This window comes from Papilio machaon, chromosome 7 (assembly GCF_912999745.1).
Source record: "Papilio machaon chromosome 7, ilPapMach1.1, whole genome shotgun sequence".
Taxonomy (NCBI): domain Eukaryota; kingdom Metazoa; phylum Arthropoda; class Insecta; order Lepidoptera; family Papilionidae; genus Papilio; species Papilio machaon.
In genome coordinates, this window is record NC_059992.1 from 1,567,317 (window position 1) to 1,855,674 (window position 288,358).

Consider the following 288,358-nt stretch of genomic DNA (forward strand, 5'->3'; position numbering starts at 1 on the left):
TCTCATGTACCACACTGGAGGGACAGCTGTCTCTGAGTAGTTGAGTGACGAACGCGGTACGAAGCGGACGTGCGCCTGCGCTCCAGTGTGGTAGTGGTGAGCCAGTGTCTGTCCTTAATCATCTTTAGGGACCCTATGGTCCTACACTCAGTATTGGTCTATAAATATTTTATCGGTACAAAAATTCATCAATAACTCAAACCTTGTCCATTCTTAGAAATATTTCTCAGAAATATTGATAAGAGTAAGTGATCTTCGAATATTTATATGGTATCCAAAGGTATAAGGTGTACGCACGAACGCCTGCGTTCAGCTCGGAACACGTCCGACGAATTGAATATAAGGTAGAGTTGAACAAAATCGAACGCTTCATCGAATCTTACATGAGTCAAGTTCGCAAAAATATAAATATTACAAGGATTATGATGTTCTGGTTCTATTTTAAAATATGTTTTAATTTGCATTTATTGGCCACCACAGGATTAGTCATAGATTCATAATAATTAGATTCGTTTTCTTTTTTTAAATTACTCAGAATTTTAATTATTACTAGTGTTCATTACAATCACTTGTTACTGATGCAGAATTAAGGTCCTATTTTTTTTCGTCTTTAAGACTAAAGGGAATGCAGAGTTCATAATTGTCATGATAGTCTATTTAGGTTTGGTCTATAGCTTACGTAATAAAACCGAATTCTGGTATCCCGTAAACCAAACAAGCGTCGGTTATAGTTTTTTCTTCGTTTACAAGAGCGGCAGTTCAACGCCTGTTCTGTTATTCTTGCACCTTGATAGAGTTAGAGTCTATAAACATAGGGGGCGCTGGCATCGCGTGTTTATGCTCCAACGATTGATCCGCCGACGAATGGTTTCATGAATTTAAACAATTGCGCTACTTCCAAGATTCGGATCTGGATTCTTTAAAAATTAGATGAAACGGTGCTACAGTGACTTCTGTATTAACTTAAAGACTATGTAATTGACTGAAATATTTAAATAAATTTCAGAAATAGTATAAAGTATCGTAATTATGTATACTGAAAATATGTTATTTATTATGTGTAAATAATCAAAGGACAATTTTCAGGGGGACTTCCATTGTTACTGGAGTGAAAAAAAACTATAAAATTTCTAAAGATTAAAAAAAAAACAGAGCATAAATGCAGATAACCCCAAATTTCCAGTGACCTCTAATACATGTTGCACACATAAGGCTATGATAAACATAAAAAATAGCTTCACATTTATGAAAAGTTTAAACCAGTATATTTAATGTTAGCCCTACATATTCAGCACTATAGTTATTTAGTTCAAAACAAATAGCTATAAACAGTTTTATTTATAACTAACGTATTCGATGTAAACCCTGTTTGAAATTTCCGGCATTACAAACATTGTGCGCGTGGGGCGGCATTGAAATTTTGTCAATGGCCTGTTTGTTTGATCTTTGACTTGACTGTACTCGGTGGTCCATTAACAGGGGTTTGTTAAGGGCGCACAGTACTATATAAAGCTTTTACAAGATTATGTTTGATGTAAAAAAAATGTTATATACTTGAAAAAGAATATGTAGACAGATAACTTATGCTCGTAACCTAGAGCAGTAGATGTGACAAAGATTACGGATTTCTATTTGGCGCGATCATGTTATATACCATATCCATAAATCTATGCATGCTGTTTGTAATTCCTTTCCTTACTATATCACTGATTTGCTCAATATAAGTCCGTCTAGAATGAATCTCCTACTGATAGGTTCTATTACTTATCTTCACAAAAAAGATAATTAACAATATTTAGTTAAAAATATATTTATGAAGGAAAACGTATATGTTGTACTTTTCAAATGTGAAATGCTTTACATCATCTCGCATTCATGATGAATTCAATTGATTTCCGATAGACCTATGTTTTTTTCATAAATTGTCTTTCAGCCGAGGATATTTCATTAAGTAAAAAAAAAAACCGTAAGCCTATAGCTTGAAATAGTTTTTAATAACAGTCTCAAAACTAGATTTGCTAAGTTACCTAAAATACGATTTGATTTTCAAGACGAATAAATTCAACAATATTGAAATTGAATGCGCTTCAAGAGTTAATTTTATATATTGTAAAATTAAACTAGAAATATATACATTCCATACATTTTAATCACTATACGGCCCTACTGAGATGCTCGGAGTCTACACTAAATTAGGGGTGACAAGGTCGCGTAGCTAACCACGTTGGCTTAGTGCGGGTTGACTTCATACATGACTTTAAATTCGCAGATATGCACTGGTTTCACTACGATGTTTTCCTACATTATAAGAACGTCGGAAATAATTATTATGTAGACTTGAAAAATTATTTTGTTTTCAACAAAGTCATAGTTAAGTACATTTCGAGATGGACTTTCGATTAAGCTTTAATAGTTAATTATTAAAGCGCTCTGTTCTGTGTGTATCGGAAAGAACAAATATTGTGTTTAACGAACTATAAACAACGGATGTAATGTATACGATATTGTACTCAGTGACGCGTTGATAACAACTAATGATAAAAGACCAGACAAGAAAGAACTTACATTGTTAATTATCCGCTTTGCCTTCGTAGAAATTAATAATTAACGTCGTTATACATTTACTAGTATAATAATATGATGATGGTACCAATTCAAAGAACATATGGACGTAGAAATACATAACAGACGATATGACGAGTCCACATTTCAAAACAAACGCATCAACACTCCGCTTTGCTAAAAAAAACATCATTTAACAAATCCACTACACCATATAGGTTCACAGATAACACTCAGTCATAGACAGTCTTTTCAATTTTCCGCACTGAATGTCAATTAATTAAAAAGAGCATTCGTAACCCCAACGTATAGAGGATCGAATTGCGCGTGTCACACACGAACATGCAAATACTCTGATATTTACGTCAATAGAAACACGAATGCACGTTGCCAGTCTAATTATTTATGTCGCATTCACATTATAATCATGCTACGCTTTGAATATTTTAAACTGATGAACACAAATATGTAATTTATTCCTGAAACAGACGTTCGAAAATCGGGTACCGACATAATCTTTAAATGCCGCTCATCAAAGCGTAGCTTTGGAGTTGACACATTGACGCGTATGTTGTGGTTATCGTTAATTAATTAAATGAGATTTATTTTTTTATTTAATAAAGCTTCATTGCTAAATAAGTGGACCGTTAAAATGGAAAGCGGGGAAATCCTTTTACTAATTATGCAATCAAGTCAACTTTAGTCAATATAACACGTAAAAAGTGTAAAGCGACTAATTATTTTGCATAAACGCAGTCAAATAGAACGAATTAGTGACTTTTATAAAGCCAGTCAACAATAAATCTTTGATGATTATAATTACCCGGAGCTGTAAAGGCGCGCGTCACAGAGAAAAAAGGGTGTAACTATAAGTCAATGAGAGAGAAGTGTGAACAAACCTTTGCTTAGCGACGCATTAAAGCGTATTTGTTAAAGCGGTTCGTGCGTCAAAAATTACGCGCGTAAAACTTTACGCGTTAAAATACAAAGGTAGCACGTAGGAGATTTTTTAAGTGCCTTATAATTTTGGACCCGGTGGAACGTTGTTGCATATTTATGAACAAGCGTGTTTTTAATAAATTTTATGTTATTTTATATTAACACGTCGAAAGAATCAGTGAAGCGAATAATTAAAAAACAAATTGTAACATGAACATAGTACATAGTTACTGATTTTTAAACATATAAACAAACTAAATGTATAGATTTTCATTGGCGAAAAACATGAACGAAAATATATTGCCATCATGTTTTTTATAGTTGTAAACCATGCTTAATTCCACACTTCTGTTAGCTGGTAGTTCAAGACAATGACGTCATCAACTTTAAATCTTAATTCTAATTAGACTATAACAATAATAAGTCTAGAAATAATACATTGAATCTTATAGCAACTTTCTTTAAGCTATTTTTCTTAAAAACGTTTAATTTTTTACGTCCGCAAAAAAAGTAATTGATCTAAATGAGTGTTCAAGGTTATTGACCGAGGTTATCTATACATTTTCCATAATAAATAAGCGATTCGTGCGCACTTTCCGCAGACACCACTTAACAAGCGGCAGCACAAACATATTAATTGACACACAGTGAGGCTTCGCATGCTCTGACGTCACACATCACTGCACTCTGACGTCACTCTTTGAATGATTAATGAGCACACTTAATGAATTACGTATATCTGTTTAATTATTTGTTTATAATAAGCAAAAGCGTTTAATATTCCAAATACAAATGTATCATATTTCTGTTCAAGTCAGATCGGTAATATGTGATCAGTATCTCTCCGCTTAATTTGATGCAGTGACGTTAATCTGTCATTAAAGGTTCCTTTGTGTAGTTTTCTTAAAGTTAATCTAAACTGTGAGAGCACATTGAACGACTCTGAGACATATGCAAACGTATCTTCATTTAAATTTTTCGTAGAATTTTATAATTTCAATTAACAACTAAATACATAATTTTCCTGGGAAATATTTTTAACTTACAGATAACTAAAGTATAGTTATAAACACAATTTAACTAGTTTCTTATGAAAGACGGAAAAAAGCTCTAAAAGTTCTTGTGAAACACCGTTGTCTTACTCTTCCGCTTAAACTTTAAACAGCGGAGAAAAATGGTATTTAACAGCGAGGTATTACAATATTTAACAAAGAAAGTTTACTAACTTTCATTAAAACTTATTAGTTATTTGTGACTGGTTTTTATTACCATATTACATACCCTAAGAAGTTGTATTACCAAAGAGAGTTACTTAGTCACCATATCTTTGTTAAAAAGTTTTATATCAAACACATATCAAGTATTTTTACTTACACTTTATCTATTATACATACAATATATGTATCTTTTTTTATATCATTTAACAGAAAATCCCAGATATGTTTTTGTACTCGCGTGTCGGTTGTAGTTATTCGCGGCGAAATAGTTTACAAAATATGCACATTATAGTAACAGTCGTTACATGAATGGATTTTCTCTTGGCCTAACAAAATATCAACGTATATATCCGAGTTGCAATGCTTTTCTTTGCTTCCAGCATTGAGCGGAAAACGGCCAAGAATATTTTTGCAATATATGAAGTAACAGCAACTGAAAAGATTCAAGTCACTTTTACGAACTAAAAACATTTTTATAAATCTCTTAATATTCTAATCTAAAATTTAAACCTAAAAAATCGTATTTTTTGCTTTTTGCTTCAAATTTAAAACCATAGAGAAATGGTTAAAATATCACAGAATGGCCGATAACAAAGGCAACGCATCTGAAATTGCATATGTCTATGGACAGCGGTCGCTTCGCTGTTTCGGCGAATTCAGACCGCTTGCTCATTTGCCACCTTATAATATATATTAAAAGAAACTATCTCTCAATAATACATAAGGAATTCGTACTCATTACCTATCACTGCAAGATTCCCACATATCGTTACATAAACCCTTGCATTCCGCGAGAAAATAAATCTAGTTTTGCCCTATATAAAGCAAACCAAGTTTATGTGTACCATAATACAGGATGCTGCAAAATTAAAAACTAGGTTAGCTACCTTCAATAGACCTTTATATAAAAGAGGAATGGAATCAACTCAGTGTCATTGTTAGCTAATTGGATGTCTTTGCTGCGAGCTTGACGCTTGGAAAATCGCAACGTAGTCCTTAGGGAGATGAAAAAAAAACGTGAGAACTATTCCATACTTATTTTTCTACACTCATAGTATCACTAAGAAAGACCCAGAGAAAAGATTGAGTCAGAGAAATATACACTACTTAAGTAAAAGACGACCCTGTCACACTGACAAACGTTAAATGTTTATTAAATGCGAATATTAATGTAGTTTTAGTACTAGAAATCTTCACTAAGGGAATGTTTAAGTTAACAACATATAACTCTGAGTACGGCAATAAATATTTCCAACGTGTAAAGCTGTGTGTACAAAGAAAGGTATGAACCAATTTATTTATCAGTTATTCAAGGCAATTGAATGATCACATTTAATATCAAGTGAATGATGAACGACATTCATCACTCGGTTACTCACTGACCTAACTCTTGAGTGTCGGTACTCTTTATCATTCTTATTAGTTTATATCAGTCAAGTAAAGTGTTGCCATTTTATAATTGCTTTTAGTAAATGCTTTAAAAATAATTTAACTATTTAAGACGTGCGTTTTTATCACCTTCCAAATAATTATTTTGGCAGAATAGTGATGCAATGAAAAAAATCAAATAAAATTACAATTAAATGTAATTGAGTTATAAGTTAAAAAATGAACTAAATAACTTCAGTATTCTTTCTTCATTTTAGTTTATTCGTGTATAAAAATGTTTATTATTATATACAGCTTTTTTAATTCGAGTCGAAATAAGGACGCATTCAACAACGATATCCTTTCAGTCTGTTGACTAGACGTTTTTTGGCTTCTCTTTTAATTTATGAAGATATCAGTAGCTTCATACACTCCCCTATTTACCTGCATGTAGACAATTTAGTTTTTTTACAAATAGGTTTTGTGAAAATAAAATAAAGGGGAATTTTACATTGTTGATATGCCGGAAATGTACAAATGTAAAATTTACAAAAACAATTGGCGGGATGCCAACAGATAAATAAAAAACATAAATTATTGTGCATTGCAAAATTAATTACTATAGTTTTTTTATGAATATGTATATTACCTAAACAATATATAACTCCATTGTGCGTTCAAATCCTTTTTTCACACGTGTTTCCAATGTTAAAAAATACAACTAGTTCAAAGCAAAAGTCATACATAATAAACAGACATTCTAAAAAAAGTTGCGTAAACTAAAACTAAAACGGATAGCAATTGACAATTCAGCGTACGGACTTTTCATATAAAATTTCATTCATGTATCAGTTGAAATACTGACGTCGGTTGTGCGATTTGCATATTTACACAAAAATGAATAGAATAAAAAAACTATGGAGCGTATGGACCAATGCAGTTTCTGTTTAAACATCAAAGCGTATCAAATTCAACATTTTAAAGTTTTAGTGCGTATCGGGCGTGAAAGCGCTAACATTTGAAATCTATTTTTTTTTTTCAATTTCCAAATAGCGAGAGTGTCCAGATATAAAATATAATAGTCATCCACATACCGGATTTTTGGATAAAAATATAGCATAATTTGTACATCTCTTTGTGTCTAGAATATTTCGTACGATCTCTGTGTTTTTACTCCTCATATAAGCTACTTCCGAACCTGTTTTGAAATTGTATTTCACATTTTTTATGACTTTGTACTATAAATGTACCAATAGATCTCCGACGTTGTCCGCCTTGAAATATTTTAAACCGCTTTAACATAAGAGCACAGATTCTTTAGTCGTTAGCACCCATATGCGTGATGGGAGAGATTTCCCGCATGCGAGAACCGTTAGTCATTTGGGCCCGCAAGCGTTGGGAGATAGTCCTTACCGCGCATTATACTCGTCAACTGAGTTCCCGAACGGCCCTTGCTTTACGTCGATCGAATATTTTCATTAGTTGCTTAGCACTTATGTGGGGACTCCCCGCATGCTGTGTAACTACCGAGATATCTCCTAATGAAATTGTGCCCTAAAGTGCCTTGTACTCGCAAAAAGTTCCACCGATAGAGATTAGATCTTAACAATAGAAACATCAAACAAAAAATAATTCAGCTAACAAGGTTACAATGTAATTTATTTGAACCTTAAGAGTTTTGCGAGATCTGCAAACAGAGTTAGCAAAACAATAGCACAGTAACGAGGGTCTGGACGTGGACGAATGTAACAGCAAACATTGCACTTTTTGCACAGAGCAAGTTCAACCGACACTCCGACTGTACATTACATTACAGAGACACTATTTGCATGCGGGCGTTGGACATGTCTGGTATTTGATTCACCAGTACATTTGAAAATCGAATTATTTTTTGTTAAGTCCCAATATACGTACAATAAACTAGATCAACCAATCGTGACAAAGCTTTGGCTTTTAGCTATGGACAAAGCTATCGTGTGAGCTTTATATTTACGGAGATAGAACAATTCATAATTTTCCAAGAAGCAACAATTCGTACATCTTACATAGAGAAAAATCACGAATAACAATTTCATTTGAGAATTTATCATTTTCAAAACATATTACAATATTAAATTTACAAAACATTGACAAAAAAAATCCATTACGTAAATCTGATTATGTTATTTAACACTAAGCCTTTACAACAATTTAATTTATTTTCACAATACAAAAGAGGGATTTAAATTTGCCAATAAAAAATTCAAATATCGATTGTACAATGACGGGGATCCAATTTGGAGGTCTCTTGTTTATAGAGGGTCGTAGATTGTACCCCCAAAGCCGGTGCTTTGGGGGTCGGTGCCCTTGAATGAAGTTGTTTCGGACCCCACTCGATGATTGACGTGTTAGTGCGGTCGCGTGCGCATGTAAAGCGTAGTGCACACTGCAAGTACTTTAATGTCAACATAATATAATTTAATAGAATAAATAAAATGAAACTTACATTCCAATCTTTAAAAGTTATCTCTTTTAAAGAGGATTAGTTAGGTAATATAAATTTTGTATAATGTTTGTAGTTGTGTTAAAGTAATAGTTATTAGTTGAATTTCTGCATTGTTATATAGTAGTATAGCAAATACGAAGAATTCGTATTGTTTGTTTTAAAAATGTCATATTTTGTTCGCCATCATAATAAAAGCCGTGCTCATAAAAAACGTTGTATCCGAATGGTCTACGTACTTTACTGTTTGTAAAAGAAATGTGTAACGTAGAACAGGCCACTTACACGCTCTATTGACATGTCATCCGGGCACAAGCTGTCACACGAAAAATTTCCGCAGTGTAAACACTGCCTAACTATTGTTCACGGTTTTCAATAAAGCCATTGTCAGCGAGTGCGTTGTGAAGAACTAATGGTGCAGACTGGCAAGGGATGTGGGGACGCAGGCTGTGCAACATGAGAATCTTTTTGATTGTTCTTCGAATGTTTACAAGTCTTAAACATAGGTATGAACTATAAATATTCATCCGCTTAATTAAGTTAAACCACGGGTAGGAAATTGAAACAAATGGGATGTGATATGTAAATATACGAAAAGAGTTTAAATAAAAATAATCAAAGAAAAATTGTAGCTTAAAACTCTTAATGATTGCTACAGGAATAACGATTTATTCATAATATTTAAGTGCCTAATTAAAAGCGGCTGACTTTGTTACTCAGTACTGAACTATACGCCAAGTGAGCCATTTTTAATTAGCTTACAATTATGACCCCCCAGATTTTTAATTGTTTTGATACTCTAGTGCAGGGATCCCCAAACTATTTTGGACAAGTGATCCCTTTTCCAACTGTTACCTCAGACCCCCATGGCCAAATTACGTACTTTTAAGAACTATTATTATTATTATTATTATTTTATTCATTCTAACTTAGGTCAATAAAAGACCCCTTTGGGAATCCCTGTTAGTAGTGTGTACCTACTTACAATTGGTTTCTGAGACAAAAATCTCTGTATAAAACATATCGTCATCCCTGTCATTATCTTTGACAAAACAGACATATATTTTCAACGGAGTTATTGGTCTTAGAAACCCACAATTAGTAAGTCACGTAAGCTTATTAATTATACATCAAAAATCACAACCTTATAGTAACATATGTACACAATAATAGCTTGAAGATTTTAACTTGAAAGACAGAGACCACACATCGTGTCTCGTACTTAAAGTTACCGCGTAACAAAATTTTACTATTCTCTCGAGCAACAGAGCACAGAAAAATGATTCGTTACAGCGGCAAACAATTCGACTCGCATGGTCGCGTGTTTCGACGGCTAAGGAAAAGCTTAAAAGTTCTAGCACAGAGTAATCTAATGACAGAGAATTCAGACCGATTCTTTTCACTGCAGCAAAACCTGTAAAAAAATTTATACAGAGATATGATTTTCCACAGATGTTTTGCTAAATCACTCGGCGATGGTAATTTTATGCTAAATTTAAAAGAAACGAAAAATTATGTTTTCTACTTTTTTATATTTATTGATATTATTATCTTTGTACTTAGGTTTTGATTTTTTTAACTATGAACAAATTGATCTAATACTGTTAATTACTTTCAATAATAGTCGCGAGTTAACTTTCATAGTTTAATAATGTAAATTTTTCTAATATTATTGTCTCCGCATTAAGTGCTCTGTGATGAAAAGTAACTCGGCGTGAAGTTTTTAAACTTAGCCCTAACAGTTAACGTTCCGAGCATTTCCCAACAGTTTTAAGTCTGCCGCACAACGTGAGGGATGGTTTTAGATTAGATTGACTTCTTAACTATTTCTCAATAAGTTTTTAACAGTTAATTCCTACATACTAACTTAATGTTATAATTAATTATGGAGCATTTACTACAATAACTTTGATTTCTTTTCCATTCGTACTATTATAATGAATACAGACATTTTTGTTATCATTGTATAAATATTCGATTCCTATTTTTCTAAAAGATAATAACAACAGTGAGAGCTATATTTACTCACATAGATAAATATAAATTTTATTTTTTTGTAAAACTAAAATTTCTTAATACAAAATATTTTCAATATTTTACATTGCTGGATAAAAGCGACTTTAAACAATAAAATACGTGACCGCAAACCGCGTTTTAGTTTTACGCGCTTACTGTTACGTGAATTGGTTAAAATATAGAGAGGAGGAATTATTGTAACCGCTAGATGGCAGTAGTTTGGTATGTAAAGCTCTACTAATGACTTGACTCCTGGTCCGGTCAAACCGCAGAGATTTTCTAAAAGCATGTATTAGATTAAATCTTACTAATTTTATAAATGCGAATGTTTAGATGGATGGATGTTTGTTTGAAGGTATCTCCAGATCTTCTCAATGGTTCTTGATGAAATTTGGCACGGTTGTAGAAAATAGTCTGGAATTAAATCTGCGCGTACAGAGTCGCGGGCGACAAATAATTTTTAATAAACATATGAGAGTTAAGATAGAAAAATATATTTTCGTTTCCTATCCATACCTACATAATTCTATAAAAATATTATACTTTCCTAATAAGAAAATGCCCACACTTGTATTTAAGAGGGAAACAAAGAATATTGGAGCACTTTAGTAATTTCACTTCGGTTTACTCATATTATGACATTTATCTTTTAAGATAATGTCTAGTCGAACGTCATGTTCGCTAATTATAGTATTACCAGCTTACTTGAGCCGGTAAGAGAGGTGCTGCTACTGCTATCGCGGTTAGTTCTGTTAGAAAACTGTAAGACCTGAAAATTACAAAAAAGAAAAAAACATCATAACAGCGACAGTATGTAAAAGAATCCTGTGATACTGACATTGACATGAGGACGCTAGTGAAATGTCATAATATAGTTAGACTTAAGCCCACCGGGTCAGATAACTTTGTCGGTGTATAGCGAGCGAAATTAAAGTGGCGTGACAATTTCAATTTGTCATTTAGTCTCTATGTGTTTATTGTTGCAATTAGAAGTCCAATGCCACATGGTTAACGCCACACATCTTTGTGTAGCATTTAAGTTAGAAAAGATGAATGAGTCAAACTTCATAACGCATAAAACTATCCTCTTTTCTCTTAAAATAATCCAGGCCTCTTAAAATAATAAAAGTAAAATTACCGCTTGCTAATTGGAAATAAGCTATACAAATAGACAAAAAAATATTTATACATCAGTATTGTGTACGATAGGATGTGAATAAAACGTGTTATTGTTATTTGAAAAATCAAAATTCCGCAGCCGGTAGGATTCGAACCTACGCTCCCAGAGGGAATCTGATTTCGAGTCAGACGCCTTAACCACTCGGCCACGACTGCTCTTGATAACTACATACATTATAGGAAAATTAAAGACGCTTTTATAGCTCTAGTAATTAGGCCAGAGGAAAGATTCATGACCAAGTCCTTAAGCGCTACTTTATATTCTTTCATAAGTTTTTGCAGAAATTGTAAAAAATATTGTTTTCTTCATTATATTTGATGTAGAGAGATTAAAGAATAGACATATAAATGACATATATTCAACGTGAAAACCAGGGGCGAGTTATATACATAGTGTTTCACTTACTAAGTACATAAGGGACAATCTTGAATGAGGTATGAATAGCCGTGCTAAAAGCAATAGGAATAATTTGTGTGATTAATCGCTACATAAGTTATCTGTGCGTAACATGCAGTCGGCGAGTTGTTTAGGTTTTATATCCGCGGGGGTGAGTGCACATGACGGCCGCAAGGGTGCGCTGGGGTGTCCACAGAGTAAATTTAATATAGAGGGAACGGAATATTTAAATACTTTAATTATTAGCTCATTAATTTATTTATGACATTCAATAGTAAGGTATAATTATAATACATAGATGCAAAGACATATCTTTTAATTCCTAAATATTAATTTATAGTTTAATTTACTTCAAATATTAAGGAAATTATGTGAAACATTTTAGTACATTTTAGTTAGTTGTCTGTAAGAAATAAAACATACATTTTTGTAAATTATAAAGAAGCCTTGTGTTATACCGGCAGTGAATGAAATATCAAACATTTTTGCAAAAATATTACTTAAAGTAAAAAGTATAATTAGTTATTTTTGTATACAACTCATTCATCAAAATTGACGTAAAAATTTTAGCCTCATAATTTTGAGAACATAACCCAAATTGAAATGAAAAGTTTTACTTTCACGTCTCTCCAAAAAGTAGACCAACTAGAATTTTGTGTCGAAAAAATATAAACAAACTTTTCAAATTGAAAAATGTATTGTTTTCCAAATTTGAATAGAAAGAAAAATATTGAAAGCTGCCAGTGAGCGGTGATTTGTATTTAATAAAAAAAAAGAAACATTCCGACCCAATTTACTAGTCATTCCTGGTCATTGACCGATTTAAAAGAAACGTTTTTCACAGGTACATTTAAACGTCCACTCTACTGTAATCTAAGGGATGAAATGACATAATTTCGCGAATTAAGTTTCATTTAATTCGGATTCTTCCTGGTTGTGTTATGTCAGTCGCTTTGTACACTTCAAAATTGTTATAATAATGTCTTAAAAATATATATACTAAGATATACAAATCAAGGATAAGCTATTTCACAAATACATTAACCATTAAATGCGGATTTATGTCTTTTCCTAATGTTTCTTACTTTGGAGAGGTTAGGAGGTCAATAATCCGTCTTAAGATGCGATTGACGGAGGTCGGATTAAATCCCTGTTTTCCTGTTCCCTGTTATCTATTAAAGAACATTGAACACGAAAAACATAACAACAGGGTACTCTAAGTTGTAATAATTTATTTGAAAAAATATAATATAGCGTCTGAATAAAGTATACTTTCATAAAATCAAGCTGAAGATCCTTACTTAACCAATGAAAGTGTATACTTAGTAAGTTTGCTTTTATAAGTAATTAGGTAACACATGCAATTTCATGGTGTAATTAATTTAAATAGCAAATTACATCTGAGTGGACAAATTAAGCTTTTTGATCCGCTCTTGTATGTCAATGTCAGTTACAGATTATAATATAGGAATCTAAGAAATCTGAAATAAGAATCTAAGTAATCTATTGTTAAATTAGTTAGAGATAATCAGAATAACATGATGGTATGAAAATAAAATATACAGCGGAAGTAAAACGTTAACTTTACAGCTCTCGCGTGTCTGTCTGAACACTTGCAGGAGGAATTTAACAGGGCGTATAACTTTAAGTGCAAAGTCGTAACTTAAGCACTCTTACAAAAAGGGGTAGGTAGTTAAGATAGTGTCCTTTATAGGTTTAAATTCAATTTCTATTTGACATTCACCTTCGACTAAAAATTTTTCATTAACAGTGACCCTGAACTAGTATCAAACATAAATAATTTTCTAGTAGAATATGTATATAAAATTACACGGGACATTATTTTATATTAAGAATAAATTCTCTACTCCCTCCAAACATGACAAAATACTGGCCAGTCCGAAAACCTCTTATTATTTTCCTTAAAAAAAGAAAAAGTAAAAAAATCTGGTCAAAATAATACAGAGAACAAAACCATTCACAACATTGTTGTGTCAGTGACAGACTGTCGAGCCAAGACACCGACAGTGTCTGAGACAAGACAAAAAAAATGTTTTCTCTGCCGAATTGTGTTGTTGGTCTGTGGAGTGTAGCTTTTTATTGGTATGCACGAATCCGCACACAAAATATTCAATAAGGGTGAAAATATGTTGAACGTTAAGGAATCCTGATTTAATAAAAAACAGAATTTTTTAATCAATGTTTTCGTTTTAAAAAAGGCGCCTACTAAATTTTTTAAAGTTGAGAATCACCTTGGTGTTCCCGCTGCTCGTTTGCCCCCTTATCTTATAAAAAAAAAAAACATGGTCTAATCAAAGCAAAAGATTTTAATGATCTAGTTTTTTTAGGTAGGTATAAATATGCTGTATTATTCAGAATCACGAAAGTATTCTTAAGGTGTTCTGTCAACGCATAATAATGCTCGTCGGCACATCTTAGCCTTTCTCACAGGACGTTAGATCTAGAAGGAAACTTAAGAAAATACCATGAAATATTTATTTATGTCACAAACATAATATTTAAAAAGAATAAATTACACATAAAAATATATAGGTACTACAAAATATTATATTTACTATCTATAAAATAGACTTACCTTTTAAGATATACCTAACATTAAAACTAAACAGCACTGAACACTAAAAACACTAATAAATAAAGTCGTTGTCGATTTCGATAATGTTAGCGTTAACACGTAACATCGGTAAAGTTCGAAAGCGCGGGAAAACGCGAAACTCAGACACGCGCATTCCCGGCGGCCATCGCGCGCTCTCTGGCTAACAGGGTGCCGTGGCGGAAAGATGGAGGGAAAACGCACCAAGTATAGAATGCGCTTTTTCGTTGCATTGATAAAAAACGTTTAAATTATTATGCCACATTATTTATTAACTTTTTTTAGTAATTCAATACAAGTACAGATTAATTTTCAGATTCATTTTCAATGAAAATAAAAGCTTGATTTTCATTATATATACTTCCTTATAAACTTTAAAACTATTATGAGAGGTTGTACTACTTAGGCTAAGTAAATGATATTGTAATTAACTGTAACTGAGTAGTAAAATTTTAAAATTAGGTTAAAATATTAAAATGTTTTATTTAAAAATTTGTTTAATTGTCGTTAATAATAAACCCTGATTGTTTTTTAAGATAAATAAGCGAGCGTTTGGCCACGATCCCAAAGATGGAATTCGTTACTTTAGCAAATGCCTTCTAACTCTACTCTTGAAGGCCTTGACGTCATTTTTGAATGGAAAAACTGTTTGTAATTGTGTTCAGTTTCCTGTCAAATTTGTCCCAGTTCCTCAAAACTTAAACTAAACTTACTAATTTCCAAGTGGAATAATCGTTCCTAAACCAAAAAAAGAATCAGTTTTTCGTTATAACAATATTATTTTTTACAATATAATTTTGATTCTATTTGATTTATTAATGTTTTTTCAAAAGCTTTAAGTAACTTCAAGTTTTATTTTGCCATCTAGCGGCTAAAAGCTGAACTATTAAACAAGTACTGGTTTGCGACTGCGGAAATAATTTATTTCATAAACATTATTATAGATGGCGCTATCGGAATAGAATTGCGATGCTGGGGTATAATTATTATTTCAAGGTTTTTTTCAGTATTCGGATACGGGCAGAGATAAATCAGAGGTAACATTTAACTACTTACTAAATGTATTACTTATTTATAATAATATTATAGTTAAATTTATAGATTGAGAAAAGTAATCGTAATTACTTTAAGAATACAGTTAGACGGATTTAAGTTAAAGACGTGACCTAACCCTTTGACCGTCCGTGATTATATGTTTAACCGTGAAATAGTTTATTAAACCTTTTTACTTTGTTATTTATTTGTCAAGAGTATTTCTTAAGCCTACGCATCTTACTTCTTACTAATATTATAAATGCTAATGTTTAGATGGATGGAACTACTGAACGAATCTTAATGAAATTTGGCACAGATGTGAAACATAGTCTGGAAGAACACATAGTTACTTATTCAATTTTTTTAATGCCCCGCGGACAGAGTCGCAGTCGACAGCTAATATTTCAATAAAATGTCTGTTAATGTCTAATATCGGCGTGCGGTAAAAGTATTGACAAATATTGAAGATAAATTGTAAATTGAATTACTGCCTTTTTTACGGTTACGCCCTGAATCGTTAAAAGATATTTTCGTCATGTAGGTAAAAAACTTACTTAACCACATAAATGTAGACCCAATTCATCGTTTCGTGTTCATTTGTTTTCAACTTCTTGAAACCGGATTAATTAAAATCTTGTAGAGTTTTCAAAGACTCGAAACCGTACTCGTAATATCGGAAATCGTCTTAATTAAGGGATGACATGACAAAGACTTACCTACTTCCAAAATTAAGAAGACTGAATATTTAAGAGCTTTTATGTTTCGGTTGTTTTTGTTTATTTTTTTGGCGTTTTCTTTAAGAATTAAAACTGCCGATTAATTAATTATTATAGAAATGTTTGACCATTATTTTAATGTAAGTACTTATTCTAGATTTGTATAAAAGTGGTTTCAAATCAAAAAGACTTTAATTCAGAAGTTATGAAATACACATCTTTAAATACTCTGAGACCCACATAATTAATATTTTTACAATAACTGGCCACATAATGAAATGAAAAAAAGAGTAAACAAGAATTTTAAAAAATAAAGCATGTTCTATAATGTAAAATAACAACCGCCCGCTACATCGCGAATTCCGTAAGCGACCTCGGTCAAGAATGTTAGAACAACGTAAGGGTTTGTTACATACAACACTTTCAATATTATACCATATGGCTTAGAGAATAGAGCTTAATTTAAAATATACATAGGTAGTAATTAATCAAGCTTGCACTTGTGGGGTTTAGAGCTAGCGATACCATAATATCTTGTTATAATAATTAAGAACACGAAAACAGAATCATATATTGAGCTATGCCATATCTTTTATGAGATACTAGCTGTCGCCCGCGACTCTATCCGCCAGGAATAAAAAAAAAACATAATAAGTAGCCTATGTGTTCTTCCAGACTACGTTCTACATCTGTGCAAAATTTCATCAGGATCCGTTGAGGAGTTCCGGAGATACCTTTAAACAAACATCCATCCATCCATCCATCTAAACATTCGCATTTATAATACATATTAGTTACTAAAATTTGTCCACCGCTAGTTTCCACTGCTGGAAAGTCTGTACAACACCATATCGTTTGCTCTATTTATCATAAAGAGATTAAGAGAGATAGCAGATATTTTTGTACAAATGTTTGGCCAGTGAAAGAAGAACATTAATATCTCTAGCAATCTGCATTCGCTTCGCACTAATATCGCACTTTTATATTTACCAATTATTGTAGAAATAGATAACTGAAATCCTTATTCTTCTTTGGCGCTACAGTCTTTTCAGACTGGTCGTGGTTATCGGTGACCCAGTGTACGAGGCGCCACCACTCCTCCCTAGTCTCTGCCTTTTTTGTACATTGGTGCACAGGAACAGCTACAGCCGCTCTAATCTGGTCAGTCCATCTCATGAGCAACCTTCCCCATCTTTATGTGAGAACCTTTAACATCTCAAATCGGTTAACTTCGTCTATTAAAGTGTCGTTTGTTTTGAAATATACAGGCGATACATCCTTTGACTTAAATAGCAAGCCCACAAAAATTATAACAAGAACATGTTGATTTTATAAATTGTTAATCATTTAGAAATCAAACATAGATCCTCTGATATGAGCATTTGATTTACCAAGCTCCTCAGGACCTTCTAAAAGAACAGATTTATAAATAAACTCTAATTTGTTATGATATTTACCAGCGGAGACAATACGTCGATATCACATTAAGGCGCAGTATTCAAATTCTCTTGTTCTATTTCCATCGTAAGTTAGTGACGTGCTACTTTACGAAATATACATTTTGCAAGGTAAAATTTATTTAACAAAAAAAGAACAACACGCAATTCTGCGTAGTAATTTTTAATTTTCACTCATCATTTGCATATAAACAAATAAAAAATCTTTTCTATTATATTATAGAGATGACGCTAAACGCTTAAAAATAATTAAAATGTACCCGCATAATGAGGTGTAATTATCTAATTAACAACTTTACGCAACAATGATATAATTAAAGCATAACGGGCGCGAAAATGATGTTCGCAATCGCAACCCTAGCTCGATCACAAGGTCTAGATAGTGGACGCGCATGAGCAGTGTATACGTTCCGTATAACGCGGATAGGTTCAGTTCAGTGTGGCTCAGTCCGTACGCAGCGCGGCCGCGCGCCGCGATACTATCCGATATTTAAAAACAAACGTGTCGAAATAAAAGTGAACGTGATATTTTTGAGTGAAATAAAAAACCGTATGTTTTCAAAAATGAGGCGGAATATCAAGATATTGTTTTTGATTGCTGTGGCGTGGTTTTTCGCGCTGTTTTACTTCATGCAGACGGAATCGACGCAGAGCAAGGTGGGTGCCGACTGCCGGCGTATTGTTTATCGCGTATCAGCTGTTGGGTTATGGACCTGCAATCTCGGCTGCACTGCGCATGACCTGCGACTGCGACACCCACGCTGTATGATAGCAAGGGTTACTGCTACAGTAGTTACTCACTTGTTTTAGTGTGTAATAAATATTTAATTCTCGTAGCATTTTACTCTCGATGTTATTAAATATAATTGAGGAGTATTTCTTAAGTACGTGAATGTGGATCAAAATATTTCAATATTTATAGTTATGTATTTACAAATAATTTGACTGAAGCGAACATGCGAAGTATCAGGTTATGCATAAAGACACTTGATACACGGTTCAAGCTTAAATGATGAAAAAAAAAACAAAGCAACTTCAATTTAAAAAAAAATACTTCAAATACATAATTTTTTAGATGTTCTTTTGTTACATTTTATTTATCGCTCAATTATCAATTTTCTCATAGTTAGCATTAATAAAGTAAGCAGCAGTGGTAAATTTTAAATGCTCACGGGTTCCCACTGCCCAGTGTTACGGCAGCGAAAATCCACAGTTAAAGAATTTTAACCTATGAAAGTTATTTTTCGTTTCACGTTCACCTTGACCTGGTTGGATTAAAATTCGAGAGCAATCTAAAATCATTACACTCAGCTACCGTCGCGGTGACTTACACAAGAGTACCCGCGGCATGTCACTAAAGAAACTCCTTCTTAATCTGTTTAAATCTTCATACTGCGTGTGGAATACGTGATTTGGGTTTTATACGCGACCTACATTGTCTTGGAACTAAGCTCCACTATTTTTATTAAAGAAAAATGTACATAAAAAACGAGTTTCTGAAGTTGAAACTCGTAATTTTACTTACAGAACACTAACCACTACTTGAAGACGTGCGATAACATTTTTATACTAGGTGAAAAATATATACGAAATAAAGCAATAGCTTTTTAAATAGAAGACAATTCAATATGTAAAGCGCGTATTTCAACCTTGATAAAACTGTGGGAACTTTCGTGTCTCGGTGCATGTCAATATTAACCTAACTAATCGTTGGTTTATGATACCAAAATCCTTGTATAAAACATATCATCCCTCTCATTTTTATACAGGGATTTTGGTCTCAGAAACCAACGATAAATAAATTAAAATTATTATCCGTCTGTGTTCTTATCTATTTATATAAAATCTATATATATATAAAAGAAAGTCGTGTTAGTTACACTATTTATAACTCAAGAACGGCTGAATCGATTTGACTGAAAATTGGTGGGCAGTTAGCTTAGAACCAGGAAACGGACATAGGATAATTTTTACCCCGTTTTCTATTTTTTTATTCCGCGCGGACGGAGTCGCGGGTAAAAGCTAGTAGTAACATAAAGTGTTGATTTTCAAAAAGATGTTTGGCAATTCTACCAAACATTAGTTCGTAAACATCAACAAAAAATGTTGTTTTGTAATATTTGTCTGCATCGGTATTTCCAAACTGATAAGCCGACACACTTTATTCCTGTAACCGTTCCCGTATTCGTAGCCTATGTACTTTTAAATATCTATGCAAAAATTCCAATCTCTTGGTGCTGTATTTTCAGCCTTTTTCTCAGACCTAAACAAAGTTCTAAATTGTTATGTTAATATCGTCTTCAACAAATACACTTCCCAAAAAAAACGTAACCTAAAAATTCTATAATAATAATAATAAATTTCTTTATTTAACTATAAGCCATTTTTCACAAAATTAGTGGGGCTCTGTCTCCCGAACTACACTACTACTCTATAGAGATGTACATAAATCTTTCTTAATTCACATGAAATTAGTAACAAATTTAGAAGTTGTAAGTCGACTTTTGTTTAGAAACTTTATTACATAATATTCACAAACTCGACTAGTTAATGGGTACTCACTAACAGAAACATACAACATAACTGCACGATCATTATTATATTATCTAAGTTATTAAGTTTTACCATCAGATGTCGTTTCATCATCATCAGCTCACTATACGTTCCCAACGAGAGGCTCGGAGCCTTCCTTAAGTTAGGGGTGTTGATGTCGTTTGCACGATATTATACAAATTAAATTATTTACATACGGACAGACAGAATATGTGTCGATAACATACAAGGAAAAAATAAATGTAGGTCAGTTATAGGAAAATCTAAGTTAGATTACTTTAGTACCTAAACTTGATTTTTTATATATATACTGATTTTGATATACATAAATTTAGTTTTCATAGTTAGATAGCAGTTAGTTAGCATTGTTCATAAACTTTAAAAGAAAAGCAATTTTTAAAATTTTTAAGATTTCCTACGTATAATTTTGTATAAATACTAGCTGTCGCCCGCGACTCCGTCCGCGCGCAGTTAAAAAATGGGGGGGGGGGTTATGAAAAATAGATGTTGGCCGATTCTCAGACCTACTGAATATGCTCACAAAATTTCATGAGAATCGGTCAAGCCGTTTCGGAGGAGTACGGGAACGAAAACTGTGACACGAGAATTTTATATATTAGATATCAAAATCATCGTTCGATTGATCGGTCTATACTCACATATGTATATCTTACTGTCCATGAATGGTCTAAGTAGCCATAATTCATCCTCAACTCGCCGCATATAGTGTTCGCGTGCCGAACACATATTAATATCCTTAGTACATAGATCAATATTCACTATATGGGAATATAATAGAAGTTTTCAATTTTAAATCGGATTTTTGTAATTTGTAATAAACTAGCGACCCGCCCCGGCTTCGCACGGGTGCAATGCAAAATATACCTACTACAGAATAAATGCACAATTTATTTAAGGTACTTAAATGGATAAGGATTAATGCTGTATTGTTTAAAATCACTTCGTAAAAGAATAAAAATGGTTATGCTGGGTTATCCCTAAGAGATAGACATATACCATCGCGGACTTTTTTGTTGAACTTTTTAAGGTGAACAATACTGTAGTACATTATTTTGGTCTATCTCGTAGGGTTCAGCCAGCGTTTGCAATATAAGCGCAAAAAAACGTGCTTATTTACGACATCACATTAGAAAACTTTAAATTTATCAGTGTTTCTCTACTATATTATGCATTTATTATACATACAAACCTTCCTTAAGAATCACTCTATCTATTAAAAAAAACCGCATCAAAATCCGTTGCGTAGTTTTAAAGATCTAAGCATACATACGGACATACAGCGAAAGCGACTTTGTTTTATACTATGTATTGATGTTATGTTCTCTCTCATTATCTACGTAGCTTTTTATCTCTGATATGTTTCCTTACAACTAGCCACTAATTATGTTAAACAAACTTAAATCAAATTTAAATAATTTAAAAAATTAAATATTATAATATGACCGTTTAGTTAGTCTTATTCCAATTTTAAATTCCATTTATAAACAAAGAACTAATTATGAAGTCAGCAGAGCGCGACATTTCGTGAATTACTTTGACAAGTGTTTAAAATTATAAAGTGATTCACAATTAACACTTCCTCTGTCTTTTGTTTGCACAATAAATTAAGGAATCTCGTACGTAGTACAGTACTTCTTTGTGATAATTTGTAAGTAAAACATTGTCATATTGTTCTTTGTCACTTTCACTGACTACTAGATATAATATATGACTACATTATAAGAGCAATACAGAGCTACTATAAGCTATCTAAAAAAAAAAGTTATTTAAACAACCAAAAAATATTTCCATCTCCTTACAAATCTACTCAGATTTTATCTAAAAAGCATGAAAAACAAATAAAAAGAATGTGCATTTAGCACCTTAATTTAAGTCCCTTGTAAATTTTTATTTCCGTATAATTTCGCTAACTCAGTAAACTTCTTTATTCACTGCACAAAGCAAAGGTTCTTTTAATTGGGGTCAACAGAGGAAACCTTAAGAATATTTAGACATATCTTATGTGTTTTATTAAATGTATTATATTTTAACGAAATGTCTAACCTTTGTCTCGTTTTAATTATGACGATGAGATTTTGATTTAACTTTGTGTGTAATTATCTTTTTTTTTACTTTTAACAAAGTTGCTCATGTTTAACACAAACGTTATTAGCCAATAATTAGATCGTAGTTTTAATATTTAAGTCCAAAATTTTATGATCTTACTTTAATAGTTTTTAAATAATTATATACGATAATTCTATTATTATTCGTACGTAAGCCTCTTCCATCAGATCTAAATTCCCGCACGAAACGTCTACGAACTTGATACTTATAGGCAACGACGCATAATTAAGTTACGCGTACACAGCGCACGCGACTTTCAACTTTGTTTCTATGTAAATAGAGCTATTATTACATTCTTTATAAATGATAAATGCGATCACGTAACGCACATTCACTTTCCGTTATATTTTGTTTTCTTCTTATCGTATGCGTAAATATTGTTTAGTACCAGCGACCCCAACAGCCTCGAGTAGTAGTAGAAGAAGTACATATGTACATGAACCTATATATTTTTATATCGTACCAGTATATTGCATATACTGTAATACCTTATCAATACGCATAAAAATAAACTTTTTGACACAGTCGAAAGCAGCCTCGTTATGATTTTTTTTTTATTTCTCTACTTAGAAAAAGATTCGTGGTTTAATAAATCTGTTTTTTTTTTTTGGATGCAATTTCATCGAAATAGAACTTTTCATCTCTAGTTTTTGCTCGCAATAGATAAAAAAGAAATCACTTCAAATATGTATAACCATTTTTCCAATAAATAATTTCAATTTGAAAAATAATTTCCAGTTAAAATGAAACATATTTATAATACTACGCTTGATTTAAAACTTTATTTTACACTTGAAGTTTTTGGCCTTGGTCCTCCTCATATTTATTAAGCAAGTTTTTTTTATTTAAAATTTTAACACGTATAGCAGATACACTTATAGACTAAGATTTGGTTATTTATAAATGCAGTTGTTTTTTTCCTGGTAAATCTTATGATCCTTTATTTAAAATAAAAAAAAAAAACATAAGTCAAACATCACAACCTACAAGGGTAGGTGATTTTCCATTTGGCGCGGTCCTGACACATTTCTCTGGTCTTCCATATTCATCTATGCGTACATTCACTAACAAGTATATTATTTATTTATTTACCCGAATTGAATTTTAATTCAATTTTATACAAACATGTCGACTTCAAGCTATCGATTCGATCGTTTTCACGCTCGAAACAGATTGTTTTTTTTTCTTTCGTTGTTGAAAATTCTCACGGCACCGCCTCGGCAAAGTTACCGTTACTTTCAAATTAGACGCACTTTGAAACACTTTTTGCGATTCTGTGGAATCATTAACAATGTTCCAAGTCGCGTACTCTCGCTACTTGGAACTTTTCTTCTTTACAGTAGATCTATATCCTTTAATTTCACAATATACTTGTAACTAGCTAGCATCTGTAGATGAATTTCCACGGCTGAACCCCATAACGAAATCAATTCGTCGTCTCTCTCGTTCCTTTTAAAAAAAAGCCATACCACATGTTTTGTGAAAATGTCCTTTTCATATTTTAAGGTGTCAAATGAGTAATCGACAACCTGAATTCGCCGAAATAGCGAAGCAACCGTTACCCATAGACACCCGCAATTATAGATGCTTTGCCTATTTTTAATAAATTATTGTTTGCGATTGTTTGAGGAAAAGAAATTATCGTTTTAAAAACAATTCTATTTCTACAACACTGTCAGAAAAAATAATTGTTTGTGAAGGTAAAGTATTGAAAATAGTCCGGTAAAGTATTGAAGAAATAAGTTTTTATAATGTTTTCTTTAACAGAAAGTACAATGACAGAAATGTATGCTATATTTCTTATTATAATAGTACAATATTGGAATCTTACTAATATTATAAATGGGAAAGTTTAGATGGATGGATGGATGTTTGTTTAAAGGTATCTCCGGAACGGCTGAACGGATCTTGATGAAACTTGGCACTGATGTAGAACGTAGTCACGAAAGTACACATAAACTACTCGTAAAACTATAAGTAAAGTGAAATTATTAATTTAGTTATGAATAAAATGAAATATCTCTTCTTGTGTAATTCGGCAGTGACATTTTTTTTTTTTGCTTTTAGTTAGTGTTAATTTAGAACCTATTGGAACATTGGTGCGAGTTTCTCTAGCATTATGTAAGTACTGTACAGCCTACTGAAATCTATCAGGAAATATCTTCAGCTACTTTCACTATTTAATAGGAAGTACATTATATCAACTGTGGTAGTCTAGTTTCTGTTTTTTTTTTTATTCTTATAACTTTACTTCGATTTTTTTTTATAATTAAATCTGAAATTCTTAAACTTTCTTTATTACTTTGTAAAAAATTTACTTTACTTTTAAAACTCCACCGCTCACATTCATTAGATCTTTATCTGTATGTAATATGATGACCTCTTTTACTAGCTCGCCTTGTTTAGAAAAAAAAAACCATAAGGTCACTGTTCCGATCGCCCAGGCCTAGTAGCTAGGTACTGTATCCATTAGGAATCTCTTTGTAACCTTCTTCTAATTTATAACCGCCTGGTACATGAAATTATTTTTTGTTTCGAAAACGTTATTACAATTTATATTAATTAGATTATCAAGGAAAAGCAGATAGGGAAAAAAGTTTCGACCCTTGGACACTACTTTTAATACAGAAGCCCCTCACATAGAAAGAAGCAACTGTAAGTATCAAATACGAAAAGGGAAATACGGCATCAAATTATTTTACACTTCTTTTGATCCATCGCTAGATCGAACGGTATAATAAGTGGCGGTAACTTGTCCAATTTTTATTTCTTATTTGCTGAAATCGCTCGGAAATACGTCAGCCTAAATTAAAAAAGTACCCTATATTATGCCCGCACTCATAAGCTACCTATCAGTGAAAATCCCATCAAAATTGGTCGAGCCGTTCCGTAGATAATCCGCAACAAACGCTTGCGGACAGACAGACAAAATGTTAAAAATGGGTTATTCGTTACCGAGAAAGCAAAAACATCGTATAGATGAAATATGTTTTTTTTTTCATATTCCATACAGACCCTTCAATTTTATTAACTGTACATATAATAGCAATAGTTCAGGAGTTTATTAATAAAAACGGTCGAAAACATGCAATAGAAAGGAAATCAAATATCAGAGTTCGAATACATTTAGTAAATACTATTATAGCGTACGAGGAAAAATACAAGTCACCATTCTTATCAAAGCTCAATTACGAAAGAAAAAGAAAGCATTTGTTAGACAGAGACAAAGTCAGGTCAACCCTAAGGGTAGGGTGGATCGATATACAGGGGCTGTTTGTCTAGGGTGGGCTACTGACGCGGTGGATAACTTATTTAAGTTTATTTCTGGCCAAGGCTGAAACGGGTTACATCCATCGCTTAAAGACTTTGTTATGCAGTATTATAATCTATTAAATATACATAAAGAAATTAAAAGCATTGTTGTCTATATTTACATTATATTTATTAATGACATAATGTTGACACATTATTGATTATTATCTCACTGGCTTACCGGCCAGTAACTTAATCATGAAAGAGGTGATACACCACAGTTTCTCCCCCCTAGCTTTGGACCAAGGGAGCAGCTAGGAGCTGGTCAATGTGCCTACGCCAAACAGAACCGTCATCAGTTATTATTTTATAATGTAGTCTCCCTAAACGTTCTTGAATGGTCCCGAAACGCCAGCGCTGCGTGGAGCCGACGGTATAATCACGGGCCTGGATGCGGTCGCCTGGATTGAACTCTTTGATAAGATGTGGCTGGTGTTTAACTGATGGTCGTCGACGTTCCCATCTCATGAACATGGCATGTAGCGACGTGCGTACCTCCCTACCAAACATAAGCTCGTAGGGGGTCTGGCCGTTAGCGTCCGGCGTTCGACGAAGTCGTGTTTTAGTCGTGAGGAGCTTTTGATATATTGTGCCTCCTTCCCCCTCTAAGCTTCGTAGTATCCTTTTCACGGTTTGAACGTATCGTTCGGCTTGACCGTTCGTTGCTGGATGGTATGGAGCAGACGTCTTATGAACGATCATACTATCTTTGAGGAATGCTTCAAACTCTTCTGAGATAAATTGTCGTCCGTTGTCAGAGACTAAAATTCGTGGTATTCCAAAGGTGCAAAATAATTCTTTCAGTTTTTGGACGCACCAAGTAGTTGTTGTGGTTTTGGTAGGTATTATCTCAATCCATTTTGAAAATGCATCTACTATTATAAAAAGTTGGTGACCCTGGAAAGGTCCCGCAAAATCAATGTGCAATCTTTGCCAAGGTCCATCAGGTCGTTCCCAATGGTGAAGTGGTGCTTTTTCAGGTTCATTCTGTTGTAGTCTGCAAGTTCTGCACGATTTCACCTTCTTTTCGATGTCGTTATCAATCCCCTTCCAATACACAAAACTGCGCGCCAATAGTTTCATCTTAACTATTCCTGGATGGCCGAGATGTAGTTCATTTAGCACGCGTTCTTGAAGTGTTCTAGGGATAAGAACGCGCGCTCCTCTTAGTATACAGCCGTCATGTAATGTGAACTCATTGTCCTTGAAACCGAGTGTTCTTAGCGAGATGCCTGAATTAAGTGCCTGTAGTAGAGGTCTGTGTTCTGAATCATTTTTAGTCTCAGTTGCTATAGTATTTGGGTTGATGTCTATAGTATTAATTTGCTCTAATTGGAAATTGTAGTTCTGGTCTATTTTATTAATCCTTGTAGACTCTATTGGAAATCTTGATAGGTAGTCGGCATTGGAGTTATTCGCTGAAGTTCTATATTCAATATTGTAGTCAAATCCGGACAAGAAGTGGGCGTAATGAAATAACCTCATAGTGCTCATTGCTGGTAAGGTTTTATTTGGATGAAATATGCTTGTAAGTGGTTTGTGGTCTGTTATGAGGGTAAATTTTCGGCCGTAGATATAGTAGAAAAATTTTTTTTAATCCCCAGTGAATCGCCGTAGCTTCTTTGTCAATTTGACTATATCTTTTCTCGCTGTCTGATAATGTTCTCGAGGCAAACGCAACAGGTCTCTCTGATCCGTCAGTAAGTCTGTGTGATAGGACTGCACCAAGTCCTAGTGGTGAAGCATCAGTGGCCAATACTAGTGGTTTTGTTGGATCAAAGTGTGTTAATACTCTTTCGCTTAATATTTCTTTTTTGATTTTGATGAAGGCTTCCTCACACTGTGTAGTCCATTGAAAGCTTGATTCTTTCTTTAATAAGTTGTTCAAGGGATTCGTGATGGATGCGAGATTGGGTATGAATTTATTATAGAAATTTGCCATACCGAGAAACGTTCTCAATCCTGCAGTGTTTACTGGGCGTTCTGTTTTTATTATAGCATTTATCTTGTCCTTGTTTTTGTGCAGGCCATCTTTATCAATAGTGTGCCCTAGGTAATTTATACTTGTTTTAAAAAATTGGCACTTATCCTTGTTTACTCTGAGGTTGCTTTCTTTCAGTTTATCAAGCACAAGCTTAAGTCTTTGTAACAATTTTTCCTTTGAATCTCCTTGTATAATTATATCATCGAAAAAGCATTTGACTCCTTCCAGCCCTTGCAAGAGTCTGTCCATAAATCCTTGCCACAAGCTCGGCGCGACTTTCACACCGAACATAAGTCTGTTTACTTTGTATGTACCTTTGTGTGTACTGAGTGTTTGTAGCATTGCGCTTTCGTCGTCCATGACCATATTAAGGTATGCTTGAGTTATGTCAAGTGTACAAAATAGCTTGCCGCCGTTCATTTCTGCAAAGATATCCTCTATCATCGGTATTGGGTATTGTTCATCCAATATAACTTTATTTAGTGTAACTTTGTAGTCTGCGCAAAGTCGGATTGACCCGTTCGGCTTGACAACTGGTACCACTGGGGTTCCCCACTCAGAGTGGTCAACTTTCGTAATGACCCCTAACTTGCAAAGTCGCTCTATTTCTTCATCCACTTTCGTTTTTAAAGCGTAGGGTATTCTTCGAGGTTTGATAAAAATCGGTTGTGTGTTTTCTTTAAGGTTAAAGTGTCCCTTGTAATTAGGTATTTTACCCAGGTCGGACTTAAAGACTGAAGTTTTATAAAGTTGTAAGAGTTGGTCTAGTTCTAAGATGTTTGTATGTTGTATAGTTTTTATATCTGCTAAGTTTAAGTTTTCCAGTTCCTTCATCCAACTGCGTCCAAAAATAGGATCTACATTGCCATTGATTAAATATAGTTTACCGTGAAATTCCTTCTCTTGGTATTTGCATTTAACGTACGTGACTCCGACTGGTTTTATTACTTCTCCTGTGTAAGTACGAAGTTTAATATCTGTGTGGAACAGTCTTTTTCCAATATTCAGTTTTCTATAGTCTCGCATTGACATTGACGTTAATGTTGCTCCAGTATCAAATTCCATTTTCAGCTTTGCGTTCTCGATCTGTACTGATATCATGAATTTCTCAGTTCTTTCGCCAGATATAATATTTATATCGTTCCAGTCATCGTTATCGCTATTGTTCGGCTCTTCTAGTTGGTGCGAATTGGGTCTCGGTGCCTTGTAGTGCAGATTAGGGTTGCGTTGTAGGCAAACGCGGGTAAGATGGCCGATTTTATTGCATTTCCGGCAGGTGACATTGCTGGCGTTACATATCCTGCTTTCATGAGAAGATCCGCAGCGAAAACATTTACCTAATAAATCTCGGCGTGTGATTTGTCTAGAGTTTGAAGTTTTAGGTCGATATGTGTTTGTAGAAACTTTGTCAATACTGCCGTTACTCGTGCTGGGCAATACATTTGTAGCAATAGTGTCGTTTTCTGTTTTTCCCATTTCGATTGATGTTGCTATTTGAACTAGTTCTTTAAATGTGCATTTATTTTGGTCTTGTAAAATTTTTGTTCGTGCGTCATTATCTTTTAAGCCTCGTATGAATTGTAGGCAAAGGAAACTTTCTGATGTGTTCTTCTCACAATGTTGGCAATTAAATTCGCAGTTTGTTGTTAATTTTTTTAGTTCCGCTGTGAATTGAGCTATAGTTTCATCAGATTTTTGTATTCTTGATATGAATTTATGTTGTAGGGCCCATTTGCTAGGTTTTGGATCTACATATTCATTAAGTGTTTCGGTGATGAGATCAAATGACATATTAATTGGTTCTTCTGGGCATACTAAGTCACAGAGCTTTTCATGGAGCTCTGGTGATAATGTAGATAGTATAATGTTTGTTTTTGTTTGATCTTTGGTAATATTATTCAATCGAAAGTAAGCTTCCAGTCTTCTCTTAAAGTTGTTGAAAGTTTCTGATGCTCCTAGTGGTTGAAATTGTATTTTAGGTATGCTCTCACGTATCTGCTGCTGGTCATGCAACTGTTGTTCATTATGATGTTGCGCTTGCTGTTGTTGTTCTTGCTGTTGTTGGTTTAGTTTCTTTTTCGTTAATAGTTTAGTGATAATTGTTGTGTACAGCTCTTCGAAATCGTACCTGTACTCCTGTTCTTGCTCGTAAGCGGTCTCGTCATGCTGGTCGACGGTGTGGTCTTCGATCGTTCGCTGAAGCTCTCGCAGAGACTTTATCGCTGTATTAAGGCTCTCAGAGCGAGCATCGATGTCCTCGTCAGACATCGACGCCCTCGATGTTACATATTTTTCTATTCTAGTGAGTAACCCTCTTTGGGTACTCCGCTGTTTTTTTACTTTTTCCATATGATCGTGGGTTTAAAACTCGTCGCCAATATTAAATATACATAAAGAAATTAAAAGCATTGTTGTCTATATTTACATTATATTTATTAATGACATAATGTTGACACATTATTGATTATTATCTCACTGGCTTACCGGCCAGTAACTTAATCATGAAAGAGGTGATACACCACATAATCTTTGTTAATAGTGTCAAGTGAATGTTTAAACAGACAAAATTAAGAATCATGAGGTTGTATAGTTTCCTTCCTATGCGTCTCCTCCTCCGTCAAATCCACTCCAACTTCCCATCCTTTCCATAATAAGAAAAGGGTGGGAAGGGAAAGGGGACTAAAATTACTCACTCCTCCGGCACTCACACTCATCAGAATGCACGCGGAATTGCTTCAACTTCTTGCCTGTCTTCTACGTGGTCATGGTATTGCACCGGGCGAGCCGACCAATTCGTGCATTCGGTTTTAAAATATCTGTCTGTATGAATCATAGGTTACTTTAAATGTTTAATTAAACATGTTTATAAATGTCCATCGATGAATAGATCAAGTTTATAAACAGTTTTAATATAACTGGTAGACTACAAATTAAATTATTGTACGTCTTAAATTAAGATAAAAATAGCTGATGTTATATGTTCATATGAATTTTATGGTACTTGTTTTATCTCTGTTGATAATGGGAACATCCTGATAAATTAGACGGTAATTCCAACATGTTTCTGCGTCTAATCTTAAATCAAATTTACCTGCTCTATATAACATGATAGCGTATGCTGGTAATAAACTTTGACTGAAATTAGATTCTTATTGTAACTAGGAGAACTTTAAAGCTAATATTCGATGGCTAACATAAAATAATTTATCTTACTTCTTACTAATATTATAAATGTGAATGTTTAGATGGATGGATGAATATTTGTACGAAGGTATCTCAGGAACGGCTAAACGTATCTGGATGAAATTTGACTCAGATATAGAACATAGTCTGGAAGAACACATAGGCTCTCATTAAGTTTTTTTTTTAATACCACGCGGACGGAGTCTCGGGCTATAGCTGCTACTTAATAAAGTCAGTTCTATGTTGTAAAAAGGTCTTATACTCGTAGAACTGCAATAGATCAGGGTGCCAAGTCATAAGGATCCACTATTACAGTTACAAGAGTGTAAAAGGGAAAAGAGTCTTTGGTTTAATAAAAAAATACAGTTACTTATTCATGTCGGGGTAGGATTTTAATGGATTTCGAAATTAACGTATTAAAAAAACGATTTTATTGAAATAGTTAGTACTTGGTAGCAACTTTTTCTGTGCAATTTTATTAAGAAAATCCACGACCTCTGAATTATATAAGTATGTTTCAATCCCCCAACATTACATATACTACGTAAATTAGTTACAAAAAAAAGTAGTGCGTGTTTAAAGTTACATAAACAACACTTGAGATTAGAACTTGCGCGTGGCCGAAAACTGGTTCGTGCAACTTTTGCTTTTTATGTTCAGTTTCGACAAAAAAATGAAGATTACTAATTATAAAATAAAATATTAATGAGCTGTTATCCTTAACTATGCTACGTACTTAATGATAAGGTCATTGACCTTATACTTTTTACAAGGTAGTAGTAGAAATGGAAGGCCGTGTTCAAGCCTACTCTTCTGGGTTACGGGCGGGTTATGGTTATATTGTTGTTATTTTGAAACAATATGTCAGGGGTGGTCAACTGGTCGATTGCGACTACGAGTTTTGTCGAGTCCTGTAAAACATGACGTAGCGGAAAATACTCATATAAGTATTGACTATAAATAATTATCAGCTTTATCATTTTCCTTTCAATAAATTTAAAAGTGATGTTTCATTTAAAATTACAAGAAGTTTTTAATTGATAATTCGTACAGGGTTTCCTCAGTAAACAGGAGACCACTAGTCTAATGAAGTTGGACACCCCTGATATATAGGACCCCGTATTGTCAATGATTATTTAATAATATATGCATAAAAATAAAAATAAGACATACTTATTATATATAATAATCAGCACTACGCATAACTACAACTGTAAGGGACAATAATGAGACAAAGTAGAGGAAGTTATTTATATTATTATAACGCATGCTAGGAATTACAATAAGTTATAATATTTATCTATGACTAAGTAACAAGCTCTTCGTTTTGTTGCCGGAGTATATATGAAATGTAAACATTTATATAAACAATATAAGTATTCAAATAAATAATACAGTGAAGCAGATATTACTTGAGTATATGATCTCGTAACATACGTATGCGGTTTGGTTACATAAAATAATTTCTTTATTTAGCACTAACAATCGTCACCATAAAATAAGCATTCATAAAAGTAAATTTTTGTTGAAATCGCTTATAAAAAAGGCTCTTACTCATATAATTGTATGAGTGCATGTAGTAATTCTAGCAATAAATAGTTAAAATCTTACTTATGTTATAAATGCGAATGTTAAGATGAATGGATGGATGTTCAATTACGCGCGGACGGTGTCGTGGGCGACAACTAGTCAGGCTCGCCACTAGCAGTTTCGGCGCCCGTGTGTAATTCCGACTATCCATATAGCTAGAAAATGAATGATAAGAAAATGGGATGATGAAAATGCAAATTCCTTTCGCCTGATATAGATAAAAAAGGAGTGGTTCATTGATGCTTCAACATTTTATTTTTATTGAACATATCACTACTTAAAATCATGTTAGACTGTAGTTTTGTCAATAATATAAATCAATAAATGAAATTCCCGACTGAGCATTACATAATAGGGTAGTAATAGATCTAATGTCGCCTGAGCAAACGTTCATTGCTTCGAGAATTGAACAATAAACAGACGCTGTTAACATAATTATGAAGAAAAGAACAATCTATTCCACAACGATAGAATACTGATGAGGAAGCTCGGATTAGCGACCTAATATTCCTTTCACGGATAAGAAAGTACTTGTCCACTTAACAGGTATTATCAGGTAAGTTAAAACCAAGTCACGATGTTAAAAATTTGGTGAGTTCATGTTTTGGATGAAGACGGATATACTTTTACTGTGGAATTCCATTTGAATAAAAGGCGATATAGTATGCTACGTACTAGGTAAAATGTTTATAAATTTTGGACCACTTTCGTGATAAAAAATATTTTAAATGTAAGATGTATAGACAGTTTATAACAATTTACACACAAAATCATTTCAAAGTAGATGAATACAAAAATTATTTTAAGTCTCAAGAATCAGTGTATCTGCATTTCCAACCATTACGACTAAGGCTGATTTAATGAGCGAGGGTACCATTTCTTTAAAGGCCAGCAATGCATCTGCAATACCTATTGTGTTGCGGATGTCCATGGGTGTCGTTGATCACCTCGGTGTTCCCGCCGCTCGTTTGTTTCCTTCTCTTATTCTCTTATATGTATATTAAAAAAAAAAACTGAAAAACAAAAATGGAATACTTTTAACGTTGGATAACAATCTGGGGCATCTTTATTACAAACTTGAATATGAACATCGTGACAAGTATACGGAATATGTAAATAAGATTGCACTTTATCCTTCGAGTTTCGTTGCGCAGGCGACATGTAAAAGTGAAAACGGACAATGTGACTGCATGCTATCAATGGATGAATACTAATTCTACACGTACTCAAATCACACACCGTTAGAGAGGCTACACTAAGTTAGTTGACTAGGCCATAGTCATTAATTAGTGCTGGCAACACATCTGCGGTTCCTCTGGTGTTGCGGATGTCCACGGGCGTTGGATCAATTAATGTTAAACGTTCCGCTGCCCCTAAAATAATAAAAAAATATTTTTTTAACCATTTAAATAATGAAGAAGAAATCGAATTAGGAATGCTTATCCAAGCAATTGTTTAATAGTTTAATTGTTATAGGTTATTTCTCATTTAATTATTTTAAACTTTTATTTCAATATGAGTAATAAGCACTGAGTACAATACATAATGGGTGAATAAATCAATGAACAAAGCGATATTAACCCTAAATATTTATTTAATTTGACAGCTATATCGTCGACGAGTGTCGTCCATTCGGTCAGTACTAGCAAAGCGACTACATGTCAACTGTATAGTTTTGCTCCGCCATCTTGAAAATCGCAGCTACTTTTCTCACGACGATTTTGATAAACAGATTGGGTGCAACTCATTTTAGCGATACAACAAAATGTGGACAACGCGCTCTTGTGTACTAATCTCTATGAAGTTACATTGTTTAAGTTGCTTAGCGACAGAAATCGCTAGGTTTCGAAGATTAACGTTGCCATATGAACGAATTTATTTTTTACTTTTTTATTCACTTATTACAATAAGAAATTAACAATCATTTAAATTAAAAAATGTCATAAGGTATGACATTTTTATTGGCACATAAATTGCTTTAGAGAATTTAATTGCAAAAAAAATCATTTCCTGTAATGTTAATAAATACGTATAATTTAAAAGATGGAACCCTGAATTTATTTCCTTCTTAATACTCGGATCAACCAGTTATTTTTTTTTATATGAGAGAAAAAAAACGAAAACGGTATTTCTTTGATTACCTTTAAACTCTTCAATAAAAGATATTGTAGGTTCTCTTTCCGTTTGATGGGGTAATTGACCCAGCAAAGTTCCACAAGAAGTTTTAACGCTTGAATGAATGAGATGACGACGAACAAAATGTACAGTTGTAAAATATTAGGATGTACATTATAATGTTAAAAATTATCGTTAGAATGTTACTTAGGGTAAATATAAAAGAAGGTTCTAGAACTATTTGGAATATTACCGCAGGAATTTCGATTAGAACAGCGTTAACTTATTGACGTAATTTGTCCAATCTTTAGCAAAATGTGTACCGAATGTCTAATATATTTCTAGTCTACTTTATTCCACGTGATCCTAATTTCAAGTACATTGTTCCATATGATATAAATAATTTACATATAAAACAGCCAATTTAAAGAGGACGGTGTGCTTCTGAAGTTTTAATGAGATAACGGTTCAAATCACTTTCAAAGTAATGTTGGCGTGCGATATCATTTAATTTGTTCTAGTTTTAAAAACGTTCTAAATTCAAATATTTGTAATCCGAAACAATTCCGAATTAAAAATTAAAAGAAGAATAAATATTTTTATCTGTGCCTGAACTGAAAAAGATAATGATAGAGGCTGTTTGCATAGTCTTGATATGACACAGTTTCATCACTTTTATGGACTTTATATTTTAGCAAAAGATAATATTTACGAAGGGCTAAGAGTTGTGAGTACCATTGACAAAAAAAATCATTAAAACTAAAACAAGAAAAGAAGATAAGAAAGCAAAGTCATCAAAGATACGAATATTTTCAATTTAAAAAAAAAACTAATAATAAAAAAGGAAACTTAGCCGACAGCCAATTGAGGACGTTTTACCCTAAACTTTAATACCAATTAAATAGACACTATTATTTTGTTAGTGCTTTCAATTTTTATATTCGTTCTAGAGACAATTTAGTAAAAACGGTATTATCAAATCGAAAGATCTCATTGACACCGCAATCAGAGCGTCACTGACAAAAAGTTTTTATGTAACGTCTGAATCTAAATAAATAGATTTAACTTAACGAAAAGTTAATCTAACATTTAGTATGATGAAACAATTAATTAATTTTTTGCGGGTTAAAGTAACATCGTACTATGCAACTTTGGATTAAAAATCGGCAATATTTGAATTAAGTAAGATAAAATGCAGCAGTAAGTTACAAAGAAAGGATGGGAAGGGGAAGAGAATTTCATAGGGGACCCTTAGAAAAATATTCTCTTTCTGTGCGTCTCCTCCTGCGTTGCTTATAGGTAGGCATCTACAATTGCGGATGTCTATGGGCCACAGTCGCTTCGCCATTTTGGTGAATTCAGGTTGCCGCTTTCTCGTTTGCCACTTTGTAATATACCTAAAAAATTAAACATATTTTATATTGTTAAATGCGATATTATAAAATTCGTTCAATATTCGATTCAGATTTCTTGATATTGAAGGGATGATTTAGATCCCTTTGATAATAAATATTATTAAACAAGATATTGTAAATACAAACTACTGCAATTTTGATATTCCCATATTATATTCAGTATAATAGAAAATTCTTATACAAAAAAAAAATCTTTTTAATAACTTTATTAAGTTTATAAAGTGCCAGTAGTTGGAATAAACTCATAAATTTTTCATTGAAAGTGACAGTCATTAATAAAAAAAACTTTTTTTACAGGTAAACATCTAATTAATTGGAAATGAAATTAGCAGCAGAAAACCATTATAATAGTACAGGTAGTAAGTTGGTATCCAAATCTTTCGCCAGCAATTTCCAAAGTAATGTATGCACTGTTTATTTTTAATTATTCAATAATCCTGCTTAATATATAAATGAAAAGTCTCACAATGGATTAAAATATAAGACGTTTAATAACAACATTGTTTTCAGAAAGTATAATTTCAACCGTCCAGGTATTAACAATTAATTTTCTACTGAAACATTAACAATTTAACGGGCATTAGTTGCGCGGTAACTGGTCCATTGAGTTAATAGATTTTTGCTCAACGTTGCTAAATGTTGTACAAATATTTAAAGACAACTATTACTCTGTGTTATTGATGACTAACCTCTAATAAACAAAAGATGTTTTCAATTGAAATGTCTTAAAATTAGTGACGTCATTAGTCGTAGTCAAGTAGTAACGTCAGTCCCAAAGTTTGTGTGATCGAATAATAATTATGAATCGAAAAACAAATATAAAAATTGCGTTAAATACGATTTAATTTTTATACATGTTTATTAAGGTTCCAGTTTCGTACTCAAACACATTGTTAGCGTTGTTTTATCATATATAGGTAGAATAAGACATATGAAATCGTAAAGGCGTACAACAATGTAAGTTTAGTTAAGGTTATGTGACTGTAATAATGTAATTCTTGCTACTACTACTAGTATAATTTTTAACGTAGAGTTCAAAATATTTATATGTTAATAACTTCTTTGTCAAACAGAATGTATAAGATGAAAATACGTATTAATCCAATTGTTTTAACCCTAGCCGCGACACACTACTGTTCATTTTATGCTTGTACTGACTGTCGCCCGCGTCTCCGTCCGCTCGGAATTAAAAAACGTAATAAATAGCCTATTTCTAAACATCCATCCATCTAAACATTCGCATTTATAATATTAGTAAGATTATAAAACGTCATCAATCAACATAAAAACATTTTACGCGCGACCAATTTCTTCACGTTACATTTGATTTACGAACGCACGAGTTCACATTCACACGATTGAGAACAAAGTGAGGGACGTGATAAATGGAACATAAACAATAATAGACATAAAAGTTATTTTCAAGTATTCTACATAATTGTTTTATTACATAAATACTATTTACTTTTATGATAATGTATATTGTAATAATTTTATTATTTTTAAGCAAACGTAAATTATGAAATCAATTAATTAAGTTATTTCAGTCTTCAGAATTATTTCTTTTAATATTTAATCATTAATAATTTAACGTTATGGTAAAATCTATCTATATATATATATAAAAGAAAGTTGTGTTAGTTATACTATTTATAACTCAAGGTCGGTAGAACTGATTTAGCTGAAAATTGATGGTACCTCCCCATCAATTTTCAGCTAAATCAGTTCTACTGCTAAGAACTAGGAGACGGACATAGGAACTTTTTTATCTTGTGTGCATTTTTTTTATTCCGCGCGGACGAAGTCGCGGGTAAAAGCTAGTTAACAATAATCTCATGATAAAAACGAATAAATACTTAAATAAATGTTGAGAATTTAATCAACAGTGGGCCTAATATGAATATTTGTGATAATCGCCATCGCGTAAAGTACACCAAAAATCTCATTTTGACATAAATAACAATGATACGAAGGCAATTGTCACAAATCGATGGCTCCTACGTATAAAGGCCAATATGCAAATTGACAATTTTACAGGAAAGGCTCTCAAAGTTTTAACCATGTATGAAAAGATGCCGCATAAGCACTTTAGCAAAAAAAAAAAACAAATTAACACCTGTAAATGTGTGTTTGTGTTTAGTTCATTTTATTAACTAGACTAAGACGTAGCTTATAACATAAATAAGTAAAAATCATCAATTTGTTACTTTGTTATATAGGAACTATCGAAATATTCGTACTAGGCCCACTGTAATGAAAGTAAATTTTTTCTGTAACTGCAAATGTAATGTAACTTTAATAAAATGGAAACTAAGTTTATTTTCTAAATGAATAGAGTTGACTTTTTAAATTTAATCTTTTTTCATTGATGTCACAGCTTACGTTGTTAATAAATAAAAAAACTTCGCTTCGTACTTTGTAAAGAAAATCTAATTTAAACTTTTATTTTCACACTCTAAATTCAACTTGGAGATATTTTTCACTTCGTTTCGTCGTTTTGATTGTGACAAATTTATAGCGCAACTTGTTCCAATAAATCTTACTAATATTATAAATGCGAATGTTTGGATGGATAGACGGATGGATGGATCTTTGATTTAAAGTAGATACTTGCACGGTAGATACTCTCCGGTACGGCTCAACAGATCTTGATGAAATTTGACACAGTTGTAGAACATAGTCTGGAAGAACACATAGGCTACATATTAGTTTTTTATTTTATTAAATTCCTCGCGAACGGAGTCGCGAGCGTCAGCTAATAAAAATATATTCCCAAATATACTTACGCTATACTTTTATATTACCCACAAAAGTTGTCTCGCATTTTTTTTTTATAAATTTATTCTAGATTAAATGTGATCCTTCAAATTTGATTAAAACAAAAAAACCAGTTCTATTTTAAACATTCTAACTCAATTTTTTCCCAGGCTGTCCATTTATTAGCTTTCACTTTTATTAAAAAGTTAGAACCATAATACTCGTATACACAATAACCGTAATTATTTAATACAGAGGCGGTTAAAAGGCCACAAGAGTATCATAAATAGAACTTTCAAATATATTATCACTTAGTGTAGTATAATGTTGTCACATTGTATATCTCGGTGTCTTGATCGTTATCAATAACACGTTAGTTAAAGCAACTTTAATGGGAAAAGTGTGGAAAACTCGTATCGTAAGCGTTTCACTTGATCTACGGAAACTCTACCAGTCTCTACTTTCCTATAACTTTTTTTATTGAATCATTATTGTTGCTTGTTTTTCCTACGTACTCTTGATACCTTAGAGTATAGGTTTAATGAATTTATTTTCAAAAAGACAAAGAAAAAATCACTTAGACGAGAAAAATATCGCACACTATACATAATACAATATGGTCGACGTTTTAGTTGATAATTTACTAGCTTTGATTTAAATTGATTACATGAATTTAAATTTTTAAATATAACTTTTTTTAATCATTGTCCAGTAAGGCTGAACGGATCTAGCTGAAATTTTCCATAGATATAGAACATAGTCTGGAAGAACAAACTGAAAAAACAACTATAGTTCTATTCCTCTATTGTTAGTAGCCTTACACATTGAGACCTGAATTATACGGTCATATGGTCACATTTTACAGTGGTAGATCCCGCAACAACAGTATTTGTTGGTGCAATACCACGACTACACAGAAGACAGGCGTCAAGTGGAAGCAATTCCGCGTTTCGTCTGATGAGTGTGGTACCGGAGGCCTAATTTTAGTCCTCTTTCCCTTCTCACCCTTTTTATATTAGGAATGTATGGGAAGGGGACGCATATGAAGGAGAAATATCCTCTTTCTGTGCGTCCCCTTCTCCGTATATTAAAGGTAGGCAACGCATCTGCATTTGCGGATGTCTATGGGCAACGGTCGCCTCGAAATTGCGACGAATCCAGATGGCCGTTTCCTCGTTTGCCACCTTATGATATAAAAAAATGTATTTTATGAAATAGCCTATGCGATTTCACAAAATATAAACACTTTATATATAACAATGTTATCAATGTATATGTTATTATATACAATGCTATAACAATGGATTAATCTAGTCTCTTATCCATTGATCTGCGTTCTCGTTTCCACGACATTGCGACATTTTCATAGACCAACAATTTCATTGTCGTGAGATCGGAAGTTAACACTGAGCTAGGTAACGACTAACAAACTTCACAATAATACCAGTAATTGTTTTTTTAATGTTAATTTTTTAGTATGTATAAAATTCAAATGGCGAAGTCAGTTTTGCAATAAGTTAAAAGGTCGCAAATGCAATGGCAAAAAACGTTGCGTTACAGGTCACGCATTTTACTTATATTACTAATTTTATAAACGTTGGTTTCTGAGACCAAATCTCTGTATCGTCACCCCTGTAATTATCTTTGACAAAACAGAGATTACAATATGTTTTAAACGGAGATTTTTGTCTCAGAAACTACCTTTAATCATTATTATTGAAACCGCACTCTAAGTTTATTCTATCACCAATAATAATCTTTCATTCAATTTATCTATACTTTCTTCCATCTTCCCTTCACAATATACAATTATTACGTTATATTATCGAATAGTATAAAACAACTTTCACGTCAAATTCCTTGCTCACATTAAAATACGAAGGATGCGGCGAAAAAAGTAGATTGGTATTGGCGCCGCGCCGTGTGTTGTGTAAGAGATGCAGATTGATTTTACTTTAATCCAGGTCAAATGTTTTGGATACTTGGATATTTAAAATTATTGACTCACTGCGTGACCTTAAATGGTTTGAACTACATATATAGTCAATTTTAGGCACATAATATGTATTAATTTATTCATCATTAAATATAATTTATTAAATATACTAGTTGTCGACCGAAACTCCGTCCACGCGGAATTAAAAAAAAACTTGATTAGTAGCCTATGTGTTCTTCCAGACTATGTTCTACATCTATACCAAATTTCATAAAGATCCGTAAGCCATTCCGGAAATACCCACTAACAAACATCCATCTATCCCTCTATCTAAACTTTTGCATTTATAATATTACTAGCTGTCGCCCGCGACTCCGTCCGAGCGCAGTTAAAAAAAAATGAAAAATAGATGTTGGCCGATTCTCAGACCTACTGAATATGCTCACAAAATTTCATGAGAATCGGTCAAGCCGTTTCGGAGGAGTACGGTGACGAAAACTGTGACACGAGAATTTTATATATTAGATTAAAATTAATTTAAATACATTTTACATATCATACGTTTGTCTAAGACTAAGTTTAGATTCAAATTAAAGTGTTGTCAACTTTGTAACAGAATGTTCTTGCATTGTTTTTTTTAAACAGTCTTTACTATATCATTCCGCAATATATTCTACTCACAGAGACATTTACAAAACCGAGCAGAAAATCGTTCGATATTTACTCGTTTCCTTCAGAGAAGTCAATAACGCTTATAGAATACAAAATAACTTTACTATCTCGATGCTGCTAGCAACCCTTTGCAACGCTAAGCGCGCCTAAACTAGAAAGTAACTATTTCACTAAACGGAGAAAGCCCAAATAAGTCGCTTTCGAAAGTACAAGCGTTATACGCCTTTTAAACATTATTACCTACGTGACAGGAGTCCTTCAGATAGAGAAATGTAGAGTTATTCTGCCAAACAAGCAATTAACCGCAAGTTTGGAAGACTATACTAAACTCTACTTAAGTTTTTTTTTTTTTACTTAAAAGTTCATATATCTCTCCCTCTTTTCCAAAACCAAACTCACATACTGGAGCTTGTACAATATTCTTTATTATTTATTATCTTCCACTTAGCTCTGTCCTCAAGATCCTAGTCTGAGACTTTGCTACATCATCTCTCCACCTTGTTTTGGATCTACCTTTCGATCGTCGTAGCTATAAAACTGATTTTTTTCGACTATTTATCGAGAATAGCAACAAACTTTTGAATATATATAATATGAGCATAGCTAGAACATAATAACGTCAGATCTGAGGCGGATGTTAATTCTTACAAAGGTCACTAACAAAAGACGCATGACAAGGTGAACACGTGTAGTCAACTCTTGCATTTTTTACGTTAGTGTCGTAAATCGAATATTATCTTACTCATCGATGTATTGATTATATTTTTGCTTTTTAATTTTATTTAAACAAGTTTTAAATAAGATGATTAATTTAATTTTAAATTATTAAAATTATGATCATTTACAATTAAATTTATTGGGATGATAAATAAAAATAAATAACTTTAGTTATATTAAATCTGGAATTAGAATTCTGTTGCAATATTGACGTAATAATTTAAATCAATATCGGCACAGTAACTGACCCCATTTCCATATTGCTGGGCTTTCACTTACATCAATGTTGTCAGGGAAACTAACGCGAGAGTACACGGAGTTATTAAATTGACAATTAACCCGACGATTGGTCCCAATGATAAAATGACTAGGTTAGGTAGAATTGCTTTAACGAACTTAAGTCTATATAAAGATTTGCAGTAATGTATTAGGAACTACTAGTTGCCCGTGACTTTATAGAAATTAAAAAAATCTAGTAATAAATAAAGCCTATGTCGTTCGGGGATATAGCTCTCCTACGTTGAAAGAATTTTTCAAATCGGTTCTGTAGTTTCGAAACCTATTCAAAGCTAAATACAGTCTAATATTTTCTCTTTATAATATTTATTTATCAATGTAATTAATTGAAGAAGAAACTATATTTGTTTGTTTTTAAGAAACTACTAGAAAATTACTAGAGAATTTTTTGATCGAACACTAACTTTAAGTGATTTTTTGAACATCCATCAAATTGGAATTTTTATTGTTGTATTTTTAATATTTAGTAATTTTTATTTGTAAAACTTTCTCAAAACCATTCAGTTTTTTCTTTTTAACAAAAATTGATTATTTGCAATTTATTAGATTAAATAGATACAATAGATTTTCATCTGTTTTTACAAATGACAGTGAAATTTGTGAACTCAGCTAAATTTGGCATATAGTTAGAGCATAGTCTTCAAGAACACATAGGCTACTAATTAAGTTTTTTTAGCCGACTTCAAAAAGAAGGAGGTTATCAATTCGACTGTATTTTTTTTTTTTTTTTTTTTTTTATGTGTGTTACCGCGAAACTCGGCCCCTGGTGGTCCGATTTTGATAAAAATTATTTTAATCGAAGGGAAGTGCTTGCAGGTGGGTCCCATTTTTTTGCTTTTTTTTTTAAATAACTAGAAGACTAGTAGATTTTGAATATAGCTTCAAAATTTGTTGCGGAAATTAGGGACATTTTTGCTTTCAGCGCTTACGTAGGCTAAACTATAGGACCTATATAAAAATGATGTATGGCGAATTGTAGCTCTTTAAATGTGCTAAATAAAAGTCCGCGATAGCATATATCTATCTTTTATAGTTTTCTCACAATAACCATTTTTTTCTTTAGAAACATTAATTAAATTCATGCCCTATTTCCGACGCTATTATTCAAGTTCAGTATTAACCCTTATGTAAATAAATATGTTCATTATCAAGATAATTTAATGTAGATTATATTTGCAATTGAAACTATATCATTCTGTCTAATAGTTTAGGAGATATCGTAAGAATAAAATTACGCGGAAACGAAAAATGCTACATCGCGTTACAATGAATAGCACAAATTTGCTTTCTGGGCTTACTTAGGTCAAACTATATGACCTACATTAAAATGATGTATCGAGTAATTATAGATCCTTAAATTTGCTAAATAAAAGTCTCAGGTGGCATATATCTATCATCTATGGATGTCTCACAAAAACCATGTTATTATGAACAAACTTCGATTAAATTGCACACGAAAACCAGCGTCGTAAGCTTACGGCGCTATTATATTATATTCGATATGAATCCTTATCCAAATAAATATGTTTGATGGCTAGAGTATTAAATGCAGATTACATTAGCCTTTAAACTATGTAATTCTGATCAATAGTTTGGAAGATATTAAATTATTAAAAACTACGCGCATTCGAAAAATGCTACTGCGGCGCGCGGCTGGACAAAATTAAAGGCACGCTACGATGTATTAGTTCGTTAATTTTCAATTTGTATACCGATTTTGATAATTATTTCATTGTTTAAAGGATAAGTGGTTATCTGGTGTATTCTAAATTAGTTTTTGAATTGAAGTACACACATATTAAATAGGAAAGTCCTTTTCTTTATTTGTCTTATTTATGTTCTTATACGTATTAAGGAAATTTGTAATTAAACTTCAAATTCACTAAAAATTGAGAAATAAAACAAACATTTTAAGAAAAAAAAAATAGCCGACTTCAAAACAAAAAAAACTATCTCAAACAAAATGCGCTCAAAAGTAACTTAAAAAAAACAATTTCAAACAAAATGCACTCAAAAGTAACGTAAAAAAACAATTTCAAACAAAATTCACTCAAAAGTAACATAAAAAAACAATTTCAAACAAAATGCATTCAAAAGTACCATAAAAAACAATCTCAAACAAAATACACTAAAAAGAAACAAAATAATGTCATGAAAACTTCTTTCTTTCTTTCTTCTCTCTTTCAAAAACCCTCTAAACTCTAAAGAAAGTTCTCTTCTTTCTTGTAACATGTCTATATTGTATAATTATTGTTATTTTGGAGTCGGTTTCGGCCTAAGTAGGGACATAAACGTAAGTATGTCTCATACATCTCAAATATAAAATGTCACCTATTTACTTCGGCCGACACCGACTGCGAAATAACAATAATTATACAATATAGACATGTTACAAGAAAGAAGAGAACTTTCTTTAGAGTTTAGAGGGTTTTTGAAAGAGAGAAGAAAGAAAGAAAGAAGTTTTCATGACATTATTTTGTTTCTTTTTAGTGTATTTTGTTTGAGATTGTTTTTTATGGTACTTTTGAATGCATTTTGTTTGAAATTGTTTTTTTATGTTACTTTTGAGTGAATTTTGTTTGAAATTGTTTTTTTACGTTACTTTTGAGTGCATTTTGTTTGAAATTGTTTTTTTTAAGTTACTTTTGAGCGCATTTTGTTTGAGATAGTTTTTTTTGTTTTGAAGTCGGCTATTTTTTAATTCCAAGCGGACGGTCCGGGCGACACGACAGCTAGTCTTCTAATATATTCTTAACTTACAAAAACGCAATTCTTCACGATTATTACACGGTTTGTTTTTAGAAATTATTCAATAAGTGAGTCCGCAAATTTTAAATTGTTTACTACACAGGTTGAACTAATCCTTAATAGCCGTAAAAAAAAACTGTTAACACAATTTTCTTTGTTTTTAATTTCAATGGCAAAGACCACAACATACCCGTGTTATAAATATATGTAGGATTTTATTTTAAATTTTTTAATTGTTTGACATTAAAAAAATAGATAGACGACAGACAGGATGACGGTATGACGATGTACGAATTAACGAAAAATGGCAAATAATTACGAAGGTATGGTGATTCAAACCTGCCTCCTAATTTCTTGTCCAAGATTATGTGAGGATTTAGGGAAAAATACAACATACTCGACAACGGATGACGATGTACGATGTAGCGAAGGAATAGTTTTTCTGATTTAATCCTGCCTCCTATACAATATTTTTAATAAAACAAAAGCTGTCATAATTCCTTACAACCACTGATTTAATCTTTCTGAGCAAATTTACATTTACGCCCATTTTATTGACTTGAAATTTTATTTAATAAAGTGAGATATTATTAGAACATTTATTTAATTTAACAATCTCAAATATACACATAGAACATGACCTATTTCTTTAAAATCACAAATATAAATTCCTTTAGAACCCCTTTAGGCAAGGTTTCAAAGATACTGGCAGCGTTCCCCCTTTTAATAGACTTATTCTTTGTTTAATTATAATTATATCTTACCCCAATGTCAAATATTAATCACGTCTACACATTAAAAACAAATGAAGACTGCACAAAAACTTTACGAGTTACGTGCAAATAAGTAATATGGTAACATTCTCAATTTAACACATCATTACGATATTGTAAAGATTTTTATTAACAAATATTAGATGCTAGTGTGAAATACAAGGTCAAGATGTCAAGTACACTTGCCGCTTTCCTACGTAATAACGTGTAACCAATAATATTTACATTAACTCTATACGATAGTCATCAAGAGGAAAATTCAACTGAAATCTTAGACGATACAAGCCGTTTACAAGACCTGTTCCACAAAGAAATCTTTCTGTCCATTTTAATAAATAAAATAATCCTCCAATTCACAGGAGAAATGCTCAAAAAAATATGTAAAAAAGCCGCAATATGACAAAAAAAATAATAATTCCCCAAATGCTTATTATAAAATATGGTTAGTTAAATATTCTAAATAAAAAATAACTTTTAGAAATTAAAACAGATCGGATATAAATATCGTGCTTAAATAAATTAAGATCTAGTTATTAGTTTAAATAATGACTAGTAAATAATATTTAGTCAGACGTGCATGAGTACCTCTAGGTAACAAATATCAGTTTACACCTGGATTGTGATCCTAAAGCCGCTATTGGTAACAGTAAGGTTTCGTAATACTCGGGCAGTCACGACTAAGTTATACAACCAGTGAGAACCCGAACCCGGAACATTTTGCACTGATCTACTTTAAAATATTAAATACTAGCTGTGCCCGCGACTTCGTCCGCGTGAAATACTATTTTGGGTAGCATTTTTTTTGAGCTAATTATTTTATTTAACCAACGTGCTATGCTTTGATGTATGTAGAAGAACATAGAAAGAGGTGTGCCCGGACCGCGCCAAATGTAGGTCCTGGGTCTCTGCCTACCCCTCTGGGTTACGGGTCGAGAATTATGTTGTTGTTGTGGTTTTTACTTAAACTTATAAAAAATGCCAAAAAATATAAAACTTACAAAATATTCACATAAACATCTTCCCATACAAACATTCATCCCCTATTCCGTTTTGTTACATTGCAACCTTGAGGGTAAAACTTTTACAAATTTCAAATGTCATATTTATTTATATCAAATCAGCAGCCTAAAAAATAAGTTTAAAGCTTCTAACTGTAAAAATTACGATACTTCCATACAAATTTCCACCCTCACTTTCAGCCTCTTATAACCCTTTTTTCGCGTTAAAAAGTAGGCTTTGTCCTTCCTCAGGCTCTAGACTAAATATTGGTAAGGGTAACATCAAAACATATTAAACAAAACATTCACCAAAACCTTACATATTGCCTAACAAAATTTCATCCCCTATTGTTATTTAGCACTATTGGGGGCAAAATTTTTACAAAAATTTAATTTCCTATTTATTTATATAGAATTAGCAACCTCAAAAATAAGTTTCAAGCTTCTAACTGTAAAAATGACAATTCAATCCCTTACAAACCCTTTTTCGCGTTGTAAAGTAGTCTTTATCCTTTCTCGGGCTCTAAACTAAATATTTGTAACGGTAACAGCAAAACCTATTGAACAAAACATTCAACAAAATCTAAAATAATCCCAAACAAAATTTCATCCCTAATTGTTATTTAGCACCCTTAAGAGTAAACTTTTTTCAAATATTGAATATTAATTTCTTTATATCAACTTAGCAGCCTCAAAAATAAGTTTCAAGCTTCTAACTGTAAAAAAAGACGATATTTCCATACAATTTTCCACCCCCTCTTTCAACCCCTTACAACTCCCTTTTCGCGATACAATGTAGCCTACGTCTTTCCTCAGGCTCTAGACTAAATATTGGCAAGGATAACAGCAAAACATATTAAAAAAAACATTCACCAAAATCGAGCATATTGCCAATCAAAATTTCATCCCCTATTGTTATTTATCACCCTTGGGGGTAAATTTTTTACAAAAAATTAATTTCATATTTATTTATATAGAATTAGCAACCTCAAAAATAAGTTTCAAGCTTCCAACTGTAAAAATGACGATAATTCCACACAAACTTTCACCCCCACGTTCAACCCCTTGCAAACCTTTTTTCGCATTAAAATATGCCCTATGTCCTTCCTCAGGCTCTAGATTAAATATTGGTAAGGGTAATAGCAAAACATATTAAAGAAAACATTCAACAAAACCTCACATATTGCCAAACAAAATTTCATCCCCTATTGTTATTTAGCACCCTTGGGGGTAAAATTTTTCCAAAAATTTAATTTCATATTTATCTTTATCAAATTAGCCTTGAAAATAAGTTTCAATCTTCTACCTGTAAAAATGACGATAATTCCATACAAACTTTCACCCCCCCTTTCAACCCCTTACAACCCCTTTTTCGCGTTAAAATGTAGCCTATGTCCATCCTCAGGCTCTAGACTATCTGTGTACAAAATTTCATTTAAATCGGTTCAGTAGTTTTTGCGTGAAAGCGAGACAGACAGACAGACAGACAGACAGACAGAGTTACTTTCGCATTTATAATATTAGTAAGGATTTCCGAAGTAATTGTAACCCATACAAAAGATGTGAATGCGCCAACAGCTACCTGCAATTAATTGTTGATAGAGCGGGTTTGGACTGTCCCGTATTAGCCATGTGGACACGTCTATATGTGTTGTAATTTTATTTAATTTCTAATTTGATTTTGTATGGAACATGTGTTTGCAATAAAAGTTTTATTATTATTAAAGCTGAAAACAACACGTAAATATATTAAAATGATCAGTTGATTCGTAGAATAAAAACAAGACAAGACTTTTGTCCAATCCAATTTTTTTACGATTTTAAAACAGTATGTGCAAAGGATTAAGGAAGTTGAAAAGTATATAAAATAAGAAAAAAAAATAGCCGACTTCAAAAAAAAACAATCTCAAACAAAATGCACTGAAAAGTAACCTAAAAAAACCAATTTCAAACAAAATACACTCAAAAGTAACATAAAAAAACAATTTCAAACAAAATGCACTCAAAAGTAACCTAAAAAAAACCAATTCAAACAAAATGCATTCAAAAGTAACATAAAAAAACAATTTCAAACAAATTCACTAAAAAGAAACAAAATAATGTCATGAAAACTCTCTAAACTCTAGTAGTTGCTCTCGTTGCGCTCTCTAATAGTAGGGGCTCAGTTTTCCGCAACTCCACGACAAGCGCGTATTTTGCGTGTCTCTAAACTCTAAAGAAAGTTCTCTTCTTTCTTGTAACATGTCTATATTGTATAATTATTGTTATTTCGCAGTCGGTGTCGGCCGAAGTAAATAGATGACATTTTATATTTGAGATGTATTAGACATACTTACGTTTATGTCCCTACTTAGGCCGAAACCGACTCCAAAATAACAATATCATTTTTATGTAGGTCCTATAGTTTAGCCTACGTAAGCGCTGAAAGCAAAAATGTCCCTAATCTTCGCAACAAATTTTGAAGCTATATTCAAAATCTACTAGTCTTCTAGTTATTTAAAAAAAAAAACAAAAAAATGGGACCCACCTGCAAGCACTTCCTTTCGATTAAAATATTTTTCATCAAAATCGGACCACCAGGGGCGGAGTATCGCGGTAACACACATAAAAAAAAAAAAAATACAGACGAATTGATAACCTCCTTCTTTTTGAAGTCGGCTAATTACCAAAAATTCTGCGTTCATACAACTATATTTTCACAATTATAAAAATATACTTTTAATATAATATTATTATAGTGAATAACTTTCGCATCGTCCAATTAAATCGTCATAAGATAACTGACCTAGCCCGGCCCACGCAGTCATCGATGCTGGTCAGCCGGATATACCGGAAGTGGCTAGCGTAGGTGAAACTATTCTAATGTGTAATAAAATTGATTTATTGCCATTTAGTTCAACTATTGCTTACTTATATTCATATGTAATTGATTTTGTTCATAAGATTACCAACTAAATCTACGATAATCTACTTTAAAAACTATGAACATTTTGTGTAATTAAAAAATTTTGGTGCAACTTAAGCAATTTTTTTATATATGTTTTGTCACCGTCTTTGTAGAAATATCTGACTGTTTGTTAACTAACATATCCAGTCTGGTATCTACATAAATGTGCCAATCAAATTTTACAGATGAGTACATCTCGTGTTTAAACTCTGGGTGAGGTTAATCTATTATATTGATGGTTCTTGGTTACGTAACACTTTGGTATAAGATGGTAGAAAAAAAAAAACAGCAATAAAACAACAATAAAAATATGTAATATTCGTAAAAAACTTCTAACTTAGATAAAATAGAGAGCAATAAATATAATACATCTGCTTGTTGTTTTGCAAAACATACAAAAGATTTTATATGCATTGTTCTACATATTCTCATCTATTCCTGGGTATTTGTGCAATCGACCTTATCTATGTTACGGTTCAAAAACATCTTTTAAATTATAAAATGTCTAATTAGTTAGACAACAATGGCAGGCAAGTGGATCAAGTTAGCCCACGCTACTCTATGCTGCAAGTCTATTGTTGCGCTCAGTTCAGATCGATTTCGCCACACGCCAATGTTATTTATTATATTTGTTATCGCATCTCGTTTTATATCACCCATGTCCTTTATTAAAATGTCATGCTCTACAACTTCTAGTAAATAGATTGTAATTTTAAGATCTGATCTGATCCAGTCGCGAATGTATTTTAGTTTTTTTTTTTTTACCATTCATGACGTCAACCATAGTAAAGTTATGCAAGACACATTCCTTCACGAACACAATCTCTTTTTGACCGTTAAAACTAGATGTATCAGTTAAAGTCAGATATCTTTGACTACACAATGTTAAAATGTCAAAATGATAAAGCGAACTACTTAATGATACGTATAAATTCACTTTCAAACGATACTTTCACTTTCATTGCTTGCGCTTAATCTAAGGCAATTTATTTGTACAGGCTCAATGACTTCGACAACGAAACTTACACTTTTATTCCAACAACTGTACTCACCAGTTCTTTATATAACAGTTATTTAACGTGGGTTTCCACTGTTGAAACATTTTATCATCTCCCTCAGGCCCATTGAAGAAGTGGAGATAATAAAAAATATAACAACAATTTATATTCAATGTTCTACTAATCTTACTACTCGTAATAACATAAATGCGAATTTTTCGATGTATATGAATGGATGGATGCTTGTTAGAATGTATCTCTAGAACGGCTTCTTAGCTCTCTTTCAAGTTTAGCATACATGTACAACTAAATCACATAAAAAGAACACATAGGCTACTAAGTTTTTTCTTTTATTCCGCGCGGACGGAGTCGCGAACGACAGCTAGTGTCCTAATAAACTACTTACTTAACTTAGAAAATGTACTCGTAAAATAACCGTAAACAATAAATAAAAAATCATAACCATTTATCAGTATCAAATGTTTTCATAACATCCCGGTGATAAACTTTCGGTGTAACAGTTCTGATGCATAATAACAGTAATTAAATAAACATGTGCTCACATTGTCGTGGTAACAATGTGCTGAGTCACAGTCATAAATAACAAGCGCTAAGAGCAATACGTTTCGTGTTATATTTAGGTCACTCACATTAACTCTAGAAAGACTAGGGCATTCCATGTTGAAAATCATTAGTCTCGCAAATATGACGTCATTCGTCTATATATTACATATTTATGGAAAAAAGTAGTTATAAATAACTTTCTTTTCATATTTATTTGCGGTTTATTTGTTGCCAGTAATTTCCTTAACAAAAAACTCTTTACTAAAAGTACGTGAGAAAATTTGATAACAATAAAAAATAAATGTTTCGTGTATAACGTATAATAAACAGAAATAAAAAAATTTAATAACACGAGACTATAACCAGATAAATATGATCTCTCATGCTGACACGAACAACAATAACGTGTCAAGTATTCAAGTCGGTAACAATATTGATTCAAAGATTCGATGTAAATATCTTAGGCGGTCTGCAAAGGTCATTAACAGTTAACACCTTACGAGACGAAAGAGGAGTAAACTATTAATAATACTGTCAACTTTAATGCCACTGATAGTGACTAATTTATTTGAACAGTGTTAGTGATAACAGAATGAATCACACATATTAAATTATATCAACAAATTTCCCCTTTTTCTCACAGTTAGCATTTTTTGTCCAACACTGACACAACTGTTGTGAAATCAACTGCGACTTGCCTTTTACAAAAATGAGGGTTTCTTCAAGGAAACTATCTTGTGTTTTCTTAATAACTAGACATCGTATTTGCCATTAGTTATTCTGTTGTTTTTGAATATAATGGGCGTTAGAAAACAATTTTAACTGTTTAATTCGGTGCTTATTTGGTCCTTAATCTATAAAGAACAAAAAAGCGGTATATTTATGAAATATATAAAAGAAGGATGATCTTGTAGGCATAGTAATATGAGCTTTAAGTCACAAAGATAAGAAATCTACAACTTCCCTAACCAATACCGTTGTCAGCATTTATTAAGAAAATAGTTAAAACTTCACTTATCGTGTCGTCGTCGTATCGTCGGGTTATAAAACTGCATACTTAATTGTTCGCTCGTAACATTTAACTTTTGTTTCAGAGCGTCATGGCAGAGATTACTGACATAACATAGAGTGCTCGCTCGTCCGGTCACAAATGTGGGCCACTTCTGTATATTTTCATATCATATTTAACCGTGTTTTTGAAAGATAATATTGTTACAATATTTTTTACTTTCATGTATAATATTTGTACTAAGAATTGTTATTGAATATGAAATTTGTCGTAATTTTTTTTTAGTATTTAGTTTCAGATTACAATGCTAAGTATAAATGTCATACTAGAATTATAAATGCGAAAGTTTGTATGGATGTATGGATGTTTGTAACTACGCAACTCGACAACGGTACGACGGACGAATCTGGATGAATTTTGGAACAGAGATAGATTACAATGTTGAATAGTGCATTGGCTGCGGACGAAGTCTCGGGCGACAGCTAGTGATTTTTTTGTCACAGAATATAAGATTTAATGAATCTAGATAGTCTAGATCGTGACTAGAAATCTATACCGTGAGTCGTTCAATGCTTTCCAACCTGTTCTAGCGCTCAGCGCCATGCCTTGTGCGGAAACAAGTTCCGAATACATGTTAATGCATTAATCTGTGTTACCAACATTTGATAATATTAACGAAACGAAAAAAAAAATCAAATCAGTGACGATAGATTTTCCTAGAACTCTAATCTATATTAATATTTAATCTAAATTTATAATATGTTTATTTTTTTGTAATGTTGTCTAATAAATTGAAAACTCATTTTTCATCCAGCTTTTTTTAGGAAGGCAACATTTATAAATCCAGCTTCAACATGGACGCGAAGGAAAACTCGAAAATGAGCGAGAAAATAAATAGAAATGCAAAAATTATGAGACTTTAAAACACTGATATTTAAAAAGATAAAATTCTAAATTTATCTTTCTGTAAATAAATCTTTCTCAAAATAGCCTTAGTCGTAAAGTCTAAGAACGAGATAGATTTACGACTGTCCTCATAGTTGGCGTCGAATGACCCTTAAGTTGACCTTTCTAGATACTTAGAGTAACTCGAAACTACTAGTCAAGAATTTTGTAGCAATATTTCTAATATTAGCTAGATATTTATAAGCTCTGAAATAAATGTCTGATTTAATAATAGGATTTAACTTAGACTAGATTTGTATAAAAATTTGCAATGGCTACTAAACTATTTGAGTATAATTTTCAAAATAATTACGTACAAGTTAGTAAATATATGATAATTGGAGACAACCAAGTATGTATAAACACATACCACGGGATGATAATCATATGTAAAAAAAATTCTGACGCAAAATTTAACGCAAAGTGAATCAGCACTATTACGAAAAATAAACTAATGTAGTTTTTTTGCCTTATAACTTTAAAATTTTGACAATACTATTTTCCATTTGGCGGAAAGTCAATAAAAATACACATTGTATATTTTGTATTAAGTAATTAAATTTTGAATGTTACCAAATACCGAAGTTAAAGTATTTTGAGTAAATTATTGTCATTAACCCATGAATTTTGTAGCTCTGTCTTAATTACAACAAAAAGGAATGAATAAAGCGATTCGACAATATTGAAGAAGTATGTGTGTACATTTCTACAAAAATCACACTTCTTGTAATGTTCAGTCATAACTTTTGCAAGCATAAGATGGTTTGGGTCATTAAGTAAGTAATTATAAAAGATTTCACTAAAGATAACAACAATGCTATATAAAAATATAAAAAATAATAAAATCCAGTTTATGTATCTCAAAGATATGGTCAATGTTCAAGTTGCCAAATGACTTATAATATCGTAATCGATTTAATGAATTCATCTTTATGTCGCAGGTTGTGACCATGACATGACTATGTGTGTCAAAAATTGTCATGGATCGTGAACGTAACCTTGTCACGGGCTCCGAGTGAAATGTCAACGCGGTGACGCGTAGGTAAAGGTCAGACCACGTATGCGCGGGAGCGATGGCGGATGCGGAATTTTTTTGAGAGATTTTTTGCCCATTATTGCCACAACTTTTTATTTAAGTTTTACAATAAAATTGCTTAAAAAGTATTAAAAAAACAGGTTTGAATAAGCTACAGATCCATTGACTTTTAAGTTAAACTGGATTCAATTCGACATAATTAAATTTTAAACTTTAAACTTAGAATTATTATTATTCTTAAAGATTCAAGTTATCGGTGTTTGTCACTTTTATCAAGCTTAAACTTAACTTTTTAACATCTTTCCTTAAGTAATGTTCACATAAAAATATTTAACATATACAACATTTGGTACATCCGTATTTGTGAAAGTTAGTGTCCTTGACGTTGCGGACATGTCAGATCCGGTTCTTATTACATTAGCGAGCCGCGAGCAGCCGCAGATCTCATTGACGTAATCTTGTGACCGGCATTGCGTCACGGAAGCAGCTGATTCGGTTTTAACGAGACGTAGGGGATTACAAAAGTGGGATGTGTGGGTACAATCAATACATAATCGTGAAAGGTTTGGTTAATCTAAAGGAACTAATTTTTTTCGATTCTGTATGATTTTAATGTAAAATATTTTCAATATTCTCTATACTTCTTTTCCTTTTGTATATTGAACCAGTATAATTTTAAAAAGCATCATGGAATTCATATTAACTATTATTATGAAGTGACTTTCTTTAAATCAATAAAGTAATTTATGATACAGCACGTACACAATAGCAAAAAGTCTTGGCAACGCATTTGACTTATATTCTCAAGACTCAAGAGCTATGCAAAGTAGGCACCCTGCCGGTCGATTAAAAACTGTAGTGTTCGTAGAGAGTCCTCGTTAAGGCAAGGTGGTGCAACGACGGCGCAGAAACCCTTGATTAAAAACTGAACACTTAGCATTATATAAAACTTTGCAAACCTCGTATATACATATTAAGTTAAAAGTTAGAAATAAAAACTTTATACTTTAAGAGTTATTGGTCTGTTACCATTTTTCTTAAAGGAAATCAGATCTTGTCTAATTGCATAACAGATAACGTTTTTAACATAAAACGACAAAGTAACCCCGCACCTAAAAACTCTTTACTCTAAACACCATTGTTTGTGAAAAATAAAACAATGAAGGGAATTTCCCGCGCAAAGCAAATTAAACTGTCTCACATTCACGCTACGTCACGCGTCACGTCGCGTCACGTGTTACGCTGCCCGAGCGTGACATTAGCGCACACGTTGTCAACTGTAGTTACCACTTTCCACACTTCCTAGCTCATTTTCGATACGGAAATTGTCACAATTACATATATGTTATTAATTACCTTTTTGTATTCAGACAACACTTTATATCTGCTTGTAACATAAACTTAAAGATAAGATGAGGTTACAGATATTTGACACGAACCTTGTTAATATTTTTGATTGAAAGAAATAACACTTTATAATTTTAAAATTATAAATGTATGAATAATAAGATGTAAATCTAAAATACAACGAGCAATAAAGTAAACCACGTGCAAATAATAAATCACATTAAGCGTAAAGCGTATAGTAATAAATATTCATTAGTTAATTAATTAACAAATTAACGGGTCAGTTATATTTCCTTAGTAATTACAATTACGCGGCTCAGTGTTTACAATGCACTTACACTTTCGAAGGCTCGCCGGCGCTATCGTTGTTATGCTCGTACGCTTCTTTCATTCATACATTCTTTGAAATAGTATGTTTTCTTTTAACAAATTCATTCATAACAATTAGGGTTAGCAATTTAGAAAATTCTTTCCTCGGTAATCAAAATTTAAATAAACAATTGAATGACAGTCTATTTTTTTTTCAATAGCAAAACCTTTAACTTTTTTTTTTTTGCTTTCTTTTCAGATACACGATGTAAGTCCAAAACCTACAAACCTTGTCAACAATAGCAGCTAAGTCAACCTTTAAATTTTCAATTCAGTTTAATTATGTAAGGTTTCCTATACTTTTTATTTGTTATTATAAGATATTTTATAAATTACCGGCAGTTGTTCACAACTTCATCCGCGCGCAATAAAAAAAACCTGGTAATAAATATAGCCTATGTCAGTCGGCAATAGTATAGCTTCCTTACAGTGAAAGAATTATTGAAATTGGAGCAGTAGTTTCTGAGCCTGTTCAATGCAAATAATTAAATCTCCTCTTTATAATATTAGAATATAACTGTAAATAAATTAACTTTAATCACAAATAGAAATAAAGGCTATAATTGATTAAATTGCATTTATCTGTTAAAAGCTTCTAGAAACTTGTTTAAATTTTATGAAGGATGTTAAATAATTTAGAAACACTTAATGATGGGAATAAAGTTACAAAACGGGTTATTTGAAAGCGAATATAAATTTTATTAGACTTGCGTACGTTTCACTTAAGTTCTAGTTACATGACTTTTATAGTATTTATTAAATACTAGCTTTTGCCAGCGACTCCGTCCGTGCGAATTTAAAAAAACAACTTAATAAATAGCCTATGAGTTCTTCCAGATTAACTCCTTCAACTGTGTCAAATTTTATCAAAGTCTGTTGAGTCGTTCCGGAGATACCTTCAAACAAAAATCCATCCATCTAAACTTTCGCATTTATGATATTAATATAATTAAGATTAAGATTTAATATCACAAGTAAAACTTTATTTTCATCAGTATTAATAAACGAATATTAACCTAAATATTAATAATACTACGAGTATACGTATAAAATCATGAAATCTATATATATAAAAGAAAGTCGTGTTAGTTACACTATTTATAACAAGAACGGCTGAATCGATTTGACTGAAAATTGGTGGGCAGGTAGCTTAGAACCAGGAAAAGGACATTGGATAATTTTTACCCCGTTTTCTATTTTTTATTCCGTGCGGACGGAATCGCGGGTAAAAGCTAGTACTTAATAAAATTATTTCGGCTATGGAAAGTTACGTAATTATTCCCTCGATTTGAAATTTTGTCTTTTTTTTCTCAAATACCGTGAACAACGTGAAAATCTGTGTGACAATTACTTCTCGTTTGTGAATGATCGTTACAGAGTCAGTAATTACCTTCGCAGCGAACATTTCTCTACCGTTTTCTTTTCCCACAAAAGATTATCTTTTAAGTAACATTATTTCAATTCACAAGAAATTTCTTTGTTTTTGTATAAACATGTTTTTTTACATCGCATTAAAAATTAAGAACAAAACTCGGATAGACAAATGATAGATATAATTAATATTTTATAGCCTGAGATTTTTTCATTAATTATTACATCTACGCTGCTGAAAAAAAACGTAAAAAAATATTGTGTCTTTTCTTTAGTTCTATTTGAGATAAAAAAAAACATGTTTCAAGAAAAAAAAAGATCATTTAAATTTTTCGCTAGCTATAGAGTGCACAGTTTTCCTGGAATGAAAACAAGACTAAAGTTAGGTCTCCGGTACATAGACTTATCAGATAAACCGCGGAATTTCTTTCACTTTAAACCTTTCTGTGTCATTTTCGTAACAATGTAAATATATCTCATAAATATTGAAGCAAAGTATTATACAATAAAAATATATAATTAAAATGCATGAATTTAAAACTACATTAAGCTAAACCGCCTGTATTTTAGTTCTTTAAATTTTTTTCGTTTAATTATAATTTCTGCAACGCTTTTTAGTTTAGGTTATGTTGGAATAAATCTTGGTTCTATTTCATTTAAATTTAACCTAAATACTTTTGTGAGGCTATTAAAAGAATCATTCTTTAAACTTGTGCATAAGAAATCAGTAATCAGGTGTTAATGTATTTACTATGAGTACGTTAAGATCCAAGAGTGTTTAAAAATATTGCATTTGTTTTTAAACATAAACTAAAGTAGCTTGTAAGTTTTTAAACAATTCCAAAATCATTAATTTTTTCAAATTACCACTTAAAAATTTATAAATACAAACAATTTAACGTAACTAACTGAAGATGAACTCTTTCCTGTTTAGTTCGGGCAGACTAAAGAGCGGGTCTAAATACCAACACTTGAGAGTCGAGCTAAGGCCAACAAAGCGTAACCAACTTGTAACTAACGAGCCGTTGGCAGCGTCTCTAGTGGATATTTGCCAATTGTTTTGAGTCTATCAGGGCTGTCAAAAATACCTTTCCTCAGATTAATATTTTACAATGACAATACATTATTGTGAAAGAGGAAACTGTGCACTCAACATAAAAGCGAAATAATGTACACAACAATAAAGCAAGGAGATAAGGAAAACTATTATGAATTTTTAAATCGATTAACTTACACTACACAATTTCTTTATAATAATGTCTTCAAAAAAGAAAAAAAAAACTTTTATTCTAAATATTCAGTTAACAATATTATACAATAGCCAATTAAATGCAATTTTACATTTTTAGTATTAACTGCCCAAAGTTTTTCTACTTTAGCAGCCATGATATTATTCTGAAACAGGATTATACAAGAATAAATTACGACTGTAAGTCGCAGTGGCTTCGATTCAATGCGACACCTGCAAACTGAGTATTTTTTATCGGTTATAAATATTCACATTCCGTGTGATTTTTTTTATAGAACAGCAAGGATCTTCAATATCAAGTTTACATTATTCCATCTGTAAGGATGTAAAATAAAAAGAATTTAACCAAATTGTTTACTCGTTTGCGACCAGTTATAAAAACAAACAATTGTTAACAAGAAATTGTAAAACGATTACACATAAACATGTAACACATGTGGTAATTGACATGTTACCACTTGGTAACAAATAATTTGACACACCTGTATCTAAAGTGGCATTTGTTCTCTACTGACAATTATGATAAAACTAGCTGTCGCCCGCTCTCAGACTCTGTCCGCGCAGAATAGACAAACATTAAGTAGCATATGTGTTTTACATGAACATAATCTGGAAGAAATTTCATCATGATACGTAGAGCCGTTCTGGAGATACTTTCTAACAAACATCCATCCATCTAAACTCTCGCACTAGTAATATTAGTAACATTAATTAAAGGAAAATGTTCTTAATATCCGTTGTATTACTGATTTATTTGAACCTCTTTAAGACTACAACATGTCGCAATAACATATATATAAATAACAGATATATAGCTAGCTCCTAATTAAAGTGAAGGACTGATGGCAATACCAATTCATTTCTGGAGTCATCACGACCGCAGTAATAACAATAAAGTATAAAAATAATATCAACATATTAAATCTTTATTCCGATTCAATCTAGAATCTTTTTTACAACTTTCAAGTTTATGAACAAGCTCCAATGTCAAATGACTTTTGCTTTTAAGTCTCACATCTGACATTTTCTTTCAAAGTTGAATAATAAATAAATCTGAAGTGAATCTGTTTTAATTAAAACTTCTCGTTGTTGCCATACTGACACGATAAAGTTTTTAAATATTATAATGTTGTTATTAAGTTATTTATTAAGAAAAGAAATACAACGTAACTAGATTTACTTTCTTTGGACACGAATACAAACGATTGCAATTTGACTATTTGATATTTTATTTCGTGTATTTCCCATTGGACCGATCGACCTACCGATAAATAGGTCCAATAGTAATTTAGATCGATAGTCAATAAGACAGGAAATAGCCTGTATTTGAATCTATTATTTAAAAAAAAAAACTATTTGATAGTGTTTTGTTAATTAATTTTTATTTCCTTTAAGTGCTACAATCCAAGTCGTTGTTTCATTACCTTTTCAAAAGTCAGATTTCGTTCACTAAAAGACGATTGAAATAACATTCAAACTTGTTCATAAATATTTTCTATGCGGTGCGTAATATTAACCTTTCCAATAACACATTCTAGAACTAGTGTGGACTAGCTATTATATAAATCAGATTTTATTTTATATGTCAGGGTTTTTGGAGAAACATTAAATTTACATAATATAGATAATGAACCAGTCATATTTATGAATGGAATGTTGAACTGCAGATGTTTTTATTAAGTAGACAACTACATCTAGAAAAAAAAAGATAATATGAAAATAATACAAATAACTAGCTGTCGCCCGCGACTCCGTCCGGACGGAATTAAAAAAAACTTAATAAGTAGCCTATGTGTTCTTCCTGACCATATTTTACATCTGTACCAAATTTCATCAAGATCCGTTCAGCCGTTCCGCAGATACCTTCAAACAAACATCCATCCATTTAAACATTCGCATTTATAATACTATTTTAAGTACGATTACATTTGCAGCACAACTTTGCTCAAAGAGCTCTGTGACAAAGAGCAAAAATAAAAATAACGTATTAAAATATTTAAGTTGTTCTAAGTATAACTGTCGGCTTAATTAAAAAAAGGTTAATAATTTTCACAAAATACAAAGGTATATTTATATTAAGGTACTTATTATAAATTTACAAGGGAAATCAATTCTAAGCTAAATTACTTATCAGTCAAGCGCCCGGTTGAAAAGAGCGAGTTCTCGTTTAATCTGAGAACAGATTATTTTTCACGAAAGTAAAATATTTCAGAAAGCGGGGCTTAGTTAAATATTTTATGTGTAAAGTACGTCTCTGGATTATGAAAATATTTACGGGCTTACGTAACTTACACATTTATATTTATGTTACACTAGCTATCGCCCGCAACTCCGTCCGCGCGGAATTAACAAAAAAAACTTCATTAGTAGACTACGTTTTCTTCCAGGCTATGTTCTACATCTATACCAAATTTCATTGAAATCCATTAAGCCGTTCTGCAGATATCTTCAACAAATATCCATCCATCCATAGACCGAAATATTGGATACCTACTGTCAAAACACCTGTAAAAAACTTAACATTATAATATTGATTATGTTTACGTACATCTTACTAATATTATATATTGTGCGAATGTTTTATATGCATGGATGTTTTTTGAAGGTATCTTCATAACGGCTCAACGGATCTTGAAGGAATACCTCCAACAGATATAGAACAACTTTTAGTTCCCAACTTTAACATGACATAACTCAACAAAGTAATACAAGTAAAAACTACATACTTCATCTTATTTTAGGAAGAAAACATCGCGCTTCGTCTTATCAAACAGCACGCAGACGTTGAAGATACAGAAAGCAGTCCCGCCTCACCTGAAGACAACTACGGAACTGGAAGTACAGGCAAGACGTACTTTGATGAAGGCGGCTATGTCTCCGGAGACAAGAGAGACAAGGACCCCTATGTACGGAACCGCTTCAACCAAGCCGCATCCGATATCCTGCCTAGCAACAGAGCTATACCTGACACGAGGAACGCTATGTAAGTTGATTTTAATCCCTCGGCAACAGATCTTTTATGCCTTTCATTATCAATACATGAGAGCAACATAGCGTTAAGAAATACTCTCAATTTCTTAACCATTGCCGTGGATGTACAAATACTATAATTTTTTTAAGAGGTGAGGAATGTGTTATGCAATATAAATGAAGTTGAAAATGTAAAGGACGTGAAAAATGCAGACAACTAAATAGTTAACTAAAAACCTCTAACATATTACATATGCATAATGATGTTTGTTGTTGCATCGAGATGTATCAATTTTAATAGGCCTACAATAACCTCGACCTGAATTCGACATATGATGCACAAATTAAATTTAACTGGCTCTTAATCGTTCCGTTTTTACATGCGATTGCGTAAATTTAAAGATACGCGTATTTTTAAATAGGAAAAAAAAATCGTAGAAAATAAAATGGTGCTTATATTTTTTATTTATGTTGATCTTGGTCAGTATAATGACTATCACAAAACCAGTATTTTACGTATCATTAATTAAAATTTATTGGCTGTCCTCTGTAGGTGATATACACATATTAAGTAAGCTACTTCTCAAGGTTATTTTCCAGGTCTCTTATGTAAAAGCAATAACATTATCTTTGATCTTGTTATTAAATAAATAAAAAACCATATCTTCGATTATTACTATAATTTTATAATAATCTATGTAAGTAAAACTAAAAATTCACAACTTATTGTTATTATTAGGTTATTATACTTTTCATTATATTTTATATCACAAATTCTTGACTGCAGTAAAGAAGGTATTTTAAAATTAATTTAAACGTATCTGAACTATGAATGTATTAAAAGTAATCTAGAACTTGATTAGGACATGCGGTCAACGATTTCCAAATCTGGAAGCAACAGATCGCATTCCGAATAGCAAATGTATTTTATGGTAATTATATCTATATGAGATCTATACTATTAAAAACGTCAGTGAAGACAGAACATATGTAGACTAAGAAAATAGATTTGTATCAATAGTGCGGCAGCGATACTAAAGTACTCCTTACGCGTAAGTCGCGATTATATCTGGTCTCTTGTATCGTTTTGAATAAAGGGTAACATCGTTGGTTGACGCTGTTTTTGACACTTGTTATTTATTTAAATTATTAATCTCAGTTAAATATACAGGTGCCGTTTAAAGAAATACGACGAGGACCTTCCTGAGACCAGTGTTATAATAACGTTCCATAATGAAGCGCGGTCGACGCTACTTCGCACTGTTGTCAGGTAATATTTACACTCATCTCCTTGTCTGTAGTAGGGTCCTACTAAAGTAGGATCGAAGAACCAGGTTTCCTTCCTCCATATCAATCTTAGTCATCACTCCCTTCTTGATCATGTTACCTTTTAAGCTATCCATCCATCTCTTCCTAGGCCTACTTCTACGTGTGAACCTCTCCACACTCATACTTAAAGTTCTCCTTGTCACTTGCGATTCTTCCTTCCTAAAAACATGCCCATATCATGATAACCTTTTACTTTTTAATTTTTCTACTAGTGGTGACATTTTCACATTTCTTCTACTCCTACCATATCATTAGCAGACTCACTCAGAGTTCATTGACCTTTAACTGAATTATTATAATATTTAAAACTTGGTAATCAATGTCCACATACCGATAATTTGTATGAATTAATTTGTTTTTCAGTGTTCTCAACAGAAGTCCTGAACATCTGATAAAAGAGATCATCCTCGTAGACGACTTCAGTGATAACCGTAAGATATTTTTAACATTTTATAACCATGGCTATTGCTTTTGAAATATCTTGGCGGCCCAAAGTCACCGTGCGCTGCGAAGCGCCCTAAGTTAAAATTGTGTTTTGCACAGCGCTTTACGCTTAGTTAAGAAATGCCAGGATATCTGAATACTACTATACCAAGTTATACAGTCGACAATAAGTCTACTTCACTTCAATACGCAATTAATAACTGATACTGCGATATTTAATTAAGAACAACACACATGTTAAGAAAAAGAAAACAATACGGGCTCTTATTAAATTTCAAGCATTGTTTGATGAACAATAGCAAGAGTACATTTCGCTTCACAAAGCTAATTGTAGAATTTGAAGCGAGCCGGTATGAAAGTGAGTCGGTGTTTGAGTTCACAGCCGCTCTATTGTACCCCTTTATAGGTCTCAAAGCTATGTGATCGCACTGTTTATTCACATTACTCATTACAGATGTTGTTTTTAGCATCGAAAATTTGCATGCTCTCTTCGTCTGTGAAACAAAAATTAGATAAACAAAGGCGTGGCCTCCATACATTTTTATAGAACCTTTTGTCACTTACCAGCTGAGGACGGCGCGTCGCTCCGAGCTATCCGCAAAGTTCGTGTGATCAGGAACTCAGCTCGCGAGGGTCTAATGAGGTCTCGAGTGCGGGGCGCGGACGCCGCCACTGCGCCTGTACTTACCTTCCTAGACTCGCATGTGGAGTGCAACGTGCACTGGCTGGAACCACTGCTGCAGAGGATTAAAGAGGTACAGGAAAATAAATCTTAAATAATAAAAACTATGTGGAAAATATGCTTTTTCTATAATAAATATGCTTAATTTGTTACAACTTGTAATCACTGTTTAATTTTCATTTACATATTATTATATAGGAACATAGTATCTTAATAGTATATTTCAATATTATATCAATTCCATTTTATTTAACGCAAAAAGGAACAGTCGTTAAAAATAACTTAGTAATCTGCTCTGACCTCCGACCTCGATGTAGACAGTATCGGTACATTGATTATTTATGAGTCAAGAGACATAAAAAAACGACACAATTCATCTTTAATACATGTAAATGATGTTTCCATTACATTAATATTGTAATATCACAAATTATATTCATACGTTTATGTAAAAAGATTTATAATTTAACTGTAATAACCATTTAAATTAGGTTCACGAATAGATTTAGTAATAGTAGGATTTTCATTAAAAATAACTGTGAATTTTCTGGCAGTACTAGAAGATATCCCCTACCGTGTCTAATGTGTCATTTCTCCGTCCATAAATTCGACAAAGTAATAGCCAAATTAGTCACGACTACAGTAATATGCAAGTTGTTCAACAACACGCATTCTAATGATTGTGTGAAAGTCCATATAAACACCTAGTACGCTACAATGTACCAATCTATTTTGAAATGATTTACGTGTATACCTCGTCCTAGACGGATAGTTGCATTGTTCGATGCTTGCAACATCCGATAATTATGCATAATTCTTGAAGTATAATTTACCATCAATTTATTATATTATTGCTTAGATAATAATAAACTAAGTTGTTTATGGTAAAAGGTAATGTAGCAGATGGATGAACTAATGTTATTTGAATTAGCTACGAACGCTCTAGTGCATTTGAAGGGTTGGTAACTATATAAAGTGAAGCTGTTACTACATTTTTAGGATAGTCCAGAATTTATTAAGAAAAAAGCTTAATAATATACTCTTAATACTTAACTAATGTGCTCTGAATTAATATACTTAGATAAGAGTTAATTAATTCTAATATAATCAACGTCTATTAACATTTTCATGTTGAAACTCGCTCGAGATCTCACAATCTTAGCAAACATTTGCAGGAGATAACCTAAATATCTATTAAGTCTACCATAATCCCTATTCTCTATAATTTAGTGTTTTTGACAAAGTAGATGCTAGTTATAGACATACATAACGGAAGGTATAAACACCCTTCTTTAAGACACACTCAAATCAAATTTAACATTTATTTAATACTAGCTGACCCGACTCCGTCCGCGCGGAATTAAGTAAAAACATAATAAATAGCCTATGTGTTATTCCAGACTATGTTCTACATCTGTGCCAAATTTCATCAAGATCCGTTTAGCTATTCCGGAGATACCTTCAAACAAACATCCATCCATCTAAACATTCGCATTTATAATATTAGAAAATAGAAAAGCAACAATACGACAAAAGTGTTGCCGCATCCCTTAAATATACTGAAGTAAACGAGGCTTTTTCTTGTCGTAAAATTATTTGTAAAGATATAAGTAAACAAAATAAAATGTATTCACAGATATTTCAGTTTTTATCTCACGGCTGTCATGAATGATGACAAATGTTAGCTAATTTAATACTGCATGCATCTCAGCCACAAATCTTAGATAAAGATGAAGTGGAATATAATGGCTCTTATTATCTTGAATCATACACGCTTGATGATTTAAATTTTGTAACAATAGCCTAATGTATGCGTACCGTCTTCGTAAGTTCCCACTACTGAAAGACTCATACGAATAAATATTGCTGTCTCTGTTCTTGCAAAGGAAATGAAAGGGACTGTAATATTTTTTTGAAAACATTGTATTGAGGTCGCAACAGATACATATAGTCAATCGTTAGTTATTGCTAGAAGTTTTTCGTTTCTAATATAAAACTAGCTTTCACCCGCGACTTCGTCCGCGCGGAGTAAAAAATAGGAAACGGGGTAAAAATTATCCTATGTCCGTTTCTTGGTTCTAAGCTACCTGCCCACCAATTTTCAGTCAAATCGATTCAGCCGTTCTTGAGTTATAAATAGTGTAACTAACACGACTTTCTTTTATATATATAGATATATAAGATAGATATTGAAGTACAAGAGCTTTAATATTTTTGCGTTTGTGTACGTAACATTTATAATCTACAACAACCATTTCACAGTATTCTGGCAATTTATTTGTCTGTACATTTCGAATGCAGACCACAAACTGTTCAGTTCGCATATTAACGCTCGAATTAGTTCCCTGATTGTGAATTACATTATCATGTGACAAAACAGATGTGGCATTAGACAATAGCATTTCAATGCTTGACTACTATAATACGATTGCTTTTTGTTTATTACTAAAGTCTGACTGACTTTGACAGCTGTCAACATGACATAGTTAGGGTTATCACCAAAATGAAAAATCCTATAATTAGACGTTGTGTTCTAATATTAGTTAACAACAGTCAATATTTCATCTTCAATATTTCATTCTAAGAATACATGTACGTATTCTTCACTAATTAATAAACTAACGAATACGATTACAATTTTAATTGGAATGAAAGACATTTAATTGAGAGCGGCCGCGGCAAAGGATGCTGAGTCTAGGGCAGGCAAATTAATTCACTTTTAATTGGGAGTTCGAGTCGTTTTCCTTTTGGTGCGGTATTGGTATCGCATTGTTCTTTCGTTTATACTTGGTCGAGCTGTATGAGTTAACTTCACAACTTCTATGTCAACCCTGTTATTATTCTTAATTCAAAAGTAGAATTCGACTGAATAAGAAAAAACACTGGCATGCGGTTTTCAAATTCAAATAGAGACTTTACAATTTGTAACAAGATTCAATCTTACTTCTTACTTAAAATTATAAATGCGAAAGCTTGGACGGATGGATGGATGGATGTTTCTTATGAGGTATCTCCGGAACGGCTCCATAGATCTTGATCAAATTTGCCACGGATGTAGAACATAGTCTGGTAGAACACATAGGCTACTTATTAAGTTTTTCTCAATGCCTCGCGGTCAGAGTCGCGGGTAACAGTTAGTCACTAATCTTATAAAAGTCTGTATAAATAAGAAAATAAAATGTTGGTTATAGAGGCCAAAAGGCTACAATACCATTTGCTAAAGATCTTTTGACATTTTAATATAATTTTAGAATCCGTACACTGGCATTTGCGGTTTAAACCACAAGCATCCGATTGTTGCAACATTGTGGTTTTAAAATGTCACCGCATTATGTCTAGTAATGCTCTAATACTCTAAGGGCCAGTCTAAACTAGCGACAACATTGCCTCTACAATAATAACTTTTGTAATATTAAATTTGATCCAAGTTTCACTGCTTGCTATGTACGATTTAACCGATTAGACGCTAGACGGTCCTGACCATTAGCGAATGGCAGAAACACTTGTTTAATTTCAACGTTTTTCATGCCAATCTCAAAAGCTCTTCGGCAGTATCGTGAACATTCCGTGTGTCTCAACCCTAAGCAATGCGAGCGTGCTAGACGGTGACGGGACGTGACTATCACGCTATTGTCAGGGACTGAGCGACGTGACGCTGTAACACGTTCACTTTTTTAAAAATCCATTCTCTCCTAATGTTTCGAATATTTTAAAAAACACTATATCAAATTGTGCGTCCAAAGTAAACGCATCATGAAAAATAGGTCAAGATGTTCAACGTTGTCTATATTAATAAATTATACCATTAAAATATAGATACGATCGCATTTTTTTTATAAAATGATTAACTGCTTAGTTTTTACAGAATTGTGGGCTTAGCACGAATATTTGTGATAATAATATAAGTGACAAAAATCTCATACTAATTTTAACATACATGATACGACACGAAGGTGGTTTTGGCAAATGTTCGTGCCAGGCCCACTGAAATTAAAATCGAAATCTATATCGAATTTAATATGTATTTAATAAATACGTCATTAAACATTGTCGATTATTTTGTCGCATTTTGAGATTAGACTATCGTTACCATGTCTCATAATTATTGAAATGTGCTTATGCATAGGCTTCAAAAATCTCGACAAATAAATAACAAAATACCTAATAATGTAAAACATCCTATTTCTGAAGATGAAGTCCATAATATCACCGGCCGTCAAAGGGTTAAAACACATGTTTAATTTAACATTGTTTAACTTTATTTTTGGGGTAATATAGTTCAGTTCAGAATCTTCAGTACTATGTGTCAAAATTCTGAACATTTTCATGTTTAAAGTAAATGTTGTCAACATTAACTCATCGTTTAAACTAAATAAGAGAGGCGTGAAGAAGAAGCAGTCTTTATAGAAAATAGAATATCCTTCAAGCCGTTATTATTTGCAAATTTACTTTTACCTATGTCTAGTGATATTTCATTTCTGCGTACATTTTAGCTATTGTTCGCTAACTATTTCAAAAAGGTTACGACCTCTTTAGTTAGTTGCATACTCGACTGTAAATGCACAGTTTCATAAGAATGAATTTTGGTTATGAAATCTATGTTTTTTTTTAAATAATAGTTTTGCAGGACCGATGTAGTTGTCTATCGACCGTTGACTTTCTAATTGAACTTTATCTTACTATCGTACTATCTTATTAGTGTTATAAATACGAATGTTTAGATGGATGGATATTTGTTTGAAGGTATCTCCAGAACGGAAATTTGGCATAGATGTATATTTAGTATTATATACATTTATGCCAAAAAATTTAGTTGTATATTTAGTCTGGAAGAACACATCGGCTAAGTTATTTTTAATTGCGCGCGGACGGAGTTGCGGGCGACAGATAGTTATAAAATGATGTAGATATGTGGGCCTTGTATTAAAAAACTTAACTATGGATGTTTCCGGATATTTAGAGCATTGTTTTATGTTTTGTTGAGGACATCTTAACAAGGCTAACAGTAACAACATAGATCTGAATTACTTTAATGTTTTTAATATTTCAACAGTTATTATAAATACATAGTTTAAAGTAAATAGTTTACATTAAATTGATCGTTATTAGTTTAACTATTGTTGTTTTCTTTTTTTTCGATAAAAAATCATAATAATATTGGTCAGTTGCAAGTTCTCAACAGTATAGTCGAACGCAACGCGATGCGCCCGCGCACCTCGACCGAGGTAAATTGCAAAAGCGATTTAGTTTGAAAGTAACTTGCCTCACATAGTGGCAACAGATACCAAGATGCATTCGATAGACATGTACCAAATACAAGCGCCAAGCGATAAACTGTATACTATGTATACCATATTGTAATTTATTAATTGCAATATTATTAATGAAATTCAATCGATTTGTAACTAAAATAATGTTTTTAATGATAATTTTTAAAAGATCTATGAATATTCATATAAAAAATGTGATTATTGCTACCGCGTATTGTACCAAATTGGTATTTATTCTTCCTACTGACACTACAATATGTACTAAATTATAATTGTAATTAACCTAGTAGAATTATATTTTATTACTATTGATTCAATCAATATAATTACCTATATATATTATATATAGTAAGTAAGATATACTCAATATAATATTGAGAGACTTCGTTAAACCGCTTCTATTCGGTTTCATGTACCCGCTGAAGCTTTTGCCTTAACTCGTTACGTGGTCAAAGTGAACGGAAGATACTTTATGTTGCGCAAATCGGATCATCGATGCTGTACCCTCGGCGGCCGTGCTTTACACAACCGGCATTAACTTTATTGCAGACAAGTACGCCTATATAATAATTTATATCGGTCACTTGGTGCGATTCTCTCTTACGTAACCGTTACCTAACAGTAATCTGTTTGTCTTACCTTCTTTCTCACGTTGTTATGCTCTCTGATTATTGTGTCATAATTATTTTAAGAGTTAATTGAACATGTAACAGTAAATGGTATACTTACTGCCCTACTTAGAATAACTTTAAAGCCTAAAGCTTTTTATATAATTTTAAAATTATGTTATAACATAATGTTATACAATATATGTTCTACGTATAACATGCAACAAACATACGTGCAAAACGTTTCGCAGGGCAGTATCGAACTGTAGAATTTGTCGGATTATAGGGTAGCCTAAGATCACCTGTAGTTCGAACTATTTTACAAAATAGTACACTGTAATATAACAAATTACTGGTCGGTAATGGATAGTATTTGCTATAATCTGTTGAAAGTAAAAATAAAACTATTGATTCTTCAAAACATTAAAAAAAAATTACATTACTTAATTTTTTACTTTAGTACATTAGGAAATAATTGTGTACAAACATCGGAACACATAAAAACATAATTATGAATCAGTAAATTTGTAAAGGAAGAAAATGGACATGTCGGATTTCTTGTAATCCAGATTAGCCAGAGGCCGTTTTAACGCAGGTGTAAAACTTAAAGATTACTATTATAGTACTTTAGCAGGAAACAAAATGAAATATAGTCGTAATTATCAAGGTAGAAATTAACAATGTCATGTTCGACCTTGGTCATGGTCGCTTTGCTGTTATGTGGATTCATTGCCAGTTACGGTGGACGACTGTGTTATGTTTGTACAAAACACTGTTTTGATAATAGGTATATCTGCTTTTTTTTTGGTACATCATACTAGTACGCTGTATTTGTAAGTTTCATGTATACCTACTAGCTGTTTCTGTCTGTCACTCTGTCCGCGCGACATTAAAAAAAAAAAACTTTATACGTAGCCTATGTGTTTTACAGGACTATATTCTACAACCGTGCCAAATTAAATCAAGATCCGTTGAGCCGTTCTGAAGATACCTTCAAACAAAAATCCATCCATCCATCCATCTAAACATTCGCATTTATTATATTAGTAAGATTAATTGAGTCGTTATGTTCGACCTTGACCTGTCTTAAGGAAAATGATGTACAAACTTCAAATTAAACAAATCATTTTGAATAACGTGTCATGTTACTTTTGATGTTTTTTTTATCTTAAATAATATATATTGCTACCTTAACTACAAAATAATAAAAAATCAACCAATTATGTTTGTACCCTTTACGCACCTCAGACAATTCTTACATTGTAACGAAACTTTGGTAATATGTTTCAAGGACATCAGAGAACATTAATAGAGAAGCTTCATGTCTTAATAATATTTTAAAGCCATTAGATAGACATGAGTAAAAGATTTATTGGTACAATATACATATTATAGTAGATTAATTTTTACCAATCCTTGACTTACTAGTACATGCATCTAAATATGCCACTTTAAGATCGAAAGGTATTCTAACGTCGAAGGTCACATGGATCATATTCGACTTTGACTATTCTGTGACTGTTCGGAATCCGATACGAGTGAAGGGATGCAAATGGATATTATTAAAATTATTTTGTTAAGAAAAATAATTGAATTACATTTGTTATTAAATTCTAATTGAAGTCTCGTATGACATGTCTCAAGTATAAGGTCACAGGAACTATTGTAAAAAAAACTAATGTAATATTTTCCCTAAGGCTTGTAATCTGCAGGTCTTGGGTTCGAATCCCGCCATGTAGGTACCAATATGTTTTTCGATTTTCGTTTTTCATATGTACATTTATCCGACGTTCTTCCGGTGATGCAACCTGCACATATCTGGGAAGAAATGTGTGAAGTCAACCAACCCGCACTTTGCCAGCGTGGTTGACTAATTCCTTGTCACCTTTAACTTAGGGTAGGCTCCGAGCCTCTCAGTGGGGCCGTATAATGAGCTGATAATGTTGAATATTTTTCCACTATGTGTTAATCGAAATAAGTAAACTTTATTCTTATTATTATTAATAAGATCGATGTGTATCTCAATTAAACTTACAATCTCCTAGAATACAAGTATACTTGAGAATAATTTAGGCTATAAATTTAGGCAACTACCTCTCACATATGAATGCTAATCAAACAATTACAATTCAGTATACAATATACTGAGGCGATCAATACTTGGCGGATGTTGTTTAAGGTTGTGCAACCTACATCGCCTTAAGTTCAATTCAAATAATGACAATGAATCATTATGAACTGATTTTTGGGACCAAACATTACCAAGGGAATATATAATTAGTTACATCAGTCCTATATATAATAACGACAAGAAGTTATCATAAATCTTTGTATACGCATAGTGTTTTTATAATAAAATTATGTATATGTAAAATATAAACCATTACATGTAAAGCTTCGGGCAACAACAACTTGTCTAATAAATTGCTGAAAAGGTTGCATATTAACTTTTCAACTCACCAAATTACCACTTAAATGTGACCAATGAAGGAGACAATTTCTGGGACATTAAGAGGAGAACGGAGGAGGAGGTAATTTCCCACAAATCGCTTCCTTCTCTTTTGCCCTTTAAATCTAGTCTTTATGTACTAGTTTTTATGTACTATCTGGTTACTTAATTAACTCAGATAAATGGTATCCGTTGATGTAAATTTAGTTTGAAAATTCTATAATAAGGGTCTCCTTTAATGACATACCTATATCTCTACTCGTATATGCAGTCAGCCAAGTCGTATTTCGCTTTAATCACTTGTATTCTTCGTAAACTGGCTAGTACTATTGTTTTTTTTTCTCCAAAATTTATTACCGTGTCAATGTTTTACTTTTTTTCCTTATTGTTTTTACATCCATTAATAATTCAAGAAGACACTGACATTTAACAATTCATTTAAGATATAAAAACATTCGAGATAAATTGTAAATTCGGCGACATTATTAATTAAATGAAACATGTTTTATTTTATTATTTTATGTTTAGGTAAAACTTTAATGATATCAAAAGAATATTCTAGATATTAACTGCAACAAGATGTATTTTTTTGTTTTAAAATAGCCAAATCATTTTCAATTATATGTCTATTATCTCCTGAGCGCATTAATGCACGAGTTTTGCGCGAGATCGAATCATGGATCGTACCATGGCTCCTTCCATAAAAATGGGCTCGATCGAAGTTCACAATATTTTTTTCTTACGATTGGCTAGGGTGTTAAGAGGTTCAAGACCTCTTTACATAGAATATTGCTTGACCCGCGCCTCATTATAAATTTTACTTCTAGGATCCAACTAGGGTAGTGTGTCCAGTAATTGACGTCATCAGCATGGACACGTTCCAGTACATCGGCGCATCTGCCGACCTTCGCGGCGGCTTCGACTGGAACCTGGTCTTCAAGGTGAACCACTAACCTTTATACAACTGCCATTTTCGGTTCGTCAACAGATGTCTTATTAAACTAATTATTTCTCGTCACCCTGGCAACGGTGATATTTTTATTTCGCGAGCGATATCGATTCAGATCATTTGGTTTTATTATTATATAATAATAGCTCACCTGTTTGTTTATTGAATAGGTCACAATTATTATTTTTATAAAAGAAACACTGATGAGAATATAAAATAGAGTAACCAAGATCATTTGGTCATTTTTTCTGGTTAAAAGTAACCCAATTTATGTAAATAATAAATGACTTGTCCATATACCTTCTTATATAGTTTTTTATCTTGTAATCTTACAATTTGTAGTGGGAATATCTATCGCATGCGGAACGCAGCGCCCGTCTGAGTGACCCAACGCAGGTGATCCGCACGCCCATGATCGCCGGTGGTCTCTTCAGCATGGACAGGCAGTATTTCAACAAACTTGGCAAGTACGACATGAAGATGGACGTCTGGGGCGGGGAGAACCTCGAGATATCTTTCAGGCAAGTCATTTAAATTCATCCTTCTAACGAAATTAAGTTAACTTATAGATACACTGTAATTGGACTAAAAAACAAATGATCGAAACTTTGTTCTTAGCATACCTTCTTGAACTGTTTCATCAAGATCTTAAATTGTCTATTAAGTGTCATGGAATCATAAGACTAAATCTAAATGTAGAAAATATAGCACTTAGGTAGAATATAATGACAAGGAATAAATCCCTTGAATAAAAACGAGGCGACATTAGACTGATTTAGCATAAATAAATTTTCAGAGTATGGCAATGTGGGGGATCACTAGAGATCGTTCCTTGTTCCCGGGTGGGGCATGTGTTCAGAAAGCGGCATCCCTACACGTTCCCAGGAGGGTCGGGGGCCGTCTTCGCGAGGAATACGCGCCGCGCTGCTGAGGTCTGGATGGACGATTACAAGGAACTCTATTACAGATCACAGCCTTTGGCAAAGCAAGTCGATTTCGGAGAGTGAGTATTGAAATTTAAAGAAGGTTTAATAATTTGTCTCATGAATAATCCATTTCGAATGACCGTTTCAGTTTTCAATAAGTCCGCCTTCTAATAATCAGTGTGTTGATTCGCGCAGATTAATCTTTGCTGGTTCAATTTTGACAGGTTCGAAAAGTTTTTTAATTTTTTTTTCTGACTTTCTTTACATTGTCAGCATCTCTGAGCGGGTGCGACTCCGCGAGAAGTTGCACTGCAAGCCGTTCCGATGGTTCCTGAAGAACGTGTATCCGGAGCTGCAAGTGCCGACGCTTGAGAACTCGGGTGACGCGCACGTCATACGCCAGGGTCCGCGCTGTCTAGATACCATGGGTCATCTAGTAGACGGCACGCTCGGTAAGTAACGTGAGAGAGGTCAAAAGTAATGAATTATAAACTCTTTTAATTTAGCTATCGTATTGCTGATTTATTTACATGATATTAGTTGAAAGAACTACCTAATGGTCTTCAGAGAATAATTTGAATCAAATGTCAATCCTTTAAGTTTAGTAAATAATAAAATCATTGAACAATTCCTCAGGCATGTACCCCTGCCATAACACGGGTGGTAATCAGGAGTGGCGATTCGAAAACGGCCTGATACGACACCACAGTCTCTGCATCTCACTTTCACCCGAGGACCGGGTGACTGCTGTCCTGGCCGCCTGCGACCCTACTGACGACGCCCAGATGTGGCGACGGCAAGGAGAGATCATCCGCCACGCGAAGCTTGACGCATGTCTCGATGCAAGCAGACCCGCCTTATACCTAGACCAGTGTGATCAATATAAATTCAGCCAGCAGTTCTCTTTCTAATGAAGTTTTTTCATTTTTTCTGACTGGTAAGACTCATATTCGAGTTTGCGTTGTAACAGGGTATTTTTTTGTTTTAACACCATTAATTTGCAGTTTTTATGAGTGTTAAAGACAACAATTATACTTTGTACTTAATCAGGATGAATATTTAAACATAATTGTCATAATTTCCAATGCAAAATTCTTTACAAATTATTTCATACCCTTGTTTTCGTATGTTTTTGGGCTACACGGCAAGACCTTTATTTTGATACTAGTAATAAACTTGATCACATAATTGAATTTTTATCTAGCTATTGCAAGAACACAGTGACCGATAGCATTAAAATAATTTTTCGAAAACGAATAGGTAGCGTTAAATAAAAATCTTTCACTATTTAGTAGAGCTACACTAAAAACCACGAATTAAGTAAAATAATAATGCAAATTGGAAATAAATAGAAAATAGAAAATTCTTAATTTGAATCTCTTTCGTGTCTAAAAATATAAAAAAAAAATGGTTTATTTTACAGATGAAAAAATAAAGAAATGAACTCGAAATATATTAAATGTAAGTCCAATAATATTCGAGCAAAAAAGTATAGAATATTATAGAAAAAATAAAAACATTCAACAAATTATATAAAGTATTAATAATAAAAAAAATAAAGCCATACACACAGACATAAGAAATACTTAATGAAAATAGATCAATTTCAAAACCAGTTTAATGTACATATTGAAAATTGTCAGTGATTAATAACACAATAGAAAAAAATACTATAGTTACCATAGTGTGTAAATATATTTAGGTTAAAAATGTGTAAGTGCCGGGAATGTGGAATGGAGATAAATTAAGATAAATAAATATTTCTAGAAATAAAAGACATTATTCTAAGGATATTTGGAGACATAAGCTATTGAGGAACAAAATTATTTATAACAAAAATTGGAATCTTCTCGAAGTTTGTTTACAAATTATTTGCATACTTATAGTATTTTATATGCATTTTGTATCGAATTTTAGATATTTGTTAGTAAATTATTATTAAAAAAAATAATTTTCGTCTTCTGTTACGATGTTTTTTATATATATTTCTGTCTGTTTTAACATCGATTGAGAGTACAAATAACAACTTTGCTTCTTATTTTCATCGCATATGAGGTAAAAAAATTATAATTTTTAAGATTCTTCTTTTTATCACTATTATTACTTATACCATTATTTTATGGATGTTTCACATTTGAAGAATATTTTCATTTTTAATTTATACTTAATTTTGTACTTTTTATTAAGATTATATACAAATGTTATGTTAAATACAATCGAAAGTATTATTATATCTTATGTATAATTTTAATTTTGTATAAATTTATGTTATCGTTACTTTTTTTTGTATATGAATGTTTAGATTTTTATAATTGTTTTACGAATTCTATTTATTTTATAATCTTTATTTAATGATCTTTCCTTTCGAAAAAAAAAATTATATACCTTAAAATTTAAAGAGCAGCTATTAATCATAATGTAAACATTTTAAACATATATTTATATGTTAAATACTCAAGACATACTTAGAATTGGAATTTATTCTCGTAGTTTTTTTGTTTATTATCATATCAAATATTTTATAAGTATATAAGGCTAAGGCGTCTGCATTCCATTAATTCTAGTTTGTACATAATGTATTTGTAGTATTTACATTATATAAGCTGTTTTATAGAATTACCATTACATTGCCGAGAAAGTGTATTAGAAAAATCTGAAACTATCAAACAAGTGAAAATTACAAATGCTACTTTTGTTTATAAATGTAAAAAGAAAAAAAAAATAATAAGTTTAAAAATTAAAAGCACACAGCACAATACTAAAGCTAGATAACACCTCGCTTCATTAAACGTTGATTTTCATTGCTATAAAAGATTGACAAAAACATGCCTCATTGTTTCTGGAAAAACGATGATAACATGTCTCTCATTTTGTCCGTGGAAACCATTAGTAAAGATTATCAACAATAAAACTATTTAAGTGCTAAGCGTGACTTTCCTAGTCAGATTTCTTTGAAAGTTACAAATGTTAAACTTACGGAGCACATGTTGAAGTAGTATAATCTGCTGAGATGCTGAGATGTGTATTGGCTGTTTTAAGTTTTATGTAAGTGTGCGTCAGTCATGTGTCAAGTATTTTTATGGTCTTTCAAGAATAAATTTTCTCAGGTAAACTTGTGTTCTTCATCAGCACATACAGATGTTTTTATTCAAAACTAAATCTAATAAAGACTAATGCAAAATTTATTAAATCATGTAAAAAAAAATCTATTTTGTTCTTACAAGCGCTTATTTCTAATTAATTTTACAAATATTTTTTATAAATGTAAAGTTTAGTAAACTTTAACAATCACAAGGAAATCTTCATATCAATTTAGTGTTCCTAAGTTTAACAAATGGTGATTTTATTTTAGTGAGACATTTTTATTTGGCGAATAAATGAAAACGAATGCATTTTAAAATGTACTTTTATTTTATAAAATACTCTTCTACTTTGTAAGAATCATACAATATATAATTCCCTAAAACTATTTCAACTGAATTACTTAACATCACTACTATAACCTAAAAGTACTCTGGATTACTTATAATATACGATATCATCATCACAGACTGTTGTCCTGCCACTAATTTCTATCTACAGCAATATCTAGATTGTTAGAAAATGTATCAATCGCTGTCCAATCGATCAACTGATAATTATCATTGAATAACCGTAGGTTTCCGAGATCAAAATATCTGATCAATATATCGTCATCCATTTATCTTTGACAAAACACAGGTAACACATTAGTGTCAGAAACCCACATTAAATCATCTAAAATTACACAGATATTGCAGGAATTAATTTACCTTAACTAATGAGTTATACTGCATTTTAAACATAACAAAAATAACCAATCAATTATATAAACATATCACATTTTTGAGACAATTCCCGAGGCAAAAGTGTAAAAATTAATTCACAATACGAGAACTTTAAAAATATTATTATCTTATTCTTTTAATTATTACTACGGTTAATTAATTGTTTGTTTATCTTCAATTTGTTTTTTACAAATAAAAAATTTGACCTTAAAAGAAACTAGAATTTACATTTCATCATTTCCTTGACCTTGTAGACCTTCCTACGTAGGGTCGGTGCACCAGGTTTCCCTCCTCCAAATCAATATGTCTGCCGTCATCTCCATTGTCACCCCCTTCTTGATCATGTCATCTTTCACGCAATCCATCTCTTCCTTGACCTACCTCTACCGGTGTACCTCCACACTTATACTTAACGTTCTCTTTGCCACATACGATTCTTCCCTCCTCATAACATGCCCATACCACGCTAACCTTTTACTTCTTAATTTTTCTACTACTAGAATTTACATTTACTTTATTTTAATTATCAATTGCGACTTCATGCCCGCTGCATTAAAAAACAATCCTATATAATACATATATCCTATGTCACCTGGGGATAGAATAGCTTCCCAACAGTGAAAGAATTTTTTTAATCTTTTCAGTAGTTTCAAGAGCATATTTAATGCTAACATTTTATAATATTAAGTTTTTTAATTAATTCTTATAAACGATTTTACAAAATAAAGTAAAGCTCAATGAATATTTTCTTTTAAATAATATATGTAGACATATATGTGTAAATATATAGAAACTATTTATGTAAAGTCATAAATTTTTAAGTAAGAGACCACATAATACAATTTAAATAATTATAAGATAAATATTCGGGATTCAAAAATATAACAATAACCAGTAATACTTCAAATATCAATGATTCCTACGAATAAGGGTCAATGTGCAAATTGACAACTACAGGAGAGGCTCTCAAAGTTTCAACTATATATGAAAATAGACCGCATACGTCCTTTTACTTCAGCAAAAAAATAACATTTACACCTGTAATAGTTTTGTTTATTGTATGTTGATATAAAACTAAGAGGTAACTTTTAACATGAAAAAAATTAAAAATCATCAAGTTATTACTTTGGCCCTTATACATAGGACTCATCGATATAAATAAAAATATATATATATATATATATATAAATTAACTTACAAGTTACAATATTTAACGACAATTTCAATGTGATACGCTAATTTTGGTCTTAACAAATCGACCAATGACTTTTATAGCTCGGAATGCGTAGTTCGGCGACAGTCTTTGCCTCAACAGATAATATCCAACCGCGTGCATCGCAACTAGCATTAACAACAGCATACCGATGTCCATCCAGAAAGAAACACCCGTCATGCCCATCAGTTTTACGAAGTAACTGTAAAGAAAAAAAAACTTAGTAGGCGCCTTTAACACGTTTCATGCCACTACAACTTTGTATCAATGTGCACTCGCCAATAAAATAGATGGCATTATTAGTGTTAAAAGGTTAATCTGGAAGGTAACGCCTAATGTTCTGAAGGTATCGTAAATTATAACATATCTAAAACGGCTCAACGGATCTTGATGAAATTTGACACAGATGTACAACATAGGCTGTAAGAACACATAGGCTACTTATTAAGTTTTTTAATTCCGCGCGGACGGAGCGCGAGCGACAGCTAGTATTTACATAAAAAGATAGAAACCCAAATTTGCTAGGCTTATCTTTAGCTAGAAAACAGTCTTACTTTGGATTCTTGTATTCGCAATATACAACATGGTCTGGACAAATAAGGTCATCTCTCGGAGGCCCGTATATTGCTACAATGAGGCCCTCAAGGCCGTAGCGCATGAAGGAGCAGGCTCGAGCAATCTTCCACAGGATCGGCAGCGGGTGATCTCCACTCCCGATGCCGTACACTGCTAGCAACATTAACGGAACACTGAGAACTGGTCCCATGAACACGGAATTCTGGAATACAAAAAAAAACTGTTAAATTCTTTTTATATAGTTGTACATACGACTCTACTTAACAAATTACTATAAGCATGTTTAGTTTTGGCGATATAGTTTGTGCATAAGACGCCAAAATGCCTGACTTAAGTCACTGTAAGTAGATAGAACGACATCTGTACAAGAAAGAAACTAATATTGAAGTTGGAAAGTAAAGTAAAAAAATAACTTACAACAACGCTCAAACTCGACGATATCACGGTGCCCATACTCTCAGATATCAAAGCGACGAGAATGCAGACAGATATGAACATTACAATCCTGGTGGCCTCCATAGGCTGTGACGTCAGCGGATACACAATCGCCAAGTATATGAGGGAGAAGAATATAGTTGCCGGTGTTCGGGACACGATCAGCGCGGCGTAATATGGCTTCAGTCCGTACCATCTATTAAAGTACTCCCGCTTTATCAATTGCACCTCCTTTGGAACTGGGAATAGAGAATTTGACATTACTAACTCATCATATATCTATCCTTTTTCTGCTTTATATTTTAGATAGTAGATAGTAAGATAGTTTCGTTGTGTATTTCGCTCTAACAAAATTCATTTCATTATTCATTCTTTTCTTAATCATGACATTTTGATGTAAACAAAAGACTGTTAATCAATTTATAGTTGAATAGCTGTCGCCCACAACTCCGTTCGTGCGAAATAAAAAAAAACTTAATTAGTACTCTATGTCTTCTTGGAGACTATGTTCTACATCTGTGACAAATTTCATCAAGATCCGTTGAGCTGTTACGGAGATATCTTCAAACAAACATCCATCTATCTAAACTTTCGTATTTGTAAGCATAAGTTTGTAAAATTATACATGATGAAACAAAATCTCTTACGGACGATTTGCTTAAATCAAACTGGCTACTAGTTTTGCATAAATGATAGAGTTAGGACAGCTGAGATGTTAAGATTAAAAGAGTTCTACTCACAAGCTAACAATATCGGCATCATCGGTACATATAACATTGCGATGATACAAGCGTAGCAGAAGCCGAAATTAAATATAGTCTTGGAAGCGTCGTAGCCGATCTGACAGAACAGCATTCCAATAATAAAGCCAAGGAACAGATGCATTCCGACGCGGAGCCATAAGTAATCCTGAAAATAGAAAAAAAAAGTAACACGAACAATCTAACAAACTTTAAATTAAAAATATAATTGAAAATTAAAAATACTCTGTAACATGTGAAGTTCTGAAGTTAAACAAAAGATTGAATCATCATCATCATCATCATCAGCTCACTATACGTCCCCACCGAGGGGCTCGGAGCCTACCCCAATTTAGAAGTGACTAGGCCATAGTCAACCACGCTGGCCAAGTGCGGGTTGACTTCACACATATCATTGAATTTCTTCTCAGATATGTGCAGGTTGCATCACGATGTTTTCCTTCACCGTAAGAACGTCGGATAAATGTACATATGTAAATCGAAAATCAAAAAACACATTGGTACATGGCGGGATTCGAACCCAGGACCTGCAGATTGCAAGTCAAGTGCTTAACCCCTGAGCCACCGACGCTCGAAAGATTGAATGTTACTATCTTTTAACATTCTTCCTTCTATTTATGGTGTATGTTATATTGTCATGGAGAATATAAAATACCAATTTAAATCCTTACTCTATTCCTAACAGACTGTAGCAGCATCCTCTTCAACAGTACAGTAAACTGTGTAGAAGGCGTGCTCTCGTATCTATAAGTATGGTCCTGCACTCCACCCGCGTTCAACTGCTCGATCTCCATCTCCTCGTACTGGTCTTCCACTTGGTGTTCCCGCCAGCGTTGACATCTACCATTCTCTACTGCAGTCACCATCCTCTCCACGTGAGAACCATACTCTCCACTAGATACTTCTATTACTGTAATTCAAGTAAATGATAAATTAATAAAAAACGACTCAACAGACGTATGATCTTCCAGTGACGGCACCAACTAATTTTGGACCCGTCGGGGGTCCACCTTCTAGTCGGTCTGGTTGGAAACTAGTCGGTGTCTTCATGCGTGAAGTAAGTCATTCTTAATTATTATAATGTCTCACGAAAATTTCAACAATTTAATTAAGTAAATAAGTTTGACTTACAAGTTCTTACAGTGAAATAAATCGATATAACTCAAAATTAAGAATGTTTTGAATTTTGTTGTGATGTAGGTTATCTTTTCGGCTATCCTTAGGAAAGATCTGTTTCCAGCAGTGAACATCAATTAACATACAATACTTTGTAAACATACTCTGCAAGATTGCTTAGACTTATTTTCTAAAATGTCGACAGCTAGACACAGATACAAAAGTAAACCCAATTGTAACTTACCAAAATCTGCGGGGTTGTAAGTCTTTGGGCAAGGCAGCTGTAGCTCCTTCAGAAAGGGCACGACGCCCGTCGCCGTGCCTTGGTAGGCGCAGCGGCCATCCGCCACCACATATACATGATCGAACACGGAGAACAACCGCGCTGACGGCGTGTGTAATGAACATACGACAGTGCGACCGCCCCTTGCTACCCGCTTTAAAAGAGACACGCAGGTTGATGATGCCACGTCGTCTAAACCACTGATAAAGGAAGGAAAAACATGTATTACAATTTAAATCAAACAAACATTTAGTTGAAAAAAAAAGATGAAACATTTTCTAGTTATCATCTCACTGGCTTTACTTATACTGAATAATAAAATCTACAACTTGTGTGTCTCATGGAAGCTTCAGTAGCTGAAATAGATTGCTAAAAGGGAGAATTTGCGTTTACTTTAAAAACAACAATAATTAAAAAAACACTTATGCTCCAATATAAAAATGCAAAGTCATTTTTCCGTAGTAACAATTCCAATCAGTCGTTTATGTCTTTTATTCTTGACGATGTTCTTCAAAGTATGTAAAAGTTTGATTCTAGTATTTATCTTACTAATATTATAAATGCGAATATTTATATGGATGAATATATGTTTGTTTTAAGGTATCTCCGGAATTGCTCTACGGATCTCGCTGAAATTTGGCATAGATTGAACATAGTCTGGAGCACACACAAGGCTGCTAGTTAAGTTTTTTAATTTCGCGCGTAAGGCGTCGGTGGTGACCTTAGCTAGCTAGCTAGCTAGCTAATTCAATAATAATTGCGCCCAAACATAGTACTAGCAATTACCAAAGTTGAAATGTAGATTTTTGTGGAGTCACTATTTATAATTTGTTTTTGTTTTTTTTACAACTGACGGTTATAAGTTTTCCTCGTATGTTTGCATGTGTCCAAAAAAATACGTAGCTATTCTCGCGAATTTAAGAACATAGATGACCTCATATTTATTTTACTATGTCACGGTGAACAACTCAAACCTAAGTTCTAATTGGCGGAGAAACCCACGCGATAACAAGACAAAAACATATTTTCAAACTAACATAGTTCTGATTACTGCTTCTACTAAAAAAAAAACTTGCGAGGTGTCAAGGGACACCCGGATGGAACGAAGTTCTTTCGATTAATTAGTTAAGGAATCAATGTTTATGCTATGAATAAAAAACCTAAGTCTTCACAAGAAGTACATTTTATTTCTATGAATTTTCGTTATATATTGTCACGTCGTTGCCATGGTGAAGTAGCGCTCATTCGTCGTTAACATACTTACCCTTTCACAACGCGCGATAAGGAACTTCGTTCCAATTGAGAAAACTATTAAAAAAAATCAATAAATGTACTTTTATTACTACGCGGAAAAATGAAGAATGCGACATAAATGACAAATCACTCGCCAATATTGTTTCAGGTAATAATGAAATTATCACATAGGTACATATAGACAACCAAAACCCGGTAAGGGAGGCGCTACTATCGCGGTTAATTCTGTCAGAAAATATGTCAAACCTACTTGGACATAAAATGACAAAAAAGAAAAAACATGACAGTTACAGTACTATAAAGATCTTGTGACACTTTTTTTTGTCTTGACAGGGGGCGCTTGTGAGCTGTCATAATTTAATGACTTATGCCCACCGGAATAGATGTGCTTATCGGTCTATAAGCACTTTTTCACACCTTCGGGAACAGGTTTTATTTCCCTAATTATAGAGATAATTAACGATTATATACACTCAATTGTGATTTGTAGCCTTTTGATTCTTTCTGAGTGTGATAAGGAAGTTATTTAAAGATGTTTACGAAACATTGCTAACTAAATTACATCTATTTTCATAAGCTTGTCAATTGTTAAGATAAAAAAACACATAGTTCTGTGATCTTAATTCCAAACTAAATGTGAACTTTAATTGATATGATTTTGCAAGTTAATAAATTACATTTTGTAATTTACTAGCTGTCGCCCGCGACTCCGCTTGCGCAGAATTAAACTTAACAACTAGCTTATGTGTTCTACCAGACTATTTGCTACATCTGTACCAAATTTCATTAAGATCCGTTGAACCGTTTCGTAGATACCTTCAACCAAACATCCATCCATGTATCTAAACTTTCGCATTTATAATAATAATAATAATAATAATAATTTAGGTTTTATATATATGTATTTATCGTAAATACGTAGTATATTTATTAGTTTTTATTTAACCATTATTTATTTACTTTATCTATCATATAAAAACCAGCCAGGCGGAGACAGAATTAGTATGAAGAAAAATAATAATAATAATTCATTTACTGTGTAGACTTAATAGGCAATGTTTATTTAACAATTACCTCTGTAGGATTGTTGCTTTAAGCGCATGTTTGCAGTGGGTCAAGTACACGTATCGTTAATTCTAAATACTGATTCCGAAAGATATTTAACATGTCATGACAGTCAATTATGAACATGCAAATTGCAATTTTATTTTAACATTGACTTATTTATTATCAGAATTGTTAAATCTTGGGAAAAAATAGATCTCAAGATTATAATTTTTTTTTCAATTAAACATGTTCTCTCACAATTATAATTGTGCAACAAAAGGGAAAAGAGATGTAATCTTTATTACAGATACTATATTAATGTAAAAGATATAGCTGAAGGATAAATGAAGGACTGAATGCATTTATTTTACGAAAAAACAAATACAAATTAAATAAATACGAAAAGATCACGATGATAATAATTTTTCTAGTATTTAAAACTTCAGGTAAACCGCCATTTAAAGGCCAGAAATGCATCTGAAGTTCCTCTAGTATTGTGGATGTCCATGGGCGATGGGTCACTTAACTTTAAGCGACCCACGATTGCTCTTTACTCTTATGAAAACAAATTAACTTACGTAGTTGGTTCATCTAGGAAGATAACTGGCGGATTATTCAGAAGCTCCAGAGCTATTGAGAGTCGCTTCCTCTCGCCTCCCGAAAGACGCTCGCTCGACGTGTCCGTTGCTTTGTCCAGTCTTAATAGATGTAGAATCTCTTCCACCTAAAATACATATATGTACAATTGAGTAATAATAATCCGTTAGACTGTACAAACGACTGCGTTGGACGAAAACATTATAGTGATGAAAAAATGACTTCATGCGTCGACATTTGAATACAAGACGAAGCATATAATTTAAAGTTGTCTAACGTTCGCTTGCACACAAAGCTCTCTCTTTCCTTGTTTATGTTTAATACGTCTATTTACATTCGGACCTATGTTTGTGCTACATACAGATTTAACTTCGGTCTTGTGCATTTTAAGACAAAACGAAGGTTCACATTACGTACAGAATAACTAACACAAATTAACTGATTAAAGGAATAGCGTAAAAGCGGCTGCTGTCGTGTAAATAATATGACGTTTCTCTATTTAACTTAAGAAAAATGGTTTACTTTACTAGAGAATCAACCAACCGTTGTTCGTAATATTTTTTAAATAAATATGTTGTATCTTACTAATATTATAAACTAGCTTATACCCGCGACTCCGTCCGCGCGGAATAAAAAAAATGCACACAAGATAAAAAAGTTTCTATGTCCGTCTCCTAGCTCTAAGCTACCTCCCCATAAATTTTCAGGTAAATCAGTTCGACCGATCTTCAGTTATAATTAGTGTAACTAACACGACTTTATTTTATATATATAGATGCGAATGTTTGGATGGATAGATATTTTTGTTTGAAGGTATCTCCAGAACGGCACAAGGGATCTTGATCAAATTTGACACAGATGTAGAACATAGTCTGGAAGAACGCATAGGCTACTATTAAAGTTTTTTTATTTATTCCACGGACGGTGTCGCGGGTGACAGCTAGGTGTATTTATAAATATGACGGACAATTAAGATTGCTATTATTATCAAATTATTAATCTTTGTAAATTTTCAATATATTAATAGGAATAACTAACGTTAAATGTCAATTCAAGTTTTTTCCTCAAAAAAGCATGAAGAAGACGTCTCAAGTCTCAAGGTAAGAAATAAGCATACGTTTTGCCAAATTATCAGACTTTTAAATTACATTTTAATAACAATATATTATGTTATTGGATTTATGGCGTCGTAGGAAGGTCAAGGATATTTTTTTGTACTAGTATTATGACATTGAAAACTTACAATGATACCCAAATCATTTATGTGTTAATTTCATAAACAAACGTCCGAATTTGATTTTTAAAAGGCTTAGGACCCATTTATATTTTCATCACAAAAAAAAATTGAGCTTTATACGATAGGTACAAGGTTTAATTTCAATTTTCACATCCTAATTCATTTGCTCTTGATAATGACATGCAAAGTAAAATTAAGCCTTGTTTTAAACATATAAAGTTCAATTTCGTTGGCAATAAAATATATACTCTCCTCTCCGTCACGATCTGAGAACAGACCCTTACAATTTCAATTTGGGAAAGTATGAAATTGAAGTCAAATTTCTATAATGCATACAAATGCTTTTGTTTCAAGCTTATCAAAGTCTACACTTACAATGACGGCCTTCCTGTGCGCGGTCATGTCGCTGCCGAGCTTGAGGTCCGCAGCCATGGCCATCGCCTCACGCACCGTGATGAGCGGCTGCAGCAGATCCTCCTGCATAATGTAGCGTGACAGCTTTCGGAACTGCCGCAGATCACGCTGCTGTCCGTTCGTCGATATTATGCCGCTAGCGCCATTCACCCTACAATCATTTTTTATTTAGAATTTTTATTCTAATATTTAGACCTCTTTCTGAGTATAGACCTCCTCCAACCTTTTTAATACCCTAAGATGGAATTAAAATGGTCATCGGATCTTAACGAAAGTTCTAACATAGTTAAATTACAGTTTGTTTTAACGAATTCCCTACAAATGCCAGATTTTCTGAACAGATGCAATAGGGAGACACGATTCGAAATGTTTGATATAATTAATGCAAAATTAATTGATGCAGCATTCCTCAAAAAAGCATTAGCATCTACTATGCATGCGTTACAGCATGATTCCACGGTGTGTGATTACTGCTTTACTCTAAAATATACACTAAAACAATGCTTAAGGGATTATTAAAAATCAAAGTCTTTATATATCTTTTCATATTTTTGATATATAAAAACCTTGCTATGACGTCATCGAACACGTCATTAAATAACATTACCGATTATTGATACATAGCCAATGAATACTAGGAAGTTTATATCTCTGGCTAATGATGGGGCATTGCGTCATGTCATGAATTGATACCATTACCGCTTGCGTAAACTTTATCTAACAATAATCTGTTGATTACTGGAGATTATAGACAAGTAAACTTATGACGTTTTGCTTCATCATCATCAGCTAACTACATGTCCCCACTGATGGCCTCGGAGTCTACCCTAAGTTAGTGTTGACAAGGTCTTAGTCAACCATGGCTCTGGTAGATTGGTTGACTTCACACATATCTGTGAATTTCTTCGCATCTGCAAATCTGCATCATGTTGGTATCCTTAACCGTGAGAACGTTGGATAAATATTTATATGTAAATCGAATATCGAAAAACATATTGGTACATGGAGTGATTCGAACCCAGGACCTGCTGATTACAAGTCAAGTGCCTAACCCCTGAGACACCGACGTTAAATTCTCGGTAAAAGGACTTCTACTTAGAGCTTTATACGAGCCAAAGGGCGTTCACCTCTTATAAAGCGATCATTTATATACCACTAGCTTTTACCCGCGACTCCGTCCGCGCGGAATAAAAAAATAGAAAACGGGGTAAAAATTATCCTATGTCCGTTTCCTGATTCTAAGCTACCTGCCCACCAATTTTCAGTCAAATCGATTCAGCCGTTCTTGAGTTATAAATAGTGTAACTAACACGACTTTCTTTTATATATATAGATAAGTCGGATCAGTTTGGAAAACCGTTGGCGTCATTCCTAAGTAAAAAAAAAAGCGACGTACACTAATATCACGTCTCAATTTACCTGTAACCAGCCAGTACATTGAGAAGTGTGCTCTTGCCTGCGCCCGAAGGACCCAAGATGGCGGTCAACTGACCGGATTTGAACTCACCGTTGATACCACGGAGTATTAATTTTGAAACTAAAACAATAACAAATTCATATTAAGCATAATTTTTTTTATTATATTATAAAGTGACAAATGAACAAGCGGCCACCTGAATTCACCGAAATGGCGAAGCGTCCGCTGCCCATAGTTAACCAAAACTGCAGATGCGTTGCCTACCTTTAATCGACAGAGGAGGATACGGACAGAAAGAGTACATTTCCCCATCCCAATCATCCTCTCCTCCATAAATCCACTTCCCGTTCCCATCTTCTACATAATACATTTAAACTTCTACTCTTTGGAATTCTCTTACTACCACACTCAAAGTAGAACTCCACACTAAGGATTGTAACTTAGGGTCCATTAAACATTAATATTTATGACATTTTTTGTGATTCCATAATATAGACTTGTGTGGCAATGAATCATAGTTCGTTGCACACTATGTACTAGGTGCTATGCCGCCGTTTACATCAACTATTTATTGATTTAAAATATACAAAGCCCTTAAATCTAAAAATAAATAAATGATTCTTCATCGTTGTTGATCTTAAAAGTATTACATTAATCAGGTACTGAAAACTAATCAATATTTTGTTTTTAAATCACGAACGTTCGAAGTCTTTTAGCTACTACGAGGGGAGGTCCAAAAGTTCGCGGAATGAAAGGGTTGTCAATGAAATATAACAATAAATTTATTTTTCCTTTTCAATATAATCACCCTTAAGTCTAATACATTTATTCGATCTATGAATTAATTTTTCTAAACCATCGAAAAAATATTTTTTGTCTTTGGCCTCAAAATGGGCCGAAATTGCCTCCTTCACTTCATTATCGTCGGAAAATTTCCTTCCCCTTAGCTCTTTTTTTAAATTTGGAAATAAATAAAAATCGCTAGGAGCCAGGTCTGGACTGTAGGGTGGGTGAACAAGTGGTTCGAACCCATGTGTGTGCAGAGCAGCCATGGCAACTCGGCTCTTGTGAACCGGCGCGTTGTCTTGCAAAAGCAACACACCCTTGGCCAATTTTCCTCGACGTTTTTCTTTAATTGACTCCTTTAACTTTTCTAATATGAGTGCGTAGTATTCTCCGGTTATAGTGGTACCTTTTTCTTTATAATCAATGAGTAATATTCCCTTACAATCCCAAAAAACAGTGGCCATCAACTTTCCCGCCGATTCTGACACCTTGAATTTTTTGGGAGGTGGTGTACCCTTTTTGTGCCATTGCATGGACTCCTGTTTGGACTCAGGTTCAAAGTGATGAACCCATGTTTCATCTCCAGTAACAATCCGCTCCAAAATCTGCACGGGCTCGTCTCCACACAACTCCAAAAAGTGCTTAGACGCGTCGACGCGCTGCTGTTTTTGAAGCGGCGTGAGCATTCTCGGCACCCATCTTGCACTGACTTTTGTCATGCCCAGGTGGTCGTGCAGGATACGCAAAATAGTTGTATCTGATACTCCAACAAATGCAGATAATTGTTTCTTCTTCAAACGTGTGTCTTCGAGTACAAGTTTTTCGACTTTTTCGACGATGTCTGATGTGGTGGCGTCAGCTGGCCGCCCAGAGCGAGAGTCGTCTTCAATTGAATCTCGACCATGTTTAAAAAGACCATGCCACTTATAAACCATTGTTTTACCAGGGCACTGATCTCCATAAACGGCTTCCATTTCATTTAAAATGGTTTGAACGTTTTTTCCTTGCTTGGTAAGGAATTTTATCACAGCGCGATGTTCAATTTTCTCCATAGTTGCAGTTTGCTTCCGGATTGACTTGTTCAGCAGGCGAGTACTCGTAAACGAATGGCACTATAGGGTTGAAATGTTATATATATACTAATTATGAGTGCCCAATTAGTATGACACTAAGCGAGCTACCCTATCCCCACTCCATCCCCTCCATTCCGCGAACTTTTGGACCTCCCCTCGTATCATTTCAAATGTATTTTCTTGCTAACATGTTACATTTCGTTCACAGTATTCACATAAACGCTGTCTCCAAGTCTATAACACAATTGTTATTAGATTTTTAATAAAAGCCACTTCAAATGTTAATAGTAAGTTTTTTCTTTTATACATGAATTTTTTCTAAACCTATTTATCAAATGTTCCTTGGTATGGAAAAGTTTAATATTAAGTTACTATAGAATTTGTATTACCTTTGAAATGTATTTATTTCTATTCGATTTACCGTATACCTTTTGCGTAAGTATTTGAACGTTTTGCTCTTTTTGATATAATGAAAATGTATTCTAATTTATGTCATATTTGTAACATGATAAGATTTAAAATTGTGTGGACTATGAGAAAATGCGCCGGCTGCATTGTTGGTTGTCAAACGCAATTGAATAGCGAGAGGTCATTGACCTAACCTTCGTGAATGCATTTGAACTATAGTACTAGGACTCAATGAAATTACCACAAACATAATTTGAATTAACCGTTAGTATGCTACTTCTTTTATTTAAAAATAGCTATCGACCGCAACTCCGTCCACGCGAAATTAAAAAAAAATCTTAAAAAGTAGCCTATGTGTTCTGCAGACTATGTTCTATATCTGTGCCAAATTTAATCTAGATCCGTTGTGTCAAATGTTAACGTAGACAAAGAGAGCCATCTCTATTATCATTTCACAGAACTTTTTACAAAAGACGGGGCCTCACACAACTCCGAAATCAACTGTAAAACTTTCTATAAAACATCTGTTCTAATTTTAGCGTTATCCGTTCAACTGTTCTGAATATACATTCTCACAAACATCTATTCATCCAAACGATCACATCTATCTATCTATATATACAAAAGAAAGTCGTGTTAGTTACACTATTTATAACTCAAGATCGGTCGAATTGATTTGACTGAAAATTGGTGGGCTGGTAGCTTAGAACCAGGAAAAGGACATAGAATAATTTTTACCCCGTTTTCTATTTTTTATTCCGCGCGGACGGAGTCGCGGGTAAAAGCTAGTCTATATATATAAAAGAAAGTCGTGTTAGTTACACTATTTATAACTCAAGATCGGTCGAACTAATTTAGCTTAAAATTGATGGGGAGGTAGCTTAGAACTAGGAGACGGACATAGGAACTTTTTTATCTTGTGTGCATTTTTTTTTAATTCCGCGCGGACGAAGTCGCGGGTAAAAGCTAGTTTATAATATTAGTAAGATAACGCAAGTGTTATTACGGTAACGTTTAAAACGATCAAAATCGGTTCAAAACCTCGTGCAGATTTAAAGGAAGCTGACATTAGTACGCAATGTGGTGTACATATCTCGGAGGCTGGCGTGCTGCAGCGCTCACGTGGCGCGCGACGGACTATTTAGGACACAGCAAATCACGTGCGAGCCCTAGTGATGGGACATAGACATCGATAGCTAGTTAGACCAAATTTTAAAAAATATACAAGAATCTCTATTAATAGACATCTGCAATAATAAAGCTTACAGAATGTATCTAAAATAATTATTAAAAATTCGCCCTAAGGATCGTGGATTTAAATCCCCAATTCAACTATTGTGATAAACCATTTGCACAAGTTTTGAGGTTATTTTTAGAATGGCTAAAAATGTCAGTAATTTATTTAAAAAATCTACCAATTTATTTGTTTAATCTTTATCTAACATTTTGCAGACTTCCGTGTCTATAAAATGTAAGGTCATCGTTAAGTTTAGTGTGATAAAAATCAACATATTCATAAAAAAGTAATTAAAACATGTCTACAACTTCTTGTGGGTTTTGACTGTTAACATCTGTATGGGTACTAATTATACCTAACCAATAAAACAGTAACAACAATATGTTTCAAAGTTATATTTAAAACTAGCCGATACCGCGACTTCGTCAGCGAGGAATAAAAAAAATTATAGTAGCTTATACTATGCCCGCGTGCATCCCGTCTAAGTACCTTCGAAGCCGTTCCGGAGATTAAACGGATCAAACGCAGTCTTGCGGACAGACAGGTACAAACAGACAGACAGATAAAAAATTAAAATTTGGTTTTTCATCATGGTACTTACATGGGCACGAAATATAAGCTTATGTTTTCGTTATCACATACAGACGTTCAAATTTTGTTAATATGTACAGATATCGTATTACGATTATTTTAATTAACATCACTAAAAGCTTGTCACGTGGGAGGCTTTCTAAATACTTAGCCAATTTTCTTAGTGCAGTTGCACACGGTTGGGGTTACCATAAATTCTAGTTTATTTCACGACCTTAAAGTATATGGGAAAGATAAAATTAATTTATTCCGACATTGCAACACTGACGAAAATGATTAGAATATTTTTTGTAAGGCCAATGTTTAAATATGAATTTCCTTGCATTGTATTCAATAAGTTTTAAGTTTATCTCTCAGTTAAACGTATAGTGTAATTCACAATATCATTTAACTGTAGTATATTATAACAAACTATCTGTCGCCCGCGACTCCGTCCGCGCGTTATTTAAAAAACTTAATATAAAAAATAGATAGTAGCCTACCAGACCTACTGCATATGCATATAAAATTTCATAAAAATCGGTCAAGCCATTTAGGAGGAGTATGGTAACTAACATTGTGACACGAGAATTTTATATATATATAATATTACCGTAACTTCAATGACTCGGCTGATTTTGAACTAATGGATTCAATTCATATTCTTGCTCGAAGTGTTTATATCAACATTTATTAATTACTAGCAGTCGCCCGCGACTCCGTCCGCGCGCAGTAAAAAAAAAACAGCTAAATGGGGGGGGGGGGGGGGGGGCTTATGAAAAATAGATGTTGGCCGATTCTCAGACCTACTGAATATGCTCACAAAATTTCATGAGAATCGGTCAAGCCGTTTCGGAGGAGTACGGGAACGAACATTGTGACACGAGAATTTTATATATTAGATATACTATCTACATCTATTTTTCATACCCCTATGAAGTTTTTTTTAACTGCGCGCGGACGGAGTCGCGGGCGACAGCTAGTAACTTGTAGAATTACTTCGGATTCGTCTACACTCTTATTTACAGTCGGACTCATAGACGTTTAATGATCGCTAAGTGTAGATTTATCTCACTAAAAGTATACAAAGTTAATGACGAAATTATTCTGAATACCGCAGTTAGAATATTTATGCATTAATAAACTGCCTACTAAATAATAAAAAATGATAGTCACAGTACACAAAACCAGTTCTATAGTGGGACCTTGTGCTCATTGCACTATTTATCTCCGCAGACTGTCTAAAAAGGTTAGAATATTTACTGCAAAAATTATTAGATATAGAATTCCGTGCCTACTTATGTAAAAAATAATATTTTTTCCAGTAAACCGAAATGTATTTTGATACTAGCTGTCACCCACGACTCCGTCCGCGCGCAGTTAAAAAAAAACTAAATGAACAGACCTACTGAATATGCTAACAAAATTTCATGAGAATCGGTCAAGCCGTTTCGGAGGAGTACGGTGACGAAAACTGTTACACGAGAATTTTATATATTAGATTAAGATTGGATGATTTTCGGTGAAAATTGAATTTAGAATTCCGTGTTACATGAATTAACTTATACTGCTGTCTCTATTCTTTCAAAGAGTATGAAAGGGATGCCGATATAATTTTTATATAATTAAAAATCAAAACACACAGACATGTAAGGAAATAACTTCAACTATTCAGTGATTACAAGAAATTAAATCTTGATTTATGATTACGTAGCAATTAAAGTGTATTATTTATTTTACATTTAAATACTATTTTTAATTCATAATTATCCTTTGAAATGCATTTTTTTGTATTTATATCACATAAAACTTAATAACTTAAATTGGTCGATTCAATAGGGACTAGTTACATGAAATTGAATGTTACCGGACATGTATGAATGTGTATGTAATGTATGATCGGTCCATTGAACCCTTGTAGACTGAATTCCAACCGATATATAAAAAAACTTGAGAGGTGTCAAGGGACACCCGGATGGAACGAAGTTCCTTTCGTTTAATTAGTGAAGGAACCAATGTTTATTCTATGAATAAAAAACTTAAGTCTTCACAAGAAGTACATTTTATTTCTATGAATTTTCGTTATATATTCTCACGTCGTTGCCATGGTGAAGTAGCAAAAAGTGTCGTGACAACTTTTCGTAAGAATTTTTTCCGTCTAGCCTCCTTTCACAACGCGCGATAAGGAACTTCGTTCCAATATAGTCTTATAAAATTGCTATCCACTATAAATTTAAGAACTTATTATCGTTGCTTTGACAGTTCTTACCTTTGCCGTTTTTAACAGTGTAAGTGAGATCTTGAAAGCTGAGGTTGATGGGAGGTCGTAGTGGTAGATGTGACAAGTGCGCTTGGCCCAGCGGCGCGGGCGCACTCGCACTCGTTGCAGCTTCCATTGGTTTTTATTCTTTAACAACTTCACTGCGACATTATTGAATTGCACAAGAATGTGTGTATCATTCAAGTACTAAATGACCTGTAACAAAAGAAATGTCTCAAACCGTTTTTTTTTTAATTTTTTAAACAGCTTTTGTTCAAATTTTCATATTTATGAACATAATAACATATCTTAGTTTTAACTGTAGACAGGTAGCTGTTGTAAACCTCATTTATATTGTAGTTTGTTCATGGTTAAATTGAATTTTAATTATTTCTTTCCTAGTCGTAAAAATACTAATCGTAAAAATGTGCATAAATAATACAAAAATTTGTATTCTAGTACAAACCAAATCTAAGTTTTACAGTGAAACCAAAATTATATATAAAACAATTTTATGGATACAATCCTTTATAATCTGTATGAACGAATCAAAAGACAGGACCACAATCTTCATCTAACCAAAGACAGGACCTTTTTTTCGTATAAGTAAGATGCAAACCAGCTAAGATGTCAATGACACCGAAGTTCAAGTTCGTTGTCACAAATATTTTGTACGTTTTTATTTGAAAACAGTTACTTTTAATTTCATTTATTTTAACATTGAAATTAAATTGATGAAAAAATGTTACGAAATTCTTGAAATAATCTTAAAATTTTACAACACTTATACTTTTTTCAGACAATATACAAGATCTTCATTGCTATCACATGCTGAAGCTTTAATTTAATACAAAATGAAAGCAGAATAAAGGATATTATTTTAATTTGCGCTATAAATCTATTATTAATAAAATTACAAAATATGTCATGTTAATTAACTTTTTATGAAGATTCCTATCATCTTATCTCAAAAACAAATCAGTACTTGCAACATAGAATTACCAATCGCCGCCAAATGCAATCGGAACCTATTAAACTATAAAATATAGCAATATATCATGATTTATAAACAACGGTCATACCTCATTACCCGACTAATTAACGAATATAGAAGTGACCTCAGAAAACAATATACAGTTTTGCGTGAAGCTAAAACTTTGTACTTTTCTATAAGGAATGTTCGAGAACAAATTAATGTGAAATTTGACTCAGATAATGTTAATTTGGAAAAGAGAGGTGTTAACATGTTATAAAAAATTTAGACAGTGTTACAAATACATTTTAGCTTAAACATACGTCAACCCTTTTATATCGTAACTCTAGCGCCCGGATTTTCGACAAATCATGATTATTAACCAGCGGCGATCAAAGGGTTAAAACACGTGTTTAACTAAACATTGTCTAAAAGTATTTTTGCAGTAATACAGGAAGTATTTAAAGCTACTTTTAACTCAAAATAAAAAATGATTAAATTTCGCCCAATAGGCGACCGCTAGTTTTATAAAATACTTTGAAGTATAACTAAACCATTATTTACTACTTATGCTTCTGAAAAATACTTCTGCTAAATATTTATACGCATAGCGATTACTTAACAGAGTCCATATTTCTAAAGGAGTACTATACTCGGCTCTCACCCGTAGCGTTTACGGGCGATGCATATTGCAAACAGTTAGGAAATATTGTTGCAGAAACAAGTATGGATTTTAAAGATTACAAACATACCATTAAATAACAATCCTATTCTATATTCAAATCGCAGTTCATTAGAAAATGAATTGTGAGATTGTTTTCTACCAAATTTTAGCCCTCTTCCTCTTCCCACTCTTTTCTAATACGCAAAATGGATCGGATGGAAAAGTGAATTTAGCGGGGTAGGGGAATTTTTGCAGTACATAATCACCCTGTCCATCAAAGGTAGGCCACCATATGCTACCTTTCAACAATTTTTAAAGATGACGTCACGTGACCGCTTGATCGTTTGCCGATTTGAGGTTTGAAAAAATCTGACGCTTGTACATTTTTAATACAATATTGTTAACTATTCAATAGTCAAAAGATGATATAGTCTATAATATGATATTAAAATTAAAATTTATTTTATATTTAAATTCAATTTAAATCTATTCTAACCAAAGTTCAAATCACCAGGATCGTGCAAACGTCAATAATGTTTACAACATAAAATTGCATGAATACTATCAATTCACAAAGTGTGTCAAACTTGATTAAACTTGATTAAACTAAACAAACGATAATATTGTCATATGAACCGGAAAAATGGACGACAATTGTGTCAATACTTAACATATGGTCATAATATCGTTAGAAATCTTACTAATATTATAAATGCGAATGTTTAGATCGATGGATGGATGTTTGTTTGAAGATATCTCCAGAATGGCTCAAAGAATCTTGATGAAATGACACAGATGTAGAACATAGTCTGGAAGAACACTTATTAAGTTTTTTTCAATTCCGCGCGGACGTAGTCGCGGGCGACAGCTTTTATAATATATTTAAAAAATCTAATGTCCCTTTGTAAAACATACCCTGCAAAAGAGAACAAGTTACAAACATGTTGAAACGATATTTGATTACTGTATATTATTTTCGTAAAATATAAATTAAAGATATTTATCAAAACAAGACACCAAATTTTAGAGGTCGGTCTGTAAAGGTGTTCACACACTAATGCTGACGCGGCGAACACTAGGATAAACATAAATAAATATTTCGTTTAAAATAAAAAAATAAACTAGAAAAATCTTACACGGCCAATTATAGTAAATATTATTTACATTAGAGTAACAAAATAAAAAAATACTAATTGCTATAAGTGATTATATACTAAATGCCGATTATTTGAACTTGTGGCCTTGTATCCGATTTAGTAGCAAATTCAATTAAAGTCGAAATTAAATTTTTCCGAAAAATGTTTTTCAAAAAAAATTGCAATAAAAAAATCGTTATTGTGATTTACTATGAACATATAACAGTCGTATTTAATATTTTTTTGCAATCACTCTAGTGTATGGTCATGATCACATACATTTTGCAACATCTGAACTGAGAAACGATGATTGAAAGGCCTATAGTTATGTACGAAGGTCGCATGCGGCGTACTTACGAAACGTTTACCGTGGGTTTCTAAGATCAAAATCTCTATATAAAAACATATCGTCATCCCTTTCAATATCTTTGACAAAACAGAGATAACAATATGTTTTAAATGGGGATTTTGGTCTCAGAAACCTAATGTTAGTCTCCCAACTGGAGACTGGTTAGCTGGTTTCACATACTATTGACTTTACAAATATGTCATCATTTCTATTAGTTGTATATCATTGAAAAGATTCTAGTACATTATCATATCTTTTTAACTCCTCACTTCAACTAGTTTACTGTCTGTTCTTTACAAAGAGAGAAGAAAGAAGTCGATTTTTTGTGCAATTGTTTCGGCAATGACAATCCAAGGTTACCCTAATTTCGTTTTCTTGTTTCTATACGAATATTTTAAATAGAAGTTGCCAGTAACTTCGTCGGCACGGAGTTAAAAAAAATTGAGTACTAAACATAACGTATGTAGCGTTGCCAGGCGTCCGGATAAAGCCGGACATAGGTAGGCTTTTTGATTGCATGTCGTGCCAAAATAAACGGTGTCTGGGTTGTCCGGCTTTTGTTAGGCTTTTTACATTTCGCAAACTAGAGTGGCCGAGCGCCGGCGATGAGAGTTGACTGACGGTCGTGTCCGGCCTTTCTACCCAAATGTCCGGCCAAACTGGCTGGTCTGTCCGGCTTTTAGGTTTGGCGACCTGGCAGCCCTAAACTTATGTCACGTGGAGATAATTTTCTTCCCAATAGTGAAAAAAATTCAATAGTTATTTAGTTTAGTAAGTCACTAATTAAAAAAAAAGAATAACATTGTACTCCATAAATCTTAAACGAAAAATTCGATAATTCACAAATTGGATGATGAGTGCTAAATTGGAGGATAACAATTTTTATTATAAACACCGGAAGCTAACAATTGGTAATAGTATTAGAGAGAGATCATACAATTACTTTGTTCTGATAACAAGCCAAAAAAATACAAACTTGGTTTAAAATAACATTCTACTATCGAAAATTTTAATTAATTCTACCTATATTCCTGTGTTCTTGATTCAATTACAAAATCTATAAACCTAAATAAAGAACAATGTCTCATTGTATTTTAATTTGTAATTGTTTGCAAGTGAAATAATATTTTATCCACAGAACTTTGATGTTTTTGTTTCAACTCATTATTACAACTACTTATTTTCCATTCTGGGATCACCTCAATAAGCTCTCAAGCGTTATTAAAAAAAACTGCCGGCAATAAAATAATATCAATGAGAATCACATTAGGTTTTTAGTTTACGTGTTTAGTTTAAATTAAGTAATAATCTCTCATATTATCTATTCGTAATTTTCCGAAACATAACTGAAAATAACCACGTTAAAAGTAAAATTAATTACAAAGTTATCACTAAATCTTTTGCACGCCACAAATTTAAATTACTCTTACCTTAGTTCTAACGTAACATACGTATGTTGTTGCGGTCTGCGAACATTCACTTAATTCACAAATTCACGTCTATCTCACGCCGCTCACAAATCGCGACTATGTTAGATGCAAACTGCGGTTGTGTTGACTAAGCTCTATAGCTCACAGTTCATTCACAGCGCAATTAAAAACAGTGATTCTCAAAGTTCAAAATTTTACAATGCGACAAAACTTATCTGTGACAATCGCCATCGCATCATCGTCAACGATGTCAAAATTAGTATTTTATTTTTTGGTACTTACGCCCGATATGCTGCACAAATTTTGCTGATGACGACACGATGACGACTGTTATTCGTGCTAGGCTCAAAGATAGGCTGTATTAATGTCAAAAAGTGACACAAAATTCGCACGTACATAAGTATGTTTTATGTATTTAATTTCCTTTAAGATTTTCAATGCCTTTCTTGATCACTTATCAAATATTTAAAATTAATTACTCGACCCTGGCAAACCGCAATTAAGCAATTTTATTGAATGAAAAGTTTCAACAAAACTGTGGATAAAGAAAGACTTTACAACTAATGTAGTGTAAATAATCAACGTCTTCTGTAAGGTTTGAGCACCGCTGATCACGGCGGAACAATGTTTGGTTGTCTATTATTTTGTTACTCACAGAGGAAGTGCAGCGAGTTGCGTAGTGTATAACGCGCGTAACTCATCCTATGACGTTACACGCGATTACAGCTAGTTATAAAAATAGTATACAATTAGAAACAAAACGAAACTGAAATCCTTAACATCGACAAAAAAAGGTATCCGTTTTTATTTGTTTCAGATTTGAATTGAATTTGGAAATGCTTTAACTTTAGAATTACAATATTCTGAAAAACAGTAGAAGCGAAGATAAAAGCTTCCGACCTCATTACTCTCTCTCTCTCTGCCTAGCTCGTATCCTACATGGTGGTAGGGTCGGCTTTCCCAATCAGTTTCCTCCACCTCGCCCTATCCTCGACATCTTCATCTGAGACTTGGCACTCACTCATGTCTTTTAGAACTACATCTTTCCATCTAGTTTTTGGGTCTGCCTCTGGATCTGCGACCTCATTACTAATTTTCTTAATTAATTTTATGAAACTTTCGCCAGTAGTGTCCAGTGGTATCTTATGACATCTATCAAACATGAACTTGGGGTCCGAACTGGTTTGAAAGTGTATTGGCAACTTTACACTGCAATCATTGTGACCTTCGAAAACGTATAAGGTTCTACTGGTGATAGGTATCTAGGGACTGTAACAGAAAACAACAGATCTTGCTCAATTTAATGCATTTTGTCCCAACTGAAATATAGTTGGATCACAAAAGCATTCAAGAGCAGCCAAAGTCTCGCGTAACGTCGAGTGATAAACTGCAATTATATTTAGTATCCATCCAACAATGGATGTTCATTGTTTTTTCTTTAATTGTACGAGGTTGTCCTGTCGTTACTTGTTGCTTATGTTGATGCAATAATCCTAGTAACCCAAGTTAATGTTCAGTTAAATTAAACTCACGGTAATATTTAACTGATCTTTAACCTTAGATGGAGTAAAGGTAACAATGTTTTTGTACATATATTTCGACAGTTGAATTCACAGTAAAAAATTTGATTAGGTTTAAAATTATATTTTTACTCGTTTTTTTGGCATATCGTTTAAACTAATCTGAAGCAAGTCACTTGTATGGCCGCCTTCGTTGCTCCATCAAGACTCGATTGCGAAAATCAATGTGGAGCAACTGCAAACTTTAAATTTTTTCTTTTGATTTTATCTTTTTAACAGTGTAAACATTTCAAAAATTATTAAGTTTTTTCTTTGATTTCTTAATAAGATTGTAAAGTATTTCTGTAAATTAAACAATTTGGTAAGATTTATTTGTCTGGTAAAGAGATGTCTACTAGTGCCGACCCCACTCGGGAAATAGAGCAAGATGATGGTGATTCCATGAGATAATGTAAATACAAACTAGGTAATGATTATTAAAATAATAACCTAATGATAGGCAACACCACGTTCTAATTACAGTACTTGAAGTTGATCTATTTAACCTTCCGAACTCGACACGATTTCAATTAAACTCATTGTATTACAAATAAATGGTTTCTATTCTTTGAATACTAACAATGTTATAAAGTTCCGTTGACATTGCAACATAATAGAGACATTTAACTTCGTATATCAATAGACATTACGAGCAAACCGTACGCTCAGAAAACTCTACTACTGGTAGAGTTTCGGTTTTCTAGTTCACTTGTGATAAATAACAGAAGCTATGATGTCAGATTATCTTTAAAATAAAGCGTTATTAATGTCCGCTCTATAACTAGTATTATATTTGAATATCTGCACCGTATTAAGATCAACCTCGGTGAGCATATTCATGCCGAAACAATCATACGAAACATATTTTTGTCTCTGTCTTTTCGAAGTGAAGTGAGATGACATTATTTTTTTTTCTTTATTCTTTACCTTTTAAATACTCTTTTCTATGCTATGGTTTTGGAATCAACTTAGTACTTCAAATGACATCAATTAATGCAGTTTAACCTTTTTTTAAAATAGTAATTAAATAAATTAAACAATAAGCTCTTTTAATAATTTTTTCAATTATTACAGAGTGTACGTTAATAAAAGTTAATAGTTAATAATTATGTTCCATTACAGTTATGATTGTATTATGGTCTAAGGACACAAAAAAATATTAAATAGAATTTAAATGTTGAATGCTAATTTAAAACAGATTAAAAATCCTTTTACGGTATTGTTTTACATTCTACGATTGCATTTTTAAAGAGCAATTTAATTTAACATGTGAAAACCGTTAAAATTTCGTAACAACTATTGAAATGAAAACTGATTGAAATTGATTACGATATTAATATTTAAAAACAAACGACAGATTATATCAGATTACGAATAATAATTATAATGCAATGTTGCTGTAATTGTCCACTGATGAAACAAATGAAAGAATACTTTGTCTTTCATTGTTTGTGAAAAAAATACAGACAGCAATATCTATGTTTCTGAACAGATATTTCGACGTTAATTAAATTCCATCTGTGGTTTTCAAATTTGACTCTACAAAAACGGATCAGAGGCCATAAAAACTGCATCAATAGCTAGCATTTAACAGCAGTAGACGACAGCAACAAAATCTGATGCGTGTACGAGTTGGTCGGCTCGCCTGTTGAAATAACACGACCACACAGAACACAGGAGTCAAATGGAAACTAAAGCATGTGAAAGTGGCTTCTTTGATAAATACTTAAACGATTTCTATTACGAACGAAATAAAAAGTATTTCCTTAATTCGTGAAATTTTATTTCCGAGGCACATACTCGTGTTAGGTTATGTTTTGAATGCGTGTTTTTTTCTTGAGATAATTTTTCATTAATAAAGTTTAGTACACAAGTATACTTTTTAATTTATTTTCATAACGAAACATTCCATGATTTCGCTTGAATACATAGATTAACAGACCATAGACAACAACAGACAGACAACAGACCATAGCCACGGCAGACGTTTATTTGCATAGATTTACCACTAGTTAGACGGCTAGTGGTAAATCAATGGTTGTTTGCGACAAACAGCCACAATCATCAAACATATGCCAAACACCCAATACAAACACCATATTTGTCGAACATTTTTTTAATTTGTGTAGAAAAACTGCAGAATCACTTGTACAAACAGCGAACACCAAACACAAACATGCAAACAATCTAGCGGGCTTTAAAATTGAGATTTGAGCATTACAGTATCTGTACAATATTTTTTTTAATATTTGTTTTTTATCTGTAAAAAAAATGAAATAAAAATACATAGTTATTTATTAATTATTTATTTATAAAATATAGAAAACAATTATTTTATATATATCACCAGTACATAACCATACATTTATTGGACCATTAAATTGTTCTAAGCGATTTTATAACTAAGTACAAATACATTTTAACTCCTTCGTATTATTACTAAAATAAAATCTTTATTGATGAATATATTTCAAATATTAATTACAAATAAAATAATATTTCCAATAATTGCAATAAAAAATATTATAATTTTAAAATTGAACGGCAAGCCGTTACGGCAAGATAGATAAGAAAAACCTCTTTGAAATATAATTTTTAAGGCAAATTATGGCGGCACTGAGAATTATCTAAAAATGTTAATAAATTTCAGAAAAAAAAAACTATAGACATAATTTAATTAAAATTCTTTAAAATGAGGAATCGTCAACATTTTTTTGTATATTTAATTCGTACGCAAAATGGGATCAACTATTTTAGAACCCTCAGTCCGATAATCTTATAAATTGAAAGAAAAAAACTTTAACAATCCTTTAACCCAGATTTTCTGACCTCGTTCTTATTGCAAGGTAAATTATTTCAAAATAAATTGTTAGTAAAAATATTTTTAATTCAGGAAATTATAAGTATTGTCTTTAAGTCTAGAATAGCCATTCTTAAAAATTAAATAAATGTTATAAATTACTATTATTTGAGCACACGTGTTTTTTTTTTCAATAAAAGGCACTTGTTAGAAACATTTTAAAAAATTGTCATGATAACAAGAAATATATATTTTATATAATATATAACTATTTTCGTATATATGTCCTAACATAAAGACGTTTAAAAATGACACAAATCATATAATTGGATTTTCAGTGTAAAAAAAAAAAACCGAAAAAATGTATTGAAAATTCTCTATAGTGAGGAATCGTAAACATTTTTTTTGTATAAAATTTATAACGCTTTGTGTAAAGACATATATCACAGAGCAGTCTCTCAAATATAGATATATTATATATTTATGTTACCAATCACCTAAAAAACAACATACGTATATGATTTACACTAAATTAATTAAAATACAATTTGTCCAATTTACCTCATAAGGATGAAGTACTACCGAAAAATATGTTACAGTGAAAACCGACCTTAACAACATGACCAACATTCAGTCGTATTAACCGATGTATTAACGGATGTTGTATACGGTTTTTACTGTATAACACTCATTTTATATTATTTCTCTTATACAAAAAATGGCGGATGAAATTTTCACAGTTGCTTGTCAATCTGTGACGTATTTGATTCTTTTATTTGGTTGATAAAAAAATTATATAACATTTTTAATCTTAAATATGTCTTATATTCGATTTTATACCACTATCACAATAACTGCGGTTATAACATACAACTAAATATATAAATTGAAACACTCCACTGATCTCTATAAATCTGGACAGGTTTTAACTTAGTTCCAAAATTAAATTGCTAATTGAAGTTACCATGGCGGAAATCAAATAGGCACAAAATACCACATCTTATAGCCTGTCCTATAACTATATCGCTATTCTAACCTTCAAATTAATGCTTACATTTCAAAGGAATTTAAGTTTATAATAATTTATACTCTAAATACAATGAGATAAGGTTTAAAATGACTTATCTCGTGGATCTGAGTTTCCAACGCAGGAATAAGAAGGCGGAGACACGAAGGATGACAAAGATGAGACACAATGCTGCAATATCCAGGGTAATGTCCGCATCCAGCATGTCCAGTTCTTCCAGAGTTGTGTTTGGATCTTTGAAATGACAGTACGTCTGGAAAAAAAACAAATAAATATTACTATGTGACATATTTTATAATGTCTAACATCAGGTATCCCCAAAACATTTTGGACAAGTGACCCCATTTCCCAAAATGAACTGTTATAGACCCCCCATGGCCAAATTACATACTTTTAAGATCAATTATTATTATTCATTCTGACTTAGGTCATTAGAAGACAGAGCTAGAATTAGCAATACTTTAAGTAAGCAAGCCCTATTATTAATAAGGGGTCGATCTTTAGATCTCGTCGACCCCCAAAATCTTAAAGTTTATCTTGTCGTGGTTTATGTAGTCGTAACGTGTCGTGGTTTATGTAGTCGTGACGTGTCGTGGTTTATGTAGTCGTAACGTGTCGTGGTTTATGTAGTCGTAACGTGTCGTGGTTTATGTAGTCGTGACGTGTCGTGGTTTATGTAGTCGTAACGTGTCGTGGTTTATGTAGTCGTGACGTGTCGTGGTTTATGTAGTCGTAACGTGTCGTGGTTTATGTAGTCGTAACGTGTCGTGGTTTATGTAGTCGTGACGTGTCGTGGTTTATGTAGTCGTAACGTGTCGTGGTTTATGTAGTCGTGACGTGTCGTGGTTTATGTAGTCGTAACGTGTCGTGGTTTATGTAGTCGTAACGTGTCGTGGTTTATGTAGTCGTGACGTGTCGTGGTTTATCTTGTCGTGACGTGTCGTGGTTTAACTAGTCGTGACGTGTCGTGGTGTATGTTGTCGTGTCGTGTGTGACAGTGTACACCGTGTTACCTGGTGACACTGCAGCTTGGTACGATTGAAGGAGTATGTAGCGAGTGCGGTTCCCTCGAAGCCGTATCTTATGTAAGAGAGATATGTGATCCAGCGCAAGTACACTGGAATGGCGTTGAATGATACGAAAAATCCACTGAACAACAGGAATGGGACTGACATCACTGGCGCGAGGAATACACCATTCTGAAAACAAGCAAAAGTATAAAATATTAGCCAGTTATATAAACAAATACAAGTAAAAGATGGCGCTTTAATCTAGAAATTGATATTTGAATTTATTAAGTTTTTTAATGTATGGATTATTTAATCTTACTAATATTATAAATGTGAATGTTTAGATGGATGGATGTTTGAAGGTATCTCCAGAACGGCTCAACTAATTTTGATAAAATTTAGCATAGATGTAGAAAATAGCCTAGAAGATCACATAGATCTTTTACTATGTTTTTTAATTTTGCACGGAAAGAGTCGCAGGCAACAGCTAGTTCACCTATAAATGTTACCTATGCTTTTTAAAAAATTGTATCAAAAGGACAAGAAGACGAAAATATAATGCAATTTTCAAGCTATATCATAAAAATTGTTCATTGTTTTATCAACAAAAAATAATTTTCTTTTGCAGAGAGCATCCATTGCTATCCTTATTAGTAAATAAAGTGTTTTTTTTTTATAATACCTGAACGTTCATGGCAGCACCAACAACGAGGCCGACACTCTGCGCTACAAAGGAGATGAGGAGACAGGAGCCGAGGAAGAGAGCGAAGCGCGACCACTCCAGCGGCTGTGACGTCAGCAGGTACACTATCACTACGTAGATCACGCAGAATATTGCCTAAACACAGATTAAAATAAAAATTATTTATTTGACTTAATAAAACATTGTACAAAGTTAAATAAGTGTTGGGAATTCTATTTAGGTATCCTGTAGAGTTCCGCTCTTCCATACAACAACATTATGATTGTAACTTAACTTTGTACAATGTATGGATTATACAAAAACAAAATATAATGAAACAAGTAATGTGTATGTACGTTGAATGTATATGTGAGTACATATCGACACCCCCACCGAATAACCCCGTAATAGGAAAAATAAAAATTTTCAGGAGAAGCAAAAAACCGTATTTCTTTAATAATTATTGTACAAGAATCTTTTAGATACCAAAACATAGCTAATTTTTATAGCTACATTGCATTTAATTTTCATTCATATATTCCGGGCGTATTCTGTGCTATGAAGGAAAAATTATAATACCGGAAATAAAAAAAAGAAATCTGTTTCAATAATGACTTTTTATCTCCGTAATTAACATTAAGAAAAATATAAAAAAAATCACAACGTGTAATAGGACCTTTAGATGCCGAATTTGACGGAAAAGCAAGAACCCGGTAAGAGTGGATTACAGGATTATTCAATGGGAGGGTTGATATGTTCGTACCTCTCTCTGCGTGCGTGCGTGCGTGCATGCGTGCATGCGTGCATGCGTGCGTGTAGATGTGTGTATGTGTGTACGTTAGACATGGGAGCTAAATGCTACATTTGGAAGTATCTCTGAAAAGACATTTGATTGATGAAATCAAATGAATCTTGATGAAATTTGACACAGATTTAGAATGTCTAGAAGAACACATAGACTACTCATAAAGTTAATTTTAAATTCCGCACGGACAAAGTCGCGGGTGACAACTAGTTATAGAATAAATAAATATTTACCTGGAATGGTATATCTGAGACGGTGATAGCGAGATAGTAGGAGCGAAGTGAATACCAGCGATTGAAATGTTCCTTCACGAGTACTGGCATTTCTAATGGAACTGGAAACAATCATACAATTAGTTAAAAAAAAAAGTAAGACATTTTAAAACATATACAAACAAACAAAATCACATTTCTTCTATATATATATATCTTTTTTTAATACAAAATCTAATTATATATATATATATATATATATATATACAATATATACAATTGAAATTATATTTAATTTAAAGTTTTAAAGAAAAAATAAATCAATATTATGCACAAAAGACTTCAAAAAAATATAAAGCAAGACATCCACTGTTTAAAAATAATAAAAACAAGTTCTTTTGTAATACTCACAACTGAGAATGGTGATGGTCATAGAAGTGTACATGAGGAAGAGCATATTGAAGAAGAGGAAGCCGAGGTTGGAGAGCACTTTGGAGCCGTCATCACCGATGTCGTAGTACAAAGCGCCGATCAGAAATCCCACAAGAATGTGCGCAAATAAACGCAGATACATCAGCGTCTGCGCACACAATAAACTCAGTTATAGTTATATATGATCTGTGATAAATAAATTATTATAAAAATAGTCAAACCACGACCATACAAAAGACATACATCAAGTAGAAGATATTCCTCGTATCCTCTTACTCTTCCTATCCTTTTCTCATGTAAAAGGATTGAAATTAGATGGGGATTTGACGGAGAAGGGATTTAATAGTGTCTTTCTGTATGTCCCCGCCTCTGTCAATTAAAGGTCTGTAAGTGTGGATGTCTATGGGCAACGATAACTTTGCTATTTTTTACGAATTCAGGTGAATTTTATTTAATTTGTTAGTTTTTTACCTATCACTTTCAGGTTCCTTTAGTTATTTTAACCAGTAGATTTATCTTTAATTCCAATTCATACAACTCACCCAATCCCTCCTGCTGAATAATAAAGTCCTCTTCAACACGACCCAGAACTGTGTCCATTCTGAGGTGGCGTACCGACGAGGAGAAGCCACATCACCTAGCAAAGCTTCCTCAACATTATCTGGTTTCTCAGCATCCATTTGAACTACGATTGGTTCACCAGCTGAAATAGATTGTTAATTATTACGAGACTAGCTTTTAACCGCGACTCCGTCCGCGCTAAGTAAAAAAAAAATGAAACGGGGTAAAAATTATCCTATGTCCGTTTCCTGGTTCTAAGCTACCTGCCCACCAATTTTCAGTCAAATCGATTCAGCCGTTCTTGAGTTATAAATAGTGTAACTAACACGACTTTCTTTTATATATATAAGATAGATGAGCGATGGCACTTTCTTGTGTCGAAAGTTAACTCAATGTATCATAGAAAAAATTTAGTTGCTAATTTATCTATTGTTATACGCACATCTGACATATTCATAGAGATACATTCACACACAAACATTCCCACACACATACACAAACATACACAACACACACACTCAAAACACACGCGCATACGCAAATACCCACCAAATCTTAAACCCGTATGCAAAAAAAAAACGAATCGTAAAAAAGAAAAAAAAGGAAGTTAGTTATTTCTTTTTTTTTTTGAAAATCATAAATGATTGTTTTTTTTCTTTTGTCACTAAATGTAAAATCAATTTTAATGATTGGGGGAAGGGGGAAGGGATTGTCTCCTGAAACACAGGGCTTTGCCCCTAGTTCAGGAATCAAGGCTCCCACATAATTGTATATATGAGTGTTACAATAAAGCAGTTATTATTATTAAGCAGTTAATTTAGGCCACCGGTCTAAAAGAATAAAGTAATTAAAAAGGAATACCGACTAATTTTAAATAATTGTATACCAATTCAGAATCAATAATTAGAATCAAATATCACCACAAAGTTGAACATACTCGTATTATAAGTCGTTAGCAGGTTACAGGAGTTCATATTGGGACATTTAGAATATCCGCCAAGATTACCCTCCGTCAACTAGGTGTTTATAATTTTTTTTAATTATTTTCAAAACTTGTTTCTAAAGTATTCGGTCGTTAGTCTGTTAAGACACCATCTATATTAATATTAAAAAGAGGAAAGATTTCTTTTGTATGTAACGATTAAACTGTAAAACTACTGGACAAATTTCAAACATTCTTTTTCTATCAGAAAGTTACATTATCACTGAGTAACATAGATTAAAATATATTTTTTTTTAATTCCAAGCGTACGAATTCGCGGGCAATAGCTAATATAAAAGAAATTATTTTTTTTAAAAGCAAATATTTAAATATCTATTAATAGAAATGTTTTCTATTTTTTATTAAAAGCTATTTTAAAAATTTTAATGTAGACGCCAAGCGATTTTAAACTATAGCACGCAAACAATAAGATACATTTTGGTTCATAATAAAAGAAAAGGTACCTACCAATTTAAATTTTTATTTAGCGGCACCGAGAACATTGACCTCTCGGGTCTTTGCTCTGACCCTTTTTATTTATTCCACAAAATTAACATAAAAGGATTTTGTTAATATTTCAATATTTGTTAAGATTTATGTAGGTAGAGATATTTTAAACAATGTATTGTCAAAATAAAAAATAATTTTCTTTCTTCACGTGACACAGAATAATTACCGTTAAAAATACATTGTTTTTTATTATTATTTTTTTTTGTTTTCTAGTACATATATTTTTAAAACACAAAGTTAATATCAAAGGCCAAATTTATCACAAATATGTAAGAGATTTCTTGATTTACGCAGAATAAACGCCGAATATGAAAAAAATGTATTCGATTCAAATTTTCCTTAAAGTATTATTACCCTCCTATAAGTCGGGCAATATCATCGACATCACCTCATATGCCCACTGAGGGTGCCACTCGAGCGAACCTTACATTAGGGGGGATATCATTAATAAATTTAAATAATAAATCCTCACCTTTCCCCTTAGCGATCTCGTTAGCAGCGTATTGTAGTAATCCATTCTGTAGGTTGTTGGTGCCGTTCACCTCCTTGTGGTCATCACTGAACTTCTCCTGGACTTGGGAGAGGTCGTTCTTATTCCACTGTCCGGCTGACTTGAGTGACGACTCCATGTCTTTCTTGTTATTGAAGTCGGGTAACTTGGCATCAGGGAAGGGCATGCCGTTTCTAGATGAAAAGATTTCTTCTATAGGTATCAAAAGATTCTTTCACTGTTGGAAGCTACTTTATCCCGGTTGACATAGGCTATGTATATTAAGAGGGACCCGCGGGCGGCGGGGTTCGCCGCCTGCTTCGCAAGGGTCCCGTGCTGTAGGACTCCCCACGTGTTCCGGGGAGTCCTCGGCGAAGGCCGACGGCGCCTTCTGCTGAAGGCGTCGTCGCGGAAGCAGGGCCCGCCGCATCTCCAGGTGGCGGGCAATCCGCTGACGGGGCCGTGGTGGTGTGCTATTGCGTTCCCACGGCCCCATCACAAGCGGAGAAGGTGGAACACCATTGGGTTTTGGTGAGTATACCCGGCGCCCCTATTGGCGCCGGGGGAGCCTCACTTAACCGCCCGCCCCCCCGAAGGGCGGGCGGTATGCTTAACACATTTCCCAATGTAAAAAATAAAATAAAAAAAAGGCTATGTATATTAATACAATTTTTTTTAATTCTGCGCGGACAAAGTCGCGGTCAATTGTTAGTTTAAAATAGTATTACTTAAAATTTCTGTCATATAAATGTATTCTCGTTTAAGGTTAAAAATATTGGCCGAAATAATTCACGTGAAAAATAATTTATCATCATAATAAAAACAAAAAAACAAAACTATGAAGTATTTCAAACTAATTAGCTATAATTTAATTTAATAACATTAATTATTAAAACAATAATTTTAAATTAATTAATTCTAACAATACTCAATTAGATTTTTAGTTCCTTTGTCAAGGTTATGGAAATATTAACTTAAAAAAAAAACATTTGTAACTCATCTTAATTTCAAATTCAATTCTTTAATACTCAAAATTCAAAATTGTCAAGTTCACTTAACTTCCCAGGAGAAAAAGAACTCTCAAAGTGACTCCACACTATAATTTTTGTATCTTAAAGTGGCAAACGAGAGAGCGGACACATGAATGCGCCTAGTGAAGAAGCAACCGCTGCCCATAGACATACGCAATTGCAGATGTGTTGCCTACCTCTAATCGACGGAGGAAGGGACGCACAAAATGAGAATATTTCCCATTCCTATGCATCGCCCAATCCGAAAAATACACTTCCCCTTCCCATCTTTTCCTTATAAGAAAAGGTTGGGAAGGGAAAGAGGACTAAAATTAAGCTTTCGGTACCAAATTCATCAGGCGAAACGCGGAATTTTTTCCACTTCACGGCTGTCTTCTATAATGGCAACATAAGCCAACGCTACATCAGCGTCTTCTCCTAACTGTCGTATACTGACCTGATGTCATGTTTTCCATTGTCAATAGCGCGCACCAACTTTCCAGTGTTGTCTCCGTACTCTCCACATGACACCTCGATGATGAACGACGCCGGGTTGTGGTACGATGGACACTGTAGCCCCAGGCTGCCCAGCCATTCCACTATATACCACAACAACAATGTAGCAGAAAAACACCAAATATACATATGAAAATCAACAATTACTAAGTTATTACTTATTATAACTTACGACATACAAACCACACTATGACAAGAAATAATATGTTAAGTAAAATGGAGCTTAAAGATAAATAGTTATTGAATCATCATCAGCTCACTATACGTCCCCACTGAGAGGCTCAGAGCCTACCCTAGGTTAGGGGTGACTAGGCCTTTCCTGACTTTAAAAAAAAAAAAAAAAAAAAAAAAAAAAAGGGGTGACTAGGCCATAGTCAACACTGGCCAAGTGCGGGTTGACTTCACACATATCTTTTAATTTCTTCTCAGATATGTGCAGCATCACGATGTTTTCCTTCACCGTAAGAACGTCGGATAAATGTACATATGTAAATCGAAAAACACATTGGTACATGGCGGGATTCGAACCCAGGATATGCAGATTGCAAGTCAAGTGCTACCCCTGAGTCACCGACGCTCAGACGTTATTGAATACTGCCACTGAAACTGCTTACTAAAACTTAAACTTTTCTTTTAAACTCACCCAGTCTCCCAGTGCTGCCCTGATAGACGCATTGTCCATCAGCTAGCGTGTAAAGATGATCAAACATCTCAAACAGACGAGCCGAGGGCTGGTGAATAGTGCAAATAATAGTCCGCCCCCCTCTCGCTAATGTCTTCAGTAACGAGATACACTGGAAACAAGAAGAACTATCCAACCCTGAAGTGGGTTCGTCGAAGAACATGATAGGAGGATTGTTGACTAACTCCAAAGCTATGGATAGACGCTTCTTCTGACCTCCGGAAAGATTTGACGTCATCGTTTTGTGGTGCTCGGAAAGACCGAGTGTCTCCAGGATTTCTCGGATCTAAACAACGAAAATATACTTCAGTATTGGACATATTTTGAAATTCAATTGAGAGCCATTTTTATTTAACATCATGTCAAGTAGTATTGTTCCAACTGCAAAAGTCAACGACATTTAAAGAATTCTAAAGTATCGATGACTTATACAAAAATCTAAGTTGATACAAATTGATACCTCTATATTCAACATTTTCCTGCTATTTTAACCAATCCGCGTTATATATTTAATGAGAGAAACATACAAGCAAATAACAAATTAATGTTACTTAATATAACATCACATTTTCTGAAATCCTGGTAGTACTCACCACTTCATCTTTATCAGTCCTGGTGGTGGCACTAGGCAACTTGAGCGCTGTTGCCACCGACATTGCCTCCTCCACAGTCAGGTTGCCGTGTAGCTGGTTGTCCTGCATAATGTAGCAAGAAAGCTTACGGAAGCTGGACAGATTGCGCTCCATGCCGTTCACCGTGATACTGCCCTCCATTCCTGATGTCCTGGTACAAAAAAATAACAATCATGAAGGCTACAACTGTTTAATTTCGGGTCAAATCAGGAATTCCACCTTGTTTTTTGACTCTTAATATAGCCAAAAAAAATCATAGTTTTTTTTTTACAAGTTGTAAGCACATTATAATGAAGTAGTTGGTATCATTAAATTATAAATTATGCTACCATTATCCCAACCAAAAGGTCATTTAATCAGGTAGTCTTGAGGTCAAATTTACCAATTATCAAAGAAAAAAAACAAAAAATTTTACAAGGCAAGCTATTAATTTTTTGATCCAAATGAGTAGACGGAAATGTCCAGCGAAGGTGTAGAGAAAATCATATCCAACGAAATACATCCCAACAAAATGGCGAGGCAAACTACATTCGTTAAAGAGAATTTACATGGTTATTCTTAGCTTCCACTATTTTTTACCGTATATTTCGTAACAATTTAACTTTAAAAACATATGGTCTTCCCTCACATTAAAATTAAAAATTATATAGATGACAAAAATATTTTAGCACAAGTTTTTCCCTCGTGTAACACCAAGCTAACAATAAAATGACGTTTGTATTCGGTACTACATATTATTCAATTAATTTCAGCATTACGTTGTTACTGTATCCAGCCACGTGGAAAGCTATTTGTTATTTTTTTTAGTTACATAAAATTACGATACAATCCGACAAGACGAAGGAAACTGACATAGTTACTATCAATGTTGTGGTAGAAATAGGGTACCTAACTATGTCAGCAAGCGATAGTGAACAAGTGAAATATATTCTTACATACGAGTATATATCCTACAAATTATAACATAGTAATTATAATATACCTCAAATTAAAGTCATTATTATATTATATTATCATATATAATTATTACATTATTATATTATCTAGACTTTTTCTTTTTTTAATTGCGCGCCGACGGAGTCATAGTCGCGCGGAGTTAATAAGTAGCCAATGTGTTCTCCCAGACTATGATCTACATCTATGTCAAATTTCATCGAGATTCGTTGAGCCGTTCTTGAGATACCTTCAAACAAACATCCATCCATCTATCCAAACATTCGCATTTATAATATTAATAAGAAGTAAGATCACCATATAAATAACGCTCAATTATGTATTCGAAAATATTAAAATAAAACTAAAGCAATAATAATATCAATTCAGTAAAACTGAATAACGATTATATTGCTCGCATTACTCATATGTTGGCAAATTAGTTTCTTTGTATATGTTAATGTTTATAATTTTTCCCCAAGGTCGCGGAACAGGTAACATAGCAATGGACCGGTAACCTTAATATTCTGCTCATATATGGAAATAATATAAGTCTTTCAATACTAGCAAGGAAATAAACGATACACGTAAACTCAAGTCCGTTTAATTTTTCTCATGAATATGTAAAAAAATAAAAAAAAAATTGTAAACTTTATTTTCCAATTGCATTTATGACTTTGGACATTAGAAAAATAGTCTAAAATTCCAAAAAATTATACTTATATCGTACTTAGATGCAAAAGTTAGTATCGATGTTTGTTACTACGCATCGCCAAAACGACTTAATCTTGCTTAAATTTGGCACAAATGTAGAACATAGTCTGGAAGAACACATAGGCTTCTTACTAAGTTTTTTAATTCTGCGCGGATGTACGACCAAGAGTTAGTAATTTATAAATAACCAACTTTAAAATAACCTCAAAGGTATAATTAGAATTGCAAATGAAATCGCAGTGCAAGCAAAAATCTCATTTAAAAAAGGAAAAACTTTTTTTAGATTACAAACCTTGCCCTGTGTCCTCAGAACATACCTAAGTTTCAACAAAATCAGACCAGCTTTTTGGACAATCTAGGGACACTATACAATAATATTATTTTTTACAGACTTTAATATTACAATTATTTCAAGATTAAAGTTTAAATTTTACTTCCGACAAAACCTCATAATAGAATAAATTTATATCACAAAAATAAACGAAGGAATAATTCAGAAAAATAATATTACTTCATATTTAAATATGTACTTCCTTGGCATTATTGCCCGAACATGATTTAAACCAGTTCGACAGCTACGTCAGACTACCGGGTTGCCTAATTAATATATTTATGGTAATATTTTTGATTCATCGTCATTAAAAGTAAATCAAGAAAAAAAAATACAAGCAATTTTAGCTTGGCAGTATACCAATGACGAATTTCCACCATCACCTGCTCTAGTATACTAGACAAGTGGCCCTAGTATTTTATTGTAAAGATAACGCTATTAAAAATTGACATTTTTAATGGCCCTTTTAAGGCACGTAACCACAAATAACTAGCGAAAGGCAAAAGAAGAAAGGCGCGAGTAAGGTACAACACTAATCAAATAAATCAAAATCTAGTATGTCATGCCAAATTATTTGAAGTTAAGAAACTTCTTCAGTCAACTGCACAAAACACCTTAGGGAACTTACAATATTGTCTATCATAGTTCATAACCTATTCAGAGAAATGAAACAAAGATGGACATTATATAAAGAAAAAACTTTCTCAGACAATGGTCTTTGTTATTTATTTATTAGTCATCGACATACATACGATATACGTCAAAGCAGAGGTTTATAACAAACCACTACAAGCACTACATACGTACAAAGTACCCAGACATTCTCATTATGTATATGAAAGTAGTACCTACCCGTAAACCACGAACATCTATGTAAGTGTACGGTATTGCAGCAAGTGGAAATTTGTAATGTATTCATACCCTGGGATTGACGTCAGTACAGAGCATATTTATTTGTGTATAGCCTAACCAGAAATATAAAAACCCTCGCTAACCAATTTATTTGCACACATTAGAAAGTGATGGACGTAATAATGAAGCCGATTGAAGCACTAGTAAACCAGGATTCTTTGTTAGGATATTTATTTAAATAAACTTTTGTCTCCGTTTTACTGTAAGGAATGCGTGATGACAATATGTTTTATACAAGTGTTGCGACAGTGAAAACCCATAGTAAGACTAAATGTACACTTTGGACGTACTTGCTTGGAATGCCATTATTCAAAAGTTCACAACAGCTTAGGTCGCTTTAGTTATTCGATTAAGCCTCATATATTCGAGTAGGAGTATAATTTCACTACACTTTATAGTACTCCTTATTTTTCTAACTGATGTATAGATATTTGTTAATATGCAACTCCACGACGGTAGTAAGAATCTGTATGAAAGGAACATAGATAGATTTTTGTGTCATATCATCGGTTACTAGCTGAGTGTTAATTTCGCGAATGAAGTCGCAGGCGACAGCTAGTTTACCAAAACAAAAGCTCATTTGAGGTTACATACACAAGTCGTGTTGCGAAGTAGTTACTAAGATGTCGACGTGCGGTTTCGCAAGTGCTGTATGCAAATCTGCGACTATAAACTCGGAACGTAAGCGATCTGCGCACGCGCTGGTACGTGTGAGCAAATTGTACTGGATTAAAGAGGTCTTTCCTGTATGAAACGATGCTCTAGAACTACTATCTGCTAAAGTAAGCTTTGATCTTTAGCATCAGATTTTGCAATGCAAGACTTTATCATTTGCAATCGAATTACAATCAAAATTAGTGTAAAATCGAAGTCATTAAAGCTAAATAAAGGCAGTAGTTTTCGATTCCAAATAAAATTTTCCTTTTGTATCATAATGAAATAAATAGGACATTCACCTGACACTGAGGATCTTAACACACAAAACTCGTTCTCCGAGATACATAATTTTAGCAACCCAATCAAAATACACGCATTACAAATATAAAAGAATTACAGCACTTCATCGTATTCCGATTTCTTGTTTAATTTTACCAATACTAGCTATCGCCCGCGACTTCATCCGTATGGAACTAAAAAAAAATAGAGTAGACAATTCCATGCTGTAATCTATGTCTGTTACTATATTCAATTAGATCTGTTCGCTGTCTTTGAGGTTACGTTATCACATACTTCGGCATTTTTAATATTAGTAGATAGTCATATTTTCCAGTATTTAGATAACTTTAATAGGACTGCTAAACTGACTACAATATTTCATAATATGTTTACATTGACTAGACAGTTAGGTAGTGAGAAATAACGTGCTATCCAACCGGATCCTAGCCTTATCAGAAGACATAGTAGGTCACGAGATCGTAGCGCCTTTGACGCATTCCGACCTATGATTGCTTTACAGTCTAACCAAGTTATATTTATTGACACCATACATTTTAAAGTACCAAATATAGACAAAAAAACCTAGTCCTTAGTCCTCATACGCACAGTCGCTTTTTATAGCGCGTTAATTAAACGTTCAAATAGAACTAATGCATTGCAACATAAATGTTCATACAGTAGCGCTTTTCAAACGTGACGCTTTTTTATCGCGCCGTATTGCAGTGTCAGCGTTGGACGAACGGAACAAGAGCGATTTTAAAACGTACGTCACTCGAGAGCTGCCAACATGAAATTTTAACGCGGCGTGTAAAAGCGCACGTACGTAGCTCTTAAAGTAAATAAAATTTCGATCCATAGCTTGCAGTAGATTATTTAGAAGTATTTAATTGATACCGTGGATAAGAAACACCTATACAAAAACATAATTATCTTTGTCTATTTCAAAGAGAACGAAAGTAACGACAGTATTTTGTGAGTTTTTAGAAATGTCAGATTATCAAGTCAAAAACATTTTTCATAATAAATGCACATCTTATCAAATTTATTTCCTTCCAACAAATGTTATTCTAGTAATTATCATTTACTCTATGGACATAAAACATTACTAACGTAAAAAATATATTACATCACTGCTATAGAAGTAAGCACTGGATTTTCTAACTACATACATACCTATACGTATTCTGTTTTCCTAATTCAGCAAATATTTATATCAAATACGTTGAATTCATACGTCTTATAACGTTTTTAATTTCATATGGTCGATGTATACGCAATTATTTAACGTAACACAGGACAGAGGAATCCATTGTTTGCAAATTCCTCGCTCTGTCGGTTCACGAGCTGTGTAAAGGAAACTGCTTGCAAACAATAGCCTCTTGAAATATTTCACATATAATTTTAAACCATGAAATATCACAACATTATAGTTATGTTAGTGTTATGTTTACTGGGTTTTTCCCACTGAATTTTTTTTTTCAATGGTTTGGTATATTTTGTTGGATCTATCTTTTGCAGCTTTCCTAACGTTTAAAATTTGCCTAATCTTACTATTATTATAAATGCGAAAGTTTAGATTAATGAATGGATGTTTGTTAGAAGGTATCTCCGGAACGGCTCAACAGAACTTGATGAAATTTGACACAGATGTAGAACATAGTTTGGAAGAACACGTAGCCTACTTATGATGTTTTTATTAATTCCGCGCGGACGGAGTCGCGGACGACAGCTAGTAAGTAAATAAAACTCGCCCATTCCTCTTAAATCTCTATAAAAAAATCTTGCTAGACAATTATAAAAGCAAATTTAGAATCAATTTTAGGTATTGAATTCAAATTATTAATAGCTCAATAATAATAACAATAAAGCCATATATTTCCATACAGATAAACACAAAATTTAAAAAAAAATGTACAAAGTAACTTCTATTTGCAATATCAAAAATAAATAGCTTTGTTTGCAATAAATAAGGTCATAATTGAATAAACTGATTATCATCATCAAGCGAATATACGAATCAGTTTCAAATTTCATGTCACACAAAACATGCAAATATGGCGTTTAGAATTATCGAGAAACTAGACAAACCATATTGAGGTTCACGGAAAGTAGAACGAGCTACGTAGAACGATGTCAATAATATGACACAACATAAGGTAATTACACATATCTATATATATATATATATAAAAGAAAGTCGTGTTAGTTACACTATTTATAACTCAAGAACGGCTGAATCGATTTGACTGAAAATTGGTTTGCAAGTAGCTTAGAATCACGAAACGGACATATAATAATTTTTACCCCGTTTTCTATTTTTTATTCCGCGCGGACGGAGTCGCGGGTAAAAGCTAGTATTCACATAAATCAACTTTATTACATAACACAATAATCAATTTAATTGTCCATCAATTAATTCAATATATACATGGTATGAAAAACGTAGATTTAAATCGTTTATATTTTAACCATAGAAAAAAACTTTATACGTAGTTTTGAAGGTCACAATGAAATTCAATTTACTATTTTAGAATTGTTACCAATTCCTTCTATAAAAATAAATCTGAACACATAATTATACTAATATTATAAATGCGAATGTTTAGATGGATGTTTGTTTGAAGATATCTCCAGAACGGCTCCATAGATCTCGATGAAATTTGGCATAGACGTAGAATAGAGTCTGGAAGAACACATAGGCTACTAATTACGTTTTTTTATTGCGCGCGGACAGAGTCGTGTGAGACAGCTAGTGTACCATACAGCCTTACAAGTGGTAACTGTGAGTAATCATCGCAAAAAAATGACAAAACAACCGACTTTATGACGGCCTCATCTCTACGTTAAGAGAAAGTTTAAAAATACGTTAGTCAAAGCAAGAGCGTGAGAGGTTTGAATTTCTAATAATACAATATTTGAAATGCGAATTACTAACTCTATCCATTTTCAGTGAAGTTTTAGAAAAGGTGATTGGAGAAATTATTGACAGGTACGTAAAGTTTTTCGCGGTTGTTTTTATTCAATAAGGAATAGTCAATTTTTTATTTTATCAAAATTTACTCGGCTCAAAGAGAAGTACGTAAAACAATTACGAAATACATGAAATTAAAAACTTTGTTGTGGTTTTATAGACACTGATCCAATGTTGCAAGCGTAAAAAATTCCATGAAATATAAAATGTTTTATGTAGGTATTTTTATGAGTGAACCGGAAATTAAGCTGATGAGCAAAAACCACAGCATAATAATAATTATTTTTATGATATAAATAAATCATACATGTTTTTTTAATAAAATCTTATTAATATTATAAATGCTAAATTGGATGGATGTTTGAACGTATCTCCAGAACGGCTCAACGGATCTGGATGAAATTTGGCATGAATATAGAACATAGTCTGGAAAAACACATAGGTTACTTATTACGTTTTTTTTTAATTTCGCGCAGACGGAGTCGCGGACGACAGCTAGTGTAAAATAAAGTTTAATCAAATTTTCTAAGACTTTGATAATAATAGTAAGTATTAGGCGATGTTAAATGTTATTTAACATCAAAGTTATGAATTATACAGTAAAATTCCACGGTATGGTTTAAAGTTTAAAGTGTTTTCCGTCAGCGCGGATTTAAAAAAACGTTATAAGTAGCCTATGAGTTCTTCCAGACTATGTTAAACATTTGTGCCTAATTTCACCAAAATGCATTGAGAAGTCCCGGAGATACCTTCAAAAAAACATCCATCTAAACATTCGCATTTATAATATAAGTACGATAACTTCGCTCGCTGAACACTAAGTACCAGGCATTCATAAATATAAAGAATATATACTAACTTGTATCCAGTGAGAATGTTGAGTAGCGTGGACTTGCCGGCGCCGGACGGACCCATGATGGCCGTCAGCTCGCCGGACCGCAGCCGACCCGACACGGACTTCAGAATTATTTTCTCATCTGTAGACAATAAAAACATTTTTGATGCTTCATTCCTTCCAAAAATATAGTGATATTTCAAACTCTTTGAAAAACATAGACATTTTTCTCTACGTATAAAACTACAGTCATTTAGCAACTTTATCAAGTTGCTCATATGTAAATACTCAACTTAAAAGGTCATGGTCTTACTACCCTGTTTGTCAGTAGTACATTGCGTTAATGAATTGCGCATATAAGTCCAAGTTCTCAAGCACCTAAGAACACTTCTGAACCAAAAGAAAACAAATATCAAATGGTTCTCAAATATAAATACAATCTCTTATCGTCTGTCGCATCTTATAAATAAGGTTGACAATAACTTGTATTAACTTATTTTTATATGTGCATAATATTAAAATGTTGTGCATTCATATTTCTGTACAATGCGTAGAATATTCCCGCGGGAAAACCCACTAGTTATTATGCATCATAACATTATAATGTATTCCGCTACACGACATTGGGAAACTATGTCGTTCGTCACAAGATATTTTGGAATTGTTTGTTAAACAACTTAAGCATTTTACACCAAACGACACCAGAGAAAAGAAGTATAGATATAATACGTGACATCAAAATTTATTTCGTTTGGATTGAATCGACAAAAATACAACCCGTCCTTGTAAAAAAGTACTCTACCAAGTAAACCTAAAAAAATTAAAAGCCATACGGATTTAAAATTTAAATAGGTACAGTATATCATACGTTGACCAATAACTTGATAAGGCCTAAATATATATAAAAAAGTCGTATTTAAATTTTTGTACCAGTCATTTGAAACGTAAAATAATATAATTTTTTCAACCAATTTGCTACGCTTCCTCTGAAAAAACCCTATTTACACACATTAAAGTAAACCATACTTAATTTAAAACAATAGATGTATTAGATAGGGCATTGTTAATATGGCAATGAATCAAAATGTAAAAACACAGAGGTTTGTGATATCGTGTGAGTTGGTTCATAGGTCAAATTCCACTTCCCGTTGTGCGTGCAACAACGATAATGTACACAGTGAGTTGCTCTAATGTTCCTAACGCATAAAACATGAGTTCTCATTGACGAACTTGTGTAAAAATATATTTGTCATCTCTTATACCCTTATTGAAAAAACGGAGACAACCATCTATATATATAAAAGAAAGTTGTGTTAGTTACACCATTTATAACTCAAGAACGACTGAATCGATTTGACTGAAAATTGGTGGGCAGGTAGCTTAGAACCAGGAAACGGACATAGGATAATTTTTACCCCGTTTTCTATTTTTTTTTATTCCGCGCGGACGGAGTCGCGGGTAAAAGCTAGTATTTTAATAAAAGTGTTATGTGCAGTGGAAATTCAAAAAAATATATGTACATTTAAATTGTTACAACTTGTACGTGTTGAGTTATTATTTACAACTTTTTCACAATTTTAAGTAAATAGGTAACGTATAAAGAAAAAAGAATTAAAAAACATACAAACTGTCCCAATAGCTATAGCTACAAAACACTAAATCGATCACAGATATTTACAGAATCCAATAAACGGCTAATTAGGACAGAGGAAAATGATAAAACAATACTATATTCACACGAATAATTACGCAGCCGTCCTTGCCTTCAGCTGTTGTGACGACAGAGACGATAAGATAGGAAGCGACGGAATCTGTGTAAACAATGGAAACCAAATACATAATACGGAATAGAGATGAACTTCGCATTTACACTATTAAGACTTTAGTTATCTTTAAGTGTTGAAGCAAAATAACATGAGATCTAAGTCAAGTAAAGCATGCCTATAAAAATTTAAATAAGTTGAAACTAAATGTGAAGGTACACTGCCTAAACACTAACCACTTGTATCAAACAATTAACATCACTTTGTCTTTAAAAAAATTTCAGTGATAAAAGCCTTGAACCAAAGCAATGAAATAAAGAGCCAAAGACCATGAACTATTTCATATTTTCGTTGTTTAATTGCATCCATTTCCTCAAATCGTCTCAATAACATACCGTACTAGGTAACAAAGTGTACGTGTTTCCTTTAAATTTTTCCTCTTGACATTAACTTTATATAAAGGTTTAACCACAAAAACGGTTAAAGGTTATATAAATACCTTTAACCACTTTAACGTCATACATACGGAAGTTACGAAGAAGTTATCATACGAATCGAAGTAATTTAACGATTACTTAAACAGTTGCTCAGTGTAGATTTATCAAAACAAATTTACCCTGAGGGGTCCCCTAATAACCACTTAACGACTTAATAACTGTACTTAATCTTAAATTAGTATTTATGTCTTTGAATAATAATTATAGAGGAAAAATTATTATTACAGCAATCAACGTTTATCGATAGGATATTATTAATAAAAGATAGGAAAAAAACTTGGTAAATTTAAACAATTATTAAGAAAACACTTGTTAAATTCATTGTAACCATCTAAGTAATGTAAAGCGAGTGACCTGCAGTCAAACTGCGTAAGCAGTTTTGCGGGGCATGTAATATTTGAAAGTATAACTGTGTAAGTGTAAATTTTCCAAAATAAATAAATAATAATAAATAAAACAGAAGCAACAGCTATAGCGTAGATAGGCATTTTAATAAGCTAGCGCGTACCATCTTTCGATATCAGCAACAAGTAGAATCGTGGTCAAGAGGTAGTTAAAATTAAGGATAATAAAAAAAGTAATAAAGTTTGAATAATTTAACGATTTGTCGAAGTAATCCGTCTTCAAGGATCGATTTGCATTTCATCAGCCGTCATCCGCTAGCAATGTTGATTAAGGCCGGTCGCGACCTTACTTTATCTAAGAGTATGTTCCGCCTCGTAAGCTCTACCCGATAATTGCACTGATAACTTTCAATAATTCACATCTAACTAATATTATAAATGCGAATGTTTAGATGGATGGATGGATGTTTGTTTGAATATTTATACATCAACTAGAATACTAGTTTTCTGACATTTTTTTTTTATTCCAAGGTGGCAAACGAGCAAGCGGCCACCTGAATTCGCCGAAATAGCAAAGCGTCCCCTGCCCATAGACATCCGCACTTGAAGATGCGTTGCCATAGACTTTATTCTCATCAGTATACCGCGAGTTTTGACAAAACACATGTATAAAACACATCATAAAATATGATAAGAACAGAAATCACAATATATTTCCATACAGGTTATTCTCCTGTGCTGAGGATTAGTTTCGAAAAAGCTTCCATATGGAATGTCAATTTAGTTCATATACTAATTAAATTCAAGTTGATTAATTTCAAGGTGAAAATGTGTCGTCATTGTTAATTAAATTTATCAGATGATAAGAAACGGTAACTGTTATCTCAGGCATGACCAAGAAAGAAAGTAATTCAACTGAAATAAAGGAATTCTAGATATGATTATTTTAGTGACGAAGTAACAATATCTTTGAAGAAGAAATAAGAAGGAAAGATTAGAGAAATTTTAATTATATTATTTTAATTTATTTAAAAAAAAAATAATCATTTTATCAATTGATTTTTAACATAAAGTAAAATAATACTGTCTACACTAATTTTTTTTAAACTTAGTAATTTTATCGCAACAATTATCGACGTAATCGTACGTAAGACGTTTAAGTACCTTTTTGTACAATTTTATCTTATTTGCTTTTATAACGAATTTGTCCGCGTGGAAAATAAAAAAATATTAGTAGGTGGCCTATGATAGTAACCTATGTCTGTACCAAATTCCAATAAGATGTGTTCAAACATTACGAAATTATCGAATAAATATATAAATCAAACAAATTCCTCGTTTCGAATCGAGTAAGAAAAAGGCTGTGAAATATTGTCCTAAACGCTATTACACTTTGAGACCAACTTGTGTGTACGGAATTACAGGTGTATTGCAAAAAACTTAGCGATAAGCGGTCAACATCCTTTCGTAATCAATAAATATTTGCGGTGAACACATGTACCAAGATAAATGACACTCATATATTCATCAACTGATAAAGATCCAAAAATATCGATTTTACGTAGGTAAGAAGATATTCGATTTTACGTAGGTAATAAGATTTCGAAGGATACAATATTTTAATGATTATCAATAAATTTTAATGAATATTTAGAAGTAGAGAAATGTAAAGTTATCATTTAGTTACGTTATACCTTTTTAACCTAAGAGTTACTAAGATTATCTTGACATAATTAGCTTACTAAAATGTTCTTATTCATTTCCTTCGCCGTGAAATCAGGTGGGATAAAACTGGCCTTCTATCACCTTGCCTGCCTTTCGTAAGATCGTGGTATTTCGACAAGACTTATTCGAAAACAGATATTGATATCGCAAGCTCTACTGTTCAATACTTATAAAAAAAAGGCATTCAATTAGGCGGAAATCAACTAAGACGACTTATAATTAGAACAGCATGTAATAATTAATAAATACAGAATACAGTTAAAAGATTGACAAAACGTTTTGCAATGTAATTGCGAAAGATTGCAGTTAGCATGCAATTGCACTCGGCCGTGTCTTGTTATTAGAGCTACGGCCAATTAACTGAAGAGCAAAGGGCGGAGCAAATACTTCACCACAAAGTCCTAAGCGTTTTTGCTAGTAATAAGAAGTTATTATTTTAAACATTATAATTATAACAGAAATAATCTAATATATAAAATTCTCGTGTCACAGTTTTCGTTCCCGTACTCCTCCGAAACGGCTTGACCGATTCTCATGAAATTTTGTGAGCATATTCAGTAGGTCTGAGAATCGGCCAACATCTATTTTTCATTTTTTTTTAACTGCGCACGGACGGAGTCGCGGGCGACAGCTAGTAACTTATAATTATAATTTGCCTTTAAAAGATAATTTTTTACATAATCACTTATTTACTTAAAAAGAAACAAAAGATGTGTTTGATTTTAACTCTATGTGTTCTAATGTAAAATTACAATACATTTATCTGAAATTTAAACTTTTTTTTTGTCTTCTCATTTGAATTTATATAATTGGTTTTTTTATCTATCTAGAAGATTGACTTATTTGCATTTAATTCACCAAATGGCTGATAATTACGTCCAGTTACGGTCAATCAAAAACAGTGATACACGCATGTTCGAGGTAAAACCACAGATAAACTGGTGAGCACAGATAAAATAAATACTGCCTTGACAGTTCCGCCAAGGATGTTTAGCTCCATAACACGTCATGACTATAATGAATAAATTATTTCTCATCATTTATTCCATAGAAGAAATAGAAGCATGGAAGTTAACTGGTTTTTATATTAATAATTTTTTTCGTTGGAAACAATCTTAACTAATTGTAGTTATGTAAAAACATTCAAACAAACATTACACTTATAGTACACAGTAAGGACTATAACAGAATTCCCGAGTTTCCACATCTAATACAGAAACAAAAATGTTATTCAACTTTGGTAAAAAAAGTTTTATATAAAATATTCCACACACACGAAGCGACGTAATGGAAGTTATTTAAGTTCTTTACAAATAACAAAAAAAATACTTTGAAAGGTAAAGGTCGGTTTCCACTGCGGAAACACTTGCAAAAAAACATATTGATCTATGGATGTATGACAATTTTTCTGTAGAGCAGAATGACACATTTAGAATATAAATTTTGATTACTAAATAACAATAGAAACAGTGATAATCAGATTGTTTTTATCTGTTTATCTTTTATCAGTTATCGGCTTAGCGACAAACGGATTAAATACAAAATAATATAATTCTATAGACGTCAGTTTGACTAAAAGGGAATGGATACATGGACATATGAATTTACGTAAAACATAAATCTTACTTCTTACTAATCTTATCTTACTAATATTATAAATTCGAATGTTTAGATGGATGGATGTTTGTTTGAAGGTATCTCCAGAACGGCTAAACGGATCTCGATGATCAACATTATAGGCTTTACTTTTTTTAATCCTGCGCGGATGGAGTCGCGGGTGACAACTAGTTGAGCATAAATCTAAAAATTAAAATAACATCTTATTTACACTAGATTTAATTGTAAGCCAATCAATCGACAACATTCCCGAAAAATCCCCCATTTAAAAAAAAAAGAAAATTCTATACGAGTTTTTGATTATCAGAATTGGGACTTGTACATGCATAAAACATTGCCCAAAGTTTCATGTACAAAAGTATCTCATAAATGTAAAATAATTTGTACCAACTGTTGATAACGAACCTGTGACCTACTGATTGAACCACCAACTCTTATATTACTGAACTATCTTAGCCAAATACTTATATTGAAAACGCCTTTACAGACTAAATAAATGTACAAGTAAAGTTGATTACTATTCACTAATACATTAATTAACATACATTTTATCGAAAAAAAAAAACAACACAATCATTCCGATGTAACTAGAATTGAGGTCATTAAATATCACATTTAACAGCAAAATAATTAAGACATCGTTAAGAATCTTTAACAATTAAAGATTAGTAACTACAGAGACAATAAACAACAACTTAGATTAAAAAAGATAATAATTCTTGAAACTTACTGCTTTTTCTTCCTTCATGCACCCTGTACATAAGGTCTGTGAAAGCCAAGTCCACTGGTGGTCGTTTCGGCAAGTGCGTTAAGGTCTTGTGTTGCGCTGGTGTAATGGTCACCTTGAGGCTCCCCTTCCTGTTGGAGAGAATGGGTTTAGTATCCACTGGCCCCGCAAGGCTGCTATCTTTGTCCACTTTCATGATTGGATTTACACAATGGGCGACAAACTAAACGAGCATGCCCCAACGTCACAAAGGAGTTATGATTGCAGCGCGAAACACGACCGATTCAACGCACATTCGCGCACTGACTGATCGACATGCGCACGAAGTGGTGCGCGCGCGCAGCTCTTGTTCTGTATAACCTGAAGTCGCGAAGAAGCGACTCGTTGTCAATTTGTTGTTGAACTTTGAGCCAGTCCTGTCATTTGTTCAAGTAACATAACTGGAAACCATGTTTTAGAACTGCGATATGTTTTTTTGGTTCAATATTTTTTTTTTGGAACTTTTTAAATGCCAAGAACAAGTTAATTGATTGATGTAAAAAATTTAAATAACAAAATTAAAGTCGGCGAACCAAAACAAAATTATTTGATACCTTTTGGGCCGTAAATTAGCATAAAACCAAGTAAGAAAAATCCACCTCAATTTAAAGATAAACATGAAATAATTTTTTTTCTTTATTTTTAAAAAATATTATAAAAATATTTGATGAAGGTGCAGTGTTGAGTTATAATGTATTTTAACGTTATTGTTATTTGAGAGTTAACATTGGAAGAAGTCTTCCGCTTGTTATACTATTAACATAGTCAAAACCTGTTTTAACAGAAAAAAAAACTAATGACATTCAATCGTATTAACTGATAAATTTTCATCTCCTCAATCTCGTCCCACTTACGTAGGGTTGGTGCATTGTTTCAGTCCTGCAAATATATCTGTATGCCCTTATCTCCATTGTCACCCGCTTTTTGATAATGCCATCTTTCTTGCAATCCATCCATCTCTTCCTAAGCCTAAATCATATTTGCATACTCTTCTTGCCTCTTCATGCTAACCTTTGACTTCTCAATTTTATAACCAATATTGAAATTTATAATAATGAAATGTATTATTGTGTTCAGCTGAGATCTATTGTACAACTATACAGTTTTGTTATCAATGTCTTTTTAAGTGGATTTTTTATTAACAATTTTACAAAAATATATTTCTAAATAAACAAAAGTGTAAAATTCAAAAATTAAGACATCTAAACTACAAATCACATAACATGACAAACTAGTTTTGTTTGAACTTAACTTCTTATAAGCTATGTGTGTAAGCTAAATATGATCAACTATTAAAATATAGCAAATTAAGTAAGAAAAAAAAAGTATAATTTAAAGAACAATAATAAAATAAAATAATAAATCTAATTAATTTTACCATATGACACTCCTGGAAAAATACCAATCAAACGACACACTCATCAAAATTGGTTCAGTCATTTAGGCTAGTCAGAAAAAATTTACATACATACAAATTATATACTTAAAACCTATATATCCACAAAAACACTACCCTACATCAGTTAGGTAATAAGTGATGGAATAGTTGTTCCTAATTATAATAACATTACATTGTAATTCATACTAAGAAGTGGGGAGGACTGTAACACTTTCTAATTCACATACAGACTTCTATAATTAAAAAAAGATAAAATCATCAAAGTAGCTGACATGATACGATAGAAAATATGTTTTAAATGCGAATAAATGGCCCGGGACCCAGAAAGCGATAAGGGAAATCTTATTTATCTTACAAAGAGGTCAAACGAGATGTCTGCAATGAACGACGTACTTATTTAATTGAACACAGTTTACCTTAAATTGTTTAAAATATACACGTTGTCCATGGCAAATGCTGTAGAACCATAAGTGTAACAAAGAAACTAAAGGTAAATCAATATTACAACGAATTGTGATAATAAATTGTAAAAAGAAACAATGTTTATGTCCAATCAATTAGTTTTTTTTTTGTCAAATATAAATGTCAAAATGACAAATTTTGCAACATTACGGATGGCTCAAAGAGCATATACGGATAACTGTGTCCACGGGGTGCATAGACATACACAGGAATTGCCAGTTTTATTTTCTGAAATCATCTTTATTTCAAACAGATTTGGAGCAAACTTGTTCATTTTCTCCACAGTATCGCGAAAAACAACTAATAATGACTAAGTTGATAAAATATAGTTAACATATAAGAACATATATCAGGAAATAACAAATATAAATCATTCTGGAACCTAAAACTAAAAACCTTAAAAAATATAAAAAAAAAATTATAACATTAAAAGGGACACCTTTTAATGATATATTTTAGTTTTTATGTATTATATTTAATCTAATATAAAAAATCAAAAGGAGTCACTTTAAGCAAGGTTCTGAAGATACTGTTAGCGTTCCCCCTTTGAATGGCTATACTAATTCTTTCTCCGCGGTAGCTGCCAGCTCTTCGGTCTCCTCCTATTACTAAATATATGTAAAATGATAAATAAAAACACACTGTGACGTTAAGATAAAATTAAGGTGAGAGCATCAAAATTCTTTCACCTACATTTACCACAGTTGCCTAATCTTTGGATTGTCAAATTCACGTCAATTGTCAAAGTTTGTAAGAACAATGTCATAAAAATTGTCAAATCTCGATCAAACAAAATACAACACCGTATTACGTATTTACGTAAAAAAATAATTTTATTCCGTAATGATTTGGAGTCGAAGTCCATTATCGCATTATCACTTGGTATAATGAAGCAATAGATAACGGACAGTTATAAAATGGAGAGCGTTACAGTAATCAAACTTCTTTAGTCGTGTCTTTGTTATAGTCGTGTACATTTTAATTTTACAGCTGTTACAACACAATGTTTTTAATGTTTCAGAATTTTTCTGTATCGCTTATAAAAGGTTTCATAGACAGCTTACGTGGCGTGACTGTGCTTTTATACCTTGACAAAGAAATAAATGAGCGAGCTTTAAGCAGGTCACCACAAATAGACTCCGAAAACAGCAAAAACAAACTAAAGCAAACAAAAATTAAACAGTAAGTTAATTCCCTTCACAAAACAACCTAAAACAAGCATTATAGAGCATTCAGCTGTTTTCAAAAGTTATGTTTCAGTTTTAATTTACATAAATATCATATTTACCTCACCTTTATCATACTTGTACAATATAATGAATGATTTCTTAATCGTTATCAGTTACAGTGTAACTTACTGCCTACATGTTTGCTATACATTATGAGACATTTAACATTTTTGATACATTTTCTAGAACAAAGATGTATTGATATTCAATGTAGTATTAAAAAACATAGTAAATAGTACCAATACTTAATCAAAAGTCAAACACTGTGTTATTGAGTTTACATTTACATATTTTAACAAAGCAAATTGTACTAAAAAATTCAGTCTAGTTTTAATGTACATTGTGATTTTTTTACTTTCACACACTAGCAAGTGGTAAATCAATGTTCACACAGTATAAAGACTAGACTGATGAAGTCCTAGTCACCCCTAAACTACATAGGCTTCAAGCTTCTCAGTGTGGACATATATGAACTGACAATTATGACATCAGTATAAAACTTTCATGATTATCCACAATATATGCAATATATGCAAGTGATACAAGACATCTGTTTATCTATGTAATTTTTTTATTGGTCATTATTATGTGTTATTTACTGTTATAATAAAATATGTTATTGTGTAAACTACTATGTATGTAAAGTGTGTATAGTGTCAAATTGGTTGTATACTGTAAGGATGCTATGTAGTAGTTTTAAATAAAACAAGAAAACTTTGCTGCCCTATTCCCCTTACCAAAACCAGCTTTGCGCAAAGACATTACAACTTTCTTGCACCCTGGATCTACAACCGAATTCAAGTGCAGATTGATACCAACCTAGGAGCTTTGAGTAATTTTAAATTTAAAAAATATATAACACAATGGCTAATGGCACTTGACTACGACTATACTGAAAATCTATTAAAAATAACGCAATAAAAATACCAGACGTACCAAATTTCTAAAAAATTTGTAGAATATTAAAAAAAAAATTACACATACACTTTCAAACACACTATTACACACAAATTGTCTCTTTAATATAACAAAATACAATGTATCTTTTAACATATATAATATAGCAACTAGCGCTTAATTAAGTAATATATAAGAGAAGGCGCTGCCTCCGGAAACACAGTTTTAACTAGTTCGGGAGACAGAGCCCCACTAATTTTGTGAGAAATGGCTTATAGTTAAATAAAGAAATTTATTATTATTATTATTATTATTAAATAAAAAAAAATATTTGTAACTTTTTTGTTCCAGGGAATCAAAAGTACTTACAAGGGTATTACAATCATGTATATTAAATGGTTTTATATTTTTACTGAGTATACTTGTGTTTGAGTACGCCCTGTTACCTGCGGTGAAGTACTTAGTGTTGGCTGTATTCGGCCATGATCCTGGAGTAGCGCACAACGTCTGGGGCTGGATGCAACCATTCCTCTCTATGACATTTAGAATGATATGGGTGCTACCATTGTTTCTCCTGAGCAAGCTAGTAAATGCCCTTTGGTTTCAAGTAAGTTGTTTTTATTTTTGTGTAGATTTATTTTTTAATTCATACATTATTATATTAATTATCTTACTAATATCATAAGTGCGAATGATTAGATGGATGGATAGATGTTTGTTTGAAGATATCTCGAGAATGACTCAATGGATTTTGATGAAATTTGACCAGGTTGTAGAACATAGTCTGGAAGAACATATAGGCTTCTTATAAAGTTTTTTTAATGCAGAGCGGACAGAGTTGTGGGCGACAGCTTGTTATTTAATATGTTACTCATATCATCTTGCAATAATTTTAATTGGAAATCTTAAAACAATTTCAACAACTCCTAAAAAATCATCTGACCTGTATTAATACACTTTACACAATAATTATGGAGTTAAACAGCCTCCAAATACTTAACTCATTTTTATGCAATACTAAAACACACACAGTACAAATTATATAGTCCTGAACATGTTATTTATGATTGCAATTGTCTATAGGACATAGCAGATTCAGCATACAGACACCGGCGAGGGCGGCCACAGTTCATGTCCAGCGTCAGCAAGATTATTGCTGACTCACTGTTCAGTCTACTTGTACAAGCTCTGTTTCTAGTTCAGGTATATATACTTATTAATAAGTATGTATGTATGGTATGTATATGTATTGAAAGGGAATATTTAACCTTTCTATGCATCTCCTCCTCCATCAAATCCACCTCCCCTTCCCATCCTTTCCTTATAAGAAAAGAGTGGGTACGGAAAGAGGACTAAAATTAGGACTCCGGCAACACACTCAATAGACGAAACGCGGAATTACTTCCACTTCACGTCTGTCTTCTGTGTGGTCGTGGTATTTCACCGGGCGAGGCCATGCAACAGATGTTGTTGCTGGCGTCTACCATTTTTTTGTCTCAATTTGTTAATTCAAGTAATTTATTTCAGAGTATGTTAGTCAGTATGTTACCGATCACATATATCGGTGAACTTCTATGCTTAGTACATATGTGCCTACTCTACTCTTTATATTCATTTGAGTATAAATGGTTCAACATGGGCTGGGAGTTGCACAAACGTTTGACCTTCATCGAGTCCAATTGGCCGTACTTCCTAGGGTTTGGTTTGCCGTTGGCAGTGCTCACGCAGATCCCTCATTCGTATATTATTAGGTATGTATATAGCTTGCAGATTTTTATATTAGAAATTAGGAAAAAAATAGTTTACTTTATGTAGATTTGTTTGTGAAACATTTTATTAAGTTAATTAAATATGGGCTCCCTTTTTTTCCAGTGGTTGTGTTTTCTCCATTTTCTTTCCTGTGTTCATTTTGAGCGGGAACGAAGCTACCCCAGTCATAGGAAGGTAAGTCGATGTATCATATTTAGTATTTACAGGTTAATTGAATTCAATACAATGCCAAAATGATGCTAAAATTAATTAAATGTTAATTTTTTATCAGCTTTAAAGCTAAGTTAGGTTAAAAATTAATGACCATTTGAAAAGACAATAATAGAAGAGCCCATTAGGATATTTTCAAATTAACTTACGTAAATTGTAAATAGTGATTATTATTTTTAACTAGATCTAATTTTTTCAAACACTGGCATAATTAAAAAAATAAGGTTGTTTTTTTTTTGTAAAAATTAAAAAGAAAATTGTCACTTTCAGTGAATATCCACTGAGACTGTTCTCTCCAGTCGTAGCGATATCCAATGGAATGTTCCGCATCGTGCGAAACACTGCGGAGATTGAACGCACTGCTGTTGATAGAAACAGCTGATAGAGTGGCAGTTTGTAGTGCGAGGTGGAAGGGGAGGGGACATCAAACAACACTCATGTACTAGATACTAATGGTAAATAATGGTAGCTTTGTAACATTCAATATAAGCCTGTTATAAATAAGGCTCTCATATCTCAGTATGAATTTTGTATAAAATTGTACATTTGTGTATGAAAAGGGGAGAAAAACTGAAAGCTCATAAATGGCGCTAGCATTAAGAGTGGGCTGTCTTTTGTCAAAGATTATTTAACGATTAACTTTTTTTATTTCGTGACAAATGATTATCAAAAAAAAATTTTTTTTTTTTAGTGATTTTGACAGAAATCATTGCTATGTCTATAGTCCAGAGTACTTTGTATATAAAATAAAGTATTTTTTTTATCTATGGTATAGTTAGTCTTACTGATACCCTTGATCCTGATATCTATAGTGAACAAGTCTGTTTTTCTCCTCATTAAAATGATTGTATGAAAGTCGATTTTGTAAAAAAAATATTATCGGACCATAAAAACCATTCTTGTAGCGGAAAAAATGACAAAGATTAATTAAAAAAAAAGTAAAATGAAATTCTAAAAAATCAATTCCATAATTTAAACCTTAAATGATCTCTGTAAGTTCAAAATAGATGCAAATATTTTACAAATGGTCTTGTTCAATTTTTAGGATTGTTTTAATGCAAAATCTCAGCAAAATAAATTCTGAAGTGTATATACAAGTAGAAAGTTTTCATGTTAATTTACATTAATGTCAAAATAAATAGTACATTTGTTTACTTTTGGGTGATTTATTTTTAAGTGCTGATTTACAGGGATGTTATTTTAAAGGAATGTTTAGTTTTATATTGTTATCATATGGCACTATATATATATATATGGTGCCTGGATATTGGTTAATGTATCAAATTATATAATCATCATATATAACGTCAAAGGTAATTAAATTTATAATACTAAAAGTTATCCAGTTTGAATCCGACTCGAAGGATCATTTCTTAGTATGTAAAATTTAGTTGAAGTAAAATTTTTGCTTATGTAATAATTTCGATTATCACGGACGATAATTTACATTTTTTTGTAGTGATTTTACGAATCCGTGCTCTCAGTTAAAGTAGGTTTCCATTGGTGGAAGACATTTTGAAAAAGCTAAGATAAAATTGTTTTTGTCCGATTATTTCGTCAGACCCAGGAAAAGGGAACGTACTTTTGAATGTACATTAATAACTCATATTCATTGGATATTGTGATGATATTTTACATGACATAATTTATTTAATAAAAAAATGACTGAACAATTAATTTCTATTTTATTTCTGTTTTTCCCAACCCCATTATTTCTTCCCATTAATAAAACAAACATGTTATGAGACATAATATTTAATTATACATTAAAAATTTAACACATTTTTTTCTTCCTGGTCAATAGTATTGGATAAAAAATTGAATATACTAAATAAAGCCTAATTTAAACTAGATTAAAACAAATTCGTGTTTTAATATAATTAAAAATTAAGGTAAATAAAAAAGCTTACATGTAGAATATCACAATTGATTAATTTAGACTAAAATGTAGACAAAGTTTTATAACAGATTGTCCTGAAGTTAGACTACATTTAATAATTCTTAGCATGCTTGTTACATACAATATTATTTTGTAACGAAACAAATTGAAAAAAAATTACTGACTGACACTTTGTCTACATGTTGGTCTATTTAAAATTACTTTTAAATAAAAAATATTATGCTAAAAAAATATTGATCTAGATTAAAAATAAATTGTCGAAAATAACCCGTAAAAATATTACAATTAGTAATAAAAAATAAATCAAAAACAGGATTGTTTTTTTTTAATTTTCGATCGAAAACATCAGTTGTTTTCAAATATTCGTTAGATATTTACTACCAAAATAAAAACAGCATTAATTATTTAATACCAATGTCTAAACGAAAATATCTATAGAGTTAAAGGTTTAAAGAATTAAGCAAAACGATACGTCGTTTGCAAAGAGTGATGTCATTTTAACAAATTTACATCTTTATTCCGCTCAATCGGTACCAGGAACAAGAGGAGTTGACAAGTGAGCTTTAACCTTTATTCTACTAACATTTAATTCGGTTTTATTTACATTACATTTATGTATTTGATCTATTATCATAACTTACTTGAGATCTATTTTCTTCGCCATGGTTTTCGACTGCAGTGACACTTTGTATTGACATATGTCATCACTGACATTCTCTTTGGAAAACCATAGACAACGTGTGTAAATACAAATGTCACAGCAGTCGAAACGTTTAAATGTTAAAATAAAACACATACGATAAAAAAAGAGATATCAAAATAGTCGGCCCAAAATTAAACTAGAAATTCAGAGTCAACAATGGGATGATAAAATTGTTCTAAAGAGATTTTTGTCTCAGAAACCTACGGCTAAAGATTTTTAGCATATCAGTTATAAGCCAACTCAATATTGTTATTAATTTTTTTATTCATGTAAATATATATTCAATGGAAAATTAAAATAATATAATTGACACATTATATAATTAAAAAAAATATATAGGAATGTATTATATCGAGTGTGAAATTACGAAAAAACGTAATGTATTGCGACCAACTTGAGATATGCGTAGCATATGACAATGAAAGGACAATAGACAATTTCCACTGCTGACATATTTAAAACTCGTTATCTCATTTCTTCATTGAGAATGAAAGGAATAACGATATATTTTATACACATATATATCTACAGTGGTAATTTACACTAAAATCAATTAAAATTAACTAATGCATGCACCATAAGGTAGGTCAAATTATTACAATAATACATTAATACAATATTAAATAAAAAAAAATTAAAGCCAAAGTACTATTATATTATTAAAAAATATTAATATGTTTGTTAATTATTTTATATTTTATTTAACTGTATAGATATGTATTATTATGCTCACTATTGAGGAAAATTTGAAGCAATATTTTTTACTACTATTACTAATTTTTATGTCATAGAATAAAAACTAATACAAATTAAGTTATTCTTAAAATATAGTTTCGATATTATTTTACATTATTATTATTTAACGACACAAAGAAATTAGGTACATTTTTTACGATCATTATGCTTTGATAAAGCGATAAGTTTACAATAAAAATAGCAAAGATATTGAGAATTTTTATAGAATTTCTACATTTTAACTGACGAAAATTACATATAATCCTGTAAAACGTATGCATTATAAAGTGAACAATATTTTGTCAGTTACAGCAATGTAAACTTACACTTAAATATGCTTGAATAGGCATAACTAAATTATCATCTATTTAATTAGGTACATATTTAAAATTGAAAATTATCTCAATGTACAATAACATTGAGATAATTTTCATTTAATTTTTAACCATAGACAAAACAGACAGCGATTATTTCCTAACCTAATCTTTGACGTCAAAGAGTAAGTACCTTCATTTTTTTTTTCAGCTTAAACCAAAGCCGTCGGTTTTTTTAAACAACTAAGGTAACATTACTTCTAGGAATTAGATATTAAGTTTTTTCGTTTATGTCGTATTTTAATTAATACTAAATTATTATAATGCCGTCAATAATAAAATTACAATAGTCGTACAAGCAGCATGCCTATAGCCGCACCTACAGTGAGGCCGACGCAGAGCATCGTCGCTATCACTGAAGATGCTTTCTCACGCTCGTGTATATCTACCACTCTGGAATTAAAATTTGTATTTTTACACATGATGTATTTGTGTATGTCTGTCTGTACGTCCGCAAGCCCGATTTTGGTCGCGTAGAAGATGGTCGCATGCGATGGGCATATTTTAGGCTATTTTTTTCTGCGCAGACGAAGTTGAAAGGGAACGCTAATCTTATTAATGGTAATGTTTAAATGGATGAATGAATGGATGTTTGTTTGAAGGTATCTCCCGAACGGCTCAACGGATCTTGATGAAATTTGGCACAGATGTAGAACATAGTCTACATCAGGGATCCCCAAACTATTTTGGACCCCCATAGCTAAATTATCTACTTTTAAGATCAATTATTGTTATAATTATTATTTTTCATTCTGACTTAGGTTAATAGAAGAAGACAGAGTGATAATTAGCATGCTTTAAGTTCAATATCGACCCCTTTGGGGATCCCTGGTCTAGAACACATAGGCTACTTATTACATTTTTATTAATTCCGCGCGGACGGAGTCGTCGGCGATAGCTAGTTCTAAATAAAAAGACTAACTTTACGTTTTACTTATTATATAAATGTTTACGCAGATGTTTATGATATAAAGTTATCTTGAATTGGTTAATTACTTGTGTACATAAACTAGGAACATATTTATCTCTATCATTAATGTTTATTACTTAAACACGTGTTTGTATTGATACGTATGAGGTATCAACATGTCTTATCTTTATTTTAACAAAGTATTAAATACTAGAATATGATTAGTCATTTTTACAAACTACGAACAAGACATTAAATAACTTTAACCGGAGTTACAAGTACAGGACTATACATTAGATATAATTATTATCCATACTTTTTTATCTATACATAAGTCTATGAGGAAAGATTTGTATGTGTGTAACAAATAAATTAAAAAACTACTAATACTAAAATAAATGCGAAAGTTTAGAAGAATGTATGTTTGAAGGTAGATCCGTAACGTTTCAACGGATCTCAATGAAATTTGTCACAGATGTAGAACATAGTCAGGAAGAACACATAGACTACTTACTTAACATTTTTACAACTCGTATTGTTATAAAATGTTTAAAAAATAAAGCGATCTAGCCATCTATTTAAATTGCAAATAAGTTTATTTGGTCAAGATTTTAAATATGACCAAAGAGGCAAAATAAAGGATATATTTCATTAGTCGATAATTTGGTCGTTATACAACAAGAAGAGTCTATACGGGCCTTAATACTAGACTATTAAAACTGTGTCCTAACCTTCATAAAATACATGTTTAATTATTTCAAGTAACTTACCTTGTAGCATTAATCATGACGATGTTAGTGAGATATCCATTAGAGAATGCAAACAGTATCATAATGATAATGTACTCGTAATCCCAGAGGAAGAGCACTGGGAGATGTTTGCGAGGCTGAGCGTTGCACAGCATCAGCATGGGTACGCCAATGACCCTCAATACACTGGCCACCGCTATCAACCATTGATTGGTTGGCTGGAAGATAATACTTAACAGTTGTAGAGCCAGCGACATCTCGATTGGTCCTAATGGATGATTAACTAAAGTCGGCACCGACTAGTTTCGAGCCCATCGGGAGCCGTTCATTAGGGTGAGTGGTCACTGGTCGTCGTAAGCGTCGTAGGCTACGTCCGCGAAATAATACCAGTCCCACTCACCCTGACGAAGGGCCCCCGATCGGCTCGAAATTAGTCGGTGCCGACATTGGACATATGTACGTTAGTGTTTTAGCCGTTTCCTATTTTAGTTAATGAAAATATCTCGCGAAAGTTGTGAATAATTAAAGTTGACGATTTTTACTTTTTAATGTTAAAATCTACCTACGACCCTAGTTAACAAAATGCACTAAACATAAATACATATTTACAGATGTAAACGTGTTTTTTTGTTAAAGTAAAAGGGCGTATGTGGTCTATTTTCATACATGGTTGTAACTTTGAGAGCCTCTCCTGTAAAGTTGTCAATTTGCACATTGACCCTTATTTGTAGGAGCCATCGATCTGTTCGGATCCGAAATACCACGACAATAGAAGACAGGCGTCAAGTAGAAGTAATTCCGCGTACAATCAGATGAATATGGTACCGGAGACCTAATTTTACTCTCATCTCCCTTCCCATTGTTTCTTTATAAGGAAAGGATAAGGAAGGGGAAATACCCTCTTTCTGTACGTCCTCTCCTCCGTCGATTGACGATAGGCAACGCATCTGTATTTACGAATGTCTATGAGCAGCCCCTTCGCTATTCCGGCGAATTCAGATGGCCGCTTACTCGTTTGCTACTTTTGTAAATTCGTGTCCTGCTTAACAAAGGACTCTGAGTGCGGTAATAACTTTAATTGCTGGTTAATGGTGTTTATTTATAGCATATTTACCCTCAGCAGAAATCCAGCGGCCAAACGACCGGAATAATCACCACAGTTGAATATCAAATAATTCACAACGGGAACAAAGAAAATATCTGAAAAAATGACAGAAATCTCCATTATTTGTCAATTAGAAAAAGGTTAACGTCTTTATAGAGGTTGTCAGAAGCTAATTTTAGTCCTCTTTTCCTTCCTATCCTTTTCTTATTAGGAAAGGATGGGTAGGAGAAGTAGATTTGGTGAAAAAGGAGATGCATAGGTAGGGGAAATATTATTTCTGTGCGTCCCTTTCTCCGTTGATTAAAACTAAGCAAATAATCTCCATTTCCGGATGTATATGAGTAACGTTCGCTTCCCTATTTAGGCGTATTTATGTGACTTAAAAATACTAGAAAAGATGTATACCACTGTAATAAAAAGATAAATATAAAAAACACTTACTATTCCAATCAGTTCCTTTAGTAACGGGATGAGATTCGACCAGTACAGTAACAGCTGGATACACAGCCATACTGATCGCGAACACGGCAAATATACTGAACGCGTACACCCATATCTTCTTCATTATCACAACAATAGACACATCTCTATGTCTATTAGACGCCATACCATTACCACGTAAAATATGATAAGTAAAGAAATCTATCTTGTATAATAAAGCATAAGAAATCATAGATATTATAACAACTATATCTGCTATTATGAAATAAATCAATGCACTATGTAATGGGGATATTTTGAAAGCTAGAGATATAATTTGTGCAATGGCGGCTATAATTCCACCTAAAGATTGTCCGGCGACAACCGCAGCCATATATTCCTTAGAGAATTTACTGGCAATACCAACTATACCACCAGTAAATACTGCGCTCGCAGCTGTAACAAATATTATATTATTAAATCATTCTAATATTATAAACTAGCTGTCACACGCGACTCCGTCCGCGCGGACTTAAAAAAAAGTAACCTGTGTGTTCCAGACTATGTTCTACATCTGTGCCAAATTTCATCAAAATCTGTTGAACCGTTACGTCCTTCTAACAAACATCCATCCATCTAAACTTTCGCATTTATAATAATAGTAAAAAGTAAAATACGAAGGTTTAGATGTATGGATGGATGTTTGCTAGTATAGGTATCTCGAGGACGGATTAACAGATCTCGATGAAATTTGACATGTATGTAGAAAATAGTCTGGAAGAACACATAGGGTTATTACCCTTACGTTTTTTTTTAATTCCGCGCGGACGTAGTCGCAGGCTAAACTACATATATAAAAACATCTATTATTCTACATCTATTTCTGCATAACTTAAATTATGAGTAGACATGACCCAGATATTTGTGTACAGGTCAGTTGAATCATGCTCTTATCTCTACTTGTTTACTGCGATGAGTAAACATTGAACACAATTTCCTTTATATCACTCTTTAGTATATATTATTTTATTAATAATCAATCTTATTGATTTTAATAAAGAAAAAACTGCAGACTAGTCCCTCTTTCCATATCTCATAGATATAACAAAAATATGACTTGAAGATTATACTCTCCCTTAACCATTAAAGTCAACTTCCGCAACATGTAAATACTTGTTATTATTATTTGTTTTTTAATTTTTTATTGATTTTTCTTGTAGTTATTTTGTAAGTAGTTTTCTATGGGACTGACATGATCATAAAAACCAAAGTCCCTAAAAAATAATGAAAAAAAAACTGTTCCGCAACCTTCTAACTTATTACCTAGGGGCATCGGACTTTTATTAGCTATTTTAAGATGGCTGTTGATTTATCATCAAATTGTATTAAAAATAATGGAATATATAACTCACCAGTCATAATAACAACTGTCACAATTGTGATGATAAAGAATGTGCTCTGCCATTCATCGGAGTCAACTTGTACCAGTGCAGTGGTGAACAGGAAGGTCAAGGTCACCACTACTAGAGATCCTTGCAGTCTAGTCTTCAACGGTACCCTATAATTCACAAAATTTTAAATAAATATTTGAGTATATAATTTGAAATCATAACTTTCTATTGCAAAAACAACTCTACAAAAATAGTTCTCTATTAAAAAAAACCATTAATTTTTTTAGTTGGCCGTCTCAGGTATTGTTGGATGGATGAGGTGGGTAAAGATCTCTGGAAGCTACAGGTCGGGGACTGGGTGTGGACGGCGTGGGATTGAAGAAAGTGGAGATTTTTGTTGTTGGAGGCCAAGACCCACTTCGGGTCACTGCATCACCCTAGTTAGTTAGTTTTATTTTTTGAAAAAACAGACATCAGAGAGAATAAAGTGGTTTTTTTAAACAAATCAGTGTTTAGAATACTGCAATAACAATCATTAAGTATTTATTATCTATTGTTTCATATATACGAAAAAATAATAATTTTAAACAAGCGAGAACAGTTTGAAATTGAAAAGATTCTTTAGCCATTAGACAGTCATATACTTACAAATGTCCATACAAAGAGTTAAGAACAAGGAAGATCAAGTTGGGTATAGCGGTGGCTACATTGAGGTAGGATGTGAATTCAGCTTGGAATTGAGTCTTGCGCACAAACATTGTCACATTGTTGGGTGTCACATCTCGGAACTTGTACATCCAGTACTGAAAACATATTGAAAATTAAGACAATATGTACAGATAAATATATAATATCTGTTACTTTGCACTCAGAGTCTTAAGGTTTATTTAAAAGATAATTTAGTGTAAGTTTTTCATAGTTAATCTAATGACTCTTGTAGTGGCCACTTAACAAATGAGTATGGCAGTTAGAGTATTTCACAAGTTTCTAATGTCATGAGCTTAAGCATTTTTAAAAAGCACTGTTGATACAAATCCATTATGCAAGTTGATCCACAACCTAAATTTTAATTCACTATGAAAAAATATAAAAGTTGAGTGATTAATTCTGTGTCCCATCTCTTTGGCAAACAAGGAGTTTGCATTCTGCCAAAGAGGTGGCATATTGGCCACTAATACCTTTGCCTTTTATATTAGAAAAATATAGGTAAAAGATAGTAATGGCACGGGAAGTTTACAACATGATATAGTTGTGAATAGAGTTTTATGGAATATTTAATGTAAATATGTATAAAGTTTTAGAATAAGTGATTTAAACAACAAATAAAAAGGATTTTTGTCTGCCGTGCTGCTTTATTCAATTTATACAATCTTTATATAAGCCGTCTAATTTAATTTATACTAGAATTTATTAAATCAAACCTTGATAATAACCAAAGATAGTTACTATTATATTAATAGTAATGTAATAATAATGAAAATGCAAATTCGCCTTGACATCAAATAGTTAAAGGTTAATAAGTGACCTAGATGTATTATATTTGCTATGAAGTATTTTATTAAATTTGATACAAAATCTTATTATATTTCTTGTTTATGGCTATTCCTTAATATAATGTGCCAGTGTCGTGTTTGTTTTTTTATGAATACAAACTTAGGCTTCATTTTTTAATGAGTCAAATTGTTTTAAATTAAGGCTGTTAGTTTTACCGTCTATTCATTTTTAATTCAGTTCTTAATGTCAATACCCGAATGAGCATTTGACATTTAATTTGACTTCTACGTTAGTCCTTTAAACCTGTTTTACTACAGTGAATTTTTTCGTTTTTCCATAAGACAAAAAACATCATAGACTTGAATTAAATGTTTTGTGCAATAACTTACTTTGGGAACAATGTTTTTTGTCTATTTGGCTGGGCAATGTAAATGTGATGGTTATTATTGCTTTTTGAGCTGCAGCTCAATGGTTTAAACTTATATGAGCTGATATTTTGAACCAGTTCAGAGCTGAACTACACTTGTCTAGAAAACTAATTTTTAAGACTTTCAAGCTTATTTCAATACCAGGAAATAAATAACAATAACTAAGTAATTATGATTCATCGTCTTATTTGTAAGAACGTATTCATTTTTTTATAATTATAATGAAGTATTATTTTATTAATTAATTAATGTACTATTTAATTAGCATGAATTACAATAATTACTTACGTCGTTTGCAGTTATAAGGAAATTCCATGGCACAAGCGATGTGATGCCGAAAAGATAGAAAAGTATGTAAACAAGTCTATATCTATCGGTCGGTTGTTCCTCACTATTCAATACTTTTGTAGAGCAAGAATCCGTCACAAGTTCCCTTTCTTCTGAATCATCAATGACCTCCTCTTCGTTTTCCATAGTCTCAATCTCGTCATTGTTTATCGAGCCTGTAGCATCCATGGTGATTTTTCTACTTTCAACTTACAACAAAAATTAATACAAGTTACAAAGGAGAATAGTAACTTGATATTTGTTGTCCCCGCGATTTTAAATACTCCAATTTTAAGACAACATTTAATTTTAAACTTATATATTTTGATCCATTCTGTAGACGTGAATATGTAACTTACATAAATATTTTTATATCTTAATTTTTAATTTATACATAACACTGCCTTTGCCTTTGTCAACTTGTCAACTGCTGTCAATAAAATATTCATCATACATCCATAGAGTACCAACCAACAAAGTAATTTGATGAGGAATAAAATTGTATTGCCATCTTTTGCATTCGTATGAGAGTGTGTATATTGCGATCTCGATCACACACAGCTCCTTGGGTCTTAATTTGTCGTGATACCAATATTGTAATATTATTAATGTTGCCTGGATATCAGTTTCCTTTACCCCGTGTAAATATTTCTCGTTATAACTAAATAAGGTCTTACTTGTAGTTTGATGAATTGATAATTTGAAGCTCAGCAGTCTTTCAAAATTTACAAACTTTTGTCATCTAGACATAGAATTTTTCCAGATGAATCTTACTAATATTATAAATGCGTATGTTTGGATGGATAGAATGATGTTTGTTATAAGGCATCTTCAGAACGGCTGCATGTCGTTGAAATTCGGTATAGATGTATAACATAGCTTGGAAGAATAAGTAGGCTACTAATTAAGTTTTTATAATGCCACGCGGATGGAGTCGCGAGCGACAGCTATTGGTAAATAAAACAACAACGTTTATTAAAGTATTAAAATTTTAATAACTTTCTTGATTAAAATTAATGTTTTGTCTCACATTTGTACAATGTAACAATTAAAGCATAAACAAACTTTTCTTAATATTTATAAATATTTCTTTGTTTTTAATGCTAAAATGCATGTGATGTAATTTATTTATTAAATAAAAGGTGGCATTAAAACCAAATGTAAAAGAAATCAGTATATGACAAAAATAAAGTATATTAATATATATATTTCTTTATATATTTCATTTAACCTAAGGACGGACACATTACATGGACTTAGTACTATACTTTTTAAAATTATTTAGCTTAACTCTATCTCAAACTAAATATCCACCTAAATGTAAATTTTACGCTACTTTAGTGTTGTTTTGATTTTTTAAGAAGCAAATATTTTCCAAAATTTGGAAAATAAAACATAAAATCCTTCAATTCATAATTGCTTCAAAAAAAAGAAAATATATTATTTTACTTAAATGAGATCTTGCTTTTTTCCTATAAATACATTGTGTAACTTTTCTGTGTTGCAATTAATTGCAGAAGCAAGATTTGGTAAGAACGTTAGCGATATTTAAAATAGAAGATATTTGAAATATATAAATGCAAAAATTATATATTTTTAGCAATGGATACTAAATGAAGCTAAATATATAAATGCAATAGAACATTATATTACGTGAAAAATATTTTCAGTCTTTTCTTTGCTTCTTTAACATTGATATCTTTCGCCCCAACAACTATGCGTTCCAAGATACTTAATTAGTAACTAGTATTTCTAAACGAAGACATATGTAATAAAACTTCTACCTTTGACAACTTTCCAATCATGATTAAATTTATACATATTTACATTTTCCCACAATTGTTGGAGATAATAGTTTATAGCAACATTGATCACTCAATAGTTTTCGCGGCAAACTTAATACGTACTTACGTTGTAATTGGTACAATTACTCTAACGATTTAATTGATATTAATTATTTTTGAATAAGGCCCCTTTGTGATGTTAATTGCACTTTATTATGATTATATTACAAATTTATTTATTTTAGTCTATTTTGCAATTATTTTTTAACGATCAAATATAAGTAATAATATTTAATTGCATTGTATGAAACATTTTTTTAGTGCTAATCTAATGTTGCCATATAAAAAAAATACTACTACATGGCTGTTTCCAATGGTTGGCTGTAAGATCGGCTATCTTCAGTCATTGGTGTAGGTGTCGTTTCATCGAAGTCGAAATTAGTTTCGAGTAGTGCTTCAGACTTGGACCTGGAGTGCAGGTCTGATGGGTATGTGTTCGAGGAGTTTGGGCTGGAGTCGTAACTTGCGAGAGCCTCTGATTGTGAGTCGTAGTACTGAGGTTGTGGAGTCGACGCGATTGTATCGTCGTAGAACTGCTGCTGATCTGTTGATATGGATAGTTATTTAGGGAGGGTTTCCACTGCCGGAATATGTTGTACTTATTATTGTGTAGTAGGTGGGTGTTAATTTTGAAAGTGAAATTTAAAATACTATATAAAGTAAATGTAATTACAAATTATACATCACCCTCCCGACCCACATCAATGCCCCCCCATTTTTTCTAGGCCCCATAATGCCCCCAAGGGGGTGTTATCGTTGAAAAATTATGAATGAAATTAAAATAAAATTGAAATAAAAAATACCTGGTGTATCTATCCTCTGTCCAAATGTGGTAGTAGGTACGGCACCTGCTTGAGGTTGCTCCGGCATTTTAGACCTTAACTCCATTAGAAAAGATAGCTTTGGCTGTGCACCATAGTTAGGGGTCCCGTACGGACCATATATCTTTCCATCTTTTTCTAACTCTCGTTTTAAAGTTGAAGGATCAGTATTTAAAGGTCTCAAAGGTAACGTATCCGATGTGAAATATTGAGAGTCGTTATTCGGTGATAAACTTTCATCATCAGGTGATGTAAGTCCACCTGGGTGATGAATTATTGGTAATTCTTCTGTTGTAGCACTTATTGGGGTTTCTAATGTACCGGAATTTTCTTTATAACCTTCATTTCGGTACCCCAAGTTGTATGGTCTGGTTGTTTCTGGTACGGAGTATTCTGGAGATGGTTTTTTATTGAATGTACTGTGTTTTAGTTGTATGACATTGCTGGGGTTGTGTGCTTCATAGATATCGAAGCTTTGATTGTCTTCTATGGAAGAATTAAATTGACTCTTTTCCATAGATTCCATGGAAGTTGTTGAAGCAAGTATCTTGCGATAGTCCGAGCCCTTTGTCAATGTGTCAGTTGAACGTGTACTCTATAATAGACAAATGGTTTTTTTTATTTTTATATCTAGGTTTTTTTTATACATTTAGAGTATATCGTAATTGTTAAGTAAAAATTGATGAGATTTGAAAGAATTTAAATTCTTAAAATCTGTTTTGTTTAATCTTACTAACATAATAAATGCGATTGATTTATGGATGGATGGATGGATGTTTGTTAGAAAGTATCTCCGGAACAACTCAATAGATCTTGATGAAATTTGGCATAGATGTAGAACATAGTGTATAAGAACACATAGACTACTTATTATGTTTGTTTTTTTAATTCCGCACGGGCGAAAGCTAGTAATAAATAAAGTATTTTTAAATTGTAGTACAAAGTTTTCTTAATATATGTTTGTAATGGTCAACATCTTTTAAAATCTTACCATTTGTGCATGTTTTCTTCTGTATGTATTATCAGGGAAGCCGCCATTAATGCTGCCGATAGACCGAACTGAATGCAAAGATTGACGTATTGAGTTCCGCCGCTCCAAACGTTGCAAATGTCTGTAAAGTTAATATATTCCTATAATTTTACTAATCTTATAAATACGAATGTTTAGATGGATGGATAGATGAATAAATGTTTGGCATACATGTAGAACATAGTCTGGAAGAACACATAGGCTACTTATTAAGGTTTTTTTAATGCCGCGCGGATAGAGTCGAGCACGACAGCTAGTATGTAAATAAACACTAAACTATGAGAATTATAATGAAAATTGTAAGAATAATTTCACAGCCAGTATCTTAAGTTATTAGGCCTTACGCTGAGAAAACCATCTGTATTTTTGGCTAATAATTAAAGATCAAAAATGTCAACAATTAGTAAATTGAATGTGGTGATTGAGAAAAAAAAAATCATGTTTCGCGAACGCAATGTATTTGCGTTATTTATAACGAATTTTTTTTTTGTCTTTTTCATAGGAGAAGGGAGCAAACGAGCAACGGACCGCCTAAAGTTATTTGATCCGACGCCCATGGGCATCCGCAACGCCAGAGGAATCGCAGATGCGTTGCCGGCCTTTAAGGAAGGTCTTTTTGTCTATCTGTCTGTTGTCCATAAGTCTGCGTCTGTTCCTGGTTATCTCTGTAAAGGCTTAGCCTAATTTGAAAGGAAGATAACTGATGCGAGTATATTAAAGACTAAGACAAAATCTCTGGCAACTGCTATAAAGAATAATGTTGTAACTGACCTGTGTTTCGATTTGGAGTACCAACAGATGAGAGCAGCACCCACCAGCACCACAGCAGCCAACAGAACTCCGATGAACGCCACAGCCAGCGTATCCCCCCGCCATGATAGTGGGTCAATTGATATCTTTGGATCTGTTCATTTGATGTGATAAAATTCATTGAAATTGTCACTTGAAATCACTTAAAAAGTACAGATTCATGCAATATTTTGAAAATTAATATAGAAATATACAAAAATTACAATCGGACTAAAACAAAACTAAAAAAAATTGGGCAAAAAATCACAAAAAAAAATTGGGCAAAAAATCACAAAAAATTGGGTAAAAAATATCAAAAAAGTTAACTCTGTCGTAAGTATTGCGTTATTGTTAGTAACTCAACTAAATATAGCGTAGTATAATAAAAAAAAACGTAGTAAATTTTTTTACTATTAATATGAATTAAAAAGTAAACAATGTTATTTCGATTGTACGTAATTTTAACTCACCAATTTCACATATAAATGCATTTTTCTGATAACAATCTGTTATCTCTATTGCTGAGAAGGCGAATGATGTGCATTGCGTTACGTAATCAATGTGATTGACCCACACGCGGTCTCCATACTGGAACCATTGGCTCTGACGCCGGATGAACTCGTACAATGCCTCGTAGTTACCACTCACGTATGGCATTGAAGCGTTATCAGACTAGGGATAAAAAAAATATTTATAACTAGCTATCGCATGCGATTTTGTCTGCGCGGAATTAAAAAAATATATATAACTAGCTTTTACCCGCGACTTCGTCCGCGCGGAATGAAAAATAAAAAACGGGGTAAAAATTATCCTATGTCCGTTTCCTGGTTCTAAGCTACCTGTCCACCAATTTTCAGTCAAATCGATTCAGCCGTTCTTGAGTTATAAATAGTGTAACTAACAAGACTTTCTTTTATATATATAGATGCTTAGGAAACATCTTTTATATATATAGAATCTATCTATATTATAGATAAATAATCTACACGTTCTTCCAGATTATGTTCTACATCTGTGACAAATTTCATCAAGATCCGTTCGGTATATACCTTCAAACAAACATCCATCCATCTATACACCTAAATTCTAAACATTCGCATTTACGAGAATGAAGTATTGAAAGTTTTTTTTTGTTTATTATTATTGTTTTTTTTTATATATATACACTTCAACTAAATCTTATTGCAATGTGTTTTAGTTGTAAATTTGAACATAATCAATTTAACTAAAATCTAGACATAAATTATTATTTTAGAAAATTTTAATCACATTTTATCTACATCGAGAAAAAAATAAAAAATATATGAAAAAGTTTTTTGACCCCGACGTGATTTGAACACGCAACCTTCTGATCTGGAGTCAGACGCGCTACCGTTGCGCCACGGAGTCGATGAATGAACTTATCAAAATTGAATTCTTATATAAATGTTTGGTAATAAAATCAAATGTTTTCAACATTAATCTTGCCTTATTGAACATTCACATTTGTAATTATCCGACATATTGTCACATTATAAGAAACACGATAAAAAAAAATTATCCTTAAGAACATTTAACGATTTGGAAGACGAAAACTGTTGTTTTAACCCCACAAAATGAATTCAAAGTGGATATTAATAACATATTAAACTCTGTAATGAAAAATATAAATTCATAGATAATTATAGATTCAATTCATAGATAATTGTAGTTATTGTAATTCGATATATTTGTTCGTTAATATTTGTGAAAGCCGTAAATGTACTAAATTTAATTATATTAGTGTTTAGTATAGATACAGAGTAATTTAAGGAAATTTTAAGGAAACCAAGGTTGCTGCAGAACCGATAGCAGCAGGGATAAGGGAAATTAATAAAAAAAAAAAACATATAAAACTCACCAAACAGAAAAGTCTCGCTTGTTCATAGGTCATAGGTGCTCCGACGTACATATAGCAAGTACCGGCGACCGCGTCCCAGCCGGGCGGGCACTTGCCACCGCCCAGCACACTCAGGTTGTTCATGTGATATGGCTGGAAGTCTACCTGGAAACACAACATAACAGAAGCTGTTGAATCTCACTACTCGTAATATTATAAATGCGAATGTTTATCTTGGATGGATGTTTGTTTGATATCTCCGGAACGACTCAACAGATCTTGTTGAAATTTGGCAAGGTTGTAGAACATATTTTGGAAGAACACATAGGTTACTTATAAAGGTTTTTTAATGCCGCGCGGACAGATTCGCGGACGACAGCTAGTTTATACGTATAATTAAAATGATACGTCTGTATGTTATATCAAAATAAGAAATTCTTATTTCGTATTTTTTAAAATTTTTGTCTGTTTGACTATCCGCAAGTCGGACCGTTCACTAAAAAGTACTTTATGTGAGTGGGAATATTGTAGCCTACGTTTTTTATTTTTTTTAATTCTGCGCTGATAACGTCGCGGGCGATCTTTAGTATACCAATATTTTTCTATGATTGAAGTTACTTCTTATCTTTCTAAATATGCGTAATATCTAGAAATGTTCCAAAACGCAACAAGTCGTATAAATATATGATTAAGTATTAAGTAAGTATTCTTGGACTAAAAGGATATTGACAGTTACCAACTTTTTTTTAAACAATCCGATAAATGGTTTCAGAATTTATAGCGGACTTAAAAAACACGCCTAGATTTTTTTATATCATCATCAGCTCACTATATGTCTCCACTGAGGAGCTCGGAGCCTACCCCAAGTTAGAGATGACTAGGCTATAGTCAACACTGGTCAAGTGCGGGTTGACTTCACACATGTCATTGAATTTCTTCTCAGATATGTGCAGCATCACGATGTTTTCTTTCACCGTATGAACGTCGGATAAATGTACATATGTGAATCGAAAATCATATTGGTACATGGCGGGATTCGAACCCAGGATCTGCAGATTGCAAGTCAAGTGCTTAACCCCTGAGCCACCGACGCTCCGTTTTATAAGATATTTAACTAAAGAAGTTACAAGTTACCTCTAGTAATAGTGGGTCGTCGGATCGATCCCGGATACGTCCGGCAACAGCCAAGCTTTCGTTGTAACTCCAATAATTGTGTTTCGCATCAATACGAGTCCTCCACAGTTCTAATGCACTGGAATTTATAATTACTAAGTTATATATTTTTAAATTAAGCTTTTATATAATTGTACAAAACAAGAAAGTTTATTATTAAATTATTCTATTATAACATTAATTAAATTACGATGAAAACAACGTAACGAATGAAAAGAATAATACGAAATTTCATAAAATAAAACAATATAATTATAATCTCTGTTAATAATTGAATAAATAATAATAATTAAGATAAATAAATATATGCGATATTATTACTAAATATTAAGCATAAAATTATATACCAAAAAAGGCGAATGGTGCAAGTTAGTAATAAGAATAGAATAAAAAACCCATACAAAAATCTTATGAAAACATTAAAATAATAAATTTCTTGGTAATAAATTGTATGTAAGAACTCACCTTATAGCATTGGGATTATATTCAACAAAGCTATACGCCGGCAGCCATGCAACATGAAACATGCAAGTCATTCAAATTGTATGAAATGTATGAAGTCTCACCTTAATATTGAAGAATATTGGTTAATTCCGAAATATTTCATTCAAACCATTTACTACATTAAAAATGTATTCATTACGTACGAATAAAAAAAATCTTAATAAGTAGCCTATGTGTTCTTTCAGACTATGTTCTACATGTGTGCTAAATTTCATCAAGATCTGTTGAGCCGTTCGGATGATATCTTCTAACAAACATCCATCCATACATTTAAACATTCGCATTTATAATATTACTAAGCGTCGCCCGCGACTCCGTCCGCGCGCAGTTAAAAAAAAAAATGAAAAATAGATGTTGGCCGATTCTCAGACCTACTGAATATGCTCACAAAATTTCATGAGAATCGGTCAAGCCGTTTCAGAGGAGTACGGGAACGAAAACTGTGACACGAGAATTTTATATATTAGACTAAGATTAGTAAGAAGTAAGATTTAACTTATTAATTGACATGTGGAAGGTATTGAGGAAGGACGATGTCAAGCAATAGGCAGAAAACAAATTAATTAAGTAAAAAGCTTTGAATGGAATATTTCGTTGGAGTTCGATAAAAATAATGCTAATGACTTCTACGAGTATATTATGTTTTTAACTATATAATAGTACATTATTTACTTTTCATTTGAATTATTAATAACAATAAGCAAATTGTACAATATTATTAATTATACTTACATAGAACGGTTGACGGTGATCATTTCGTAATCATTATCAGGGTTAAAGAAAATATTATCTACGTAGTGTTGTCCTGCTGTACCGGCCACTACAGTAGCGCGTCCTTCACGGTCAAGTGCATAGTTTCTGAAATACGGGATAAAGGTTCTTATCCTTGTGCTCTACGGATAAGTCAACGTGAACTGAATGAGCCATGTTATTGAAGACCAGTGTAAGATGGCGGAAAGTTGAAGGTTCACAAGAAGAAATTTATAGGTAAGTAATAAAAGTTTGAAAAGAGTCTACCAAAATAAAAATTTGAAAATCTCTGAAATAGGCGTCACAAGAGATGGCTAAAAAGTTTCAAATCCTATGATTTTTATTACTTGTAAAATCCATTATGCGAAGTAGTCTGGTAGATCGGCAGGCGAACTTTATCGAAGCCGGAGACGTCTAAGATCCTCTGTCCCGTGTTCTCGTGCACATAATTATGTGTAAAATTGGAGACGACCTGATGTAACACTATCACGTCTTTATACTGAGCTCGGTTACGAGTGAAGTAGTTACGGTATATAGTAACCTCTTGGTAAGGAGAAGATTGACGTCCTGGAAATTAGAACAGATTATTATAAAATAAGTATATCATAGGCCATATAAAAGAACAAAGTAAATCCCGATGAGTCTAGAGACGAATAAAAAACTGCATTGGACATTTGGACAAGGCTTAAGCATTTGCCATAGTTTAACATCCATGATTTTTAAAGTGGCAAGGGTATAAAAGTTTAGAATAGTATAAAAAATAATAATTTCCTAGTGCACCTTCAACTCTTAGACAGGACAGGTCATGGTTCTCATAGAACAAGTTATTGTGTATCCAGCCGCGGAGAGACGTGGCGGAGCCTCGGGAATCGGCTCGTAGTAACAGACCTCCAACATTCTTCCTCACCAAGTTATTCTGAAATCATGTTTACAACTAGCAGTCGTCTACGACTTCGTCAGTGCAGAATTAAAAAAAAAACCCTATAATATATGCGTGCATCAGCTACCTTTCAAGCCGTTCCCGAGATTATCAGGAACAAACACGGTCTTCCGGAAAGACGTACAAAAATTTTAAAAATTGATTTTTCGTTATCGGCCTTGCAAATATACACATTATGTACGAAATATGATAATTTTTGAATATTACACACAGACAATTCAATTTTATTAGTATGTATATTCAAACAATTAAAATTGAGAAGGCTGTACAGAAACGCGAGTTCGTATTCCGTAAGTATTGGTACGTTAAAAGAACATGGGAACTTACCCGAAACACTAACGTCTGTGTATTCTGCACATCAACTCTGACAGCGGCGGGACAAGTAGTGAAGTTGCCGTATAACTTGAGGCAGTTGTCAGTTATTTCATTCCTGGTGATCGCTACTAACGGATTGACTTCGCCGACCGACTGATACGTAATAGCGCCATCTCTGTTCTTTATGAACTCACTGTTTGATATATTGTGCTGGACATCACGATCTAGAAATTAAAGTATTAAGTATAATGTAAGGACTCATAAAATATTCGTATTTTTTGGAAAAATGTTTTTCTTTATGAGTTATATTTCAAAGTAAAAGAACATGGCAATGACTACAGCAAACATGGAAGATTTATGTCTCTACTTACTTAGTCCTATAGCTGATATAGGCAGAGTTACGACTTCGGCAATAAATCCATGAACTGAAGAAGCGCCATTTGCAAATAATTTCACACTTAAACTTGCACCTTCTGTCCTGAAGAGTTTCTTTTCGTCGGGTGAACCATTTTCCAAGTAACCAATTAGAGGAGCTGTGATATTGTAAATATCTCCATCGTAAAGACTCAAAGAATCACGTTTTCCATAGTTTAATGTATGATTGAACAAGTTAAATTGGAGTAGTCGAAAACCAAACGGTTTCACTCGGAACATGCTCTTGAAGATTTTCACGCAATTAACTGGATTATTATCGTACTTGTAGTAAAGAAGGACGCGTTCTTCTACTGTTATTACTTTAGAACTGTCACAAATATCAATGACAGAAAACAGGTGATAAGGAAGATTTAAATCCTTCAAAGGCGTAAAACTAGATTCTTCCGATTCTCTACCTTCACCCGTTAACGATATGGCGCTTATTCCTTCACCTAGAATATCGTTTATCGAATTGGACATCAAGTTTATTGTATCAGTAGGCGATATTATGTTGATCCCATGATGAGCGCATCGGGTAATGTTAACATTTTGGATGCTCGGATTTTTTGTTATACTTTGCACAGCTGGTGACTTTTCGTTGTGTAAAATACCAGCTCCCATTATATGCACATTTTCTAATACACTCTCCACCTTTTTCATGGTTTCGTGAGTATGGTGATCATGAATTCTATGCTCATAGAGTGAGTACTCAAATTCTGGGTAAGTAAAACGTATACCACCCCAGTAATCTAGACCTTCTTCTAAATTTCTCTCACCGCAGTGTATGAACACAAAGTCTGAATCCCATTTGCATTCATGTCTATGTCCGTAAAGTTGACCATTTAGTCTTATCGGACAATCCTCATACCGATATTCAGTACCGACGCATTGTAAAGGCTCAGGCCAAGACCAAATTCGAGATAAAGAGCTGCTATGATATTCTACTCTGCGATCGTGAGCAAAGAAAACGTTAATTGGATCGAATCCTAACTCTCGACAAACGACTTGGGCGTTTCTCTCTGTGAAACGGTTGTCACACATAGGTACCCATTGCAATGTAGTCTTATTGTAGTACTCTAAGAAACCTTCGTTTGTGTTTCCGGTATTAATGTCATTAATAGAGCAATTTCTTCCCGTGCATAGCCTTATAGATTTTTGTACCATCAAATTCTCCAATTGTCTTTTATGCTTGTGATGACTTGAAGAATATTGCCCGACTTCTCTCTTCTCAATCTTGCTTACTTCGCTGCTTTCGTTTGATGATATTGGTCTCATCAAAATAGGGTGTTGCGCAAGGCCAATCGCCCGTAGTGTTCCCATTACTAGTATACCTACATCTGGTGCAAATTCTAAGATTACACCTGGGCTTATAGTGAATGTCACCTCTGGCATCACTGTGATATCAGATTTTACTATATAAGGTGCGAATCGTGGTTCCAAAGTTAGATCTGCATTTAATCTCCCACCGAGTGCATCGATATCAATCGAATTCTCTGTAGTAAAAGTTACAGACACGCTTGAATCAAAACTATCTTCAAGCAAATATGGAAGATAAGTAGCAATAGCGTGGTTATTCCAGTCATCAAAATCGAAAATCTGTTTTTTAATTTCTTTCTCATCGGCACTTCCCCACCAATTCTCAGTCACGTCCAATAAATTATCTATTTTAGCAGTTTTAATGCCCGCTACCAACGTATATTGCAAGGCGTTGTTTCCAAACAGATTTCTACTGACTTTTACTTTCTGTATTCCTTTGAAGCCTATAACGTATGTTGGGTTTAAAGTTTTATATAATGCGCCTCTGCTGATGGTAGACGAATAATAATTATTTTTGATTTGATTGTAAACAAAAACTGCATACACAAATCCCATTATTTCACTTTGGCTGTCCATGTTAAATTGGACCATGTATTGACCGTTATTTCTTTGAACAGAATTGCCATCGATTTTCATTTTCTTTTCCATACCTCGGACTGTAATTAAACCATTTTTACAAACATTGTCCGTAAAAATATTCTTAGTGATGTTGACTTCAGCAAAATGACCGTCAATTACCAATCCAAACTTTTGATTATTCCTCCAAGTATTGTTGTACATATAAATAGAATGGGTGAAATTCTCATTGTATTGCCAAACATAAGGTAGAGCGACGTCAAAGCCACCATATTTATTTCTTTCAATTGTATTATCTTGTAGCACGTAATGATACAAGTTATTCGAGCTTCTTAAATCTCTAGCAAAATGATATATTCCTCTACCATTGTCTGTGATCAAACTGTTGTTTACCATTATAGTTATTTCAGTAATATTGCTATCATGGATATCCCAGTATGGGGTGTTAACGAAAATGGCTTCTTCTTTGTTGTGAGCTATTTCACAATTAAATAGTTTTATTGTTTCATTAGCTTTTCTTAAAAAGTGATCTCCCATCTCGTTTAAGTAACGATTATAGTAAAGGGCTTTGATGCCTTTCGTATTCCCTTTGATTTTTGAATTAACTATTTGCAATGTCGGCACAGGGCCTTTGACAATTCGATTTTTTATGTTTTGTACTGGCGCTGTAATCGTGCTCACAACTAAAACAACTCCTCCTAAAGCAGTTCGACCACTTTCATAATTTAATACAATTCCAAAACTACTACTTGTAGTGGGAAAAGTTGATAAATCTCGGTCTAGACACCATTTAGTACTTCCTTCGTTAATATTTTGTGAATCGAAAATACAAATACTCTCCGTTGAAAAGTTATGAATAGGATTCAATAGTTGTAAGCCAAGAACATAACCTGGGTTGCATCGGATGTTATAAGTTTTGACAATATTTTCTCCATAATGTTTATTAAACACCAAATGCCGCGTTTCACCATTTACTAAACTTATATCTGTTTCATAATCTGGAATCATTATCGGTCTATAATTAAGTTCGTCAACATTCAAACCTGGGTCTAAATTAAACCATCCGGCTAATTCTCTCTGTTGAAGTCCCGTAATATGTGGATTATGTGAAATTCCCGCTATATTGTTGTTTTCTATTATTGAACTGTGTATTTTGAGTCCTAATTGCTTAAAACTTATTCCGCTTCCTTTATTGTTACTAAATTCTGAGTTCCTAATAACATTTATAGCATCGGCTCCATATAAATCTGAGTATAAAATTCCTAAACCATCATGATAATTATTAGATAGTTTAACACTTTCCAAGCCATGCCGAGAAAAATCAATTTGTAAGGCTGGTTTGAAAATATTTGAGGAATAATCTAACAGGCCAGCTTTTTCAATGTTTATGTATTGCATATCAGAGCGCTCAGCAATAACACTGAATCTCAGACCAGCCCAGCTTGTTTCATAACATCGGAGTCCAACGTCATTTTCATGTGTGCAAGAATTTTCAAAATGTTCAACAGTCTCAGCTTTACATTTGGTTATATCATTATCGAATTCTGTACATTCAACGTTAGAAAGAATAATGTCTTCAGTTGTACCAGCATTCGGAATTTCATTAGGCTCTAAAAACCAATCACTTGGATTTAAAGCTAATCCTAGTTGATTACAAACTAAAGCAGCATTTATCATATTCCAACCATAATTACAAACTGTTCCCCATTTACCATCAAGCCTCACTTGTAGTCTTCCTTCATATTGAGTTCGTCCTCCCAGGAGCCTTATAGGTATGACTGGTTCCACATAACCTGGAGTAGTTGGTTCTACCTCAGTATCTGTTTCGTAAATACTATCGTTACTCATAATAACATCCTCTTTTAACGTAAAAGTAATATCATTGGGACGTTTTCCTCTCGCTTCAAGTTTACCTGCGATCATCATTCCTATTGCTGGTGGGAATTTTAACGTAACACCTGACTGTAGTACTAGTTTACCCCCAGGCCTAATGTTTATATCCTTGTCAACGTCATATTCACCTTGTCTTAAAATTTCTATACCTTCCACTTCGCCTCCTACAACAAACGAGCCTGGTATGTTAAATTGTGGAACGAATAAAGAGTTGTAATTAATTTGTGTAGCACCAGGATTACTACTATGAAGTAGATAAGGCATATAAATTATTCTTGCCAAATTGTAGCGATCTTTTCGATGAAACAGTCTATTATAAACTTTTTCTTCTTCTCCAAAACCAAGCCAATTGTAAGTACAGTTAAGAATTTTACTTTGGTCCTCAACGTGCGATCCGATTTCGTATTGTGCTTCCGGGTTATTAATTATATTTCTAAATACATCTATATTGCTTGATGCCAAAACAATTGTAGCTGCTACTCTGCTTCTAGGAGTGAGACGAGTGGGTATTCCTTCTAAAGGTTCAAAAGGTTCCCTTATTTTGTTATCTCTAAGATAATTTCTTGAAAATAATATATACTGTAAGTCACTGTATGGTGATAAACCTAGATTGACAACAAATGGACCTCTGTTGCCGTAAAAATAGTTATGTTGAATATAAAACCTTGAAGGAAGGATTTCAAATTCTTCTAAATATTTGCCTTCTATGCGATTCATTATAACAATAGCACCGTAATCACCATGTTCAAAATAATTGTACTCAATTTTTCCTAAGACATTTAATGCTGGCTGTAGTTTTATTGGAACCCGACGATTCTGATAAAATTTATTGTGACCTATTTGTAAGTGAAGTAATTTAGGAGGATCATTAAACCTCCAACAGGATGCTATATCAACAGTGCTTTCAACACTTGAATTGAACCAATTTCCAGTCAAATTAACCCAACTGTCACCACAAAAATTTCCATGCAATATTCCCACATCTAGGTTTTTAAAAATTTCTGAATATTCAATCACGGTCGTTTGATTTATTGGAATATATTCAGTTTCTCTAGTATTATTTATCCATACAGCAATTCCATATCCACTGTTGGAACTCACAGTGCTTCTAGATATATTTCTATTTCCTCCAGTGACAGTTATGTTTACACCATCGCCTTGATTGAATGATATTCTACTCTCTGTCACGTTAACATCTCCTGCTCCGTTCAAAACTTGAAGTCCCGCAACGTGATTGTTATTCGATATTGATGTTCGATGGATATGAATTTGAGATCTTAAGTTTTCAATAACAACGCCCCTACCATTATTGTCTGATATAATTGTATCCGAAATGTTTAAGTCGTAGGTTTTACTCAATCCTGAAGTTAATCGTAAGAATCCCACAATATCTGTTCTCGTGTTGGCATGAAATCTCACATACATACGATTTCTAGTAGAAGTAACACTTTGAGGGCGGGTATGATTTCTAATACCGAAAGACAATAATAGTTTGTCATCTGTAGTTAAACCATCGTAAATGTATATCTCTCCTGTGTTGTTAGCATTCGTTAAAAGCTTCAAGAAGCTCAATGTGAGCACGTGATCTGGTCTGGTATAGAATTTTTGGTGACAATCTCTTTCCACGTTCGAGTATCTAGATTGTTCGATGGACATTTGTATCGGGAATGTTTGACTAGGAGTTGATGCTAGAGTACAGAGGTCAAATATTTCGCTGCGATCGAATTTTTCATTAATAGCAAGTTCATGAACAACGTACTTAACACCATCGCCGCCGTTCTCGGAAATCAAACAGTTTTCAATTCTGGCCATGCCGTATGTGGAATTTACGTATACACCATATCCTCTATTATTTTGTATAGTGCAATTGTTAATGACTATAGGAGCATTAGAAGAAGTAACATTAATAGCGTTGAAGGCGGAATTTGTTATTTTTATGTCTTCCATGACAGGAGGTACACCTATTACGTCTAAGGCACTAGTAGCATTATTATCTCTACCTAATCCAGCATTTCTTACAACTACATGTTTCAGTATGGACATAGAAGTAGGAATATATAGTGTGTTAGCAGCCGTCAATATCCTTTCATAGACTGCATTTTCAAATCTCAATCCTCTCCAATGTTGTCCGAAGTTTCTTATTTCATTATCATCATGGTGGGGTAAACATTGAATGCCAAGGTCCGGGTGGTAATCGCAGACGCCGGAGCCAAGTTGTCTTGAATTCCAGTCACACTGGAATATATCGTATTCAGTGCCTTTACACTTGGGCTCCTCGTATAAGAGGCGGGCGTGCCGACCCGGCTGTCTGTCCATCCAGTTGTAGAACGTTCCGCCCATGAAACCTAATTGCCTGCACGCAGTCTCCATGTCGTTAATAGTCCAACTGGAACAAATATAACGGTATTTTACTCGTTTAAAATAAGTACATTGGTGTAGAATGTAGATGCAGTACTTTAAAAATACCTGATTTTTTAAAATAAGCTTGTTTTATGTGATTTTGAGTTTTAATACATACTTTCTCGAATTGGTGCATACTGATCTCCATTTTCCCTTGTGTAGGATCTGCACCCTACCAGCGAGGATGGATGGACCATCAACCAGTCTGATAGCAGGTAATTGTGATGACTTCACTGGTTCTTCAGTACTCGTAAATGTTATCTTACTATTATGATTTCCCTGAAACAAAGCAGAAAACATACAGTTAGACAAAAATTGCAACTACCATTTAAATCTTATTGGATAGCTATCGCCTGTGACTTCGTCCACGTGGGATTAAACAGAAAACGAAGTTAGTAGCTTACAAGTTATTTCAAATTGAGATCTATCTCCGTTTAAAATGTCATCCTTATCCCTCCTGCAGTTGTGGAGTATTGTGGTAACAAATGTCTATATCCATGTCTTACGCAAACATAATATTAGTAAGAAGTAAAATAAATAGGTATAAGAATAAATCGAAGATCACCAAACGAATTTAATTTATAAGCAATCCAACATTGACATCTTTAAAGATTCAAGTGTAATTATAAAAAATAAAATTAAAGATTATTTTCTCAATTTAGATCAATCACCTTAAGAGTTTTTTAGGTTATTTATCTTACTTACTCATTTACTATGTTAAAGTTTTCTGTTTTTCTGTCTGTTTTTGTATTATAATTTTGTTAAAATGTTGTGTTAGCCTTTAAGTGTATTACATGACAAAATGTACTTTGATATAAGCATTTTTTATTAGATTGTCATCTTTCATGTAATATGTTGGCTTCCTAAAATAAATAAATTACCATAACATTAACATACAATTTATGAATTGTATAAATTCCATAAAATCTTGTTAAATATCTTTGGTAAAACAAACTTAATGTAAGAAAGACTTGGGGAAAGTAGAAACACAATTCAGTTACTATTTAACTGATTTGTTACGATAACTTTTTACTCTAGCTGTTGCACAAGATTTGAAGATTTCGAAAGTTGACGGAAGCAAGCGCATTGAATGATCGGATGTAAAGAATCGGGTTTTAGCAATACCCATTGTTTTACGGTGCTTTGTTAAATCAATGAAAATTATACAAATATTTGATTTAAATTTACATGACTTTAAAAAGGTAATCAAAGTATAAATGTTATTAATGTTAGTTTGAAATGACTCAATACCAATGACCGTAGACAGACTTTCTGTTTCACGTGAGGTTAACTTGTATCAATACTCGATGTTAATCATGAAGGTCATTAACATATGACATCATAAGCCGTAGGTTACGACTGCCTACACACGGACGGCATATTGAATAGATCTATTAGATGACCTTAAACTTTTCGAAGCAATTTCGCCTTTCGTCTGATAAGTGTGCGTAAAGGAGGCCTAATTTTAGTTCACATTCCCTTCCCACTCTTTTCTTACAAAGAAATTATGGGAAGGGGAAGTGGATTTAGCGGGGGAAGGGAGGCAATGGGGAAATGTCGCATTTCTGTGCGTCCCTTCCTTTCCCATCCTTCGTTGATTAATGCGAGGCAACGCATCTGAAATTGCAGATGTCGATCGTCAGCGGTCGCTTCGCTATTTCGGCGAATTCAGTTGGTGGTACGACCGATTTCCTTATAATATAAAAAAAATGTGTTACATGTACAAATTACAATAATATTTGATATTTCAATAAATTACTACTCGTTCATCTTTAAAGATAAACTAATATTCCTTAAACTTGTAATCTTTTTTATGTATCGTATTAGATTAGCGCCAATAATCTATCAAATTGACTAATTTAACCCCAAATAAATTATTATTGAAATGTTTTTAGGAATTCATCAAAGTAATTCCATATGCATCAACCATACATGATTGCCCTTGCACTTCATAGTTACATCCTGTCTTTTGATGGTCCCTATTCATACCGTCACGTGCCGTCGCTCCCCATCTGTTCACGTCGTTAAATTACATGCAATGAGTGACGTCATATGGTATACCTGGGGCTACCAATTTTCAAGGAACATAAGTTAGAACTACGGTGACGAAAAAAAAGAAAAGAAGCGCTTTAAGTATGCCTCGAATTATATTTACGAACATATATGTACATATAAAAAACGGAATAATATTATTTTTATGCCTTACTTATTTGCTAGTTATGGGCCATCTTATAGTTCTATTTTCATATATATACAAAAAACAAAGAAAGGCTTTCATACCAGTGAAGTGTTCGGTTTTCTCAAAATACAGAAAAGAAAGTTTCCAATCCTGTGCGAGTTGACGTCATCAATTTAACTTGAAATAAATCAGTACTTTCTAACTATACACTGTTGTGTTTTTGAATTTGATTTCGAATCACAAACTAATAGTAAAGATATAGTTGGGCATACTTTCAAGTTTGTGTTTACTTTTTGATAGTGTGTCGATATAGATAAAAGAAACAGTAAATTCTGTACAAATCACTTGAGATTAAAATTGTTTCTGAGCATTTTATACAAGGTTAACGTGCATATGGTATTATTCTATTGATAACAAAACAAATGCCGATTACTATTTTCGTAAAATTAAAAATATTTTTGTGTAATCTTTCCTTTTCAGAAAAGCATTGTAAATAATAGATTTCTTATCAAGCCGATGCTTCACGAAAATAATATTTGATTTCAGTATCTAAAATATAAAACAAAAGATAATTGAAATGCTTTCGTATTCAATAAATAAGATAAAACCAGTTCAATCAACCTACGCAGTGAGTCATAACTTTCGTCCTTGCGTCCTGCAACGGTGTTAAAATGTTGTTCTTTTCGTACTTCAGCTAACCGAGTGGAACTGTTGTCGTAACAAATATCAACCCCGTTTTGACAGCTGTCATTGAGATGCAAAAATGCAGATTTTTGGTAATTTAACCGTGCGTTCTCACTGGAGGAACATTGATACATTGACATCTCCCTTATTCAAATATGAACGTTGCATTCCTTAGTTTTTCTACCAGACTTATTTGATACTTAAAAAATAATCTACGAATCTATTGCGAATTAGGCCATAAACAAGAAATTAAAATTTAATCTTAACGAACCTACGCTCTCGAATACTTATATCGGAAATAGAAAAGAATTAATTAAAAAAAAAAACAGATATGAATCACCTTACTGAAAAGGATTTTCTAACTTATAGCTTAAATCATTCTCAGAATGAGTGGGACGCTATGAAATATCAAGGTTATTAAACAATGTCAAGATAAAAAAAATAGCCGAGATTTGCAAAATAAAATTCTGGCTTCAACTGAGAATATTAAATACAACGATGACATTTATCGACATATTATCGATTAAATGGGCTAAAGTTCGAGGTTGAGTTGTTAAGGCATGTTAAAATTTTGTAGATACGTATACGGAGGTTGTTTAGTTCGTTAAAATTTTACGTTTTATTATTTACCATCCATTTTTATGATAATGTGGTAATAAAAAAAAGACGTAAAAATAAATATATTGCGTATGAAACAACTTGGAATGTAATTAAAATAGAATACACTATTTACCATAGACCACTTATTATTATTTTTAATAGCGGGCGACAGCTAGTCTTACTAAAATGCGAATGTTTGGATGGATGTTTGATTTAAGGTATCTCCAGAACGGCTCTACGAATCACGGTGAAATTTAGCATAGATGTAGATAATGGTCTAGAAGAACACATAGGCTACATATTAATTCCTCGCGGACCGAGTCCCAGGCGACAGCAAGTTTGTCAATAAATTCCATAGTTGACCGTTGGCGGTTGTCAGTTGTGGGGCGATGACTTCCGGCGTAGAAGGCGTGTGGTGCTGACTGAAACGAGCGTGGAATCATAAATGAGGCTAGCTGCGAATACACATAAACGATTGCTACTGAATTCATATGAGAAGAATCTTCATAAAGACGGAGAGACTATTATCTAAAGTCTGGAAATATATTCCTCCCCTTTTCAATTTTTGAGGTCCAATATCTAATTCTCGTTATTTTAGTAAGGTGTTGGAAATCTGTACCATCTTCCTGTACTCTATGTGGGCACAACAGGTTTTCGTCCTCCAGATCGATCTTTTATCCGTTAATCGCTTTCATGTCACCTTTAACTGAGACTCTGGGAATTATTGCTATCTTTAAAATAAATAGGTCTTATACAGTATTGCAATAAATAACAACTATTGTTTTTGCCCATACAATCGCACAGGATGACGTTAAAGGATTTCCGTTATACTGACGTGATTGTTTCACGATATTATTATTCGTGTCAATTCCAATGCTTTGAAATTGTTGCAAGCTTTCCGTAAACTAACTGTAAAATCGTAAACTAAAAGTTTTTTTTATTCGCCAACTTTAAAACCTAGATTTTTACTAGATAAACCTCCGTTTAAAACCTAAATACAAATCTGTATCTACACAGAAAATGTAGTCCTTATACGAAATCACTTGTAGTTACTATCCGCCTAAATAATTGGCAAACTAACTTATTTTAATAAAATAAGTTAATTTCTAGAAATCCTAATAAAAGGCCAAATATTCCCAATAGTAAATAAAATATGTAAGTTTTCATTTTCTCTGTGACAGCAACTGACTATCTGTTGCTAACGGGGAGAAATCGGCGGATGTCCGACCTATTTGCCCAACGAATCGTTCTTGGGAATTTGTTAACGTTACGCGATCACGAGTTCATAAAATAATTAACAAAAACTTTGAAATAATTATTAACTGATATGTAATATTAAAAAATCATCTTCTAAAGCCTCCACTATCAATGAATGAGACTCAAAAAGGATCATTTACCCTCTATAAATTAATCTTTCTGAAATGATATTATAGGCACTAGGTTAAATGAAAATTTCCTCATTAGGAAGCCATGGTTGGGATTCTTTTAAATTAACTATAAACTAGAAGCCTATTTAATTTTAAATCATTGGATGTAAGCAGAGCGCAACGATTTCATCTCTGTCATACACATACCATACGAGCGATCACGAAATGCATTGTTGTGGTTTGTCGGTTTACAGGTTGCGGATGCTGTTGTGGCTTTGTTGTTCCACCACCTCTATTAATAGCTGCGTGACATTTTCATGGCGCCCGTGACTCTGTTCGCGTGGTATTAAAAAAACTAAATAGGCTTCTTATTTGTTCTTCCAGACTATATTCTACTTCTGTGTCACATTTTAACAAGATCCGTTGAGCCGTTACGGATATACATACGTTCTAACAAACATCCATCCATCTAATCTTTCGCATTTTTATTATTTTTATGGAAGATTTCTTAATTCCGAAAGAGAATTATACATCGAATTGATTGTAATAGTAACATTTCGAACCATTAGTTTAATGATAAACATTTTTAGTAGGTATTTTATAGGAGTCCTAAGTAGTACCTAGTAGTTGACATTTAGATAAAAATAACAACTCCAACTTGGCGATTGATAACGCTTAAAAACACGAATTTTTTCTACATGTATACCTTGACAATGCCAAATGACGTCACAGACGCCATATTTATAATTAAGCAGTAGGACCAGTTGTGGCGTAGCGAGCAAATACGCAGCGCCATGAATAGAGATGTATACTTAACTCTAAATTTAAATTACAAATGTCCTATCAACTTGTTTTAATTCTTACTAATATTATAAATGCGAATTTTTAGATGGATGGATGTTTATTTGAAGGTATCTTCAGAACGACTCAACGGATTTCGATGAAATTTGGCACAGATATAGAACATAGTCTGGAAGAACACATAGGCTACTTATTAAGTTTTTTTTAATGCCGCGCGGACAGTGTCGCGGGCGACGTCTAGTATATTGATAAATTCGTTTTTTTTTATTCAAACCTAGTTCAGGTTGAGCCTATTAAACATAGTTCCATTAATTAACTTTTAGCACCTGACATTAAGAGCGCTGGATTATCATTGTCGGTAGTTCCGCACTGGCAACATTGTGTCTTGAGTCACAATGGCTATTGTGTTTGTTTATCCTTATGCACATGTCGATGTATCCCTCACGGGGAATTACATAATATGTATTCTTCACGCCCTTATATCCAAGAATTGACTATGGTCGGGATATCCTTGTCTTACATTTATACTTGGATCGCACTTATTTTCTTTTGGGGAACGTTTACACATTATCTTCCATAACATTATACAACAAACATTAGGTACCTTGTTTTGAGATGGAAACATAAAATATTCATTGTGTTTAGTAGCATTATTTCTTCGTATATTGCACTGTGGAATAATATAGATATTGTAACAATTCCTAGTTATATGCCAATGTAACCTTTAGACGAGAGCAACTGAGCGTGCGCGAATCTTGCGCAAGATATGACTACACTATAGATAGTGCTAACATAAGATTGTTAACAGTGAATGTCTATTCTCGATGTCCGTCATGATTAAATTCGTAGTCTAAATACTTCTCAGATCAAATCTTACTAATATTATAAATGCGAAAATAGAGATGGATGGATGGATGTTTATTTGAAAGTATCTTCAAAACAGCCTAACTCGGTGAAATTTAGCATAGATGTAGGACATAGTCTGAAAGAACACGTAGGCTACTAATTAAGTTTTTTATTAATTTCGCGTGGACGGAGTCGCGGGCGACAGCTAAGCTTGATATTATTTAATTAACTAGAAAAAGATTTAAAAGTCATTTCAAAAATTTTCGATTATTTATAAAAATTTTAAACAGATTTTATAAGAAAAGCGCGTTAATCCACTCACCCTAAAATAGGACAACTGACAGGTCTGAAACTAGTCGGTATTGAAAACGTAATACACGTGAATTAAACCATTATCTTAATTAGTTATATTTCCGAAGTTTACACAATTAAATGTTAAGAAAAATCTTAGATGTTGTAGAGTAATCTGTAGTAATCATTAAATCGTAATAATTTTTCAATTGTTTCTTTCCATTTTTCTTTTGAGAGTCATAAATATGCCATTTATTTTTATCGTTGCCAATAATGCTTACCACTATTCAGGGAAAGATGCAAGGAAAAAGAAGTCCAGGAAGGAGAAGAACATCTTGGCTGAAAAATCTGCGCCAATACAACAACGATACAACAAAAGTACGCGTTCTATATTTCGAGCTGCCGTGTCCAGAGTTCAAGTTTTTTTTTTTTTTATAGGAGAAGGGGGCAAACGAGCAACGGACCGAAAGTTATTTGATCCGACGCCCATGGACATCCGCAACGCCAGAAGAATCGCAGCTGCATTGCCGGCCTTTAAGGAAGGTATACGCTTTTTTCTTGCTATGATGATCGTCAACCTTCCTTAGGTGATGGCACCAAAAGAAGTATAATGCTTACCATCAGTATTATAGCTTTCTACATAGAGATACGAATTCAAATGTACTTTTTTATAAACGTGATCTGTCTAATCGTGAAGATACTGCACGATTTAAGAGAAGATCGAATAGAAAATGGAAACAACAATCCCATTGTCTGTTGTAAGCATTAAAAATACAATGATAAAACAAAATGTCGATAAGTCATCGGAAAATAGACAAAATATATAAATACACAGCATTAATTTAAAATTTGATTTGTCTCATATGAAATGAAAACTATTTAACATTAAGATGAAAATTGTAAAAATACATGAATCTTTACTTTCTATCCGCGCTGTGTTATGGCGACGTAATTTCTTATGGCAAATTACTCTTATGATCCACATGGCAATCTTAGAAACCGTGAAATGAGCTATAGCGGTAAAGAATAGACAATTGCAAACAAAAGAAATCACATATTACTACAGAACCGACTTAGAGACTTTTAACTAACGAGTTATTGAATAAAATAGTCATCAAAAGATTTTGATAATTAATTTAAGACTAGCTGTCGACTGCGACTTCGACCGCGCAGAATTAAAAAAAAACTTAATAAGTAGGCTATGTGTTCTTCCAGATTATATTCTACATCTGCGCCAAATTTCATCAAGATTCATTGCGCCGTTCTGGAGATACCTTCAAACAAACATCCATCCATCCAAACATTCGCATTTATAATATTAGTAATATTGTTTTTAGGTCTGTTAACTTAGAATCTAAGGTAAGATGTAGGTTTACATTATCACTTAAGGTCAAATAAGATCGTGGTCAAGCGTTAGCTTATTCAACGTAAAAAAAAGTTGTATCCTTTAGCAACGAATTAAGAACCTACTTTTAAATACGAGTAAAATAATCTAATTGGTATCAAAAATAAAGCGGTTACGAAAGTAAACTAACGCTATGCCGACAGTGAACCTTCAGAGTACAATGTGCCTGATAAGAATCTAGATGTGCGCGGCGTCTGTGGGGAATTTAAAGCAAGGTTATGCTTCTATTGATCAAGTGCGAATGTTATGTTTGACCGGTTTGTAACCAGTTTTAATTTAGTCTAGTTAAATCTGTTAATTTAAAATGAATTTCTAATCCATCTAACTGTGGATCAACTCTTTGGTAACACATGTAGACATTTAAAACATCGTCCCTTAACTTACAACACTTCATTCACACATTTCACATTTAAATGCCATTAGATGGAGTTGCTCATTCCACCACACCACCATAACATGATAATTTAAAGGTAAAAAAATATAGTAAAATAGTTAAAATAGAGTAAATCGACAAAAACTAAAGAAACAATTATTTCTTAACCGCTAAATATGCTATTAATTATTAAGAAGCTAGCTATCGCCCGCGACTACCTCCACGCGGAATTAAATAACCTATTAGTAGCTTATATATTCTTTAATACTATGTTCTACATCTGGAGATATCTTCAAACAAACAACAAAACAGAGAACAGAATAGAACAGAGAACAGAATAAAGAACAGAACAGAACAAAGAAAAGAACAGAACAGAACAAAGAACAGAACTGAACAGAGAACAGAACAAAGGAAAGAACAGAGAACAGAACAAAGAACAGAACACAGAACAGAACAAAGAACAGAACACAGAACAGAACAAAGAACAGAATAAAGAACAGAATAAAGAACAGAATAGAGAACAGAACAAAGAACAGAACAGAACAAAGAATAGAACAGAGAACAGAACTAAGAACAGAACAGTTCGGCTAGTTAAGTTTCGGCTCTAGGTATTCTTTTTAATTTTTACGTAAGTAAACAAACTCTTAACTTGAAAATAATGTTACCAACAAATAAAATAATGCTATCAAAGAACAATAAACTGTTTGTAGTTGGAACTAATTTGAATTTAAATACCAATATTTCATTGTACCAATTGAAACTCAGCCTAAAGAAGAATTTCTATGCATTTAATTATCAACGAATTGTACCATCGTTTACTCTCGAAGTATAAGAATATTTAAATATGAAAAATGTTTATTCATCAAGCAAAACATTTTTGTTATGACTTCATTTAGCACAGATTTGACGTCGTATATTTCATTGTGAAATGGCTTTGTTTAAGATCAATATTATGTATTTACATTTTAAATCCTCTGATCAAAGATTTCGACTTTATTAAATAATTATTAACGTTCATCTTTTAATTTTTAAAATCGATATTCTATGTATATTATCGATTTTTATATATTATATTACTAGCTGTGCCCGCGACTTCGTCCGCGTGAACTGTCTTCGGGTAGAATTTTTTTTAGGCTAATTATTTTACTTAACCGACGTGATATGATTTGATGTATGGATGTAGAAGAACATAGAGAGAGGTGTGCCAACATATTAAAGAAAATATTCACCAAAGTCTAAAATAGAGCCAAACAAAATTTTATCCCCTATTGTTATTTAGGACCCCTGAGGGTAACGAAGGTAAAGAAGTTTCAAGCTTCTAACTGTTAAAATGACGATATTTCCATACAAATTACCACCCCCACTTTCAACCCCTTTTTCGCGTTAAAAGTTAGCCTATGTCCTTCCTCAGGCTCTAGACTATCTGTTGACCAAATTTCATTTAAATCGGTTCAGTAGTTTTAGGGTGAATGCGAGACAGACAGACAGAGTTACTTTCGCATTTATAATGTTAGTAAGGAAGTAAGGAATATTAGAAAAAATCCACCGATTTTTTTAAATAAACAGCTTTTTTGGTCTCCTGTAAAGTTGATAAAAATGACATGCGGTGTTGTTAGCTATAGGACGATATGGTAAATAGTTTATTGAACCTCTGAGACAAAGGCTTAGTTACTTTCTAATAAGATCAGGTCAACCTGAGTTCAATATGTGGCGATTTACCATAACTTAAAAAAAAAAAAAAAAAACTTAAAAGATGATTGTGCATAAACCCGATTTATATTATGACTCTCAAATTCAAATAAGTTAATTTAAAAAAAACCTAAGCTTTTGTCATAGGTCATTGACCTGCACAATCTTATTTGAGACGAATGGCGTCTTGTTTTTTCCTTATTTAAATAAAATAAAAATACTAAAGTAAAGAATGCATAATAATTATTATAACAGATACGTATTCAATACTTTGACGGAACAAATCCGATCCTTGTTACCGTGTAACCGCATGTGTGGTTTACGAATTGTTTGAGTATTATGTTCCATCAACCATATTCCTATTACACGATCACAAACCAGCTTCATTTGTTAGATAGTTTCATCGTCAGCTCACTATATGTCCCCACTGAGGGGCTCGGAGCCTACCCCAAGTTAGGGGTGACTAGGCCATAGTCAACCACGCTGGCCAAGTGCGGGTTGGTTGACTTCACACATATCATTGAATTTCTTCTCAGATATGTGCAGGTTGCATCACGATGTTTTCCTTCACCGTAAGAACGTCGGATAAATGTACATATATATACATATGTAAATCGAAAATCGAAAAACACATTGGTACATGGCGGGATTCGAACCCAGGACCTGCAGATTGCAAGTCAAGTGCTTAACCCCTGAGCCACCGACGCTCGTTAGATAGTTTATTTAAAAAATATAAAAACATTGATAAATTCATAAATTACTAAACATCGTGTGTAGAATACATTTTTCTAAGTATGACAAAAAGATTAGGTTCTTCGAAACATCTAATCTCAACTACTTTATCATTATATTTCGTCTTATCATTACGTTGTAGCATTAATATTATAAACAATTCATGAGTTAATTAAAACCAGGAACTATAATTTGTCATATTCATCCAGCCACGTTTTTCATGTGTGGGAATAGTGGCCATCTTCCGAACTTTTTAATGATGACAATATTTATAAATTGTAGAGATTGAAAGCTACAGAGATGATTAAGTGGGTAAAATTATTATTGGTTATCATAAGAAAGTAAAAATGTGGTCAATACCGCGTACGGTAAGCACCGCAAGGCATGACGTGAGCTGTCGCCATTACGCAAGGTCTACTGCGGCACACGGCGCAACCCAGATACTCCGCGTACTGTACTCGAGTCGTTCTGTTACAGTCTGACCTTAAAACATCATAACAATGCCCGCGCATCGAATTCTTCACATTTATATATCACTAATAGAGTCGAGGAGACCCTTAATGCATAAATGTTGCCGTGGATTTCCATTGCTAAAACAGTCGTATAAAAACATATTTTTCCATTTCGTACGTATTCGTACGTCACGTAGCATTGATCCACGAACGGATCTGCTCGATTGAATCGGTGTATTATATCAGAAGGTGGCAAAATTAGGTTGAAATTAAATTTATGAACTACGTATGTTACAGAATGGATAATCCCCTACACTCACTCTACCTTTTTATTTCTCTTTTCCCAAATTTTTTTTAATCATGATGATGATAACATCTCCTAATTCATGAGAAACAGGTGACTGGTTTTTTTATAACATTGTCATTAAAAAATCCACGTTCTAGAAACCTGAGTTTTGGTGAAATGTAACCGTATTTAGTAAAAGTTCATCCAAGCACGTAGTTAATTATCCAATTTGATAAGAAGTATGATTCTTAGTATTGCTAATTAGCTCTCAGTGATGAGTTTTATTAAACTGAAGGCGTTAATAAAGTAAACATAGAGGATGTGTAACATACACCTAACATTAGTCAGCTTCGAGTGACACTGATAACGTATGAGTCATTGACCATCTCGTGAATCACAGAGTAAGTATGTATGATAAACTTTATTTTGCTACTGCAATATATTCATTCATAAGTCTATGAATTTTTTTGTACTATCAAACGTCATACTAGAGTGATTTTGTTGTAAATTTGTTTAGTTTTTTTATATAGCTTGCGGTGACTGACCGCTCTTACCTGACCGAAGTTAACGCTCTAGCGTTTCGTACGTGACTATGGAAAGAAATGTGTGTTTTTCTGGTTGTATCTTAGAATCCTGTTGTGATTGTTCAACACAATTACTGGGTTCGATTCCCAAATGAAATATAATTTGTGTAATTTTTTACATGATAATCAGTGATTTGGATCTTTGAAATTGTTTAATTTGCACAATGGATTAAGTAACTTACCTATTAATATCATCTATTTTATCTTCAGAAATTATGTCTTAAAACTCAAAAGTATGAATTGGGTATTTAGGAAATCTCACTTAACACGAAATGTATAATAAAGTTATTGGAAAAGTTTCCGTCATTGATTCTTTATCGAATGTAAATATTGTTTTTAGTTCTTCATTCAAGATGATAAAAATATTTGAACGTTCCATAAAAGTCAGTAATTAGCATTGTAAATACAAATGATAAAAAAAGTATTTGAATGACGACGAAAGATATAAATTAATTACTACCAAATTTTCTCACTAGAAAGGTTAAAAGAAATGAGATTTTTACTCAAATAATTAAGATCTGCGTTAAGTTAATTTCGTCTATCAAGACAGTAGTAGTCAGCTGTTAAACTGGAGCAAGTAATAATTTGTTGATCTGTCACTATTTACGCTCGATATCCAATTTCAAGGTCGGATGAATTGAATAGGTTGCAAATGGGGTGACAATATTTTTGCAAGTTTATCTTATTTAATTTGTCATATTAAACTGGTTATTATTATTTCTTTTCATTTCGACGACTCTACTTTCAATCCCGTTTTGTAAGGTAAGGATAAGCTTAACTAATAACTTATATAAGCCCACATAAAAATGAGTTACGTCGACTGAATAGAAGAATCAGTAGTACAAAATGTTATAAAATTAAAAGATTTACAAGTATAGAGGTATCTCAAAGCGGAAGAAATTTCACTTCTTCGAATGATATTGTCCCTACTCTATTAACTTCGGCAAATATTTTAGACTGTCCGCAAAAATTTTTGTTTTCAGTCACACTATTATGGAAGAATTTCAGTCAAGTTACAGCATTATTGAACCAGAACGGATAACTGTTACATTGAAATAACCGTTTAATTTAAATCACATGTTTAAATAACAAGTTTTTTTTAAGTAACAGAATGTTTATATTAAAATAATTTATAGATTTCAGTTGAAAATTCACGATTGTGGATGAATTTTGGAGTTGCCAGGAATAAGAGAAATTATCAATTATTCCTAACTGTAAGTATACTGGTTAGGTTTTGACTCGACTTGTGGTACTTTCATTTATAAATAAAAATAACTGTTATTTAAACAAATATTTAACTATTTCAACTTAATTAATGACAAAAACAAAAGGTGTTCTTGGGGTATTTAAACATCGCTCTCGATTCAACTTACGGCATTGTGTGATTCAGTGCGTGAAATCGACTAACCGTGGGTTTCCGAGACCAACATCTCCATTTAAAACATATTGTTATCTCTCTTTTGTCAAAGATAATGATAGGGATGACGATATGTTTTTATACAGAGATTATGGTCTCAGAATCCAACGGTAAGAAATATTTTTTTCCCACAACATTAAATGGAGCGTTGCAATCGCTATTCTTTAAAACAGAAGATCGTTTGTGGTTTTAACGGCTATTATTTTTTTTATTGGTAACAGTGTTAAAAATAATTCTGTGGACATCGTATAGTGGACAAAATAATTTAGAAGTCAAAATGACGTCGGTAGACTCACGTCCCATGTTATTAAGCACGAGTTGCAGGTTATTTACTCGTCCGTTGTTTACCATGAACCACATGTTATATTATGTCTGGTTTTTAAACAAAAAGAGAAGGATTGCAATATGTTTTTGCATATGTTTCTGCAGTGGAAATTCACAGTTATGTTTTTTTATATCAAAAGGTGACAATCGAGCAAACGGCCACCTGGATTCGCCGAAATAGCGAGTCCACCGTTGCCCATAGACATCCGCAAATGCAGATGCGTTGCCTACCTTTAATAAACGGAGAAGGGGACGCACAGAAAGAGGATATTTCCCCTTTCTATGCGTCCCCTCTTCCGCCAAATTCACAGTTATGTGGATACGAATTATGCTCACAATATTCAAGCCTTAACTAACAGTTGTAGAGATACGGAGATAGATTGTAACCGTCTTGAATGTGATAGTTATCTTGTTTACAGATCTTGACACAATTCTGATACGGGGTTCTATTTAAACATCCTTTAAATTTAGAAGATAAACTTTTTAACTTCTATGAAAGTATTCAAAGATATTTTTGAAACAATTAGTATTTTCGGAATACAATATAGAATGGATATTTTTATTAGCCATAACGACCATGACTAGTAATTTGATTTAAGAGTTTATTTTTGGGAACAACACTTAATAACTTATTACACAAAACTTAGACTTAAAGTGGACCTAAGATTTTACGAAAGATCTCTAAAATTGTTATAAAATTGTTTTCTCCCGCTTTTACAGTGATATTGCAGAAATATTTATATTTTTTTTATATTATAAGGTGGCAAACGAGCGAGCGGCCACCTGAATATGTCGAAATACCGAAGCGACCGCTGTTTCACAGATATCCGCAATTTCAGACAAGCAATCGACGGAGGAGACGCAAAGAAAGAAAATATTTCCCCTTCTGTGCATTTCCTGTTTCGTCAAATTCACTTCCCCTTTCCATCCTTGCCGTATAAGAAAAGGGTGGGAAGGCAAAAAGCACGCACACTCATCAGACGAAACGCGGAATTGTTTCCACTTCACGTCTGTCTTCTTATTGGTCAAGCCGACCATTTCTTGCAACAGATTATGATGCTGCTGGCGTCCCCCACTGTTAAAATTTAATTAAATATTTATAACATCCTTTGTGTTGATTTTAAATAAATTGAGGACATTTTAAAAGTAGGACTATGTATTCACAATAGACGGAACTTCGCGTCACCAGCGACGAGAACGTTTGTTGAATTACTTCCACCTGTAATTTCTCCCCTTGGACAGGTTATTTGTCTTCGCTCTACATGGCAGCGGTTCTCAAATTATACTTGGAAGGCATTATATTACAAATTAGTAAATAAAAATGATAATGTATTTCTACCAAACTTTACATTAAACTTATGTTTGTAAAAAAACAAATTTAAGTTAATAACCAATTCACTTACTGTAAAAATGTCTCCAAAACAGTTTGAATAACACATGTTAAAAAGCCACACCCTTATACATTAGGGTGTGGTTTTTTTATCGAAAGGATCGACTTTTTTATTTAGCTCGTGCTGTAATAGACAGGTTTCGTTGATAGAAAAAAACTAACGTCTTCTAGCGACAGTGAAAGTATAATATCAGCCTCAAGAAATTCTCAACATAGGCAATTTATTTTATCATGTTATTGAGAGAGAAAGCTTTTGAATTACACGAAGTTACATAGACAGTATTTTTATTACAAAAGTAAATATATTTTTTGTTTTAAGTAAAATGATACAATTTAAAATACTCAAGTTAACTAACAATCCACTGTACATAATAAATTGAATGTCTGCAAAGACCCGTGTGAAATTCTCGACTCCTCTTGATGTATTAAGTCGCGGAAAATAAGGTTTTAATAATCTTGCAAAACAATACGCTTCAAAATTATTTTATGAGCGTTTGTAGTGTTAACATAAATTTAAATGTATATGACATAAAATATGTAAATTTAAAACTTTATCTCATAAGAAAATATCCGAAACTTTACAAACCAGAAACCGTACGTTTCTTCAAAACATAACTGTGAAATTCCACTGCCGAAACACTTGTACTAAAAACAAACACATTTTTATCTCTGCTTCTTTTTTCGAGAGAATAAAAAAGGATAACAATATGTTTTATGCAATATAAAAGTATTTCAAAAATGGAAACCAAAAGTTAAAATGTTAACAAGATAGGTTTTCCGGTCGGTAGATCTATGAAGGTAGGGTCACTAGAGATTTGGTTGATTGAATGAACGGAACGACATGTCGAGGTCGCAGGTCAGGCAGATGCTCATCGGTTCATTTGACGTGAATCACGCTTGCTGAAGATACATTGGTTTAAAAGAATTAGGTGACATTACTAACGTAGATTTTTGGGTGATTGTGACAATTAAAGTTGCCTAAAATTGTAAACGATCATATTCACAATTTGAGAATATAAATTGGTTGAATAATATTCTTTGTTTGGGTCTAAATGAAGTTACAAACAATCTGTTTATCAAATTTACGTTTTGAGTTGGAACTAAGTATCTTGGTAGCTAAATTTCAAGAATTTTAACATCAAGTACTAATAAGTACTTAATTAAAAAAAAATAGGTACTTATTTTAAAACAAACTATTATATCTCTTGGGAGAGACGTTTATTTGTAACGCGTCATATTGAAGTCGTCCTTCAATTATTAATTCCAAATGAGTCATACATTGCAAGGTGTTTGTTATAACTTGTCGCGCTAAGTAAGCAGGTTTGTTGAGAGTATATTTTTCGATTGATTACTGATACTATTCAAGCAGTCTACTAATAAGTATCTACTACTTGTACAATTGACAAAGCCATGTTACACTATCTGTCAAAACGTAAAAACGTAGTCAAAAGACCCTGCAAAAGAAAACAGGACAAATATGTCACGCATACAGGAGTAAAAATGTCTACCACTGCTTTAAACTTTATCGTGTTCCATATTAGGATCGAGTAACAGGTGAATAAATCAATATCGTAGGCTAAGATAACATTATCAGTTAGTGCATTATCGAGGAAATATACCATATTGAGGACTTGCTAAACGAATAGTTACAGTGACACGATTACAACTAATATTAAATACGATAGAATATTTTATGTAATCTTTTTTGTAAAAAAAAAAAAACGATTCGGTTGTGATGATGACTGAGCAAATCTTATAATCTCATTATAACGATAAATCTATTCAAAAGTTTACTTTGACTTTCTGATTGCATTTTTGACTAGAGCTGAGCCAATCGAGAAAATGACCCCAGTTACAAAAAACATGCCGATTCGAACCCACGACCCAAAGCACTACTAAGTTACGGTCTTGCCACTGAACCAAGTTGACACTTATCATTAGTTTCTTTTCTACGGAAATTTAACTTACCACCGCGACCAGTTTCCCGCGAACTGTTATTCCAACCATGGGGGAGAACTTCAATTCCACCCCGGGTTCAATCACCAACTCAGCTTCCCTTTCCACAAGAAGATCATCTCGAAGCAGATACGGGCTACCATTTAATTTCCAATGTGTTCGACCTCCAGCTAACACACCTCCAGGTAACTCAGTCAGTCCTAATGACTTGTTTAGTAAATAAGGATCCGTTTCACTCCATACAGCTTGTCCGTTAGAAACGCAAACACCAAACATAACAAACACAAGTACAGTCCTCCATTTGTACTTAGTATCACTAAACTGACTGTGTCTCTTCTGTAAACCCATATCTTTAGAGCATTCCATATTAACTAACTGTACACAAAAATATTCATTTCACTTTTGCTAACGCTCCTTGCCACAACACCTAGGGATACACCATATATGTACATCGACACGTACCGAACTTACACACCATTTTTATAAATAAATGTGAGAATTTAATAAAAGAATAATTTATTTGATACACACTCAAAATAAAAACAATTTAACAAAGGTGGGGTGGGATAACAGAAAATAAGCGAAAAGGCGCACTAAGGCGCGACCGTTGAACAAAGTCGTTTGGCCGGTTTTGTACGTTTACTTTGTAGTTTCCTCCTCCCTGCCCTCCCACCTGCTTCGGCTTCGTGTTCGTGTGTTTCAAATCAAAAGCCTACTCCCTCCTCACGAAATAAACGTCGTACATTCAGCTTTCCGCTCCTTTCACTTAGTATGAAATAATCCTTCATTCATTCATTCCGTTCCACATAATTAAATACAATTTTATAGTTCATTCCTATTATAAAATTTAATTTTAAAATTTAAGGGATTTATATAAAAAGTTAACTTATTGGGTAATAAGTATTTTGTAGTTCGTAATTTTATAAATTAAGAAAGACAACGTCTGCAAAAATTTTAAGGTATAGCAACATTATACAATGTATTTTCTTCGTTCAATTCAGTTCAATTCGGCATAAGTTAACCTTGTTCCGCCTCTTACTCATTCACTCTTCAATTCGATCAATCCGTTTTTCGTTTTGTTTCATATTTTAATAAATAATTTCATATATATTACATTATATTTACAAAAAATATAGTAGTATAGGATTAACTTTCAACGTAAGAATCTTTATCTTCAATTTAATTCATGTAAGTCCATGTTTTCTTTGTTTGGGTTAGAGTGTGGTGTTGGCGTGGCACCGTCGCGGTGTCGGCGACGGCGACATTTTGTTTGTTCAATGTATTTATAATTTTTAACATTCAAATTATTGATGCAATTTTTAGATATAAAAACGCACCATGAGCTCGGGTGGAACACGTGTGTACGTCGGTGGACTCGTCGAGGGCATAAAAAAAGAGGATCTCGAAAGGGAGTTTGACAAATATGGGAAATTGAACTCCGTTTGGGTAGCACTCAATCCCCCCGGATTTGCATTCATAGAATTTGAAAACATGCAGGAGGCAGAGGATGCGTGTAGCGCGATGAATGGCTTTGAAATGTTAGGCGCGACATTGAAAGTAGAGTTATCGAGAAAACGTGACGGGCCGCGTCGCGGTGGTGGCAACTTTAGAGGAGGGCGAGGTGGAGGTAACTTCAGGGGCCGATCGTTCGGGGGCCCGCCCAGCGGTAACAGATCTTTCAATAACTTCGGAGGCAACGGTGGTGGCGGCGGCGGCGGCGGCAGACCGTTCAACCGCAACGGAGGCCAGTCCTATAACAAGTATCCTTCTTCAGGAAGTAATATGAGGTCTAGGTCACCACTAGAGCGTCTTTAATTTAATCTTAGCTTTTAATTAGGTTTAGTGTTAATATTATCTGAAGCCTTCCAAGTGTTAAAATTCAATGTCTGTTCTTACGGGAGGGTTTAAATGCTGGGAAGAGTTCCATCAACAACAATGACCTGAGGAATTAGAGGTAATGTATGATTTTGTTAACACCACATTATATATTTATTTAATGACTTATACAGTTAGAACAGATTTATGAGATATGTAATTTGTAAACAAGTACAGAGAGTTAATTATTATGCAAGATTTATGTACAATACTTATTGTACATGATATTTTGAGATTTTAATTGACCTATCTTATTTACAACATGTCGAGTTTATCATGAATCTATTTTTATACTATCACACATTGATTATACTCACTCAAGAATATACTTTGTATAGTTGTAATTGACACTGTTCTCTGGTTCCAAATGTAAACCTAAATATTATTGACATTGTATAGCACATTTCAAACTAAATCTTGTCATATTATACTGAATTTTATGGATTACCTTATTTAACCAAAGAAAAATTAAATTGATATATTTTCAGTCTTTGATATCTCCGTAGTACTTGTACATTATCAATAAACTCTCTTTAAAATTTTATTAAAATGTCACCAGTTTTACTTTGAAGTTTCACAATCCTGAATGAAGTAATTTAAACCTCGTGTTAGTCTCTCTTATGCTAAGAACCCATTCATTATTTCACATTTTTATACAAAACTTACCAATTATTAATTCTGCACTACCCTTGTCCGTTTCTTGCTCTCTGTATAATTTTGTGTTTTAAAATGTTTATCTTTTTTGTCTTTTTATTAATTTGCTACTACCCAAATTTAATACAACTAGTTTTTGAATGTAACATCTTTTATACTGAAGTTATTTTGGTTATTAATAATTTGAAATTATTCAACTTAGATACATTTTCTTTCATTAGTTCTACATCCATTCATTAATTTGTTTAATTTAATCTAACAATTTAATTAAATTTTAAAGCAAAAAAATTTATCTTTGAATTTTCCAATCCCTTGTATATATTGTTTATTTTTCACGAATAATAATTTATCAATTTTTATTTTCAGTTCCTTGGATTCTGATCTCAAGTCTACATTGACATGAGAATAATTAAGCAAGAACAATCATCAATAAATAATAAACTACAATTACCTAAGCACTTACACATTAAGACTTTTACATGTAATAAATGAAACATACGATATGCTTGAAATGGTTTTATTCTTAAAATTATTTTTAAAAAAATATGTTAATAAATTATGAGGGACTGCTAAGGCAGGCCATTAAAAGTTCCATTTTGTTGAGAAAGTTTTTGCCCTCCATTTTTTCTAATTTGATCTCTTTGAATGCACCACCGAGGTTCTCCCATTTTTTATCTTGCACTAGTTCACTTGCAAAGAAATCTTTTCTAGGTGATTGTGCTATATACACTTGGATACCAACTGATGGTTCACATCTTATTGCAATCATCCTATCACCTGAAACAAAATTTAAACAAGTAAATAATCTCGTATTTACTGCCTACCAGTATTGTTTAACACTGTTATTTATATCCAAATTAGTTTATCTATATATATAAAAGAAAGCGTGTTGGTTACACTATTTATAACTCAAGAACGGCTGAATCGATTTGACTGAAGATTGGTGGGCAGGTAGCTTAGAACCAGGAAACGGACATAGGATAATTTTTACCCCGTTTTCTATTTTTCATTCCGCGCGGACGGAGTCGCGGGTAAAAGCTAGTTTACCTTAATTTGATTAAAAACAGAGATTTAAAGGACAGATAATGCGTAATATTATGTAGATGTAGTTGCACTAGTGCAATTGTTAAATTAAACTAGTGGTTGCGCTTGTGGAAAATGGATTTAACTGAATACCGTTGGGCGATGCGAGTAGACATGATGAAGCATTCCCGAGGGGCTCGACAGGCCCTGAGCCGAGGTGTGCACTGGAAGCCAGCAGCTGCCAGCCCATGCAGCGGCCCACCGCCTGCACCGCCATCATCTGGTGCTGATAGATCTGTTGCATCATAAACAAATAAGCCCCATGAGCTATAATAAGAGCTATATCGACGCTGGAAAGCATAAACGCTGTAACCCTTGAAATCGCGAATATGTTTTTCACACGTTAATAATTTCAACCATTATCAAATGATAATGATTTTATTATAGGTTAGCACAAACTACACAACATTGCTAAATACCGCATACTTGTAGGCGTATCAGCTCACGAGTTATCATTTTTTGGCTCTCCTGTAAAGTTCATACTTTCGGGGTTACAGCGTTTACGCTTTCCAGCGTTGATATACTTTTTTAGAGAAGAAATATGAATGGTCGTTTTTTTATGTTAAAGTGGCTGTGACTCAGAAAGAGAAATACAAGATTATAAGAAATCTTGCGACAATAGAACCGCATATTTTTACAAAAGTACCAGTCTTGTTGAAGTATACCTGGCAGTAGATGAGATCCCGTAGCTCCTGAAGCTCATAGGATAGATGTCTAACGCGGCCATCGCGGCAGATGCACTTCAGCGTCTTCTCTCCCACGTGTACCACAAGCGAGGTGCGACACACCGCGTCATAACTGTATATAAATAGAATTATATCTTACTCTTAAAAAAACCATCCAATATGTCAATACGTTAAATAAAATGATTAACTCATTACTCACCCAAAGGCCATGATGTTAATTTTGACACATGACTGTGTTGGGCTGTTCAGTGCGTTCCAATGTGACACAATCAAGGGATCCTTCACCTGATAAACATTATTAGATTCAACAATAATTTAATATTAATTATATATTACAGTATATTTAAATAAATATATGACATTTAATACAACAAAATATAATTTGAAACTACCAACCTCTTTAGCAATAGTGTCTAGAACATATTCACTGCGCCTGCGCATAAAGAAGTGCTGCGCTTGCTGTATTATTTGCTCCAGCAGCGACTGTTCCTTGCTCATATCCAGCAGTTCATATCGATCAGCAGCCATTGGTCCTAGAGAAGTGACAATAAAATATAAATAACGATTAAAATAGTAGACATTGTGGTGAATTCACTATTTTCCTGCAAAAAAAAATGGAATGACAGTTAAATTACTATATTTCAAAAAGATCTCGTGCCTTACCAACCATTAGAGACTAGTACATGTAGTTATGTACATGCAGTGGTCGTATTTGAACATGTGGTTACCTGCCAGAGAGCGCCTCTTTGAAGGCCCTAGTGGTCCAGTAGCAGGGTGTGGGAATGGATGATGTGTGTTGTTATGGTGCACAGCCCGCAGCAGCTGGTGCAGCGAGTGCTCCAGCACATGATCATGTTCAGACTTGCCACTGGAACCTTCACTCTGAACACATAAGTTATATTTAGTATTAATTTTCAATGTTTATATGTACTCTATGCATTACTAAACAAATAATAGATTATTTATTCTTTTGCAAGTAATTCGGTCGTCTTTTGCAAGTAAGAGCGTCGGTTGCTCAGGGGTTAAGCACTTGACTTGCAATCTGCAGATCCTGGGTTTGAATCCCGCCATGTACCAATGTATTTTTCGACTCTCGATTTACATATGTACATTTATCCGACGTTCTTACGGTGAAGGAAAACATCGTGATACAACCTGCACATATCTGAGAAGAAATTCAATGATATGTGTGAAGTCAACCTGCACTTGGCCAGTGTGGTTGACTATGGCCTAGTCACCCCTAACTTGGGGTAGGCTCCGAGCCCCTCTGTGGGGACGTGTAGTGAGCTGATGATGATGAAGTAATTCGGGCAATAATGAGAAAATCGAGAATTTTTTTATTACTTACCTTTATTCCATCCGGGTTATTGTTATTTTGACCATTATTATGACACAGGCCAATCAACAACTGAATTCCGGGAAGAACCTAAAAACATAACGTAAAAAATTGATTTATATATCTCATTGTTAAATTCATACACTTAATTAAAACACTTACGGTAGCCATGATCTGATTGCCAACAACCATGTGTGGTATGGATGCATCTAATTGTACAGCTTCAGCTGCAAGTCTAGCAAACAGTTCTTTGCAGAACAGTACATTTTGTGCGGCCTCCAACTTCTGCTGCCAATGCAACTCAGCTCCATCTCCAGGGAGTGTACCCGGACAGTTCAGTGCGGATGAACTGAGTGTAGCTGTCACTACATCTTCTTGCTCTAAAATAGAATAGTTATATTTTAATATTTGTAGGATATAAAAATAATAATAAAAATATTAAATAATAATAATAAATATAATATAATAATAATAATAAAACAATAATAAAAAAAAATTACTTTTAAGCAGTGAGCTGACACAGGCTAAAAATAAAAAAAGTCCCATTCCCTGTCCTTTTGCTCTATTAAAACTATATATAAACTAGCTTTTACCCGCGACTCCGTCCGCGCGGAATAAAAAGATGGAAAGCGGGGTAAAAATTATCCTATGTCCATTTCCTGGTTCTGGGCTACCTGCCCACCAATTTTCAGTCAAATCGATGTGGCTGTTATTGAGTTATAAATAGTGTAACTAACACGACTTTCTTTTATATATATAGATGAATGGTCATTGCAAGCTGATAACTACCAGATGGAGGAAAGCTTTAATCAAACATACATTCAATAAAAATATTAAGTAAAATATATACCTTTCTGGCATAGTACAGAGATAAAAGCCACTCCTTGTAATTCCGGAGGGACGGTGACTCTCAATGCGGAAGGTGCAGGACCGGATGCATTCATACTCATAGCTTGAGCTATCTGTTCCTCAGGAGCTTTTGTAACCTGGGACATAGTACACACATTTTTAATAATTATTTTATATTTTCAAATACTAATAATGTTACTTGCTTGCCAGCTACTGTGTAAACTAGTTAATATGGAAAAGACAAGGCCAAAAGATCAACAAGTGCGATTTTTGTTTTTTTTTTTTAAGAGAAGGGGGCAAACGAGCAGTGGGAAAACGAAGGTGTTCATCGATGCCCATGGACATCTACAATACCAGAGGAATCACAGATGCGTTGCCGGCCTTTGAGATGGTTATACACTCGCTTCTTGAAGGACCCTAAGTCGTAACGGTTTGGAAATACCATAACGCGGCGGTACATGTGTAACTGAATATTTATGTATGTACATATTTTATGAAACAAAGTTTGTTAATTGCTTAGTAGATATTAAACATAGCCCTTAATAATTAATATAGACAAAGAAATTACTTCAAAAACTCCAGTCTGACTAAATTTAGAGCCTGCAGTTCTATAACTCAAGTCTCCTACTATAGTATTGGATACTTTCTTCAGTCTCCAATTCTGTCTGAGTCGTAACAAATCAATATGGAAGTCAGGCATATTCCGAGTCATCCTCATAGTCTCACTGGCACGAAGTCTTTCTACTCCGGCGAGGAGAACAGCCCCTGCTGCACTCAGTGCCTTCTTCCGACCATACACTTGCACCATGGGACGACTGTCAACTGGCTCTGCTTGTATTGGATCTAAGACCTGAAATATAGTTTGTTATGCAATATTTTTTTTTTTTGGCAGATTGAATATTAATGAATAAGAGGGTAATGGTGATTTTACTCTGTGTAGTAATTAGAAGGAGAAAATTTTAAGATATAGACAAATCTAAAAGATTATACAATTTTTTTTAGGATTTTAATTTGGCATCGTCAACAAAACCACATATAGATTTTTTCATTGTTATAATAGTTCCACTTAGTGAAGTTATTAATTACACCTAAGGTAATTAGCTTACCATGTATCTCTTCTCTTTTGCTATACTCAATACATCAGCAAGTACACTGACTTCAGTGAGTGCATTCTTCAATTTGTTTCTCACAGAATCCCACGGCCACAAGCTGGATTGATACCCCTGTTCCTTATTATCATCCTCAGATTTTGACTCCAAACTACACTCACCTTCTTTTTTAATATTACAAAACTCATCTTCTGATTTCGAAAAATCAATCTTTTGTGCTAATCTGGCTAAGTTTTCTGACATTGATAGTGGTCTGAAAAATTTAAACATTTGTTTATGAAAGAAAATCAAAAATCTAAATAACATTTTTGAATTTGTAGTTATACTTACGCCTGATATATTTCTTGGCCATCGTAAGTTATTTCTTGTATTTGATTTTCAATAGGAGCCTCAATGGATATGTTTACAGAATTAGCCATTTTTATGTTTTCATATAATTTAGACTGATTAGTACATATTTTTTCTGTTTGAAATTGGCAAATAAAATAGTTTATGTAGACGTAATTTTATTTCCACAACTATTATTTGATACAATATAAAATGACGGAGTATTTTCTATGTGTAACCTACTACTTTTAATTGGAAAAATACGATACAAACATTATTAATTAAAAAACTCCGTTCCCTAGAAATAAATCATTACATTTGACAACTGACAAAGTGTTTTTTTAAATGAAACAACAACTCTTGGATAAAGATTCAGTGTCATAAAGCCACAATAAGTTTGTTGTTAGATTTAACTTCAATAAATATTTTAAATTTGTTACGATCTATATACTATTAGTTAAAATAACAAAATCAGCTGTATTTTAATGTCCCCAGAAGTACCAAGAAAAGAAAATCATTTATGACAAATGTGAATTTTGTTTTCATAAAAAATTTTCATACTGAAAAATTGTAATTAACAAAAAATTCGATTTGTGAATGTAGACTACTATGATGCTTTTCTTAAAATAAAATACAAAATAATTAAAATAAATATCGCCATTTTTTGTTAAGCTCATAACTTTTTAATATCGATTATCTGTGTTTAGCTTTACCCCAACCAATGGTTGTCGTAAACTGTCGCTATCGAGCGAAATTTTGTTATGAAAATAGTAACAAAGTACGTGAATTCGATTCGAAATGTAAGGAATTAAAACATTTCGAAGACTTTATGTACTAAACTGATACAAATAACTCTGTTGTTTTTAAAATACGTCTTTGAAATATATAAAGAAAATGACGGATCGTTCCATCGCGGTGAGTGACGCTTTATAAGCTTAAACAAAACATCTTAATATATTAATTCGAGTGAAATTTACTTCAAGTTCTCATCTCGAAGAATGTTATTAAGATTGGTAGGAATATATCCACTACTATTGGAGATTGACACATTGTAATTGTATATGAAATATTATTTAAAAATTAAATTTCAGACTGTTTTTTGAACTAATGAGAGTATGTAGTAGTTAATAGAGATTATATGGAATATACTACTTTAAGTTAAAAGGAATTACTAATGTAATTTTACAATAGTCTTGTTAGATAATTAAAAAAAAATTATGATTTTTTCAAACAAATATACAAAATTTGTAATCATTTTCAGTCAAGGCCTAGTCTTGAGCAAGTGATTGCAATAGTGGACTTCATGGAGAAACATCCTGCTTTAGGGTTGGGTCAAATGAGAGGTCTTGAGAAGAGGGATGAATGCAAAAAGCTTTGGTTTAAATTAACAAAGATTGTCAACAGCCTCGGTGGACCTAATAGACCAATGAAATCTTGGGTTAAAGTGAGTTCAAATTTTTATCCAAAATATCCACCAATTCTTTTAGTATATGTTATAGAAAAAAAAACCGTAATAAATGCTATGACCAATTCCAACATTATTGGTAGGCCATTTCCAAACTTTTTATTCACTCTTTTTTCAGTATTGGGCAGATAAGAAATCAACAATCCGGTCAAAAGTTCAATCCAGTAATGGTGATCCTAACACCTTAAGTTCAAATATAGAAAAAAAAATATGGGACCTGTTCTTGGCTAATGATTCATCAAGTAAGTTTCGAATATTTATAATAATTTCCCACAGCATGTATTACCAGAATGGGGGTCTCAAGAAGGTCGCGCGGACTGGGGGTGCCGTCGCGGTAATAAAGTCCATTACCGACGCTTATGCACAATATAATCATTTAACCAATGAAAATTTTCCCTAAGATTTTTTCCAAACAGATTGGTCCTTCGAGTCGGATCGAAATTTAACTAAATTGCTTTTCTATTTTTAGTTAACAGTTAAGTAATTAAAAATCTATGCGATATAAGGTATTAATTTAATAAATATATATTTTACAGAGGATCGGAGTTCTGTAAAACAAGAGTCTCATTACATGGACGAATCATTCTACAATGAAGACAGCGGCGAGCATCAAATAGAGAGCGAACCCGTGTTGACTTTTGAGGAACCTATGGTTGACTTAGAAGAACGACAAATGCTTGTTATGGAGAAACTGGTATACTTCTTTTCAAATATCAGGTCATCGGCTCACTGTGCAGTGCTATCCTCCAGCATGTTGTTACATCTCGCTTTATCTAAAATTGTGTTCTGCGCAGCGACTTACGCTAAGTCAACAGCCAATATTTCTGAAAAGTACTATATACTCTTATAAATACATAAATTGATGTAGAATTAGTTACCGATCACATTACTTATAGAATAGTTGAAAGATGGACTCAAAGGCTTACGAAATATAGTATCACACTGGATGAAATATTTCATAGTACTTACGTACTAATTGAATAATTGCCAGTGTAGAGTTAAATTTCAAGGACCAATCACTATTAAGCGCATTTTGACTTCCACACTTCTGTCTGAGAAGTTGTTCTGTGAGAGATTTTGTTACGAACATCTTGCTGTATATATTTGAATGTCATTAACTGTATAATTGCAGGTTAAAATAATGGGAGATCAAGCGAACGCATTATCCCAGTTGGCGCACGCTTCTCATGTTAATGCACAAGCTATGGAGAGATTGGCGGAGGCATCACAAATACAGGTGAACAATAATTTTATTTTGTATACTAGAGTAAAATTATGAAACAATATATTATTTCTCATTTTAATAATGTACTTTGGGCTAATGTAATTTGGTGTTTTGCCTCTGATTTCTAATTTTTAATGCTTGTGAATTTAATAACCTACATATATTGGGTAATTATAATTTTAGAACAGTATTCACTTCATACAACTTACAAAATAAATATATAAAGACTAGCTTTCGCCCGCGATTCTGTCTGATTCTTGTTCTGATTTTTTCTTCAAGACTATGTTCTACATCCGTTCCAAATTTTATCAAGATCTGTTTAGCCGTTCTTATTTCATTCATATATCCATCCATCTATCTAAACATTAGCATTATTAGTAAGATTTAATTGAAGGCACGAGCTGTAGAGAGACTGGCTACATCTTTCGAAGCCATCGGTACTTCCACACACGACGTGAGGAACGCGATGGTCGACATTGACTCCACTATGAAGAGGTTTTATAACACTTCGCCCGCCTAGCACAGATATATGTAGGCGGTGATCACATGGCAACACTCATCGCCTTGGGGTTACCATTGCAAAACACCATTTTGGTATTATTTATCTCGAATATACAGAAATATGGATTTATTTTTAATTAAATTATTGCATATCACAATTAATATAGTATATAGTTGATAAAACAATTTAATATATTTAAAATGATGCATGTATGTTTATTATTTTATCTCGTCTTGCCATTTTTATTGCGTTTTATTTTTGACAGTACAACTAATATGTAATGCCTATTATGTTTAAAAAATTGTGATGTTATTTTAGTGTTATTTATTTTAAGTTAAAATGTAAATATTTGTACATAATCTGAAATAGTATTAAATGTATTCTTTTAAGTTTTTGTCTATTTTTTATACTAACTAGGACTTACCTTAAAAATTTTTTACAAATCTTCTTTACAGCACTAAAATTCAGAAAAACACTAAAAAACAGAATTTTTGAGAAAATCAACATCATCTCCTTGACCTTGTCCCACCTACGTAGGGTCGGTGCACCAGGTTTCCCTCCTCCAAATCAATCTGTCTTCCATCATCTCTATTGTCACCCCCTTCTTGATCATGTCATCTTTCACGCAATCCATCAATCTCTTCCTAGACCTACTTCTACCTGTGTACCTCCACACTCATACTTAACGTTCTCTTTGCCAAATGCTAAAAAAACAAGATATTGTGGAGAAATTAATAATCGACGGAATTTAATAAAATTATTAGTTAAAACATCATTTAATGAAATGAAAACTTATATTTCTGGAAGTAACAATTTTTTCAAATTTCATTATACTACTTACACTAAGTTTTGTATAAAATATAAATATTTTCTTTACCCGTACTAAGGAAATATTTAAGTTTAAACTTCGTTCAGTTATAAATTCGTCAAGTCAACTCGTCATATCTCTTACGCAACTTTATAAAAAAAGATGCTTTGAATTTATTTGTCGATATTGTTATAATAAGCTTAATACAGAACAATGATTGTAACTTTGGCATTTATTTTTACATTTCAATAATACTGTTAATATTATTACACATGATTGTAGGTAGGATTGTAGGTAAAGCATTCCCCTCTTTAAAAAAAAAAAAGGTAGGATTGTAGGTAGGTCCTTCGAGTCGGATTGTGCATCATGTTTAAATTTTTGTTATTTCATTATTAGAGGTAAGTTCAATCTTCGTTTATTTTAATCTTCTAATATTCCTAAAATATGTACCAGTACTAGAAATCTTTGATTTTTTTATTATCTAGCGAACTAATTAAGATAATTCCATAGTTCATTACTCTTAGCTAGTAATGACATAGTCTGGCTTCAATCCTTCACTACCTTTTCCAAAAGGTGGTTGAGAGTTTGTTGAACAGAAAAAGTTGCCACGTGCTCTGAAAAAATAGAAATTGCAGTTCACCTATTTTATAGACGATACAGGATGTTCTAATTTCTGTACCGTTTGGAACTAGAATTACTTTTCTTCTTACAATCTAATATTGATTGATTTTGCTATCAAACTGAGAGGAGTAACCCGTTTGACAAGTCTATGAACTATGAATACTGTTATTTATAGGTTATAGCTTTGTCAAATGGGTTGCCAGTGTTACCATTACTATTAATAATTTCTACAAACCTGGTATTAATCAAATCACCCATATATATGGTGAAATTGCTTCGAGAATAATCCTGCATCCAGTCAAGATAGTTATCGGCGTATATAGCCGAGATGTTGGTACCGTACAGCATGGCTTCTATGAAGTACTGCCAGGAACGATCATGGTCACAAAGGTCTAAAAATAATTTAAAGGCGTACTATAATGTAAACAAACTGGTAAATCTTAGGTTCGATGACATTACAACGGCGATGTTATAGCGTTAAAAAACATACGATAAAACTGCGCTAAGGGACTGGTAAAGTAATCTTTAAACGACTGGTAGTTAGTCTTAATATTAAAAGACAATAATATGCAGATCAGAGGTCAAAAATCTTTAAATTATAACATTATTCGTGGAAAAGTCTTTATGACTCTTTACCCGCACGGCTAAAAGTCTCTTGAGGTTGTCGTGGGCAGCCTGGCTGCTTTGACTTGGGGCCGTAGTAATTAGGCCATATGTCCACAGAGCCGGTCGATTTACTGGTGCCGTAGTTACCAGGATCCGTGTGTATAATGTCAACAAATAATGCGCAAGTACGGTCCAACTGTTTGAAGAAAGCGAACTTGCCCTCGAACAACGCACTGGCGGGATCCAGACCCGTAATTCTAGAAAATTTTCGAATTAAGCTTAATATTTATTATTAAAGATTTAATCAAAATAACAGTTGAACAATCTAGTTACAAAATCTTTTACTACAAACTGTTTTTTTAGTTTTTGTTTTTAATTATTTGCGTTAATACCTGCTGACAACTTTCCCCCTCTCCCTCAACCACGAGCCGGCATAGCCCATCAGATGGGCCCCGAGGGAATGTCCCATTAAATGGATACTGTTCAAATCGATTCCAGCATCTGATAAAGTAAGTAGAGCTTTACCGAGACCGTATCCAATCTGAAATAGTTTAAAGTTATAGTGTACTTATTCTTTGGAACCTTGATTTAGGAATGACGACAGCTATGAGATACAAAGGAAAGAAAGAAAAACAGTAAAAATATGTCTTTAGACATTAAGAAAACACTTAAAGAAATAATTTTTTTTTACAAAGTGGCAAACGAGCTGCAGTTATATAATATATGAATTAAAAAAAACACAATAAGTAACCTATGTGTTCTTCTAGTCTATGATCTACATCTATGCCAAATTTCATCGAGATCCGTTCCATCCAAACATTCGTATTTATAATATTAGTAAGAATTAAGATTAGTAAGAAGTAAGATATGACTATTGTCATGTGACGCCGTAAAACTAAACCTTTGAAACAGTTACTTAAATATTTTTACAGTTTATTTTAGTCATTTTTTAAATTTGTCTTCGTTACCCTGAATTAAAGCTTTTCAAAATTATTTTATTGTATTGCGGATACTGTCATGTGAGTGAATATCATTAAAAGATTAAACTGAAAGTTTTTACAGACTATCTTTATGCTGGGTTTTATCTGATTGTCCCTGAATTTTTACTTTTATGGCTGAATTTTATGATAAACAAAGCATGTACTCCTTTCGTCATTTCTTTGTTTATATATGATTAAAGAAAGTTGTTTCTTTATCATGTTTTATTTTTACAAATAGCGCAGTAATTTAGTGAAGACAGATAAATAATCACATGAGTCGTAAACATTCGTATATACATTTAGGCGTGTATTCTCAGCGTATATTACTGCTGGTTCTTGTCATAGATTAAGAATGGCTGTCTAGACCAAGAAAAAGGTTAAAAGATTAAGCAACAAAGTGTATAAAATATAAAAATATGACACCTTTTTAGCATTGGGAGCAGCTGATGTTGCATACGAAAGTTGAAAGCCTAGTAGACCACTTTTAGCCTCTTCTTCCCAGTCCAAAAGAATAACATTTCTCTTCCTCTTCGCTATGTAAGCTGTTAGGACCGCCGTAGTGGCGGGTCCATTAACTTTGCCTTGGTAGCCAAAGGTGTAGACAACGGTTGGTCGAGTCCGGTCCAGGCATGAGGAATAGGCTATAGGTAAAGGATTGTCTAACGGAGTAACCAGATACTCTGTTAGAGACCTGGAAATAGAAAACGTTACATATAATAAGTTATTCTAGGTACTTAAAAATAATATTATATGTTTTTGTGTAGCGACATTTTATTACTAAATGTCACCAAATAAAAACACTACAACTTTTTCTTTTACCGACTACCTAAGGGATGGAATTATGCGTTTGTAACTAAACACGAATACAAATAATCTATGGCAAGCAGGCAATCATGAAACTAATCACGTAGTGTTGTCACACTAGAAGACGCGCATCACTCAATAGTGTTTCAATTGAGTATTTAGTGTGGAAAAAATCCCCTGACTCTATTACAACGAATTGGAATGAGATTATGTTAACGTACACTGTGATTACTGCTGATGTGACGTCATTAGACTCAAGTATCATGTTATTGTGGCTTCGTAATAATACTTAGAAGGTTGATAGATCCTAAAAATTACCTCAAAATAAGCACATTAAAAATTTAAGTTTTTCTAACACTAGCGGTATTAAGCATCTATTACGCGATAAACTTGTTAGATAATTTGAGAACTGGATTTGGCGCACAAAAACAAAGAACAGGTTATAGTGATGTGATCGTCAGAAGAAAGCAGACGGCGTAACGATTATGTGCGACTATTCGCTACTTACGTAACTATGCCGCCCTGGTACTCTACTTAGCGACACATTGTGAAGGTTACGCGTGAGTTGTTTGGTAATCTCAATCATATGATGTCCTAGTACACAGGTCCAAATTTAACTTATATAAATTAATCTTTAATTAACTTCTATTTAGTAAATCTTTTCGACTGACTGTATATTTATGGTTCTCAGGGTAAGATTACGAGTCGAATCACACCTTACTCAAGAAAATCGATTCAGTAGTTTAAGATCCAGGAGGTAACGGAACTTTCTTAGATACAAACCTACATACATAAAATAATATAGACACGAAAAATGTAATCAACAACAGGGAAGAGGTTTACAGTTATAAGATAAAAGTAATTAATCATCATTTCATTGATTTATTAAGAATATTTGAATTTTAAATAGACTGAGTGGAATTAATGGGTACCGATATGTTTTACGATAACCCGCTTTTAGGAATATGCATTTTATTACTATGTGATTAGATAAAAATTAATGTATCTGTGTTTTGTTGTTTTAAGTCTGCTGAGAAAACTATGACCCTTTTAAAAACTTTGTTGTACTATTCCTTATGGCCTTACCAAAAGAACTAGATTGGTCCTGACTATTTTCATTATACAATACTTTGTACGAGAGGATATACAGAAAAGGATTCAAATATTATTGCGACCCTCACGTTGTCCAAATGGATTGAAAATGTACCTCAGATAAACGATTTGAAATAAATAATTATTTGGTTCTGTTTCTGACAACCAAAGCAAAGATTCAATTCATGGGTAAGCGATGTCATTTATAGACGGAAAACACTTGTATAATATATTTATGAAAGACTAGCTGACGCCCGCGACTCCGTCCGCCCGGAATTAAAAAAAAAAAACTTAAAAAGCCTATGTGTTCTTCCAGGTTATGTTCTACGTCTACGACAAATTTCAGCGAGATCCATGCAGCCGTTCTTGAGATACCTTCAAACAAACATCCATCCATCCATCCAAACATTTATAATATTAGTAAGATAGAAAAAGAAGCAGTTAAAATGTAATTACCCAATTTTGAAAGATTTAAAATTAGAATTCAGGTCAAAAGTTATCGAAATTTAATCTATTCCATATTATGAAGGATGCATAAATATTGATATATGGTACATTAAATATATTACGCTTACCCTTTATAACATCTTAACCACGCTGCTTCTGTTCTTGAGAGCGTACCTGTGACATAATCCAAAATATACCTAGTTTTAGTCTTTTAGAATTATGTTTTAACTTTTTTTTGTGAAATAATTCAATAAACTTACGGATTCGAAACTATAACCGTCTGATCGTTGTTCTGACGCGTTGTAACATTCACTCTAATCATGTCTACATTTAAAGCAAATCATAAAAGTTTTTAACCGACTTCAAAACAAGAGGAGACTCTTTATAACTTCATTCTTGTTCTCTGGTACAATGAACAACATAGATTTTGTAATTGGTTACTGCATTTTAATGCAACTACAAAACAATGTAATAAAATTGCACATTTAACAAAATTTAACATATTTGCGAAATAATGAAGATTTGTTCGAAGTTTGTGAAAGTCGTGTCGCGGTTAAATATATGATAAAGTCGCTTATGTAATAAACAATTCATTAAAAAAAGAATTTAATTCAAAATTAGGTCGATATCCAAATTATAATTTCCACATATAAAATTGAACACTATTGTGAAGTAAAATAAAGTTATTTTTAATTAATACATGCTTAAATTTTTAAACAATCTTTTAGAACAAACTTAGAAAAATATATTTTTTAATTATTTAACAGTCCGTAACTCACCTAAAAGCATGAAAATAATCCATAATTTTTTAATCTGTAATTGGTACATTTTTCCTATATACACTTTCTTATCTATGGCACAAAATTTTTTTTGGCGCACATTCGCGCGTTCCGGGCACTGGCATTGGACTGATGCGGACAAATAAAAGCAACGCAAGAGTTTTAAAACGAAATGCTGCGGGAATACATATCCCTTACATTGGATGCAATTGTATGTTAATCTTGCTTCCGCAATCGTCTTCTGTGTCGGGACCTGCATAATCAAACTTATTGCTGTCGTTAAAAAAGCAAGGTTAAATAAGTACATGTTTAAAAAATGTTGCATTTAAAAAAATTAAGTGAACTGTCAAATAGACAGTTCTAATTACAATACAAGATGTTATACAATTTTAGTTAATATTTAAACTTAATAATCGCTGCTCTTAGAATCTTTAATGGTCATGAAGGACGTTCCTAATTTAAGATTTAGTTTGAAAAACTCCACTAAGGGCTTGCTTATTAAGTAAATTCCTATAGGTTATTTTGACATTTACTCCGAAACAAGACCTTAACCCAATAACAACTGTAAACATATCATAGCCATTATTTCGTGAAAAGTTTAATTAATTTTGGATAACAAGGTGACTAATCTATAGTCAATTAACAATACGTTAGGCACGCAACAATTTATTACTATAATTCAAACTGTGTCCATATTTTGAAGGCCTCGTAAGACTTTTGCCACAATCCTTAATCTTAAATTAGATAAATGTAGTAATCTTACTATCTTATTAATATATAAAAGCGAATGTTTAGATGGATGGATGGATGTTTGTTTTAAGGTATCGCAAAAGATCTTGATACAATTTTGTCACAGATGTAGAGATAGTCTTGAAGAAGTTGGCACATAGTCTGGTATAACACATAGCCTACTTATTAGGTTTATTCTTTAATTCCGCGCGGACGGAGTCACGCGCGACAGCTAGTATACATATAAGTAATAACATAATAATAAGATAATTTGCTTTATAGTAACGGAGGAATGGAAGAACTTCCGTGTCCCGTCGCGAAGTAATGCCAGCGGCTAGCATTTATAATTATTTAGGCAAACCATATTAAACTTACAAAATACTCAAATAAATCTTACATATTCCTATACCTCCTCCTATACAACCTTTCATCCGATATTCCTATTGTTATTTTGCACCCTTGAACTTTTGATGACAAATTTTGAATACTGTATATATTTATATTAAATTAGCAGCCAGAATACTGTATATATTTATAAAAATTAGTTTCAAGCTTTTAGATAGAAAAAGTCGATACTTCCATACAACTTTTCATCCTTTTTTTGACTCCTAACAACCCATTTTTCGCATTAAAATAGCCCATGTCTTTTCTTAGGCTCTAGACTATCTATGACCAAATTTCATTTAAATCCGTTCATTAGCTTTGGCCTGAAAGCGAGACAGACAGACAGACATAGTAACTCTCGCATTTATATTATTTAAGGATTAGAAATACTAAAGATTATCATGAATTTATTGATGTAACAAAGTTGTTATAAGATGCAATATGACTGAGAAAATACCTAGCGATGGCAAAATCTGACATAGAAACAAAGAGTTTAATAAAAAAAAACCGAAAAAGATAAAAATTTTTTTAAGAAACTCTCACTGGCTTTCTCAGAACATTCAAAACAAATATATCGAAGTTTTATGAAAATCTGTACAAAAGTGAAAAAAAACACATACAAACATTGATTTTTATTTGTGTCACTCATGCATGACACTAATTATACGAGTAATAGTAACTACAAGGTCTTTAACCTTAGACAATAGTATGTAAAGTGTTTTGAAATGAATTCTTTTGCTTATGATCTCATTATGCAAAGATAAAAAGACCTTGCTACCAAAAATTTGCAAAATAGAAATGATTTAAAGTTAATAGACATGTTTTAACGTGTTCGGTTCAGATGCACTACAGTTCGTCATCTTCAATGACGAACTATATGTTTGAATTTCGCGGTTGACCTATACGGGTTTCATGTAGGTAGGTCGACTCACTTTTACTCTCCCGCACAAGCGGGTAGTTAAAAAACCCTCTCCGCTACGGACGGTCGCGGGGCCTGCGGGGGGCTTGTGCGGGGAAAGAGTAAGTCGACAGAGCTCATCTTGTCAGAAAAGGAAGTGGTCGGCAGTTTGATAGCACATCGGACGTGTCTATTATTTAGCGTACAGGGTCGCTAAGTTTACGGTTCCGCGTTCGGTTCGATAGGGCGCTTACGGGAAGCGGTGCATCGGGTGCATCAGGAGTGCAGCATTGCTGGCGCCTTTAGACTGTATGACAGTGACTTATTTGAGTCGACTGACACCGACAGAGTGACCAGGCACCTGTAAGCGGTGTACGTGGCATCGAGTTGGTAAGTGCCACTTCATATATTTACAATATTACGCCAACCTTTGCGAAACATAGTCTGCACATAACGGCTTATCTAAAAAGTCTAAAGTTGAAGTCTCTAGGTCCCGGCTATGCTTTGGTAAAACCGGCCAGTCAGTTAAAAAAAAAAAGTTTTTTCATTGGGGGAAAATATGTCAAGTACTTTAATCCGTCTCTTCCTTGGTTGTTAATTTGAAGGGCAGTGCTTTCAAAACCAAATTGATATGAAGACTTTATTGGAGGCAGAAGATAAGAAATCGGTACTCATTCGTGTCAAGAGCATCCTCGATTGATGGCTATGCGGGCTAACTTGATAATTTTGTTGTTTTTAAGATGTTAGAACGAATATTTACTTACAAAGAATGCACTACTACACGTAATAAATACATAGTAATTAGATGAGATTTTTATCACGATTGCAATGTCGCAATCCGTGCCGAAATATCGGGAGCTCAAATACAATCGTGGTAAGAATCCCCTTTCTTACCAAAATTTATGATAGTAAAAAAAAGTTTAAAGCGTCTAGCTCTAAAACTTACAGATGTTCTAGGCGTCAATATATACTTTACGTTCAAAAGTAAACCAGACTTTCGTAGAATAAGTTCGAATAAGTAAAATAATTTTGTGAATTATTTATTCTATTTAAATTAACGTCGGTTACAACTGTTGGAGCATTCTCACAGAAAAATAGTATTATTTTTGTATATTTAAAGTATATAAAAATCGATCGAAATACTATTAATGGAAAGCCACTAGTTGTAATATTACTCGGTGATTGCTTTTAATGGATTGTACAGAACAGATCGTCATCTTTAAATCAAAAATATTGAAATTATTAATCGGAATCCCGGAATAGAATATATCTTCAATTTATAACCTAGCTATTCATCGTAACGACAGAATTAATTTATGTGAACAGGTGCTGTTTAAAAATTCTACAGACATACCAAAAGTTTTCAATCGAAGAGTTCGTTGCCGCGCTTGTTTGCCATTTTAGTATAACAATACCTTTAGCATATTGATGTAATGTTTAAACATAATCCCCATTGAATCATAACGCTTATGACGTAATTGTAATAAATTTTTGGTTTTATAAATTTTAATTAATTCTATTCAGGTCTTTTTGTAACATTGTTGTAAAATGTTTGTACAGATAAATAATCAAATAAGCAAGCAGATATGAATCGTGAATACTATTATTTACTTTTAAACTAAAATTTCTGTTAGTTCCTTGCTCATATATAATAGTAGGCGCTTTCTTTGTAATGGTGTACAGAATTAATAAATAATGCAGTTTATTATAATACTACCTGTCGCCCGCGACTCCGTTCGCGCGGTGTTAAAAAAAGTAATAAGTAGCCTATGTGTTCTTCCGGATTGTGTTCTATATCAGTGCCAAATTTCATCAATCCGTTGAGCCGCTCCGGAAATACCTTCAAACAAACATCCATCTATCCATCCATTTATAAATTAAATATTAGTAAGATATATTAAATGGAATCTTTTTCAACCAAAAACATGATATTTAATAAATCATTTTTGAATAAAATAACATTTAAAAAATCATCTTAGTAATATAAATGCAAAAGTTTAGATGGATGGATGGATGAATGAATGTTTGTTAGAAAGTACCTCTAGAACGGCTCAGCGGATTTTGATGAATTTTGGCAATTCAAATGCAGAACATCCAACATCAAAGAACATAGTCGTGAAGAAAACATAGGCTACTCGTACTTATTATATTTTCTAATTTCGCGCGGACGGAGTCGCTGGTGACAGCTCGTAATAAATTAAGAAACATAATATATTTGTCTCCAGATTATAATATACAAATAGATTTTTATAACATACAAATTTAGCTTCGTATAATTAAGTTACGCATACTCTGTCTTCCATTAATTGTAACAATCATAGAACAAATAATATTTTCAATTGTCGATTCTGTTATTAGGGTTGGTGCCTTCTTCTCCTTTGCCGTACGGAGAACGGTCGTTGGTCACTAAATAATAGTTACCTCTGGCCCTGAAATACAGATTGAATAACAACAATTAGTAAAATTGAAACAACTTTTTTTATTAATGAACATTACGTTGAATGACAGAAAACAAGCAAAAATGTATACTTCGGTGTAAGTACCGACTAGTTACAGACCCGTCAATCTGTAAATATAGCCTGCTGATCCACTCACCCTAAAAAAGGACAAACGCGTCTGAAACTAGTTGGTACCTACACCTAAGTACATACATATGTGAGTGAAGCCGTGATTTTTAATGAATTTAGTATCATATCTCACAAACGTATATCCCATAAATTAATGGTCCAATATCTTACTCAGGTGAGATATATTCTCCCATATAGATGGTAGAATTAGTAGTTCCATTGGTATTCAACCAGGTAGCGTAGTCCGGTGCGCTGGCCGAGGGGAAACAGTTACAATCGTTTATTGTCTCCGCGAAGTACATCCACGCCGCTACATGGCTACATAACCCTAGAACAAATGAGGCGACGAATAGACGAATGAAGTAAATGTTTGTATGTCTTCTATACAAATTAAAAGATATTGCAGTAACAACGTGTCTGATTGTCCGGAAGACCGCGTTAGTTTCGGATAATCTCCGGAACGCCAGGTCCGATATTGACGGGACTTTAACAGGAAGGTAGCTGATGCAAGCGGGCATATTATAGGCTATTTTTTTCTGCGCTGACGAAGTCGCTACTTTTGATAATAATTCACGAAGTTCATGGACAACTCAAGAAAGAATTTAGAACCCAGTCAGTCGGATAAATCCATATTTATGTCACTACGAAAGCGGGTCCTTAACATTTGCCTAGCCTTCTAGGAGGAAAGGAATACCTTTATAAAACAGCAACACCAATAAGGTTAATTAGTTTAATATTGCCAGGATCGCGCCGAATGAAAGTAGTCTTAGCTTACCCCTCTGGGTTACGAGTGTCAGTTTTTGTTGCCGTTTGTAACAAAAAGTTGTTGTGATTTCTTTCATACGACGCGTTGTTGTTACCTTCCTGACTTAGCAAAGGATAGTTCCCGCTGGGACAGCCGGGCTGGACAGTCTTCCCTCCTTGGTAGTTAGGCCAGAAGTCCGCGGTACCCGCGCGCGCCGCGATGCCGTAGCCGCCGGGGTCTGTGTGCACGACGTCTACTTGTTTGGCGCACTCGGGGCCCACGCCGTTTTTAAAACTTATTAATCCCGAATACAAAGGTCCGGCTGGATCCAAACATGTCGCTCTAAAACAAAAAAAAACTATTGTCTACCAACATGATAATCTGGGAAAAAATAATGACACCACACTAATCAAAGCTATACATAAAAACATACATAGGCGTGAAAAACATTGCCTACCTGATTCAGTTGGGTAATAATTAATGAACTTAAAAATTAACAAGTCCAGCTGACTCCTTGACACGCAAATTTGTTGTTCATTGGTATTAACTAGAAAAAACCAACCTTTGTAAAACATATCCCTGATCACGCAGCGTGTTTCCCGTGATACCAGCTATCTGTGCCCCGAGGGAATGCCCCACGAGATGCACTTTGGTAAACTCCAAGCCGCCGTCGCGTAAATTCAACAAAGCAGCTGCAAATCTAAATCCAATCTGCGTATAAAATAGTATTTATTTTTCTATACTTACTGATGCAATTAGAGTTTTGAATTAGTTACTAAGGAAGGGAGAGGGAGTCACTAAGTCTACATTAAGTTGTGAACTTAATGTCAATAAAACAAATAGTGGTTTTACTATTAACAATTTAAACTTTAGCACTTAAATATAAAAAAATATTAGCGTTTAATATTTTGTAATAAAACCAAATTTATTCAATTGTCTACGTAAATAACTATCTTATTTTTATTATCTTCCATCGCTGCTACTTACATTTTGTGTATTCGATGCTGCTTTCAGGTAACCAAGAACCGTTCCAAGGTTTTCTTTTGTTGCTTCCTCAGCCCAGTCCAAATATACAACATTAACATCGCCTCTTTTAATGTATGCGCTAAGTATAGTAATAGATTCCTCCGAGGTAACGTTCCGGTTAAAACCAGATATAAAAAATTTTGTAACTCTATTTGTTTCAATACAAGAATTGTTAATTAAAGGCCTCGGGAAATCCAGTGGAACTATCATAGGATTATCCATAGATCTGAAATTATAAGATTAAATTTGCAAGAATATATATATCTCCAGAACGGCTAAACGTATCTTGCTGAAATTTGACATAGACGTAGAACATATTCTGGAATAATTGATTAAGTTCTTTTTTTATTTTGCCCATACGGAGTCACGGACAAAAGTTGGTATTTTTAATATATAAAAGAGTAGACTGATAGATGGACTGACTGACATATTACAGTATAAAAACATATATATACAGTAATGAAAACACAATATTAATAATATAAAATTCTTCATAAATGTTCTTACCCATTGTAACAGCGTAAAGATGCGGCATCCACGTATCGTGTACAACCTGAGAATTCAACTTTTGCAATAAATCTTAACAAGAGATATAAAGCTTAATTATACGTCTATCTACGTCTTTTTTCTTTTAAAAGCTACAAGAGGTCACAATAGAACTAACAAACTCATAGATAAATATGCACGCGAAAATTATTCCCATTTTGTCAGTCGAGTAACAAACAACTAAAAAAATTATTATTAATATTTCACTTATTTATTTATTTTCTGATTTTATACATTTTCCTTAATATAATCTAAAACAATAAATATTAAAAAATATTTAAAATCTAAATACGTCGGCAGCGGAACCTTGGGCCCAAGCTACCGGCGGTTAGACCTCCAGTGACAGAAACCTCCTCGCAATACGTGCCGTGCTCAGGAGTACCGCCTTCTGTGCCTGGCCCTTCACCCACTTACCGAGCGAGAGCCTCTCTAGGTTTTGATTATTATTATTGTATAATTCACTTACCGATAATTAAAAGGATCCATACTAAATTAGGTAATGTATGGTCGTACATTGTTTTCAAATACTTTAATATCTGTCAACAACAATGAAGAAACGACGACATAAGTGATAACTTAAAATGTAATGTTCTATTTTTTTAAATAACACTTTTTATAAAGTACATAATTGGTATTATATCTAATAGCAAATTGCTTTTAGTAAGCAATATTCCATCGATTTGTAATTAAAATTAGATAACCTAGTATTAAATGTTTGCAAATTACAACATAAAGTAGATAAAATTGACAATTAATGTAGAACATTTATTGGATATTTTGTACAAAAAAAATTGTCAAAAACTACTAATTAATTTTCGTGTATAAAAACAGCAGTAGACTTGGCTTGACTGCTTGCTTCGTAAATAATTTGAAGCAATTCAGTATAATTTGTTTGAATATTTTCCGAAACTACAGAATCCATTTTAAATTTTTTTTCACTGTTGGAAAGCTACATAATACGAGGATGACATGGGCTATATTTATTCTTAGTTTTTTGGAACGAAGTTCCTTATCGCGCGTTGTGAAAGGGAGCTAGACGGAAAAAATTCTTACGAAAAGTTGTCACGAAACTTTTTGCTATAGACGAATGAGCGCTACTTCACCATGGCAACGACGTGACAATATATAACGAAAATTCATAGAAATAAAATGTACTTCTTGTGAAGACTTCACATTGGTTCCTTCACCAATTAATTGAAAGGAACTTCGTTCCATCCGGGTGTCCCTTGACACCTCTCAAGTTTTTTTAATCCCGCGCGGACGAAATTGCGGTCAATTGCTAATATACAATATCAACAGAGATTGTAATGGAGTAAGGGTCGCAATAGACAGGCAGCTTTTTAACAGAATATGTATACATCACAAACAATAAAATTTATAAGTCACTAGCTTTTACCCGCGACTCCGTCCGCGCGGAATAAAAAATTGAAAACGGGGTAAAAATTATCCTATGTCCTTTACCTGGTTCTAAGCTATCTGCCCACCAATTTTCAGTCAAATCGATTCAGCCGTTCTTGAGTTATAAATGGTGTAACTAACACGACTTTCTTTTATATATATAGATTTAAGTAAGTTTGTAAGTTAATAATAAAATAACGCGACGATAGTACGATAACTGCAGGAAGTCATTTAAAAATAAGCGGTATCTACTTATAAGGAAATCAAACTTACGAAGAAAAACATTGAAAAAAAAGGAAAATTTAAAAAGACGTTTTTTTTTACAACTTACTCTATTTAATTAAACTAGGGTCTTTTTGTCGTCTATTTTACATATCTAATGTCAGAAGATGTCGCAATACCACGGTTTCGCAGGCAGTAAAAGTAAAAATTTAAAAAGTATTAAATTTTAATAAAATATGTGCAATCGTCATACTAATCATACTTATATTTTAAATGTAAATGTTTAGATGGATGGATGGATGTTTGTACGAAGGTATCTCCGAAACGGCGCAAAGGATCTTGATGCAATTTGGAAAAGATGTCGAACATAGTCTGGAAGAACAAATCAGATTACTAATTTAGTTTTTTAACTGCGCGCGGACGGAGTCGCGGGCGACAGCTAGTGCAAAATAAATATGTGGCTATCAAATATGACACAGGTGCGGGAACTACGAAAACAATATCACTTTAGTTTTGTAAATTCGTCCCAAAGACGGCATTTCATATTTTGTGCGAAGAATCAAATATTTATTGTGTGGCTGGATGGTTAATGGGGAATTCACTTGAACATATTATGCACATTACCAGTTAATTAACATTTGATGAACTTTAGATCTTGTTCAAATATATTTAACTCTATCGATTAAGAGCAAAGTGGGGACAACCCACTTTGCTCTTTGACAGGTGTCTCGAGGATAGACATCCTAATTAAGGGATGGCTATGTGTTAGTCAATCACGGCAGCCCAGTACCAAGACGATTGTACGGTGAACGTTGTAGTGAACTTTACGCGCATCTTTGTATCTCTTCGTAAATATTTGCCTCACTATGTTTTTCCTCACTCTTAAATTTGTATCTATTGTCGCAAAACAGTCAAACGAACCTTACATATATCCATACAAACTTTTCACCCCCCCGTTTAACACTTTACAGACCTTTTTTCGCAGTAGTCTATGTCTTTTCTCAGGATAATAAACTTCAGTAGTTTTGGCGTGAAAGTGCGGCAGAAAGACAGAGTAATTTTTGTATTTATTAAGTAAAGAAGGATAAGGATTAATATTCTTAATTTATTTGAAACAATCAATGTTCAATTTACTTTCTTGACAATAGTTTCACGTAAATAGGTTTTGTTGTTCGCAACATAACGTCTAATTTGTAGACAAGGTCTTCTGGTCTAGTGACGGGCTGCAGTCGGAAGCGACGCATCAATCCCGACATGTAGGTTTTCATTTCTAACATAGCCATCTTTTGTCCTGTGGAATACAAATTGAGTTTATCAAATAAAGACTTTGTAAGAAACGAAGGCAAACCAACAAGCAAGTTACGGGATGTTTGGTATCCGACATCGGAAATTAGTATTCACTAATCTGCCTGAGTGGCCGATAACAATACGTAATGCATAACTTTTCAATTTATTAACAAAGGAAAGTTGGGGAAATAGGGAAAGCCAGGGGATTACAGTTAAGGTAAATCGAAGGTAGAAATCTAGAAGAATACTTCAAAACATGCTGAATTAAAGTAGTGTTATTTACTCTGTCAACTTCATGGATATTAATATGTATAAACTCGTGTCTTAATAATAAGACATGAGCAGTTCATGACATTATACTTTTTGGCTATGCAAAACGAAATAAAGAATACTAATGTTAAAAGCAAGCAATTAATAAGCAAAATATATGTCGAATATTATGATGGCGAATCCATACAAAGAAGTCAAATTAATAATATTTAAATGTAAAACTTATGTAGTAGTAAGGTAAAATCTGTTTTGGCGACTCCTGTTATCGCATCATTTTATAATAATCAAAACCTGATCTTTATTATTACGTAGCACGTTTACAAAATTGAAATGAAATGCCTGATTGAATGTTGCATTTTAAACATTTTAAGCATTTAATTATTTGATATGTAAATAGTCTTATAAGGTAGGTATGTAAGGTAGGCAGTTCCTATTTTTTAATACAAACCTATACAGTTTCTGGGTCCCGCACTGAATGGTATGTAGGCGTAAGGATGTCGATTTATTGAATTTTCAGGTAGAAAACGTTCTGGTATAAATTTCTCAGGTTCAGGGTATATTTCTGGACGTCGATGCAAATCGTAAATATGGATTAAGATAATACTGTTCGCAGGTACTGTGTGTCCACCTAAAATAATAAATGAAATAAGGCTTTTGTCCTTATTTATGGATTGCTACCCGACTCAGTTTTGGCACACATAGAAGAAGAGAACTTTCTTTTTTCTGCAATCACACTAAAATCCACTAAATCTAATGAACACTTTAGCACGTTAAAGAATTAAGTTAATATTGTATAGACATGACCTATGTTTATGTCCTGATTCATTTTAATTACCACCTTAGTCTTCGTTTTATTCCATAACACGTTTATTACTATTTTTCTGAAATGTATACCTGATATCTATTAAAATTTTTAGGTTCTTGTGAATATCATTTCTATAGTTATGTTTACAATTTTACGGGTAATGACTCACTAAGGATGACGTCTTCTGTAATGTATCTGGCAATAACAGGCACGCTCGGATGAAGTCTCAGCGATTCTTTGATGCAGCATTCTAGATACTTCATCTCGTTCAAATCTTCTATAGTAAGCGGTCTGCAACTGTCCCCGAATATTCTTTGCTGTTCTTCATAAATCAAATCCTATATGAATTGTCAAACAATTAAATGTTAAGATGGGAACACGCGATATGAGGAATCGAACTGAAAGATTTGTTTCTAATATGAAATAGTATATATTATGAATTATTCGAAGCCATTAAAGTTTAGATTAATATTATAGCAAAATAATTTCATTTAAACTATGGCAAAAACAAAGAATATAAAAAACCAAACGGCAAAAAATGTAAATCGTTTGGTTTTACATTTTTTTTAAACTATTTAACCGAGTTTAATTGTTTACCTGTACTCTTGGGTCGTTTGCGATTCTCATAATCAAAAAGTTGTGCGCCACAGCACATGTATCATGACCCTGGAATATTATACCGAACTTCTAACCAAATAACATTTACAATAGAATGAAATACAATCAGGTGAATATACGAGTATGTTTACAAACAAATATTTAATCAATTGTCTGTATTAACATTAAAAAGTGGGAAGAGAAAGTTGTGAAATAAACATAGAAAGATGATATGCCCTGTTTCAACCAACTCATATATGTGGATTTATGGATCTTAATACCATCGTAACCACCTGTAGCGCCATCGTCGGTAGCTTAGAGGTTAAGCACTTGACTTGCAATCTGCAGGTCTTTGGTTCGAATGCCGCTATGTGTTTTTCGATTTTCGATTTACATATGTACATATATCTGACGTTCTTACGGTGAAGGAAAACATCGTCATGCAACCTGCACATATCTGAGAAGAAATTCAATGATACGTGTGAAGTCAACCAACCCGCACTTGGCCAGCGTGGTTGACAATGGCCTAGTCACCCCTAACATGGGGTAGGCTCCGAGCCTCTCAGTGGGGAGGTATAGTGAGCTGATGATGATAATGAAGCACCTGTACCCTAAAAGACAGAATCTATTTTGATAAGTGCGGTGACATACAATTCGTATTCTTTAGTGTCATGTCTGTTTTTTTTTTGGTTTTATTAATGAACATAAATTAGTTTTTGATACATGACTATTGTTGTTGGTAGAAGTAGGCCTAGGAAGAGATGGGTGAATTGCGTGAAAGGAAACGTGATCAAGAAGGGAGTCACGATTGAGATGACGGAAGATAGATCGATGAGGAGGACAAAAGACTGGTGCGCCGACCCTATATGAGTGGGATAACGTCAGGGAGATAATAAGGTTTTTGCACAAACCCCAAATGTGAATGTATCCACTTCCTCTCTTATTCCATCGTAGTATATTTCACCTTCCTTTTCCTTTTCAAGTAACAAATCTAGCATTGCTGATCTAGTTTTCTGTCCTATTATTTCATAATCATCATTTTCGACTACATTATTATTCCGTATAAACTCTTTTCTTTCATGTATTATACTATGAGTAAGTTTATGTAAGTGTTCGATATCTTTCCTTTGTTGTTTTCCTGTTTTAGTTAAGTTAAAAATTATATCAGGGTACAGTAAAGGTCTGGTCGCACGATACGTTGCAGTATTACAAAACGATAGGACCGAATCGAAATATATTTTTGTCACAGATTTCAAATCTTCATGTTTTGTTATGCCGAATGCAGTTGCTGAAAATTAGAGCATTTATTGCAGATATTATATTGAGTCTGTGAAATAACCTAGATATTAATCTAGATTAATTCTCATTAGAGAAGTGTGGTTAACTGGTACATAGGTACTACGTAATTTTTTTAAACTTTAAATATACGTTTCATTAATAAAATCTATTATTTTTGAACCTTTTTAGACTATTAATTTAAACTGTATTCTAACTTATTATGTAAACGCTTTTGTTTTAATCTATACAATCATGTTATAACTTTCTGTTGTAGATTGGGCTTTATTTGTTACGTAAGCTTACCAAACATAACCTTTTGCAGCGTCCACGATAGCAATGGGTGCAGATCAGTCTTTTCTTTACCAATTTCTTCTTTATCTAACTCATCAAAGAAGAATTCCGATTCATGAACAAAGGTTTGTACAAACTGTTTAAGAATATTAAAGTGAAAGGCAGTTGTAAGCAATTTTCTTCGTTTTCGCCATTTCTCCCCTGAAAATAAAAGATATACAGAGAGTCTATCTTTCTATACGAATATTTTCGATATGCGTTTTTGTAACGTGGTCGACAAAATATATGTCAAATTTTGTTTGAGATTTTACGTCCGATACGCTGTACGAGTACAAGTCACAGGTTCAGTTAGACCTAAGCCAGAATCGTACGAACAACATACGCTCGGCAGTTGCTTCATGAGAGCGTAATACTGCTACTGAAGTCATCGCCTCAATACAAATTTTTGTCGATGACGTTACGATTACTTTCTCGAATTTTTAGTACTAGGCCCTCTGAAATAATTTCTATTAAAGCACACAAAATGTCACACAGAGTTGTTTTACGGCCACTAATAAAATCTCTTAGTGGTCGTAAAACTTATTTAAAAAAAATCTGCTCTAACGATAAGTAACCCATAAACTATTCTTAAAGCGGAATTAAATAAAACATACCATTGCTTAAAACTAATCCTTGAGAAAGCCAGGGAGCCAAAAATGTATAAGGCAGGTATTTCTTAGTAAAACGGTTCGATGAAAGTAATTTCTGTAATAAAACAAATCTTATACAGACTGTCAAAATGTTATAAAATACATATACCGTTATTCTGCAATCAGAAAAAAGTTACCTAATCTTACTTCTTACTAATATTATAAACTAGCTTTTACCCGCGACTCCGTCCGCGCGGAATAAAAATTAGAAAACGGGGTAAAAATTATCCTATGTCCCTTTCCTGGTTCTAAGCTACCTGCCCACCAATTTTCAGTCAAATCGATTCAGCCGTTCTTGAGTTATAAATAGTGTAACTAACACGACTTTCTTTTATATATATAGATGCGAAAGTTTAGATTGATAGATGGATGGACGTTTGTTTGAAGGTATCTACTGAACGGCTCAACGAATCTTGATGAAATTTGGCACAGACGTAGAACATAGCCTAGAAGAACATGTAGACCATATGACGTTTTTTAAATGACACAGCTAGTGTAGAATATATACAACATCTTAAATATGTAGTCATTACTTTTTCTTAGTGAGGATAAAGTTAATAACAATGAAACAAAATACTAAGCGTCAATTTATTAATGACTAGTGGTTGGCCGTTAGTTACTTCATCAGCACAGAATTAACAAAGTAGCTTATAATATAATACATCACGTTCACGAAATGTGTTTTTTGTTTCGATTTTACATAGAGACACACAAATTTTATTATATGTGTTAGAGAAATTACTTGTGTCTTCTAAGTTATATATGTATAGATAATTAGCTTTTGTCGTGACTTCGTCCGCGCGAATAAAAAAAAAGTAGTTTATGTTTTCTTCCCGACTATATATGCCACACATGACTATATACGAGATTTGTTGTGACATTCTGGAGATACCTTCTAACAAATATTCATTCATCTCTCTAAACATTCGCATTTATAATATGCTAAGCTGACACTGAGGTGAAGCTAATGCGCGGGGAGTACATATATAACCAACTCTATGTATGTGCGCTCACGTAAATATTTTGAAAATGAAATATTTTGATTTGCAGCATAAATATTATTCGGTGTTATTGACGTTGCTCAATTTATTTCAGATAAATCTAATTATTGAACCGACTCAATCCTGTTGATACTTTGAGTTGAAGATTAGTAAAAAGACATCTTGGTTAAAATATAGATTATTGACGGTCGAGTTGGCGATTGTAGCTTTTATGGCGAACACCATTATATCTAAGGACTTACTTAGCCAAAGTTAAAAGTAACAAAGTAACAAGAGAAATTTGCAACGTCTCCGGCGCTATGGGATGAGCAGCCCCTCCGCGCCTCCGGCTTTTCATAAATACTCTAGGGGTAGGGCAGAAAAGCTACAATCGCCAACTCGACCGTCAATAATGTATATTTCAGCCGACATCTTTTTTTTCGATGATAATATAATATTTTTTGAGAAAAAAAGTTATATTATGTTAAATTTTTTATCGAATTTATTTTTAAGACTTTCTGATCATTGAATCTTGCTATTTAAAAGTGGTCGATTTCGCATCAACGTTTGTTGGGTGCACGAATTGGTCGGGTCGCCCGGTAAAATACCAAGACCACACAGTATCAGGCGTAAAGCACTTCCTAGTCTTGCTTTTTCTGCGAATTCTAGTGGCGGCATGCTCGTTTGCAACCTTATAATGTAAAAAAAGAAAACTTCAACCACGAGTTTTAAGTATAAAATAGGATTTTTACGATAGATAACATGCCTAGAAATAAAATGAAATTCCTGTGCCCAAAATTTGGAAATCTGAAAGAGTTTAGTTTCTAAGTTTCTTAGTAAAGTGTACCTTGCTCGCCCTGGTTAATTAAAAAAAAAATAATACAAGCCTTTCTACTTTAAATAACCATAATCTTTTGGAACGAAGTTCCTTATCGCGCGTTGTGAAAGGGGGCTAGACGGAAAAAATTCTTACGAAAAGTTGTCACGACACTTTTTGCTATAGTAAGTATGTTAACGACGAATGAGCGCTACTTCACCATGGCAACGACGTGACAATATATAACGAAAATTCATAAAATAAAATGTACTTCTTGTGAAGGTCTTACTTGAAATACAGGGGTCTCGGCTCCGAATATGAATTTGTCCCATTCGGTGTCGAGACCCTTGGTCCGTGGGGTCCTAGCGCTAGAAGGCTTTTTAAAGAAACAGCAAAAAGGTTAGTCGACATCACAGGAGACCGAAGAGCTGGCAGCTACCTCGGACAAAGAATTAGTCTAGCCATTCAAAGGGGGAACGCTGCCAGTATCTTCGGAACCTTGCCTAAAGGGACACCTTTTAATGATATATTTTAGTTTTTATGTATTATATTTAATCTAATATTTTAATTTTCTCTTTAATTTGTCTTGTCATTAAAGTATCTTCTTGTGAAGACTTAAGTTTTTTATTCATAGAATAAACATTGGTTCCTTCACTAATTAATCGAAAGGAACTTCGTTCCATCCGGGTGTCCCTTGACATCTCTCAAGTTTTTTAGCATTAGATCTATCGGGGATGAATTTGGAAAAATCAGACAGAGAAGTATCTACAATTTCAAAGTTTCTAGGCTTTTATATAGATTAATACATACTCTACCTCAACGTCATCTGGATTGTAAATGTTAATCGCTCTCATATCAAAAGCTTGAAGCTTGTTGAAATCACCATATATTTTATTGGTCTTGCGCAATAATTGAAACGTTTCCTCTGTACAGAATTAAACAAACATTAAGTGTGTATATTCAAAGATAGATTACAGTAAAAGCACAGGTGGGCACAGTGAATCGAAAAGTTAACTTCGTTAATCGTTAATCCGTTAATTAAAAAATTAACTTCGTTAATCGTTAAAGCGTTAAATTCTCGAAAATTTAACGCAAGTTAAAGTTAATCGTTAACAGTTAACCATACCAAAATTATACATACTAATTTCGCACTTATTGTGGCGACACTTGTTTAAAATAGTAATTTGACTGTACATTCTATAACACATTAGTATTAGAGACAAGAATGAATGCATTATAGTATATTTCATTACGAGTGCGGAAAGCCTGTCATTGCAAAGAGTTCCGACAAATGTCTACCCGAGCCGAAGCGCAGCCGAAGGTGAGGGTTGACAGTAGGAACCAGTTGTAATGACAGTTCCGCACGTGTACTAAACAACTATTTTAATACGGTTGCGAAAAAAATAAGCAATTTATTAGAATTATAAAAAAAAATACAGTCGAATTGATAACCTCCTTCTTTTTGAAGTCGGCTAAAAACACAATAAACTCAACTAACTAAAATGTTTGAAAAATGGCGCCAACCGTAAAAGAATACAAACAAAGATTTTTTTTGTTTTCTTCGCCCATTCTGGGTAGGCAAAGGGAACCATGCCCAAACAGCCAAGGTTTCAGTAGATTATTTTTATTGATATGAAATGAAAATGAAATTTAATGAGATAAAATAAAATGAAACGTAACCTAATTCATTGAATCAAATCATTAAATCTGATATTGTAACAAATTAGGAGCTTCTTTTTAGAAATATTTGCATGAATAATAAAAACTTCGTTGATTTTTTATTTTGTAAAAACTTCGTGGTTGGTTTTTTCTTTTTAATAGACATCATTTTTACAGTTGGGAAAGAGAAGGCACGAGTAAAAAGTGTTTTAATACAGTTGCTCAAAAAGTGGCGTATTGCAGGGGCGAAGAGCGTTCGGAATGAGGGCTATTACATACTCATGCTTTTATATACTCGTAATGAAATATACTATTTCGAACCTTCTTTTGTTTTGGTCCTGTTGGTCACGTCTTTCCCGGACGTTCTGATGCATCACACTTGCACGCGAACTTCACATATATCAATTATCAACTCGTTGGTTCACCATTCGAGTCGCCGGCAGTCGCCCAACATAGTTGAACTTACGAGCGTGGCGTGGCACGTTATTTAAACAAAATGACAGCACGTCTCCAAATTTCTAATTTAACGATTAACGGACTTTTATTAACGGAAGTTAACAAAAGCGTTAACACTTTTTGAAGTTAACTTAAAAGTTAATCCGTTAAGCAAAATGTTAACTTCGTTAATTAACGAATAACGGATTAACGAGTTAATGCCCAGCTCTGAGTAAAAGTAATAATTAAATTCGCCTCCCACATTAGCCTCATTATACCTAACGCTTACAGCGCTGTGGCTGAGTGAGTGTTTGTACATAATTTTAAAATTGCGGCGAGTTAGTCTAGTACATATGTTACTAATATTATAAATGCGAAAGTTTACATGGATGAATGGATAAATGGATGGCTGGATGTTTGTTTGAAGGTATCTCCGGAACGGCTCAACGGATCATGATAAAATTGGCACAGATATAAAACATAGTCTAAAAGAACACACATTCGTGGTACAAAGTAACGGATACACACGGAATGGTGAGTGGTCGCCGAGTGTGCATGTCCAGTCGGCGTGCTAGACATTGCCCAGATAGGGAGGCTGGGTAGGCGATGGTTTCAGTGACGGTCTAGGCCTGTTACAAGGCTGGGCGCTCGGCCAAGCATACGACTATTTGTCACAAATACCGAGAGCTCGGTCGAGGGCACTGTCTCGCCACTCTAGTCAGGAGGTGTAAGGCCTTTCATACATAGGGCAACGTAAACCTTTAAAACTAGTACTGCGTTGCAAAAAGTACTCACAACGTGGAAACATCAACGCGCATTGTCTTTTCTGTCAGTAAAGGCATAGCGACTATATAACAATTGTATAGTTTTGTTCCGCCATCTTGAAAATCGCAGCGGCTTTTCTCAAGACTATCTTGACTAACAGGTTGGCTTGGTTAGCAAATGGTTCTGCGATATATTGTCGACAACGGGTGCCTGTGTATGAAACTTTACAACACCGTATTGCGCAAGTCGCTTGGCGAATAAAATCTCTGGGTTTCGAAGATTTACGTTGCCCTGTGTTCGACGAGCCTAAGAGTTCCTAGTAAAGTATTTTAATATTAGCTGTGCCCGCGACTTCGTCCGCCTGAATTACTGTCTGTACTGTACTGTCTTATGGTACCATTTTTAATTATTTAGGCAAATTATTTTACTTAAACATTACAACAAAACATTCACGTAAACCTTACATATTCCCATACAAACTTTCATCCCCTATTCCATATTATTGTTTTACACCCTTAAAAGTAAAACTTTTACAAACTTTGAATGTCATATTTTTATATCAAATTAACAGCCTAAAAAAATAATTTTCAATATTCTACCTGTAAAAATGACAGCAAACTTTTCATACAACTTTTCATCACTCCTTTTAACCCCTTACAACCCATTTTCGCATTAAAAAGTAGCCTGTCTTTTCTCCGGCTCTAAAGTATCTGTGTATCAAATGTCATTTAAATCGATTTAGTAATATTGGCGTGAAAGTGAGATAGACAGAGTTACTTTCGCATTTATAATATTAATAATAGTTGAAATAGTTGTTATCGAACATAAAAATTAAATTAACGTACCGGGAGACTTTAAAAATTCGAAAGCATTTCCAAAAAAGGTTAGCCCCTTCCGTCCAGGAATCTTCGCCATAAGTTTACCTTCACGACTATATCGAAAATATATATGTAAAAGTATTAAAAACATAATAATCGTTAACAAAATATAAACAAACATATTTGGTGCACTGCAGAAACTAGATAAGTACCCTTGTGCGTTTTTCTCAGTTTTTATACATCTAAAATATTTAAATTTTTATTTGCTAAAAACTTGTTGCATTCAAGAACAGGTTATGTATAGTCTAAGAAACATATACGAACGACCTCTTATTAGCGACCCGCCCAGGTTTCGTCTATGTCAGAGGTGTCAAACTCAATTTTGCAGAGGGCCATACATTAAATTTTGAATTCGTAGGTGGGCCAGATTGAAAAAAAATGAACTGAATTATTATAACATTTTATTTATTAAATTTTATAAATACATAATATACGGTTGTTAAAAATAATATCAAAGTTATAAAAGATGGTAGGTAATTATGTTGAGCTCGAAGAAGCAGATACCTGACTTCTCTTGTTTTTGACAAGCTCATTGATGTCAGGTACCTATCATATTCGTTGTAGTTATTTTAAGAATTGATTGGAGATGTTCATTCTTGTGGGATGTTTGTTCTTATTTATTTTCATGACGGAAAACATCTGCTCACATAAATAGGTGCTACCTCCGCTAATTCCGGTTAATTATCCAAACTCTTGAAACATTGTGTATAAAATGTAAGAGCTTTATACCCGAATACTGAAACGTTACTTAAATATCTCCTTTCGTAAGCATTGCTTACAATTTAACAGACGTCAAAATTTAAGTGGTATACACAAACGCAAATCAAGACATGTAAGCGCGTGATTCCGTAAGTAGACGTATTATTTTTACGTCATGGCAACATCCTTTGTTTTCGGTCAAAGAGTGTATAAAAAATACTTGTTCTCGATTACGTTTTCTTAAAATTCACTTTACGTATCCGTTTCACGCAGCATGGCTTGGACAACCTATAGTTGTAAGACGTGTTCATTCCCAAATAGTAAAGAAATTTAAAATAAAAATACTAAATAATCAAAAATCAAAGAAGGTTGTTAAAAATATCCTTTCTGTTTAAAGTATTTTTAAATAAAAAAAATTAAAAAATTTGACCATACTTTTGTAGAATGGAAAGCATCTGGCGTTATGTTTTGACAAGTTTAAATTAATAAAATTTTAATAAATCATAATATCATCAAGACACTTTTTAAGCAGTTTAAGCGGGCGCAGACAGATGTCGCTACAAACCTATTTGCGATTTCGATATATTCTCGTTCAGTCGGCATTTTTATATAAATACTAGCTGTCGCCCGCGACTCCGTTCGTGCGCAGTTAAAAAAACTTTATAGGGGTATGAATAATAGATTTTGGCCGATTCTCAGACCTACTGAATATGCTCACAAAATTTCATGAGAATCGGTCAAGCCATTTCGGAGGAATACGGGAACGAACATTGTGACATAAGAATTTTATTTGTCCGAATGCGATGATTATGATGAAGCAGACATGTTAACACCTTAGATTTTCACTTTTAAGATAGCCCGCGACCACTCTTAAATTGTTGGCGTACTTAAGTCGACATGACAGTTCTTTTGACAGCAAAATGTCGTTGAGTGACGATCCAGTATAAGAAATGTGATATTCAGTGGCCTTTAAGCATGGTACGACTTGAGTGGCATCAAAGTTGAGATGCGTCTTTAACTGACTTACGAAAATTCCATATTGGAGTTTAAGCGTGGTCTTATAATTTAAGACGCTCTTACATATTTAAGTGACGTTTCAGTATTCGGGCATTAATCTCATTAAATTTTTCTTTCAAAATTCTATCCGATTGAAAATCTATCAAGTCTATTTGCAAATGAACTGGTGCCTGTGAAGCTTCAAAATTGAATGGATTGTTGAAAATTGGGAATTCCATTTCATTCAATGACAATTGAACAATGCCTTCACAATCCACTACTTCGCAGTACAATTAAAATCCTTCTCCAACCATATCGCTTCGATTACTCGACTCAACTGACCAAAGACTACAATAATATATGTAGGAAAAGAGAGCCCTCCCAACGATTATTGTGTTACTTTAGGGTACATGGGTTCCTTAAAGTTTAGGTAGAATTGGAGGCTCCATCTCCTCATGTTGACTTCCCAACATGACGCACTGAACACCAGTACTTTGCAGCAACTTCTTGCCCCTCCGCGTGTCTCCGTCAGTCTGGCCGTCAGACTGACGTGCAAGGCTTTATATAAACTCGGCTCAAGTCAAGTCGCCTACACGTTCGAGTCACCACAACCACCATTTATGAAATAGCTACCTACAAAAAACACAACGTAATTAATGCAATGTTTCATTATGATGTTTAGTATGAAATGGATTAAATTCTTAATTAAGTCTTATAAACTATAGTATAAATCTAAAAATAAACCTTTAAAAATTGTTTTTGTATTAAAATTAAATTTTTGAAGAAAAAAACTAACAATTTTATCTATCTTGTTCATGTTGATTAATTTCTGCTTGAAGATATTCAACAGCTGCCAAGTCATTACGATTAATATTAAATATCTAGACGTTTCTCGATAATTGCTACCCGCTCTTCAACATTGGTATCCGCGAGTTAAAAATCTCCAAGGCATAAGTAATCTTCTCCATTGCTTTACATACATTATTGGTGACGATCACGAATTGTTCTGTGACATGTTGTTGGATAAAATTTTTAGCATCTCCGCCATTTCATTCTTCATGATATTCCGCTAAGAACGTTCAGTGATATACTCAAGTTTTTCACAATCTTTGGCACATGCTGTGGTATTATAACGTAAGGTGATATTGTCGTTGGAGCCTCCTGGCGACGGGATGATGTTATCAAGAGGACTCTGGTCAGAAGAACGCAACAGGATATTACTGTTGTCCGACTTTGTCGTGTTAGTGCAACCGTACTTACCTTTGGCGTTCTTGCACCCGACGCACTTACGTTGAGACTTTGTTGAAATTGTAATCGTTTGAAAAACAATTCGTATGGATAGATTTAACTCTTCGTAAACAAGCATATCACTAGTTAATCAACGGTGACAAGTTATTGTAACATACATGGTTGGGTAGTTGTTAAAAATTGACTCCAGTTCAATTATGGCAATTAAAACAATTTATATTTATAATGGTGGTTGGTGGGAGACTCTTAAGAAACGTCCTAAGATGGACAAAGAGTCACATATATAATGGTGGTTGGTGGGAGACTCTTGAAAGACGTCCTCACATGGACAAAGAGTCACATATATAATGGTGGTTGGTGGGAGACTCTTGAAAGACGTCCTCACATGGACAAAGAGTCACATATATAATGGTGGTTGGTGGGAGACTCTGATGAAATGTTCTAAGATGGACAAAGTGTCACATATATAATGGTGGTTGGTGGGAGACTCTTAAAAGACGTCCTCACATGGACAAAGAGTCACATATATAATGGTGGATGGCGGGAGACTCTTACAGGAACGTCCTAAGGAGGAGAAAGTGTCACACATAATTGTACTAATGATAATTGGTGGACTGACCAATTATTCATAAAGAAAACTTGTGTTGACTCAATCGTGGTGGGGATAAGACTTGAGCTTATATAAACCCTTGCTCGTCATTCTGACCATCAGTCTGAAGCAGATACTCGGAGGAACAAGACGTGGCTACATGTAAGTGACTATTGATTTTTTATTAATTAATTTTTTAATCAAAGCTTTAATATCTGACTCTTACAGTATAGTCCTAGAGGAGACAAAGAGTCACATAAATGATGGTGGTTGGTGGGAGACTCTTATAGGATCCTACTAAGGAGAACAAAGAGTCAAATATATAATGGGGGTTGGAGAGCGACTCTTAAGGAACGTTCAAAGAGTCATATATATAATGGTGGTTGGTGGGAGAATCTTAAGAAACGTTAGATTTTGAGTAGGCTAAACTATAGGACCTACATAAAAATGATGTATGTAAGAATTGTAGCCTTTTAAGTGTGCTAAATAAAAGTCCGGAATAGCATATATGTATATAATTCTGACCAATAGTTTGGAAGATATCAATTGATTAAAAAAACTACGCGCATCCGAAAAATGCTACTGCGGCGCGCGGCTGCACGGAATTAAAGGCACGCTAAGATGTATTAGTTCGTTAATTTTCAATTTGAATACCGATTTTGATAATTCTTTCTTTGTTTAAAGGATGAGAGGTTATCCGCTGCATTCTAAATTAGTTTTGAATTGAAGTACACACATATTAAATAGGGAAATCCTTTTCTTTGTCTTATTTCCGTCCTCATATGAATTAAGGAAATTTGTAATCGAACTTCAAATTCACTATAAAACCAGAATTTTTTTTTAATGTTCATGTTTTTGGGTTATTTGAAGTAAAACGCCGATTGTTAGTTTGACAATTTTAATAATGGTTATTTTGAAATCAACTTGAAAATAACACTTTACATATGTACACTCACGTCTATTCGAGTGCGCCCGCGTTCCTAGTCGCGCAGGCGCGATGGAATCACCGCCGGTTGAGGTGCATTCCTAGGGACGCGCTGATGGCACTTAAGGGCGCGTTCTGAAGAGGTTTGCGTTATAATGATACAATATATATTCTGTCATTTTCTGAATTATCTTTTTTATTTGCCAGCTAATAAACAAGTCTTTCATTTAATATAATTAATATAATATGTATAAATATGTGTCGAACTTTATTCCTTGATATTAGCAATAAAGAAACTATTCATTTAAATTTAATTTTAATTACATTAATAATACAATAAATATATCTACAATTTTATGTTGACAATATTTTTGTCATACATTCTTTCTAAAATACGCACTGAAAAATAACAAATTATAAGAAAAAAATATATTACTTAAATAAAGGTTATATAATGTTTATCACTGAATGTAAGAAAAAACAAAATTATCAACTTTCATTTGTATTAAAGTACTATAAATTACCGGATTCGATCAAATCTTTCAGCTTAAACTTCTGAATCTTTCCGGACGCGGTCTTCGGGAAATCGTTCGTAATTTTCAAGACCCTCGGTATTTTGAACTTTGCAATATGTCCGCTGCAGAATTTTCTCACGTCATCGAGTGTGACGGTAGCGCCATCTCTAGTTCTCAGCACAGCGCATAGTTCTTCTCCTAATCTCTCGTCAGAAATTCCAACAACCTGGAAAAAAAAATGATTCCTGTTATTTTTATTCACGTAATTCTTCGAATGCCGGCACGATTTTAGTCGCTAAGCGGCTTACGCAATTAGTGTTAGAGGGATTCAACGTTGGGTATACAGAGTGCACGCAATGCAATTCTCGCAAAGCAATACAATATTAGTTCCGAATGTTAATTACGTTGCCTTGTGTACGAAGGGCCTAAGGATTCAATGAAAGAACTAAATAAAGTTTACTATAAGACAATCTACTGTACTATTATAACCACATAACAGTATAAACAGTATATCCTAAAAGGAATTTGGAATAACTCATATGAAAATCAATTAACCTGGCTCTCAATAACATCTGGATGCGTGTTTAGGAGGTCCTCTATCTCTTTGGGTGCTATGTTCTCTCCGCCACGCACTATTATTTCTTTCAGTCGGCCAACCACGCGCCCGTATCCGTCTGGGGATACAGTAAACTTATCTCTGCAAAAAAATGTTTATAGCATTCATTAAGTTAACAAAAATTAGCAAAAACTGATAAAATCATATCAAGATGGACCGATGATCTGGTCAAGGTTGCGGGAGTATCATGGATGCGGGTGGCACAGGACCGATCATCGTGGCGATCTTTGGGGGAGGCCTATGCCCGCAGTGGGCGTTACGAGGCTGAATGGATGGATGGATGAAGTAAATGTAAAATTAATGTGGCGATTGTAGAAGTGGAAGCCAGGCGGTGGAGGTATTATTGAAAAGTAAATGTTACAAATGTGTTTAAACTAAGCGGATCTATTTTATGAATAACGTTAGTAACATAGTAAACAGATATATTTTTAAAAATCAATTAATCGCTTTTTGGACATAGCAGGTTTGATTAGGCTATTGTCCTGCTTCTCACTAAGGTTGGTAACGCAAAAGTGTTGTTGATTCAACATCAGTCATAGTAGTCTTACCCGGTACTTAACCAGCCATCCTTAGTTAAAGTGTTCTTCGTCTTCTCCGGTTCGTCCCAGTAGCCGATCATAGTATTGTAACCTCGCACGAGCAATTCACCAGGAGCGCCGAATGGAACTGTTTTACCATCTTCGTCTACTACCTATAAATTTCGTCAACATTAATAAAATTATTACGTTCTTTCGTTCATTTCCATTCCTCCAGTTTCCTTTAATAGATGATTATGTTTGATTATAATTGTTATGGATAACGTCACGAATCGTAAGTCAGTACGGTTGTAATTAATTTATCATTGTATATATTTTGCCAAAAACTAAAACAAAATTGATCTCGGTCTAAGGTACCCTCTTGTTTGTTCCCATAGGTATTAAAAGAATTAGTAGGTTATTGTTATACTATTATATTGAATGACTACCAACTATTACAAACAAATAAAAGTAACAAAAAAGAGAAAGACGAAAATGGTAAATGACTATCGTCCGCGTTAACTACTAACTTGCGACGCGGACGCGGTCGGTGGTTGTGTTGAGAGGAGTCAGTCGGAGAATCTGTTCATTTTCACAATTCAATATACACATGAGCAAGCGTAACATATTAAATGTTACCTTAACTTCCACGTGATCTTGTATGTAGCCGACTGTGTCTGCAACTAGGTCGATGTCATCTCCGGGTTTGGACTGGAACACGCTCGCTGTGGTCTCCGTCATGCCATACAAGGCCTGTGGAACGACAGTTAATAACATTTAAAGGGATTATTCGCGAGCGCTTAACAATAAGTTCGCTCTTGCGAAGTCCTTGTGTTGTAGTGTCACTAAATTTCAGTCAAGTTTGTGAAGTAATTCGTTACACGTGAAATTTTTATAGGCTTGCTCTAAGAAAAACACTTCAACACCGTTGTTAATAATAAAAAATTGAGAGAAAACTTTAGAGGATTTTTTCAACAGATTGTTTAAACGGCTTTGGAACTTACCAGAACCGAATCTGCTTTGAGATATTTGTGCATGTCTCTAATGAGCTGCGGCGAGCAGGGCGCGCCGGCCGCGAGTGCCATGCGCAGGCGCAGGGGAAGGTCGCCACGCTCGCGGATCTGGGATATCATGTCTACGTACATTGTGGGAGTACCCGTCACAGCTGTACATCTGTAATGGTGAACAGATAATTTGGAAATTACTGTCTGCCACAGAGCAGAAGTTTGTTCGCGGATAAGCATACAAACGTGTAATAATAAAAATCATACATGTTATTGGTTATTTCAAAATGCAGACCGAAAGATGAAACATATAGGTATAGTCGAATTCAAAAGAAATCAGAAATTATAATAAACCTCTCTAATAATTTTTACCTTTATAAGGCTGTATTCATAGAATTACTAAGAACAAACATGCTCGTATCAATTTAAACATTAAAACTCACAAAATAAATACTTAAACAAAAAATGACTTTGTCACTCAGTAACTAACATTTGTAAATATAATTTCTCATTTACATTGAATTCAACTTTACATATCTGCATAATTATTTTGAAGGTACTGAAAAAAATTAATTAAACGAAACCTGTATTTTAAAATTAAACACTCCATAAGTTGCCAGTCCATATCATAAGGTAAGCAGCAACTCTGCCTTAATTTAAATACCGTTATAAAAAAGAACTATTTAAAAACGATTAATAGATCATTAATTAGTGCATCAAAAGTGCAGTCAAGTGCAGTTTCCAAGCGAAATACTAGTACAAAAACATAATTTTATTCTTTTGATTATCTTTCGCGAGGACTAAGTTAACTTATGTCGGCGGTGAATAATTAATATTTACTTCTCAGCAAGCAGAGCATTGATGTTTGCAGGTATATTGTACACGGGCGCGGCCAGCACCAGCGTCGCGCCGTGTCTCAGTGCGGCCAACGTTGTCACCACTGATCCAAGAGCGTGGAAGAGTGGTACCTGAATACAATCAGATTAATTTTACGACCCTATTTTTCCAATGTATAATCATTCCTTGAACAACATTTCGGCAAATTTTATGTGTTTGTCAAAATTAAGTGGTGTACGATAATCGTGATAGAACAAGTTTGACAAAAATATTGTCGTTTGCAAAATTCTGTCAGAATACCATAAAATAAATTTTTGCCATTAAAGTTATAAACTGTATGATTGTTAATAAACTAATTTTCAATTTCCTTATCATTTCAAATTTTGAATTAAATTTAGCTACGAACCTGTACACAAATTTTCTGGTTATCTTCATCAAAACCGTTTCGTCTCCCGACAAAGTAGGTGTTATTAACGACTCCTAAATGCGAGTCTAAAGCTGCTTTGGGATCTCCTGTAATTACATTAGATTATTATATTAGAGGTGATTTTATAAATCTTTTAGGAAGGAGTTTTCTGTAAGTTTTCACTGCTAGAATAGACATAAAACAGAGATGTCAAGTTTTGGTACATGTTTTTCGATCGATATGAAGTATGATGAGAGAAGGTTGATGATGATGACCTTGACTTTATTACCTCTAAAACCCACCCGTGGTCCCCGACGTGAAGTGGATGATGCTGCCATCTTCCGGTTTGATTTCGCTCTGGTACTTTGACACTTGGTTGGTTTCATTTCTCAGTAGTGAGTCAAATGTAAATACACCGCTAAAACATATAAGAATTATATTTGTAATTTAGACTGCGTTATAGAAAATAACATTAAAATTCGGAAATTGTATAAAACTAAATTTTGTTTAAAACAATTTTAAATAACACGCAGGTTAAAATTTTGGATAAAGCTTCTCAAATCATTTCATTTACTTACTCTAATTTATCCTTTTCTAAACTGATGATTGTATTTAAGTCAGGAAACTGTTTAGATATGAGTGCACCAGGTTTGGAGCCGTCTAATTCAGGTATGATATGTTTCAAGCTGTTGTAATAATCCCTATTGTTGACAGAATTTCCGATAATGAGTCCCTTCATACCAGTTTTCTTTAAACAGAAGCTTAGCTCTGATTTCTCGTAAACTGGATTTATAAAGACCTGGAACAATCATTTAATACGCAGCATTTTACAGGTATTCCAAAAAAAATAATTAAATCCAATAAAAATGGATTTCGTTATCTCAAGCTTTTCTTATCATATCTATTAATAATTTTAACACTTTAAATTGTCATCCGATAAATGTTATCAAATAACTACGCGAGAATTGGGAACGAAAGATATATAATTTTATGAGTTTGCTTATAATTATTTTCTTCTAGAAAGAATTATGAAAAGTTACGGAGGTAATCCGTTGATGATACCGAATAAAATATTGGGATCTTACTACATTAAATAAAAAAGCTGAATTTAACGTTAAATAGATATACAATTTGTATTTTTGATTGTAATTTGAAATAAACAAAACCTTTCAATTAGTACAAACCGATATTAATCCAACTCGCGCCGCGGCCAAGACTGTGACAATCCAAGCCGCCATATTGTGAGTCCATATTCCCAATCTGTCCCCTTTGTTGAAACCATTCTCTCTCAGTGTACATCCTAAAGAGTCAGCCTGGGGACAACGAATATACTTTGATTAAAGTACTCATTGATTGCAACAGAAATTCGGTCCAAAACGCAGTAGCTATTTCGTTTCCTTTGGAAAATTAAAATCTGATTTCATTTAACATTCATGTTTGGATTTTCTCATTGGTTTTTTTTAATTACTCGAAAAATTAATTACACTATCTTTCATTTGTTTTGTGACGTTTGTATTGATACATATTCTTGTCTCTATTTTTTTTAAAGACATTAGGTATCAATACATGTTGATCTATGTTTACATCGTTATATCTAGGTAAATTAATAATCATTTTATCTACCTGAGTTAATAACTCTGCGTAGGTTAGAGTTAAATCTTCATGTATAGACCGAATGGCGATTCTATTCGGATACTTATTTGCGCTTTCAGCTAGTACTTCGCCAAGCGTTGCAATAGTCAGAGGTTCAGATCCTGGATTGTGGAGGTAGCTCGCATTCGGGTCTGATTGTAGGAGACGAGTTTGGCTGTTGACAAGAAAACAAATGAATGACCGAACTCAAGGACGTTAATTTTTCATATTGGTGAAATGCTATTTGACATTCAATGTAAAGGAGGCAGCGAATTTAATTATATGACTGTAAACTGCCGTAACAACTGTAAAAACTTATCATCGCATCAGTTCATCGCACTCATTCTCTTTAAAAGAACAGAGACAATGATATATTTTTATACAAGTTTTGGAATTCATGGTATTTTGCAGTTTCAATATTATGTGAACCCATTTGGAATGTTCTAATCAATCATTCAATCATTTCTGTGTTGTAATTTGACCTTTGCTTGTGGTCACTATAGATTATAATTTCTTTATCTTATACTAGCTTTTACCAGCGACTCCGTCCGCGCGGAATAAAAAAAAAATAGAAAACGGGGTAAAAATTATCCTATGTCCGTTTCCTGGTTATAAGCTACATGCCCACCAATTTTCAGTCAAATCGATTTAGCCGTTCTTGAGTTATAAATAGTGTAACTAACACGACTTTCTTTTATACATATAGATTTGCTTGATGATAGTGTTATCAGGTTTTTATGACCAGTAAGTTATACCTACGTATTGAAATTAATGCTTCTATTGTTTGTAAATGTAAATGAATAACCAAACTCCTCAGTTGTTAATTTCTGCGAACGATAATTTTTGGGTATTTTTAACTCATTTTCATTTGAATTATTTATTGAACCAATTTTATTGCGCTTTAACTCTCCTTTATTATACGTTATCATTGTCTTTGATAAGCGACGTTAAATACATGGAAAATAATTTAATATTTTTATACCACTGTCAGCTGTGATAATAGAATTAGGTAGATAAAATTACTAAAACATTTGCTAATATTTTGATGTTTTAATTAAAGTATCGAATAAAGCTATATATTTATATTTTGACATCTCTTGTGGTAGTTGACATCTCTACATTTGTGTTTTTCTGAATTTAATAAATTCGGCTGCACTCCGTTAACAATTATTATTCATGCTTATAGGATAATTTTACAATTAAACTAGTTGTCGCCCGCGACTCATCCGAGCGGAACTAAAAAAAATAATAATTTAAAAGTAGTCTTTGTGTTGTTCCAGACTATGTTCTACATGCCGTTCCAATACCATCAAGATCCGTTGAGCTGTTCCGGAGATACGTTCTAACATCCATCCATACATTTTCTCATCAGTATTGATTATTATTATTAATCCATAACTTATAAGATTGTAAAGTAAGTTTCTTTATTATCGATCCAAAAATACTAGATTAAAAAATGTTTTTTTTTTTTTATATCAAAAGGTGGCAAACGAGCCACCTGGATTCGCCGAAATAGCGAGACGACCGTTGCTATTAGACATCCGCAAATGCAGATGCGTTGCCTACCTTTAATCAACGGAGAAGGGGACGCACATAAAGAGGATATTTCTCCTTCCTATGCGTCCCCTACTCCGCCAAATCCACTTCCGCTTCCCATCCCTTCCTAATAAGAAAAAGGTGGGAATGGAAAGAGGACTAAAATTAGGCCTCCGGCACCACACTCATCAGACGAAACGTGGAATTGTTTACACTTCACGCCTGTCTTCTGTGTGGTCGTGGTAAATCACCGGTCGACCCGACCAATTCGTGCACCCAACAAATATTGGTGTTGCGGGATCTACCACTGTTAAATAAATTATATATTTTATTTATTAGACTCGATGTATTTACTCATTTTATGATAATCATTCATAGGTTTTACTCAAAAATGTTTTTCAACATTAATAAAAAATAATTCAAAATAAATTGTACATAGAGTGTGTAGCCATAATTTAAAATTATAGATGTTTTTGAGATCATTGCACTTTACTGGGTCACTTGTATCTTTCGTATACAAAACACCAGAAACCGGTCTTTTGGTGCTTGATATTTTTTTTACTCATGGAGTTGAGTTGCATCAAAGTTAATTTACATAACTTATAAGAACTAGTTTATGTTATTGTTTAATTCTTGTTTTTATTTAAATCAAATCAATATAAAAAAAAGAAAAAAAATTCTAGTTAAAACGTGTATTACTAATTTAACCAGAAAATCAGAAGTACTCGTAGTATTAGTTAATGTTTACTACATGTAATATTATAGGTATAACTACTATTACCATCAGATTGTAACATAGAATATATTGCATTCAACAAAAACATTCAGAACTCATTCAAATGTAGTTGTCACTTCTGGTTTTTAATTGATTAACCAGTTTATAAATCCAGTTTGACTACAAATTGTCATTAGCATAAGTAAATTACAGCTACGTGTACTGATTTTTATTATTTAAAACAAGTTTATTTATCATAAGTTTCTGTAATCATCATCATATTGTTATCTCTGTTCTGTAAAAGATAATGAGAGGGGTGACGATATATCTTATATAAGAATTATGGTTAAACAAAACAACGATTAGTTAAATAAATTATGCGTAAATCGATGAAAATGCGTTCTTATTTCAAACATTAGTGTTATAATTTTTTGAAATATTTATGGCCAGTTAAATGTATAAATTAGAGATCACCTACCGATATGTATGTCTCAGGGTAATCCTGTTTGCTAGTATAGCAGCGCGTTTTGTAAACATCTTTCAACAGACAAGTGCACAACCGAACAAACAGGGCGACAGAAACAGACTGGTCTGTTTGTAAGTAAAACGTGTTGTGACTGATAATGAATGAATAATGCAGTGGTTAATTACATGTATAATACTTATGACATTGCAAAGATTAAGTTTAAGAATGGTAAATAATGATGATTATCATTATTTCATATAAAAATGGACTTACGACTAAAACCGAAGACAAATGTCATTCTTGAATCATTTAACAAGTCACATATATAATGGTAATGGATGAAAAAAGTAATGGACTCGAATATACTTCTATGCCTATTATATGGCTCCCAAACTTGGCTATTTAATCGATATACGATTCCCAAAATACGATCTTGCCAAAGAGCGATGGAGAGAAGCATCTTAGGCATTAAACTTATTGATAAACAAAACAGTCAATCTATTGATGACACGTGATGCGCAAAGGACAACAGATGGACAAAGCAAGCAACCCTATGGTCTGGTCCGGTAAAAGGCGTGAGAACGAGAGGACGACCCAAAACCCGATGGTCAGACGACATAATAAAAGTAGCAGGAAAATCCTGGTGGAAAACGGCAACAGATAGGGAAAATGGAGAAAAATGGAGGAGGCCTATACCCAACAGGGGTCATGACTGTTTCTTTAATAAAACTTGTTAGTTTTAATAAAGGCTAATTAATTAATATATAATGGTGGTTGGTGGGCGATTCTTACAGGATCGTCTTAAGGAGGATAAAGAATTGGCTGGATTTTTTGAACACCTATATGTTTTAACACAGCATCAATATATGTCAACAATTTTTATAACATATTGCACGTATTAACATAGTATAATTAGATGTTATTAACTCTATTGATTAATTTCAGATCTTGGTTTGAGATTGGATTACGTTCAAATAAAGGAACCCTTGATTTATATACAATTTTAATGATGTACATGAATACTACATTATAATAAAAAAATATTTATATACAATTTTACCATATAAGTATTGACAATATCATCACAGTTCCATTTCATAAGTACGTTTTAGGTTTAAAGATCTTTATTTCTCATAAAAAACACAATGTTTCACTTACAATGAGAAAAATAAAAAAAGAAGTATATATAACATACAGGCTTGCGGGTTAATACGTAATATCGATACAGAATACAGGATTAATATAAAACAAAATAAACCTTAACACAACTATAGAAAAGAATCTAAATTGACAGGAATTACAAAGTTATATATGTAGATAATATTGAGAGATTAATTACAGTTCAGCGATGATATATGATTTAAGTTTATTTTTGAAAACATTAATACTGTTACAATTCTTTATCTCGTCCGGCAGTTTGTTAAACATTTGAACGCCTTCGAACAAAATAGTTTTATTTCCATAGTTAGTTCGCGGAGTAATTGATTTTAATTTGTGTTTGTTACGTAAGTTATGTTTGTTATCTCTTTTTTCGAGTTTAATGTTAGACTTAATGTTTTTATTTGTTATGTTCATTATGAGAGTACAGGTTTTAAATTTAAACATTTTAGTGACATTAAGTAGTTTTGTTTTGTTATAAAGTTCATTAGTTGGAGTTCGGTAATCAAAATGATATAATACCTTTATAATTTTATTCTGTGTTCTTTGTAATGAAAGTAAATTAGTCGATGCTGCTGATCCCCAGATTTCTATTAAGTACTCAATATGCGATTTTACTAGAGAATTATATATAACTGTCTTAACTCTTTTAGGGATACAGTGAGCTGCTTTGTAAAGAGCTCCTAGGACTGCTTTTAATTTTGACTTAATCGTTTCTATATGCGGCTTCCATGTTAGTTTGTCATCTATTACTAACCCTAAATACTTTTCTTCATATGATCTTTGAAGAGTGTCATTATTTATTTTGGGGGGAACAAAATCTGGTATGGGCTTATTTTTTGCTGTTAATATTATAAAAGACGTTTTCTTTATATTTATTGTTAACAAATTATTTAGGAACCATTCATTAAGTCTGTCTAAATCGTTTTGAGCATCCGTTAATAGAGTATCAAAAGAATTACCATAGTAGAATAGGCATGTGTCATCCGCATATAGCGTAAGATGGCCTGTGAGACCTATTGTATTAATATTGTTCATGTAAATCAAAAACAACAGTGGACCTAATATTGATCCTTGTGGAATACCAAAATCATTCAATTCCCGAATTGAACTTTTAGAATTACCGATTTTAACGATCTGCTTCCTATTCTTAAGATAACTTGTTAACATTTTGAGGGCTGTTCCAGTAACACCGAGTTTACTTAATTTGATTAATAGCTTTTGGTGACTAACAGTGTCAAATGCTTTTTTTAAGTCAATAAATATACCTAATACATAGTCTTTTTTGTCAATATGCATTTTGATTTTGGTGATTAGATCAACCGCTGCTGTAATTGTACTAGATTGAGGACGAAAACCGTATTGTTCATCAATTAAAAAATTATTATCAATAAGGTAAGTATTTAGGCGTTTGTAAATAACTTTCTCAAAAATTTTCGAAATAATGGGCAGAACCGAGACTGGTCTATAGTTACTGGGGTCAGCTCTGTTACCTGATTTATAAATAGGGCTTACTTTGGCAATCTTAAGAGAATTTGGGAATGACCCTATCTCTAAACATTTATTGATCGAATTTACCAACGGTTCAGCAATAACATTTTTCAGACATTTTAGTGATTTAGTGCTGATCCCGTCTACCCCAGTGCTTGTATTATTGTCTAAATTATTAATAATGGAAATGACTTCTTTTGAACTACAAGGATGGAATTCACTTAATTCAACTTTATGCAGGTAGTCTACTCCATCCGCTACAGTATTAGTTTTGTGATATTTTTGAGGTATTTTATTTGCTAGTTCTGTGCCAACTGACGAGAAAAAAGTATTAAACGCACTACATATTTCATCGCCGTCCACAATTTCTTTAGAATTAAATATTAACTTAGGTACAATATTATTATCCTTAAACTTATTTATTGCCAAACTATTGATAACCTCCCACATCTTTTTTGGTTGATTAGTATAATTACTAAATAATCGAAAGTAATATTCTTCTTTACAGGTTTTGATGAGAGTATGGACTTGCTTTTGTGCACGAGAATATGCCTTCTTCAGATCTTCATTTTGTGGATTTTGCCTAAGTTGCCGGTTCAGATCATTTCTCACATTTATAGTATCGATTATGTTTTTGTTGATCCAATCATTTCGGGGTAAATTATTATATTTGAATTTATCTATCTTACAATCGTCTATTATTTTTAAAATTGATTTCTCTAAAACATCATAATTATCAATAGTGTGTATATCATTTGCTTGTGAGCCACTTTGGAGAAGTTTATCATAATTAATCGCCTTATAATGTATTTTTTGTGGTTTAGGCGGTGCCCATTTGCCTATTTCAAGATATTGCTGCTTGTGGTCTGACAAAGATGACTCAATAATCGACATGCTAAAAGAGTGATTGTCTACATTTGTACAAATATGGTCTATGATAGTCTTCGTCTTGTCCGTGGCGCGGGTACAGTAGTCTGAGTCTATTTTATTTAGTATTTCATATCCACTCTCTGTTATGGCTTTTACATATTTCGTGACGTAATTGTCCTTTTTTAATAAATCTATATTGAAGTCGCCGAAGACAACTGCCCTTTTTCGTTTCTCTAATTGTGATGTGTATATGTCCAAAAAATTATCCATCGCTGCATCACCGTCAGGCTTATATATCACTCCAATATTCAGACATAACTTGCTAGTATATATCCATAAGTAATGGTTGCCATTATCATAAATATCCTCAGTTACTTCAAAATGTATATTTTTATGAACATAAATGGAGACACCGCCACCTCCTTTGTCTTTCCTGTAGTTGTAGACGTGTGAGTAATTAGGTAGATCGTATATTTTGGCCTCTTGGTCCGATGTAATGTGGGTTTCTGTGAAGATTAGGAAGTGAGTTGTCTTTGGTATTGATTTTATTATGCAGTTTATTTCATCAAATTTCCTATTTGTTCTAATACTTCTCAAATTGGCATAAAAGAAGCGGAGTGATGACGGATTATGGCTAAGGTTTTCATATTTAATTGCTAGATGATGACTTATCTTTTCATTATGTTGTGGTATTCGTTTTTTGACTGTTGAGTTATAATCTTTGGTGTTCCTTTTACATATTTTATAATAAGGTTCTGTTCACCCTCTTGTTGGCGTGTCAGCAGTTCCTCTTTAAGTTTAGACAGATATGTGCGCTGCTTATACGTCTGATCCGAGTGTATTTTAAATTCAGTTTGTTTACTCTTATTGCGAAGGATTAGAAGAGCGACATCTGCATTTTCAAAACATACCTTCAAAGGTCGTGGTTTCTGTGGATTATATTTGCCAATCCTGAATATTTTTATTGGCGGACTGTAACTATCCACTATTTTATTGATTATTTTGCATACTTCATTCTTATCGTACTCTGATCTATCACCTGAACTTTTAAGAGAGGACTCCGGAACATTAAAAATAATTATATTTTTCTGTTTAGTAATTCGCTCCTGACATTCAAAAATCATTTCTTCATAAAAATTTGTAGATATGTTTGAGTGTGTAGGTGAGGAAGATTGGAGACTTTTTATTTTTAGTTCATTTTTTTTACATAGAAATTTTAAGTTATCTATGTCTTTTTTCATTATTTCTTGATCCTCTATTATTTTATCTGTACATATTTTTATACCAACCAATTGTTCTTTAATTTCGTTCATGTCTTGTCGTATACTAGCCACGCTTTCATTTTGTATTGTAGAAAATTTTGTCAGAAAAGATCTCATTTCCTTTTTTAAACTTTCAAATTCTTCCTTCATTCTAAGGTCAGGCTCCGATTCCTTACGCTTACGAAACGTGATTTGCGGCTTATCCATGATTTTACCACCCTCACTAGATTTTGTCAAGTCAGGTTGCGATCCGCCACATTTACTTGTTGATCCCAGTAAACTCATTTTGATATGGTATAAACAAAAATGCACTTTAACGCTAATCGTTTGAAGTTAAGTTAGATTAGCACTAATTGAGTCGCAGCGATGAGCCATTCAATAGATTCTTTTGTTCACCGACGGCGGCTGAAGTAGTAAACAACTCGACAGTAAATAGTTTTAAGTCTTATCACGTAATCTCACTAAATTAGTTACTAACACTTACACATTAAGGTCTTTTTTCGATTGGCACTTATTTTATATTTTCTTTAATAATTTGTGTTTATTAGACGCGTCTAGCCCGCAAGCCGGCCACAACGCAACGTTTTGAATATGAGAAAGACAAAATTATTTACATTCATTTAAAACAGTCCTATAATTTACCGGATTCGATTAAATCTCTCAGCTTAAACTTCTGAATCTTTCCGGATGCGGTCTTCGGGAAATTGTCCGTTATTTTCAAGACCCGCGGTATTTTGAACTTTGCAATATGTCCGCTGCAGAATTTTCTCACGTCATCGAGTGTGACGGTAGCGCCATCTCGTGTTCTCAGAACAGCGCATAGTTCTTCTCCCAATCTCTCGTCAGAGATTGCAATAACCTGTAAAACAAAAAAGATTGATTCCTATTATTTGTATTCGTGTTATTTCACTGAGAAAACTTTAAAATTTCAAATACAACTTCACGTGATCGATTTACATGTTGAAGTCTAAGGCCCTTCGTACAGAAGGCGAATCGGTTAACCGAGATGGCGAAGCTAATCTATACAGTTGACATTTAGTCGCTATATCTGCTACCTAATAGACGATTCGCGTCGACGATTCAACGTTGTATGTACGGAGTGAGCGCAACGCGATTCTCGCGACGCAATACAATATTAGTTTCGAATGTTAATTACGTTGCCTTGTGTACGAAGGGCCTAAGGATTCAATGAAAGAACTAAATAAAGTTTACTATAAGACAATCTACTGTACTATTATAACCACATAACAGTATAGACAGTATATCCTAAAAGGAATTTGGAATAACTCATATGAAAATCAATTAACCTGGCTCTCAATAACATCTGGATGCGTGTTCAGGAGGTCCTCTATCTCTTTGGGCGCTATGTTCTCTCCGCCACGCACTATTATGTCCTTCAGCCGACCAACCACGCGCCCGTATCCGTCGGGGGATATAGTAAACTTATCTCTGCAAAAAAATGTTTATAGCATTCATTAAGTTTGTTAATTAATACAATCTCAATAAAACTGATAAAGATATAAATGAATGTAATATTGAGGTGGTGATTTTAGAAGGTGAAGCCAGGTGAAGGTGTACTTGGAAATCAAATGTCGCACACACAGATTTTAGGACATAAAAAAATTACTCGCTTTCTGGTCACATCTGGATTGTGTAGGTTAATGTTCTGCTTATCGCTAAGGACTGATGGAAATACATATGTCTATTTCGCTCTGAAGCCACTGCTAAGTGTTGCTATCGACGATTCTGGCTTATGTCTAAATAAACCTTAAGGTTGGTAATGAAAAGTGTTTATTGATGCGATATTAATCATAAAAATCTCACCCGGTACTTAACCAGCCGTCCTCGGATATAGTGTTCTTCGTCTTCTCCGGTTCGTCCCAGTAGCCGATCATTGTGTTGTAACCTCGCACGAGCAATTCACCAGGGGCGCCGAATGGAACTGTTTTACCATCTTCGTCTACTACCTATAAATTTCGTAAACATTAATAAAATTATTACGTTCTTTCCTTCATTTCCATTCCGTCCATTTCATTCCATTCATGCCATTTTGATTATGTTTGATTATAACTATTATGGATGACGTCACGCGTCGAAGGTCAGTAGGGTTGACAAAACAGCGACTCCGTCCGCGCGGAATTAAAGCACCTAACACGTAGCCAATGTGTTCTTCCAGACTATGTTCTACATCTACATCTGTGCCAAATTTAATCAAGATCCGCTTAGCCGTTCCGTAGATACCTTCAAACAAATATCCATCTAAACTTTCGCATTTATAATATTATAATAGTAAGATTTATTAAATAACTACCAAATATTACTAATAAATAAAAGTAAGAAAAAGGACTGAAAGAAGAAAATCGTAAATTCGTCTGCGTTAACTAACAGTACTGAGCAAACTAGCGGCACGGACGTGGTCGCTGGTTGTGGTGAGAGGACTCCTCTCCCCACAACCAGAGAATTTGTTGTTGTTCATGTTCATAGTTACATAAACACATAAGCACATGATTTTAAGTGTTACCTTAACTTCCACGTGATCTTGTATGTAGCCGACGGTATCTGCGACTACGTCGATGTCATCTCCGGGTTTGGACTGGAATACGCTCGCTGTGGACTCCGTCATGCCATACAAGGCCTGTGGAACGTTGATTAACCACATTTTAAGGGATTATTGCGTTGTTTTTTGGTTAATATATCAATGGGCAGCGGTCGCTTTACATAAGGTTCACTCTTGCTAGGTTCTTCTACATAATGTTACCAGGTGTGTCAGTGAATTTTAGTCAAGTGTTTGAAGAAATTCATTACACGTGAAAGATATAACTTTTATAGTAGGCTAGTTCTAAGAAAAACAATTTTTGTTGACAATACTTGTTTGACAATGAAGGAGTATGCAGATTTGAAACTTAATACAGTTGTTAACAATCTAAAGTTTAGAACTTACGAGCACAGAGTCTGTTTTAAGATATTTATGCATGTCTCTAATGAGTTGCGGCGAGCAGGGCGCGCCAGCCGTGAGAGCCATGCGCAGGCGCAGAGGAAGGTCGCCGCGCTCTCGGACCTGGGATATCATGTCTACATACATTGTGGGAGTACCCGTCACAGCTGTACATCTGTAATGGTGAACAGATGGCTCAATAATTTTGATTTAGGCAGGTGAATTAGGACGTTAGTGTCTGTCACAGGGGAATTTTGTTCACGGATAAGTACGTAAAAGTGTAAAAATAATAATTATACTTGTAATGGGTTATTTTCAAATACAGACGTAAAGATGATACATTTAGTTGAGTTCGATGGAAATCAGAATTTTACCTTTATTCATAGACTCACTATGAACAGTCGTTTTCGTATCAATTTAAACATTAAAACTTTCCAAAATTAATACATAGACAACAAATGACTTTGTCACTCAGTAACATTTGTAAATGTTATGTCATTTCCATTGAATTCGAATTTGCATAATAATCATTACAAAATCTTGTAGGTACTGAAAAAATTGTATTAAACGAAACATGAATTTTAGCAATTGAAATTATTTTTTTATTATTCAGTTTTTATGTACATACATACAAGGAACTATAAATAAATTAAGCTAGTGACTTTTATAATAATCGACTTGAAAAAGTCATTTGAATGTTACCCATAATTTTGAAAGTCATAGAATATTTTCATAAGCATGTTATTTACTCCATAAGTTGCCAGTCCCTAAATATCATAAGGTAAGCAGTAACTCTGCCTTAATTTAAATATCTTTAAAAAAAGAACTATTCAAAAACGATTAATAGATCCTTAATTAATGCATCAAAAGTGCAGGCAAATGCAGTTTCCAAGCGAAACACTACTACAAAAACAAAATTTTATTCTTTCAAGAGAACTAAGTAAACTAATGTCGGCGGTGAAAACTCATGTTAGTAGAAAAATAATTAATAATTACTTCTCAACAAGCAGAGCATTGATGTTTGCAGGTACATTGTACACGGGCGCGGCCAGCACCAGCGTCGCGCCGTGTCTCAGTCCGGCCAAGGTTGTCCCCACAGATCCCAGGCCATGGAAGAGTGGTACCTGAATACAGATTAAATTTACTACCTTATTTTTCAATAAAAATTTTGTAAAATTTTACGTGTTAGCCAAAATTACGTGGTTTACGATATTCGTGACAAAAATACTGTCGTTTCCAAAATTCTGTCAGAAGGCGATAGAATCAATCATGGAAATTATTCTTCATGAAAATGTTAAATTAATGAAATCTTAATAAACAAATTATCAATTTCCTTATCATTTCAAATTTTGAATTAAATTTAGCTACGAACCATTACACAAATTTTCTGGTTATCTTTATCATAACCGTTTCGTTTTCCAATAAAGTAGGCGTTATTTACGACTCCTAAATGCGAGTCTAAAGCTGCTTTGGGATCTCCTGTAATTATATTACAATATATTGGATTATTATCTTAGAGGTGATTTAACCGAACTTTTGGGAAGGAGTTTTTTGTGAGTTTTCACTGCTAGAACATGTTTTTCAGCTGTTGAAACCAACTGTTAAATTGAGGATCCACCATGTGTTTTTCTATTGATATGAAGTACTAATTAATTAATGATTGATAATGATGAATATGACTTTACTACCTCTAAAACCTACCCGTGGTCCCCGAGGTGAAGTGGATGATGCTGCCGTCTTCCGGTTTGATTTCGCTCTCATACTTTGACACTTGGTTGGTTTCGTTTTCCAGTAGCGAGTCGAATGTAAATACCCCGCTATAACATATAATTGTAATTTAGACTGAATTTTTAATTTTATAAAACTAAGTTTCGTTCTTATGCACAAAAAAACCAAAACGAATTTAAATAACACGCAGGCTTAAATTTTGGATAAAGCTTCTCAAATCTTCTTATCTACTCACTTTAATTTCTCCTTTTCTAAACTGATGATTGTATTTAAGTCAGGAAACTGTTTAGATATGAGTGCACCAGGTTTGGAGCCGTCTAATTCAGGTATGATATGTTTCAAGCTGTTGTAATAATCCCTATTGTTGACAGAATTTCCGATAATGAGTCCCTTCATACCAGTTTTCTTTAAACAGAAGCTTAGCTCTGATTTCTCGTAAACTGGATTTATACAGACCTGAAACAATTCGCAGCATATTACAAAGATTCCAAAAATTAAATCCATTAAAAATGGATTTCTTTATCTCAAGCTTTTCTTATTGTATCTTTTAATATCGGAATAAAGATATAGTTTCATAAGTTTGCTTATAAATATAATTATTTTCTTCCAGAATGAATAATGAAAAGTTACGGAGGTAATCCGTTGATGATACCGAAAATAATATTGGGATCTTACTACATTAAATAAAAAAGCTGAATTTAACGTTAAATAGATATCAAATTTGTATTTTTGATTGTAATTTAAAATAAAGAAAACGTTTCGATTAGTACAAACCGATATTAATCCAACTCGCGCCGCGGCCAAGACTGTGACAATCCAAGCCGCCATGTTATGAGTCCATATTCCTAATCTGTCCCCTTTGTTGAAACCATTCGCTCTCAGTGTACATCCTAAAGAGTCAGCCTGGGGACAACGAATATTACATTTCCTTTGGTAAATTAAAATCTGATTTCATTTAATATTCATGTTTGGATTTTCTCAATGGATTTTAATTTAATTACTCGAAAATTTAATTATACTATCTTTCATTTGTTTTCTGTTTTTGTTCTATTAATGTTTAAGTTAAAATGGTAAAAGTATTTCTTTTTTTTTTTCATTGTGGGTTCCGTTCTTTGTGACGTTAGTATTGACATTGTTGTCTCTATTTTTTTAAGGAGACTATAAGGGAGGACATTAGGTAGCAATACATGTTGCACTATGGTTACATCGTTATAGGTAAATTAATTTTATCTACCTGAGTTAATAACTCTTCGTAGGTTAGAGTTAAATCTTCATGTATAGATCGAACAGCGATTCTGTTCGGATACTTATTTGCGCTTTCTGCTAGTACTTCTCCAAGCGTTGCAATAGTTAGAGGTTCAGATCCTGGATTGTGGAGGTAGCTCGCATTCGGGTCTGATTGTAGGAGACGAGTTTGGCTGTTGACAAGAAAACAAATGAATAACCGAACTCGAGTTCGTTTATTTCACATGTTGGTGAAATGCAAAGCTAACTCGTTAATCCATTAATCGTTAATTAACGAAGTTAACATTTTGCTTAACGGATTAACCTTTAAGTTAACTTCAAAAAGTGTTAACGCTTTTTTTAACTTCCGTTAAACTTAACTTCCGTTAGTTTAGTCCGTTAATCGTTACATTAGAAACTCGGAACTTGGAATGTTCTACACTCATTTTGGTGTTGTAATTTGACCTTTGCTTATGGTAATTACAGATTATAATTTCTTTATCTTATATTTGCTTGATGATAGTGTTATCAGGTTTTTATGGCCAGTAAGTTATACCTACGTATTGAAACTAATGCTTCTAGTGTTTGTTAATGTAAATGAATAACCAAACTCCTAAGTTGTTAATTTCTGCGATCGATGAATTTTTGGGAATTTTTAACTAATTTTCATTTGAATTATATATTGAACCAATTTTACTGTGCTTTGACTCTCCATTATTATACACTAGCCGTCGCCGCGACTCCATCCGCGCGGAATTAAAAAAAGTAATAAGTAGATTATGTGTTCTTCCAGAACACTTACAGGATATAGATAGTCATACATCTGTGCTAAATTTCATCAAGATCCGTTGAGCCGTTTCGGTAATATCTTCAAACAAACATCCATTCACAATTATAATATTAGTAAGATTTTCATTGTCTTTGATAAGCAACATTGTACACATGGAAAATAATGTAATTTATTTTTTATACCACTGTCAGCTGTGATAATAGAGTTAAGTAGATAATAATAACTAAAACATTTGATAATATATGTTTCAATTAAAGTATCGAATAAAGCTATATATTTATATACTCGTAGGTAGTTGACATCTCTTGTGCGTTTTTTCTGAATTTAATAAATTCGGCTGCACTCCGTTAATGTTGGTAACAATTATTATTCAAGTTTATAGAATAATTTTATAATAACACAAGCTGTCGGCGACGACTCCGTCCGAGCGGAACTAAAAAAATATATTTTAAAAGTAGTGTTCTTCCAGACTATATTTTACATCTTCCGAATTTAATCGAGATTCGTTGAGCTGTTACAGAGATACAGTCAAACAAACATCCATCCATCAGGCCATACATTTTCTCATAAGTATTGATTATAACTCTGTACTGATTTCTATTATTTAAAACAAGTTTATGAATCGTTTGTTTCTGTGTTCAAAATCCTTGCTTAAAATATTTTGTTATCATTTTTCTGTCAAAGATAATGAGTGGGACAACGATATATTTTATATAGGAATTTTGGTTAAACAAAACAACGATTAGATAATTAAATTATAATTAAATCGATGAAAAAGCGTTCTTGTTTCAAACATTAGTGTTTTAATTTTTTTCTTTATTAAAATATTTATGGCCAGTTTAATGCATAAATCGGAGATCACTTACCGATATGTATGTCTCAGGGTAATCCTGTTTGCTAGTATAGCAGCGCGTTTTGTAAACATCTTTCAACAGACGAGCGCACAAACGGACAAACAGAGCGACAGAATCAGACTGGTCTGTTTGTAAGTAAAACGTGTTGGGACTGATAATGAACGAATAATGTAGAGGTAAATCACACGTACTTATGACAATGTAAAAATTAAGTTTATGAATAATCATCATTATTTACCGCCGCATATAAAAATACTTACGACAAAAACAGAAGACAAATTTCTTTATTGAATCATTTGAACTTATCTAGGATATTATTATCAACACATTTAATCAATTTATAGGGTGATTAATTAAATTTTGTATTCACTATCATACAAAGCACTTAAAATAGGTATCAAATCGATCTAAGTGCCATTATTTAGGTCCGCAGCAAAATTAAGTAAGATAAATTTCAGCCATACAAGCCAAAGATAAAACGTGTGATCATATTTTTTAACCTTGAGAATGTTAACTAAATAGGGTGACGCAGTAACCCGAAGTGGGCCTTAACCTCCGACAACAAAAGTCTCCGCTATCACTTAGAATATTAAATAACTACATTTTTGTATTGATATTGCATATAAATAGGTATTTTTTAATTATTAAAAAAGTGGAAAAATTATTACAAAATCACTTAATTGCAGTGACCACTAAAATGGTCCGCGATTTTCTCTGAGGGTCAAGCGGTCTTTAATGGTATCTGATGTTGGTGGAATCGAGGCCGAGCCCCCATATTCCCCCTTCGGACCCAATCCCCCACCGGAAGCGGCGCGCGGCACGCGACGGCCCCCTCTATTCTTTCTTGTGACGAAACATGCAAATTTTCTTCGACCTCTTGGAACAGCGATATGTATCGCGCAGGGTAAAATGCGTGTACGAATGTCTTCCTCTATTATGGTAACCTCTATCTATATAGAACACTAGTTGGATAAAAAAAAAGAAACGAAATTTTCTTCTGCATACAAACTTTCATCTTGTAACCTAATGGAGTTGAACTAAAAAAAATACCTTTGTAGTAGTCGTCTACTAGTAACAAAAATATCTGTAGTAAATTTCATTTTTCTAAAACCACTAAAATTAAGACTGTTTGATACCCAGATGTCTCTTAGGCTACATAAATGTTTTTCTAATAAGCTCTGCCTTAGTCATGAACATTGATTATGTAGTTTATACTTATATTTTTGGTTTAAGGAGTATCAGAATAAGGATTGTACATGATTTTTTTTTTAATCTACCTCCGTTTGGAAAAAAGCAACGAAGAGTTCCGAAAGGTTTTCATTAATTTGAGGATGACGAAAGAACTTATTAAGGTCCGAAAGTGAAATTAAAAGTCACTGGGCTTATGTTAAAAAATATACGCATCATATCAATTGTAAACAGTAATCGCGTTCTACGAAATTTTTTATATTAATTAATTAATTATTTGAATATTTAGCTATGTACATTTTCTTTAAAAAAGTAACAAAGTTTGAAATGAATTAATTAATTGGTAATTATTTCCAAGGCTTCACATATCCCTGTCGTAGTACAAATGGGTCAATGCATAAGACATTCCTAGACGGTGGCTTTGTGAGTTTTGTTTGTAAATCCAAGTTACGTCGCCGTCGACTTTATTCACTCGAATCATGCAAGAAGTCGACTCCGCTACGCAACTGCCGCAGTCATGCTCCGTCCGTCCACCGGTCAACATATCTCGTTTAAATAACCACCATGATCGTTCGCGAACTTCAGTGTAGTGCTCACGAATAGTGTTTCTCAGATTTAGGGTAATGAAGTGAGAATGTCGCAAGCGCCAGGCGGCAAGAAAGGTGGCAAAGGACCACCGAAGAAGAACATAGATGATGACAAAACTACAGCAGCTAAGAATACAGAAGAAAAAGAAGAGACGTCTTCCAACAATGGCGATAAGAAGGAGGTTAAGGAGACCAACGGAGATGTGCCGAAGCCGCCTAGTGCAGGTGTTAACATGCGGGATGCGGCGACAAAGATATTGGGACTGGCGCAGAAGGGGGAATGGTCGGCGGTGGAACAGACCCTTAAGGTGCTGGAGAAGTTGGTGGCTGCTGGCGGCGAGGACACTGTAACTGTGCCTATGGCTGGCATACTTGATCCGGTAATATTGATATTAAGTTAAAATGTTCATTTTTCACAAATCACATTATGTCTGTTCCACTTTATTGGCCTATATATTTTGCAAATAACATGTACTTCAAAGGTTGAAAATACCAACAAAGACAGGCAGAGAATCAAGAAGACTTCTAATCTGATCGACAGGAACATTTCTACTTGGACCTTATGACAAATGTGTATTTTGATCGTACTGTTACTGTTTTTTTTTCTTTTTCCTTATTCGAAAGGGTTCAACATAAAGTTTACAGAACGAATAGCATTCGTGGAAATGTCCATGTACTACTGTAAGGACTCTTAATCTAACTATTTACCCTTAGCATCAACTCCTGCGATTAAAGTTAACATTTACATAAATCCCGATAAGTTCGTTACTGTACGTTACGTGCTGTTATAATTTGATTTTTTATGGCCGTGAATTAAGAAAAGCATTTCCATTAATTTTGTTTTTACGATTGTGAGAAGGCCACAATATTAAACCACTATGAGGTTTCAGATTTACACCAAACCGATTTTTGCTTTTAACTTTTTTTTTATTTACTGTTGTTGCTTTTTCGATATAAAGAATTGATCTTTTATCCATTTCATTATCTTTTAAAAACAATTATTCTTGTTCGTTTATATTTACTTCTATTTGATTTAAATATATCTTCTCATTTTTCTCTTGATTATCTAGAACAGGGATCCCCAAACTATTTTGGACAAGTGACTCCCACTTCCAAAATGAACCGTTTCCACAGACCCCCATGGCCAAATTATCTACTTTGAAGATCAATTATTGTTATTATTTTTATTTTTCACTCTGACTCAAGAGAGGTCAATAGAAGAAGACAGAGTAAAAATTAGCAATGCTTTAAGTTCAATATCGACCCCAGGGGGTCGATGTCGACCCCTTTAGGAATCCCTGCCTAGAAGATGACTGAAGATTGCAGTTTAATGATTAAATGTATTTTTACATGCATTTACCTATGAAAGTTACCAATTAATATAGTTATCTTGATAGATATAGATCTAGGTATTGATTAATCAAATAAAATCACAAACGGTCTTTACAATGCCAAAAAATCTGGGCCTGTCTAGGTGTTCTCTTATTAATGATAAATTACTAATAGTAGGTATAATAGGTTACGTCTAAATCTGTATATTTTAATAGACGCATAGGAAAAAAAGCCAGCAGTTCACAGGAAGAATGGTCACCGCTACTACTACAAGTCAATAGATTAATCTAGATATGACTGGCAGATTATCTGGCAGTAGAATTCAAGACATCCTGTGACACCTAATTTAATAAAATAGCTGTAACAATAAGCATGGTCAAGCCTTCCACATTTAGTGTCCCGCAATTTTTTGTTAAAACAATCTTGATTACTTATAAGTTGGAAAAACCTGCATAGAGTGGTTGTGGGGTTCAGTCGCGTCTCCCCATAGCGCTGTTATTCGATATCTTGGCAACGGATCGCGTGCAGCCCGCCACGAGACATCTCGCCTTTTTACTGCTCTTACTGCGACCCCACCAGATCGATGGAAAAGTTTATCATGTATGATTAGTTTTGTTGGATCGACACGATAGGCATGTCTGTACCTTTAATGCTTCGTAAGATAAATAATAATAATAGGCAATATATTTAGAAGAAATAAGGCAGAGTAAAAGAAGTAGAGCTATGATTACGTTGATATGTAAGAGTGTGGTCACACAGGTCTTTATGTAGTATGATTGTCAGGTCCCAAGGTCACAACAACTGTTCAATTACAGAACATTCTTCTTATTTTTTTTGTATGTTGCCAGTGGAAATGGACAGTAACAACAACAGTGATGAGCCATTTATTCCAATAATTAAATCCAAACTAGCTGGAAAATTTACACCATATAATGGGTAACGCAAAATATGAACTGCTACAGCTCATCAATTAATGTAAGATTCAGGGAAAACAAAGTTTGGGAAAGGATATTCTGGCTAAAAAACTTACGTCAGTGATTCAGAAAGAACACTATTGAGAGCTGCGGTTCGTGTCAACGTCGTCAATTATGTCAAAATTAGACTGAGATTTTTGGTGTACTTTACGCCCGAAAGAGATGGATACATAGATATGGGGCGTTGCACAAATTCTAATAATATTTTGGCGATAACGATAAAATGGCGATTGTCACAATTATTCGTGCTAGGCCCACTGATTATCGCCAATCTTCGAAATGTTACTAGACATTAATGTTAAATAATTTCTGGAAGATAACACTAAATATATTTATATAATAACTGGAAATAAAAAGAAAAAGAAGTTTTACGTCAGATTAAGTAGAGGTAAATTTTAAACACTAATTTTTCTAAGGCTAACCTTCGAAATGTTATTGCGTATATACACGAGCGGAATTTAGACCAATATTATTTTAAGTGTCAAGGACTATGAATGAAAAAAGTTTACGTCATGCAAAGTTTAATATGATAATATTAAAAAAGATATCAACACATTGAATACAAAAAAATAATCAACATGTTAATTGTTATCAAACACACATACACGTACACACACACATACGCAAGCACAAATACAAACACACACATACACACACGTGCGCGCTCGCGCACACATACAAGCATATTGTATGAATAAGTACCTATTTAAGCGTAGATTAAGAGAAGGCACTAACTCCTGTAACACAGGTCCCCACCTACCACAGGGGGCAGAGTCCTAAGAAATTGTAAAAATGTTTGTGGATCAATATTTTTTTTTTCTTGGTATTACAGCCGGTATGATAACATTCTTGAAATTGGTCTTCAATTTGTATATTTTGTTTTTTTTATTAAACGTAACATAAAATATTATATAACTGAATTATTATTTATTTATTTATATAAGTTACCCGTACACAAAATCTAGTACAAAATATTTTAATTAAGGTGCACTTTATTCATTACTAGCTTTTACCCGCGAATAAAAAAAATGCACACAAGAAAAAAAAGTTCCTATGTCCGTCTCCTAGTTCTAAGCTACCTCCCCAATAATTTTCAGCTAAATCAGTTCGACCGATCTTGAGTTATAAATAGTGTAACTAACACAACTTTCTTTTATATATATAGAGATTAAGATGTCAAAACCAACAACGGACGTTAAGGTTTTTTTTGCTTTTCATCTTTGATACTCGACAAAAATCCAAACTTATCATATTAATCTTACTAATATTATAAATGCGAATGTTTAGATGGATGGATGGATGGATGTTTGTAAGAAGGTATCTCTAAAACGGCTCAACGGATGTCAATGAAATTTATCATACGTGTAGAACATAGTCTGGAAGAACACATGTGATACTTATTATGTTTTTTGGAACGAAGTTCCTTATCGCGCGTTGTGAAAGGGGGCTAGACGGAAAAAATTCTTACGAAAAGTTGTCACGACACTTTTTGCTATAGTAAGTATGTTAACGACGAATGAGCGCTACTTCACCATGACAACGACGTGACAATATATAACGAAAATTCATAGAAATAAAATGTACTTCTTGTGAAGACTTAAGTTTTTTATTCATAGAATAAACATTGGTTCCTTCACTATTTAATAGAAAGGAACTTCGTTCCATCCGGGTGTCGCTTGACACCTCTCAAGTTTTTTTTTTTAATTCCTCGCGGACGGAGTCGCGGTCGACAGCTAATACCAAATACTACTTATTTTCAAAATGTCATTCAACAAACTTTCACGAGCCGTTTCCCCCTTTCCAAATTAATTATGATAATTCCATGTTTATGAAACGATATCGCAAGTCGCCGTTGGAAGGCTAAAAAACTTTCTTTACAAAATGTTTCATTTCATACCGACTTGAATAAATTTCACATTCAAAGAGGGCTATGTTACATCAGTGGCACATAAATTCCATTAGCTAGTTTGGGGTTCTGGGAAATGAATACACATAAATTGTGTTTGAGTTAAAGGTAGGATAGGTAAGAAAGGTATTGATTCTTAAAATCCAAGACAAAATGTTTTTGTACATTTCCAGCAGAGTAACCTTTAATTTCATCAGCACGTGCTGACAAACACAATTCAGTAATTCGTAAAGTAGTATTTTATAGAAGGAAATAAATTATTAATCACAAATAAATGTTACTAGCTGTCGCCTGCACTCCGCTTATTCGAGATTTAAAAAAAACCTAATAAGTTACGTATGTGTCCTTCCAGACTATGTTCTACATCTGTACTAAATGTTATCAAAATTTGTTCAGCTGTTCCGGAGATACCTTCAAAAAAACATCCATCCATCCCATCTATTCATCTAAACTTTCCCATTTATATTAGTAAGATAGAACCTATATAAGAGAAAACTTTATAAAAGCAGTACCTGAAGTTATAACCAACGAGTTTTAATTTCAGTTTTAATATTTTAAGTCATAAGAGAATGGCGTGAGGTAAATGTGTCAGACGTCATTTCACTGCTACTCACTGACTAGTTTTACTTTAAGTTACCAGTTAATTTAAAGTTTGAATAATGAGTCATTAAAACAAAAATCCGTTTTTTTTCACGTCACAAAAATTAAAAGCAAAAAAAAACATTTGCATCAAGTGACAACTTTAAAATTATTGAAATCCTTTCTTCAATGTATACATTCAATAATTTCAACAGTCAATAATTTGTATAACAGTCTAAAAAAATTATGAGAAAAAAGGAATATAAGAAAGAAAAATAGAATATAGAAAAAATGATACGTTAAAAAAGCAACAAGCTTTAGTCGTAAGTATTCCACGTAGATCTTGCGTAAACGAAGTTAATTGTAATAAAATGAACGATAAATTCTAAGATTGAACAATTCCTAGGGATTTGTGTTTTTTTACTTTGACCTTGCGTATTTATTTTATCTATAAGAGTGAGCCGTTTCTTACCCTTGAACAGATATCGCTAACAAGCAGAGTTTAAGGACCAGTGTCGGACCAGTGAGACCTTGAAAGCTGGTAACGTACCGCTTTCCGTTTAGGAAACATTTTTCTACTTTACCCTACATAATTCTTACTAAGCTCAACGTTCGGACTTCAGTTTGTGTGTCAAGGGTAGGACCCAAAAGTTTTGCGTGTTAAATACTGTTAATCGATGGGAGATTTTCGACCTTGGCTCCTACATCCTTGAGTATTGCTGACCTGTCCAAAATATACAAGGTTAACTGTGGAAAATACAGTAGTCCTTTTTTATTACGCCCTTTTTAATGCCCGCAATGCGAGCATTAACACTTGGTTTATCAAATGAATAACTTATCTGCAATTGACACCCGTTCGAGGAAAGAAAAAATCAAAAGTATTTTAAATTTATTTGCTAAACTTTCTTTAGGAATAGAGAATTATAAACTATGTATTCTTAGTAAAACTCTTCTATTCCATCTAACAGATCAATTATAGTCTACCATCATTCATAATTCCTTACTCATTATCTCGATGGACAAAGTTTCACAGTTTTGTGCTTTCGCAGAATTTTTTAAGGAGTAATAAGAATTTTGGTATAATAATGAAAGAAATAACAATAAACACGCACGCTTAGTCACGAAGTTTCTGAAGAAGCCAATTGCAATAATGATGTCATTGATAATGTTGAATTTGGTGTTATTTTTTATGAAAGGAGACATTCGAGTAAGAGTTATTGTGAATTAATGAAATTAACAATTTCATTAATTCAAATCGATTTAATTCCTTATTGATGCTATCCTTCTCCCACACTAGTAGGGTCAGCAAGTCCGATCGATCACTCTTCCGTCATCTCAGTCGTCATTCCCAATAACTACAGCAGAAAATAATTCCGGGATAAATCTACACAATGAGAATATTTTGTGGCAAATTAATGATATAATTAGTTGACTCCGAATCAAAAGCAAAGAAGACTAAAAGCTTTATTCGTGTCATTTTTTTCGAAAATTGTCTTAATTAATACAACTTTAAAATGTTATGCTTACAAATTTACGGACATCTTCTGGTAAATAAATGTTAAATCAAAGAATTTAATTATTAAGAAATCCATGATTCATTTGACTTTTGGACAACAATGACTCCTTATCCTTGGTTTCTAGAATCTAAATCGTAAAAAACACCAGTTATTTTATTAACAAAGGGTTTACTTCTTACGGATATGACTAAGCTGACTTTGCTGGGTCAGAGTTCCGACGTATTAATTTGACTAAAAGCATTCCATCGGATATTGCAATTTGCCAGTAGACCTGATTACGATGATGTGGTAAAATTAAACAGATAATAGGAAATTGGACATGGATTTATAGGTTATAACTAGCTTTATTTTTATGTTTGTAGTTACGGAGAATTTAGTAGCTGTTAGGTATTATATATCTATAAGGTAGGTATCTTCGTTGCAATTTTTTGGAGAGGTCAACGTCTCCTCTGGAAATATTTCGTTATTTTGAATCTTGGATTCATTTGATGTAAGATAAGTAAAAAAGAAATGTAATAAAAGTTGATAAAGTAATGATCAAGTTACGTAAGTCAAGATACATTAATATTTTTCGAAAACAATTTAATTAAACGTGAACATTTACTTATACACAAGAAATCTCGTGTTTTTAGTATTCTCAAATTTATTTATGTCTTTTCGATCGTACTTACAATTTTTAACTATAATTTTGCTTATTCTTTATTGTTATTATTACCAATTAATGTAAATGTACGGATGTCATTCATATTATCAAAGGTTTTTAAAATTAAACATGGCGATGTTCGATTGTTTCTTTGTCTTTGTAAGTTTATTAATCCCAATGTAATTGAGATAACAATTTATGTTATGTATGTCCGTTCCCCTGTCTGAATATAGGTTTAATCGAAACGCTATATATAATTACCTGATATTACACCCAAAAACACCATTTTTTCTTTGATAATTCTGCAAATTATTGTGTCACCGACGTTGACTTTGTTAACCATCGGACTGGACCAAAAACCGGACCTTTATGTATGTTTTTCAATTTCAGAATTTCATATTTATGTACATGTATCCCAGATTCTTATGGTGAAGAAAAATATCGTGATGCAACCTGCACATACACATACAAAAGTGTGTGTGAAGTCGAACAATTCAAACTAAACCAGCGTGGTTGACTAAGACAAAATCGCCCCTAACAGGTTGATTTCGAGTCCTTCAATGAAGACGTATAAGCCGACATGTCTCTGATTTATTATTTAAGATATTACAATAGGTAGTAGCTGTTAAATACAGTAGATGTCTGTACTAGTATTAATACTATAAAAAAATACATTAAGCAACTAACGAGCGTTGCAGTAAAATCAGCATATAGTATTGTAGATTAATGTCGCGACCTGAATTACCTGTGTTATTACGGTGCAAGATTTGGGTGCGCCACTTACATTCGACGTCAGAAATTGCCCACAAGAAAACATGGGCCGAGTACGTTCGACTTTTTTATTAATCTGAACTTTAACACAGTTACAAAAATAGCTCACGTCAAACGATTAGATTAGCTCTTTATATTTCCTACATTGATTTATTGAAGTTCTATAATAAGCGTGACAACCCTCAAATTTAGGGTTGACACTTTAATCATAGGAAAATGTTCCATGTGAAAATGGTATATGCTTTTTATTTTCTGCGTTAATACAACTTAATCATTGGAAGGTTTACTCCTACACCATTACACTCTCTCCACCTCCTGAATACTGAATTTCACCTGTGATGGGGCAAAGTAAAGTACGAGAGAAAACATATTCATTTGTTTTAATTTTTATTTAAAACAACTGCATATCATCCTTACATTATGTAATCAATTTGATACGATACGCACTTTATATAATAGTTTACACGATAACATATTTTATAACAGTAAATAACACATAACAATGACTAATAAAAAATTACATACTCGTAGATAAGCAGTGCAAGAATATATCAACGCGTGACTTGTTGATGTTTTAGCATTCTCATTGTAGTTTATCGCAGATATATTATATCACATAATCTATATATATAAAAGAAAGTCGTGTTAGTTACACTTTTTATAACTCAAGAACGGCTGAATCGATTTGACTGAAAATTGGTTGGCAGGGAGCTTAGAACCAGGAAACGGACATAGGATCATTTTTACCCCGTTTTCTATTTTTTATTCCGCGCGGACGGAGTCGCGGGTAAAAGCTAGTATTTTATAGATTATCTAATGCTACATTTAACAATCATTCTTAAATGACAGCCAGAGTGTTCGGCCGGTGTATAAAACTAAAGAAGCTTATTTTGTTTCGTGACCTACGCCGGAGTAGAGACCTAAGTTATGTAATCTAAAGTGTTATACGAAAACTTAAACTAGTCAGCGAGGTCGATCAAGAAACCTAAAAATATATACCTACTAGCTGTTTCCTGCGATTTCGTTCGCATGTAGTATGTTAGTCATCTTTCTTTGCTATCCTTTTTGTATAAGTAATAAATGGGAAAGGGAAGTAGAGGAGTGGACGCGTAGAACGGGGATATATTCGCTTTCTGTACCTCCCTTTTTTAGAGGGGAATGCTTTATATGCATTACATGCATGTTTTTGCTCAGCGCCCCCGGGGAGGGGGGGAGAACGCGGTAGTTATGTGTCTAAGTATGAAAGAGATAAAGAGGAAGATGTTATAATTTGATTTAAGTACATGATAATAAATGAAAAAAAAAACTGTGATATTACTACGACCAAAGTTATGGTCAAACTGTAAATATTTTATTATATTAGAGGGAGATTGTAAAATATAAAATTAATTCAAATTTTGTCATTAGGAAAATAGTGTAATATTTCTTTTTCTACTTACATCAATCTGAGTTACCAAGAAATTGTTTTAAAATCTCCCCTTGAACTTTAAACATGCGAGGTGTAATCAACATACAGGGTGTGATATAATCAAATATTATGAATAATTACCTTCGGTCATGCTTGCGCCCCCTTTTCTAATCACAGTGAGAACTTTGCACAGTCATTAGTGTGTCAGCCAGAAACTGCATGCGAATATATACATTATATATTTGTAGTTAAGGGTTGTTTTACAACATGAAATAACTTTACAAGAATATTTGGTTATATAGTTTTATAGTCGTAATACATTTTTATAGTTTGTGAGTCTCGGAGCAAGATTTTTTAAAAAAGGTTTTCTTCCTTCTTCTTTCTGTATATTATTGTAATATTTTTTTAAAACATATTTATTTTCTCACATCATTTAACACAGTAATTGATAAAAAACCGCCATTACTTATTGAACTGTCATACTCAGACTAGTAACGTGATCACTGAATGAGGCTTTCATTATAGATGTACTGGAAAATAATTACACTAAGAGACGAAAGTATTTTTTTTTTGTAATAAAAGTGGTTTTTATTTAGCTCCCAAGTATAAAGTAATATAGAGTCCATTTCATTTTAATAAGTTGATGGATTACAACAAGTAAAACGTATAATTAATATTAATCACCTGACGATGTAGTTAAGTACATTACGATTCCAACTTTAAGGCGGCTCGAAATGCCATACGATACATTTTACACGACACTGTGTTGCGGAGCACATTCCCGAGTGCTTTCCTTCTATCACCCAACTGCGAAGACATGTGCTCGAAACCAACTACGAGCTGTTTTTGTTTGTAATTTTGAATATATTTTGTTTTGTTGCAGGCGACAGGAATGACACCTCTAATGTATGCGGTCAAAGACAATCGCACAGCCTTTGTAGAACGTCTAATAGAACTCGGATCTGATGTTGGAGCGAGGAATAATGTAAGTTGATAATTTTTTGTACATTTTATTTTATAAATCGGGATTAACCGGACTCTTACACACAACACATGTCGTAAATTGTTGGGATTACTTTAAACAATCTGATTGTTCCGGCTTTTTTAAGTGCAAGAGTAAATTATTATCTGGGACCGTGCTAACTGTACTAAGCTTAAAATTCTTTATTTAATTCTACATGAATCTCTATTTAAAAAGATGAGAAATAACAGTTAAAAGAGTGTTTGTTACGTATAGGTTAGCTTCTTTGATGAAGCGATAAGAATTTTTGTACGCAATTTTCGATCCTTATCTGCGACATTAGATCGCGTTGTGCCATTTGCTGTAAAAATATCGAGCTTTTGTAATGTAATTTGCTTTCAGGGAGTGCCGTTATGCTTAGGTCTTACTAATATTAAAACAATAAATCAAGTAGTGTTAAAATATGCTTTTTGTGAAATGATAAAATAAAAAAATGACAACTTGGTTCATTGAACTTTAATGAATGTGGAGTCTTTATTCATTCAAAGGTCAAATGTGGATAATTGGTAAAATGTGCATAAAATGCATGTAGTTAAATAAGACGTTACTGTTTTTGCATTTAATAAAACGTTGACCTATTTTAATGTAAATTTTATTCATACAATACAAATTAAAATTATTTGCATGCAAAGAAATTATGTTTTATTATACTTGTAATATGAAATGCCATATAAACTATGCTGCACAAAATGTATTTTGATGTTCATTACTTAATTTACATATGCATTTATATTATAAATGCCAATGTTTGGATGGATGGATGTTTGTTTGAAGGTATCTAGGACGACTCAATGGATCTCGATGAAATTTGGCATATATGAAGATTATAGTTTGGAGGAAAAGATAGGCTACTAATTACGTTTTTTTTAATTGCGCACGGAGGGAGTCGGCTATTTTTGGAACAGACATTTAAATTTTATTATGATGTATTAATGCGTTTCAGTGATTTTCTAATCTATATATATAAAAGAAAGTTGTGTTAGTAACACCATTTATAACTCAAGAACGGCTGAATCGATTTGACTGAAAATTGGTGGGCAGGTAGCTTAGAACCAGGAAACGGACATAGGATAATTTTTACCCCGTTTTCTTTTTTTTATCCGCGCGGACGGAGTCGCGGGAAAAAGCTAGTTACTTATACAACAATGTTTAAATTACCTCTATCGAGGTGAGGCTGACACTGGCATGAAGGAATGAACGTAACGCGGACCCCTTTTCCTATTCTTTATCAGGGTTGCTACAAAATTATGTTTGTTTTCATTATATTTTTTTAAATCTTCTTTAAAATCAAGTCCTACATAAATCAAGGATTAATTAATCATCTTAAAATTTAGATTTAAGTTAGATTTTTGTATAATTTGAATTGTTGTTTTCAGTTTTTTATGAAACATGTACAAAAACATATAAGTAGTCATCCTTCTATTTCTCTGAAAAAACATAGAAAACATAAAGTTTTAGTATAGTCAAATTCAATGGAAAAGATAAATTATAACAAACCTACCCCAACAATAGTTTTTTTATAACAAAGGGATTGCTATATCTGATTTATTAATTACAGGACAACTATAATGTGCTGCACATATCAGCGATGTACTCGAGAGAAGATATTGTCAAGTTGTTGTTGTCCAAACGCGGTGTCGATCCTTTCGCTACAGGCGGAGTAAGTATTTAAAATCATGTTAATTCGGTCGTTTTCACATTTGAAGAGATTTCGAATATTTGTATTCTCATTTAAAGACATTTGTTATATTAGATTAAAAATAATATGTAAAACTTGTTGATCTTTGTACTTTTTAGCATTATAACAATAATACTGCTAAAAAGCTTCATTTGCTAACATTTCAATCGAGATGGGGCTTAATTTTTACTGCATTAATTTAAACATAACTCAATTATTTTATTACCTACAGCGACATCTATTTATAAAACAAGAAAGTTTGGAAGCTAACACTAGATGCCGCTGTTACAAGAATTAAAATTTCTTATTTTGTAGATGCTTAATTTGAGTTTTAGCTAATAGATTTCGCTTTTTTTAAAACGTTAAGTGCCGTTGAATTGCTTGGCGAGTTCATTTTCATAAAAAAAATCATAGTAACATGAAAAGTGTTAATTCTCACCGTTTTGGCTGCCCTATAAGATTCATTTTGGTGCTCAAACACCAAACAACAAACAAACAGACTGTTGTGACAACATACTCATTATTTCGGCCCCAAAAATGGTGATTATATGATGATATCATTAAAGATGATCATTAATAAGGACCATCAAATTACTCTGAGTGCAGTAGTAATACAAGTGTGTTCATCCCAGAGTCGGCAGCAGACGGCGGTGCACCTGGTAGCCAGCAGGCAGACTGGCACCGCCACCAGCATTCTACGCGCATTGCTCACTGCAGCGGGGAAAGACATACGGCTACGTGTGGATGGGGTAAGCTAGCTAATGCCCTTGGTATTTTTTATGCTTATTTGATTATCCCCATTTTGGCGCTAATGGTAGCGGTTGGTCAGAACGCGAACTAATAATAAAGATAGAACCGATAGTAACTTCAACTGGCGCTTTTAATCCGGAGCAAAGCATAACTATCATTTCCAAACAGCGATCTGTCCATGAGTGTCGGTGGCTCAGGGGTTAAGCACTTTACCTGTAACATACAGGTGCTGGGTTCAAATCCCGCCATGTAACAATGTGTTTTAATTTGATTTACATATGTTCATGTATCCGACTTTCTTACGGTGAAGGGAAACATAACCACATTTGGCGAGCGTGGTTGACTATGATCTATTCACCCCTTACTTAGGGTAGGCTCCGAATCCCTCAGTGGGGACTTAGGATAGTAAGCTGCGATGATGGTAATGATATGTCCAGGTGCTAACAATGTTATCGCTGCAAATATAATTGATCATATAATTGATCGCTATATATAATTGTTTTTTGTCTGACTACAGGATTAGCCTAGCTTGTCTAGCCTAGCCTAGTCATTATACACCTTCATATCGTATGACATGACACTAAAAGTGAAGGAGACAAAATAATACAAAGAGCGTATTCAATAATTGCATTAAAGAGTAATCAAGTCTGTTAATTTTAATTGCTTCTTTCAATCTTCTGTGTCCAATTAGACTGCGGCAACAAAGGTTTCGTTTGAAAATAGAGCAAGCTTTATTTATTTGTTCTCAACATGAATATTGTTATTAATTACGTCGCATGGTCCGGCTACTTAATGAATTCATGTCGCCTCGTGTAATGTTGTAGCAAACCATAGAGCTATTTTAGAATAGAGCTTCCTAGATTTTATTTACGGAATGTGTTCGCATTTTGCATATTATCATGTAAAGATTCTTTATAAAATCTTTCTTTTAGAAAATCTTTGCATTTAGTTAATTTGCACAAACTTTTTTCTAATAGAAATGAAAATTTTTTACTTATTTTCTGTAATTAACGGTGATAATGGTTACAAAAAGTATTTGACAAATGTTATATCTGGAAAAATCAATAATGTTATATCTGGAAACATGTATGTTGTTAACCAATCTAAGCATAGTCATGGAGGTATATGTCAGTTTAGATAGTAAATTCTCAGTTTACGATATTGTTATTAGGTTTTTGATTAGAGAATAGATTTAGTGGGATGCAACATTGGTCGCGACGGCGAGGCTCGCGTGATCCGCCCGCGCGCCTGGCACAGCCATCCCCCGCTTATTCAGGAATTACCCTCAAAAGGCGCCTGTAAACATAACAACGTTTACGGACATCTAGTAAAAACATTACTCGAGAAAACTTCTGAATTGAGCAACTCTACGTTCATGTTGCCTATCACGCAAAAATTATAAAGGTGTGTAGCGCCTTCAGGAAAACTGCCACAAGGTTGCCGGTGGTATGGTACATTCCGGCACAGCGGGCGCGCTCCACCCCGCACGAATAGAAAGCAGCTAATTATCCGACAAGCTTTAGCCGCCTAGTAAACGTCACGACGTTTAATTTACAATGCAAATCAGTCGCGGAATATTAGTTATAACGTCGCCGCTGAAGTTCAAAATTAGTAATTTAAATGGAAGCCGTTTCAGTCGGTTCCCCGGCACGACTTGAGCAAGGCAGCTCCACGATGTCCGCACGCGCTGCTTTTGTCGTTGACTAGTCTCGATGGAGGATCACGTACGTATAAGTCTTGGCGTTGCATCAAATTCAATATAGATATTGCACGAGGGAAGTAAATCGATTCTATCGTTCTATTGAATCGTCAACGAAAATTGCGATACATACTTATGAGTTTTTGTATTGTTTTGTGCGAAAGTCGGGAAGCTCCGTGCAGTGGTATGCCGCAAGTGGCGTGAGTAGTTTATGCATAGACACCGCATCGAATGAATTTCAGTGCGGGTGTGAATCAAATCAGGGCTAAAGCGCATCAGTCGCCCGAGCGCCATGAATGGTGACAGGAGGGATGCACCGAAGAGTGCCAATATGAATATGTGGTCGGGCGTGCGGAGTCCGCCTCCTATTTTCCCTTCCAGGGATCTACAAAAGCTCGAATTGAGTTTTATCGAGTTGAACAAGGAGCGCGCGCGGCAGAAGGAATGGAAAAAGCTAATTCGAGAAATGGTGTTGCAGAGGGGAAAGGTTCCGCTTCTGCTGGCGGTGGAGGCCGGCAACCAGAGCATGGTGCGCGAGCTGCTCAGCGCACAAACTGCAGAACAGCTTAAGGTAACAACGATAAACGTTTTTATCTAGGAGGCGGCAGTTCACGTGATATTAAGTGGCAACCACTACCTATGAGCTCCGTGATAACCTGATGCTGTACCAAGATATCACGTGAGGAAGAAATATCTATTTATAGAAAATAAGACACAGAAGTCCATGTAAGAATAGGGGGAAGTTCAGTTATTTTTAAATTGAAGTCGCGGAAAAGATTAAGCGTTGTGATACTGCCAACATTTGTTCCGCTGACGTATCCAGGCATCGACTCCAGCGGGTGACACAGCGTTGCATCTGGCGGCGCGGCGACGAGACGTGGACATGGCGCGTATCCTCGTGGACTACGGCGCGGCCGTGGACGCCACCAACGGCGCCGGACAAACCGCGTTGCACATCGCTGCCGCCGAAGGGGACGAGCCTCTCGTCAAGTACTTCTACGGTGTGCGAGCGAACGCTTCCATTACAGATAATGAAGGTAAGCTAATATGTTACTTGGTTCAGGTAGTTCTTAGAAGTGCCATTCTAAAGGTAGGATACCCATCAATGGAGAATATTAAAGTTTACACGGAAGTTTAGATGGTCGTGGAAGACTTTGGAGAAGTAACTGTTTCTAGTTATGAAGTTATTTGTTTGCTTTTCTTTGAGTTCACTCCACTAACACGACTTTCTTACACAAAGTTTGAAACTTCAAATTTGCATTTCCTAAGTTAATTAACTTACTTATACTGTTTTCTACTATATTGTAGTAAATATGCTTTTTTAATGATGTAGAACTTTTAACAAATCGCAGATCGGACACCAATGCATTTAGCAGCTGAAAATGGGCACGCAGCCATCATCGAACTTCTAGCGGATAAATTTAAGGCCTCCATTTTCGAAAGAACAAAAGACGGCAGTACTTTGATGCACATCGCCTCGCTTAACGGACACGCTGACTGTGCAATGATGCTGTTCAAGAAAGGTGTCTATCTTCATATGCCAAATAAGGTGGGTGATTCTGTTTCATAGGTATAACAGTTCCGACGGAAAAAGTCGCTCGATGTGGAAAGTGTTGGATCTCATACTGTGGAAGGAATTGGTGAAGGCTTATGTCTAGTAGAGGAAAGACAAAAGTAACGATGATTATAATAAGGTAAACAGGGTAATAAAAGGTATAGATCGTCAAAAAAAATATAGTTCAATTACTCCATTAGTTTGAAAACGATTATGTTTTTAATAATTTACGATTTAAATAGAGAATGTAATGTTTTTAGAAATGAGGCTTTTACATGAAAGTTGGGTGAAATGGAGCGTGCGTTTTGTGTTTAGGAAATTAAAATAAACATAACCAAATCGTATAGAAAGTACTTTATGTTTTGGTCTCGTTTCGCAGGTTAACAAACTTGTTTACTTCTCGTGTTCTTGATGGATGCGTGTTTAAAATAGAAATTACATTAGTATAAATAGGGTAAAGTTTTAAAATAATAAAAAGTGTTGTGGCTCTTTAAAATGACAGTCACTAACGCTGTACATAATCTCGTGCGTCGTCCACCTAATGCCATTGAATTATCCAGTCTTTAACATTATTGACAAACCTCATTTATAGCCTTTTTAGTACAGTAGGTAAAATACAAAGTACTGTTACTTGATTTCTGTTGTATCTTTTTACATAACCTTTACCATCAAGAACCTCGGGAACACCTCTTTTAGAGTGAATTTTTCTTAATGCCAATACATAATTGATAGCATTATTAATTAAAAAATCAAATAAAAAGTGACCTGATGTCATTTGGACCTATCGTATAACTTCCGTTTTATCGATGTTGTTTTGTTAAATATTTACAGGATGGAGCGCGGAGCATTCACACTGCGGCGAGGTACGGTCATGTTGGTATCATCAACACTTTGCTACAGAAAGGCGAGAGTGTGGATGTTACGACCAATGTAAGTTGAACTACCTAACTTTTAGTCGAAGAAAGGACCTGAAATTATTTTTAATTGTTTGAATTATTACATTCAAGGTGTACCACAGAATAAAGATTATGCCATCGCAATTTCGCGTGTATTCTCTTAAGGCAACATGCGTGAATTCGATGCTCTGCTTTGTTGTACCTAAAGACGATGATATTGAGCAAGCGAGCACTATGTCAACACATCCTAATAATTACACTTTCCTGGTACTTCGATGTGTAAGTAGTTGATTGATTACTATGTCTAATCATTTTTATCCAGGACAACTATACAGCACTCCACGTTGCGGTAGAATCTTGCAAGCCCGCGGTGGTCGAAACTCTTCTTGGGTATGGTGCTGATGTGCATATAAGAGGAGGAAGGCAACGAGAAACACCTTTGCATATAGCTGCTAGGATACCAGATGGTAAGATGATTAGAAATCTACATATATAAATCAAAACGTATATATATATAGAAAAAAATCCTACAAACGTGTACTTATTTAAATGTTTAATTTCTTTCGTTTAACGTTTTATGTATTTTCTTTAAATTCATAGGAGATAAATGTGCACTCATGTTGTTAAAATCTGGAGCTGGTCCAAACAAGGCTACTGAGGATGGTATGACACCGGTTCATGTATCAGCTAAGTATGGAAATCTAGCGACTTTGTTACTTCTTCTTGAAGACGGTGGTGACCCTTTAAGGAAAACAAAGGTAAATTGTTCTTATTATCATACTATTATATTAATTAATAATTTAACTTAATTCGGAAACAAATTGTGGGCTAGTAAAATTACGGATGGTAATTTTTATTTGAAAGTATTTCCTGATTTGATATTATAATTAGCCATGAGGTATTTCAATGATTTCAGTCCGGTGAAACACCTCTTCATATGGCGTGTAGGAGTTGCCAGCCAGATATAGTGCGGCAGTTAATCGAATTTGTAAAAGAAACCAAAGGTGAAGCTATTGCTACTGCATACATAGATGCAGTCGACGAAGATGGTGCAACTGCACTACATTTTGCATGTAAAATTACAAAAGAAGAGGTTAAAATGCCCTCCGCCGATCGAGAAGTCGTTAAATGTTTGATGCAAAATGGTGCCGACGTAACATTAGTGACCAAACATAACCATGAGACAGTGTTCCATTTTTGTGCAATAGCTGGTAACAATGACGTGATGACTGAAATGATTTCTGATATGTCAACTGCTGACGTCAGCAAAGCTCTCAACAAACAAAATTCTATAGGTTGGACGCCTCTCCTAATAGCATGTCATCGAGGTCATATGGAACTTGTTAATAATTTGTTAACTAACCACGCTAGGGTAGATGTTTTTGATGTAGAAGGTCGATCAGCGTTACATCTCGCTGCTGAACATGGTTATTTGCAAGTATGCGATGCTTTATTAACAAATAAAGCATTTATTAACTCTAAAGCCAGAAATGGAAGAACCGCTCTACATTTAGCCGCGATGAATGGTTATGCCCATTTAGTCAAATTTCTCATTAGAGATCACAATGCAATGATCGATGTACTTACATTAAAGAAACAAACGCCATTGCATTTGGCTGCAGCTAGTGGACAAATGGAAGTTTGTAAATTACTCCTTGAATTAGGAGCTAACATTGATGCTACTGATGAATTGGGTCAAAAACCAATACATGCTGCCGCACAGAACAATTATTCTGAAGTTGTTCAGTTATTTCTTCAACAACATCCCAACCTAGTCATGGCGACTACAAAAGACGGCAACACCTGTGCCCATATAGCCGCTATTCAGGGATCAGTGAAAGTTATCGAAGAACTAATGAAATTTGATCGGACTGGTGTTATATCAGCCAGAAACAAATTAAATGATTCAACTCCGTTACAATTAGCTGCGGAGGGTGGTCACGCAGATGTTGTACGAGTTCTTGTCAGAGCCGGTGCTTCATGTACTGATGAAAATAGAGAAGGATTAACAGCTGTACATTTAGCTGCTGAACATGGTCATACTAATGTTCTAGATGTTATGAGGTCAACAAATACTCTGAGAATTTCAAGTAAAAAGTTAGGTTTGACACCTCTTCATATCGCAGCGTATTATGGACAAGCCGGTTAGTGTATACGTCTGTAAATGAGGCAGTGGATAATCAAGTTGGGCTTAAAAATTTAATTTTTTTTTTTCAGAAACTGTTCGCGAGCTACTTTCATTCGTTCCCGGAACGGTTAAGTCTGAACCACCTACGGGCATGTCTTTAGTGCCTGTACTAGGTGCAGAATCGGGACTTACACCACTTCACCTTGCTGCTTATAATGGGAACGAAAACGTTGTAAGACTGCTTCTCAATTCTCCTGGGGTACAAGTTGATGCTGCTTCAAATGAAAATGTAAGTTAGGTTGACTTCATTTTGAAATCTGTTCTGTAATTAAGTAATCCTTTCTTGCGATTTTTATGTTAATAATTATAACATACTCATGTTTCAGGGTTACAATCCTTTACACCTTGCCTGTTTTGGTGGACATATGTCTATTGTAGGCTTGTTATTAAGTAGATCAGCAGAATTGCTGCAAAGCATAGATAGACACGGTAAAACAGGTTTACACATAGCTTCAACATACGGGCATTATCAAATGGTCGAAGTATTACTGGGACAAGGCGCAGAAATTAATGCCACAGATAAAAATGGATGGACTCCTTTACATTGTGCAGCAAAAGCTGGTCATTTAAATGTAGTAAAGCTGTTGTGCGAGTCTGGAGCTTCACCTAAAAGCGAAACAAATTTGAATTGTGCTCCTATTTGGTTTGCTGCTTCAGAAAATCATAATGATGTACTTGAATATTTATTACATAAGGAGCATGACACACAATCTCTTATGGATGATAAGAGATTTATTTATAATCTAATGGTTTGTTCAAAAAACCACAATAATATTCCTATTGAAGAATTTGTTTTGGTTTCACCAGCACCAGTGGATACAGCTGCAAAATTGTCAAACCTTTATATAAATTTATCTACTAAGGTACGAATGAAGTAAATTTAAATTTTCAGTTATTATTTTTTGTTATAAAATTGAAAATAATCGTTTAAGAATATCCTTTTAGGAAAAGGAGCGTGCCAAAGATCTTATAGCAGCTGGTAAACAGTGCGAAGCAATGGCTACAGAATTATTAGCGTTAGCTGCCGGTGCCGATTCGGCTGGTCATATATTGACTGCTACTGATAATAGAAATATCGAATTTTTAGATGTATTAATAGAAAATGAGCAAAAGGAAGTCATAGCGCACACAGTCGTCCAAAGATATCTTCAGGTAAAAAATAGGTAACTTCGTCTACTTTAGTTTTCCTTTTAGTTCTGTCATCTGCTTTAATTTTTCTTTTCAAGATATACACTGCTATATTTAAAGCAATTGATTTTTTCAGGAACTCTGGAGAGGAAGCCTCAAATGGAGTGGCATCAAAATTATGTTCCTTTTTTTTGCGTTTATAATATGTCCACCAGTTTGGATAGTGTTTTCTCTTCCACTAGGACACAGATATAATAAAATTCCAATTATTAAATTCATGTCGTATTTAACGGCCCATATTTATCTAATGATATTACTAGCACTAGTAGCAATAACACCAATTTATAATTCCATTTTTAGGGAAAGTTTGGTCCCGAGATGGTATGAATGGATGCTTCTCATTTCATTGAGTGGCCTTCTACTTTTTGAATTAACTAACCCTAGTGATAAATCAGGTTTAGGTTGGATAAAAATAGCTGTACTATTATTAGGAATGATTGGGGTAGCGACCCATGTCGTTGGTTGGATTTTCGTTATGCCCAAATACTGGCCAACACTAATGTATTGCAGAAATCAATGTTTTGCGCTATCTTTTTTATTAGCTTGTGTTCAAATATTGGACTTCTTGTCATTTCATCATCTTTTTGGACCATGGGCTATTATTATTGGCGATTTAATGAAGGATTTAGGAAGATTTCTTGCAGTATTAGCTATATTTGTTTTCGGTTTCTCGATGCATATTGTCGCCTTAAATCAACCGTTTAGGAACTTGAATAAACCTGAAGACAATAAGTACGCAAGGCAAGCGAGAAGGAAAATTTTTTCAGACGGTAAGTGTTGTTCTAAAACTATTTAGATTTTAAATTACATTACACTAACCAAACTAAAAACTTTTGCATCATGAGTGTTTAAAATTTAAAAATTTAATGAAGTCTTTGAACATTTTAGTTTTCACCTATTCGTACAAACTAAAATGTACAAAGTTAAGTAACCTTGATTTGAGTATTTAAAAAAATAATGATATTATCGATTTAATTTTAATTATTATAAAATAGATAATAGCCTTCGGATGAAAAGACAAACATATGATTCACAATGGGTTGATAATCCTTCCGGAGAATCGTATCGGAGGAAACAGGGACCGACAGGGCGTAAGTCCGCGTTAGAGATAGAACCAAACGATATTAATATTTTTGTGGCTCACAAAGTAAATCATTATAACAACTCGGTGTGCTTCATCATATTTCATTTGAAACTCATCCGCTTGCAGGCTTGAATGTTCGCCGTCACATCGGGAATGTTAACATCGTCTATTGATATTAATGTTGAAGTTAGTATTCTTTAGAATTTTGCTGCTAATACACAATGAATGTGGAATGTGATAGGTCTGTACAATACAAACGAACACACTTAGTATAAGTCAACTAAATATAATGTATTCGGTTAGTTTTCTGATAATATTGTTATGCAATTAGTGAAATAATGTTGGATTTATACACAATTTTATGCCAATACACGCTATGTGGAATTGTACGAGTGATGTGTTTTCCAGGTGTCGTTAGGGACACGGAAGACGCATGGCTCGTCATAATCACAGTCTTAGTGGAATGAGTGGCCGACCTCACCGCATTCGATGGAGCATTATGTTTTGCGCATGCCGTCGCTGTCGCTGCCTTATGTCCCGTGTTTGTTCACCAGTGTCTCGAGGTATCACTTTTTTGCTACGGATGTGTTTTTTGCTGTCGTCGTTGTGGCACATTTGGGGTGCCGACACCGATCATGTATTGCTACATAGATAGGATCGGGGTGGAATGATGCATCGTGGAATTGGCTAACTTTATTACTCTAACCAACATTTTCATAAGACTATCGATATAAACTATTTACAAAATTACCGATCTTACTCAAAATACAGTCACAGTTACTGAACATATCTCCATCACATTTACACGTATCAATCTACCCCATCCGTGTGCACATTTGGCATCAAGTTAGTTGATGTTTAAAAGTTTTTATGAATTCATTATTAGTTGTTATCGTAACAAAGGTTACTTTCAAAAATGTTGATGATAATTCAAAAATTCCTAAACTATTTGTTACGATAAGCACTAATGATAAGAATTCATTTTAGTCTGTGTCGTAGGGGTATATTGATGCCATGTAAAACATGAACACACAACTTCATCAATACAAAATTAATCGCTAAATGACAAGACGACGCATTAAGCTACCCCTACCTGTCTTTCGTGCCGAGTTCTGTACGAATTGGAATTTGGTCCATTTGAGTATTGTCTTCTAGTGACTTTATCACCGATCGAAGCCTTCGAGAAATTGTTCTTCGCCCTTTTCGGCCAGATTACATTGTCCGACTTGAACTACATATCAAGCGTGAGACCTTCGTGGACGCAGAACATCTTCAAGTTCGTGTTCGGGGGCTACTTGCTGATTTCTGTCGTGGTGCTCATAACGCTCCTGATTGCGATGATGTCGGACACTTACCAGCGCATACAGGTAATGTCACGGTTACTTCGAGCTCGAGTTTTGTTCGCAGTGACAATGAACCCGCTATTTTCCTTCGAGCTGCTATTCTTCGCTGTGTTCGGGCAGACGACTACCGAGCAAACGAGGGTGCATCGAAACGATACTAATACGCAACCCGCGTGGACAAATTACTTATTCAAAATTGTGTTCGGAATTTATATGCTGGTGTCGGTGGTGGTACTAATTAATCTACTGATTGCTATGATGTCAGACACTTATCAGAGAATTCAGGTACCTTTTAGAAACTATAAATACGTGACGCTACGCCGGCTATGTTGTTTGAACTCTATCACAATAATTTTAAGAATTCTCGACATTATTAAACAGATAAAAATTATTTAAAAATAAAATAACTTTTCAATCGTGTTTCAAGCTTACGCATCAATTGACATCAGCACTGCATTATAATTAAATAAAAAAAGTTGCGATAAATCTGAATTAATTAAACAATTTAATTAAACTGAAATTACTTTCAGCATCTTTTTTCGTTTTATTTTTTTAAATTCTGATTTTTACTAATAAAAAAAAGCTCTTGAGCTTATAAAATGTCTTGTATGTTTACTTAACTTTTAATCTTGTGATTTTAAAAACAAATCACGTGAAATCGATAATTTTGATGATTTTAATAATTTGAGACAAAAGCGTGTTGACATGTTTATTTAATACAAATATTTCTCTATTATTGATTTAAATTCACAGGCACAATCTGATATAGAATGGAAATACGGACTGTCTAAGCTTATTCGTAACATGCATCGAACGAATACAGCGCCATCGCCACTTAATTTGGTAACCACGTGGCTTATGTGGTTGATACACCGATGTAAGGTAAGATAACACATTTAATTATCATTATCTCCCTGCCCTTATGTCACTCATGTGGGGTCGGTGCACCAGTTTTCTTTCTCTATACCGATGTTTGTTCCGTCAATTCTGTCGTCACTCTCTTCTTATTCATGTTACATTGAACTATGTCATTCATCCAGCGACGGAAGCTTTTACCAATAAGGGGTTCATTATTAGCCACCTGTTATTTACTTCTTTTACTTCTATCATATAAATTCTATACAACTTGGTATTTACTTGTTATTTTCCCATTCTAGAATCGACTGACAAAGAAGAAACGACCAAGCTTAGTTCACATGATTGGAATGCAAAGACAAGATCAATTAAGTGCTCGATCTAAGGCAGGGGCAAAGTGGCTTTCCAAAGTGAAGCGAGGACAGGTTGTTCCAAAAGGTATTTTAACACATTTTATAATAACCGATTTTTTTTACTTTGTTATTGTTTTGAGAATTACAGGCCAAAATTGATTAGGTTCAGAATTAATAAAATGGTTCGGTCTGCTATTGACAATGACAGCGACAGTAGAGTATTATATTCTCATCAAGATGACCGTGAAAAGAATCCGCAACCATCTAAATCAAATTAAATTAACTTTCTTGATTTTAGATTCCACACGTCTATCTGTTGTGCACTTAAGTCCACTAGGCTCTCAATTAAGCTTCAACAATATGACACGTATTGAAAATGTTGTTGACTGGGAGATCATTGCCAAGAAGTACAGAGCACTAACGAGAGACGAGCCAGAGGAACTGCTTTCTAAGGAAAGCGAAGCAGATACCGCTGATGAGGAGTCAGAGATAGTTCCCAATAATATTGCTGCAGCGTCTTGAACGAGGAATTGAAGTAAAATGGAATTTTAAGAAGGAATTAATGCTAAATAAAAAAGTTAACGTTTTGATTAAGAATGCAATTTGATGATTGTTATTTAAAAAACATTCTTTTACAACAAGAGCATCACGAGTAAAGTATGAGTAGGTATTGACTTCATGACGTCACGAAAGTAAACAGTATTAATAAGAAGAACTATAATTTTACGAGTTAGGGGCATTTAAATATGTTGAGGAATTGTTCGAACATGAATAATTTTTAAATTCTTGCAAAACCGAATTTGTAAAACGATAGCGAATGGGACAAATATAACGTAGAAATAATTTGTATAAATATAATAATCATGTTTTTTGTAATTTGTAAATTTTAATAAGCGACTGCTTTGTACGTTATTAGGATTTGTAAAAATAATTTCTAGTCATTTTCTAGTCAGTAGTTGTAAGATTTATTTTTATTTACGCTTAACTATTTTGTTTTGTTTTTAAATAATGTCACGGTTATTTTGTGAAATTATTCATTATACAAATTGTTCTGAATAGAATTTCGTAATTGCTTTATTCGAATTAATTTTTAAATAATTGAGTGTTGTATAAATTTTAAATATCAATGAGCAGAGGCCTTAAATTGTGTATATACAATAATTCTTATTTAAATATTAGGAATTTAAAAGATTTTTCAATACTAGACGTACAATTAGACATAGATGTTTAAAGTTATTTAAGTACTAAAGGTATTTTTGTAAATAAATTTTATGTTTTTGGGTATTTATTTTAAAGTTTCATTACAAAGTTTCCTATTTATTGCACGCTATTTTTTGGAATACAAAGAATGTATTGAAAGTGCTATTTTTAGAAAAAAAATCTTAAAACTATATAAACGAATAGAGCCATCTAAGAGCTATGAAATAACTTCAGTTAACTTTAAGTTACCAGAAGTTAGAAGATAACTAGTTGTAATGAGTAATAATAGATGGCGTTTGCGTCAACTTTTTCATTTTAAAGTATCATATCTTAAAATTTCGTAGTCTTGAAAGGAAAATAAAAGAATCCAATTAAATTTATTAAATTAAATTTACCGAAATCATTACAAAATATCTATAAGCAATGAATGTTAACGAACGAAAAAGCATTACAATTGAAGACACCATGCTTCACTTGCTGCACTATACCTTGAAGTTCCTTTAAGGCGTCTTTGTATTTCATAGCAGAAGTTTTCTGGAAGTAGTCTAAAACTGCATTATCACCCCTCATTGTGTTACTGGCGTGTACGAGATCTTCTATATGATCGATAGCATCTTGTCTGTTAGCCCATTTGGTAAGACGACTATGGACTGCTACGTTGTTATGGTAACCTTTACATTCTTTTTCTAATCTCGCTCGGTAGTCATCGAGATTAGCTCTGCAATCATCTTGATAGGTATCCGGTTTGCAGCTAGCTAGCACATCGTTCACAGGCTGTGGATAAGTAGATTTTTAAATCAGTAAATTCCAGATGAGTTTTACTGACACACTCAGGAAACGTTAAACTGTTATTTAAGTATTGTTAAGTGAAGATCTCACATACTGAATCTAAGGTATAGTCTTAGTAACGAATTAACTTCTCTGCGTGTAGCTGTAAACGGATTGTTTTTAGCAACGTTTGTTAAGGTCACGTTTATTGACTTTTTAAGATTTTGACGAGTTTTGTCAATGACTGGCAGGATTACAAAGTTATCTTTTCATGAACTAAGCTTCTTTATTCTATGAAAAAAGAGATCTTAGTACTTTGTAACATTGACTTTTTGTGCTACTATTAAATTTATTATGAGTATACACATGAATCAAAAAAGGATTTTTTTTAAAAGGGCTTGGAAAATTATCTTTTAATTAAGCCAACAACTTAAGTTTTCGAATGCTCTTCTCTTCACATTACATTAATTTAGTCTATTAAATCTGCTGGCTGTTATCACAACTATTTTATAAAGTTGAAATGCAGCGGTGGAAATGTTAGTGGGACGCCGACTATAATCGTGATGTTCAAGAGCTCGACTCAAGAGCGATGTGAATTTGCACTCGAGCACGTAGAGACGGTTTGAGATTTCAGTACGGATTTGCACCGCCCGCGCCCGTCGCAAGCACCCCGCGCCCACCGACCGAGTCCGGCCCTGGCAAAATCTCAGTTAAATCTTCGCGCACTAGGATTACTTGCCTCGTTTAGTTTCTTAGTAAAACGGAAAGAAGGATATTTTATTTAAACCATTTCATTCGTATAAAAAACCTCGCCATCAGAATTGGTTGCAATGAACGTGTTATATTTGAAAGTTTTATTATGTACAATTAATTTATGTGGCACTTGTGTAGTACCGTAAAAGTTGTATAATATTTTTATACATTTTATGTTGTCTATAAGATAATAATTTTATGGTTAAATGCAAACATCTGGATATTAAGAAGGCCCTAAGACTTAAGGAACACAAAGTTGTTTTAACTGTTAAAAAGCTTGCATAAACTTAACATCTACAGAAAATCATCTATTCTATTCAATAAAATGATTAACAAGGTTTATATTGTAATAAATATTAACCATAAACGGCTATGAACATTAAGTTTATAATTGTTAACCCAAATAAACGTAGTTGTGTTAAATTTAATAATCACTTCATCGCCATAAATATGGCTTATTGCGGTCAGGATGTAGCTCGTGAACCATATAATTTTATCACTATAATGTTTCAGCACGTTTGTGGTCTATTCATTTATTGGTGTGCGGTCATTACGCTATTTGTATTGACGCAAATATCAAAGAGCGGAACAAAATATACTCTTTCCTTACTTTCTGTTATTGACAACACACGAGTTGTTCCAATTATTCTACCTAAAATATAATCCCTAAGGGTTGTGGATGTCTAAATAGTCCCCCTGTGAATTTAACATACTGTATAATGTCAACTCATTGTCATCGGTACTATTAAATATAAAAGTGTTTTTATTTTTTTAACAAATTTACTTTTTTGTTTAAACGAAAAATCTCTTAAAAATTTAAACAATAACATCTTTAAAACTAATAACTTTAGTACAACAACTCACGGTTCTGTATGTAAATGGAGTTAATATTCTTAATCATAATTATTGTCGACGCGATTGTACAAAACTACAAAGGTGTTATAATTTTCACAGGTGAATAGATGGATTAACCCGAACACACTATATGTTTGTACTCGGGTACCGACAGTGAACATACAAAGTTAGTCATTATTTGCCCTCAGATACTGTAATTATACTTACAGATAATAAATTCTTGATAAGTACTTAAGAAAAACGTTTGACGTTATTTTCATGCTGCGAATGGAGACAGACAGCTAACAAAGTTTGGAAAAGTGCATCGATTGAACGCGATATCTATTGATACGATTGTAACGACGGTTTAATTTGGTTTTAATGCGACGATTCGAACTATTGTGAAGCGGCGATGGGTTCATTAGAGATAATTAAGGCATAACGTTAGCGGGCCGTAAGGGGGACGATTTAATCAGCGGTTGACTCCAATACAAAGTTAATTATACACGTTACCCTGTTAATTGAAGCAATGGAATTTAATGGCGGCCTTCATTATCGCAAAGCCAACATTTAATTATTCATTACAAATATATGTATTCATATCAATAAATATAAACGAACTATTATTGATTTCATTCGACGAGTTAGTCAGTTTCCTTTACCGTGGCGACAAATCACCACGCTTGCCAAATCCACTTCTCCTTTCTATCTCTTCCTTATTCGAAATTAGGGGGAAGAAGACGGCTCATTCGGCAATAAATGTTGGTTTACCTCTACCACTGTTAAGAATTTAAAATTACCTGATCAATGATAGAGAGGAAGCTGTCGACAAGTCCTCGGAAGGGCCCTGCAATCGCAGCGGACGTTTGCTTAAGGTGTTTTTCCGCTTTACGCCTTCCCTCGGCGATAGCTCGCTCATAGTTCGTATCATTGGACGACAAAAAGTACGTCTTAGCTAACACGTACAGTGATATGAAACGCTTCTGTGATGAACAAGTGTCCGCTGTAGTTAGAGCTCTGCAGAAAATATCGTTTTATGTATATATATGTATGTCTTTAACGTTGTATTTAATTAATCTGCTGCTGTCAGAAGTAAATCATTTCTTACAATTAATAAGCTAAGACTCGTCCGCGATCTCACCTGATGTTAATTATGCGGTAGATGGTACGCGTTATCTTAGTAGAAGCAATATCACTATAGCCTTTAATGCAAGAACATATTTAAGTGCTTGTTCACGTTGAATATGTGGACAAGCTATGACCCTTCGTTCACAAGGTAACGTAAATCGTCGAAACATAAATTGTACGGTTGCGTTGCGAGCTTTGTGCGCGCTCTATATTCGGTCACGTATAACTTTGAATCATCGGCACGCGTTCTCTGTTCGGTCAGTACAGGCATAGCGACTGCATGTACTGTATAGATTTGCTCTGCCATCCTGAAAATCTCGATAATCTTTACAAAAAGGTTGCAAGTGACTGACTTTAGAGATGACAGATAGAAAGGCGAGCAACAGGCGCTGTGAATGAACCTCTATGACATTTTAATGTCGCTTAGCAACTAAATTGCTGTGATTCGAAGATTTATGTTAACTTGTGTACGAAAAATAAATAAAACGCGAACGCATTTTATTAGGTAAAATGAATAACGTACTTACATACTGTCGTAAAAGAAGTTAAACATTTTTATTAGAACATTATTGGGTTGCCACTCGCCGTTTCTAAATCCAGAGGTATCAGGGTTAGGGCAATACGCCAGGCACGCTGTTGCGAGTGCGAGTATCAACAAAACAAGCCGCATGCTGTAACAACGTCTTTACGTTGTTGTTAGTGTGTTTCAACTACTTTGACACTTGTATTGACACATATAATTGTCTCTGTTTTTTACAAAAAGAACTAGCTTTTACCCGTGACTCCGTCCGCACGGAATAAAAAAATAGAAAACGGGGTAAAAATTATCCTATGTCCGTTTCCTGGTTCTAAGCTACCTGCCCACCAATTTTCAGTCAAATCGATTCAGCCGTTCTTGATTTATTAATAGTGTAACTAACACGACTTTCTTTTATATATATATGAGAAGTGTCAATGTGTGTCAATACATATGTTACTGCAATCTTAACCCACAGTAAGGCAACTTTCTTTGCTAATGATTTGTATCAAAACAATGTAACAAAAGACTGTAGTTATAAATATTTAATAAACATTTAAGTAAGTATTAACATGGAAATAAATTACCTTTTTATTATCTCTCCACTTTCAGGCGGCCAGTATAAGCCGACGTGACTGCAACGTCTTTTATAACTTTCGTTTAGTAGTTTTTCATTATAAAGGTAAAGACACACTAACACTCTTTTAACAAAAAAAAAAAAATTACATGATATCACCTACAATTTGAAGAATTGATTTACGTGGATCATAATCAGTAACTCATATTGTATAAGTAACATTTTACGATCATTGTAATCTGAGTAATTTGATTGTTTTTAATAAATAAATTATTTTATTAAATACCATCGATACACAGCTTTAGTACCGTAATTAAAAAAAAAATTATTATAGAACATGCCAATAAAATCGCAATTAAAAAATAAATAAAATAGCATAAAATAAACAATAAATCACATTATTGGCCATAAAATATCGTATAGGCACGAATAGTTACAACTGCTTATTGTTGATGTTAAATCTATTAAAAATGGAAAACATTATTGAAAAACAGACTAACTTATTACATGTACAGAAACATCTTTAACAATATAACCTTTTGAATATCTGGCAAACGGATTATCGTAGTAAGTGAGCACGATTTATAGCTTCCTCGTTTGCTGAGAAGATTCTACACTAAAAATCCGCCACCAACTTCATCAAACAAGATGATAGCAAAGTATATAAATGGATACATAAATATTGTAAAATCTTCAAAGAAAATGAAACAACAAAGAATATAGAAACACAGAAATATGCTCGTAAATTTTATACCACTATTGATCATAAAATAACTCATAAAGATATACGAACAGACGCAATGAACCAGAGGGCCGGATACTTCGTGAAACAAATGGACCGTCAGGATATATAACGGCCTCCATTGAATAAAACGTGTACTCCACTCCGGAACTACACTTTTTTATTGCGCCCAATATGTCGGATAAGTTTGACATTTGACATAAATCTGACTTCATACATATGTTTACAACTAGTGTCTTCAATAGCTATAAATTGACATAGTCAGCGTAGTGTTTATAAAACTGAGAGTTGGATAAGACCTGGGAGATGATAATGATCATGGCCATCGTAGTGTGGGTAGGTCACAAGATGGGCATTTGAGGTTGTCAAAGTTGCAGAAATGCTTTGGATGAGGGCAACAGATATTTGTAGCGATCAACAAGGGAGACGATGTCTAGCGGGATACGGCCACAGTTTGAATCAATATGGGCATGTATTTATAGAGAACAAGACATATCCATTATGAGTCTGTTCGAATCTCAAATATAAAACGGATTGATTAAACAATGTCTGTTAACGTATGGCATATAAAATGTTTTCATAAAAAGAGATTTAGCCTATGTTCGGTATAGTTGCGACGTGTCGTGTTAATGCCCTTTTGAATTTCGCGGTTGACCTATACTGGTTCTATGTAGGTAGGTCGACTCATTTTAATTCTCCCGCACAAGCGGGTAGTTAAAAATCCCTCTCCTGCAGGGGCTTGTGCGGCGAAAAAGTGAGTCGACACATCTCATCTTGTCAGCATCGGAAGTGGTCGGCAGTTTGATAGCACATCGGACGTGTCTATAATTTAGCGTACAGGGTCGCTAAGTTTACGGTTCTGCGTTCGGTTCGATAACGACGCGTATATAGGGCGCTTACGGGAAGTGGTGCATCGGGTGCATCAGGAGTGCAGCATTGCTGGCGCCTTTAGACTGTATGAAAGTGACTTATTTGACTCGACTGACACCGATAGAGTGACCAGGCACCTGCAGGCGGTGATCGGGACAATATTGTAAAGATCACAATAACAGATAGTAAATTTTAAATAATTTTTGTCACACAATAATAGGAATACATTGACATAATTTGAACTAACATACTAATAGATGCATTTTATTATTGTCAAAAATTAAACTGTATATAGTTTGAACTGGAATGTATATCTTTTAAATTCCATATTGCAATATTTCTTAAACAGAATCATATTCAGTGTATGTTATTTTAATCTTATATAGTTGTCAGAGCTCATACAGTTGTTGACCGAGGGAATGAGATTTCCGCTCGCACCTGCGTCGAGTTGCGTCGAGCGTGTATTTCCTTTTTCCTCGCCTTTTATCAAGTGCCATGTTGTTAGACAAACATTGTCCGGATTTCTAACGTTTATTTATCTTTGTTTGTGTACAGATTAAATTCATAGTTTATGTTTTCGATATTACATTAGGACATAGTAACTAGAAAATGTTCTTATTTCGTTGTTTGAGAGTAAGTTTGTTTAAATATTATTTTCGGTCTGGCAATATTTTTTTTTCTTTCTTTAAGTACGATAAGTAATGTGTTAATACAACATTATTTGTTTTTTATCAAATCTCTTTGTATGATCCCAAATGAATATTTTCGTACATACTATGTCTGGAGTATTTGCTACTAAATTGATACGGCAAGTGAAAAGGCAAATGTAATTGCTTAAACACAAAGAGGTAGGCGGTTTAAAATGGAAAATCGATGGGCACAAGCCGCGGGTGGCGTGAGCCTCGTTAATTTTGCTACGGAAGCTGTATTTCTCAAGTTCCTAGACCGTACTTAATTTATTACATGTAAGGTACAGGTTTATCTTTACGTGAACACGAGTGTGAAACTCTATATTAAGAGAAGTCATGTTCTAATGTATGGGTGATTACTTAATTAGTCTTAATTAAAATTTGGTACGATATTATCTAATTAGCTAAAAAAACTGGATATTACACCCAGATTTTTTTCATAAAATAAGGCGGCAAACGAACAAGCGGCTACATTAATATGCCTAAATAGCGACGCAACCGACTATAGACATTTGCAATTGCAGATGCGTTACCTACCTTTAAACGACAGGGGAGGTGACGCACAGAACGTACGACGTGGGGGCCTTCTAGAGTAGAGTGAAGAGGCATTTACAAAGCTAGCGCGTAACATCTTTAGACCACATCACTTCATGGGTTGGGATCGTGGTCAAGCGCTAGATTTTTCAATATAAAAAAAACAGAAAGAGGATATATCTCCATCTTATGCGTCCCCTCGACCGACAAATCCACTTCCCCTTCCCATACTTTCCTTATAAGAAAAGGGTGAGAAAGGAAAGAGGACAAATATTAGGCCACCGGAATTAAACTATAATACTGTTACGACTAGTTAGATGTAATTGACTGTATTCTATTTAACAATTAGTATGTTCATAAATATAAACGCAGCCTATGATTAAATAAACAAAATAAAATCGCACATCTATATATAAAAAAGAAAGTTGTGTTAGTTACACCATTTATAACTCAAGAACCCCGTTTTCTATTTTTTATTCCGCGCGGACGGAGTCGCGGGTAAAAGCTAGTTATAACTAAAATTCTATGATACCTGTTAGATAATAATCTATACTTACTCTATGATCAATAATCTAAACGAAACTATCAATTTAATAATCTATGATCGATTCAATTATCTATGACTTTTGTAAAAGATGGCGATTCGTTAATAAATTTCGAACAAGTAATAGCATTTTCTTTTCTCAAGATCCAAAATAACCACATCCAACCAACAATGAATTACAGACATCTTAAAATACATGAATCTTTTAATCTTTGAATTAAATTAGGTGTTGATTCTCACTTAAGAGATTTAAATTTTACCGCTAATAAATTAAGAAGACTTTAAGGAGTTTGTTACAAATGTAATCTGAGTGAGATTTACGTAATATTATTGTTAATCTTTCTATAATTTAAGCTTTCCATTTTGTATTATTAGAAAACTTTGTTTTATTTTAATTTACTTAAAAAATATAATATAAAAACTAAAATATACCATTAAAAGGAATCCCTTTTGGTAAGGTTCCGAAGATAGTGGCAGCGTTCCCCCTTTGAATAGCTAGACTAATTCTTTGTCCGAGGTAGCTGCCAGCTCTTCAGTCTCCTGTGATGTCGACTAACCTTTTTGCTATTTACTCAAAAAGCCTTCTAGCGCTAGGACCCCACGGACCGGACCAAGGGTCTCAACACCGAATGGGACAAATTCAAATAATTTGTTATCTTTTCACAGTTGTAACAAAAAGTTATAAATGTATGTACTAGTTATTCTAAAATGATTTTGGTTTCTGTTTTAATTAGATTTTATTACAAAACAACTTGTATAAGACTTGATTTCATAAGCTCATGTAAACTCACTCATCTTACTAATATTATAAATGAGAATGTTTGGATGGATGGATGGATAGATGTTTGTTTGAAGGTATCTCCAGAACGACTAGATAGATCTCGATGATTTGGCACAGAGGTAGATCATAGTCTGGAAGAACACATAGGCTACTTATTATGTTTTTTTAAACTCCGCGCGGACTAAGTCGCGGGCGACAGCTAGTATGTCATATTAGTTAATTTTCACTCCTATGAAATATGAACTTGTTTATAATATCTCCATTCAGATCGATTTTCCAGTTAATAACGCTATCTGGATTTGATTGGGACGCGCGATATGACCTCAGTTAATTGATTGTCACTGTATACGTTACAATGCGACAGCTTTATTGAGACCTCTGTTCTTGACAGCAAAAACCGCGTTTTTAATTTGTGTTTATTTAATAAAAACACATTGCTGTTATTTACTTTAAATAATGATATATGGTAATTATGGGCATTTAAATAACAACACTTAAGACGGTAAGAGTGTAGGCAGAGTTTACATATTTACGTTTAGCGCATACTTGAACACCTCCCGTTCCTGACGTTGCCGGTGTCTGTTTTTTCGTCCAAGTACGAAGTGGGGGCCTTCAAGAGTAGAGTGAATGGACATTTGCAAAGCTAGCGCGTACCATCTTTAGACCACATCATCACTTCATCGGGTGGGATCGTGGTCAAGCGCTAGATTTTTCAATATACAATATACATTATTTATGTATAAAAAAACTCCCTCCCTTCTTATTTATATATACCTACATGCTGTGCGTTTACAGGTACTGTTTATCCGTACTGGTATACTGGTATGAGTTCTCTCAAAATATATATATATATATATATATATATATATATATATATATATATATATATATATATATATATATATATATATATATATATATATATATATATATATTGTGAGCATTTTGACTCCCAATAATGAAAAACTCTTTCTTCTAAAGTTGCTGTAATTCCATCATACTTTATACTGATATTATGAATGTGAATGTTTGGATGGTTGATTGTTTATTGTTACGTATCTTCAAAACGGCTTAGGGTATTTCGATTTAATTTAACACAAATGTAGCACTTAGTCTGGAAGAACACATAGGCTTTTTTTTAAATTTTGCATGGAAGAAGTTGAGGACAAAAGCAACACGACGCTGTCTTGGGATTAGATATATAGGATTATATATAGATAGCAAGAAGTTTAGTATAGTATAAAGCGTAGAAACTTAGGAGAAGTAGGAGGAAAAAGGCGAGATATTAAAAAAGGAATTTTTGGTAAATTAAGAAGAAATACATTAAAAATAAAAGACACGTCCAAACAAGGCTGCAACTGAGTTCTTTTCACGACGAAAATCTTCCCTTCAAAATATTGAAATACAATGTTGTTAATGTTATTCAAATACGTGTATTTAAATTACAATATAAAACATTTGAAAGTATTTCTTTAGAAATACTATAGTTGATTTGAACGCGTATTGCATTCAGTACGTAATTAAATTTCAATCAACTTTAGTCAAATGCAAATTCACTGTCGGAATGGCTGAATAAACTTCGTGCCGATTGCAATGAAATAATATCGTCGGCTTTTACTGTACGGTTACTGTACCAAATGTTTGTGTTTTATTCTATTTTAAAATACATAGACTAAAATATGTTTTTATTTGGATGCTTCTTTCATAATTTGACAGTTATTTTACAACCAAACAAGTCAATATAAATAGTACTTCTAAACTGAAAATTAAATCTGTGAATATCTGTGTAGGTACGTGTATTTTAAATCTAATGACAGTTTCACAGACAAATTGTGAATTTTCTCTAAAGACTATTTCCTGAACAAACTAGTTCTTAACTGAAATGCACAGCTGTCGCCTAGATTTTGTTGCACGGACGAATACTGGTGTTGTTTTTAATTAAAATAATTTAAACTTGTTTTTATGTTTGTGTCTAAAATTAAAATAAGTAATGTGTTGTTTTGATATATTACTCTAATAAAGTGGTGAAATATTTTGCATGGGTATATATTGATTACGACCTTCTGTAGCCTAAATATTTCGATTTAAAAATGTAATGTGTTTTGATCTTAAATTTGATTCGTATTATTGTGTGTTATTTGAAAAAACACTCTTGTTTTTGGATAAGATCACGAGATATCAAGTCTTCTATATATATAAAAGAAAGTCGTGTTAGTTACACTATTTATAACTCAAGAACGGCTGAATCGATTTGACTGAAAATTGGTGGGCAGGTACTTAGAATCAGGAAACGGACATGGGATAATTTTTATCCCGTTTTCTATTTTTTATTCCGCGCGGACGGAGCGGGTAAAAGCTAGTTTTTTATAAAAATTATATTTTTAAATTTAGATATGTTTACGTATGCTATATACTTTTTAACAGATGAACAGTTCAATGACTTCATTATGCGCGACGAAACGTACTCTACATTTCGTTGCGCTACTGTTAATAACTGTTAGTTTAGCCTTGTGACCTTTAAACATTACATTTCATATTTTTAACTAAAACAATTTACAGTAATTCCCATCAAGTATCAAGAATGTTCGGTTTAGTATTCAGTGAAGTTATGTCAAGTACTAAGAATATTCAACCTTCTTTGTGTTCCAGTAACGCTGACCCTTAAGTTAAGTTTAAGTTCAGAATTCTTCTCAAGTATCAAGATAAGCCCTGTTTCAAGTAACTTTCTTAACTTTCCTGTTAACTTATAAAAGTCATATCTAACTTTGATTGAATATTCTAAGGTTCTTAATAATAAATAGTCATATACCGTTTATTGCCCAGCTTTCTGAATTTAAACGATTTAATCTAAATTAAAATTTAATTTAAATACGAACTTTCAAAATAATGGTTGATCGCGTTGTTAACTTTATAAGAAACAAGTTGTCGCCCGCGATTCCGCGGATATTAAAAAATACATATGAGTAGCCTATGTGTTTTCCAGACTATCTTCTACATCTGTGTCAAATTTCATCAAGATCCGTTGAGCCGTTTTGCAGATACCTTCAAACAAACATCTATCCATCCATCTAAACATTCGCATTTATAATATTAGTTACATTGTATAAGTTAACAAGACAATCCAAAATATAATATACTAACAGTTGCTCGCGACGTCCGCGCGGAATTGAAAAAAAAAATCTAGTGATAAGAATCACCTTGGTGTAGTTTAGCTTCCCAACAGTGAATAATCGATTCAGTAGTTTATGTGCTTTTTCAATACAAACCATCAAATCTTTTCCCTTTATAATACTAGACATGGGGACCATTTAGATCAATTTTATTTTTTTCCGGGAACATTGTTTTTGACAGTATCAGATGTACCCTATGTCTTAGACAGTTGTAATCGTAAGTTAAGAGCTTCGCTAGTGCTTAATTTAATTATAGAACTTGTATCCTTATCCGAATTTACTATATTAATTTAATGTTTTTTTAATACTTAATTAAATACCTAAGCGGGCCTAAAGCAGTTTAAAATAATAAAAGACCACGTTCTATCTACAAAGAGATGTTCAAAGCTGTATAATTGAAGAATTCGCATCCTCTAAAGCTATCCCTCGGAGCAAAAAAATTGTCGTTTAGATCAAATTACACTAATTAGGTTGACCCTTAAAACTCGTTTCACTTTATAGCGCCCTTAGCTTTTACAAAGCTTAGGGTTGGAGAATGCTATTGAAGGGCCTCATAATAAGGATTGAGGGGAAGCGGTTTTTCACAAAAGATATCCCTTTCTTTTTGTTGTGCAAATTACACTTTTTATTATTAATTCTTTATAAAATACTAGCTGTTGGCCGCGACTCCGTCCGCATGGAGTTAAAAAACTTACTAGTGGTATGAAAAACAAATAGAAGCCAATTCTCAGGACGCAGTCGCGGGCGACAGCTAGTATTTAATAATTCTTGTCTAGACAGCCAGGGGAATTTTATTTGACAATGCTACAATTTTTATGAAAGAATTTGTTTTCTTATTGGTGTAAAACAATGTTATCTGAGTAAACATGCTTTTTGCTCTTTACAAGTAACATAGACTAATTATTTTTATACAAGTATTGTTAAATGTTTTATATAAATTCGTGAGATCATTTTAGTTAACAGTTAATATATTATTATCGTAAGGATATATTTAATAAACATTATAAAATTATTTAAAACCAGGAAAACATTTATTTAAGAAATTTTAATAAGAGAATTTAAAACAAACAAAATTAGTAGCCTATGTGTTCTTCCAGACTATGCTCTACATCTATGCCAAATTTCATCAAGATCTGTTGAGCCGTTCCGAAGACACCTTCAAACAAACATCCATCCAAACAACTGCATTTATAATATTATTAAGATTTGTTGTTATCAAATTTGAAATTAATAAAAAAATAAAGGCATGGCAAATAAATTATACCGAAAACTTTAGGTATATTTATAGAAAATACTAAACATATTTAATTTACGACTACAGGCGTTCGGTTTCCGTAAAAGCTGAGAAACAAACCACTAAGCACGTAGAAGCCATATATTATGCTGTTACAAATGCCTTGCTAAGAGTTTTAACTCAGCATTTTACTGAATAACATAACGGATTGGCAATTTTAATTTAGATTTAAACAAGATGATTATAGTGTACTATATAAATTCCACAACTAAATTACAAAAATATTGTACTAATAAAAAATAATAATTATATTTTAAATTATCATCTATGTTTAGTATTGTTAACCGTATCATTTTCTTTGCTAATTAGTGTAAAACAAAAGAATAACTTTTTATAATTAAACTTTATTTCATTGTTTTCATTTTCTTATTAATGTATATAAAATAGGTAAATCATTTTTACTATATCTGAATATATTCAAAATGCTACGAGTACATTTCTTAAATATAATTTACTTATTAAATTACATCACACTAATATTATAAATGCGAATGTTTAAGTGGATGGATGGATGTTTGAAGATATCTCCGGAACGGCACAACCGATCTTCATGAAAATTGGCACAGTTGTAGAACAAAGGCTGAAAGAAGACATAGGCTATTTATTATGTTTTTTTTAATTCTGCTCAGACGGAGTAGCGGGCGACAACTATTTTTCAATATTAGAAAGATTTTGAAATAAAACAGTCTTCATAAACCATTCCCGTATTTAATTTAATTTCCTTAAAATAAAAGTTTTTACATCTTTTTCAAATCGGATTTGCTGTTATTTGAAACGTTTCTAATAAAAAATTCTATAATGGACTTCCATTTAATATTTGTAAAATGTTTTCATTCCTGTATTTTTTATTTATAACTGGCTGTCACCCGCTATTTCGTCTCCGCGGTATTAAAAAAAAAAAACTTAATTTGTAGCCTATGTGTTCTTCAAGACTATGTTCTACATCTGTGTCAAATTTCAACAAAACCTGTTGAGCCGTTCTGGAGATACCTTCAAACAAATATCCATCCATGCATCCATTTAAACATTCGCATTTATAATATGTTCTTGTAAATAAAATTCAATGACAAAAGATGAACTGTTCGTGTTTCTGTTAAATTTAATTCGTGCTTTCAAAAGCTTATAACGTATTTAGTTGTCTTAGTCTTGTTAACTTGGCATAAAAAAGCTACAACAATCCACAGGTAGACAAATAAAAGTTTTCCCGGTATATTGAAATTGGACAACTGTTCGTAATTCCATGTCGCCGTCGGCGTAGTATTGTTTGGTGAGATACAGCTGAGACTGAATTTAAAATAAACATTTTTGTTTTTCCTACTTTAAATATTTCCACTTCATTTTATTTATTGTGAATGTATCAAATTATACATTCGTAATGTTTTAACAAATGTAAAACAAGTTTATATTTAACTTTAATATCTAAACGTGCTGTTAATTTAGTTTTTCATAATATATGTGCCAAAATGTAAATTGTTTTAAATACTTTATTTTAATCCTATGACATAATTCATTAAATTTTATATCAATGGAAAGGTGCTTTATTATTTTATAAAATACAACTTACTACCAACTTCCTGCTCTGCAGCAGCAAACTAAATTGGGTCTTGGCCTAGGACATAAGAGATATTATTAAATATTACAATATTTTATTGGTATAGGAATTAAAGAAATGCTTGTATTCATTCATTCACCATCAGCTCACCATACGTCCCTACTGAGGGGCTCGGAGTCTACCCCAAGTTAGAGGTGACTAGCTCATAGTCAACCACGCTAGCCCAGTGCGGGTTGACTTCACACATATCACTGAATTTCTTCCCAGATATGTTGCAGGTTGCATGATGTTTTCCTTCACCGTAAGAACGACGGATAAATGAACATATGTTAATCGTTAATCGAAAAAAAACACATTGGTACATGGCGGGATTTGAACCCAGGACCTGCAGATTGCAAGTCAAGTGCTTAACCCCTGAGCCACCGACGCTCCAATAATCCAATAATACTTGTATAGACTAACAGAATTACTAGTAAGATATATAGATTTTCATATTCAAAGTTGTTATTAAGCTCCAACTTCAGTGGTGACCACAATCCGACACCGTCGACTCTGTGACTGCTCGTTAATAACGGTAATTAAGTAGATTTGATGGCCAATGTAATTTGGCCCCTCGCCAACACTTGACGTTCAACCGGCGTTCAACAGGTAAGTGATTGAACGATATCTCTATATATGTAGTGATCGTGACGTCATTGTTAGTTTAATAAGAATTCCGTGACATAGTTGAGTTAGTTTCAAGTCCTATCGAGGAAATTAAGTCTTGTCTAATATAAAATTTGTAAAAGTATAAATAAATTATAAGAAAAACAAATATCCAAATTAAAAAAGGAAAATGAAGATTCTCAGAAATTCTAAAAGAAAGAGCCGCCTAAAAACACTTTAATTAAAAAAAAAACTAATAATAACGTCGGCATATTCCTCGAATCTTCCAAGAAAAAAATACACAAATATATTGACTTTTATTGAAGTGGAAATATATTGAAGGTGTTGGAATATTTGCGATTGAGTTACGCTATACATGTTTTATGATGTTCTCCTCGCATATCGTGAGATCCAAGCTCGTCTGACAAATGAACATTATACGTTAAGAGTCTCTTCTACGTTTTTTTATTATTTAACGCAAATTACTGTTCAGAAAACCTCATTACATACGTTTTCCATAATACAGTAAACGTCTAAAACATTTTTAATTTTGAATTCTTTGAAACTTGAAACTATTCAAAGTTGATTTCTAAATGAGCAACCTTAGAAAAGATGTATGGTAAATTAATCAAGAAGGATCCAATCATTAACTTTCGATCTTAGCTCAGTGTTAATAATACATTAAGAAGATTGACTCGCTTCGTATAAACGCTGTATCAAGATCGATATGACTCCAATCTTGGTACGAACTGGGGCAGTCATAAATCGTCCTCCCTTTACTGTTCGTCGCACACCATATTTCTGTCAGGCTTCGTTACTTATACCTAGATGATTACGTCACGTCAATTTCAATTACTCGAGTCTCGTGGTTTTTGACATTTAAAAATACTTAGTGTTTGGAATGAAGTATTCAAAGCTAGTTAGTAGCAAATCAATAATTTGGCATCGAGATGGGACAGTGCAGTTGTGCGGAATTTCAACTACCTGCACTGCAACTCCCATCTCTGATAAATAATGTAGATAATATAACTGTTACCATAATTTTATTTTATTTTATTTACTAACATTAGGAAATAAGACTACTAACAATGATATGAGATTTTCTTGAACTAAATAAATATTATTATTATTATTATTATTATTATTAATAATGTTTTGTTCAACGTGCGACTATATTAATTAAAATTAGTTGAATTTGAGATTTTTACCAATAACATGAAACTATCAAGTAAAATGCACATTTTTAATTGTGAAAGTATTTTTTTTTTAATTCATTGTTAAAATTATTTTTTAATTTACTTGTTTAAAGCTAAATGATTTTCTAATATAAAAAATTATTAATAACTTCGTAACGACACTTAAAATGGTAAGAGATAAAGTAACAGGGCCTATTTTCGGTGAGTGTTAAATGTAACGATTCTATCTTCAATCAATTCGATAGTTATTAACGGAAGTTTCATTAAACTGAGAATACGACATCAACTGAGAAAACTTTGAGTTGCCAAGAAACATTATAAAAATAAAAACTGATTATAAAAGAAAATGTCAGTTTCAATTAATCTTTTTCTCTCGTTATATTAAATGGTATTCCTACGAAGAAAATTTAAAAATAAAATTCACTTTAAAGAGGAAGGGTGCTCATCTTTATTCGGAGCAGATAGAATTCATTAAGCTTTTTCCTTTATTACTAACACAACATTTATTTGTATTCAAACATCATCTCCTTTTAAATTCTATAAAATGTCTTTTTTTAAAACAGTTATTTTTCCGAATAAAACGTAACATAAATTAAAGTTTTTCTAGGTTTATTGTCTCTAACTGAGGTAGGCACTACGGATTTTTGTTTAGCACGGACCTGACTCACTTCTCTCAGTTCTTCCACATTCATACTACGCATGCATTGCTAGGTTAAATCTCAATAATAATATTTAATATAGTAGGAGTGAAACAATTGGTTAATTCATGAGTGTTTATGCAAAAGATTTACTGCGAATACATTTAGAAAAAGCCTCCGGTGCGCCACACAAATGGCTATTTATCATTTTTCATTTCCTGCCTGAAGTTGACCGAAATGAACGATCTTTTCGTTGCATCTGACGTAGTAATAAATTATTTCCATAACAAGTTTAATGCATGGTACTTACGTTAAAAAGATTGTTCTTAATATAATAAATGATGTTCTCCATCACATATAGAAGAAGTTCAAGTTGTCGCCAGATAAAACACTCAAACACATTGCCATTCTCTTAAAAAAATACTATGATAACAATATATTTGACATAGTTCTTTCAGTGGTTAAAGCAACGACTAATTTTATCCATGTATCGTAATAAGTAGAAAGAGTTATTGAAGGTAGTACTTTAATAATTCTTTCTACTTATTTTCTAGTGCAAAAAATGTTTATCAATACTCATATGATTTACACCAAATCCATATGGGATTGTATTATTCGTTAGTTCAATCACACACCTTGTTGAAAGAAGAACGGATCGGGTTTTCCGTTCACCGATATTGCTTTAGACCAGGTTATTTTTCGTATTATTTCAACCGAACGTAAACAGATTTTCGTTAGTATTCGAATGTTGTAAAAAAAATAACTTTACGCAGGTTCTAAAGTATTCTGAAATTGGATTGATTGAACGTGCATCGAGCTAACAGATGCGGCCGGCGAGCGATTTCAATCGCAGTTATTCGTACAGTTCATACCAGATATATGATGACATATTTACTCAGGATGAAAATTGATTGGTATCTCTCGTTCACTATTGTATGAATGAACTGTATTTAATTGAACATTGTAATCTTCTTAAAATAAAAGGAAATGAAAATAAAAAAAAAATTAAGGTTTTTGTATCAATAATGTGAAAATTTGTCATCAGTATAGTAAATCTTACTTCTTACTAATATTATAATTGCGAATGTTTAGATGGATGGATGGATGTTTGTTAGAAGGTATCTCCAGACCTGCTCTATTGATCTCGATGAAATTTGGATTAGGTGTAGATCATAGTCTTGAAGGACACATAGTCTACTTATTAAGTTTATTTTTAATCCCGCGCGGACGGAGTTGAAAGCGACAGCTAGTTATACTATTATAATTTGTATGAATTATCAAATACTGGTATTTTTAAAATATTCTTAAATTAAAAAATACTTCTAGTTAATTAAATGTGAATTGACATAACTCAAGCCACATAAACTTGCGGTATAAAAACTGAGGGAAAGTAAAGCCTCCGTTGAGAAGGTCTAATGTAATTTGTCCAAATAAAGCTAATCCCATGACAGAGTTTACATTAAGAAGGATGAAATTATGTTAAGCCTTTCTCTGAAAATTACATCAACTAAATTGTTTAATTTTTTTATATTTCTCGATCTACACTGTAATAGTAAGTAGAGAATATTTTGGTTAAATTTTGATATCACTTGAAGTTGAAATTTATAGCGCATTTGGAAACCGTATTTTTGGAAAACATTTACACGATTACTTATAAGTCTGAGTACGGTGACGTCATAGCTTGTTTGGGTTACAAAGACTGATGGTATGCAATAATATTGATATACTATGTCGTCATGTAAACTGATTGTTTTTTTGCAATTTTATTCCATAAAATATTGTAAATCTTAGAACAGCTTCTAATACAACGCTGTTCAACAACCCACAACGAAATGCTTTTGCTTAAATGCCGAAAATTTACTTTGCAATTTTAAAAAATAACAATGGAAAAAACGTAGCTAAAACAAGCGTCCCTCAGCCGCCTACACATTAAGCTCTACGCCTACACACAAAGCAAGGTTAGGCGCCCACGCGGCAAAGCTTTCCCATGTTGTTATGCCAATAGAGTAAATAGCCTAATAATTTAGTACACAGGGCTAATATAGGTGTGGAGAAATTGACATTTTTGTATCAGATTCCTTACCAAAACAGTGATAGAGATTTAATTAAAGAAGTACTTTAACAAACAATAGGCATGGTTCAAGTTAAATGAACATTACAGTCTATACGCTATAGAAAATATTAAGTGATGTTTTAAAAAATTAGAGACAAAGGCAGAACACTCAAATCGTTATAGATTTGTCAATTTTTACAAACTCTACTTTATCCTGTGTGTTTGATCAATTTTAAAACAAGCAGTTCTTTTTATTTGGTTATATCATCGGATGCTTTAAAACTGATTTTACTTTGAAGTTAAACGAAGCAAGTTTGAGTAAGTCTTTAATTAATGAGCTCAAAGATTCAGGGAAATTTTAAATCTAATGAAAACTCCGCCTGCCTCGCTTCAACCGACTTACGCTTAATAATATTTCACAAACAGGACTATTATAATCAATGGATAAAGTTCTATTAAGTTTTGTCATAAGTTATAATCATCAAACAAATCGAGTTGGAAAAACTTTAAGTAACTAATATCATGTAAGAATTTTCATCATCATTATCAGCTCACCATAGGTCCCTACCGAGGGGCTCGTAGCCGACCGCAAGTTAGGGGTGTCTAGGCCATAGTCAACCACGCTGGCCCAGTGCGGGTTGGTTGACTTCACACATATCATTGAATTTCCTTTCAGATATGTGCAGGTTGCATCACGATGTTTTTCTTCACCGTAAGAACTTCGAATAAAGGTACATATGTCAATCGAAAATCGAAAAACACATTGGTACATGGTGGGATTCGAACCCGGGACCTGCAGATTGTAAGTCAAATGCTTAAAACATGAGCCCCCGACGCTCTCATATAAGAATGTTAACTATTAATAATAAAGTTATGGTTTCGATGGGTCTGAAACAACTTCAAGTTTTAGACTTAGTCATTTTTACTTAATGTTTATAACAGTTTAATAACATATTAATCCCTACACATATTATAAAGAATAGCTTTGATATTTGTTACGGACAAACTTTATTCTATATTACAAGGTAGCGAACGGTCAAGCGGCCATCTGAATTCGCTGAAAAAGCGAAGCGACTGCTGCCCATAGACATGCAATCTTTAATCGACACAGGTGGGGACACGCAAAAAGACGATATGTCTCTTCGAAAGGTTGGGAAGGGTCTGAAATAAGGCCTCCAACACGAACACTTGTCAGACGAAACGCGGAATTGCTTCTATTTCACACGTGTCTCCTGTGTGGTAAATGCTGAAACTGAAAAGCTACTGAATCGATAAAGTTCTGCTATCAATAATGATAGACTGTTATTAACCATCTTCACAGGCGAAGCAAGGCTTGTTTGCTAGTGTTTAATAAAGTTTAATTATACACGTACGAGTACAATAAAGCATTAAGGTGGCACGAGGGATATGTCCCATTAAAGTCAACAGATAACGCATTTCACGACGGAGAATTTAATTTAAATCCCACACCACTTCATTAAATTATTATGAATTATTTTTTAGTTTTTACTAAAGATTTTAGTTAACAATTAACGAACTTATTTTGAGTTTATTTGTATTATTTCTGTCGTTTTCACTTAGGCATTTATTTAATATACCATTTACTTAGTAACAAATTTTCCTTGTACGCAAGTATATTTACCTAATTTGCTTTTATGAAATAAAGACTTAATGAAATGCGGGAAGCACACAATAATATTTGCAAAAATTATCATAATCGCTAAGTGTTGTACACGATTCTGCTTTTAGAGAATTTTGCAATTCTTATATCTAAGTCATTTCTATTGCTTAATGATATGTGTCTTGACAATTTCAGATTTAAGGGTTTTATTTTGCCTTTTTTACCATTAAAAAGATAAAGATAACCCTTAATTTTTCAAATCAAATCGAATCTTTATTCAATCAAATTATACTAGCGGTTGTCCGCGACTTCGTCCGCGCGGAATGAAAAATTAAATCTTATTAACATTATAAATGCGAATGTTTGATTGAAGGTACCTCCGGAACGGATCAACAGTTCTTGATGAAATTTGGCACAGATGTAGAACAGTCAGACAGAAGAACACATAGACTAAGTATAAAGTTTTTTATTAATTCCATGTCGTCGGAGTCGCGGTCGACAGCTAGTCTGGAAATAAACATAGCCTATGTCACGCGGGGATAGTGTAGTTTCCCAACAGGGAAAGGAATTTCATCGGTTTAGTAGTATCGGAACCTATTCAATGCATTCAATCAATATAAAAATAATGTTTGTGTCATATCAAAGACACCTGACCGGAAAGCTGGTCAAAATAGGAGTAAATTTTTTATAAAATACTAGCTGTCGCCCGTGACTCCGTCCGTGCGCATTTAAAAAAACTTAATAGAGGTATGAAAAATAGATGTTGGCCGATTCTCAGACCTTCTCAATATG

General features: G+C 33.2%; 16 protein-coding genes and 2 non-coding genes across 23 annotated transcripts; 5 read left to right on the forward strand and 13 right to left on the reverse strand.

The window, feature by feature from the left end:
* Positions 1-11,837: 11,837 nt before the first annotated feature.
* Trnas-cga lies at positions 11,838-11,919 on the reverse strand. Its single transcript has one exon. It is a non-coding gene; the product is annotated as a tRNA-Ser (tRNA).
* A 6,456-nt stretch (positions 11,920-18,375) lies between these two features.
* LOC106709990 (polypeptide N-acetylgalactosaminyltransferase 2) lies at positions 18,376-75,676 on the forward strand. 2 transcript variants are annotated; one of them, XM_014501920.2, is made up of 11 exons: positions 18,376-18,639; positions 56,574-56,582; positions 61,736-61,977; positions 63,136-63,234; positions 63,657-63,724; positions 64,305-64,492; positions 73,574-73,687; positions 74,038-74,216; positions 74,492-74,698; positions 74,895-75,073; positions 75,258-75,676. In XM_014501920.2, exons 1-11 carry the CDS (start codon positions 18,535-18,537, stop codon positions 75,530-75,532), a joined length of 1,665 nt encoding a protein of 554 aa, XP_014357406.1. In that variant the 5' UTR covers positions 18,376-18,534; the 3' UTR covers positions 75,533-75,676. The 2 variants fall into 2 exon arrangements, with proteins under 2 accessions (XP_014357406.1, XP_014357407.1); XM_014501921.2 differs by lacking the exon at positions 56,574-56,582.
* Positions 75,677-79,635: 3,959 nt separating this feature from the next.
* On the reverse strand, positions 79,636-95,320 carry LOC106710009 (ATP-binding cassette sub-family G member 1). Its single transcript, XM_045678818.1, has 10 exons — positions 95,121-95,320; positions 88,780-88,897; positions 87,322-87,511; positions 85,691-85,836; positions 82,773-83,011; positions 82,084-82,322; positions 81,392-81,560; positions 80,634-80,890; positions 80,195-80,418; positions 79,636-79,842 (listed from the first exon to the last, which is right to left on the reverse strand). Exons 1-10 carry the CDS (start codon positions 95,245-95,247, stop codon positions 79,650-79,652), a joined length of 1,902 nt encoding a protein of 633 aa, XP_045534774.1. The 5' UTR covers positions 95,248-95,320; the 3' UTR covers positions 79,636-79,649.
* Positions 95,321-104,457: 9,137 nt separating this feature from the next.
* On the reverse strand, positions 104,458-129,878 carry LOC106710066 (ATP-binding cassette sub-family G member 1). Of its 2 annotated transcripts, XM_045678820.1 has the most exons (13): positions 129,733-129,878; positions 127,882-128,009; positions 121,230-121,347; positions 113,535-113,724; positions 112,903-113,227; positions 112,201-112,342; positions 110,716-110,927; positions 108,733-108,893; positions 108,170-108,338; positions 107,780-107,880; positions 106,742-106,897; positions 106,063-106,248; positions 104,458-105,302 (listed from the first exon to the last, which is right to left on the reverse strand). In XM_045678820.1, the coding sequence occupies exons 1-13, from the start codon at positions 129,762-129,764 to the stop codon at positions 105,144-105,146; spliced, it is 2,079 nt and encodes a 692-aa protein (XP_045534776.1). In that variant the 5' UTR covers positions 129,765-129,878; the 3' UTR covers positions 104,458-105,143. The 2 variants fall into 2 exon arrangements, with proteins under 2 accessions (XP_045534776.1, XP_045534775.1); XM_045678819.1 differs by lacking the exon at positions 129,733-129,878 and having other exon boundaries at positions 127,882-128,222.
* Positions 129,879-130,527: 649 nt separating this feature from the next.
* LOC106710011 (etoposide-induced protein 2.4 homolog) lies at positions 130,528-134,513 on the forward strand. Of its 2 annotated transcripts, XM_045678593.1 has the most exons (7): positions 130,528-130,710; positions 130,800-130,960; positions 132,256-132,511; positions 132,988-133,107; positions 133,432-133,655; positions 133,777-133,848; positions 134,155-134,513. In XM_045678593.1, the coding sequence occupies exons 1-7, from the start codon at positions 130,696-130,698 to the stop codon at positions 134,264-134,266; spliced, it is 960 nt and encodes a 319-aa protein (XP_045534549.1). In that variant the 5' UTR covers positions 130,528-130,695; the 3' UTR covers positions 134,267-134,513. The 2 variants fall into 2 exon arrangements, with proteins under 2 accessions (XP_045534549.1, XP_045534548.1); XM_045678592.1 differs by lacking the exon at positions 130,528-130,710 and having other exon boundaries at positions 130,718-130,960.
* A 3,322-nt stretch (positions 134,514-137,835) lies between these two features.
* Positions 137,836-144,793, reverse strand: LOC106710013 (equilibrative nucleoside transporter 3). The gene is made up of 7 exons (XM_014501956.2): positions 144,382-144,793; positions 142,820-142,974; positions 142,193-142,338; positions 140,802-141,236; positions 140,370-140,455; positions 139,277-139,473; positions 137,836-137,989 (listed from the first exon to the last, which is right to left on the reverse strand). The coding sequence occupies exons 1-7, from the start codon at positions 144,607-144,609 to the stop codon at positions 137,878-137,880; spliced, it is 1,359 nt and encodes a 452-aa protein (XP_014357442.2). The 5' UTR covers positions 144,610-144,793; the 3' UTR covers positions 137,836-137,877.
* A 1,711-nt stretch (positions 144,794-146,504) lies between these two features.
* LOC106709963 (protein bark beetle) lies at positions 146,505-178,786 on the reverse strand. Its single transcript, XM_045678605.1, has 14 exons — positions 178,433-178,786; positions 161,163-161,323; positions 154,816-161,030; positions 154,457-154,668; positions 153,970-154,105; positions 153,537-153,756; positions 153,172-153,297; positions 151,897-152,014; positions 150,784-150,927; positions 149,375-149,576; positions 148,887-149,019; positions 148,077-148,197; positions 147,068-147,680; positions 146,505-146,808 (listed from the first exon to the last, which is right to left on the reverse strand). The coding sequence occupies exons 1-14, from the start codon at positions 178,784-178,786 to the stop codon at positions 146,561-146,563; spliced, it is 9,003 nt and encodes a 3,000-aa protein (XP_045534561.1). The 3' UTR covers positions 146,505-146,560.
* Trnaw-cca lies at positions 150,222-150,293 on the reverse strand. The gene has a single exon. It is a non-coding gene; the product is annotated as a tRNA-Trp (tRNA).
* A 668-nt stretch (positions 178,787-179,454) lies between the features above and the next one.
* Positions 179,455-181,461, forward strand: LOC106709989 (RNA-binding protein Rsf1). The gene is made up of 3 exons (XM_014501919.2): positions 179,455-179,608; positions 179,744-180,374; positions 181,316-181,461. The coding sequence occupies exon 2, from the start codon at positions 179,759-179,761 to the stop codon at positions 180,233-180,235; it is 477 nt and encodes a 158-aa protein (XP_014357405.1). The 5' UTR covers positions 179,455-179,608; positions 179,744-179,758; the 3' UTR covers positions 180,236-180,374; positions 181,316-181,461.
* Positions 181,330-186,493, reverse strand: LOC106709962 (mediator of RNA polymerase II transcription subunit 17). The gene is made up of 12 exons (XM_045678496.1): positions 186,343-186,493; positions 186,010-186,265; positions 185,472-185,753; positions 184,905-185,040; positions 184,217-184,434; positions 184,067-184,144; positions 183,447-183,600; positions 183,115-183,251; positions 182,918-183,003; positions 182,698-182,830; positions 182,126-182,267; positions 181,330-181,726 (listed from the first exon to the last, which is right to left on the reverse strand). Exons 1-12 carry the CDS (start codon positions 186,429-186,431, stop codon positions 181,506-181,508), a joined length of 1,932 nt encoding a protein of 643 aa, XP_045534452.1. The 5' UTR covers positions 186,432-186,493; the 3' UTR covers positions 181,330-181,505.
* A 576-nt stretch (positions 186,494-187,069) lies between these two features.
* Positions 187,070-189,632, forward strand: LOC106710029. The gene is made up of 6 exons (XM_045678751.1): positions 187,070-187,254; positions 187,601-187,783; positions 187,923-188,046; positions 188,341-188,498; positions 188,937-189,041; positions 189,424-189,632. Exons 1-6 carry the CDS (start codon positions 187,234-187,236, stop codon positions 189,547-189,549), a joined length of 717 nt encoding a protein of 238 aa, XP_045534707.1. The 5' UTR covers positions 187,070-187,233; the 3' UTR covers positions 189,550-189,632.
* A 1,107-nt stretch (positions 189,633-190,739) lies between these two features.
* On the reverse strand, positions 190,740-195,211 carry LOC106709961 (lipase member H-B-like). The gene is made up of 7 exons (XM_045678607.1): positions 195,150-195,211; positions 195,018-195,086; positions 192,970-193,237; positions 191,959-192,107; positions 191,597-191,823; positions 191,196-191,352; positions 190,740-190,953 (listed from the first exon to the last, which is right to left on the reverse strand). Exons 1-7 carry the CDS (start codon positions 195,209-195,211, stop codon positions 190,860-190,862), a joined length of 1,026 nt encoding a protein of 341 aa, XP_045534563.1. The 3' UTR covers positions 190,740-190,859.
* A 463-nt stretch (positions 195,212-195,674) lies between these two features.
* On the reverse strand, positions 195,675-203,132 carry LOC106709960 (lipase member I-like). Of its 2 annotated transcripts, XM_045678580.1 has the most exons (8): positions 203,030-203,132; positions 202,525-202,570; positions 201,979-202,243; positions 201,554-201,702; positions 201,107-201,333; positions 200,418-200,574; positions 200,101-200,108; positions 195,675-195,921 (listed from the first exon to the last, which is right to left on the reverse strand). In XM_045678580.1, the coding sequence occupies exons 1-8, from the start codon at positions 203,076-203,078 to the stop codon at positions 195,863-195,865; spliced, it is 960 nt and encodes a 319-aa protein (XP_045534536.1). In that variant the 5' UTR covers positions 203,079-203,132; the 3' UTR covers positions 195,675-195,862. The 2 variants fall into 2 exon arrangements, with proteins under 2 accessions (XP_045534536.1, XP_045534535.1); XM_045678579.1 differs by lacking the exon at positions 195,675-195,921 and having other exon boundaries at positions 200,013-200,108.
* A 2,181-nt stretch (positions 203,133-205,313) lies between these two features.
* On the reverse strand, positions 205,314-215,055 carry LOC106709997 (cytochrome P450 4C1). Its single transcript, XM_045678796.1, has 9 exons — positions 214,902-215,055; positions 212,013-212,122; positions 209,365-209,455; positions 208,724-208,912; positions 208,054-208,430; positions 207,143-207,211; positions 206,715-206,883; positions 206,189-206,368; positions 205,314-205,474 (listed from the first exon to the last, which is right to left on the reverse strand). Exons 1-9 carry the CDS (start codon positions 215,053-215,055, stop codon positions 205,314-205,316), a joined length of 1,500 nt encoding a protein of 499 aa, XP_045534752.1.
* A 4,849-nt stretch (positions 215,056-219,904) lies between these two features.
* Positions 219,905-227,786, reverse strand: LOC106710062 (medium-chain acyl-CoA ligase ACSF2, mitochondrial). The gene is made up of 12 exons (XM_045678495.1): positions 227,646-227,786; positions 224,908-225,091; positions 224,469-224,597; positions 223,863-224,083; positions 223,587-223,702; positions 223,285-223,391; positions 222,882-223,009; positions 222,042-222,210; positions 221,677-221,790; positions 221,071-221,213; positions 220,462-220,603; positions 219,905-220,132 (listed from the first exon to the last, which is right to left on the reverse strand). Exons 1-12 carry the CDS (start codon positions 227,702-227,704, stop codon positions 219,905-219,907), a joined length of 1,740 nt encoding a protein of 579 aa, XP_045534451.1. The 5' UTR covers positions 227,705-227,786.
* Positions 227,787-233,045: 5,259 nt separating this feature from the next.
* LOC106710063 (medium-chain acyl-CoA ligase ACSF2, mitochondrial) lies at positions 233,046-240,118 on the reverse strand. Its single transcript, XM_014502036.2, has 12 exons — positions 239,958-240,118; positions 238,312-238,495; positions 237,852-237,980; positions 237,313-237,533; positions 237,051-237,166; positions 236,722-236,828; positions 236,346-236,473; positions 235,356-235,524; positions 234,936-235,049; positions 234,239-234,381; positions 233,722-233,863; positions 233,046-233,273 (listed from the first exon to the last, which is right to left on the reverse strand). The coding sequence occupies exons 1-12, from the start codon at positions 240,014-240,016 to the stop codon at positions 233,046-233,048; spliced, it is 1,740 nt and encodes a 579-aa protein (XP_014357522.2). The 5' UTR covers positions 240,017-240,118.
* A 1,617-nt stretch (positions 240,119-241,735) lies between these two features.
* On the forward strand, positions 241,736-266,278 carry LOC106710071 (serine/threonine-protein phosphatase 6 regulatory ankyrin repeat subunit B). 2 transcript variants are annotated; one of them, XM_014502049.2, is made up of 19 exons: positions 241,736-242,100; positions 251,734-251,835; positions 253,430-253,531; positions 254,182-254,298; positions 256,477-256,569; positions 256,822-257,035; positions 257,351-257,547; positions 258,385-258,483; positions 258,772-258,916; positions 259,050-259,207; positions 259,366-260,593; positions 260,667-260,866; positions 260,964-261,500; positions 261,583-261,789; positions 261,902-262,595; positions 264,065-264,276; positions 265,006-265,134; positions 265,410-265,545; positions 265,759-266,278. In XM_014502049.2, exons 1-19 carry the CDS (start codon positions 241,768-241,770, stop codon positions 265,980-265,982), a joined length of 5,127 nt encoding a protein of 1,708 aa, XP_014357535.2. In that variant the 5' UTR covers positions 241,736-241,767; the 3' UTR covers positions 265,983-266,278. The 2 variants fall into 2 exon arrangements, with proteins under 2 accessions (XP_014357535.2, XP_014357534.2); XM_014502048.2 differs by lacking the exon at positions 264,065-264,276 and adding an exon at positions 264,317-264,537.
* A 796-nt stretch (positions 266,279-267,074) lies between these two features.
* Positions 267,075-270,836, reverse strand: LOC106709958. The gene is made up of 3 exons (XM_045678608.1): positions 270,671-270,836; positions 269,816-270,032; positions 267,075-267,434 (listed from the first exon to the last, which is right to left on the reverse strand). The coding sequence occupies exons 1-3, from the start codon at positions 270,811-270,813 to the stop codon at positions 267,075-267,077; spliced, it is 720 nt and encodes a 239-aa protein (XP_045534564.1). The 5' UTR covers positions 270,814-270,836.
* Positions 270,837-288,358: the final 17,522 nt, after the last annotated feature.

What these genes read in the sequence shown, in the direction of transcription:
- LOC106709962 (XM_045678496.1), bottom strand. Translation starts at nt 186,431, where the DNA reads ATGGCTAATTCTGTAAACATATCCATTGAGGCTCCTATTGAAAATCAA. An exon ending in AAAGAGGCGCTCTCTGGCAG is followed by an intron (nt 183,252 to 183,446) that starts GTAACCACATGT and finishes TCACTTCTCTAG; the next exon opens with GACCAATGGCTGCTGATCGA. An exon ending in GGGATCTCATCTACTGCCAG is followed by an intron (nt 182,268 to 182,697) that starts GTATACTTCAAC and finishes ATGATGCAACAG; the next exon opens with ATCTATCAGCACCAGATGAT.
- LOC106709989 (XM_014501919.2), top strand. Translation starts at nt 179,759, where the DNA reads ATGAGCTCGGGTGGAACACGTGTGTACGTCGGTGGACTCGTCGAGGGC.
- LOC106710063 (XM_014502036.2), bottom strand. Translation starts at nt 240,016, where the DNA reads ATGTTTACAAAACGCGCTGCTATACTAGCAAACAGGATTACCCTGAGA. An exon ending in CGCGAGTTGGATTAATATCG is followed by an intron (nt 237,534 to 237,851) that starts GTTTGTACTAAT and finishes GAATTGTTTCAG; the next exon opens with GTCTGTATAAATCCAGTTTA. An exon ending in AATGCTCTGCTTGTTGAGAA is followed by an intron (nt 235,525 to 236,345) that starts GTAATTATTAAT and finishes TCACCATTACAG; the next exon opens with ATGTACAGCTGTGACGGGTA.
- LOC106710062 (XM_045678495.1), bottom strand. Translation starts at nt 227,704, where the DNA reads ATGTTTACAAAACGCGCTGCTATACTAGCAAACAGGATTACCCTGAGA. An exon ending in TCAAAGCAGATTCGGTTCTG is followed by an intron (nt 221,791 to 222,041) that starts GTAAGTTCCAAA and finishes GTCGTTCCACAG; the next exon opens with GCCTTGTATGGCATGACGGA. An exon ending in GATGGCTGGTTAAGTACCGG is followed by an intron (nt 220,604 to 221,070) that starts GTAAGACTACTA and finishes ATTTTTTTGCAG; the next exon opens with AGATAAGTTTACTGTATCCC.
- LOC106709958 (XM_045678608.1), bottom strand. Translation starts at nt 270,813, where the DNA reads ATGCGGCTTGTTTTGTTGATACTCGCACTCGCAACAGCGTGCCTGGCG. An exon ending in AACTTCTTTTACGACAGTAT is followed by an intron (nt 270,033 to 270,670) that starts GTAAGTACGTTA and finishes TATTTTCTGCAG; the next exon opens with AGCTCTAACTACAGCGGACA. An exon ending in TCCTCTCTATCATTGATCAG is followed by an intron (nt 267,435 to 269,815) that starts GTAATTTTAAAT and finishes ACTTATCCACAG; the next exon opens with CCTGTGAACGATGTGCTAGC.
- LOC106709990 (XM_014501920.2), top strand. Translation starts at nt 18,535, where the DNA reads ATGTTTTCAAAAATGAGGCGGAATATCAAGATATTGTTTTTGATTGCT. An exon ending in CCTGACACGAGGAACGCTAT is followed by an intron (nt 61,978 to 63,135) that starts GTAAGTTGATTT and finishes TTAAATATACAG; the next exon opens with GTGCCGTTTAAAGAAATACG. An exon ending in AAGCAAGTCGATTTCGGAGA is followed by an intron (nt 74,699 to 74,894) that starts GTGAGTATTGAA and finishes TTACATTGTCAG; the next exon opens with CATCTCTGAGCGGGTGCGAC.
- LOC106710071 (XM_014502048.2), top strand. Translation starts at nt 241,768, where the DNA reads ATGTCGCAAGCGCCAGGCGGCAAGAAAGGTGGCAAAGGACCACCGAAG. An exon ending in ACCCTTTAAGGAAAACAAAG is followed by an intron (nt 259,208 to 259,365) that starts GTAAATTGTTCT and finishes CAATGATTTCAG; the next exon opens with TCCGGTGAAACACCTCTTCA. An exon ending in ATATAAATTTATCTACTAAG is followed by an intron (nt 261,501 to 261,582) that starts GTACGAATGAAG and finishes ATATCCTTTTAG; the next exon opens with GAAAAGGAGCGTGCCAAAGA.
- LOC106710011 (XM_045678592.1), top strand. Translation starts at nt 130,782, where the DNA reads ATGTTTTTAATGTTTCAGAATTTTTCTGTATCGCTTATAAAAGGTTTC. An exon ending in AAGCAAACAAAAATTAAACA is followed by an intron (nt 130,961 to 132,255) that starts GTAAGTTAATTC and finishes TTTTTGTTCCAG; the next exon opens with GGAATCAAAAGTACTTACAA. An exon ending in CCTCATTCGTATATTATTAG is followed by an intron (nt 133,656 to 133,776) that starts GTATGTATATAG and finishes CTTTTTTTCCAG; the next exon opens with TGGTTGTGTTTTCTCCATTT.
- LOC106709960 (XM_045678579.1), bottom strand. Translation starts at nt 203,078, where the DNA reads ATGTACGACCATACATTACCTAATTTAGTATGGATCCTTTTAATTATC. An exon ending in TCTTTACGCTGTTACAATGG is followed by an intron (nt 202,244 to 202,524) that starts GTAAGAACATTT and finishes TTATAATTTCAG; the next exon opens with ATCTATGGATAATCCTATGA. An exon ending in TCCTTTGCTAAGTCAGGAAG is followed by an intron (nt 200,575 to 201,106) that starts GTAACAACAACG and finishes CATTTGTTCTAG; the next exon opens with GGTTATGTAGCCATGTAGCG.
- LOC106710029 (XM_045678751.1), top strand. Translation starts at nt 187,234, where the DNA reads ATGACGGATCGTTCCATCGCG. An exon ending in TGCTTGTTATGGAGAAACTG is followed by an intron (nt 188,499 to 188,936) that starts GTATACTTCTTT and finishes GTATAATTGCAG; the next exon opens with GTTAAAATAATGGGAGATCA. An exon ending in CGGAGGCATCACAAATACAG is followed by an intron (nt 189,042 to 189,423) that starts GTGAACAATAAT and finishes ATTTAATTGAAG; the next exon opens with GCACGAGCTGTAGAGAGACT.
- LOC106709963 (XM_045678605.1), bottom strand. Translation starts at nt 178,786, where the DNA reads ATGGAATGCTCTAAAGATATGGGTTTACAGAAGAGACACAGTCAGTTT. An exon ending in TACTCCAAATCGAAACACAG is followed by an intron (nt 148,198 to 148,886) that starts GTCAGTTACAAC and finishes TTAACTTTACAG; the next exon opens with ACATTTGCAACGTTTGGAGC. An exon ending in GAAGAAAACATGCACAAATG is followed by an intron (nt 147,681 to 148,076) that starts GTAAGATTTTAA and finishes TGTCTATTATAG; the next exon opens with AGTACACGTTCAACTGACAC.
- LOC106710066 (XM_045678819.1), bottom strand. Translation starts at nt 128,074, where the DNA reads ATGAAAGTGGACAAAGATAGCAGCCTTGCGGGGCCAGTGGATACTAAA. An exon ending in TATTCAGCAGGAGGGATTGG is followed by an intron (nt 108,339 to 108,732) that starts GTGAGTTGTATG and finishes TTGTGTGCGCAG; the next exon opens with ACGCTGATGTATCTGCGTTT. An exon ending in GTGCTGCCATGAACGTTCAG is followed by an intron (nt 106,249 to 106,741) that starts GTATTATAAAAA and finishes GCTTGTTTTCAG; the next exon opens with AATGGTGTATTCCTCGCGCC.
- LOC106710009 (XM_045678818.1), bottom strand. Translation starts at nt 95,247, where the DNA reads ATGGAAGCTGCAACGAGTGCGAGTGCGCCCGCGCCGCTGGGCCAAGCG. An exon ending in TTACAACCCCGCAGATTTTG is followed by an intron (nt 82,323 to 82,772) that starts GTAAGTTACAAT and finishes CTTGAATTACAG; the next exon opens with TAATAGAAGTATCTAGTGGA. An exon ending in TGCGAATACAAGAATCCAAA is followed by an intron (nt 79,843 to 80,194) that starts GTAAGACTGTTT and finishes TTTTCTTTACAG; the next exon opens with TTACTTCGTAAAACTGATGG.
- LOC106710013 (XM_014501956.2), bottom strand. Translation starts at nt 144,609, where the DNA reads ATGGATGCTACAGGCTCGATAAACAATGACGAGATTGAGACTATGGAA. An exon ending in TCCTTATAACTGCAAACGAC is followed by an intron (nt 142,975 to 144,381) that starts GTAAGTAATTAT and finishes ATATGTTTTCAG; the next exon opens with TACTGGATGTACAAGTTCCG. An exon ending in CCGCTGGATTTCTGCTGAGG is followed by an intron (nt 139,474 to 140,369) that starts GTAAATATGCTA and finishes ATTATCTTCCAG; the next exon opens with CCAACCAATCAATGGTTGAT.
- LOC106709997 (XM_045678796.1), bottom strand. Translation starts at nt 215,055, where the DNA reads ATGTTTGTTTATATTTTGTTAACGATTATTATGTTTTTAATACTTTTA. An exon ending in AGGATTAGTTTTAAGCAATG is followed by an intron (nt 208,913 to 209,364) that starts GTATGTTTTATT and finishes TTTTATTTTCAG; the next exon opens with GGGAGAAATGGCGAAAACGA. An exon ending in CAAACGACCCAAGAGTACAG is followed by an intron (nt 206,884 to 207,142) that starts GTAAACAATTAA and finishes CAATTCATATAG; the next exon opens with GATTTGATTTATGAAGAACA.
- LOC106709961 (XM_045678607.1), bottom strand. Translation starts at nt 195,211, where the DNA reads ATGATTAGAGTGAATGTTACAACGCGTCAGAACAACGATCAGACGGTT. An exon ending in ACGGTTATAGTTTCGAATCC is followed by an intron (nt 195,087 to 195,149) that starts GTAAGTTTATTG and finishes GACTAAAACTAG; the next exon opens with GTATATTTTGGATTATGTCA. An exon ending in AGGGGGAAAGTTGTCAGCAG is followed by an intron (nt 191,824 to 191,958) that starts GTATTAACGCAA and finishes AAAATTTTCTAG; the next exon opens with AATTACGGGTCTGGATCCCG.